Raw genomic sequence first — 288,358 nt, forward strand, 5'->3', positions numbered from 1 at the left:
AAATTTAAATTGTTGCGGGCCACTAGAAGAAAAAAAAACAAATAACAAATCCTAAACAAAATGTTTTAAGAAGCAAAACACAATGAGTAATGTTAAAAAAACCCCAAAGAGATAAGCTTCAAGAAGCTGTTTATCAGCCCTAAAGTGTGATGATGGACCACTGTTTCCAGTTCATATATGTATAAAAATTCTACTTACTTTTTTAAAACTATCCTTCCAAAGTTCCAAAACACTGTAGAAGCTCATTAGTCCCGCACTACTCACCAGCTGCTGTCGTCTCTAACATCAGATGGACAAACCACCAGCTGACATAATACGATTAGATTGCATAATGTATTATGAGATGATGTGAATAGTGTATTATGCCCATTGAAAGATAATGCATACCCTTGCTGAAGAAATAAAACATCTGATGCATGCTATAAAAGTAACCATAAGTCTTCTTCTTCATATAGATGTCTATGTAATGTGAAATTCTACAAGCGACTGAGGCAATAATGATAGACACCCCATAGATTTCCCTATTCATATTCAGTAACAGAAGCTAACAAGGGTAGTGAAGCTGATTCCCAGAAGGACAATGTGCTTCTGAAACACAGATTTTCTCAATATACTGTGTATATTTCTGTAGTAATGGGGATTTTTCAGCTTTCTTTGTGTGGGCAGATCACATCTTGTTCACTTATTGCTAACACTAAAAAGTGTGTTTCTAATATATTTTTATTCTTATTTCAAAATTATGCAATTTCTGTCGGAGAATCCTTTTTCACTGTTCTTTGCCCAAAATTGTCATTGCACAGTCGCATCACTACCATATCGTCTTTGTGTAGTCTCTTTCTTCTCCCCTGTCATCTTTGGACTCTGATTGCCTTATTAAATTCACTATGGCAATATTTAAGTATGTTATGAGAAAAAGTTGTATTTGAGACTGCTGCTTCTGGGCTGGGCAGTGCAACAGCTGAACCTGAAGGTTCAGTCTTCGTCAGTGTGTCCTGAGCCCACACTGAAGCCCACTTATTTCGTTAAAATATCCTTTTCTTTACCATACATCCTCTGCCTAATAGGATGTTGTTGTTTGAGTTAAAGTAGGATCATCTTCTGACTCTTAACTCAGTCACTCTAAGTAACTCCATTTCTCTGCAAACTAACTGCATGTTTTTGAGACAGTGTTCTTCTCTAAAGTGATAACACAGGGTGTTGATATGCAGAAAAGCTAATGCTTTTTTTACCTGTCTCAATGTTATACTTAACCAAGGCCATCCTCAAGCTGGTGGAAAAGGTCCAGCACCTGCGAGAAGGGGTGAATAGGGCAAGTGACCCTAAACTGACCAAGAGAGTATTCCATCCCTTTTACATCATACTTGGTATAAGACTGAGAGATCACGAGCCTCTCACTCTCTTTTGCTGTGGCTGACATTCAGTGAAGACCTTGTTTGTCTGGTTGCTCCTGATCCTGGATCCGTGAGTTCCTCAATTCAGCTCCTGAGTCCAGCTCCCTTGGATCCATCCCCTCATGTCTGGTCTGCAGCATTTGTGGTGACTTATAGTCATTGAGTGGTGGGCTGGGCGTGCAACCTCATGCATTTGTTTCCATTTATTACCTTCCAACTATTTCCATTATCTTTATGATTTCATTAAAACCATAACTCCAGTTTCCAACGTGTAAGTCTTTTTCCTTTCATTTCCCTCTCCTCTTTCTCCACAGGGCTGGGGAGAAAGTGATTTTGGAGGCTCAGCTTCATGGTTTTATCTGCCAAGTTTGGCTAGGTGGGGCTAAACGGTAACACAGAAAAAGTATGGCTGAAGATGAAAGATGTGCTGTTATTTAGTATATTTTAGGTAGTTAAACACTGAGAGAGTCTGAAGACATAACAATTAAATGCCTTGTACATTAGAAGCACATCCTTCTTAAGAAAATATACAAAGGAAAAAAAAAAGAAAAAAAAGAGAGAAGACGCTTCCTTTGAGCAGTGGGACTGTCTTAGGGAGAATAAAGCAGTTTCCAGAACTGATATATGCTTGCAAGATAGAGAAACATAAAAATTGATCCCAGATTTTTCCTGTTTGTCAAGTCCTCCTTTGATTTTAATTAACACAAAATATAGTCCTTATGCTCACTCGCACTTAGAAGAAAAATTGTTGTGACTCTTCGAAAAAATTTTGAATGGAAATGAACAGAATCCATGAAAACAAGCTCTTCAAATTCTGGGATCTTAACAGGGCTGCAATAGATCAGGGAATTTTCTCAAAATTAATTAGACTAATTTACTAATGCTTCTCTTACTGTAATTTCCACAAAAATACTTCATGAATCTTGGAATATCTTCAGTTTTATGGCATCCTTGTTAATCTGCCAAGAGATGTGGTGTTTAAAACGTAAGGCTTCTAACTGATCTTCAGTTTCTTGTTATCAGCTAAAGAAATGACAAACTAGTTAAAACTAAATAGATTCATAAGCATGTCTCCACGTAAGCTGTTGGAATAGGTCCAGAGGAGGGCTACAAAGATGATTGGAGGACTGGAGCACCTTCCCTACAAGGACAGGCTGAGAGAGTTGGGCTCGTTCAGCCTGGAGAAGAGAAGGCTCAGAGGAGATCTTATAGCTACATTCCAGTATCTGAAGGGGCTACAGGAAAGTTGGAGAGGGACGCCTTATGAAGGCTTATGGGATAAGACCAGAGGGAAAGGGTATAAACTGGAGAGGGGCAGATTTAGACTGGACATTAGGAAGAATTTCTTCACCATGAGAGTAGTGAGGCACTGGCACAGGTTGCCCAGGGAAGCTGTGGCTGCCCCATCCCTGGAGGTGTTCAAGGCCAGGCTGGATGGGACATTGGGCAGCCTGATCTAGTGGGAGGGTTTGAAACTAGATCATCTTTAATGTCCTTTCCATCCCTAACTATTCTATGATTCTATAAATCAGAGAAAGGGATTATGATCATGAGAGCTAGCAAATATCTGTGGCAAAGGAGTAGGCTTAGCTGGCATCCTTGCATCAGTATGTTTGCTGCAAACTGTGGAGGGTCCATGCGAGACCACGATTATCCTGAAGACTGCAGTCCATCATGAGGACCCATGCTGGAGCAAGCTGAAAGCGTGAGGAGGAAAGAGCAGCAGTGAAAACGTGTTATGAACTGATCACAACCCCCATTCCTCATCACCTTGCATCAGCTGGGAAAGGTAAAGTCAGGAATGAAAGACTGAGATCAAGCCTGGGAGTAAGGATACAGTGGTGTTTTGGGTTTTGTCTTTGTTTCTCTCCATCTGAATATATTTGAACTACCAAAAATTTAAATTCATTTTCCCTAAGTGCATTTTTTTTTCTGTAATAGGGATTTGTAAATGATCTCCCTGTATTTATCTTGACCCATGAGTTATTTTCATCTTATTTTCTCCCCCTGTCCCATTGAAGACGATTGAGAGAGCAGCTGGATGGCTGTCTGGCAGCCAGCCTAGGTCAACCACCACATCATATATTTAGTTGTCAATCTTCAAAGTCTTTGTTTCCTTGAAGGGAGCCAGATGACATGACTCATCTGTATAAGTAAAAATAAGAATTAGACAGGAGGAGACAAATGTACAGTGGCAGTTTAAGGTGGATAGCAATGTTATTTGCTGTCCAAAATAACATAAATATTTCTTTTTTCAAATGTTATTCAGAGGGAAGTAGAAACTATGAACTTTGTAGGGGCAGATTTTCATCAGTGCAAATCATCATGTCTCTTCTTCTATAAAGACTATACCAATTTGTGACAGATAAAGATGTAACATACCTTGAAATTATCTTGCAGTCTGAAGTAGTTGAGAAAAATCTGTCTTTCAGGGTAATAAAAGAGATTGTCTAATATGTACTGTTTTGTTTTGGTTTGGTTTGTTTTGTTTTTTCAAAGGGTTTCACTATGCCCAGCACTTCAGAAATAGGAACATATTTTTGGAATCCTAAAGGTACTGTTAAATTTTCAGAGGATTCAACAAACACGAACCATGAACAAGAGAGGTGACAGTAAAGGACGTAGGATATGTAAAGCAGTGTATGGATATTTATAGCTTGGATCTCCAATGCATAATTAGAATCTAACTTCCATATTGATCATGAAAGTTTTGCCACAGCTCTCTCCTTGCCTAATGCCCTTTTCCAGAAATTCTTCCATATTTCTACACTCTTATTTTCTGTTCCAGATGTTCTGTTTTTTAATCTACTTCATCTCCCTCCCACCCCCATTACTTTCTCATACTACTATTTTACAAGCTTTTCGCAACACAGCAGTTAAGGCATATGGCTTTCAAATTAATTTCCAACGAATGTGTTTCAAAGAAGACAAAATGAGTGTGTCCATTATTATTGAACGTACTCTTCTTTTGAGAAGTAATAGGAGCCTGGGTTATGTAGGTATTGCTACACAGAACTATGTGCAGAAGATTTCTTATTTCTAAGAAATCCACGGTTTACTAATTCTACCTTCCTTTGTGGTATGACATCCCATATAATTTTGTTACAGGTGTTTTTCCAACATTCTTCTAGCTCTGTTTTTAGTTTTAATGTTCCTACAAGCACGTTTACTTTTCCATAGCCCTGTTTTATTGGTGGCTTATGATTCAATAGTAATCTAATCACTCACTTTTTTCTTCTCTGTAATTTGCTTTTAGTTTATAGAAGGAAACTTTATCCAAGTTTCATGATCCTGCACTATAGGCTATTCAATTGTATCCCGTTATTTTTCAAGATGGTTTGTTTATCAATGTCTTTTGACTACTTGTACATGAATTTTCCATGCTCCCTGCCTTGATATTTTTCTTTTTTTTTCTTATCAGTATATTTCGTGATAGTATACTTATTTTGTTCCAAGATTTCCAGTGGAAATATAGAACTGTGTTGGCACTGTAGTTCATATGATTTTCCAATGCTTGATAACCTTTATGATAAGAAGATGGAAAACTATAAAGAATTGCTAAGTTAACACTGGTTCCCATGATTAGGCATCATATTTTTCCATTTTCCAGCAATTTCTTTGCAAAATATCCAGAGAACATTACGAATTAGATCAAATTTACTGATAACAAAGACAAATTAAGCAGCCCACAATAAACTACAAAAAGACTCCAGACCTGAGGAATCTTGTTCCAGACTTCATATCAGATCACTAGTAAAAGCCTTACCATGTCAGACATTCTGATCTGTTACCCTGATAAATGTTAATATTAGGAAAAGCCCTCTTAAGTACCATATATCCCTTACATGAAAGTGTGAATTCTGGAGGTATTGTACAGAACATCACTTATCAAATGTTAACTAAATCATAATTAAATCATGGTTATATACAGAAAATATTAACAACACAATACATACATCAAGAGCCATGAAAAATTAAATTTTAAAAAGCAATTTCTGTCTAATTAAGATTTCTCATTGTGCGGTGTGACTCTTCTCCTAGACAACAAAGATAAATCTATGGGTTTTTTGAAACACAAATTTCCTGGTCTCATTTGCAGTATCGTGTATCAATAACCTGCAATGTAATCCAGCTGCAGCTGGCTGATTGTGGATTATTCTCGCTGTGGCAGGGAAATCTTTAGTGCTGTTAAACCCAAGAATATGTTCAGAACACAAAGCCTCTGACCCTGAGACAGACTTCTCTCCCTGAGATAAGAAAAAGAGGGGAATGACTCTTCGTACATCTTGACAAAACTGTTAGCTTTGTGGATAGATTTTTAGAGCCATAGTGTGTTACAAAGAGACAAAAGTAAGTTGAGAATCAGAGCAGATACCTGTGTGTCTGGTTTCACCCTTCTCACCCATAGTGACAAGGGAGGCTTTGATGTGAGTCTCAGCAGCGGAGAGGATGCCAAGAAAGCTCACCACTCTGATGTCATCTTATACACCTCTAAGACTTTGAGGTCCAGAGAGAGTCTATTGCACTTCTGCTCCTCTGTGGACCTTGTGACTCTTTAATGTATGGAATCAGACAAGCATACAAGGGTAATATTCACTTCAACACAGGACGGTATGCACTACAGACACAACTTCGCCAAATCATTTAAGTGCTGAGCAAATACTTCAGCAATGCCATGACTTAAGCTAACGTTCTTCTCAAGATAACAATAGCACCTGTAAAAATCTGACTGTCCTTCAGAAAGGTATGTTTGTAAATAGGAGAGAACATCATACATCTAAGATGCTTTTCTATGTGTTTCTCTGCTTCTTAGTCATCCATCCGTCACTTGACATGCTCTCTTTCTCAGCATTCTTGTTCTCATTCTCATTTGATTTATATCACTGTAACCTGAAAGCAAAGGTTTTTGGTTTTTTTAACTATATTTCTGAGTTGTATGATGAAGAGCACTATCTAGACTGTAGAATAAGATTGTGCCACTCTACTTCATACTGGTGCAGCCCCACCCTGAGTACTGTGTGCTGTTTTGGGTGCTACAAGTATAAAAAGCATATCAAGCTACTGGAACGTTCAAAGGAGGAAAACAATGTTGGTGAAAGATCTAGAGGGGAAATTGTATGGGGACTGGCTGAGGTCGCTTGGTCTGTTCAGCCTGGAGAAGAGGAGACTGAGAGAAGACCTCGTAGCTTTTCTTGTTGCCCATGGCCAGACTTAATTCTATCAGGGCTTTATCTTTCCTAACCTAATCCCTGGCTGCTTGGATAATTTATCTATGTTCCTCCCAAGCTACTTGCCTGCGCTTCCACCCTCTGTAGGCTTCCTTTTTGAGTTAGGTTTGTCTGGGAGTTCCTTGTTCATCCATGCAGGCCTCTTGGGATTTTTGCCTGACTTTCTCTTTGCTGGGATGCATCGATCCTGAGACTGGTGGAGGTGATCCTTCAATATTAACCAGCTGTCTTGGGCCCCTCTGACCACCAGGGCTTTGCCCCATTCTCCTCAAGCAGATCCCTGAAGAGGCCAAAGTCTGCTCTCCTGAAGTTCAAGGCAGTGAGTTTGCTCCTTGCTGTCCTAAGGATCTTGAATTCAGCTATTTCATGGTCACTGCAGCCAAGGCTTCCCTTGAGCTTTGCATTCCCTACAAGCTCTTCAATGTTGGTGAGAGCAATATAATTGTCCTTATCTAGATTAAGCCTCTTCTTAAATTAAGGAGATTTATTGAGACATAAAACAGTTGTTTCCAGATTAGGAACATCAGGGAACTAATGGTTCAAAAAGTTCTCCATTTTACATGATGAAAATTACCTGACTTTCTGCTCAGTGGTCCATTCTGTCTTAGGACATGAACTGAAAACAGATCAAATTTTTCCATTGATTCCAAAAAGCTCTGTCCCATACATTTTAGCTGGCCTTATGGAGTCCTTAAAAATGTACACAAATGAATCATAGAATCATAGAATAGTTTGAGTTGGAAGGGATCTTAAAGATCATCCAGTTCCAACCTCCCTGCCATGGGCAAGGACACCTCCTGCTGGATCTGTCTGCCCAAGACCCCATCCAACCTGGCCTTAAACACCTCCAGGGATGGGGCAGCCACAACTTCCCTGGGCAACCTGTGCCAGTGCCTCATCACTCTCAGAGTGAAGAAATTTTTCCTTATGTCTAGTCTAAATCTGCCCCTCTCCACTTTATACTCATCGCCCCTAATCCTATCACTACAAGTCGTTATAAAAAGTCCCCCCTCAGCTTTCTTGTAGGCCCCCTTCAGGTTCTGGAAGGTCGCTATAAGGTGTCCTTGGAGCCTTCTCTTCTCCAGGCTGAACAACCCCAACTCTGAACCATCAGAAAGAAAATTTTAGACCCTTTATCAGAAAAAGGCCAAGTCTTAACTCCTGTGTACATGGGAATACAGGAAAAAAAATATAGTTAAATTATACGTCAGCCAGTCAGGAAAAATATAATTAAATATACTGCAGCCAGTCAGAGAAAAAAAAAAAAAAAAGAAAACAGGGGAAAAGGGGGAAAAAAAAAACCAACCCAACCCTCAAGAAAATTTCAATGTTTGGTCTTTTTTTCTTGTTCTCCTGAGAAAACAGTTATTAAGATTCTAAACGAGAATAAAGTGGATTTAAAGATGGAATCTGTCATCTTTTGTCTACTTTTTACCCAAATAGGTTTGTCTGTTCTCTTCATAAACCCCTTTATTTGCTACACAGTGTTCTGGCTGCTATCATGAAGGAAATCCTTGTCTGACATAGAGCAGGATGTCTGAGTTCTCTTCAAGGCAGTAAAGAATAACTCTGGTACAATGCCTATTGTCAATTTCTGTTAGTATAAAATGTCCAAGGTGCCCTTTTGTTCTGAGATGGCCTCATTCAATTTCATCTCATCTCTTTTTTTATCTGCTAGAAGTATAGATTGAGACATGGTTTTAAAACAAACATAGAGGTGTTAGATTTTTGTGGAGACATTGTATTTCCTATTTTCTATTAGTTGTTCCAATGTTTTTACTTTGTCTTTTCTTGTAGAAGCTCCATAAGACATTACAGAAGGCTGAAAACCAAAATGTTAGCAAAATGTACTCAGCTTAATTCAAAGCTGAACAAAAACTTTACAGAAGAAAAGCAAAGCAGAAACAAAGCTGACCTTGGCTGATGCAATTGATTTCAAATAGACTTATCTAATTTACATAAATGAAATCTGTCCAGGATTTTTTTGTAATTTTTTATTATGCAGGGTGTGATTTTTGTCCAGAGCTCCCTTTGATATATTCATGGGAATCCTCAAAGACCTCTGGGAGTAAAATCTGAAATGAATTCACTTATCTGAGAAAAAATATGCCACTGATATCATTGCCTAGAGAAGTATTAGGGAGAACAAATAAATCACAATAGCAGGATCGTTCCAAAGGGGAAAGAAACTCCAGACACACAGTGTTTTCTTGCAAATACAGTATATTAGAGATGCAAGTTACCTCAAGGCCTTCAATTGATTTGATTTTTCTGCGGTTGGTTGAACTCAATATTTCAAGGTCTTTGCTTCTTTATTTTGTTGTTTTTGCTTTTTTGTTATGTTTTTATTTTGAAATATTATGATGAGAAGCACTTTTTTTGAGCATCATATGAATACACAGGAATATATAATGGAACCTGCATTTTCATATGACCTTGTTGTTCTCTGGGTTAAGTGTTCTATGATCACTTGTTTTCCTCCACATCCTATCCCCTCTCCTTTTTATCTCACACACATATTTAACACTTTTAGAGAAATACAATGGGAAAATTGGCTGCTATGCTAAAATAAGTGACAATATTCAGAATTCTTGTGATTTTAAGCCAATTACTAAGTGAAATCTCTGATCAGCTTCTTATGAGTAACACACTGAGCAACTTACTTAGAGAATGGGATGGACAGCAATGCACTGAAAAAGCGCTTGGTTTCTCTTTGCAGCTCTGTGATTTTTGAATGCCAGTGTCTTCCATACACTTCAGATACACTGTAGATTCATCTTAACTGCATTGACTATACTTTTCCAATACTTTTCCAATAAGTGGTGTGTGTCTTTATTTAAAGATGGATGTAGGATGAGATGCTGAAGTAGCTTTACTTCTACCATCTGAGAAAACATTACAGTGTGCTACCAAAACACATTTTCCTTATGTTTTTTTGTTTTTAATTTTGGCACGATGTCACCTATTGCTGACCAGATTTGCAGCTTTTCTGGAAACAAGAAAAATAGTTAGCACATTTTTGTTGCATTGATTTAGTTGTCATATTGAGTATTAGAGGTTAAAGTAGAAATATTTTTGTACAGCTGTATTGAGTTTGTACTTTTCGTTCAATTTTAGTAGTGTCCAATAGAGCCAGTTCCAGCTTGCTCCGAGATGGACACACTGCAGGCCAAAGCTGAGCCAATCAGTGACAGTGCTAGCACCTCTGTGGTAACACATTTAACAAGGGGGCTTAAAAAACCTGCTGTGGAACAGGAGCCAGAAAACTAGTGAGAATATGTGAGAGCAACAACTCTGTAGACACCAAGGTCAGTGAGGAAGGGTGGGACAATCTGGTCCAGGCACAAGAGCAAAGATTCCCCTTCAGCCTATGGAAAAGGTAACGGTGAGGCAAGCTGTCCCCCTGCAGACCATGAAGGTCAAAGACCGAATAGAGAACCTCACAGCAGAGCAGGTGGATGCACCTTCAAGGAAGGTGTAGAGCTATCAGTGGAGCATGGCAAGACCTGTGACCCTGTGAAGAAAAGGCCACTGTGGAGGATGTTTGCTGGCAGGACTTACGACCTTGTGAGGAACTCATGGTGGAGCAGCCTGTTCCTGAATGACAGCACTCTGCGGAAAGAACCCACACTGGAGCAGGACATGAAGAACTGTAGCCCATGGGAGGCACTCATGTTGGAGAAGTTCATGGAAGACTGTCTCCTGTGGAAGGGAGCCCATGCTGGGGAAGAGGAAGAGAGTGAGGAGTGAGGAGCAGCAGAGACAACTTGTGATGAACTTACTACAATCTGCATTTCCTGTTCCCAAACAACATTTGGAAGAGAAGGCAGAGAAAATTGGCAGTGAAGCTGAGACCAGGAAGAAGAGATGGGTGAGGGGAAGGGGTTCTTAAGATTTGGTTTTATATTTAATTATCCTACTCTGATTGGAAATAAACTAAATTAATTCCTCTTAGTCAAGTCTGTTTTGCCTGTGATGATGATTGGTAAGTGACCTCTCCCTGCCCTTACCTCAACCCACAAGCCCATCCTGCTGAAGAGAGGGAATAATAGAGTGGCTTGGTGGGCATCTAGTGCCCAGCCAGGGCCAACCCACCACAACAGCACTGAAACAGGAAAAGAACACTGATAAAATTCCTCTAAGTATCTCTCACAGCTCGTTCTGCATAAACCACTTTAGAAACAGAAACAATGTCGGCAGAGCAGCTTAAGGCAGAGGCAGTGTCACAGGTAGGTGCATTTATACCCTTAACACTTCACCTTCACACTACTGATTTGTTCTGCACCTGTATAGCTCAGTGAATGTAATTCAGATACGAATTTTCAAAGTGAAAAATTGGTAACAAACAAAAATCAAAACTGATTAGGTCTAGACATATTCGTTATGTATTTCATAAAATTCCTCTGTGCAATATGATCTATTACTTGTCACAGAAATGTTTGGGAGCGTCTTTGATGGAAAAGGACACTGTTTATAAGCAAGATTTTTTCCCAACATTCTCCTTTATTAATATCCAGTCAAATATGATTCTGTGAGAGCAAAACTGTTCAAAATATATCTCAGGTTTCTTGACTGTAATAAAGCAATAGAATGAAATTCTTTTCTAAGACCTATATTGAAAATAATTATACTATAATACTGATGAAATAGATGAATATAATAATTCTCTAATATTACTGCACATATGCCATGTTCTATTTTCTTACTTTCTTTCTCCCTAATGTTTGTAGATTAGAGAAAGATGAGTGATTTTTTTCATTTTAGTTTCTCTAACATTTCCATCTCTTTCCTGTTGCAGATTCGTACTTTATTTTATAATTGAACTTATTTTTTAAACTTCTATTTCCCTTTCTCTTACTTATTTCCATTTCTTATGCTATTCTCATTCTATTTTTTAACTCATTTTGTTTTACCTTATGTAACTTATACTTGCACCCTACCCCTTGCTTATTTTTTCTGAACAAGAACATTTCCTCTTATGCTTCCTTTTGTCTATCAGCTAAAAGAGGCATTTTAACTTGAACATGAAAGAACTGGAAGCATCAAAAAGCTCTCCCCCCCCATCACCCCTGGTGTTTACTGTCTATGCTAGGTTTTGTTTTACAGAACGCAAGGTAAAGCATCAGCTGGTAGAGTGGATTAATATCGACTACGGTTCGATGGTTTCTCTTAACAGGCATTTTTTCCTACAGCTTGTTTCTCTAGCTCAGTAAGAGCAAGAAGCTCTGCTTCCTTTATTTCTACCTCTTTTTTCTCAGTATGATATCTATGTCTTATTGCAAGGAGAAGACCACCCATACTATAGTTTCTCTGTGCAATTGCAAAACTAGTTGTACACACAGTCCTTGATTCAGCTCCTCTATCTTTGTTTGCTCTTTTATCCTGTTCAACATTTTATTCTATATATTTGACATTCAAGAATTCCTGTGTTCCCTGTTCAACTCCATAACTAGAATTGTGCCACTTCTCTTTATCCCCTATCTTCCTCCCCTTCGTGGAGACGTGTCGTAGGATTAGGAAGAGAATGAGTTAGGACCCAATGCCTCTCGCTAGTTCACCCCTGAAAAGAAGAGTATTAACTCCAGGTACTCCTGCTCTTGCTGAAGTTGAGCTGATACACAGTAGGAGGGATGGCGAACGGCAGCTCCCGTCTCAAACCAAAGTTTCCTCCTTACCCTTTCCTTTCCCTTCCTTCTCATCCAAAAATGATAAATAAATTAAACCCTGTCACTCTGAAACCTGTGTACAGTTTCAAAGTTTGTCTTGTACATCAATTGCAAGACGACACACAAGTAAGACGGAAATGAAATATATACAAGGCTTTGAAAACATGAATTTCTCTGCAAGCACTAACTAGATTATGACTATTAGTGACCCTAAGTACCGTGTGATTTTTTTAAGGCAGAACTGAGACTAGTGCACATATCAAAAGGAATTTAGACTAGATTTGAAGCTCTGCTTTAACTAAGTCAATTCCACACCTGCTCCCTTTGTCAGTCCATATGTTTGTCATCAATGAAAAATCCTCTCCACATGAGCATTTGCAGTGGGAATGATTATGACACATTTCATTTCTTCAGTAAATTGGATGATTCAGTCCTTGAACTGCTGAATACCCCACACAGGCCTTGTCCGCATTGCAGACTTTGCTCAGTTATAGCATAATTGAGCTGAACTCATCATAGACAGCCTGTACTTCAAACTCTGCTGCAGAAAGGAATGTTTTCAGCTGTAGTTCAGAGCATAGAGGGATTATTTTTTCCCAAATCCAAAACAGAGAAATATCTATTTTGATACTATTTAAAGTCAGAAGCATTTTTACTTAATTATGAAACATTTTTCAGGTTAAAACACATCAAGGGCTTCTGTGTATGTAGCTAAATGATTTTGAATCAAAGTAAACAGCCTTTTCCTGCATTTCGTTGTTCATTTTCTCCAGCAAAGGTCAGAATTCAGTATTTTTAGGGTGTTTTTTGAAAGCTGGAGTTCTACCTGGGGTTACTGCAAACTACCACCTAAGAAGCAGCTGTTCATAGTTCCCACCCCCTTAGCAGAAATAATGTAATATATATCCACAACATAGTGAACATTTAGTACATATTCTTATAAACCATTAGAAATTATGTAGGGACTAATATACAAAATAAAATGTTAACAAAAGCTGTTTTGTGGTGCTAATTTTCCTCACAGAACTTTTTCCTTTGTAAGTGGAAAAAATCACACAGATGTAAGTTTTAAACAAAAGGTTTACACCCGTTTATTTCAGGACCCCATATAAACACATTTCTCACTGATCTCTCAGAGGTGAGTTGGCAGTCTCTGGAGTGTGACCACAATACATAGTGCATGTGTCACCTTTTGACACTTGCTGGATTGGATCCTTCAAGTGAGATATCTTGAGGAATTCCTACTTCACAGTTCTCAGTGGAGTTTAGAGGTGAGAGAGTGGCCAGTGCTAAAGGCAGAAGCAGAACTTTATACTTCAAGTGAATTTTTACACTGCAATGCATACACACATAAATTTAAAAGTGCCTCCAGATGGTTAAGTCTTCAGATAATTGCACAGGTAACTACAGAAAAATCAAGTAAAGATAGAGTATTTACTCATTTTTGGCATAAGCTGCCAGCTAACAATTATGGAATGTCTTAAAAATAAAATGAGGAGATTACTTGTTTAGGTTTCAATTTTCGACTTTATATCTTTTTTTGCCTTAAAAGTATTTAAGAGTTTCCAGACAAGAAGGATCCAATGAAACAGCTGACTATTTTCTACTTGCAGAAAATAATTATTTTATATTTAGGTTAACTTCTCAACCTTAAATATTATGTGACACAAACACATTAGAAAAGACTTTTTTAATTAGAGGAATATTAACCACAACAATTGAAGCAATATGATTCAGTTTGGGTCTTGGCTGAGACAGGGAGAGAGAAGTTTAAATTTTAATGAGGAAACCTTCAGCCTTTGAAGGGCAACTTTTTTATTACAAGATCTGCAGCAATTTGAATTAGTTTTCAAGAAGGTGCATTCTTTTCTCCTGCATCAGTAAGTAAAACAAGGAGTGATGCCTCATGTGAAGCAATATTGCCTTGCGGAAAAACAGCGTCTCTCCATAAGAGATTGATTTACAAAGCAAGTGAAACAACAGTAGTTCCACCACCCATACAACAAGAAAAACCCAAAACTAAACCAAAAAAAAAAAAAAAAAAAACCAAAGAAACCTAATAGAGAAATTGAATTAAACCATCAAAAAAGAGTTGTTCTGCCTACTTTGATATATGACTGCAGATAGTTAATATTCCATTAAGAATGTCAGTTCTACTTATTAGCCCTTCCTCTGCCAGTGAGACTTACCAGAAAATAATATATTTAAATACAGACTCAAGGCAAAGAAAAGAAATGCATGATTTGTAATGACCTATATGACTTAGTTTATGAAGAAATAAATTTGTTCACAATATTATGTCTCCAATGACATTTCCCCTGAACAAAGTTCCCAGAACACTGCTCACTTTTTTAGAGAATGTTGGGTAAAAAGGTATTAACATTTTCATGAGTAGACATAGTATTTTCTTTATAGCTTTTTATTTACTTCTTGAAAAAGATTAAAATTATGCCAGGTCTTTGAAAGACATAAAATATAACTACTATGGTCCAAAAAAACAGTGAAAATACAGCTAGGGAAAGCTGAAAGAGAATTATGTCATCATAATTAAAATTATGAGATGGGATGGGAGAAGGAAGAATGCTAGTTCTATGTGTAAACTACTCCCATGCCAAAACCATTTATCTGTCTTAGTATCCATTTTATAAATGGAGTAGAAGTGTTGCACAGGAGGCAAAGGAGGATTTAGGGTTTTCTATGTATGTTCAGAGTTGCCATGGAATTAAATGTACTTAAGAACCCCTCAGGGGCACACACTTAACTCTTAATAGCTGTAATTTATTGACATCTTGCAGGAATGCATCTTCGTTATGAAACCTGAAAAGTTTGTAGAAGGTTTAGTGTTTTAATTCCAGAAATATTCTACAGATTTCCATACTAAAACTGTGTGTGATTATATTTAAAGCTTACTAGTTATAAAGTACTTTTTTTACTAATTTTTAAATTTTTTGTCAATTTTTGTAATAAAATTAAGCACAATCAATTGACTTTACAATAATGGGGTTCTGATAAGTGCTTATAGAGAATTTACAGTGTAAAATCAGCACTGAGGGTTGGATATTTTCTCTTTAAGTTATTTTTTATTGATTACATATTTAAGAGTTCAGCAATTAGAGAGAAGAAAAGGCCTTATATTCTCTTTGAGGTTATGTTATTTGTTTTAACACTAGCCATTTGAACTGGACAGGTATCACAATCCCAGGCCAGCTGTCCAAGCCCAGAGGATCACCACACACCCACCAATGGGTAAGGTTGAAGGTTTTGGCAATCTATTGACCTTACATGAGGAATTTATTTCTCCAGGATTTGTCAGAGAGGGAGGCATCGAAACAACCTTCCCAAGCATTAAGGGAGATGACTGTGACTAACTAAAGCATTTAGCGTGGTGATAGTTTACACATCCTATAAATGTTAAGGCAGAAATCGCCATCAGGACTATGGAGACTATCAATAACTTCATGTATCTTGAAAGTCAGGTGCTGGGATTTTCACCTGAAAGAGAAAAGAACAAAATTTGGCTCACTGTTAGGGAACCAGCTGTTAAAAACATAGGGCTATCCACTTTGTAAAGATTTTTTTTTTTTTCCCTCTTTTTCATGGGCATCTTTTGCTTTCCAAGTGTATTTTTTCAAAGGAATTGTCAGGACTAGAGGTACAGCTCCCTTGGTCGGGAGTTCTATCAAGACTGGCTGGCCAGGGAAGTATGGTGGATTCTCAGAGTACTGGAGACGGAAATGGACCTGGGATGAAGGATGGAGCTTTCAGGCAGAATGCCTTAATTTTTGGGCAACCATTCACTCCCCAACAACTATTGACTTGAGTTATTGTTCTGTCCATCCCAATTTATGTGGTTTGAGGAAGTGCTTCACCAGACCATTTGCCTTTTCCACTATTCCGTTTGCTTGTGGGTAGTACGAAGTGTGATACACTCACAAAATTCCTTCTTGAGCTGCCCAGTCTTGGACTACTTTGGCAGTAAAATGGGAACCATTATCCAATTGGATTGTCTGTGGTTTGGGGAAAATGCCAAAACACCCCCTCAAGGCTTTCACAGTATTTTCCCTGGCTGCTTAGGAAAATGCCTCAGCTTGGATGAGCCTGGACACTATTTCTACAGCTACCAATATGTATAGTTTTCCTTCTGATTTTTGGAAAGGTCCAGTATAGTCTACCTGCCACAATCTTTTCCCCTCCATCAGGTGTCTAGGGTCATCCTCTAAAGGATGTCTCTCCAGCCAGGTGCTACACTAATTACAGGTAGACAGACGTCTTACGTGATGTAAGCCATATAAACCATGCATGGGTTTTTTGGCAGGCTCTTTTTCTTTTCCTGGTTTGGGTTGTCACGCATGTCCTGCACATCTTCACCCACCTGTGTTAGTGCATTGCAACTCGGTGACTCCAGCTCGTGTTTGCAATGAAATTAGTTAGGTACTGTAATTTAACTATATCTGAATGATGATCATAAAGATCTACAGCAATGTACAACCTCTGTGTTCTCAAGTTGTTAAGAGAAAAAGCCTCACCTAGGCAAATACTGTTGTCAGTGATGCAATATCAGTTTGTAGCAGGGTGTTATGACACAACAATTTTTTCCTACTTTCCTTGTGTCTCTTAGAATAGTGAAAGAATATTTTGTGTTCCACTTCTGGATTTTTCCTCCGTGATTTTGTGTGATTAACACACAATTACCATAGATGTAATCACCTTTTTTGTAAATTTGCCCTTCTGGAGAAACAGTATGATCTGTACTGGCATATCTGATTTGAAATTCCAGAGGGATCATTGCTGTTACGTTAATATGTGATGGAAAGAAAAGTTCAATTCACATGTATTCATTTCTTTCAGTGCTCATTTATTCATTTCTTTAAGTGAGGATTTGCCTTTTTCCAGTCCTTTCCTTCATATGGTAAGAGTGAACAAGACAATAATGTCCTTCAGCGTGTCACTTGTCATGCAACTGCCACTCTAAGAGAGCAGTTCTTGAATGTGCTAAATAAATTCCCAGGCATCTTGGGAGATATTCACCTCACTGGAGAGAAAAAGTAAATTAAAATTTGTTACCACTCTTGAGAAAAAAAATTTGTTACCACTCTTGAGATGTAATAATTTTGATGATGATGAAGATGTTTTTATTATTTTCTAACTTTCAGGTTCTAAATAATCAAATATCATATTTTTAGAAAGTTATCTATATTGTTTAACTTGTTTTATACACAGGAGCCCTTAGAAAGACATTGACTGAAATTTTCCTCTTCAAATTCCTAATTTATTTTTTGATGAAAAAGGCTCGTGTTCAGGGGTTATCTGGAAACTTCCCCTCTGATTTAGCCATATTCTTTAGAAGTTCCAACCTTACAATTTTTTTTGTTTTTTTCCTCCAATGCTTTGTGCTGTTCTTGTGATGGTGTTCTATTCTTTCATGTTACAAGATCAAAGAATTACATAGGACATATGCTGGTTGTTTAGACAAAACTATCAATTTCATAAGAGATAAGATGAAGCCTTACATGTTATCAGCAGAAACATGATACCTGTAATGGAAAAATATATTTTTCAGTCTGAATTTGAGGACAATTAATATTACTTATGTTGCATGCAATAGATACTCTCTACCGAAATTCTTGCATTTCCAAAATTTTGAGTTTGTTAGCTGAATGAACTCGTATGTGGTGTAGGTGGCAAGATTTTAGTAGTGGAGGGTCAGGTTTTTCCCTGCACCACATGGAGGCTCCACTCTGGAGTAAGTGCTCTTGACAGGAAGCACACATGGTAGAGGACACATACTGAAGCAGAGTTATCCTGAAGGACTGAAGGCCTTAGAGACAACACATGCTGAAGAGAAGAAAAAGTGTGAGGAGAAACAAATAGTAGGGACAATTAGTTTTGGACAGACTATAACCCTCAATCCCCACCCTCCTGAACTGATTGGGGTGGGGGATAGGGGGTTATGAGTTAAGGAATTAAACTGAACCTTGAAGAAAGGGGGAGGTGAAGAAAAGAATTTTTGGGTTTTGTCTTGTTTGTCATCATCCTGTTCTTTTTTAATTAGTAAAAAATTAAATGTCCCCAAATCAAAATTCTTTTACCCCTCATGGTACCCAGTAAGTGATTGTTGCTTGTCTTCGTCCCATGAACCTTTTAATCTGATTTTCTCCCACTGCCGTGTTGGAGAAGGAGAGTGAGAGAGCAGCTGAATGGGCAGGCAGCAAAGGCCAACCCACTACAAAACTCCAGATTAAGTCCACAGAGATGTACTTAGAGAAGTATTTTTTTTACTCATTTTTATGTGAAAACTATGGTGTGATACTGAAAAAGGTAGACATTTGGTGACTATTCAATTAAATGTTTTTTTTTAATAATGATCCAGATGAAGAACAATAAACTATTACTTGTGTGCAAAAGTGTGTTCAGGGGTTTGTGTGTGTGTGTGTTCATTTTTATTTGCCAAGTAGCAGACAGGAAAGAGTAATTATTTGATATAAAATAATAAGCCATAACATTCAGCATGACAGGAAGAAATGGTGGACATATGTCTCAGAAAAGTTAAACTGAAATAAGCAGAAGTAAATAAGGGAAAATAAAGTAAGTATAGAGAATCTGTTAAGCATATCAAGCAAATGAAGAATTTATGAAGGTAGTGGGTAAAATGTTGTTATAGAGTCTAATAAACCTAAAGATGTGCTGATGAAAAGTGCGCTACTGAATAAAATCTGAAGGACATTTTGCCAGGCACAAATAATGTCAAGTATCCTAATTGCCTTTTTGCAATCACTACACAGGAATAAAAAGAACAGTAAATTACAAGACACTAGAAAACTCATCCAGAGATTCTATTGCTTAGGAAAAATGTAGAGAAAGTAGCTCTGTAAGCAATTCAGAGTAGTATCTGAAAATTCCATAGACATGATAACTCCAACAAAAGCCAGAAATGTGCCTTTCAGCTATCAATAAAACTCTGTGTGTGTGTGAAGAGGGGTGTTGTTTGTTTCTGTTTTGTTTTCTTGAAGAGGTACTTCTCAGAATGGTTTGGATCAGAAGCTACCTTAAAGATCATTTAGGTCTAATACCCCTGCCTTGGGCAGGGACACCCACCACTTTATCAGGTAGCTCAAAGCCTCATCCAGCCTGGCCATCAACAGTTCCAGGGATGGGACATCCATGACTTCTTTGGGAAACCTGTTCCTGTGTCTTTCTGCCATCATAGGAAAAAATTTCTTCCTTATATGTAATCTAAATATCCCCACTTTCACCTTTGAACCACTTCCCTTCATTCTATCACTACACTTCATGACAGACAATCTCTCCTTATCTTTCCTGCAAGGCCTCCTTTAAGTACTGGAAGGGTTCCCATAGCTTTCTCTTCTCTAGGCTGAACTAGCCCAATTCTTGCAGCCTGTCCTTTTATGGGAAATGCTCCAGCCCTCCGATCATCTTTGTGGTCCTCCTCTGGATTTCCTCTAACAGATCCATGTCCATCCTGTGCTGAGGACTCTAGAATTGAATGCAACACTCCAAGTGAGGTCTCACAAGAGTGAAATAGAGAGGGACAATCACCTCCCTGTTGGTCACAATTCTTTTGATGCAGCCCAGGATACGGTTGGCTTTCTGCACTGCAAGTGCACATTGCCAGCTCATGTCCAAAACCAAATTAAAGACCAAATGATTTATACTCAAAATAAACAGCTCGTGTTGAACTTCTCATCCACCAGCACACTCAAGTTCTTCTCTTCAGAGATATGTTCTATCCATTCTATACCCAGCCTGTATTTGTGCTTGGGATTGCTCCAAGGTGCAGGATCTTAAACTTGGCCTTGTTGAACTTCATGAGTATTGCACAGGCCCACCTTTCAATCCTGCCAAGGTCCCTCTGGATGGTATCCATTCCCTCCAGCATGTTGACCATGCTGCACAGCTTGGTGTCATTGACAAACTTGCTGAGGGTGCCCTCAATCCCACTGTCCATTTCTCAAACAAAGATGGTAAACAACAGTGGTCCCAATACCCACTCACCCCTGAGGAACACCACTGGTCTTCATTTGGACACTGAGTCATTGACCAAAACCCTTTGAGTGTGATGATCCAATCAATTCTTTTTCCGAAGTAATTAATCTGTCAAACCTGTTTGTCTCCAATTTAAAGACAAGAAAGTAATGCGGGTCACTGTCACCTGCAAATCCAGATAGATGATGTCAATTACTCTTCCCTTAACCAACAATGCTGTAGCCCTACCATAGAAGGCCTCCAGACTCTTCAAACATGATTTGTCTTTAGTGAAGCCATGTTGGCTGTCACCAGTCACTGCCTTCTCTTCCGTGTGAGAGTGATTGACCTAAAGTTCCCCATGTCTTCCTTTTTTTTTTGCCCCTTTTTTTTAAAATGAGAGTTAATGTTCCTCTTTTTTTCTGTCAGTGGGAACTTCACTGGACTGCCTCGACTTCTCAGATATAACGGGTAGTGGCTTAACAAATTCATCTGCCTATTCCCTCAGGACCCATAGATTAATCTCATCAGGCCCCATGGACTTGTGCACCTTCAGCTTCCTTAGATGGTCTTGCAATTAATCCTCTTCTTTAATAGGCTGCTCTTTAATCTCCCAGTCCCTGCTTTTGCCTTCTGTGACTTGTGTGGTGTGGCTTGAGTCCTCGGTGGTGAAGACTGAGGCAAAAAATCATTGAGTTCCTCAGCTTTCTCCATATCCTGGGTAACAAGGTCTACCATTTCCTTCCAGACAGGGCCCTTATCTTCGACATACTTATAGAAGTTTTCTTGTTGCCCTTGGTGTCCTTGGACAGCTTTAATTCTATCAGGGCTTTAGCTTTCCTAGCCTAATCCCTCTCTGCTTGGATAATTTATCTATATTCCTTCCTGTCCTTTCTTCCACCCTCTGCAGGCTTCCTTTTTGAGTTTAAGTTTGTCCAGGAGTTCCTTGTTCATCCATGCAGGCCTCTTGGGATTTTTGCCTGACTTTCTCTTTGCTGGGGTGCATTGCTCCTGAGACTGGTGGAGGTGATCCTTGAGTATTAACCAGCTGTCTTTGGCCTCCCTGACCTCCAGGGCTTTACCCCATGCTGCTCAAGCAGATCTCTGAAGAGGCCAAAGTCTGCTCTCCTGAAGTCAAAGGTAGTGATCTTGCTTTTTGCCCTCCTTACTGCCCTAAGGATCTTGAGTTCAACCATTTCATGGTCACTGCAGACAAGTCTTCCCTTGACATCTTGAGTAATGCATTCATTCTTGTGCTCCCATCCCTCTCTCTTTCCCCCATAGTATGACAAAGGTATTAACAAACTGGAGCAATTTCAGCAGAGGGCACCCTGGACAATCCAGTGTTGGAACAGGAACACTTGCCCTGTGAGAAGAGGCTGAAGGACCTTAACCAGCTTAGCCTGGAGGAAGGGCAACTTTGAGGACACCTAACTGCACCTCCCTGTGCATTAGATTATTGGGAAGACAAATTCAGGCTCTTCACAACATGCATAAATTGAAACAAGAAAGGTGTTTTTCCATGAAGATAGCCAGGCAGTGAAGCCATGCCCAGAAAGGCTGTGTCCTTGCTGTCCTTTTAGGTTTCCAAAACCTGACTGCATAAGGCTCTGAACAACCTTGTCTGACCTCGTATGTGGCCATGCTCTGAGCAATCAGCTGGACTAGCCGTGCATTTGACCTAATTATACTCTGCTCGGATAACAAAAAGCAGGGACAGACTTTTTGTAGATTGGTCCATTACGTTATGCAACATTTTTCACAGATAATGTTCCAGACACCTCAATTCTGGAATATTTTACCATAATACAAGTTTCTAGCCTTTAAATAAAGCATCTGATTTTCAAGCAGCATTCTCCTGAAGTGATTTGCAAAGTGTGTTTCAGTTGTCTTTTTGTTCACAAAAAGCCTGAAAAGACGGCTTTAATTTTAGCTTTCTGAGCTCCATGCAATTCCTATCACAGCCTTAAAAAAGTAATAGAAGCAAGCTTAATCTACAGCTAATTTATTGTTTATGGAATAGGGTTGGAATTATATGAGCTTTAAGGTCCCTTCTAACTCAAACCATTCTATGATTCTATGAATTCTGCTAGCAGTTGTTAGTCTGCCTTTACTGAACCTAAAAGGGACTAGTAAATGCATTTAACATCAAATGGGAAAAAAATGCAAGGGTTTGGGGGAAGAGAAAAGAAAATAGATTAGGCTTGCCTTGTCACAGCCTTCTACAGTAATTTCACTTAGTGAAAATTAGATTTGCAGTTTTTCAATCAAATGGAAAACCATTCTGATAGATCTACAAAATTAAGCATTGTTTATTTAATTCATATATAGAATAAGTTGTGGCATTTCTTTTAGTACTTTCCAATTGTCTCCTGCCATTAGACAGGAACCTGTTCAAATGGATTACCAAAGGTAACACTAAGTTCAAGGAAACAAATTCTGCACAGTGCTGAACATCCCATTGATTTCCATGTTGCAGCTAAATTTCTCATTTATATTTTTAATTCATTGCATTAAAAAAAAAAAAAAGAGTCCTGAAGAAAAAGGGATATAGGTAATTTAGGAAATCAATGCAGAACCTTTTATTCCTTGCCTCACTCTCTGGACTGCAGATTTATTCCTTTGGGACTAAGTTGTCTTACATACCTTTCTTCTTATTGCAATAAATTGGACCTTTATAGTTAAATCATGCAGTATTGCCTTAGTTTCTATATAAAACTATATAGTCCTTTAAAAATTACATTTTCCTTTTTTATTTGTAACATACAGACTAAATTATAGACGTGTTATTTCCTTTCTAAGCAATTCTTTGGTTTGGGTTGGGTTTTGTGGATTTATTTTTGGCTCAGATAGGTATCAATTTAGAACATAAAATATGACAAAATAGAAAATATTTGAAGTTACAGCACATTTCTGACAAAGTACTCATTTTAACAAGGAATTAGGAAAAACTCCCACACCTCTTTGTATTTCTTAGATGATAATCTTTAGTATTTTGTGTACAACATGCCAGCTGATAACATGAAATTACTCTGTGTCTATAAAATTAGAATGACTCCCTATGTCTCTTTATAGAGGTTCTGCATCTCTCCAGGACATTGTAATGTTTTTAATAAAGACTGAGTATACTGCATCTCCTTGAAACTTCTTACCACATTAAAATATCTCTGCTTCCACACTTCAGGTGGATTGCTTCTTCCTTGTTTAGTGCTGTTATTTATTTTATAATTTGTCATTTTTGTTTGACTCAGTCTACAACAGGAGTGAAAGGACAATACACATCCTGAAGTGAGACTGAAAAAAACGAAAGACCTTAAATACAGCTACATGTATCTCTACCTATCTATATCTCTATCTAGCTGCATTCTCTTACCTATACTATGGGTATAAGACAATGTCTTATGCTCTGTCAAAGTATAATGTTACTTTTTGTTAATGAGATCATTTCAAGTAAAAGGAGAAATCTGAAAATAGCTGTACAGATCTCATCAGTTTGTTTTCTCAGGAATTATATTCTACTACTCATTATTTATATCTGCAATATGATTTTTGACCATGATTTCATATTTAACCTCCACCACAAATGTTTTTCGGGCCCAAGTATCCAGTAACAGTAGACTTACTACTTCATACACCATGTATGACAGTCAAAGACAGATCATCTTTTTACATCACATCATCTGGCTCGGTTATCAGTGAAAATGGTCTTTCAAGTTATTCTGTTTATTCTTCTAACTTTTCAAAATGAACATTGGTAATTAGACAGTATACTTCGATAACTATAAACTATATACTAGAGTGGCTATTATACAATTTGCTTTTAGTACAACATGTCTGATAATGCACCATGCCTGAATAATATCACATGAAACTTTTCCTGGCACATCTACAGCTGTTTGTTGCTCTATCTGATCCATCCCTTTAACTTTATCAGTAATGGTCTTATACAGAGTTGTATCTTTGAGGGAGAACTGACTTCTCTAGAGAGCATGCTGAACTTGGTTTTTTGTAAGTGAAACAAAGGAACTACTGCATCACTGCCGAGATCCACTAAGTACTTTATCGAGGAAAGGGTAATACAGAAGACACATAAACACAAAATTCCACAAAAGCAGATGTTTTTAGGATCCAGGTTGACTACATGCAATAAGATCTTGCAGAACACAAATATGTTAAAACTTTTTTCTAATATATTTGATTATAATAGCTTTTTTTTCCAAAAAGATTTTGAAGTGGAACTTTGCGTATTATACATTATATTATAAAGTGGAGCTTTACAGTTTATATGTAATATTATATGTATTATTCATGTACAGGACTAAATTAAATTTTGTAAAATCAGCTCTTCTGTGACTTATTTCAAAAAAATTATAGGATGCTAAACCCTTCTCCAGTGACAGACCTAAATTCTGCAATGAAAAAAAAAACCACTATGTAATGATCTCTGATTACAGAAAGCAGGGCTTTTCTGTCTGAGAGCAAGCGTAAGTAGTCAAAGGCAAGAATTCTGTTTTCCTGTTTCCTGTTTACCTTTCCTAAACAATGACTAAATGTGAGCATTCCTTTCACTCATAATAATAGAGCTTCCTGCCCAGGACTTATGGGGGTTCTCAAACCAGCAGATCAAATTGTCACACTGTTTAGGTTACAGCTTACAGTCGCTATTAATGGTTTTCATCTGTGCTCTGAGCATCTGGGCTTGCTGAGATTGATGAGTCCTAGAATCATAACATAGAAATATCAGGTCAGAAGGGACCTCAACTATCATCTGGTCCAACCTTTCTTGGCAAAAGAGTGGTCTAAACAAGATGGCTCATCACACTGTTCAGCCAAATAAAAGCGTCCAGTGCTGGGGAATCCACCACTTTACTAAGGGGAGTATTCCAATGGCCGATTGTTCTTATTGTGAAAAATTTCACTCTTCTGTCCAACTGGAACAGGAATAACTTGTACCCATTATCCCTCATCTTTTCTCCGTGACTCCTTGTAAAAAGAAAGTCTCTATCTTCTTTATAGCCACCCTTTAAATACCAGAACACTATGATTAAGTCTTCCCTAAGACTTCTTTTCTCAAGGTTGAACAAACCCAGTTCTCTCAGCCTTTCTTCATATGGTAGGCTTCTCAGATCATCTTTGTGGCCTTTCTCTGGACTCCCTCCAGGCTGTCCACATCTTTTTTGTATGGCAGGGATCAAAACAGAACACAGTATTCCAGGTGTGGCCCGACGAGCGTTGAGTAGAGTGCAAAACTACTTCTGTCTCTGCTGGTGACACTCTTGTTTGTGAAACCCAGCACCCACTGGCTTGCTTTGTTGTAGCAGCACACTGTTCTCTCATGTTGCATTTGTAGTAATCAGGACTCCCATGTCCCTTTCCACCGAGCCAGTCCCCATGCAGGTAGATCCTACACTGTACTAGACTCCTGGGTCAAGTTTTCCCAGCACAAGACCCTACACTTATCCTTGCTGAATTTCGTAAGGTTCTTGTTAGCCCACCCTTCCAGCCTATCCAGATCTTCCTGAAAGTCCTTTCTCTTCCAAAGTGTCCATTTCCTCACTCAGTTTGGTATCATCAGCAAAATTAATTGGGGTATACTTGATGCAAATCAATTTGTAGGGGTCAAGTTCATTTAATAACATACCAACCCTTCTTTCACAGACAGTAGGTCTGTGTTCGCATCAACCTTATTTTTTTTTTCTCTGGAGGCATGATGTCCAACAGTTCTAGTAAAGACAGAGGTGAAGAAAATGTTGGGAGCTTCCGTGGTTCAGCATTTTTGGTGACTAATTCACTTCTGTTTGACAAGAGGCCAGTATTTTCCTCCTGTTTTTGCTTGTTGTTTATGGACCTGAAGAACCTTTGTAGTTCTTGGTATCTCTGGCCAATTTTAAATCAAGATGAGTTTTTGCTTTTCTAACTGCAGGTCTGCACATCCTAGCAATGCCCCTGTAGCTCTCAATAGGTATTTCTTTGCTTTTCCATTTCTGGTATGCTTTTGTTTTGTTTCTGAGCAGACTGAGAAGCCTCAGAGGCCTCTTGTTCCATCTACTTCCCTTATCTTTGAAGAGAATGAACTAGTTTTGTGCTTCTAGGAAAGTAGTCCTAGAAAATCCTGGGATCACTCACTCCTTTATCCTCCATGGAAGCTTCCCACAGAATCCCATCCAATTGAGCTCTGATTGCTGAAGTTTGCTCTTCTGAAATCTAAACCCTTTGACTTAGTACTAACCGTCAGCATGCTCAGCAGGATCACAAACTCCACAATATTGTGAACACTGCAGCCAAATTTATCACTCATATATTATAAATCAGGTTTTCTTGGTTTATCAGTAGCAAGTCTGCAGTGCCTCATTCCTGGTTGGCACTTCTAACATTTGTGTGAGGAATCAGTCATCTACGTATTCCAGAAACTTGATGGATGACATTTGAACTGCTATATTCTTCCAACAAATGCCTGGGTAGTTGAATCGCCCATAAGAACCAGGTTCTGTTGACTATAAGCTTGTTTAAGTACACCAAATATTGCTTTTTTGGCCTTATCGTCTTACTTTGGAGGTCAGTAGCAGATGCCTAGTGTGAGATCACCCCTTTGACAATTCCTCTGGTCTTGACCCAGAGACATTGAATAGAGCTTTCACGATCATCATAGTTGACCTCTATGCATTCACAGTTTTCCTTAATATAGACTGTGATGAATCTTCCTCTTCTTTCCTGCCTGTCTTTACGAAACAGCCTGTAGCCATGCATTGTGATCCTCTAGTCATATGGGTTGTCCTACCAAGTTTCAGGTAATCCTATGATATAACTTTCTGACTGGACATGGAAGTCCTGGTCCCCCTGCTTTTTCTGTAGGTTACACACATTGGTAAACATACACTTGACTTGTTTGGTCTTCTGGTTCTCGTCTTGGGAGGCAGCTAAGGATTACTTGTCACTGCTCTGTTTGGCCCAGCTTATTCCCCAACTAGATACAATGGTATGAGCATTGCCAGTTTGGACCCTGTCTTCTGAGTCCTTCAGTTTAAAGCCTTCCTTATCAAGTTGACCAGAAGGTCAGACTGTCACATCGCCTTGGTAGGGTCCAATTCCTTGTAGCTTCTGATGATATCTGCTGCTCATACTTGGAATCTCTATCTGCTGAAATAGTTTGTCAGATAGTAAAGATTATGCTGTCAGAAAGTGCTCACAGTTTCAGAATTACTGTGTTTCATTGCAAAGCTCTTCTTTTATGCCTAGATGAACTTTCACATCAATGCAATCACTGAGCTTTGGAAAACTCTTTCTTTAATGTCTCCTAAAAGCACCTGTGATCACAAGAGAAAGGTTGTAAGAAATGATTACATTTGTTCTAGTCCTTGTTCCTTGTTAATGCTTTGTGAGAGAGAATTCATTTTGTGCTATCTTCTACCCTCATTAGAGCTTGCCAGTTGGGAAAAAGAACTGGGAAAAGAGTACATTTTAGCTTATAAGTTACACAAAAAAGGTCATGGTCAAGTGGTTCCATAATGTATGTCAAACAGTCAAAGATAAATGCTTGTAAAGGTTCTTAGAAATCCTGTACATAGTGTTCAAATCACTATGGGTCTTATTTTTGGATGCTGGTCTTTTTCAGCAATAAAACATAACTCAATACATCTAAGACATGCAAACGACCAAATGGAAAATCTAAATAAAACAAAAGAAAATATTAAAAGATTGAGTGGGTGTGCAAGAGAAATATGGACTCAAAAATACACATATAACTGTAAAAATATTTCTTTGTGATTTCTATCTGACATTAATAGCTGCATAATTCTCCTTACAAGTATATAGTTAACATAACAGGATTCCATTTTTTAAGTAGACATACCAAGAACTAGTGACATGCAGTATTAAAAAAAGTAACAACAAAAAGAAAACACTAATTATACTCCAGTATGGCCATTATATCTGTTCACCTTGTTTGGTTTGCAAGTTAGAAAACATTAAGAAAAATCATATTTTGAAAATAAAAAACATCTTCCTCAATTAAGCAAGACTTTTAGCGTTGTATTCTCATAGACACAGTTCTTTATGCTGTTCAACATATTTATTTGTAAGTGGTTGAACAGTGAGTTGTAAAAAAAGATGTGACACATACTGTAAGTAGCAACAGGGAATTTAACTACAGTGTTTAATGTTTAACTAAAGCCTCCTACATTATTTCAGGCTTTCTATTTCCAGTGAAATAAAAAGATCGTGTAAATTTAGCATGAACATTTTATGGCAGAAGAAAGTGTCTGGGCCAGGAGAAAGAACATAAGAGAGTCTGAGGATTGATGCCATGAGGACAAAGCTACATGTCCTGATGGCTGATGAAACTTAAGACAAAAAGGGTACATTGAAACACTAAAGGAAAACATGAGGAGTGGCTGAGTATGGGAAATAAGGCTGATTGTGGGGATAAAAGCTAAGTATGGGAATGAGGCTAAATGTGGGGAGAAATGGGACTAGGTGCTTCCACTGCTCTTCTCTCCCTCACCTCTGCCCCCTTCCTACTTGCCATGGGCTGAGTACAAGGACTTCAACAGAAAGGAATGCATCAAGGGTGTATCAGCATCTGAAGTGGGGAGTAAGGTGAGTGAGGTGCCTGGGAACAGGCACAGTGAACTCCTGCCAGGCCAAGGACAAGAGTCTAATTATTTTCTAAAAGGATGGATTGCTGCTGCTGTCCTGACAATTTGGCCTACAGATAACCTGTGTTCATCATTGTAATATCATTATAATACTAAAACACACCTCCACACCTAAGGCTACTCTCCTCCTCCTTACCTCTGAGGCAAACCACTCCCATGGCCACACCTACTGGGCTTGCGCAGCTAAGTTTTGGCACGTTTAGAGAGAATTCTTCCTCCATCAATCAGAAATTAATATAGTGACCACATTCACTCAGGTTTCTCTGCCCCTAGGTGTAAGCTTATCATAAATAATGTAAACAAAGCAAAAGTTTTGGCAGGTGGGCAGGGGCGAAGAAAAGAAAATTGTCACTGAAACTCTAAGGATCAGGCAGAACTCCATCTCCCCTCCTCCTCAGGAACATCATTAGGGCATGAAAGTGGAGGGGAAAATGTGATCGAAACCTTTGGGACCAGCTGACAGGCTGGATCCCATTCCCCTCCATCCTCCCTCCCCAGATTCTGTTCGGGTAAGCCCTTTGTTCACGTGCGCTAAGTAGGCACCTTAACATCAAGCTAATTAACGTGAAGCTAATTGTTAGCATCTCTATTTGTACTCTAACCCTATCTACATGTTATCTTTACCTGCATCTGTTTGTTATTGCTCTGTATATATCATTGCTTGTCACATGCTTGTATGCGTTTTTGTGTAGTATCATAAACAGCGTTATTCAATGTAGTTTTGCAAGTGTTACCTTCTCTGCAGTTATTAATGACCCTTATTATGTCATGAGCTATTATTCTTAACAAAATCAACTTGATTGTACAAGTCTCTGCAGTTTGTTATATCTGTTTAGAGGGATTAAAAAGGGGGTCTCTACTTCAACCAACTAGGCTAAATTTATATGGATATATGGTTGAGTTTAAAGTGATTTGGAACATGACAGGGTGGGTGATTGTCAACTATCCTTGCATGATTGTTACTGTACTTATTGCGTATATAGCAAACTGGATGATTATCAATCACCCTTTTGTCATTGCTACATTTCTAGCAGGCTGGGCATGGTACTCTAATGCCACTGTCAGTTTGGAAGACTCTGGCTAGCTGGCTGAGTGATGATATTTTCCACTTTTGCAATACTGAGGCAAAAAGAGTCAGATTGATAAACTCTCCTCTTGAAGTCTCTCGTGTATATTTTTAAGTTTACCCCCTTGTGACATTAATCACATTGTCCCTCTTGACATGTGACACTGAGAGAACCTGGGTTGTTTAGCCTGGAGAAAAGGAGGCTGAGGGGAGACCTTATCACTGTCTACAACTACCTGAAAAGAGGTTGCAGTGAGGTGGGTGTTGGCCTCTTCTCTCAGGTGACAGGCAATAGGATGAGAGGAAATGACCTCAAGCTGCATCAGGGAAGGTTCAGATTAGACTTTAGGAAACATTTCTTCACTGAAAGGATTAACAGCCACTGGAATAGGCTGCCCGGGGGGGGTGGTTGAGTCCCCATCCCTGGAGGTGTCTAAAAGATGGGTAGATGAAGTGCTCAGTGATATGATTTAATAGTGGACAGGTACGGATGGACTCGATGATCTCAAAGGTCTTTTCCAACCAAGTGATTCTATAATTCTGTGATTCTATGAACCTTTTATGATAAAATGACTGGCATAGAAGATGAAGGGGAAACAGTGGATATTGCATACCTAGACTAAAGGAAGGCTTTTGACTCTCTCTCACCCAAGATCCTCATACAGAAGCTAATGAAATATGGACTGCATGAGCAGAGAAGTGGATTGAAAACCAGCTGACTAAGCATCTGGGTCTAAGGGATGGTGATCAGTGCTACAAAATCTAGTTGCAGGCCAGTAACTAGATATGTATCCCAGGAGTTAACATTGGCTTCCTTCTTCTTCATCATCTTCATTAATGATTTGGAAGACAGGACAGAGTGTACCCTCAGCAAATTTGTGGATGACACAAAACTGGAAGTAGAGATGATACTCCAAAAGGTTGTGCTGCTATGCAGAGTGGCCTCAACAGGCTGGAGAAAACAGGTGACAAGGATCTCATTGATTTCAGCATAGGGAAGTACAAAGTCCTGCACCTTGGGAGGAACAACCTTCCCAGACCTGAAAGGAAGTTGCAAGGAAGGCAAAGACATATTATTTTAGTGGTGCCCTGTGACAGGATCAGATGCAATGGGCACACAGTGAAATACAGAAGATTCCCCTTGAACATCAGGAAGCAGTTTTTTCCTGTGAGTGTTACAGAGCACTGGCATGGGTTCCCCAGAGAATTTGTTGAGTTTCGGACCTTGCAGTTATTCAACAGTTGTTTGGACATGGTCCAAGAAAAGCATTTCTAGATGCCTATGCTTGAGAAGGTATGTTGGACCAGGTAACCTCCAGAAAGATATATTCTAATTTAGAACCTGTCATATATAGAGCTTACAAATTATATTTTCCCTGCAGGTTCAAACTTCCTTTAGGGAATAAAAAGTACAGATTGATCAGCTTCATTTCTATGAGATATAATAGAAAGGCAAGAAGGAGGACCCAGAGAACTACAGGCTGGTCAGATTCACCTCAGTTGCTGGGAAGGTGATGGAATATCTAATCCTGGAAGCCATTTCCGTGCACATAAAGAAAAAGAAAGTGATCGGGAGTAGTCAGCAGGATTCAGAAAGGGGAAGTCATGCTTGACCAGGCATGGTCATTTGATGAGGTTTGGAATAGACGACCTTTGAAGGTCTCTTCCGACCTAAACTATTCTACTGTTCTATGATTCTGTGATTTTATGATTCTATGTTCTTATTAAATTAAACTTATGTTCTTATTAAATGAAACTAATGTTCTAAAGTAAGTTATCCACACATAAGTAAAATTACGCCTACTTTGCTCAAGGGAACACAAAATAGAAAACTAGCCCAGAAAACTGTTTGTTTTAACTCAAGCCCTCTAGTCTGAAATTTCCCACTGAAGCCAATCAGTCAAAACTGTTCTCATATGTGAACGAAATGCATACTGAATGTGAGCCTCAATTTGAAGTGCAATATACCTTTTCTAAAAGATGCAGCTCTGCTTGAAACCAGCTGTTGTCAGGATAAAATACAGACACTGTAATGAAAATTACTGATCAAACTGATTTGTATTGCATTTCTTGCACAAAAATTTCCATAACGAAGTGATGGAAATCCCTGAAATAAACCATGCTACCAAATTCTAGGTAGTTTCCTACTATAATACGAATGACAAATTAATGTAGCCCCTCAGAGAAGCATGCTGAAATATACCTAAAATACAGGCACTACTTTCTTTAATGTCTGGTGAAAAAAAAAAATAAAAAAAATTGAAGAAATGCAAGAGCTCTTTACCTCCTCTTGGTATCTGTATTCACTTCCAGTGAAGATGGGAGCTCACTTGCCACATAGAATGAACCAATTACCTTTCAAATACCTTCCTGTGCTGCTTCTAACACAGTGCATTTTCACAACGCAAGGTTGTGCCTCAGTGATATGGCTGAGCTCTGTATTAATTTCCTGCCAGAGTTCTAAAGTGAGAAAATCTTGTTTGTGGAATTTATCGTGAGTTTCCTATACACCTTCTAAAAGGTGTAATTTCCCTTCTGATTTAGTCTAAGAAGAAGAACTTCACAGATGTATAAAGTGATTATTCACATCTTAATAATCATGTAAAGCTCAGATCTGTGATATAACAGTAAAGAGTTACTTAAATATTACTTGTATAGCCTTTTTCTGGACACCAGATAGGTTGTTGTTGGCTACTTGGTTGGTTGGCAAGACTGTTCTTTACTAGGTGGGTCCACCACTACTTCATTGATGTACACATATTTTTGGGTGCTATAAATAGCAATATTTATCCCCAGTAAGACCGTGCGGATGCAAAGAGATTCATCAGTACATGGATTTTATAGAGGCTTTCTCATTTTTAATGGTTTATTTAGCTTGGCCTATTTTCCATGTACTATTAGAATGTCAAAGACCAGATTCTATTATTGAAACGTATGCCAGAAATTGTGATCAAACAAAGAGTACATTGAAGAAGTTGACAGCTCTAATCCCACTAATTTCAGGAAATTAGAAAACTTTTTACTACTATGCATAATGTGAATAACTCACCTTAGTACAAAGTTAATTGTTTGTATCTTGTGTTTAGAAAATGGCATGTGGCCACTAACTAGAAGAAATAGTGTAAAAGGATGTATAACAAAAAAAAAAAAGAAATGAATGTGGTAATCACATAAGATATGTCTTGTTTATGTTCTGCATTTAATTCTTCTGCTTCCCTACACTCCATCTTTGTCTTCCCAGTGCATACTGAAGAGACTGGCATGTGTTGTATACAGCAGATGGACGTGTCGTGGCATACACAAATTCTCGGTGCAGTTCTGGCACACACACTTTCTGCTGAATTTGCTAGCTAGCAAGGACTCAAACAGCAGCTGTTTCACAGGAAACGTTGTTCACTGTCACTATATTAAAAATAATTAAGCCAGTATGAATAAATTAAACCAAATAACTGAACCAACCTTAGATTAAGCTGGATGAATGTTTTTTTATATGCATTTCCACACTTTGTGGCTTTGGGCTTTTTTAAATAGAAGATGTGTTAGTAAAAGGAAGACATTCAGTTCTTATCATGAACCCTTTACTAATATACTTATCCAACAACTTATTCTCTCAGTAGATTGTAACATTTGTTTGGTGACAGAAAAAAGTGATACCTGACATTAAGATTTCATCATCAAATGCAATATACCCGTGTGCATTTAAACTTGCTATTCATTCACATTGTGATTCTTCACTTCAACATGTCAGGTTTTGACCCTTAGTTTGAGTCTACTACATTGATAAGTGTCCAGATAATTGGCAGTCATGTAGGATCTTCTTGTCAGTAACTGAAAATATGAAATCATGTTCATAGCTCTTCCTTAAAAAATATTTTTTTTTGCTATTTATTAAAAATGCATCAAACGAGACTGCTGATTCTTATTGAAAAATGTTTCCTCATTAAGTACATACATTTCATCTTTAATTTAATACTGAATACCAATAGCTCAAAAGCAAATAAAGAAAATGATAACACAAGGACCATGAATTTGGAGGCTAAAGGTAAGCATTTCAGCACCTCAGTATTAAAAGTATTTCTGTTAGTAACTGTCATTTTTGTAGTTTCTGAGGAGTTTGCAGGTTTGTTACCTGTAGAACTACTGATTACCTTATAGGAGAGAGTATTTAGTGCAACTGATATTCTCTTCTGCTTTCCCATGACAGGATTAAGCTTGTAGTTCTTGTTGGAAGTTGACCTACTGACCTCTCCCTTCTTTATGCATAGCATGTACTGTTATCTGTGTAAGGATCTGCTAGGAAGTCTTATTCTTTATCACATAAAACCCCAAATGAAAAAGCCCACTGCATAGATTTGTCTTTGTGGAGCCTACTTTTATTTTAATTCTGTACATACAGGTCTCTGAGGCTTTGATGTGGCATTTTTTTATGTTGAGAATGTTTCACATCATGTATACTTTCCTCGATGGAATACATATATTCAATATGTGTCTTTTTCACAGAAGTAAATGGGTAAGAATGAGATTATTGATTTGCTTTAAAACAGTGATTATAGAAACTAATTTCTGAGCTGTACAAACCACTTCATATATTTTTGTTCTGTATTTCATCTGTGAATACAAATTTCTTCCTTTTTAGACGACTCTCCACTTAAATGATTTGCCAATACTTTGACTTCTTGTTTACTCCTACCTTAAGTGAAATTATAAGATGTCATAATATTTGCCATTTTTTTTAAATATTAACATCTGTTCATTTGACACAGATTACTGGCTTTCCTTTTGGTAAATTTACAAAAGTAATTGCATTGATTTGCACTAGCAGAATAGCTACTTGTCACCTAAATTAACATGATCATTGAAAACACATTAACACAAAAACCAAAAGATGAAAGAGGATAGTTCAGTAGGACTTACTAGAGCAATAACTTGATTTGCAGGACTAAACATGACCTATCTTAATGACTGACCTGACTTTGAAGAGGCAAGAAGAAGCAGCTATATGCACTCTGGGAAAGGGGAGAAATAAAAACTAATTATCACCTATTAAAAGCAAATTAATCTCTGTACTTAATAGGACATCTTATTGTTATCCCAATCACTTTGCTTTGTGTAGTATTTTCGTAGAGAAGCTTTGGGTTTTTTCATCCTTCTTTCTTTTTTAACAGAATGAAGAATGTCACCATAGGTGAAGTGACTCACTCACACTTTACCAGTTTTCTCTTAGAAATCCTCTTTCTGGGTCTTGATTGTGCAGCAACATTTCAGGCACTATTGCAAAGGTACTAGTAATTTGCCACAGCCTTATAGTGTTGATTATGTTAACTGGTGTACAACTGAACTACTGATTTAGTTCCTTTCTCTAAGAATGTATTCAGACTTTCAGGAAGGCTTTGTGAGGAAGATTTATGCCTTATGACAAAGGACACCCTCTTTTCCTGGGAGTTCTGTAAGCATAACTAAGTGTTGCAACATTAAAGATAAATAAAAGTACAGCTAGGTGGCCCCAAGTGTAATGACAGCTACATCTCTCAAGAAATAAATTACCCAAATGACATGGCAGACTATGGGAAATGAATAAGAGAAAATATGTATCAATAAATCATCAGAAGTTCAAAAGGCATTATGATACGTGTCTAGCTGAAAGGAATCCAGGGTAGTAGCTGACAGACTATCTTTTCCTCACATTCATTGCCAGCTGGTGCCAACAGGATCCTTACTTGTTTTAATGATCTTTAACAAGAAAACAGTTCACCTTGTGGTGGGAGAATGACAGTAAAAAGTAAATAGTATTAAATTGAAGTAAAGATGTGAAGCAGTTCATATCTAGCTCTGCATGAGGCTTCATGCATGATATGATGATAAATTAATATTGTCAAGATTGCCAATGTCATCCACAATTAAGTTCACTTTCAATGAGGACATACAGTTTTTCTTGGCTTTTCAATTTTTTTGTTATTTTTAAAATTCTTAATTATAAGTTTGTAATTTGTTCATTTTTCGCAGTTTTATCTAATGGTGAGCTGAGCAATAAGGAACTGATAAGTCTTTGGGGAACTAATATATATTGTCCTATTTTTAAACCATTTAGAACCATTTTCTTGTATACCACAAATTTCATCTTTTTTGCCTGTAGTAAAATCTGTTTCCAAATGAATATATTTGTTACCCAAGAGAATATTGCCATCCTTCTCCTATGATCCTTGCTGCAACTTTTTTAAAAAAAGGTCAAACAATGAGTCTTTATCTCATTTTATGAAACTCAGAGTAATACCACTGATTTTAATATAACTGTAGAATTATTGAGTTGCCAGAGATCTAGGAAAAATTAATATATTGATGTAATTCAAAATATCTATGCAAAATAGTCCAGAAACACAAACCAATGTTTTCAATAGGAAACATTTGATGAATACCAGTACTCTGATACACGCTGACCATTTCAGACTAAAAAAGAAACCCCATGAACCAAAATCCAAAGTAAAATATCCTTGTTCTCAAAACGTAGTTTTTAAAATAATCTCTGGAGAAATTATTTAAAAGCATCTATACAGTGATTGATTGCAATAGAATAAGAAATTTTTTTCTCTAGTTTGTGAATGCCTCCTTCTTAATAAAAATACCTGGGAACTCATGAGCATGTCACTCCAGCCCTTGATAGTCCCATCACATCTGTAAGGACAAGAAAAGGGAATGCAGTTATATTATCAACTTAGAAACCAACTGTGCTAGTTGGGTGTACATATTAAATCTACCAATGTTTTGAATTTTAACCTCTAGGTTAGACTCTTATCATATTTAATTCTATGATGTTTCTGAGAAAACATCGCAGCTACTCCAACTTTGGCAAAATGTTGCAGTCAGAATTTTCCTCTTATGAAGTGGCCTCAGCATGTTAGTTGTATCCTGAAGGGAATACACTGGCTCCCTGTCAAACATCAAATTGATTTTCAAATTGCTTTGATGGCTTATAAGGTAGTTTGAGAAGTCTGTATTTATCAGAATTGCCTTCTCTGCATGAGCCCAGTCTCTCTCTGAGATCATAAACAGCAAATAAATTGGCAATTCTGGAATGTAATATAGGGTAAAATCTCAAGAAAACCTATTTAGCTGTTTTACAACTCAAATATGTAAATTGATTCTCTGACCAGGATTTTTAATGTGACTTGATCCATTCATATATAGAATTCCAGACACCTGTAAATGTTGAGCAGTATTTCTTTGTCTCTGTATCCATGTAATAATCCAGATCAGTACACAGGAACTGCCCTTGCAACACACTTGAGAGAGAAGGAATCTAGTTTGAAGTATGTCTCATAGCTGAAAAGGAAAGGATTGACCACTGTATGTGCCGGAATTTCTATGCTTAAAGTTGATCTGTGAATGTACAGAGAACTTTATATCATGCCAGTAGGAAAGCTACGATGAGTGCACACACGATACAGAGTCCTCTATATACATTCAAAATTTTGTATTTGCAGATGCTAAAGTGTATGGACCCAGGAAAACGTGGGTCAATGACTCAAAGCAGGTGGTGCCCTCCAGCCTCCAGTGGCAAGACCCGAAGAGATGGAGAGCACGTCTGAACTTGCTCAGGGAGGAGGGGCATGCATGAACCTGTTACCTGTCCTTTCCCCACCTGATCCAGTGAGGGGTGGGTCAGATAGCTTAAAAATCCCATGAAAGCCTGCAACATTGTCTTGTCTGGTCTTGTCCTGTGCCTTGTCTTCTATGTGTTGTCTGGTGTCTTGTGCCTGCGTGTTGTGTATCTTCTGGACCCACTGGACAAAGAAACACATGTTGTTATATGCAGAGTTCCTAAGGTGGTGACTATCTTTCATCTTCCCCATTTTTCTTGTAACTACTTCTCTCTTTCCTCCTTTCCTCTCTTTGCTCCTTTTCTCCCTTTTTGCTCGTTCTCTTCCTTTTCTCTTTGCAACACATGCAGCTGCAGTGGGCTGTAGCTGGCCGTTTTGTTTTGATTTTGGGTTTTACTTCAGGAAGCATTAGGTCTCTCTCTACTGCCTGGTTTGGTCAAGCAGATTGTTACAATGCTGACAGTCATTGCTGAGTGATGGGCTGCTCAGGTAGTTTTCCACGGCTGAGGGCTTTTCTGTTGGTGTTCTGTCAAGTATGGATTTGTTCATTTGTTTGAATCCAGTGTTTTGAGGGCATGCATCTTGTTTAGTAAAAAGTATCATTTACACCCTCTTCCTGAGTAATTTTGGATCGCTCTGGCTCTGTGCTGGGATAAAGAGCTCATTTTTGTTTAAAGTGGGTCGTGATATAAGCCCAGAGTGGAAGATGACCCTGCTCTAAATAAAATCCTTTTTGGTACCCTTCAACTCACAAAGTCAATAGTCAATAATTTTAAATCTTAAACACATTTGAGTTAAGAATTGGGCAAATCTTTCCTGCTTCAAAAAATACCCAAGTAAAAGTCTCTGTTATTTAATTTAAATATTGCTGTAGTAGCTGAACACCTATTTGTCTTTATTTTGTTTTTCTAGAAATTGTTCATAGAATAATAAATGAAAAAAATCTAAATTTTTGAGACTTTGAAAAGAATTCCAAATCTCCAAGTGCCAATGGATGGGAAAGGAGTGTAAGCAGGAGATCTGCCAAGCTTTCTATCAAATCAGTCAATCAGTCAATTACTCTGTTTAAGATGTGGGAGGACTCCAGATTCTTTCAACAAAATGATGAAATTCTGTGGCTAGTATTATTTTTCATTCATCTCTATCCATAACTGGTCACTGATATTTAACATCTTTTGTCTCCAAAATTCATGCCCATAAATCGAATAGGTTTGGGTAATTAGACACTAACTAGACCTGCTTTCAAACTGTTATCCCTGTGTTTCGAGCTTGTGAAATTAAGAGACTGAGCTTTGACATGAAGAGCTGATGTCAACTGTTGCCTGAAGGAGTATGAAGTGAGTTAGAGAGATGCAAAATAGAAAACCAGAAATGAAGATTTGTTCAGTTTGGATACATGTATGAAATTTTTTCATATAATAGGACCCATCTCTACTTTGCTTTCATTTTCATGGTGCTGTTATTCAGGTGACCCCCAGAATGTACAAAACTAGGTTAATTTATTCTGTCATTATTATAACTCATCTTCTGTGTGTGTGAGGGAGAAAATATAATTTTTCAAAATTCTTGTTTTTTTAAAGGGTTTATCCAACACTAACACTTTATTTAATTTTTTGAAAATAACTCTCATCAATTGGAAGCCATCAGAACTGTATTTTCTAAGGCAGCTTAGAAATCTGTTTCCATAGAAAATACACCAAGTTATTTTACGGTATGCTAAACAAAATTTATGAAAGCAAAGAGCATTGTCAGTTGAAATGACCTGTTTGTAGGTAAGTGAGAGTTAAATAGTGAGAAGTGCATAAAATAAAAAAGGTTTTCACATACTGGAAAAAAAAAAATCAAGGTATTATAAAATTCATTCAAATATAGTCTAATTAAATATATTTTTGCCAGACTACGTTGTGCAATGTAGTCTGTTTCTGACTATCCCAGGCTATGCAAAGGTTTTGGGGAATGCAATTTGCCTGCTTTCCTCTTACTGTCTTTTGTTTCATCAAAATAAGTTGTGAGCTTTGATTATGTATTTTTTTAATAGTTACCACAATAAGTTGTTGGTCTCAGATGAAGGAGCTCAATAAACGTAACAAACATTTTTCAGTGTTTCAAAATAAAGATCTTGCTGGCAAGGTAAAATTACTTTTATATTGTATTTTTAAATATAAATACAAATGTTCATGCTGACATTTTCAATATGACTATCAATGTTCTTCATTAAAATGATTTGAAGTGCTTTGAACTTTATAATAAGGCAGAGTGGCTGCAATTTCAATGAAATTATACTATATGTTTTCTTAACAAGCTTCTTTGTGTTAAGTTCAAAAAAGTGTATTTTCTTTCTGTTAAAGAACATAAAACCTAATTAAAATGTCAGAGAAGTGTTTCAATTAGATAAAAATAAAACTAAGCATTTTTGACAACTTTCTGAAGTAAGAATATGTCAAAAGTTTAAAATTTATTTTCTTCGCAACTGAATTTTCTTGCATTTAAAATATTTTAAAATTGTGACTCATATTCTTTGATTACTACTGATGTTTTGTCTTAACCTTAACAACACAAGGATTCGACATGTATTAGGATATTACATTTGTGGCATAATACCAGTTTTACTTGGCAAATATAGAATTCCCCATTTCTTTACATGTATTTCACCCTGACTACTGCAGATGTACAGTCATAATTATAATCTATTTATTTGTTCAAGACAATGTCAGCCAGTTCCACCTGACACATATGTAAAATTATTTTTTTTATTTTTTTCTTCATTTAGCAATTAATTAGGAACAGCAGTTGCAGAAGGCAAATCAGAGTGAGTAAACACACACATCTTTTGTAATACACTAGAAAACAACAGCAAAGTGTTTTGGAGATGTTATTGCTGTACCTATGCAATCAGTTTCACTTAAAATAGTTATTCTGTAGGTTTTTGGTTTTATGAAAACATAAAAAAGCTCTCAGCTGAGATTAGTCTCTTCTTTTGAGAGAAAACATGCAAGTATATAGATAGAGGAAATTATTCATACTCCATGAACATGAACCCAATCTCATATACAGAAAAATAAATACACAAAGAAACAAAAGGACTTGCTAAAGTTTATAGAAGATAAGTCTCTAAGTAAGACCTAAGGCAACGTTCCAGGATCCAGCACGATGTCTCGTGCCACGCTGAGGTGTGGCACAAGGTGTATTCCTTTTAGTAATAGGAAGTAAGATATCTTGGATTTTGTAGAAATAAAAAGGAATCTGAGACTACTCGGATGAGATGAACAGGAATTTGATCAGGTTAATAAAACCAGTCTTCTGTTTCTGTGTGCTAGAAAAGCAGTAAATCAATGTATCGGCCAGAAATAGGATCCAGATTTATAGACTCTCTGTCGTTACCTTCAAACTATGGTGTGATATTCGTGTAAGATAGTGCAAAATAATATTTTCATAAGCATGGATTATAACCTGTGGGCTCAGGAGTTAATTTCTGCAGCCTACTGAAGTATCTGATAAGATCTTGTTTCTCCTAACTGGCTCTGATTTCTGTGGAAATGGAAGGTACTCAATGTTTTACAAGAGTGAAACTAAAAAGATAAGCCTGTAGGCCAAAACTTCATATGACATAAATCAGCATTGTTCCAGTAGAACTGTTCTGATTTATACCTACTAAACTACAATCTCATAAAAGTTCCTAACAAGGTAGTAGGAATTTCCTAAAATTAATGAAAACTTGTCAGACTTGAATATCTGTAATTTATTGTGATAAAGTATGTTTCGAGGAAGAGACTTCAATATAGACACCTACGTTCTTGATTTATAACACCAAAGTAAAGCTCTCAAAGTTGAAAACCTCAAGTTAAGTATTTGAAATGTGTTTAAAACTCTAACAATTAAATGACTTAATTAAACTTAAATAACTCAGAAAAAACATAAAAAGATTTATGAATGAGAGGAGGCATGTCAATTCAGCATCTATTCTCTCAACAATATGAAGTTAATATGAAAATATAAATACATTGAATTCCTGCATTTTTGCCTCCTGGATATCATTGATTTATTATTTCTTCCTCTGTCTTCATCTGCAACAGGATATTCACCAATATAACCTAAAAATATCTTAACAACAAGATTTACTTTTCTCCTCAAAATATATTTCCTAAACTGTTCCCTCATAGATATCAAATTTTAGTGAAGAATAAAGATATTCTGGTTTATCATATCTCCTGTTATATCTGTTTTCAGTGATACTGTAAGCCATATATATATCTGAGTAGCAAAGGTATATTTGGCAAATATGTGGAAATTTGGCCTCAGTCAGAATAACAAATACTTCTAGTATAAATCTCTATAAAGAATATATCATTTTATGTACATCTATATATAAATATATAGATGCAATATATAAATATATATAAATAAATATATAGATGCAATATATAAAATTTTGGAAATCACACTTTTTGCAGCCTACTTTGTTCAAGAATTCATTAGAAGTATGTGTGTCCCCCAAATGTCTTATCCCCGGACTATGATGAAGAGGAAATACAGTCCTTGAAATCTAGAGAGCCTTGGATGATGAGGAAAACAACCCTGCAACACCGGCAAAGCTGGAAGAACCACTGGTGCTTTCACTGAATGGCAGCTCATCAGCCCTTTTGTCCATTTAACAGAACACTCAGAGGACTGGCCCAACACTGCCTGCTTTACAGAACTTGTCAATACCACAGCCCAGTGAAAGGAGAAGAGGATGGAGGAGGGGAGCTACGTCTTTTTTTTAGCTGTTCTGAGTATTCTTGAGTGTTGAAAGACGAATACCTTTTTCTTATTGATTTTTAAAAGTTTTCTCAGAAACTTCCTTAACTATTGGGTTAATTTTCTTAAAGCTACAACTGAGAATGCTTTTGAAAGGAACACAAAGAGCCAAGAAATATGAATTTTTGCAATATTTTTTTATTAAACCCCTATATTTTCTTTTATTTGCATTGCTTTGTTCTTCCTTTTTGACCAGATCAGCCCAGCTCCAGATGATGCACAGTCTCACTTTTCCCATTTTCTCAGTTTTCTGTTTTGACAAGTGTCAAAAGTTCTGCCCATCATCTCCTAACAACAAAAAACAATATAAGATACATGTTGCATATAATATATGCCAAAATAAAGATTGTCAGAAAAATATTATGCAGCTAGCAATGCAAGTACAAGTAAGTCTGTTTTCATAAGCAGGTTTCCCTATCCTCACAAAGGTTAGAATACTGGCTAAATGTAGTTCATAAGCTAAATATAGGAGCTGAAGTGAATAAACCTTTGAAAATACCCAGTTCTTTAATAAATGTTATCTTCTTATTATTGTTATCTCTCTGAGACACAATCTTTCTCAATCTGGGACCCACAGTGGTAAAAGACAGTAAGAATTGCCAGCTTCTTTTTTACATTGCTGTACTTTTTGGGGGGTTCTTATGATGACAGAGGTGCTTAAAGACTCAGGAACAACCCCTCAGTGTGAGATGGTGTTCAGGAAAGGACAAGAGGAGTTAGAATGTGTTATTCAGGAAAACACTACAAGATACTGACAAGGCTAATTTTATTGTACGTCAATTTCTGTGAACAGCGCCAGCCTCCGAAGCAATCCAGAACTGGGTCTGGGGAAAAGAGGGGGTATAAACACATGGAGATTTAATGCTCCAGAATTTCTTTTACTTAAAGTCTGTATATTCTAATCTGTACGTGTTGACCTGAACTACAGTAATCTTAATATGAAATGTATACCTCTGAGGGAGTTTTCCCATTATAAATGTGTGTTCTACATCAAAAGATACGTGAAGCAGCAATAGAGTTTCAGCAATCTTACACAGAGCTATTTTAGATTACAGAAAAGCACTATAATGATACTTCTCAGAAAATGTTTCAAAAATAGTGCTATATATTTATCTTCAGAAAGATAATTATCCAGGTTTTTATTACTGTTTTACAATGGGTATTTCTTTAAATATATCAATCAATTTCTATTTTACAAAATAGAAGAAAATTAATTGCACAAATTTAAACAAAAATGTCTCTAGGCACTGGTGCTGTGCCCATTCTCTTGAGACAATTCTTTAAAGTCTCAGGAAATACTTATTTGTTTTAACTGTCAATAATCAAAATATATAAATAGATAAAAATACCCCATTGCCACAAAAGCAAGGAAGCATTAAATTTCAGATATTGAACCACATGGATGAGTAGAAGAAAAATACTATATACCTTTTTAATTCCCAGTAACACTCATGTTCTTTGTAGAAATGTTAAAGTGAATTAATAGTATATTAAAATATTCTTTGAAAATATTATATAACAAAGTCTTGTACTTCCAGTCCTAAAAAACACTAAGGACACTTGCATCAGGAGGAAGAACATAGACAATTTTTCTGATAAAGCACTTGTTTCTCAGAAAATACTACATGTATGTGTATCATCCCTAAAAATATACTAGTATTATTTTTTTCCAGTCTTAGATGGACATCACCTGCTCATTAATTCAGATTAACAAATGGAAGTTCATGGCTTTATGTTTGAGGATGACATATCTAGGACATTTTTGAAAACCATAGTATTACCAGCAGTGTAGGCATATGTTAAATGCTGTGAAGGTTGAACATCCTAATTTCAGGGATAACGTAGGTCATAAAATTTCCTGGATAAATAATGAAAAGTAAGATTTTTCTCTGGATATGTACATTCATTTCTTTCTCCCATCAAAGAATGTGTAAATATTTGATGACAAAAGACAGAAGATGCAAATATAGTTTCATGTACTCTGTTAATAAAGCTTTCCTTGACTTTATTTGGGCTGGCTTCCATGCCATATATAATAAATTAAATTAACTCATAACATAATTTATTACAAATATCGTACTGCAGCTACATAAAAATAGAATCACAATACACTTTCTGTTTCTTGATTTTAGTTTAGGTTCTAGATGCATTATAAAATCTTAAAATGTAGTTGTTATTTTCTTTACCATAGCGGCAGATATCTTTCAGATATCTTGCAGCCTACTACATCCATAATTCTGAGTAAACTGCCCTAGTTTCTGATGTAGCTTCTGGGGAAGGTAAATTGCCTTGAAACAGAAGAAACAAACGCCAGTCGCTTTACCCAAAGAGTAAGCTGCCGTGAAGAAATGTCTGTAAATAGAGGAAACCTCTAAACAATGTTAAAAAGGAGGCTAGATCAGGTGAACAACTAGATATGAAAGCAATCTGGACACCTGTAAGTTCATGGGCCTCACACAATGTATTCACAAAGGCTGAGGGAACTGGTTATTGTGATTTCCTAGCCACTTTCAATAAACTTTGAATGATGAATGGGAGAGGTTCCTAATAAATCAAGGCTCAAAGATATTTTTTGAGTTTTAAGAGGTATAAAAAATATCTGTATTGGCTTATCCAACATGCTTTATTACTGTACTTAAAAATATATGAGTTCTTGTGTATGTTATCATTCTGGGTGTTTGGTTTGGGGTTTTTTTATGTAAGCTTATAGTTTAGACAGTTTGGAATAGGATATCTAATTTTATCTTGTTGAAGATCATCATATTCTGAAAGAAAGTATGGATTTCCCAAAGCAATGCAAGCCATGCAAACTTATACCAGCTAAGACATAACCTATTGGCACTAAAACCCTGTTTTCTTCATGTTTCCATATACTGTGAAGTGAAGAAAGTTAACTTGTAATTGTCTGGATCATTAATTTTTTGGAGGGAGATTTTTGAATGCTCTCGTGTATAAATTTACATTGCAAGAAAAACTTTTTAACTCTATAAAAAGATATTTCAGAATTTCCCAACCATAGCACTCAGAAATAAGCATTTTGATTAGCAGATCATTTTTCAGGTTGTACTTTTTAAATAGCACTGGAATACTATTACTGAGGTATAGGGATATAGGGATGATGTTGGAAAAGTTCTCTTTGTTTACTTCATTAAAAGGTTTGCATTCACCAGAGTCAAATTTGTTTAACATACTTGGAGCAACAATTTGATAAGATGACTATCAGGCTACAAATATCTTCCTATTTTGATTCTGTGATTTTTGAAAGACAAGTATAATGAAGAGAATAATGAAGTCCTACCACATCAACTTTGCTATTATTCAAATAATGTTATAGAAGCTTATGAATTTTCCATGGGTATCTGGCATTTCATTTATTTATCCTAGTGTTACCTGCTGACTTGTAAACTGTAACAGCATTATGCATCTGCATCTACACGTACTTGCTTTCTGACAACAATTAAAATTGGCACGTAGAAGCATGCTGAGATGAACTCCTGTAATTGACAGGCTGAGATACTAGCCAAGGGGGTATACGTTTGGGTAGTCCCTGGGTTGAAACACTGCTGGTCTGTGAGCCTCAGAAATTATCGGCAATCTCATAGCCCACATCTAGCAGCTGAGAGTAAGCTGTGCCAATCTGTTGCAGGCTTCAATAGGTTTAGAAAAGCTTTCAGTGTAATTGTCATCTTTAACACTGAAAAGTGCTTAGATGCCATTGAGATAAGTGTGATAGAAACTGTGTAAATAGAAAAGAGCCAGCAGAGTCTTAGAAAAGGCATTCTGCACTTGCTGTCCCCCACTACTTCGAACCGACTGCAAACAGAAAGTTTAAAAAAACAAACAAGTAATAAACCCCATCAAGTCCAAAGCATTACAAGAATGTTGTTAGTGAATTGCTCTGATTCTTTGTGCTATGCCACATCATGTAATGGGAGGGAGGCCAAGAAGTGACAGAAGTTCCCCAGATCAGATAGGTACAGGATGGGACTGTCTTCATGTTCCTAACGCTGGAAAAGCCAAGAAGTAAAAGGGGCAGATTACGCTTACTGGAGCTCTTTGTGTTATGAGTATCTTTCTTTATCCTGGAGAGGACAAAAAAAAAATCATTATATTTTCAAAGTTTTATGTACTTCAGTACAAAGTCCTTCAAACTAGCACAGAAGTATAAAAGCTGTTCAAATCATGATGCATATTGTAAGACTAGTAAGATATTTTAGGGTTTTTTAACAGCAAACCAATCAACCTACCAATCGGATACCTCTGTGGCATTTTCTTTGTACCAAGGTGATTGCATGTTGATAGAAAATATTGTCCAGCCATCATCCAAAAGCCTATAACTGCATGATATTAGAAAACATTCTGGATAATTATGAACTTATTTCATTGTTCAGTGACACAGTCCTAAAGAGAACGAATACGAGAGAGAACTGCGTGAAAAGTTTTCTGCAGCAAAGTATCTAGAAGAAGTTGTTCTTGTGTATTAACTATTTATTTAGAAAGGCCAAATTGGAAACACAAGAAAGAGGACTTATTCTGAGCTGTTGCTAAAGTAATTGTTCTCCTGCTTTTTCCAAATGATATAACACACACACATTTGTACACACGCAAAGGAAGAACACTATTATCTGTAAAACAGAATTGTGCTTAATGCCTGTCAGTCTCACTTGCTGTAGTGCTTTCCATATAGAGAGGCAAACCCAGTCAGGTTGAATGGAGTATTGGGTCTGCAGATGTTAAGTCCACATACAGTCTTTGCACATGTTTATCTTTAAGTAGTAAACTATACTGAAGTGATCCTCAGATCAGAAGCTAGACTTTTCCTTTCCTAACCTAACAAATTAAAGGGGCAATCTGGGATACTGCTGGCTATTATTTAAGAAAAATAACGAAGAGAAACAAATTTTCTCATTAGCTTCCTGTGCGGGAAAGGATCAGGTTAGACATCAAAGAGACAAACTGGACACTCAACTCATAGAATCATAGAATTATAGGATCACAGAATGGTTTGGACTAGAAGGGACCTTAAAGATCATCTAGTTCAAATCCCTCTGCCAAGGGCAATGACATCTTCCACTACATCAGGTTCCTGAAAGCCTCATCTAACCTGGCTGTGAACTCCACCAGGGATGGTGCACCCATGACTTCTCTGGACAACTTGTTCCAGTGCCTTACCACTCTCATAGAAAAAAAAAAATCTTCCTGACTTCTAATTTAAACCTATGCTCATTCAGCTTCAAACATTAACCCCTCATAGCATCACTACACCCCCTGATAAAGAGCCCCTCCCCAACTTTCCTGTAGGCTCCCTTTAACTACTAGAAGGCTGCTATAAGTTCTCTTTGCAGTTTTATCTTCTCTAGGCTGAAAAGCCTAACTCTGTCAGACTACTTTCTTATGGGGAGTGTTCCAGCCCTCTGATCATCACCCTTTGATCATCTTTGTGGCCTTTCTCTGGACTCTAACAGATCCATGTCCTTCCTGGGCTGAGAACTCCAGGACTGAAGGCAATACTCCTGCTGAGGTTTCAGGAAAGTGGAATAGAGGGGGACAATCACCTCCCTCTACCTGCTGGTCACACTTCTTTTCGTGCAGCCCAGGTTGGCTTTCTGCACTGCAAGCACACGTTGCTGGCTCATGTGGAGCTTCTTAACCACCAGCACCCCCAAGTCCTTCTCTTCAAGGTTACTCTCAATCCATTCTATAGTCTGCCTGTAGTTGTGCTTGGGATTTCCCTGGGTGCCAGGACCTTGCACTTGGCCTTGTTGAAATTCATGAGGTTCACATAGCTCCAAATCTCAAGGTCCCTCTTGATTGTATCCCTTCCCTCCAGTATGTCGACTTCACGACATCTCTTAGTGTTGTAGAAAACTTGCTGAGGGTGCCCTAAATCCCACTGTCCAAGTCACCAGCAAAGATTTAAAAATCCATGAGCCCCGATGGGATGTACCCAAGAGTGCTGAGGGAGTCGGCAGATATTATTGCTAAACCGCTCTCCATTGTCTTTGAAAGATCATGGAGAATGAGGTACGTGCCTGAGGACTGGAGAAAAGATAATATCACTGCAGTCTTCAAAAAGGATAAGAAGGAGAACTTAGTAAACTACAGGCCAACCAGCCTTACTTCCAACCCTAGAAATGTAATGGAACAGTTCATTCTGGATGTCATCTCTAAGCATCAGGGAGAAGATTATAGGGAGTGGTCAATATGGGTTCAAGAAGGGAAAATGCTCGACCAATCTGACAGTTTGCTAGGATGTCATGACTGGCTGGGTGGATAAGGGGAGAATGGTGGATGTTTTCTACCTCAACTTCAACAAGGCTTTTGGCACTGTCTCCAATAACATCCTCACAGGTAATCTTAGGAAATGTGTGTTAAATGAGTGAACAGTGAGCCTGATTTAGAACTGGATGAATGGCATTACTCACAGGGTTGTTTTTGCCAGCACAAAATCAGGTTTGAAGCCTGTGGCCAGCAGTGTTCCCAGGGATTGGAACTCGGCCCAGCCAGGTTGAATATATTCATCAGTGACCTTGATGAGGGAACAGAGTGTATTCTCAGCAAGTTTGCTGATGATACAAAACTGGTGGGAGTGGCTGATACACTGGAAGACTCCGCCGCCATTCAGTAAGACCTGAACAGGCTGAAAAGTTTGGCAGAGGGTGACTTAATAAAGTTCAACAAAGTGTAGGGTTCTGCACCTCAGGAGAAATAAAATGCCATAGCAGTACAGGTTAGAAGCTGATCTGCTGGAAAGCAGCTCTGCAGAGAAGGATCTGGGGGTCCTTGTGGACAACAAGCTGATGATGAGCCAGCAATATGCCCTTGCAGTCAACAAGGACAATGTTACCCTGGGATGCACCAAGAAGAGTGTAGCAAGCATGTTAAGGGAGATTATCCTCCTCCTCTACTGTGCCCTAGTGAGGCTCCATTTGGAGTATTGTGTCCAGTTCTGGGGTCCCCAGTTCAAGAAAGACAAGGAACTACTGGAGAGAGTCCAGCAGTAGGCCACGAAGGTGAGAAGGGTACTGGAGCATCTCTCCTACGAGGAAAGGTTAAGTAAGCTTGGTCTGTTTAGCTTGCAAAAGAGAAGACTGAGAGTGGATCTTATCAATTCTTACAAATATCTAAGTAGCAGGTGTCAAGAGGATGAGGCTAGATTCTTCTCAATGGTGCCCAGTGACAGGACAAAGGGCAATGTGTACAAACTGGAAAACCAGAAGTTACACCTTAACATGAGCAAAACTTTACTGTGAGGATGATGGGGGACTGGAACAGGCTGTCTAGGAATGTTGTGGAATCTCCTTCTCTGGAGGTGAATTCAAGACCAGACAGGACATATTCCTGTGCAACCTGCTGTAGGTGAACTTGATTTAGCAGGGAGTTTGGACTAGATGATCTCCAGAAGTCCCTTCCCACCCCTACCATTCTATGATTCTGTGATTCTATCTTCATTAAAACACTTAATGAGTTGCTTACAAATTTACATTATTAAAATAAAATTATTAAAACGCCACGATTATTACTTTTTAGAATATTTTCATCTCTGCTAAGTGAAGGGTAAATAATGAGCATCTGAAGAACAGGGAATACCTTGGACTGTTATTAAGACTGCAGACAGCAGTACAGTCATTTTAGATCTGTTCAATAAGAGTAAAGCTCTTACTTTGTACACATAATGTTCTGCCATACATTTACACAATAAATAGAGAAGAATCAATGTTTCACTAGAACATCTCATTCATAAAATAGCAATTTGGATGCACCTGCTTATGCTTCTTCATTTAGTAAATAAGATGTATTCTGGTGACTTGTGGAGATACAGCAGACACGAAATAACACATGAGGTGTTCCCATGTTTTACTGATTTACATAAAAGGACATAATTTGTTGCTGCATGACACTGAAATTGTTCTAATGCAACTTCAAGTAAATACGTTCCTTTCTGAATTTCTCTAAGATTATAGTTACTTTATACTTCATGCAAATAAGCTAATGAGATTCACTCATTTAGTAATAGGAGTAATTTGCGTAAACCACTATATGTAGATTATTCATTTGCTGTATATTTGATGAAAACAAAATGCCTACGTTAATGAATATGTAAATGGTAGTTTTCATTTATATTCACTCATAGGAGATACCTGAGATGTTTGTTGTTTTTTTTGCATTGAATAAAGTGAATCGATGAAGATTGAATTAGCCACGGGAAAAGACTTTAAAAAAAACAATCCCACAAATTGCATCACACTGCTCCTGGCCAGTCTTGACTGCTTTTTGTCCATTGCTGCTCGTCAAGCTAAATACCACTGTCATGGAATTAATTCATTGGAAAGTTAAAGAGTGAGTGTAATATTTGACATTTTTATTCAATGCTAATGGTACAAGGATAATCATCTCTATGTTCAGAGCAAGACTGAAAATGTGCTGTAGGTAGTGGAATCTGCACACTAAAAACCTGAATATTTTTGTGGCAGGTAAAGATTCAGTAAGAGAATGTGGTCCAAGCTCTATTAGTTGAATTGGACTGGTTTTGTTTGTTGGATTTTCTGACCTCACTATACCTTTTTTCACGGAAGAGAGTTGCTCTTAACTTAGATATTTCTCAACAGTGCAAACAAGCTCTGGTCTTCTATTGAAAATTATGTAGGAATGTATGGCAAATATTTTCTGCTAAAGATTTGAAAAGCTCAAAAAGTTCCATAGAAAAGATGTATTTTTTCACTGCATTTTGCCATAATCATCTACCACATTATTTTCCCCGTTGACTTTTCCTACACTTGTTATCGTGGATGATTGAGCCCTTTCTCTCATGTGATTCTCTAAAGGAAAGAATTCCCAAATTATAATTTAAATAGCAATATAAAGCAACAATAATAACATTGCTCTAACTGCTCTTCTATCATGTTCCAAATACTTATCATCCCTTTAAATGGATATCTAAACTTGCTGGGGTTTTTTTCAGTAGTAACTTGCAACCAAATATTTATAAGGGAATACCTTAATACCCTATACTACTACAAATCTAGAAAGATACTTGCCTTTCCACAGTTCTACTAATAACTAGCATTTCATTTGGAATTATATTACAAAAATACTTAAAATGCATATAAATGTACTTGCACTTTTAATATTGTTCACGGCTGAAGTCCTCAGGTTTATGAGGAGTGTAAAAGAGCAAATTATTTTAGAAGGATTCTGAAGATTAAGTCTTCAATAAAAAAAAAAAAAAAAGACTTTAAAAAATGGCTTTGAAAGCATAAAATGTGATCTTCATTTAGAAGCCTTAATTCCTTGGACATTTTACTGGTTTTCCACATTTGAATAATAGCTCTATAATGTCTTCAAAATTCTTGTTCCACCCTTAAATTCATTGCTGAATTTATGTTCTAGTGAAATCTTTACTAGCGGCAGTCTTTTTGTTGTTCAAGAAAGACTTTGCCTGCTCATAGCTGTCTTCACTAGACTCTACCAGCAGCACAATGAAGCACAAGTCTTTGTGTGTCCTGAATTATGGAATACACTTAATTTCTTTATAAACAAAAGGATTGCTATTGAAAATTTCTCTTTGCAATATATGCTTTTGAGTAAGTAAATGGCTGAATCAAATTTTTGTCAAAGACACAGACTTTTCTCAGGCGTACTCTCAAGTTGATCCTAAGACACATTTCCCTTTGCAAACTGAAAGTAAATCCTATGGGAAAAATATCTATAATAATTACATAATCAGAAAGCATGCAAAACAGCATTGAAAGAAAAAAAAAATCTAAGCCTCTCTCGGAATTCAGTTTATTTTGTAAAACCTGCTGATTTTCATGCTGGATAGAAACATATGGGTAAAATACTTAGAAGAGTCAGATAACTCAACGTGCCTTAGTATTTAGTGAAAACAAAAATAAAACAAATAAACATGAAAAGAAAATCGGAAGATCAATTTTCTGTGAGAATTAAATTGCGATTTTTTTGAAGCATAAACTCAGAAAAGAAAGTGCAATAATAACAATAAATTAATAAGAACAGTGGCAGGCCAAGATGATTATAGTATTTTAAAAATTGATTTCCGGCATTTTCTACTGGAAGAAAGAAACTAATTCTTTTGCCAGTGGACTAGGAGACAACAATTTTCAGACATATGACACTAAACTGCTTGATAAGAACAAAACACTTCTGAATGACGATGAAAAGTTACATGATGGTATTTTATAATTTTGGAGTGATTCATTAAACATATATAACATATATAATTGGGTGAAAAAAATTACTATGCAGATAATACTGTTAAAGTCTTGTTATTTCTGTTATTATTTTCCAAAGAACTGATTAAAAGATATTAAATTATACAAAATGCTTTGAATATATCTCTGTTAAATGTTGACCTACCCTGGATTTTTTTTTCACCTCCAATACAATACAGGCAGACATTCCAGGTACCAATGAACCCTGTTAACGAATGTCTTTTTTCTAATCTTTTTGGTAATTAGGAGCTATGGCTCTCACTTCGGGAAACCTAGGAACTTATTATTAACTTTGTTGAAGTGGAAATTCATGATGAAATCAATCAAATGAACATGAGTTCTATTAAATCCTGTGGGACTGCTGAACCTCTTGTGCTAGGCTTCACATACATTGTGAAGTATGTCTGGCTTAAATTTATCAAATCTGATTTCACCCACATGTCATCACTCCATATCAACTAAGGGGTGTGAATGGATCATTCCTACCTTTCTTTCCTGTTAATTCCATTTCCATGCAAATAAAGCGTAGTTTACACAATTTGTGATGATGTATTGTTTTTTTGATGAATGAATGAAGAATTCAGGCTTTCTTGTGGTATGTGTGGAATAGAGTAGTATAGTTACAGCTGTAGAAATTCGAACAGGCAAATCATATGGCAAATAAACCAATCTACGTATTTCTTTGGGGGTATTGAACTATTGCAAACCTGATTTAATTTGAAATGCTTTGTTTCCTATCTGTTTTTTCAAGATTACACTAATTTGGACAATAATTCATCTTGTAGTTTTATTATTACCCCCCTTCAAGTTGTTTTGGTCTGTCTGTTTTCTTTGTTAACTTATGATCTTATGATTATTATGTATTGGCTACCTTAATCAGAAAGTTTAGCATTATATCTTCCCTAAATTCAGTTACCCCAAATTTTACTGTGATGAAGACCATCATGAGTTGCCAGGTTGAACACACATATTGTCCTGTATTTGCATGGCCCAGGATGAAAGAGACTTATAAAAAATTTAGAGGATAGACCAGTCAAGTTCATAGGGTACTTTAAAAAAGAAAATCAGTCTAAATACTTGACATAGAATTTATCTAACTTCTAGACTGTTCTATTTGATAGAGGTAATCAGGGGCTTTGTTTAATCAATATACACATTAATGTGCTTGTCCTGAGAAATACAGAGAGTATTTGTTGAGACTTTGGCAAAGATAGCATCTTTGGGAAAGGATGGTGGGAGTGAAGATGAAAGGGACAGAGTTCTAAGCTGATTTCTGCATTTCATGCATACTGTCACAGGGTCTCAGGTGTCTGCAGCAGAATGCAGAGCGTTCTCAAATACCTTATGCCATAGGAGAAAGGCACCTGCAGCTACTGTATCAAAAGACACTTTATAAGTTTAAAGGAAGTCTGGTTAACTTATAAATTTTCACACAATAGGCAATTCAGCCAGCCTTAGGGATATCTCATAGAATAAGATTTCCCTTTGTCAGAGCTATGATGCTCTGAGGCATTTCCCAGGTGTTACATTTTTGTCCAGTAATGAAAGGAGTGTCATATGAAGTGGTAGGCATATTCAAAGACTTAATCTTTATAGGGAAAACTGAGTTTGTTTCAAGTTCAGCTGGAGAGGCATTAACTTCAAATTACCAACTATCTTCTAAATTTTTAGATGATAATGTGTTTTAGCTACATGACATTGTTTCAGCACATCTGAACTGAACGGAGATATGTAGCCAAGAGCTTTTGAACAGTTAAAAATTACCTGTTATTATCTTGAATTTTTGCTATCAAAGTACAGATTTTTTATGAAGTTGTGTAATGCATTTAAGAGGTTACTTTGCAAGTATCAGTATAGCATAAAAATGTAGGAACTTCAGCACAACCACTGTAAGTAATTTGTCAAAGGCCACCTAACAAAGCAGGAAGATCCAGAAACAAAAATCAAATATGCCTACAAACCTTTATTTCCCTTTCTAAGGGAAATGATTTTCTTCTGATGTCCTTTCCTAGTGAAGTAATGTACTCCTCATTAATTTTAAAAAAAAGATAAAATCTCTATGCCCCTTCACACTGTGGTACAAAAGAAAATGTTAATAAAATGCAATCTAGAAAGGGAACATAACATTAGAAGTAATGTTTCAGCCACAGGGCCTTCCTTGAGCTGCAGCAAAATATTGAACAACATTAGATTAGTGTTCCTTCTAATCTTTTAATTTCCTTTTTTTTTTTTTCCCCTAGAACTAGTTTCATTCCAAATTCAAAGGGTTGGAGACTTGGCCTCCTGAGTCCAACAAATAAATACGATTCCATTAATAATACTGCACCTCTAGACTTCTACTCCAAACCACTTTTAGTTTACATTCACTTTACATTTAGTTTAGTGTTCCTACTAATAAATTACATCCATGTGTTTTTTTCAGTTATTATTCATTTACCCTCTGGAAAAAGAACATAAACATACATTGAACTTTGAAATCAATCCAGTGTTTGTCTGCTTATTTTGTTGGGCTTTAGAGTCCTTTTTGTCTTCTTTGTTTTGTTTCCAGTGAAACTGGTATCAGGGTACGCTGTTGGAATACAGTCATAGACAAAGTGCTACAACAGACACAAGACAGCAGCTCTTACTGAAAAAAGTTAAATGTCATATACCTAACTCTATTTGGAAAAAAAGTCAATGATAATTCAATGTAATGGAAAACAAGAAAACGCTGCATGACTATAGCCTATTCAGAGGTATTTACTGACCCCTCCCCTCTGCCATGGTCTCATTCTTCTACAGATTTTTGAAATATATCCATATGGATTAATATTTTGTTTCTGAAGGTCAGATCTATGTTACCTTCAAGATTGTGCTTGTGGTCAAGTTTACATTTACCAACACCGACTGGACAGAAATAAGGCTTAAATGACAGACTTAGGGAAAAAATTCAGCCACAGAGTACAGAACACAGAAGAGTAATTTTATATAAAACCAAACACAAATTACTTTTCAGTCTAGCTAAATGAGTCATACATTATCACCACTCTTTAGTCATTATGCCTTGTAGCCTTGTTACAGGACCAGTTTCAAGCAGGAGAATCCCATAAAATTCTGGTGTTTATGCCTCAAGATGCTACAGGTCATACATATGTGCAGGATATTATGGATTAAGTTTACACCTCTGAGCTGCAGATAGTCTGATACAGACAGACAGATTGTAAGTCTCAGTGGAAGTTTAGTTCTCTCTTTTTGTCTAACTCTATCCAGACTTGAAACCTACATGGTGAGAGGCTTAGTTCTTATATTTTGTATCATTTTGGAGGTGTGTGAAGAGGATTTTTGTCTTTACTAACAACTGAAGTCAAATAACCTTTTTTCCTAAAATCTGTGTTGACAAAGTTCTGAGAAGAACTTGAAGAATGAGAAGGCAGCAAAGTGGCACCTCTGCAAAGAGACAGAGTCTCTAAACTATCAGACAAAATCGTGGTGGTGGTAATGCATAATCTTACTCACAGAATAACCTCTGTCAAACAGACTAGGTAACTGCCTGCCTCAAACTATTTTTTTTCTCCTTAGAGACTGGACCTTGGATGAAGAAAAAAATATGTAATAGATGTATACTATTTAGTTCTCTATCAGTTTGGAAAGCCTGAATTCTCATATGTACTACTCTTGCTGAAAGTCAAATTTTCCTTTTTCTTTTTTTTCCAAACATAACATATTTTCATAGAGAAAGATGCACATACTCCTCCTGGTCTCTAATGATGCACTATTATATATAAAAAAAAAAAAAACTGGGAGCAAGTCTGTACTTGAAAATCTTTAGCCTTCCTCTTGCCCAGGTTTTGTTCTATTTCATTTGTTCTCAAAACATAATCTAGTCTGGATTAAAGGACAAGACCACTCCTAACAGAATATGTGACAAAAAAGGCTCAGAAGATAGATCCAGCATTTTATCTCCTTGTTTCTCTGAAGGCCAAAGTTTGTTGGTGTTTTTCTTTTTTTTTCTTTAATGCTGTTAACATGTGAAGTTGTTGAAGCAGATATTGTCACTTAGATTACAATTTCTTTACTAGTAAGTACAACAGGAACTCAGCCATGACCGGTCTTCTAAGAGCTATGATAATGCATTTTAAAGTACATGTATAAAATGGAAATTTATCTCTGCACATGTATCATACAACTGCTGCCGCTGCTGAGAACAAACTTAGTTGTATACGGATTGAGAGCAGAATGTAGAAAATAAAATGAAATGCATGCAAAACCGCACAGCTCTGCAACTGCAACACATCAGTTTTTTCTTTAAAAGAAAAAAAAAGAAATAGTATGTGTTCAGGTTTTGTGTGGTGTCAATTGCCTGATTCTGCAAATAAGAAGATAAACAGTTATCCTATTTTTTTTTAAACTACAAATACTGCATCATCAGAATAAAACCAATTTTAAGAGTAGAGAATAGAAAGGTGGAAATAGACAGCAGGGATGGAAATGGCTTAAACTATGAGTTATCAAATTTTTTCTCCTTCTCTAATCTTGCAAATAATATGTTTAAGTAAACATGAACAACAAGGGAATCACAACACGACTGAAAAGAAAGCAATGTGGAAGAAAAAAGAGAGAATTTTTTCTTTCAATTAAGCTGTATTATTAAACCATGTCAATAACATTAAAGGGAAAAAGCACCAGAACTTTAACAGGAAAATGCTGAACATGATGAAGAGGAAACTGTATATTTAGGTTTAGTTTCATCACAACATAACCTCAAGTTTTAAAAGCCTATCGTAGTGGAGAAAATCAGTAGTAACTCAGAAAAGATAAACAGGTGAAAGTGAAGTATATAAAATAATCTCAAGTATATTAGATTGTTTGCAATAGTGGTTACTACTGTATTATTGGAGAGCTGTGTTCACTCTTTGAACTGAATTCTTTACAATGGAGAAAAGAAGCAAAAGCAACAGGCAGAAATCCAAGAATCAAAGAAGAATATACTACTGGAAATGTACTAATGATATAACACAAGTGGGATTTTCACATTTTGTATAATTAGTTCTTGTATAGCTACAGAAAGCATATTTTGAGTGGCATAGCCTCTTTCATTTAGAAGCCATTTCAGACACTCATGAAGGTCTGAGTGATAAGGAGACTAAATACTCACAAAAAAATAATGCATTGTTGAGTACAACAATAATTTTTTATCTGTCATTTGTGAATTAGATTTCATCAAAAGATGAAACACAGGTTCATGAAAGGCAGATCTTGCCAAACTAACCTGATTGCCTTCTATGACAAAGTGGCACAACTACTGGATGAGGGAAAGGTTGTGGATGTAGTTTTCTTGGACTTCAGCCTCTGGCCTGGACAGACGCATGCTCTCCTGGGTTGAAAACCGGTTGGATGGCCGGGCCCAGAGAGTGGTGGTCAATGGAATTAACTCCAGCTGGAGGCCAGTTACAAGTGGGGTTCCTCAGCGCTCAGTACTGGGTCCAGCCCTGTTCAGTGTCTTTATCAATGACCTGGATGAAGGCATTGAGTGCACCCTCAGCAAGTTTGCAGATGACACTAAGCTGGTGGAAGCGTGGATCTGATCGAGGATAGGGAGGACCAAATGCCGGGTCCCGCGCTTGAGGCATAACAACCCAGTGCAGTGCTACAGACTAGGAGAAGTCTTGCTAGAAAGCTGCCTAGAGGATGACCTGGGGGTGTTGTTTGACAGCCGACTGAACATGAGACAGCAATGTGTCCAGGTGGCCAAGAAGGCCAATGGCATCTTGGCTTGTTTCAGAAACGGAGTGACCAGCAGGTCCAGGGAGGTTATTCTCCCTCTGTACTCGGCACTGGTGATACCACACCTTGAATACTGTGTTCAGTTCTGGGGCCCTCACCACAAGAAGGATGTTGAGGCTCTGGAGTGTGTCCAGAGAAGAGCAATGAAGCTGGTGAGGGGCTGGAGAACAAGTCTTATGAGGAGCGGCTGAGAGAGCTGGGGTTGTTTAGCCTTGAGAAGAGGAGGCTGAGGGGAGACCTTATTGCTCTCTACAACTACCTGAAAGGAGGTTGTGGAGAGGAGGGAGCTGGGCTCTTCTCCCAAGTGACAGGGGACAGGACAAGGACGAATGGCCTTAAGCTACTCCAGGGGAGGTTCAGGCTTGACATCAGGAAAAAATTTTTCAAGGAAAGGGTCATTGGGCACTGGCACAGGCTGCCCAGGGAGGTGGTTGAGTCACCTTCCCTGGAGGTGTTTAAGGGACAGGTGGACAAGGTGCTGAGGGGTACAGTTTAGGGAGCGTTAGCAATGGTTGGACTCCATGACCCAATGGATGCCTTCCAACCTAGTGATTCTATGATTCTACTATCAGCCTCTGAGTCAGAAGGTTTTTCATTTTGCTTTCTCTAAACACCAGATACATATGTGCCACCAGGCAGATGAAATTCAAGTTATGTATTATTCAACTTAAAAAACGACCATGCAGTAAACTAATAGTTTTGCCAACCACAAGAATAGCTTTTTAATAACTGTGTTATTTTTTAAGGCGATGCATAAAAAAAGTCTTGGCTTAGAAAATAGCACATCTACCTAAAAACTGCTTAAACTGAAAAAAAAAATTGAGAGGCGAGGCAATAATACATGACATTTTATTGCTCAAATAGTTATATTATTCAAAATTACATACTAATTTTAGAGATGCCGATGAAGTTATCATTAGAGTAATAGCTACTACAGCTTACAAGTGTCAGATGTTATTTACTGGAAGCCAGGAGAGAAGAAAAACAAGAAAAAGACCCACCCTCCACCCACTCACTTCTAGACAAAAAACTCTCTCTCTGTCCTCATTATTTGTGATGATTGATAGGCAAAAAAATGAAGCACTTCAAAAAAGATAATTTTAATAGAAGCCAGTCTTTGATATGAAAAGTGAACATTGAGAAGCCTTCCATCAAATTAATTATCCGAATTTAGTAAATAAATTTCTGGAAATTGCCGAGCTTCTCTCTAGATTAGTGATGTCACTGCTTGGTTCTCATGTTTAGAATTTGGTGCTAAAAATTTATTGCCAACATGAATTTGAGACGTGGTCTGAAAAATCAATGCCTTTAAAAATGACTGCAAATATATTTAAATGAATGTGAAGTTAGAGATAGTTATTTTATTCCTTTGAAATCACAGATAATTTTCCAGAATTCTCTTAAGCTTGGAATATTACACTTCTAGAGTCTAGCTAGTACAGAAAAGTACATTTTAAATGTACTAGTTTTTATATCATGCAACAAAGTTACATAATCCTGGGCCAAATTGTACAATAATTTAATTGATGTAAGACTGATAAAGCTCTTCCACTTGTTTAGATTATGTGTCAGGAAAAAAAAAATGAAAAAAAAAATCAAAATATTTTGCATAATAACTCACGAGTCAATTTAAAATAAACTTATTATGTTCCATATGGAGCATTAGAGACTGTCTCAAAGTCACCGGTACTGCTCTAGAGGTTTAAAAGTTGACTTGTATGAGCTTTTACTGTGAGACTGGCATATATATACAGTAGGATATAGAGCATATAAAAAAAGTAAAATCCTGAAACAGCTAACCATAGAAACCATTTCCAGGCACATACAGGACAAGAAGATGATTGGGAGTAGTAAGCAAGGATTCACAAAGGGGAAGACATGTTTGACCAAGTAGATAGCCTTCTACAATGAAACGACTGGCTGGGTGGATGAGGGGAGAGCACTGGATATTGCATACCTAGACTAAAGGAAGGCTTTTGACTCTCTCTCACCCAAGATCCTCATACAGAAACTAATGAAATATGGACTGCATGAGCAGAGAAGTGGATTGAAAACCAGCTGACTAAGCATCTGGGTCTAAGGGATGGTGATCAGTGCTACAAAATCTAGTTGGAGGCCAGTAACTAGATATGTATCCCAGGAGTTAACACTGGCTTCCTTCCTCTTCATCATCTTCATTAATGATTTGGAAGACGGGACAGAGTGTACCCTCAGCAAATTTGTGGATGACACAAAACTGGAAGCAGAGATGATACTCCAAAAGGTTGTGCTGCTATGCAGAGTGGCCTCAACAGGCTGGAGAAAACAGGTGACAAGGATCTCATTGATTTCAGCATAGGGAAGTACAAAGTCCTGCACCTTGGGAGGAACAACCTTCCCAGACTATGTTGGAGAGTGGTGCTGGCAGCACCAGTATATCCTGCAATGGACAAGCAGGAAAGCAGTTTTTCAGAAAAGGACTGATGGACACTAAGCTGAACATGACGCAGCAATGTGCTCTGATGGCAAAAAAAGCCTAATGGTATCCTGGTCTGCACTAGGGTAGGTATTGCCAGCAGGTGAAGAGAGGTGATCCTTCTCCTCTATTCAACGCTCTGTGAGGCCACACCTAGGGTACTGTGTCCAGTTCTGGGCTCCCCAGTACAAGAGAGGCATGGACATACTGCAGAGAGTCTTGTAAATGTGCCACATTGATGATGAAGGGGTTGGAGTATTTTTCCCATAAGGAAAGGCTAAGCGAGCTGGGACTGATTTGTCTGGAGCAAAGAAAGCTCAGATGGGGGATCTTATCGATATGTACAAGTACCTGAAAGGAAGTTGCAAGGAAGACAAAGCCATATTATTTTAGTGGTGCCCTGTGACAGGATTGGAGGCAGTGGGCACACAGTGCAACACAGAAGGTTCCCCCTGAACATCTGGAAACAGGTTTTTTTCCTGTGAGGGTGACTGAGCACTGGCACATTTTGCTCAGCAATGTTGTGTAAATATTCAAAAGCCATCTGTACATGGTCCAGGGCAGTCGGCACCAGATATGTCTGCTTGAGCAGAGGGATTGGATCAGATGACCTCCAGAAGCCCCCTCTGACTGCAACCATCCTGTGATTCCATAGAGGTATAACACTGTATGACAATAATTTTCAAATATCTCTTTTGTGTAACAGAAAGAGCGTTTTCAGCATTTCATGTAGATCTTTAAAGGTGGTTTGTGAAAAGCCGGAGAGAGAATCTAGAAGCTTTCCCCTTACCAACACTAGACGTGGCAGTGCAGGTTAAATAACATGAACCTCATAAGGAGTTCTGTACATAGTAGTTATTCTTCTGAAAAATAAAAATGATTCAAAGAAGCAGTAGGAGAATTAAAAGGTACCAGTAAAATGTAAAAACAAATGTTGCAAAATCTTAAAGTGAGAAAAACTATTGTTGAACTGAAACAAAGGTTTCAGAGAGAAAAGAATATAATATAGGTATACATTAAAGTTTCATATATTATTAGAAAGTAAATAAATGTATGTTTTATTTAAAAGTAATATTTTCCTGGAGGATTTTTTTTTTCATTTCTTATGGTCTTTTTCCTGATTTCCTTATCAAAACATTTTTTAAAAAACAAATAGAACTGCAAATAAAATTTAGTATGTATTTTAAAATTTTGAAATACTTGAGCTTCCAATGATTTCTCCTTAAAAACCTCATGTATTTTAAAAATATAAGTATTTAATGTCTTTTTTAAAATAAACTGAATACACTACTCTGACCGGTGCTTCCTACAGATGGATATTAATATATAACAGAACAAAAATATTAATGTCTTTTAAAAGCAGTGTCAATTGAAATGATAAAACAGAAATCAAGGGGGAAGTTGATAAGTCAATGCTTGAAAACTTAGAATGAGTGGAAGAGAAATACAGCAAAATACCATTAAATTAGAATATGACTGCTTTGCTTTTCTCTGGGTTTATGCTGCAATACAACCATATTTCACAAACTTGTCATGTCATTGTCCCAGACTTTCATTAGGAAGACATGCAGATATTTGATATATATATACACACTTACACACATATATATACACACATATATATATATATGCACACAGGGAGCCAATATAATAGTTGCAAAAAATCTGACCCCAGAAACCTCTAAGAAGAACATGAATAAAAAGAAGAGTCATTTTGATGAAACTGAATAAGCGCATGCCTTCAGTTGTGATAGCATGTGATAAAAATCCTGTCACATACTGAACAACCAGAATTTGTAATCCCTTCTTGGTGCCAACTATCTGCCCTGGGATATCAGCCAAGCAACCTGATGGACCTTTCATGTACAATTTTGTAAAACAGGTTAAGGGGAAAGGATGCCAAATGCATGAGAGCCTCTCTAATAATTGTTTTACATGGTATTTTGGGATATTTGGCAATTTTTTTCATTGCCCTTACACAGAGAGTGCAGGGAAAGCTCATCACACTATAGGACAGTTTGGTCTAGAATCCTATTCCTTCTGGCTATTAATTAGACTTTCTGAGCTCTAGGTTTGGTTTCTTTAGATCAATCACAAAACTTAACTTGCTGTCAGCCAGGTAAACCACGGGACAGGCAGTGAGGTTTATTCATAAAACCAGGCAGTCTTCAGATATCCTGAGGCCACTAAGCTAAATAATCTGTACTTTTGTTCTCTAGACTTTCTTAGTGGGTAAAACATTGTATGAAAAAGAGAACAAATCTCACTCTTTCACAGAATCGCAGAATCATTTAAGTTGGAAAAGACCTTTAAGATCATTGAGTCCAATCATAAATCTAACACTGTCAAGTCTACCAGTAAACCATGTCCCTAAGTGCCACAAGTACACATCTTTTGAATACCTCTAGAGATGATGACTCAGTCATTTCCCTGGGAAGCCTGTTTCAGTGCTTCATAATCATTTCAGTGATGAACTTTTTCATAATATACAGTCTAATCCTTACCTGGCATAACTTGAGGCCATTTCCTTTTGTTCTAGCACATGTTACTTGGAAGAAGAAATCAATATCTGACTCGCTGTAGCCTCCTTTTGGGTAGTTGTAAAGAGGTAAGGTCTCCCCTCAGCCACCTCTTCTCCTGATTAAACAGCTTCAGTTCCTTCAGGCGCTCCTCATAACACTTGTGCTCCAGATCCATCACCAGCTTCATTGTCCTTCTTTGCATGCTTCAGTAGTTCAATGTCTTGTTGTGAGGGGCCCAAAACTGAACACTGTATTCGGATGTGGCCTCACCAGTGCTGTGTACAAGAGGATGATCACTTCCCTACTCCTGCTGGTCACACCATTTCTGATACAATACAGGATGCTGTCAGCTTCTTGACCATCTGGCATATTGCTGGTTCATATTCAGCTGGCTGTTGACCAATAACCACAGTACCTTTTCTGCCAGGCATCTTTCCAGTCATTCAAACCCAAGCCTGTAAGAGTTGCATGGAGTTTTGTGAGTGAAGTGCAGGACCCAACACAGCTTTGTTGAACCTCACACTACTCGCCTCAGCCCATTGATCTGGCTTGGACAGATCCTTCCGTAGAGAGGTCCTACCCTCAAGAAGATCAACACCCCAGCCCAACTTGAGGCCCTGGGGAACATCACTTGTGCCTGATCACTAACTAGATTTAACTCTATTCACCACAACTTTTTGGGCCTGGCCATCCGGCCAGTATTTTCCCAGTGAAGCGTAAGCCTATGCAATCCGATGAGGAGTTAGTTTGGGTTTTTTTCTCAGAAGAATGTTGTGGGAAATGGTGTCAAAGGCTTTACTAAAGTCTAGGTAGACAACATCCACAATCTTTCTCTCATCCACTAAGTGGGTCACTTTGTCATAGAAGGATATCAGGTTAGTCAGGCAAAGCCTGCGTTTCCTAAATCCAAGTCGACTGAGCCTGATCGCCTGGTTATCCTGTAAGTGCTGCATGATGCACTCAAGATGATCTGCTCCATAACATTTCCTATTGCCGAGGTCAGGCTGACAGGCATGTAGTTCCCTTGATCGTCCTTCTAGCCCTTCTTGAAGATGGGCATCGCAGTTGCTAATCTGTAGTCTCCAGAGGCACCTCCCCAGTTAGCTAGGACTGCTGATAAATGGTGGAAAGCGGCTTGATGAGCATTTCTGCTGCTTCCTTCAGCACTCTTGGGTTTATCTCATCCGGACCCATAGCCTTGTGCATGTCTAGGTGGAGCAGCAGGTTACACATAATTTCCTCTTGGATAATGGTACTCCATTTTTCTCCCCGTCTTCCAGCACTGGGAACTGGATACCCACAGAACAACTAATCTTATTGTTAAAAACTGAAGTGAAGGTGGTATTAAGTACATGAGCCTTTTCCTCATCCTTTGTCACTAAGTTTTCCCCTGTATCCTGTAAAGGCTAGAGATTCTCCTTTTGCTGCTGATATATTTATAGAAACATTTTTTGTTGTCCTTTAGCTTGGTAGCCAGATTAAGTTCTACTTGGGCTTTGGCCCTTCTAATTTTCTTCCTCCATAATCACACAAGATCCTTATAGTCCTCCCGAGTTGCCTGCTCTTTCTTCCAAAGGCCGTGAATTCTCCTTTTTCTCCTTAGTTCCAGACAGAGCTCTCTGTTCAGCCAGGGTGTTCTTCCCTGCTGGCTTATATTCCAGCACATGGTGACAGCCTGCTCTTGCATCTTTGAGACTTCCTCCTTGAAGAATGCCCAGCCTTTGTCCTTCAGGGCTGCCTCCCAGAGCACTCTGTCATTTCATGACCATTATGCCCAAGATAGTCTCCAACCACCACATCAACCACAAGTCCTTCTCTGTTTGTAAAAAGCAGGTCTAGCTGGGTACCTTCCCTGGCTGGCTCACTGACCAGCTGTGTCAGGAATTTATCATCCACACAGTTCAGAAACCTCCTAGACTGTTTCCTCTCCACTGTATTGTATTTCCAGCAGACATCTGGTAGATTAAATTCCTCTGGGAAGATAAAGGCAAGTGATTGTGTGGCTTTTCCCAGCTGCTTATAGAGTAACTCATTTTTCTCTTCATGCTGGTTGGGTGGTCTGTAGCAGATTCTCACCATGATATTTGTCTAGTCTACCTTTCTCCTGATTCTGAGTCATAAACAACCCTATTGTAACCATCGTTAAGCTCTAGACAATCCGAACACCCCCTAACATACAGAGCTAATGCACCACCTCTCCTTCCTTGCCTATCCCTTCTGAAGAGTTTGTAACCATCCATTGCAGCACTCCAGTTATCGGAATCATACTGCTGTGTTTCTGTGATGGTAACTACATCAAAGATCTCCCCTCAAATAGACCTTTTCTCTAGGCTAAACCACCCCAGTTCGCTCAGTTGCTCCTCATAAGACTTGTGGTCCAGCCCCTTCACCAGAGAGGTGAACCCATATAGGTAAGCCACAAACAAGCCTGATTTGTTTAACGATGGATAATGCATTGAAAATCATTTGTGATTCAACAGAAAAGTCACTTGGAAAAGAAAATAACTGAAATATTAAAGTTTCAAAGCCTATTTTGAAATGAATCCTCTAAGAAAGAATAAGAATTGTTTGCAGAATTGGTTTATGAGAAGCTGAAATAAGAGGATGTATAATAAAGATATTTCATAGAGAATAGTGTATTTCTAACCAAAGTATTCAACTGATAACTGACATAAATTTATTAAAACCTTGAGTTAAAAAGCCTATCCTGCTGCCACTGAAAAGTTAATCACAGTGTGCAGCTAATCCTGGGTATCGGGATTTTCCCACCAGTAAGCCCTGTGGTATATAAAGTAGACCCTATAGTAGCACATCTATGCTTTACATGGTCAGACTTGAACCCATATGAACCATCTTAAGTTGAAAAAAAAAGAAAAAAGAAAATGAAAAAAACCCACAATAATCAGCATTTGAGTTAATATAGGAGCATGAAAGGATGTGTATAATCATCTACTTAGTGGAAGCTGCTTGTGCAGTAATTCTCAGTAAGCACTGGCTCTTCAGGTCTCTTATAAAGCAATAAGAATTCAGTACTTAAATAGATGAAAAACTATTTTCTGCAATCAGCAGAATAAATAAATAAAGTAAGGCAGCAGCCAGCATACCTAGCTCTAGTTCATTAAGATTGTTTCAATAACTTTGCAAAATAATTTCAGTTGATGAAAGCTTTTGACACTGCGAATAGCATACTGCAACAATGAAGATATATTAGAGCAGTGGTTCAAAAACCAAGAGCTTAGTCCTACTGCTTTAACCTGATGTTTTACAATGAGGTGCGGAAACCTAATTGTAGGTAAGAGATGACTGGTATGGTTTTTAATAAAGTTTTTAGGGTAATCCAGCAATGCAGAATAACACTAATATAAAAGTGTTACGCAAACATTTTCAGAATATTTTCAATAGTAAAACGGTCTATAAAACTTCTCAGTGTTAAAGCATATTAGTAGTCTTAATGAGCCCATGTGTTTCTACACTCAGAATTTCCAGCAGTGCAACCGCTTAGTGATTTGTTTCCCATCCACTAACCTAAGCAAACCTGCATGAAACTTTATCACCAGTAAATAGCTCCATACTTTTAAAAAAATCACCATAAATACTCCCATAATGTCATTAATTTAAGGAATTTTCTAATATGGTTTCTCACTCTATGGACGACTGATTGCTCTGAGCGGACAATCCTGTTTCAGTAAAAAGAAAAATGCCTTTGAAGAAAATCAGTAGACACTTTATTTTCTACTTGTTTTGCATAGGATAGGGTAAAGCAGGCACAGGGGCTTCAGCATATCAGTTCCAGGTGGTAGGGATTTAGAATATGTGTTGTAAATTGGATAATTAGCTTTTTTTACAAGGAAGCATGCAGTAAAAAAAAGGCATCTGAGACTAGAAGAAGGCAGTTTTTGATATCTATAACATCAAATTGATCTGGACTGTTGCCTGGAATGTACTCAAGGATTAAGTTAAAAACTTGAGGTGTAGACAGCATTGAAGAAAATAGTTGTTGTATCAAAAAATGTTTTCCTGTATTTGCACTGTTGCCGTTTATGTATTTTTGATAGAGATATAGTTTCATTTTAAAACAGTCACAGAGGAAAGAAAATTATTTGTATCTTAGATTCATCCTTAAAACTTATCTTCTAGTGGCTTTTCAAGATCTCTAAAAAATATTTTTTTCTTTGTTTTTACTTTTTGTTTCTTTCTTTGTTTTTATTTTTATTATCAAACACGACTTGTATTTTAATTTCTAATTTTGTTTTGGAGTTGCTTGACTTTTGTTTTCTTTCACTTTGTCCCACATTATTCTGTAAGGTAGGATTCCCTTCATCAACTACTATGAGATACAGCAATAAGGAGCTAGGAATGCAAAAAATCCTTTAGATATACCTGGATTCAATCTAACATTTTAGGGGTTTGCCAGTTTCTAAAAAATGGCAGGGAATATTAAATTCTCAGGAAGCCAGGCAATTTTCTTTTTTCTTTTTTTTTTTTTTTCTTTTTAAACAAGAATTATTTTGTTTGGCGCATGGTTATTTATCAAAGAAAACAGAGTTTTATGCTTTCTCTATGCATATTACAGTGTCAGCAAATAGTTGTTTGCACCTCTTAAACCATAAAAAAATCCAAACAGAAAACATATACTTTGAGCTCATCTATGTACTAACATCTTTCTAGATAAGCAGATGGTTATGGTACTTATTTTATACCTTTCCTTTCTCCCTAATGGAATATTTCTGGACATAACTGTAACATCTGGTAAAAATTATCGCTAAAATTATGTGGGATAATACACTGCTTTCCCTTTTCAGTCAGCCAAGCAAGAGAGATGATAGCGGGTGTAAGACTACATATGAAACTCCATGTTTAAGCAGCTGCTATGTCTTCCAGTTCAATAGCGGCATTTGGACATGTCTTGTTTTGGTTATTGTTGGGGTTTTTATTTGTAAATCTTAAATTAATTCTATCATTCATACAAATAAGTGAGCAGGACACCTTATCAGAGCAGGGCACCTGCAAACAACATAGGATAACACTTCCCTGCTATTTCAGCATACTGTTGCCTGTGCCTCTAGCTTCATCTGTCGCCTTTTCAGGGCACTCCTACCCTTCAGCATATTGAATGTTCCCCTCAGTTTGGTGTTTCCATGAACTAGCTAGTTTCCATGAACTTTGGTGTTTCCATGAATGTTCAATCCCTATTGTTGCCCAGGAAATAGTTGAAGACCGTAAGAAGTATTAAGGTCAGTAGAAGCCCCTGAGAAACCCCACCAGACTGGACACTGGTGAATTGTAGGCCACAACCCCTTGAGTCCTGGGGTCTAGCCATCTCACCCATGTTGTAGTCCATCCATGCAATCATATTTTTCTTCTTTAGATAGAATGCTTCCTGGTAGACCCATGGGATTAGTCTTGTAACCAGCCTATCTGATTTGTACATCAAAGAGCTGTCACCTGGCATGCCGGAAACTCCTTGATTGGTTGCACCCTACTGTGTTGCTCTCCCAAGTAAATGTTTGTGTGGCTAAGATCTACGATGAGAACCAATGGGTTTTCAGTGTTGTTTTTTTCTTTCTTCCGTGCAAACCGGCATAAAGATTTGATTATCTTTTCCTTAAACAGTTCTGTAGACAGGGAATACCCATTCTTAAAAATTTTTAAATTGTCAGACTTCAACTGTCAAATTATTTAAAATAAAAATAGTAATAATAATAAAACCTGACAGGAATTTGAGATCAGGTCATCTGTACGTAGTCATACTGGTTATATCTACCTTAGAAATATCTTTCCTATTATTATCTCTCTAGTAAGGGTTACAAAATACTTCTCAGCACATTATCACAAGCTTAACAGCTACAGTAAAATATTTACAACCTTCCACACCAAAAGAACAAGATAATGGAAAGCATCTCTGTTGTCCCAGGTCTCTGCAGTAGCAGGAATATTGGTAGGTGTCTATAAAGATATTTTGTACCCTGCAAAGGGAAAATAAAGGTCCAAATTCTTCTTTTATGACAGCTTAAGCTGTAGAACTTTTAATGAAATCCATTTCTGATTGTATTTCAAACTGCATTCCACAGTGGCGTTTCTACCTGCTTCTGATTTTGTTGGTTCTCTCCTGATCTTTTCCTTTTCTTCTAAACAGGAACAACAAGAAAACACTTAAAGCAAAAAGTGTTGCTTTAAGTCTGTCTGAATCCTACAAGCTAGTACATTAATAAGAAGGATAAACCTGAAAAGCTAAAATATTTTTAGAAGATTTGCTCTCTAATCATGAGGTCCTTCTTGTCTCTACTAGTCTCCAATAACAATGGGAAATAAATATTACAATCCTATTGCAATAATTATTGCAGACTGCTTGTGTTTTGTTGGGTGGGTGGGTGAACATTTTTTAGTGAATCTGAACCTTCTAATACGTAGGAGCCATTTTACAGCAGAAGATTGAGGAACTTATCAGCTGGAGGCAAAGATCAGGGAACCAAAACTTGTGGTGAACAGTCAGGAATTTCATATTGCGATATACCCTGAGGAAACAGCAAGGATGAAAACACATTTCTGGAAAATTCTAACAAATTATAATAGGTCTAATGTTGGTTACTCTTTCTCTGGTAACTCTGACCAATAGAAAGATTAAGACTGCCCTCTTCTTTCAGAACATGAGCATAAAATAAGAAAAAAAAAAGGAGTAGAAAGGGAAAAACCTGATTACATAGAACTTTAACTGTATATAAATTGAACAATGAATTTTATCAAGTAGACTAATAATAACTTTAACCAGACCAAGAGTAAATTCTTGCCTTTGAATATAACTGTTTCTTTATAACACTATGTTATGTCTATGAAATTACTGGGTGTTCAAGCAACCTACTCTGCAATTTGACTGCAACAATTTGGTCTAATTGGTTAGAAGTCAATCGTGATTTCCTTAAACTTTTCAACTTTCTTTTATCTCATTTCCTTTTGCTTCTCCACAATTAAATGTGAATCTTAGTCATAGACTGTTATTTACACAGTCGCTATAAAAAAGGGAATATTTTGAGAGACCTACATTAACTAAAGCTTTTCTTTAAGGCAGAATAAAGCAAAGATGAATCTAGAAAATTTACTTATCAAGGAGAGGACAAGATAAAGTGTTCCCCTGAGCTGTGGCCTCAGCTTTTTTTGATTTTTTTTTTAAAGCCACTCATGCATTTAGAGTTCAGTTTATATTGCAAAAAAACACCATAAACAAGAAACTAGCAGCTGCATTACTGTCACCTGGTTTGACAATGGTCACATGTAAAAAGCTCTTGAAAGTTACATACATAACCAGAACAGAATAACTCAAGCAAATATAACATTTTCATTTTAAATGACTTTATTATTTGCCAACAAAGCAAAAGCAGAGCAGCAAGAAATTAAATGTAGGCCAAGGCTACAGCTAGGCAGTAGACTGAATATTTCAGGATCTACAATTTGTTTAATTCACAGCAGCTGACCAGCTACATGAATCTTTTGACCTCCCTCAGCATCTTTCTCTATGTTTCCTGAAATTCATGATTGCAAAATAGCTGTATCCACAAGGGGCTGACTTGGAAACCTTTAGATGTTAGTAGCAACAATGACCATTTAAGACTGATAGAAAGTATTGCCAAATACAAATAGTTGTTAGGATTTTTAAAATAAACCCAAATGTATTGAAAACAAGAAAGCAAGAAGGCAAGGCAGGATCCCCTATCAGACTGAGAGAGAAGCAGACGGAGCTTTCGGGGTGGTTCATCCATCAGTGGGTCAGAGTCCTTAGTGACATGAAAGAGATATATTAGCAGAAGTTCTTTGCTGTGGAAGGTCTGCTGTGTATAAATTCATCCCACAAGGAATGATGCCTCTCTAATTTTGTAGTCTTGGATAGTGTCTAGCCTTCTTTAAACTTCCAGGATGCCAGAGAAATTGGCAACAAAGGATAAGAAAGAAGCAGAATAGCTTACATCAATTTTTAGGTGTCTAAGATCGGGTGAGACAAATCGCAGTGAATGCAAATGCTTTTAGAAGCTAACTAGCATGTTTTTATATTTGGTGAGAGCAAAAACAGGATAAGATTTTTGTGAGAATAAGCTGCTTTGATGACAGAAATTTGTATAAAGTATTACTAAATTCAATGTAATCTCTAAGAATTCTCATAAAAATATTTGTAAAGTCATTTTAATTTTGAATTTATAAGTGATGTAAAGAAACCGGCATTTGTAACTAATGAAATTAGGTTCACCAAATATATAATGAAATTTGTGCATATTGAATTAGACTGTTGAAAGAGATGCTTAAGGATAACTATTTTTATCACCTATTTTACATGGCCTTTCTAAAGAGTTTCTAAGTAAGGAATAAATAAGAAATTGTTAATATTATTTCTTATGATTGCTAATAACAAGAAAATGCTTTAATAATAATAATTAGTATTGGAACTACCTTTGCCTTAGTGTTTAAAAATATATGACTTTCAGAAACAATATTAGTGTGACCGGTCAGAGTTCGACAAAAGAGAATGAGCTGTCAAGTCATTAAATATTTGATTTTTTTTTGCTTTTCTGGGCTGAGTCTTGTTGGCAGTTCATAGTTATTTTGGCAGCTAGAATATCCTTGTCCTGTTTAATTATTCTACTGGCAGCTAGAATATCCTTGTCCTGTTTAATTACTCTGCTGGATAAGTGCCCAGTATAACAGCACCTTTTTCTAAAGAACTATTTCTAGAGTGGACAATTATTTTGTTTTGCTATTACCTTTTAACCATTTTCTGCTCTCCAGTCTTCAAGGCCATCCAGTTCTTGCTTATATGTCAGGTAGCCTCACTATTAATTATGGGGGATATCTTTTGAGATTTGCAAGTCCAAAATACAGAATCAGTATGTAAAAAAATCTTTTTTCAGTTCCTAAGTTACTAAATCAGTTATCCAAAATGCTATTTGTGAAGCCTTTTTTCAGAAGTATTTGTGATGGTAGAGACTAATTTACTCATAACAATGTCAAAAAGACCCATAATACATCTGTGAATAGGTTTGAACCCTTTTAAGCTTTAATCCAATAAATTCCGTTGTATCCTTTCGATCAGCCATATGTTTCTAGATGTTATTGTTTTTCTACAAACCAGTGCTGCTCAAACCTTTACGTGCAGAATAGTCTTTAAAATATAAATTTTAAAATTATTAATGCATTACCTAAATGACCCAAGACCCTATCCAACCTGCCCTTGAACACTTCCAACTAGGGGACATTCACAGCTTCCCTGGGCAACCTGTTCCTGTGCCTCACCACTCTCATAGTGAAGAAATTCTTCCTAATGTCTACTCTAAATATTCTCCCTTCCAATTTAAAGCCATCCCACCTCATCCTATCATTACATGCCCTTGTAAAAAGTCCCTCCCCAGCTTTCTTGTAGGCCCATTTCAGGTACTGGAAGGTTGTTATAAGGTTTCCTCAGAGCCTTATCTTCTCCAGGCTGAACATCCCCAACTCTCTCAGCCTTGTCCTCATAGCAGAGGTGCTCCAGCCCTCCAATCATCTTTGTAGCCCTCCTCTGGACCCATTCCAACAGTTTCATATCCTTCATATGCTGAGGATTCCAGAATTGAACACAATACTCTAGGAGGGGTCTCACAAAAGCAGAATAAAGGGGCAGAATTTCCACCCTTTAACTGCTGGCCACGTTTCTTTTGTTGCAGTCCAGCATATGGTTGGCCTTCTGAGCTGCAAGCATACCTCGCCAGCTCATGTTGAGCTTTGCATCAACGAGTAACCCCAAGTTAGTCTCTGGAAAGCTGCTCTCAATCATATTGTCCCTCATCCTTTACGGAAACCACAGATTGCCCCGACCTTGCGCTTGGCCTTGTTGAACCTCATGAGACTCACACAGGCCTACTTTTCCAGCTTATCCAGGAACCTCTGGATGACATCCTGTCCTTCTGGTGTGATGACTGCACTATTCAGCTTGGTGTCATCTGCTAACTTGTTGAGGGTGCACTCAATCTCGCTGTGTATATCATTGATGAAGGCTACTATCTATTTGTTGTGGGTAAAGTGCACTGTATTCAAATCTTACTGTTCCTTGGACTCTGTCCATGAAACATAAGGCAGATATAGATGCATACAAGAAGAGCTATTTTTTCTGGCTAAATATGAGACCATCCAAATTACTTCTGTAAAATCTGTTAACGTTAAAATAAACGTTAATCCACACTATTTTTCTTTATAAAATATAGGTTTATCAGTTTTCTGGTTGAGAAATCTTACAGAATTTACTAATAGCTACTGAGTTTTTTCGTATAACTTCTATTCTATTTATTCATGTTCTGAATCAAGGGTAAAATGTACTCTTTTCCAGAACGTAAAATAGTATAATCACCTTCAACTTCTACTCCTCAGAAAGTATATATTAGATCTGACTTTGAAGCATAAAATGCACACCATCCTTTCAAAAATATTTTACTCTCATCTGACAGGGTTACTCCATATAGTTAAGAATGAGTGTTAAAACAACCACATTTCCAATGCAAATTTTGAAAGCAAAGCTAGGAGTGTAATGACAGTATCTGTGAGAAAATGTGGTAGGAAAATTACATGAATTAAAGACTAAAATTATCCTCAGTGGCACGCAGGATTGCGCCTCTGTGTTATGATAATAAAAACCCTACATCATGATATACAAAATGAAACTCAAATTAAATCATTTTATTTTTGCTGAATTGATAAGCAAAATATTCTTTTTCAGTCACAACGAGTCTTAAGCTGCAATGTGCTATAGAATGATTTTGTCCTTTTGTTTTTTAACTTCAAATATTTGAATGTTAAGCATTTATTAATATATGCATAGTCTTTATTTCCTTGGCTTTTCAATGATAAAACCAATTACACAACACTGAATTCATATCAGCAGGGACTGAAACAAGAAACTAATCTTTTGTCAGGTATTTTACCAGTTCTTAACCTGTCTCATTGCCATGTTACAGAAAAAGAAATATACAGGAATATCTCTTCAAAACATTCATACAGAAAAGCACTGTTTATGATCATATTTCATAAGTCATTAAGTCTCCCTTATATTCCCTCAGAAGGGTCACACACAGCTGAATGTATATTTACTATTTGGTGCAATACTTGCCCTTTTCACTTTAGCCAATAATACAGCTAATTCTAGCTACTAAACATCTTTTAAAACATAAAGGTAATGAAGGATTCTCTTGGGAAGCCCATTCCACGATTTGATAGATCTAGTCATAAAGAATTCTAGCTTATAAGTTATCCTTCATTAATTTCATACTATTAATTATTGTGATATCTCCTATGTGTTTAAGTTTGGCTTGCTCAGAACGTTTGCTTTCTTCAAATAAGCAGACACTTCTACAAAACCTTTTTGTGGACCTTTTTCAGCTATATTAAGTACAGTACACTAAAAAAAATGTGAAGGTACTAGTCCAGTTCAGTGATTCTTTTCTCACATGGGGAAATTTGACAGGTTTGACTTAGATTGAAGAGCAGGAATCTAATAAGATGTGGTCCAGTAACAGCTAAGAATAGCTTCTTACTTCAGAGCAAAACACTCCCTTTCTCTACTGTGCAAACATGGTCTTATGCCTTTCCAACTGAAGATAATTCAACATCCATTGTATGCCACTACTCATCTTCATAGAGAGGTCACTGACAATGGCAGAAATTGATTACAAAAATTACATGACAGTGGTATGCACTGATTACAAAATTATTTATTGTTATAGTTCCTTACAGTAAAAAGAGGAAATTATAAATGCAAATATGATGGAGTGTTCAAGGTAATTTTCCCACATAAATGGACATAACCTCTGGTTTGAGAAAGCATCAGACACCATAATCCTTTTTGTGCTAAATACAAGCATGAGGAATTCTATTAATGCCACTGGGATCATATATGGAATAAGGATTTATTTAGGGTATAACTCACATAAATCTATAGACCTAATCCTAAAAACATGCTTTGCACCAACCGCAAGAACAAATGTATTTGTAGTTGTTCTCTCTTTATTACTCTCCATGAAGCTAATTCCTATTATGTAAAATATTATCTCAAATGAAAGGTTTTTTGCCTCATCTGTTTGACAGCGATTGAACACAAATGTTAGTCTCATTAATACAATGTTTTCACCTCTGCATCTTTTAAAGCTATTTTGTAGCTCCTCATTCATAATGGCTCCCCAGCATGAGATGGGTGAAAAACAGTTTTTCCGAATGAAGCAGATGCTACTTCATCTGCACCTGACCAGGTGACATATACCCCCCTATATGTCAAAGAATTTAAACTCTGCACTGGCACCTTTCAACTGTGCGTGCATGCCTTGGTTTTCTTCAAAGAAGACCAAATGTGGTAAATATTGCAGAGCCTGCATGTTACATGCCTTTTATTGCTTGCTGTGGGTTTTCATTTGTGATTTTCTTTTTTTTCTTTACATAAATTTTGCCTGGCTCTCTGTAATTCCATAGGTAAAAGCTGGTATCTGGATAGAGAAAATCATGCCACGTTTTTGGTTTTTTATTTCCCTCTTTTTTCCTTAACTTTTAGCTATGGAAATGTATCTGTTGATTACATAATGTAATTACTTTGAAATAAATGTGTGATGGAAGAAAGCTGAATGAAAAACAGGCAGGTTGCTTTTTCCAGACAGAACATTTTGATCATATATGATAACCCTCAGATCAAGAATTGCTGCTGGGTAGTGCAAGTAAGAGCTGTCTGAGACAGCTTCATATTCATTACGCAATGTTTGGGAAAAAAATATAGCGAGAAATTAATTTTGAAATCTGACTTGAGTCTCACAAAATGACTCAGGATCATTTTCAGAAGTGGATTAACACTAAAGCATTTTATTATCTTATTATCTAATGTTATACATGAAGTTTTATAACTATCACCTTAGCATTTTAAAGATTCTTAACATTGTTATAATAAAACTGACTACTGCAGATAATTTTATATTCCATAATAAAAAAATAAATTTGTGCTGGGAAATCAGTCATCCTCTAAACTCTTAATATGAGGAAAAATGCCTGTATTCGGATAACATTTTTTTCTGAGTATAGTAATATATAATATGGTTGATTGCAGTATTTATGTTGGATATTGATTCTAACTTGAACTGGTTTCTTTTTTTTCCTATCTTATTTGCTAAGTTAAGTACTGGTTTATACATTTTCCAATAGCTCCATTAAAAACTAAAGCGGTAGCAAGTTCTTGCTGATGTTCTAATGGGTCTTTATTTTTACACCGATAGGAAAATACATTTGTTTTATCTTTATCATCCTAAGAACAATAAATAGATGAATCTGTGAATGCCTCTAACAATTATATTGGACTATCTAGTGTCTACATCTTCACATTGCTATATTTATATAATGAAGCATTATACAAATTTGTATGTTTAACTTTGGTTAGTGAATATATTCAACTGCAACAGTAACAATCTGGCTTGAATTTTGTAAGAGTTTAAAGCTTATGGATGATAGAATGTTCACAATATTCATTTATGGCTTCATTCCTTCTTTTGCACTTGCAGGACCTAGATTTTCAGCATCCATACGGGGACCTAGGTATCCAAAGCAGCACAGTTTGTATTTGGACACCTAAACACCCCCAAGATTTTCAAACAGGAGTCTCCATCTCCTCATCTCATCTCTGGTGTGATTTCTCAAAAGATCTCTACATCCAAGACTTTCCAGAAAGAAACCTAGGGCTTCTATTTTTTTATGTTTTTGAGGGATGATCTTGTTTTTAAAAAAAAACACAGTCATTCTCTGTTGCTGAGATTTAGAAAAATAATAAACAAAAGAGTAACTAATCCCCCAAACTCGTATGGGAAGTGTACATGGCTGCAATCTCTTTAAAGTGAGGTCCCCAGTCTGTAAGGTAGTCATAACTCTGATCTGCATCTGAAATGTTTGAACCTAAAGAGCTGAGAGATCCTGCCAAAGAGCCAGTACCCTCCAAAGCGTAGGTCTGAAGTGAGTCATATGGAGGAGCACTAGGATCTGCATTTGCTTCTTCAAGCTTTTCTGAAATGAACTCCCTGAAGATTGCGCTGTCAGGGCCAACCTGCAGGGACTGTCTGTAAAGACTGTGGATTTCTGTGGTGATCTTCTTCCGAGGTTTGTGTGTTCGCATGACAGTGCGGGTCCTCAGTGCTGAAATATCAAAGGCTTCTGTGTCTTCTTCACCACCTCCTTCATCATCATACTTGACAATGTTCTCTCTGAATTCTTCTATTTTCTCTGAAAAAGGAGACTTCTTCCTCTGCTGCTTTATGGCTACAATTACCAAAAAGAACACTGAAGGAAAGGAAAAGGAAAAGGAAAAGGAAAAGGAAAAGGAAAAGGAAAAGGAAAAGGAAAAGGAAAAGGAAAAGGAAAAGGAAAAGGAAAGGAAAGGAAAGGAAAGGAAAGGAAAGGAAAGGAAAGGAAAGGAAAGGAAAGGAAAGGAAAGGAAAGGAAAGGAAAGGAAAGGAAAGGAAAGGAAAGGAAAGGAAAGGAAAGGAAAGGAAAGGAAAGGAAAGGAAAGGAAAGGAAAGGAAAGGAAAGGAAAGGAAAGGAAAGGAAAGGAAAGGAAAGGAGTAGCATTTCTTAGTATCAATGTTTTTGGAAAGTGAAGCTATCTTAAATTTATAGAGCTTTAATTTTTATGAATTTTATGGTTTTGAGATGAGCATATTATACGGTGGGAAAATGACTACAAAGGGACTTATAAAATGAGTGAATGAAATGGAACAGTTCTTTTGGTAGATGGGAGTTTGGAACTCATGGAAACACAGGTTATGTTTTGTGAAAGTGCTTTGGTTTATCACATAATATATCAATTTCCCATTCAGAATTTAAATTCTTAACCTCACACTCTCTCTCAGATCAAAGACCCATGAAGATCAAATGAAAAATAAGGCTGTGAACAAGATATCCTCCTCGCTGGTTGAATCATTTAATTTCCGTAGACTATGGAGGGTGTGGTTCAATTATTTCTTTTATACTGGTTTGGAAACCTGAAGATAATCACTAAATTTTGTGTGATGTTGCAGCAGTACTTACTACCAAAATCTATGAACCATAGCAGGTAATTTCTCACACATATGAAAATTTTTTCAAACTTTGTTTTAAAGAATTATTTTTTTAATTCTACTTCCATTTCATTTTTAGCTGAATGATCCCTTTGAAATAGTCTATGACTTTCACAGAGATTAATGATTTCAGTTTTAACTAAAACTTACTGCTCCTCTATTTTACAAGTAATAAGTTTATGGTCCATAATCTTTTACTCAGAACATAATACGATACAATTAACAATGGCAGGGTTTTACCTCACTTAGTGATATGAGAGGCCAGCAGTTCTTTATTTCTACATATTTACTGTATACTATTTCATTTCAAACTTTAAAACATTGGAAATGAGAATTTCTACAATGTTATTATATTTTTAAGAAACACAGCTAGTTATTACTCTCCAAACCTTTTGCGTGGTGATCTCATAATACAGTTGACAGCACAAGAAAATGGAAAGAAGTGAAACCTCAAATGCCAGATCTGTGGCAAACACATTATATATAGAACCTCATATTATTTCATTTTAAATAATCACAAAAATACATCTGAAGATGTAATTAATTTTAAATATGTTTTTCTGTAAATAATGTGGAAGATTAATTTCTCTTTTTTATTAATATAGTTATCTACACCCCTGCTTTAACTTTAGTGAAATGCATAGGTGCAGAAGAAACCAAAAGTTTATTCCACTTGGAGAGAAGGTCGATCTCCAAGTAACCAAGATGCATAATTGCACTGATGGCCTAGATAATGCAGTGATACAACCTGCCTGATCCTCAGTCCCATGAGTGCATAACACAAAATGATCAGGTCAGATATTGTGCAACAACCAAAGAAAACTTGAAATGTACACTGGCCTTCCTGTAAGGTCTAAGGCAGGCACTTCATTCAGTCCAAGGGGGTTACTTTCCTGTGTCACTTCTGAAGACTGCCTAGGACAAGGTAAGCTCAGATTTAAATGAAGTGACTCTGAGAGCACATGTAAGACTAGAAACGACAGATCAAACCACATGTTCCTGTTTTCTCTGTTAGAAACCAGGAGACAGAAGCAGGGGAACTAGGACATCCTAGGGATAAAGGAAAACACGTGTCTATTTCTGTAAGCCATTCTGTTTCTATAATTTGCTGCATGTCATCTAATTTTGAGAACCCAAAGCCATGTGAAGATGTTGACACATAAATAACAGGTACATGTGCTGCTTCTGGGTGACTCAGTTAACTGTGGGACTAAATTACAGGGTTCCATTTGTGGAGAAATTTCAGTGAATTCTCACGAAGAGATTCAGTTAGGAGATCAAAGGCACAAAAGGAAATAAAGAAACTTTCTATTCTGTTCTATGCTTGGAAAATAAGCCATAAACTTGTGGACAGAATGCAGAATATGGGTAATTTTTAACTTGTAAAATTTCTTCTTTTCCCTGATGTAAAGTCAAAATAATTCCCTTAGCTTTGTTGAAGTTGTCTTTCTTATCTTCTCTTCCTACTATGGCAGATCAAAATACAGTATCAGAATAGACCTACAAGCTTCATTTTCAAGATTCAGCTTTCTTTTGGTTAATGATGATACGCTTAATGCTGTAAGCTTTTTTTTATAGACTGGTAGAAGTCATATTGTATAATGAGAGTAGAAAAAAAGGAAGTTCTTTACCTAGATTGACTTCATATGGGAAAAAAAAAAAGATTTCCTTAAAATTCTTTTGTATTTCTTTCAGTGTTGTAAGAGTTTTAAAATACTGTTATTGTATTTGCTCTCATTAACAAATACATTAAGAGAATAAATTTCTGTGAAAGTTTTTGTTTCTTAAGGCAATTTAATTTCTGTTATTATAATGTCTTTCATTTCAGACATTATATTTGAGTAGCTAGATATCATGCTATAGTTTTCCTGTTTTGATTCTGATTGTATTTATCTTTATTTTTTTTTAGAATGTTGTTGAATAGCAATTTATACTAGGTTTCTATAACTTAAAATGACAATTTGATAATACGCTGCTTAGTGAAATCCTGGTTTTTATCTTCATTTTCTTGTTTCAGAGTTATTTGTAATATCATTAGTGAAAAAAAAAAGTTTTTGCTAGCATAATTCATTAATAGCTTTGTGGTATATTTAGATATTGCATTTTATGAAATATATGGTGATATGGCATAGTGTGATATGCTATATTATCACACAAGCAACACAAATTTGGAAGTTTTTCTTGGTTGCTTCGTGACATCAGACTGCATTTTGTCTTGAGGTTTATGACCACGAATTGTGATGAAGCTCTAAGATCAGTCATTTTGCCTTGGAAAACAAACCTACCCAGCTCATCACTTTTCTTTCTTTCCTGGCCTCAGGAGGTACCATACCTTGACCTCACTAACTCAGATAGGTACAGATTTTCAGTATGGATACTTAGCCTTTGGGGAATGATTAGTTCAGTGTGCCAGCTGTTATAATGTGTCAGTTTCATCAAATCACTCATCAAACACCACAGGAATATCCATTTGTTGAAAAAAAAAAAAGGAAATGCATTTTAGAAGCGACATCTGCATGCTTCACCAGGCGAAGAAGCTGTTTTCCTGAATACTGTCATATAATATGTCTTGCAGTAGCCATAACCCCGTGCACTGGTGGAAGAGCCAGACTTGAGTGGCTGGTTTTGAGTACCATGTGCCACCTATTCGTCACCCCTCTCTGAGGTATAAGCACAGCTCCTGTGCTTTTAAAACATTCACAAACTCACTTTTCATATGCACAAGCTCCTGAATGTAATAGAGGTCAATTAGGTGTCCTGTGAGAGGAAAAAAGGAGATGCCTAACATTTGGAGAAAAGGCTGGAGATGACATCTTATTAGTTGACAGAGAAATTACGTGTTTGTTTCTGGAATTGCTTTCTGAGAGTATAAACTCTTCTTTTTCTTTTATTGTTTTGTATTGATCTTACCTCTGCATTTGGTATACCTAAGGCAGAATAAGGAGGGCACTAATCTGTCTAATATATTCTTATACTAGCCAATTTCCTTGTGTAATGTTGTCCTCAGGTTTACCTGAGATCAGTACAGACTTTGAGCTGATATAGACTAGTAGGACTATGCCTCAACTAGTACCAGCTTCTAGGACATTGTGTCAGAATTCAAGTTTTCCTGAAAAATGGAGTTGGGGGAAGAATTACAGTTAAAACAAAAAAAAAATGAAATATTTGCCTTATTGCACTTTTTTTTTTCTAAATAGCACTGTACTTTCAGCCTTCCAGTAGAGGGAACATCTTTGTCACTTAATCAATTTTACTGTAAAAAGAAAAAAAGTCATTTCTGATACTCGTACTTACCTAGGAGTGTTAGTATGCAAGCCAAAATAGCAACTAAACCTTCTGTACTGAGGCCCATGGCATACAGGAAAGCTCCGTATCGGCAGTAGAAGGTGTTAACTTCGATGTCACAGTCACAGACAGTGACAGTAAGAGTATTTGTGCTTGTTAGTCGTGGCATTCCATTATCCAGAATTAAGATTGGCAAGTAGAAATAAAATTGTTCTTCCTTCCTGAACCCACTTTTTGCTGTGAAAATTCCAGCTGTGTTATCTAGAAGATAAATTATTATGCATTAAATACATTTATCACTTTTTAACAACAACCGAACCAGAACAAAATACAGATAGTTTACCAATCAAAAAGCTCAAAAGTGTGTCTGGCAGCACAAAGAGAAAACAGGTGACAAGAAAAAGAAGAGAAAGCAAGAAAAATGTCCACTAAAGCTGTCTTTTATTTCTTTCCCTGACTAAAAACCTGGAGCTAACTGAACTCTTACTATCTAAATAAGAGAAAGAATGCTAGAGGCTCCCCCCTTGCTTTGCATTTAACTAATAGTATTTAGAAATTAGTTCTGTCCAAAACTCAGTAAGCAGCTTAAGTTCAACTCCTGCTGCATTTCGACTAATTCAAATACGAACTTTAGCCTGCTGCAAAACAAATTAGCCTTGTCTAAATCTGTGTATAATGGAAAGAAGAAAAATCTATAACAGTCTACATGTCAAAATTTTGTATTATGCAAGGGCGAATTAGTGCATGTGTGCACACGTATAAGTAGAAAAAAATAGTTTCTACGCTTATCTGTATGATACTTCTGTCCAAATAATCTACTGAAGTTAACTCCCTTACGTTTAAGTTCTCCTAGGTTTCTGTCACAATTCAGGAAATAATTCTGACATAAAATGCTCCAGATCTGTTGCCTCACTTTTGCTTTTGCCTAGGACTGTCCCAATTCACCTAGTCATTTCTACGAAATGATAGGGTCCGCCCTTTCTACTGAGGGCGGACCCTATCATATTATACAAGGTTGGTTTTTTTCCCCATCAATAGCCACCAAAAGGAACTGGATGCATTGCCCTGTATGTGACTCTGCTTCGACTTTGCAGAATGAGCTGAGGAAAGAAAGTCTTGGGGCTTGTGCACAGTTTGACCTTAATGTAACAAGTTATCTCTTCCTGGCACTGAGACCTTAATGAAGCTGGGAAATGAAACATATTTATACATTAACTAACTTTGGAGATATTGAGATAAGTAGTTTGCACTTAACAGTCTGAACTTTCCAAAACTTATTTCCATTGATTTATTCACCTAGCCAGAACATTCAAATAATTAGCAAAGTCAATAAGAGCAATGTGTACTTTAGCTGAATCTAAAGAATCTCTTCTTTGTAGAGTCAGCAGACTGACTGTAAGTGGCCATCCTCCCTGCATTTCCATCAGATATTGCACTTACGTGTTCACCTCAAACAGATTTTGTTTAATATCCATCTATATCACACTTTGTATCATTTTCAGTCAATATTAGTTCTGAATAACAATAAAGCACACCTAGAAAATATTTTGTGATGTATTAATTAGTGTATGTACTTCAAAATATACAACGAAATAAAATTATATTTTATTTATCAGTGTTTTTAATTTTGCTCTTGTTTATTGCTGAAGTAACAGATATTTAACACCAGTCTCCTCTTTCTGGCAATCTTGTTTCCTAGACAAATCTATAATTTTATCAGAAAGTTGGTGTTTCCCACCATATCCAACATTAAGAAATAACAGGTATAAATTGAAATTTAAGGAATAACAGTGTATTGTTCACCCCAGATTTTTTTTCTCTGAAATAAAACTGTCTTTGGCTATTTTTTACTTAGCTGAAAAAGGTGAATAAACTGCTTAGTATTACTGAATTACTGTCTGAAAGGCAGCTCATGAAATGTTCATGTCTTTTATCAGCAATTTCTACTTAAGTGGAAGTTTTTATAAAATTGGTGATTGGAGGATCACTAGAAGCATACATCTATTATTAGGATAGTATTAAAGAGCTACAGGAATGACACCACCTTGATTATCTTTGATTGTAAAATGTGAGTTGTTTGTGGTCTCCTGAGCCAATGAGAAGAAAAAATGGTGATCTTCTTCTGAGTCATCTTTATCCACTGCACTGATGCTTTGAATTAGCTGGAAACACAGATAAACAGAATTTTTTAACAATAAAAATATTTACTTGTCCTTTAAAACCACAAAAACATATATCAAGTATATTAAACTCTTGATGTGAGATGTAATTGTGAATACATCTTGAATGCGTGTTGTGCAATGACGAATACACACCTCCCACACAGTCTCATTGAGACCTCTATTCTGCAAACACTCTGCTTTGATTTTTCATCTGTTTGAAGAGGCAGACATTAAAATCTTGTAAAAATGTAAAAACTTTTCTTGTTTAAAAGGCAAAGGGTAAATGAAGTTTCCATAAAAGAAAAAAGTAGGCATGTACGTAGTGTTTGGTCCTTTTTTTTTCAAGATGAAAAGTATAGCATTCTACATGTGAACAAATCCCTGTATACAAAATCCATTTCCTTCAGGCCCACAAGATCATTAACCTCAATTCACTGATACATTTTTACTCTGCTAAGTAAGATATGGTGACAAGTTCATGTGCTGAATTTTTGATTCTGCATATTATAATTAGATTGGTTAAGGAACTTCTTGACTGTTTTTTCTCAAGAAATCAGATGAGCCTTAATTTACAAATGCGTCAAACCAGATAGTCAAATAAAATATAACAGTTATAATTCCAAATAATATGTTACTTTTATCAGTAATATTTAATGACCTGGTCATCAGCATATTTTAATGAGTATCTCTACCAATAAGGAGGAAAATAAACTGAGGCAAGCTCACTAACTTTCAGAAAAGCATCCAATTTGAACTTGGTCTCTTTTATCACACATCTTATAACTTGTAGATATTTGTTCCCAAAAGACTTGAAGCCTCAAGTTTCCTGAAAGCGGACAGCATCTGGATGCAATATCTGAGTGCTTTAAAAGCAAAGTATTAAATCAATGGAAGTAACTACAGCTTTCTATTTGTGCCTTTGTGAACACTTTCCTAATGAAACCATTTTTTGGTCAAAGATCTAAGACTTTGGCATACGTTCTTTTTCTTTTCAAGCAACTATTTGATGAAATCATCACAGCAGAGTGCAAAATGTGTCTCAACCCCAGAAGCTTTGTATTCTTAGCACTGTGCCCTTTTTATATTTATGCCAATCTGTACGTTCTCTCTATGGAAAAGTGAAAATCATTGAGATTTTTTTTTGTTGCCACTAATGAGAGGAGTGATTGTTCAGTGATATACCTGGTGACAGTTGCACAAAGGATGAAGCTTCTTGAGGCAATTTCCTCAAAGCAAACGAAATAGCTAAGGTGATGCAAACACAGGTATAGGCATGCAGGTCAAGAAATCAGTGAAGAGCAGTAACTGATCCCTAATATTAACTAATAATAAATCATAGAATCCATTTATATAAGGGAGTATAGTTCTCAGAATATGCTCAATATGAACAATAATAGAGAACAAAACTATATATCTAGTCTAAAATAGGAACAATGGCACATTTTCGTGATAATACCTTGTCATATAAATGAAAAAAAAAATGATAAAAAGACTGTTTCCTTTTGCTGATGATTTTCTAGTAAAATCTGCATGGCTGCAGCTGAGAAAAAGCTTTCTATGGATGTACATTTGTGCATACAATTCAGAGTCTCTCAAGCTAGAGATATGCACAGTAATATAGTAATCTACAAAGACAGCTTAGCTACATCTAATTTTTTAAACATTTTTTAGTTTAGTTACTTAGCAGAGAATTGCTTACGTAAATACAAAAAAGAAAAGTTTAATGATATATATGATTTTTCTACTTACAGTATTTATTCTGGTTAATGATTACTTATCCAGCTATTATCAATGTCTTCAGAAAGTATATTTGTAGCAGTCTATCATGTTTGAAAATCATAAAATTATTACAGTTGAGAATTAGACACTGTTTTTCTCTTTCATTACTGACTTCTACCTGCTCACATACAGAATGTATCTGTCCATATATATTTTATCTATATATGATCCTATCATTATAATTCTGAGTAGTATGTATCTAACTGGGAAAAAAAAACACCCACCACCTTCCATTGTTTTGATTTGTACTGTGCTGTTCTACACAAACCTAAGATTCCTGTGGGTATTCTAGGTGCGTTCACATACCCCTAAGGCTTCATTCTAGAAGCAAAGGTATATTCAGAATGTAAGACAAACCCTTACTGGTTATATCTTACTGTATCATTTCCACTAAGATTCAGCAAAACCCAGATGATTCTATAAAATATTCAGAACGCAATTGGCAGCTCCGATTTTGCTGACTCTAAAGGAAAAATCACCCAGAGAAAAGGAAACTCTTTTTTTCTTGTTTCCTAGGCTTTAGTACATAACCTAGGAGATTCAAGCCTTTTGCGGGGGAAACTGGCATCGCAAACTGAAAAACTGCTCTTACTGTTTGTGACTCAAGTTTTAAAAAACACCTACATTTTAGTGTGTAAACAAAGAAAATACAGTGAATGATGTGTTGCTTTTGCAAGTTTATAACAGTTTAAATTTAATTGCTGTAAAATTTCTTATTTCAGGTCTCATTAATCAGGAAGCTTTAACAATTCAGCAGTCAATTTAAAATGTGCATTTCTTTAAACCTGAGTTAAATTCACTCATTTTTTCTTGAAAAATAAGCAGTTTATAATGAGTGGGGCTTATTTACCTTCTTTTTCCAAGCAGACTGTTTCCATTGCTGGAAACATAGAAACATAGAACAGTTAGGATTGGAAAGGACCTCAAAGATCATCTAGTTCCAACTCCCCGGCTATGGGCAGGGACATCCCACTCAATCAGACTGCCAAACGCCCAATCCAACCTGGCCATTAACACCTCCAGGAATGGGGCATCCACAACTTCCCTTGGCAACCTGTTCCAGTGTCTCACTACTCTCATGGTGAAGAAGTTCTTCCTAATGTCGAGTTTAAATCTGCTCCTCTCCAGTTTGTGCCTGTTCCCCCTCATCTTATCACCACAAGCCATTATGAATAGCCCCTCTCCAGCTTTCCTGCAGGCCCCCTTCAGGTACTGGAAGGTTGCTATGAGATCTCCTCTGAGCCTTCTTTTCTCCAGGCTGAACAAGCCCAACTCTCTCAGCCTGTCCTCGTATGGAAGGTGCTCCAGTCCTCCGATCATCTTTGTAGCCCTCCTATGGACCCATTCCAACAGCTCCATATCCTTCTTACGTTGAAGATTCCAGAACCGGACACAGTATTCCAGATGAGGTCTCACAAGAGAGGAATAAGGGGGCAGAATCACCTCCCTCTACCTGCTGGCCACTCTTCTTTTGATGCAGCCCAGGATACAGTTTGCTTTCTGGACTGCGAGCGCACACTGCCGGCTCATGTTGAGTTTCTCATCGACCAGCACCCCCAAGTCCTTCTCTGCAGGGCTGCTCCCAAACGCATCATCCTCCATCGTGTACTGAAAACAAGAATTGTCCTGACACAGGTGCAGGACATTACAATTGGACTTGTTGAACCTCATGAGGTTCTCACAGGCCCACTTCTCCAGTCTGTCCAGGTCCATCTGGGTGAAATCCTATCCTTCCGGTGTGGCAACTACACCAATCAGCTCGGTGTCATCCACAAACTTGCTGAGGATGCACTCAATCTCGCTATCATTATCATTGATAAAGATATTGAACAGCACCCTTGAGGGACACCACTCGTCACGGATCCCCATATCGACTTTGAGCCATTGACCACTACTCTCTGAATACAACCATCCAACCAGTTCCTTATCCACTACGCTGTCCATCCATCAAATCCATCTCTGTCCAATTTAGAGAGAGGATGTTGTGAGGGACAGTGTCAAAGGCTTTACGGAAGTCCAGATAGATCACTTCCATTGGTTTGCCAATTAATTTGGAAGGAATTTTCCACGGGTCACTGTGCCCACTGCTTCAAAATGTCAAAGTTACACTCAGTGCACCTCCAGATGTAGCTTAGAGTAAAGGCCTGCCAGAATATTTGGTGTTTTCTCAGCTTCACCATATTTTTATATTATAAGGAATGCCCTCACTATTTTTTTCCTTTTTAACTTTAAAAAGAAATGCTATTATGCTTTTCGTAAAAGATGAAGAGAACATAGAAAGGTGAAATAATAAATATTGGCTTATTTACCCATCACTTTAATTTCTCTAATAGCAAAACAATTTAAAATCATGGTTTGTTAGAAAGGATCTCTTTTAGCAAACTCCTTATTTTCATCATTAATTGTATACCACTAAAATTTGCTTAAAGATTACCTATCTTTTCTTCTGTCAACAATTAATTAAGTGGAGAAACAATATCAAATGGCTAAACTTTAGTTTCACTGAAACAGATGATTATTTTATTATAAACTAAGTAATGAGTAAATCAGTTTAGGTTTTTTTTCTTATCTCTGACTCAAAGTTCCTTGTACACGTAGTCACTTTTTTGGATTTAATAAAAATTACTAAACAACTGCAAAATCAAAGTCACTCCGTGCGTGATCCACAATCTGCAGGAACACAGAATTCCCAGAATAAATATGCAGTAGAGAAAACAGCATTAATTCAGAATGTATCTACTGTGACCTGTCTTCAGCTGAAATCTGTTTCCTGCATGATATGAAGAAAGATCAATATCCACAAAAAAGACTGAAATTACTGCACATAAAAATAGATACATTCTGGATGGTCAGCTTACTTACATATAATCTGAGACATTTGATATAAATTACTTCAAATTTTCAAGTTTCAGTTTCATTCTGAGTTAATTTATTAATATCTTTGGAATTAAGCTGAGATGTCTCCAGTATTGCCATTGAGACAGATTGGATCCATTTTGTGTCCTGATTATTTTTATAATATATTGTTTCTAGAATTCAACAGTTGGTGGTTACTCTACACATACAGGAAGAGTAATTATAAACAATTAATATCACATTGTGGTCATCATATAACTTATCTAAACACAGTTGTAAAATCAAAAAATCCAATTAAAAGAGAATCCTGGGTTTGGATATATTATTAACATTGTCCTATTAAATCTGATACTAGCTATGGCTGTAGAAAGATAGAATTCTATTTTTCACAACAACTTTTGTGCTTGATTTATTTTGGAAATGTGCTTAATACTTGTGGTACAGTCAAAGTGGTCATTCAATATGCGAAAGAAAACTTTAGTTGCAGTTAATATACAGGTGACTTGGATTATAGGGCAGTACAGAACTGCAACATGAAACAGACAGTGAAAAATCCACTCAAAATGTCTAATAAACATGAAGAATGGATTTTGAATTGTGTGAAAAAAAAAATCTATCTTCTTTTCTTTCATTTTTATTGTCCAATTTCAAATTACAATCCCACAGACTGGGATGTAATCCTTCTGTCTGAGTGTTTTCCAGAGACTAGGCTAAACACGTCTGAAACTTTCACAAAACCACCATACAGGGACATGAAGGTCAACATTCATTGAATAAAAGCAGCCAAATATTTTTTATATCTTTTTTCAGAAAATAGAAAACTTCAAAACAAATATTCTTCTCCAAGTTAATGCTACTGTTAGGTGCCTCTGAGCTTTGATCATTAGCACAAAAATTAGTTTTATTCACGTGTTTCGCATCCTATATCTTACCTAGTATACTCTAAGGCAATGTAAACATAACTTATTTGCCACAAAATTCTATGTTGTTTTTATTGTAAACCAGGCAGACACCAGCATAAAGTAATCAAAGTAAGAAAACTATTTTTTTTACAGTGTCCTTCTTTCTGCAGTGTTTTTCCTTCCTTCCTTTCACCCAGACACTCTAAGCTGCGAGATGCAAATGTATTTTGGCATATCCCACAAAAGTAGTTACAACTCAGCTGAGATCAGGGAAGCAAGTGAGTTTGAGAGGTGTGGAATATCCCTGAGGATATCTCTCATCTTATTTTTTTCAGCTAGCTAGCTAGAGATAGCTCATTTAGAAACTGAAATGTGGTAGAATATCTACATAAGCTTTGATCTCAGCTCATAACATGTAAGTAGATTCCTTTGCTGTTTGGAATTGAGTTATACGTTCAGCAAGTTTGCTGATGATACAAAACTGGCAGAAGTGGCTGCTACACTAGAAGGCTCTGCTGCCATTCAGTGAGACATGGGTAGGCTGGAAAGTTGGGTGGAGAGGACCTAATGAAGTTCAACAAAGGCAAGTGTAGAATACTGCACCTCAGGAGGAATAACCCCCTACACCAGTGCAGGTTAGGGGCTGACCTGCCGGAAAGCAGCTCTGTAAAGAAGGACCTGGGAGACCTGGAAGATCTGGGAGACAACAAGTTGATGATGAGTCAGCAATATTCCCTTGTGACCAAGAAGGCAAATGGTATCCTGGAATGCATCAAGAAGAGTGTAGCAAGCAGGTTGAGGGGGGTTATCTGCCCCCTCTATTGTGCCCTACTGAGACCACATCTTGAGTACTGTGTCCAGTTCTGGGGTCTCCAGTTCAAGAATGACAAGGAACTACTGGAAAGAGTCCAATAGCAGGCCACGAAGATAAGCAGGAGACTGGAGCATCTCTCCTACGAGGAAAGGCTAAGTGAGGGATCTTATCAATGCTTACAAATACCTAAGTGGCAGGTGTCAAGAGGATGAGGCCAGATTCTTCTCAGTAATGCCCAGTGACAGGACAAAATAAATTGTGTAATTTAGTAGAAAACCAAGTCTTCTATAAAATTATTTTTGAACGTTCTGACTTCTTGATGAGGAGAATATAGTACCTTTTCTTCCTCTGAGTAAGAAGTAAAAAAAAAAGAACATTGAAGCGGATACATCAGCTTTCAGTTTTGTTTCAAATCATAAACACTGAATAAAGTATTGTAAACATTGACTGTGATAATTATGTACTTTAGTGTAATTTCTCCTTGTTCTTCCTAAGATAATTTGTTAATGAGATTATTTAACACTACAGTCATGGTTTCCAAAGGCTAAATTAAAGATGCCTGTGACTCTAGAAAGCCTATAGAAATGAAGTAAAAGTAAAAAACCCCAACCCAACATAGAGCAACATTTTGCCTGTCTGTAAAGTGGGAAAAATAACCTACTGATTCCTCATTCAGATATTACAATCTTAAACATGAACTATTCTGAATTTTAAGCTCCAAAAGTTTGTTATTATTAATAGTACTGTTCTTTACACTGTCATATTTTCTCCACTCATTCTGAAAATACTTTATATGTATGTTTTTATTTTGTTATTGAAATGTAGCCATTAATGGGCTAGTACATAGACATTGTTTATCAGTAAGCAACTATGGAATATTGAAAACCTCAGGAAATAAATCACCCGGGTTTTTATATCGTATGCAAGTCCAAAACACAGATTAGAAATTCCCATTTTATAAGCTTCTGTATTTAAGTCATGGTGTCTTGAAGACAAGGAACACAAAGTGGCATTTAACTTAATACCTGCACTTTGATCTGCCAATGAGTTACCCAAAGGCCAAAGGAATTGGCTTGCTCCAAGCACCTCTAAACCAGAGGTAGCCTGTGCAGAGTGGAAAACAAACAAACCAGCTGCTGATACAGGAATATACAAATGTATGTAAGGAAATAGAAAGAAATTACTTTTGCTCAGAGAAAGTCTTATTTAACTACAAACTAATCAAGGTCAAAGTACACCAAGCTGGTGTAAAAAGAAAGGCTCTGTGATTCAGAAATCAAAACATAACAAAACGTTTGAATGGAACCATCACAGATATCCCAAAGGCCTCTTTTTATATGTCAAAAGAATTCTTTAAAGTGGTGAAAACACATATAGATTTTTCTGTCTAAAGCTTTTTTTGTTATTGCTTTTGTTGTCACTTAGTTCATACTTTTTTTTTTTAAGCTTTGAATATCGTTTTTTTATTTTTTGTAGTTTTCTTTTAGAATCCTGTGTGGAATCTGGCAGCACACTTATTAAATCTTTTGGGGCTTAGGCTGCAGAACTGGATCACTTAAAAAAAAAAAAAAAGTAAAGCTGTAGAGGAAAGTAGGTGGAGGAAAATGGAGAGTCAGCAGCATACCTGGAGGCTTAGGACAGCTGACTGATGTGACTCCATTCGCCTGGCGAGTGAGTAGGAAATGAAAAAGCTCTCCAGGGACAGTTGCTGAATATGGCAATCCTACAAGCTGCCAGCTGTGGAAAGTGTTGCAAGGGGTATGACTTAAAGATCTTTTGCTGAACTAGACAGAGTTTTAATTCATTTCATAATAAGTGATTTCTAACCCAAAACCACAATGAATCTACTTGGAACATAGTCTAAGTCTTGTTCTTCCAGACTACGTTACGTTATTGCTGTAAATATTAGGCCTAGTTTTAACTTCTGTGAGATAAACACAAATCAAATCTGTGGGTTTCTTTTCAGAAGTTTCTGCCTGTATTTCCCTGTTGCGTGTTTTAGTAGTCAAACAAGGCCATGTAGCAATTTCTTTTAAAGGGAGGAAAATACATATCAGTCTTCTGAAATCCATATTTCAACCTATATCTATATCAACAGAACTAGCCTTGGAAGTAGACAAAAGACAGTCTATGCTCATAATACCACAATGATCAGTATTAAAGGAAATAGTAACATCTCAGACCAAACCTTCATAGTAATTAGAAAACTGATGGCTAACGTCTTCACACTTACCTGGCCAGGAATTGCATTTTCACAAACAAATGTTTCATAATATTTAGCAAATTCTGGTGCATGATCATTAACATCTAGAACTTGGATATACACTTTTGCTTCTGATTTTTTTTCAGGATTTCCTAATGGTTTAAAAAAAAGTGAGAAATCAAAAATTATAATCTACTGCGTATTTTAAACTTATTATAAACATTAGAAAATTTTGCTTGTATTCTGCAGAGAAGAAAATAGTCATTAAGACCTACAGAAACATTTTAAGTTAATACTTTTTAACGAGTTCAACTATATCCCATACATATATAAAAAAGGAATTTTCTTTCTTTGCTGAGGTTCTCTTTACAAAAGGTGGTGGAGTTTTGGTGTTGTTTTCATTTTTTCACCAATCCACCACATTGTTATAGTAGTATATCTTTAAATATATAAGGATATTTCACGTAAAGGTTTGGATTTGTTCACTCTTTCACTTACCAAGGTGGAAACAGATTAAAATGTGAAAAATAAAAAGCAACCTGAAGAAACTAGATGAGATTTTGTTCGCTCAGAACAGTTTACTGTACTAGTCATGTATAAGTGAACATGGAAGGAGAGTCTGCTCCTCTGAGAGTCTTTGGTTTAAGATTTATTCAATTCAACAAGAGTTAATAAGAAAAGGAGGAAGCCATAAACAAATACATAGAGGGACACAAATCCAAAGGACAAATGATAAAGGGGGTAGTGGTGGTGGTAATGAGAACCAAACCTTCTCAGACACAATAACTAATGAAGGCAAATGAGACTGTGAGGAAGTTTATTCCTGTGAGGTTATCAGACAGATGATCTTGGGAAGCAGAGGGAGAAAAAGGGGAAAATAGAAACAAAATAGACCAAGTCACAGACCTGACAAAGCTAATGTGGAGACAATGACAAGAAAGAAACCTCAAAATGAATTGATGGGCTATCCAGAAAACACGGAGCAACAATTCCAGGTAGATCAATCTGGACTTTGCAGCTTATAGGATTGCAAACCAGAGGGACTCCAGGCCCAAAGGGGCACTGGAATCAATGGAACTGTACAGATCTATAGGGAATGTACAGGAAGGTAAAAAGAAGGATCAGACAGATAGGGTATCAAAAGATCCGGTTTCATATAAAACAGGGGCAGTCAGCATGCTTGTCAGGCTGAACCCCATGTCTGATAATCAGTCAGCCTATTGTCTTACATCCTCCTGTTAAATCTTTTCTTAGCTATCTCTCTTATTATCATTGCATGTGTATGTGTGCTGTATGGACTATATAGTGCCAGCTACTGGCAAGACCTGTGTGTATGTTAGTGAAAATTGGTGACAGCTACTGGAGCGACCAGAGGGTGTAGGAGATGAGTGACTGTATCTTGCTCAAACTGGGTGTGAGTGGGGATTGTTCATGTGCTTTCACTAGTAAACTTGAAGCTAGACAGTGAGTAGGGGGTCCATGGGTCCAGGCCAGGTGCTCAGGAGGTCCATGCTGGTACACTCAGGGGGAACTTGCAAGTGTGGGTGACTGAGGGACAAGTGTGTTAACACTAATGGTTTGACAGTAAGCATTGAGCATGGACTGGCTGGTGAGTTGGAGACCTACAAAGCGGATAACAAGACCTGGGATCTGGGCAGGGGTACCAGGTGAATAGAGGGTCTGTGCAGGTACTGAAGAGACCTGTGAGTATGTTTGTGCTTGCGAACCTGGAAAGTGGTGTGTACGTGCCTGCACCCTTGACCTTCTGCCTTTTCAGCTGAAGAGGATGAAGGAACATGGCTGTCCGTCCTTGTAGTTCGTGTGAATTCTGTATGTAGTTGCAGCACTTTGTCTGTGGCAGTCTGTGTGACTGGCCACGTCAGTGTTGTGTCTCTGTGTGTGTTCGTCCCTGGGACATACTTTCAGCATTGTTACCGATTGAACCTGAAAACCTGAAACATCAGAAACATTCTTGAGCCTGGTCAGAAGCCTCAGGACCCTGAGCACCAGGCTAGGCTCAAGCGGCTGGGCAGGAGGATCCTGGGCTGGAGCTGCTGGAGGAGCTGGCTGTGCTTTCTTACATCACTTAACATCACTGAAACCACAATTATTGTCCACAGTCCTTTAAGAAATACTCTTGCTCTTCCTCTTTTATTATTTTGAAATTTTGAAGCTTTGGGAGACAATTTCTCCAAAATTGACATGCATTTAAAATATTTCTGCTACTGCTAGACAAAGAATAATTGCAATGGACACTAATACCCAACCCTAGCTAAGACAGAAAGCTGACATTTTGAATTTGTAACAACAGAGTATGTCTATCCACTGGTCTCCAAAAACGTATTTGCAAAGAAGGCTGATTTTGCCCGGGCATCTTTAATGCATTACTGCTGACAGATTTTAAAGACTCAGTTTACAGTATTGTTCCAAGTATTATTTGCACAATAGGTTTAATTCTTGAGCATTTTGTGCTCATGGAAGTTGTACTGTTTCTGTTAGACAAGTATACTTTATTATAATTTATTATAATTTATTATATTTTATTATTACTGTGGCTCAAGCCATAAGCGTTGTCAATGTCACATATTTCCATATGAAAAGGAAAATAAACTCTGTTAACAGGAAGCATTTTTCCCTGCCTTTACTGCATTTACACAAGGTTATATTGCTAAAGCCAGAGCTATCTATACTAGTTTCATGGTATAAAATCTGTGTGGATAGTAGGCCAAGAAGACTATTTTTTAATGTAATAAAAATATTTATAAGCATGTCACCTGAAACCAAGGGAAAGAAGATCTGCAGGTACAGCATTCTCCTCAAGAAAATGACTGCTCAAGACTTGGATAGGCATACTCTTCACTGGGTAAAAACTGGCTGGATGGTTGGGACAAAAATTTTCTGGTGGATGGATTTAAATCCAGTTGGTGGCTGATAGCAAGTGGTGTTCCCCAGGGCTCAGTATTGAGGCCTGTTAATAACTTTAGCAATGATCTGGATGAGAGGATAGAGTATGCTCTCAGTGAGTTTGCAGATGACATCAGGTTGGCTGTGAGCATTCATCTGATTGACAGTAAGAAGGCTCTGCAGATGAATCTGGACAGGCTGGATCAATAGGCTGAGGCCAGTTGCATGAATTTCCACAAGACTAAGTGTCAGGTCCTGTGTTTGGGTCACAATAACTCCATGCAATACTACAGGCTTAGAGATGAATGGCTGGAAAGCTGCCTGGTGGAAAAGGACATGAGGGTGTCTGTTGAATATGAGCTGGCAGTGTGTTCAGGTGTTCAAGGAAACTAGCAGCATCCTGGCTTATATCAGAAATAGGAAGACCAGTGGGAATAGAGAGGTGATCATACCCCTGTACTCAGTGCTGGTGAGGCCATGCCTCGAATACTGTGTTCAGTTTTGGGCCCCTAACAAGCAAGATATTGAGCTGCTGGAGTGTGCGCAGAGAGGGGCAACAAAGCTGGTGAAGACTCTGAAGCACTAGTCTTATGAGTAGTGACTAAGGGAACTTAGGTCTTTTAGCCTGGAGAATAGGAGTTTTAAAGGGGACTTATCACTCCCTACAACTACCTGAAAGGAGGCTGTAGTGAGGTGGCTGTTGGTCTCTTCTCCCAAGTAACAAGTGATAGGACATGAGGAAATGGCCTCAAAGTTGTGCCAGAGGAGGTTTAGACTGTATATTATGAAAAAAGTCTTCATTATAAGGATTATGAAGCACCACAACGGGCTATACACTGAAGGTAATTAAAAAGACATATAGAAGTCTTGTGTAGATTGCGCTTAGGAACATGATGTATTTGACAGTGTTAGGTTTATAGTTGGACTCAATGATATTAAAGGTCTTTTCCAACCTAAATTGTTCTATGATTCTATATTGAATACCTATCAGAAGTCTTGCCTATCAGCACACTGAATCCTCACTTACATTGCACAGCTCCGATAAATGTCTGCCTTCCCCGTCTTGTAATTTATTAGGCAAGAATTTTTGCTGCAACAGAAACATTCATATTAATTTGGACATGTTGTTGGTGAAATGAAGACATTTTTTCTGTGAATTAAATAATTTTAAGATATTCCAGGAATACTAAGTATCTATCGACTGAGACTTAATGCACCCTCAGCAAGTTTGCAGATGACACCAAGCTAAGTGTTGCATTTGTCACACCAGAAGGACGGCATGTCATCCAGAGGGACCTGGACAAGCTGGAGAAGTGGAGCTGTGTGAACTTCATGAGCTTCAACGAGGTCAAGTGCAAGGTCCTCCACCTCCTCACAGCCCAGAAGGCCAACCGTATCCTGGCCAGCAGATCGAGTGAAGTGATTCTCCCCCTCTACTCTGCTCTCATGAAACTCCACATGGAATATTTCGTCCAGTTCCAGAATCCTCAAGATAAGAAGGCTATGGAACTGTTGGAATGGCTCCAGAGGAGGGCTACAAAGATGATTAGAAGGCTGGAGAATCTCTATTATGAAGACAGACTGAGAGAGTTGGGGTTGTTCAGTGTGGAAAAGATAAGGCTCTGGGGAGACCTTATAGCAGCCTTCCGGTACCTGAAGGGAACCTACAGGAAAGCTGGGGAGAGACCTTTTACAAATGTATGTAGTGGCAGGATGAGGAGGAATGAATGGCCTTAAATTGGAGGGAGGAAGACTTACATTAGACATTAGGAAGAAATTCCTCACTATGAGGGTAGTGAGACACTGGAACAGGTTGCCCAGGGAAGTTGTGAATGCTCCATCTCTGGAAGTGTTCAAGGATGGGTTTCCCTGGAATTGTTCAAGACCCGGCTGGACAGGGCCTTGAAAAGCCTGATCTAGTGGGAGGTGTCTCTGCCTATGGCAGAGGAGCTATAACTATAAGATCTTTAAGGTCCCTTCCAATCCAAATCATTTTATGATTCTATGATCTATCAATATATTAATCTGCTCTGTCTAAAAGAGAAGTATGTCAGTCACAATAAAACTCATAAAATATACAGGTGTTAGTGTCACTGTTTCTGATCTGTTCAGAAGTCTCTAAGGCATTTTCTTAAACTAGTCAAATGTATTTTTAAGAGAAAATCAAAACATAGTCCGTTCTGCCTCACTGCAAATCGTATGGGTTTGGTTGATTCTTCTATTGCTTTTTTAATGTGCAATCTGCTAGTTGCTTGGAGCAAACTTTTGATTTTTTGAAATGTATGCTGATAGCTTTGAGTCTTTTGGCAAAGGAGGTGTCTGGAGAAACTAGTACAACAGAGAAAAAAGGCTAGAGACTCTACCATTTCTCATTGCTATTCCTTCCGTGTAATCATGAGATCCGTGCTAATTTACTGAAGCTTATGATCTATCAGTCATCTCAAAAATACTTCTTTTAGGAATGATATTTCTCTTGTTGAATTCCAACATCCTTAATAATACAATAAGCAATGATACACTGCTCAGTCTATTTTTAAAATCAATATGGAAAGTAGAACACATCTCCTTTAGAAATAATACCAAAAGTGTAGGCCTTAATTAACACCTTTTACTTAAGTCAGTTGGACATGTAGGGCAGAGATATGGTTGGATTGGTATTGAAAGTGAAAACTTTGGTGGCTTCAATCACATACCAAATGGCCTGGAAAGGATCCAGCTACCTTGGTCTATTCATGACTTGCTTGTTTGTAAGATTCATGAATGCTATACTGACAAGGAAGTGTATTTCTCACATTTCTGTTGGAAGATAAGTTTTAAGTTTTTCTGAAATCACAGATTTGGGAGTGATGAACACAATACAAAGCCACTCTCAAAATCAGTGTCTGATAACTATTTATTGAAAACTTAAGGTGAAGCAGAGTGACTCCTTTGCTTGCAATTTAGGAAGATGGTAGGCAATACTTATTTTTGCATTTATACCTTACATGGCAAAATGGTTGTCAGAGTTAGGCAATACTTATTTTTGCATTTATACCTTACATGGCAAAATGGTTGTCAGAGTTTGATTGCAACTACTGTGCTTGTATCTTACACCAGGCTAAAGATCTTTCAAAGAGCAGAAAAATTCCTTGTCATAATCTCCATGAGAGAGAACATAATTTTAAAAACAAAGTCTAAGGGAGTAATATCTCAAGTGGAATAGGCTGGAGCAATGTGAAGAACGAAGTTGATGCTTAAATTACCAGGGACAAAATTGATAACTTGCTTAATTTGGAGCTATGTGAAAAGAAAAACGGTGACCGTCTCTAGAGATGAACCAGAACTCAATACTTGCAGGGGATTAAAGAAAGCTTGACATTGTGATGAGCCAGTAAAAGGAAAACTGCAATAATAATAATAATAATAATAATAATAATAATAATAATAATAATATATAGACTAAAGCAAATTCCTAAAGGAAATGGATACATTTTTTTTCTTTAATAGAGGACTAATTTGGACATTTACAAGTCTGTCAACAAAAGAAAAAAAAAATGTGACCAAAGTGCTGTGACAATTAAATATTGAATTAATTATATGATCCGTGACTGAAACTTTTAAAGAGCTGTATGTTCTTTAGTTGTGTAGTGCATCTGGAACCCACTATGAAATGACCTCTGCAAGACTCATTGAGTAAATGACTGTTGTCTTTTATGGGTAAGTTTGCTTATGACAGATACGTTTTTTTCCAATGGACACGTAGAAAAATGAGGATCAAAGTAAGCTCAAGCCAGTTGCTATCATTGGGAATTTCTGTTGATTGTTTATAGTTCAATAGAGAGAAAGCTGAAGCAGATAGTCATCTTCTAAAGTAATTAATTGACAATCATCAGCTAACTCAGTAGTGTTAAGTAAAGCTGATGACTTGAGGATTTCTTCCTCTTATGAATGGTTAGCATGCTGTTGTTTATGCTTCAGCTTTGTGCTAGGTGGAAGCTGACTGATTACGATCAAGTAAAAACTCTTCAAAGGAAACTGATTCTCTTGAGCTAGAACTGTTTCTCTTGAGCTAGAACTGTTTTAGGAATAATGTAGAATAAGACTCAGCAGATTGCAGATTCCAGCTGCTCACATTTAAAGCCCAATGAACTAGATCTACCTCTGGATACCTTTAAAACGTGCTATCTTAGTGGCATGAGGATAGGATGATCCACATCACAAGTCTGCAATAACAGAGACAAGCTTCTCATACTAATCTCTGATTCCTGTCATTGCAACTGGGGCAAAGGTCTTTTGTCCTCTATGAATGTTACGACGCCAATAGACCCTGAAGGAGGTTGTTGTTGTAATACAGTTTCAATATCTGTTTAAGCTGCAGTGAGTGTCTTGTGTGGATGAACAGTAATGGCATCTTGATTTGACTTCAGTGAGCCACAATGTCATCCACCAAATGCTTCATACACACCTTATATGTTATGACTATATTTCAAGGAATAAAATGCTACTCGATCATATTATACGTTGTTTCAGGTATGCCCAGACCAAGGTGATGTAACTTCAATGCTTCTGAATACAGTGTTATAGACATTGACCTTATCTTCATTAAAGAAATAAAGAATACAGATATGTGGATAATGAGGGCTTAGTTTCTCAACAATAATTTTCATTACTGTGAAAGACTCACTTTCTTTTTCTGCAGGAGACACTTATTCATTTGTATCATTTGGTTCTTTCTTATTTTATTGTTTAACTAAACAGTAAAGTTCAGACCAAAGTGATCCTGCTGTGTTTCCATGGTGTTATTCAAGACACGAAAAAACATGCCAGAGATCAATTTTACCAATACCTGCCCAACAACAAGAAAAGTAAAATATACTCATATTTAAACCTCACAGAGAAGCTGAAAAAATATTAATAATTGTGTTAAAATGCTTTATAAATCAGTTCCTGTTAATTTTCTAGAGTTTTGTCCCAGAGTTAAGGCAACCAGATCACCAAAAGCACAAATAGAGGCAATTTGCATTTGACTTTCAAACAAAACTGACAGTTGAAATCTCTATAAAGGATGCTTCACAGATTTAATTGTCACTGAAGAGAAGTCTAGCTGATTTAGGCCTTACATTCACAATTAGTTTGAGCCACAGGTTTCTGACTGGTGTTAAATTAGACCCTGGCTAATTTCATACTAGTCAAAAATCTGGTGTGAAATTAACCACGGTCTAATTTAACATAAGATCTCGCACTGCAGGAGTAATTCATATGCTTCAGTGTAACTTGAAAGTGCTATAGTCTTGATCTTATTACAATTTCCTTTCTTTTTTTTATAAGGTCATCTTTTATGAAGGAGCACAAGACCTTGGAGCTCAAATACATTCCACTTCTATTTAACTAATCACTTTAATAATGCTCCTTAATGTAGCAAGCAACCGTAATATAATGAGAAAAAAGCTTGTATTCTCCGCTTAAAAGAAGACATATTCAGAGGATAATTACAATTCACAGTATATAAAACACAGCATTCCTTAAATTTCTCACTCACTTATTTCTGTGGCTTTAACAGTTATGTTGTGCCAAGAAGCTATCTCTCGGTCCAGAGGTTTAGTTGTAATGATTGTTCCATTGTGTTCATCGATGCTGAACAATCTCTTTAAATTCATGCCGTGGACAATAGAGTACCTGCATCAGAAGAAGTAAAGAGATTCCCTAATTCTGAAATGGTCCATCAGAGGCAAAAACATCGAAAGCTATTTTCATGTGAGGAAACAGAGCTGTGCATATATACATATAAATGTGTGCTGCAACAATTCAGAAATCATGAAAAATGTACACTTATAAACACTTAAAATTCACTGCTGCTAAGATCAAAGCTCTTCTTTTTATAAAACTAAATATGTCTCAGATCTATATTAATGTGAACTGAATGTGAAATGCATTATTCATTCTTACTTCTAAGTCAGGCACAGAGCAGGTGAATGTCTTTGTTGAAAAGAAACAGCAAAAGTGCCACTTCTGAAATGAGTAACACTAACAGCTAAGTGGAGGTATAATGGCAAATCTATTTTATCATTGCTGACATGCTCTGATGTCAAGGGAATGGGCATTATAGAGAAAGACAGACAACTATCTCTAATGAGATGACACCTAGGCAGAGTACAAAATTGTAATGCAAGAGATGATTGCAAATGAGCCCAGTGTTCCTGAGCCTTCACTGAAAAGGCTCCAGATGCTATGTCCATATGTGGACATGCACATGCACAGGTAAATACATACATACCATTCTGTTAAAGTATAACCACTGGTCACAGGCCAGACACTGGACTGAAAAAGACACCAAAGATATTGGTTCAAATAGAAAGGATATTTACTAATATTTTCATGTCATATGAAAAAAGAAAGATCATATGTCACAGTTCCTAATAGAGTCTATTTCATGGAAATAAAACCTCTTTGAGAAGTTAAAAGGTTCTTATGCTCCATCTTAGAATTCCCACACACAACTATTTCCTCTTTTATTGTACCTTTAATTGTGCTTGATGAATTCTTTCTATCTCCTGTTGGCACTTAGGATTCCAACTCATCTTAGGTATCAGCAGTTGGATAATTGTCTAACTTGTTATTTATTATTGTCTGGGATAGAATTAATCTTCATAGTAGCTTGGATGAGGCTGTGTTTTGGATTGGTGCCAAAACCAGTGTTGATAATACAGGAATGTTTTAGTTACTGCTGAGCTGTACTTACACAGATTCAAGGCCTTTTTAGCTTCTCACATCACCCTGCTTGCAAGTAGGCTAGAGTGCACAAGAAACTGGGAGGAGATATAGCAGGGAGAGCTGATGAAAAAAAATGAAAATCCTATACCATATGACTTCATGCTCAGCAATAAAACTGAGTGAGGCTGCTGCTGCTCAGGGACTGGCTGGGTATCAGTCAGATAGTGGTAAACAATAGTTTTGGGTTCTTTTGCATCACTTATTTTTCTTGGGGTTTGGTTGTGGTGTTTTTTCTCTTTGTTCTTTTCTTAGTTTCTTCTTTGTTTTTTAGTTATTAAGTTGTCTTTATCTCAAGCTATGAGTTTTCATACTTCTACCCTTCTGGTACTCTCCTGCATCCAAATAGATAAGGGAGAGAGTGAAAGGCTCTATGGTCCTTATCTGCCCACCAAGGTTAAATCTTGATGCTTAGAATATCCTAGGCTATCATGACAGCATGGTTAACCATAATCATGAACCAAGGTGATGAACAGAAATAGCCTTCAGAAATCCTAACTACATATGTATCTGAGATCTGTTCACATTTTAAGTTAGGTACCTGACAGGGCGATCATCATTGTCCGGATCTTTAGCAGTTACAGTTCCCACCAGTGAGCCACTCACAGCCCCTTCATGAATCTCCATCACGTAGTTCTCCATGGTGAAAACTGGAGGTTCATCCACATCTTCCACATTGATTTTGACAATGGTTTTGTCTTCGAACGGTCCTTCTTTCAGAAAGCGGTCATCAATATACCTGTTTACAACTTTTGCTTCAATACTGTATCTCCTCTTGCTCTCATAATCCACTGTCTGTTTAGAAAGAAGGTGAGATGCAGAATATTTTTCTTCACATTTGATTAAAGACAGTCAAATAAGTAGTGTGAGATTAAATACAAAATACTACTGCGCTTTTTGGGGAATGTTTCAAAAGTACTTATTTCTAAGATTCCTTTTTTATATTAAAAACACTTTAAAATTAAACCGTTCTATGCCATTGTTTTCTTTTACACATAGACTAGCTTTAACATTACACTTAAGCAACACTGTAAAAGAAGTTTTCCCACCAAACGTTAGCCCTAAGAAAAACAACTTCCTCTATTAGTACTTGTATTTCCAATTTACATACGTATAACCTTATTGAACACTATACTTTACTTCTAAAAAGACAATCTGAATCAGTTATTTTGTAAGGGTTAAGCTGAGTATGTCAAAATTTAGTCTTTGAAGGCAATAAATTCCGGAAGGCAACAACAATGAAAAAAAGAAATATTAAATAAATACTAAATAAATACCTTCCTGAATTGTAATAAATCCAAATAGGAGGGGAAAAAAAAAAAACCCAACACAAAAAATCCCATTCAAACTGAAAAGCATTCAATTCTTCAGATTCCCGGATTTCACTAGATCAAACATTTCAGATGATGACTCAGATAACTCAGTAATATTCTTATGTGATTCCAAAATAAAACAGACTATATCAAAGCCTCTTAAATATCTTAATTCATAAACTGGCTATCTTTTTTACTGTATTTAGTGTCTTTTCAAAACTATATCGTAACGAAACCTCTACTGCCTATCAAATATTGCAGTAGATCCTGGCTTCAGTTAAATTTAACAGGAGGGGTTGGAAGTAAGGAAATATTGTGTACAATTATTGATAAAGATTTACAGATGATGCACAGAAGAAATGGAACATTTTCTCACAGTGAGATCCAGTGTGTTGCACAGCTAAAGAAACATTAAGATACTTTGACTGACCCTATTGTATTCAGCAGTAACAGGAGTGAATTAAAAAGTGTAAACTGAAAGAAACCCATATTTCTTTCAATCAAATCATAAAGCCTTAAGAAAGCAAAAAATAGAATCCAAAGCAATAGGCCTCTTTTAACATCCAGCTTGATTGAGGAGAGTTTTTTCCAGTATCTATTGTTGAGTTTTTTTAGACGGTTTCTGAAATCTCACCTTTTTTAACAAGATAATTCCTTCTTGAGTCTTATTGTTAGTAATGATGTCAAAAACATCTGAGCTGTCTCCTTCAATGAAATATTTCATGGCTGCATTCTTCCCTATGTCTCTGTCTTCTGCGAAGAGTTTACCCACAGTAGTGCCCACAGGAGCCCCTTCAGAGATGTTCATATAGTAGAGTCCTAAAGAAACAAATATTGGCACAATTTAGTGGTTTGCCATGGTTAATAGCTACTCTAGTTACAAAGGCCTGAGAGTCTCAGAAAGTTGGGGAAAGCCTCAGCTTTTATTAGAGCAGTGGACCTAATCCAGTGATGGGTAGATCCTGGGGGCAGGGGATTTTTTTTAAAAAAGTGAAGAGCAGCACTTCCCAACTGCATTTTACTAGTTCTTCCTGACAGCTCAGACAGCAGTTCCCATATCTGATAGAAAATTCCTGGACAGAGAGGTGACATCATTTGCCAAAAAGCTTACAGTGTCCTTCAGCAAAGAATGAATAGAGGAAACAAAGAAAGAAGGTGAGTGAAAAATATTCTAAACATATTGTTGCTCAGATTTATAGGTCTAGGTAGAGCAAACTGTATGGAAAGCAGTTTAGTAAGTCATTTGCCTCCAAAACCTAGCCATAAAACCAGCAGGCCTGATTTTAAGTTTTAATTTCATCTTAATTTTTGAGCATTTATTTGGGATTTTTTAAAATTTTATTTTCTATTTAAATCTGTATTTTGAAGACAAAGCACAGACCTAATCTGAAAAGACCTACCAGAGAACATGAGAGCTATAGTAGATCTAAATTTCCTCAAGACTTCAACTACCATAAGTAGCCTATACTCACGCTGTTGAAATTTAGGTGGATTATCATTGACATCTGAAAGGTTGATGGTAACAGTGGCTGTGGCTGAAAATGCTCCTGTTTGCCCAACCATATCTTTGGCTTGGATGACGACCAAATACTGATCTTTTGTTTCTCTATCCATTTGGGAAGCCATTCTGATGACTCCTAAAAAAAGAAAAATATAATATAATAACGTATAATGGTACCATTTTTCCTCAACATCCAATCATTTAATATAGGTTTAAAATGCGTCTTTGGACATAGCTGTGAATTTGCAATCTAAATTTGCATAACTGTTCTAATGCTGGGAATTAATACTTATGGAAACATACACTGAATGACAAAATCATTCTGCATACTTACAGCTCTGGGGAGCAGAACACATCATAAATCTCCTCCACCATATATAAACATATTTCTTCCTCAGAAATCAAAATTTTGGAGGGATGTCACATATCTGTGGTTTGTCTAACATAGAGATAGGAATTTCACATAATATGTCATAGAGCTGTTAACTAAGAAGGGTTTCTAGATCTTTTTGTTGGATGAGGTACTCAGAATCCAACTCTTTTCTTCAACAAGAGAATTTGCTAAATAAATTGTTAATTTTCTACATAGAAAGAATTTCAGCTTCCTATGGGAAAGGAAGAAAGAATTGATATTTTTTTACATCTGGGAAATATGAAAAGATGTACAATTATAGGGTATTATGAGTTGATCTTTGGTTTAAAATTAAGAAAGACATTTTTGATTGCCACAATTCTATATTAGTATATGAATGTCTTCAATTTACAAGTTCATTTTTAGTACCTGACTTTGGCTCCACAGAGAAATAGGGCTGCCCCTGAAGTAGACTGTAAAGCAGACGGGCACTGTCCCCATAAGAAGGATCATCACCATCTGTAGCTGTTACCTGTGTAACTGAAGTACCTCAAGGGAAAAATACAATATATGTTTATTTTCTTCTTCTATAAATTATCCCATGATTACAAAACATAAACTCTTAAAAAATCTTTTAACATACCAGTTATATTAGCAAACAGTCCTGAAAATTAACAGTAGCATGTGGTATCTTCTAAAGTTTATCATTAAAAAAGGAAAAATATTTTGTGAATGACTATTCTTGTTGATTTAAATTTTAAAATTAAAATAAGTAGCATATGACTTTTCTGTACTATATTTATGTAGTTTAAAATACGGCATGTCTTATGCTCTTTTTCCTAATTTCTCGATATTTGAATGGTGTGCAGTAAATAGTTTCTCTTCTTCTGGCATATTTTTTGAAGCATTTTATGGAAGCTTCCCATGGGAATAGAAAAACATGGCCACTATATCACCGGTAGGCCCACTGGCGATAAAGATATTAATTGGTGGCTAGTAAAGCAGCTAAGAAATATAATAAGGCTCTGGTAATATTTTTTATCCTTAAGTCTTTAATGAGCCTGTCCCAGTGCAAGAATAATGGCAGAATCCCCAGTGCAAAAGCACAGCAGAATCAATCTGCAGAGCCTGATTTATTCTCTGGATGGAAATTGATTATATCCTAGACACAAGATTGACAGCAATCTCATTGGCATTGTCAGTGATGACTGTCCTTCAAAAGAAAATATTCACAGTATCATCATTTTGTAAGATAATCGCTATTTTTGTCTTTGTTTTTCCTCACCTAGGTTCTGTGCATGAACACAAATATCACTTCTCATGAGGAACAGCAGGAAATCAAGCTACTTTCTAAAACTTTCTGGCATGCGTTCACATGGTTGCACCTGCTTACCAATATAGCTGTATATTATGCTGGAGGAGAAAAGAAGAAGAAACGATGGAGTGAAAGGAGTTAGACCAGAAACATTTTTTTTTTTTTTTTTTATTTAATGACAAACTCAAAGTTGCCATTTATCTTTGAGAAAACAAATATTCTAATTTCTGAGTTTTCTAGCAATTCAAAAGTTTTGGTTTGTATTTGTCTTTTTTTTTTTTTTTAATAGAAGTGAAGAACATTTTCTCACATAAGGACATGACAAACGAAGTATTTTGATTATTAAAAAAATGGGGTTTTGCATTATCTGTCAATTTATTCAGCAGCACTTCAAGTGACTCCACAGTGCTTTTTGTCTTTTCTCACAGCGGAAGTATGCTAAAATGTTATTAGTTGTCACAAACTATTTGAATCATATGTCCTTCGAAACATACCTACAATACCAAATTTCTGACGTTCAGGTGTGCATTAGGTCTGCGTATAGATGTATATCCGTATAAGATAAAATAGAGTGAGAGATAAAATGACATATTCATATTTAATCAGGGCACATACGTGCTTCAGAAATAGAAGTATTCTTTAATAAAACTGAAAGACAAAGGGAAACTTCAGCTACACAACTGTTAACTTCCTATCAGCTCTAGACTGTGGAGACTGTTCTAATACAGAAAATTAATGACCTATAACAATTTATCATGACTAGAATGCAGTTATTTTAAAAAAAATAAATGGAATGCTAGTTACAAAGGGATCTAGAACTATGAATAATCTGATAGTTAGTCTGTTATAAATGCTGTTTTCTAGTAAATAAAGCTAAATGCCCACAGCTATGGAAATGGGCTTGTTTACAGCACCATATTTAATAAATCAGCAATAAAATCCAACTCATATAGGACTTCAGCATTATTATTGCAGCTGTGTTTGTATCAGTCATTTAAAGGTAGATTTTTTTTTTTTCTCTGCACAGTTTCTAACCATTAGAAAGAAATATTGAATCTAAACCAGCATCTGTTTTTTTCTCTAAGCTTCAGTATACTTTTCTACTTGCACATCAACTCTTTCAGGGTACAGCAAAAGGCAGAATCATGGAATTTGCCTCATTGAGGGTAGTGAAATACAGCTGGTGTATATAATGGAAAGGTGAGAAGGAAGGGAGCACCTGTTAAAGAGGCAGCTGGCCTGGAGAGAAGCAGCAACAGATCTTCAGCACTGACAGGAGGAAGGCTATTTCAAAATGGGGTGGCAGGAGACAGTGTAAAGAGAGGACTACGGTTTCTTACGGTTTTTTTAGGATGAAAGTTTCATGATCACTGTATGAACCTCTACATTAAATATGAACTATGTTGTAAGCAGAAGAAAAATGCTGTCCTGTATTTAGAATATTCTTTTTTCAGTTTTTAATTTTTCACTGCCCTGAAGCCTGCATTTTGTTATACATTTAACTTTCAGGGAAAAAAACTACAATCAAACTATTTGCTGAATAAAGTTTACCTAGATATTGGTATTTGAGTAATAGAAATTGAAATGCTTACACATTTTCTTTTACTTTTTGTTAGATTTATTTAAGGCAAACTACATTTTACTGATTGCTGTATAAGATTTTTCTTTATTTCTGCAGCCTTGTATTTTTGCCTTACTTGGGCAAAACATGATGCTATTTATTTATTGGCTATTAGGTAAACTATAGGACCATCATATGGCAAATAGTTATTGATTTTCTAACTAGAGCTTGAAATCTATAAAAACATTAAGTGCTGATATATTATTGCATCTGACTCTTAACAGTTCCATCAGACATAATGCACTTGTACAAGTTTACAGCTGTATGGAAGACACTTAATATGAAATTGTACTAACTGCTTGAGGGAAAGAACTCAGTCCAGCATTCCCAGAATGAAGTCCATTTACTGACATGCTTTTCATTTACTGTGACGCTTGCATATAATATCCTAATAAAATTTAGTGCTGAAGATAAAAGAGAACAAAGAAAGCAATAAAATTTATTCTACTTTCTTTTGGCACATTAGTGTACATATATTGATATCTGTACCTAACATTGGACAAAACTGTTTGCTTCGTGTTTCTGTGGTTCTCTGAGGGAAGTGGCTGTCTGTGAATTATTCTCCCTTTGCTTTCTTAGTTCCAAACTGTTCACTAACAGGGAAATGCTTTCCCAAGTATTGGCCACGCCTCCTGAGCCTGTTTTCTGTGAGGAAACTGTTAGGACATCCCAGGCCCAGCATCAGTGACACAAACTGCTGCTAGACAGCTCTGAAACAGAGCAAAGGCCAAGTCTATCTATTGCATTGCATGGTTTAAACTATTTCTGATCTACTTCCCTTATTATGCAAGAGGATGTTCCGTTTTACTGGGAGAAAAGCACTGATAGAGTAAACCATTATGATGTCAATGCTACAAAATTTAGTCAGTTACTCTTTCTATCTACTGTGAGGGTAGATATTTCCTTGTAAGGATTAATGCACACAGAAACAGGTTTCACCTCAGAAGTACGGTCCCTACCCTTTGAGAAGCAGGGTAAGTAAGCCCAGAGGAGCCTTCCTAGTGTGTGGCTCAGCTGTTTCATGTGCTTGAGCTGACTGCTATTAAGGCATATACTATTATATAACATTCTACTTACATTCTGTGTGCCAGACATACACATTAGTATGCCAGTAGTGTAGTAGTGTCTACGTGGGAGAAGTAGAAGAAAGAATGATCTTTGAAATAGCTATGGTATTAGTGTTAGAGAGGTCAAACATAGAAGCAGCAGTACAGAAAATATTTCAAGATCCATAAGACTGACTTAGATTCACTGGATGATGGCAAATAATGAGTTTACTACTTCAGGTAGTCTAAGAGAGGAGGCACACTGGGTTCTAATGTTGCTTCTGATTTTTTTTTTTTTTTTTCATTTCATATATCTCTACGTTTTATTGCAATATTTTGATATAATCTTGCAGGAAGATCACAAGATAAATGAAGATTTTTGCAGTTTAATTGATCTTATGTTGAAGTGATATGGTATTTTAGGAATTTAAATATATAGCGGATGACGCAGGAGACCAAATAAAGATTGCTGAATTTTTCATTTTAGGGTGTCAATTTATTTAACTCAGGTCAATATAGATTGAAACTTCTCATCTGTCAGCTTGTCAGCTTGTTGATGGTTTCAGGTGTCAAAGAGAGGTATATGGGAAAAAATTACTACTGTTGGTTTTGACCATAAGTACCATTTTACCTAAGATATTTTGTTTTCCATATAGCCATCATTAAGACAGAAGCTTATCTTTAAAACAAAAGGATAAAATAGAGGGAATCCCAAAGTCTGTTCTTTATATACCTCTGTGGTAGGTCTGTGTGAGTATAAATCAAGCCATATTAAACTGTTTCAAAGCCATTATAAGATACCAGGTTCTTCATAAAAAATGCTTTACCAGGAGGAGAGGGAGAAAGAAAAAAGAAAAAAAAGAGAAAAGGGCATTGTTAAAGTCCTAAATCTGTATAATCTCAGACAAAAAATACCCAGATAATTCTAGAAAATTAACTATACTTATTAGTAACATAAGCACATTAAAAAATATGTAAAGGTCCTTAACAAGACACCTGCCTTCTCATCTACGAATCTGAGTGAATGAGCAAGATGCAAAAGGTAGAATCACCCTCTGAACAAGCAACAAATCATGTTAGAAAATGTTATTTGACCAAGAGATTAGATGCAGAAGACTTGACACAAATAAGTTGGTCTATATGGAAGAAAGTGACAGTGAAGAAACAATCATGCACTCCAAAGTTGTTTCCCTGGTAGAAGGTGATATAGCCAGAGTGACTAGGAAATAAGTTGATTAAATAGACATCTTTTGTAGCTATTTCTGACAGTGATAGTGATCTACTGCTTCCTGGCAGAAATTAGAGTACTAACCCCACTTTTTATTAAACTGCAGGCACAAACATCTTTTCTTGCAACTGCTATCCAGGCTGGCAGAAAATGATAAAATTTACAGCTCTCTGTGAAAGATTCACAAAGTATGTCCTAAAAGTTGAATGGGTAAATGCTAAATGAAACATAGTTTTTATTATCTTTCATGATCACCGATGCTATCAAGTTAATGACCTCATTAATTCATACAGTTTTAAGTAGCACAATATTTAAATTTCTCTTCAATACTACTTGCATTTGAAACAACCAAAATGGATAGGGTTATGAATTAAAAGCCTTGCTGGGATTCTTTCTGTGAGATTTAAAAATGCAGTTTTCCTTTCATTTTGAAGATAGTTATTTGGAGATAATATTTATACCGTTTGCTTTTCTCAGCTGCACTCATACCTTTTTTCAGGATTTAAATGTCTGTGTATACTATATGTATGCATATGTGTATGTACACATATAAGTATCCTAGCAGCTATATTTGTCAGATGTTAACTTTGCTTCCTATTTGCTGTATTAAGTTTCCAGATACATGACAGAATCTATTATAAGTAGAATGGAGTCGGGAAAGAAGAGGTACAGGAGTAAAGCTGTTCTTAAAATTACAATTTATGTGCTTAGAAATTGGAAAATGGTCCTTCACTGCACACCATCTAATACAAACAAACAGAAGCTGATGGATGGGAAAGAAGCTGGGCGATGTGAATAGGTAGGCATCATGCATGGAGTGAGGACATCCATCACGTCAGCCCAACATTAGTTTCATGCCTTTCCTGTTCTGAGCCCATTATAGGAAGGAAAGTATCTCTGTCTCTGAGGGAAAGTTGTGAGTGCCTGTGGCATGAATGTGATTCTTTTCCAGTTACAGTACAATGTGATTTATACTACCCAATGTTTAATAAAGACATACCGTTTAATTGTTAAACAGAATCGGAGTAGACTAAAGGATGGTGTTGAGTAAGAGTCAGTTCAACCAAGCTTATATTTATGACCTTAAAAGAGTCAACTGAGCTCAAAGGACTTCAAAGTAGATGTACTTTATACTTTTCTTTCAGACTGGTGAACTTCTAAGAGCTGACAGGTTGTAACAATAATCATACACCAAATATTTTTCTAGAGACTAGGGCGCTACACTGATTGAAAAAGTAGTGAAATCTGTCAGCCCCAAATCTCCTTTGCAGTGTCAGCTGGCTATAGTCCTCCACCTATTGCAAATGGCAATGTAACATTTTTAAACAAGTACCAATTTCAAGGCTGAATCACTGACAGGAAAGACAACTCTCTATAATCACTAAAAGCATGTATCTGAATTCTGTAAAAGCACCTGGATACATGTAGGTACCTAAATATTTAAAGGCAAGGATGTTTAGTACAGGTATGCACAGTTTTTAGTTTAAGCATTTGCAAATTTTCAAGATTTTAAAATAGTTTTCTTCCTTCACACTGAAAGGCAGCCCATACAATTTATTATTAAGAATTTATATCAACATAGCTCTCAAGAAAACAATGTCAGGAAAAAAATAATTTGATTCACAGCATACTATACCTTCAGGTGACATTTCTGGAACACTGGCCACATAAGGTCCATCCAAGAACTGTGGTTCATGATCATTGATATCTCGAACCTTGATAATAAATTCTGATTCAGGTTCAACAGGAAGCTGGGTGTTCCTGTTAATTGCTTCTGCTCTTAGAGTGTAGAAGGGTTTCTTTTCTCTATCCAGCTTTTGTGTGACGTAAATTTTGCCATTATTTTCATCAATGATAAAAATGCTTCCAGCTCCCTCCCCAGTCAAAATGTATTTTAGGTTGCCACCATGCTTCTCTAAATCTGATTTTAGCTGCAAGTACAAACCAGAAAAATAAGGCACATTTTGGGAGGAATAGAGTCTTGGAATATTCATTTTAGACTTAATTTCTTTTTATTCTATGGTGAACAACATTACTGGTGAGCCTTCTTGAATACTAATATTTAAGAGCATATTGTCATATTTTCAGGCAATCATGTCTCAGTTTCAAAGTACTTATATTACAGATATATTAAGGTACAGTAACTGTGAAAAAAAAGAGCTTCAGCCACTTTAAAGTGAAGAGAATGTATGAAAGTACCTGCTTTAAGTCATTGCTTTATCAGCTCCCATAAACTTCTGCTGAAAATGACACAAAGGCCGTGAATTATTACCTAGTTTTTTTATTAGTAGGAGTTATAAGTGTACTTTGTAAGTTTTATACAGTTTTTGTACTCAGCAATACTAAGTGTAAATATGATGGAGACAGTGGTGTTCTACTTCTGTTGAAATATTAAAGGATGAAAAGCCATTCTGTGGCAGATGCCTGTATTATTTATTCTGAAATAAATTGATAGACATTTTCAATTTCCTTTCCAGATGATCTGTATCTTCCGTTGTCTTTCTAAGATGAACTTTATGATGATGATTAGATTTCTCTGATGAGGATGAGCCCTGGAGACCATTGCAGTCCAGCTGTATTTGTTCATGCCAATAAAAATAGTTCTGTTAATGTTGACAGAATATAACAGTACTTTTTAAATACCAGTAACTTAACTTCTTAACGTGTCGAGCATCCGAAGTTGAATTTCATGGGAACAGCAATTTGTATTGTGTTGCTAATTCTCTAATTTATATTTTATTTATTTTGGAGTAAAAAAAAAAAAAGGTTGTCAAAATCTCTAAGGGCCTAGATAATAACTGAAAAATCCAAGGTAAAAACAAATATATATATTCAACCTGCTTCTTCTACAAAGCAGCAGGTTTTAATGCAAATATTATGTTTACCTGCTTTGCTTCATGCTTGTCGAACGTACAGCTCAGTGCAGGATATGAGGTCACCGAGCAGGAAAGAAATAGTTACGCAGTACACAGGGCATGTTTCTGTATTGGATCTACTCAACAAATTTTATAATATCTTGTGAAATTGCAAAAATCTTTCTAACTTTTCTAACAATATCTATGCCTTTTGAAGATTTTCATGGTATGTTATTATCTGCATGCATCAAATGGATAGTTTATTCAGAATGTGACTAAGGTAATCTTCTGGGGTACGAGGAACAGTTTGGAGTTCATGTTCTGAGTTCTGTCAGAGTACTTAAACCCTAAATTATGCAGGGTTAATTCTCTTGCCGGTACAAGAGAGAGAATTTTCAAGGCCATGGAGTTTAGTGCCATTTTATAATCATCATAAAGTCATATTTTCAATATAAGTCATTGTGTGCAAAGCATGGGGCATGTTCACCCATTTATGTGGGGGCTGGTCAAACAAATATCCAAATTTCATGTCTAGGCAAGAGGCACCACAGATTCTTTTTGATCCATAAATCTTGTTTTCCTTCTCATGAATCCTAGAGCATGGGAAAAGTGATGAATATTTAGAACTCTAACCTAAGATGGGGTTCAGACATGATCACAGAGCGCATCAAACCCTTAGAGACTGGAAGCGTGCCGTGGATGGGCTATTTAGATATAACCTGTGTTGTAGCACCTCACTCAGAATCATTAATTCCCAAAAGATTTTTATGACCTTGACCATCTCAAATGAGAATTCTCTTGCAGATTATGTTTGCTGAGAATGCGTACTGAAGGTTCTCCGCTTATCTGTTTTATTAAGCTAGACACAAAGGAATAAACAGTCTTTTTCTTGCAGGTGAGAACTCTGACTTTCATATATCTGCCATTACATTGATGATGGGCACATTACCTTTTCTTAAACACATTGAAGGAAAAGGATTCATGAGTCTATGTTAAATGAAATTTGAAGATTGAGATCTCAATCTGACTGAGAAAAGAAAACGATATGGAATAGTGACTTAAAAACAAAGATTGTCTACCTTTATATTTTTGTTGATGAACTTTCCTTCAGGGCCTTATTTACTAAAAATGCATGTGTTGATCATGGACTGTTACTTTATTAACTGAAAGCAGAATGTACTCTACTTCATAAAAAGTAATTATGTCTGATTAGACAGTGTTTAGACTGTAATAAATTAACAATAATCTTCAATAAAAATTCCTCATAGTTTACCTGTGAGAAACAGAAAAGTAAGGTTATGGTTTTTTTCTACAGCTGTATGAGAATACATGACATGTATGAAGTTTCTTTTACAATAAACTGTTTTCCAGTAATGGGAAAAGTAAAAATAATAAAAAAATTAGTATGATATGCTTGTTCATTGAGAAGTGAGATATCATACTTCCATAACAGTTAACTTTGAAAGGGCTGTGAAAAAGTAATTAATGAATTTTGAGCACTTCACCCTTTGGGCCCAATTAAATTTTAGTGCTATTTAATTAGTAGTTAAACTTATTTTAGTTTATTCATTTAGAGAGTGCCTTAAAGAAAAGAAAACCAGATCTCAAGATTACAATTACTTCTAATTTAAAAAAAAATAATAATAATAGAAACAATAATAAGCAGAGAGAGAAGAAAGGGGCAAATAAAGTCTCTTTAAGACAATTATCTTAAAGCGCATTTTTAAAAGAGGGTGAAAAATAATTGCTCTTCATGCTAAACCTACATTAATCTAATGAAGCATACAGATCCCTGTAGTTTCTCAGTGGTAAAAAGGTTTATTATTAATCTGCTTCATCAAAAATTAATGAGGGGTAAATCAGCTGCTACTTACTGCAACAGAAAATCATGCTAAATACTGTTTGTAAACTATACCGTACTCAGTACGGCTACTTTGATGAAGTGCCAAAAATAGCACAAGCAGATTGCCAGATGTCAATAAATGAGTCCTTAACTTTCATCCAAAAGATAGAAAGGAAACTTTCTGCTTGATACCTGCATATGTGTGTGGAAGACAACTTCCTCACACAACTGGTGAGTGAGCAGACAAGGAAAGGAGCCCTCCTGGACCTACTGTTTGTGAACAGAGAAGGCCTTGTGGGGGATGTGACTGTTGGAGGACGCCTGGGACAAAGCGATCATGAGGTGATAGGGTTTTCAGTTCTAGGTGAGATGAAGAAGGGGATTAGCAAAACAGTCACATTAAACTTCCAGAGGGCAGACTTTGGACTGCTCAGAAGGCTGGTTGGCAAAGTCCCATGGGAGACAGTCCTTAAGGGCAAGGGAGCAGCTCCTAGCAGCTCAGGAGCAAGCTATCCACATGTTCCGGAAAAGGAGCCGGCAGGGGAAAAAAACAACTTTGTTGAGTAGGGAGATCTTGAGAGACTTCAAAAAGAAGAGGAAAGTCTATGAGCTTTGGAAGAAGGGACGGGGATCTTGGGTGGACTACAGGGAGGAAGTGAGATCGTGCAGGGAAAAAATCGGGAGGGCTAAGGCCCAACTGCCTAAGTCTGTGCAAGATAATAAAAAATCTTTCTATAAATACATTAACAATAAAAGTAGGACTAGGGAGAATATTCAGTCCCTGTTAGATGCAGAAGGAACAACAGTGACAAGGGATGAGGACAAGGCTGAGGTACTTAATGCCTTTTTTTACCTCAGTCTTTAATAGTAAAGGAAGTTGTTCCCTCTGTGTATAAACCCAGGAGTTAGAGGAGCAGAATGAGGCTCCTATGATCCAAGAGGTGGCGGTTAGAGACTTGCTTGCCCAGTTGGACACCCACAAGTCTATGAGGCCAGATGGGATCCACCCAAGAGTATTGAAGGAGCTGGCGGATGTCCTTTCCAAACCCCTTTCCATCATCTTCCACGGTCCTGGCTGACTGGGGAAGTTTCACTGGATTGGAGGCTGGCTAATGTTTTACCCATCAACAAGAAAGGTTGCAGGGAGGATCCCGGGACTTACAGGCCTGTCAGTCTGACCTCAGTGCCAAGGAAAGTCATGGAACAGGTAATCTTGAGTGCTACCATGAACCACATGCAAGAAAACCAGGTGATCAGTCCCAGTCAACATGGGTTTACAAAAAGCAGATCTTGTCAAACTAAACTGATCACCTTCTATGACAAAGTGACTCGACTACTGGATGGGGGAAAGGCTGTGGATGTAGTCTTCTTGGACTTCAGTAAAGCCTTTGACACAGTTTCTCACAGCATTCTGCTTCAGAAACTGTCAGCCTCTGGCCTGGACAGGCGCACACTCTCCTGGGTTGAAAACTGGTTGGATGGCCGGGCCCAGAGAGTGGTGGTCAATGGAGTTAACTCCAGCTGGAGGCCAGTCACAAGTGGGGTTCTCCAGGGCTCTGTACTGGGTCCAGCCTTGTTCAATGTCTTTATCAATGACCTGGATGAGGGCATTGAGTGCACCATTAGCAAGTTTGCGGATGACATTTATCTGGGTGGAAGCGTGGATCTGCTGGAGGGTAGGGAGCCTCTGCAAGGGATCTGAACAGACTGGGCTGCTGGGCCGAGACCAATGGCATGAGGTTCAACAAGGCCAAATACCGGGTCCTGCACTTGGGCCACAACAACCCTATGCAGTGCTACAGACTGGGAGAAGTCTGGCTAGAAAGTTGCCTAGAGGAGAAGGACCTGGAGATGTTGGTTGACAGCTGACTGAACATGAGCCAACAATGTGCCCAGGTGGCCAAGAAGGCCTATGGCATCTTGGCTTGTTTCAGAAACAGTGTGACCAGCAGGTCCAGGGATGTTAGTCTCCCTCTATACTCTGCAGTGGTGAGACTACACCTTGAGTACTGTGTTCAGCTCTGGGCCCCTCACCACAAGAAGGATGTCGAGGCTCTGGAGCGTGTCCAGAGAAGAGCAACGAAGCTGGTGAGGGGGCTGGAGAACAAGTCTTATGAGGAGCGGCTGAGAGAGCTGGGGTTGTTTAGCCTGGAGAAGAGGAGGCTGAGGGGAGACCTTATTGCTCTCTACAACTTCTTGAAAGGAGGTTGTGGAGAGGAGGGAGCTGGCCCCTTCTCCCAAGTGACAGGGGACAGGACAAGAGGGAGTGGGCCTTAAGCTTCTCCAGGGGAGGTTCAGGCTGGACATCAGGAAAAAAAAAAGTCACGGAAAGGGTCATTGGGCACTGGCACAGGCTGCCCAGGGAGGTGGTTGAGTCACCTTCCTGGAGGTGTTTAAGTCACCTTCCCTAGAGGTGTTTAAAGGACATGTGGATGGGGTGCAGAGGGACATGGTTTAAGGATTGTTAGGAATGGTTGGACTCGGTGACACAGTGGGTCCCTTCCAACCTAGTGATTCTATGACTCTATGTTCTGCAGATGGAACTGGTTTCAGTAACAGAGGGCATATAGACTTTCTTTCACAGTAGGACTAGGTTAAGGCAAGTCCTTGGTACAGTTGTGGCCTCTGATTCTTTGAGTTCTCTGACCCTAAGGTCAGGTCACAGGAAAGGAGAGGTATGGTGCCTAATTATAGTTCCCTGAGCTACCTTTTCTGATATTTCTAAGTCACAGAGATGCTTGGTCTATGCAACTTAAGGTAGTAAGCTGGTAATCAGCACATTAAATCCAAACTTGTATCATCATTGAATTATTGCATCATACCTGTCCAACATAAGCAGGCACCACTGGAATTTGTTCCTCGGTTACAAAAAGTGGTTCCCATACCCAGCCACGTTTCACTCTTCGAACTGCTGTGAAAGGCTGATCTGTATTTTGAGCACTGTGGTTCTGTACTCTCAGACAGCAAGGCCGAAGTTGAACCAACATCAGCACAAGCAAGAGAAATGTGGAACAATTCATGCCGAACCTTTCCTTTCAATCAATTTTCATCTGTGGAAGAGAATGAAAAAAGAAAGAAAGAAAAAAAAAAACTTTGACAAAACACCGCTTTTTTCTTTCTACTTTTACATACTGATTTTGTGCTAATATAAGAGCTGATTTGCAGTTTTAAAGCCTCCTTCTCTCCTTAAGAGGAAAGAGCTGAAAAAATGTCTGTTTGTGAATAAAATACAAAGACCTTTTGAGACTTTGGCATGGAAGTCAAGTGTTTAACTTTCCTTTAGGAATATCCTGCACAGGAACATTCTATGCAAAAAAGGAAAATCAGCCTTCAATTAATTCATCTCTCATATTAAACTGGGTAATTGTATTGTGTAGCCTAGGAATAATTTGATTGGGATAATTGTTTGCTTCAGCTTAGATAGGGCGCGTTTTGAGCTGCAGTCACAGAACTGCCTGAAGGCTCAACATCTAGCCTTAGTGGCCCTGATGACTGACAGTTGAAACAGAGTAGTGCAGATTTTTTTTAACCTTTTCTTTCTTTCTTTTCCAGCTCAGTAAAATGCATGTAAAAATGCCAAAAGTAGTAGAGTACCATGAAGAAGCAGCAAAAATATACAACTTTCACATTCCTGGTCAATAAAAATTGTCCAAACTGATTTTATCACCTCTGACTTCCTTGTTTTCAATTAAACAGACAAGTGCAAATGCAAATGCATCTTGAAAGTTGCAGGATTCTGTCACTAGTTTAATTGGGAAAAATAAGTATTCTTTCAGAAAATGAAGGCTTTACACAAACAATGTGCTATTATTGAATTTTCAGTTATTTTTGGTACAATAATAAAGACACAATGCTCAGTTAGGAATGGTCATCTTCTATAATACGAAAAGTAACATTTTGAAAATCCTTACCACACTTCTTTAAAGTCTTAAAGTTGAGGAATAACATTTCCCTTGTAGGAGCAGTTTGGTTTATGAATTTATCACGTGCCAGCCAGTTTGTGCCACAGTAAAAAATATTTACCTGCATTTACTGTAGGCTTTAAAAATCCACGAGTATTTTATCTGCCCAGGATAAAGCATGAATTTATGTATTTTAAGTTTGTGGTATAAGTAATAATAATATAAAACTCTTTCCTTATACAAAGCCATCATTGCTTAAAATGACACACGGGTCATTTAGACAACTAACTCTTCCCTTCCAGCAATTTTACATGTCGTTTAACACTGTTTTGCTCAGATGTAACCTGCAAATTTATATTTACTGAAAAAAAGATAAAGTAGTACTCACAGTAAGACATATAGAACTCTAGGTGTCAAAAGTGGGTTGCAGTTTCTTAACACTGTCTGTTTTTCAACTGTAAAGCTGAAACAGTGCAAGACCAGACTTGAATGGAAGGACTATGGCTTAGGTATTCTCTCGTTTCAGTTTTCTGTGGCAAATGGCTTATTTTCCTAAAGCTGCAAGAATAATATTTGTGGCATGGAACACAAGGCCAACAAAGCTCAACTTGGCTGTCAAATAAAGCTTGAGTGAAGCTTAGAAAGCCTAAAGGCCTTGGAAAGTCTCTCTGTAGAACGGGTGTATTTTAACACTAAGCAGTAATTAGCACAGAAAACAATTTTGAAAGTTAACTTTCTTTTTTTTTCACAGTACACAGTAAAGGACAGACTAGTCAAAAAATGAAAACTGAATAGTCAAAGAGACCTTTCAGAGGAATCATAAGGAAAATTATTTCAATCACTGTTTAAATGAGGAGACAGGTGTTCAGTCTGGGCCATAGCAAATGCTTCTGGCTACCTATTAGCTGGAGTTTTGGCCATTTGTTCTGACAGTTCCTGCCTTGTTCAACGAAGTATTTCAGGTTGTGAGTCAGTATTTAGGGCAGAGTGACTGCCAAACATACTCTCATTATCAAACTCATCTGACAGACATCGTGCATACGCATCAATGCAATGAGGGTACAGAATACGGTTATGCTGGTCCACTGTTGGCTGCCTTCTAGCAATGCACTCAGCACTTAGCCATCAACAATGAACAGCTTAAAAAGCATAATTAATATGTTGCTCCATTTCAGTGTCCTCTTTACTAAATTATGCTGATAACCTATGATACATGGATTCAAGTGTCATGTCTCATACAAATTGGAGAGGAATAAACATTTTTAGATTTTGGCATGTTGCACAGTGTTATGTGTATAAAACCACTTTGACTTGAAAATACAGACAGCAGGCCAACTATTTATATAAACCCATAAAGTTTTCTAATGCAACTGAGAGCATATGTATTTCTGGTTTTCTCTTCTTTGTTGTACCAGACGTACTCAGTTTGCTTTTACTTTCAGGACCTTTCAAAGCATATTTGACTACAAAATCTTTCTTCTTATTTGACAATGGGACACTGCCTCCAGCCTCTGGCCAGCACATTTTGTCTTTCTTTATAAATCCACTTGTTCCCTTGTGAAACAATCACCTTCTTTCTGTTCCAAAGACTCACTCTTAGGAGTAGTTCAAGGAAAATATCCAGAAATTAATTTCTTATTACCTCCCCTATTTCTAGACTTTCCCTAAAATAATAATAATAAAAATCTAAAATTTAGTGTTAATTACTTAAAGTAAAAACAAAGTATTCACAGTGTTTATGGTGATTCTGTGCTGAATCTGCTGCATACCACAGTGACTAGTATTGTCTCCTAATTCCCTTGTAGTCCTCTGTCTTTCCCCATCCATCATCTTTTATTTTGCACTCAATTTGTAAGGTCTTCATAACTGAAGTGACCTTGTACTTTGTGTTATACTATGTGGCAGAAGAGAAGATTAGTAAAAACACAGAGCTTTTAAGTAGTATAATAATAATATGCACTATTTTTAATAGAATGAAAAAAAGACAAATGTATTTTCAGAGATGAGCAGATGAGCTAGCACTAATAATTTCCCAAGGGAATAAAGGAAATGGGAACCATTGTTCTGCCTCTGTCTTATTCTTCAGGAAGTGCATCTTTACTTTCTCTTACTTGCACTGGATTGCAACAATAAAGACTGATACTTAAAAATGAGTAATAAGAATATATATTACAGTTTTAATAAGAAGGCTACAGCTTTTAAAGCAGTATCTTCCTTTTATTCACAATGAAAATCACAAGTTACCTGTAGACTACAAACAGATTTACCTTCTTAGTACAAAGTGGCAGAGTCTTTTGTTAGGTTTTTTCTATAACCATCACCAAGTGACATACTATCATCATTTGAAACTGGATATTAGTTTTAGGTCTACTGGTATTTGGACTCAGGTTTGAATTTCCTTTATTTTAACTATAGTAATTTATTTTAAATAATAGCCACGCCATTATCTACAAAATAATACCTATTACTGTCTAGCGTTGCAAGAATAACAATAGGAAGAACAACAGGTTTGTAAAATACAGACTCTGGGATATAGTGAAGTTACCTATTTGTTGGTGGAAAAATAAAAGACTAAGGGTGAACAAAGCAACAGCTTCTAAAGAATTAAAAAAAAAAACAAACAACAGATTACAGTGAAGGAGAGGATAAGTTCTGTTCTGATTCTTTTAGCTGAAGAATAAGGAAAATAAGAGCTTAATTTCATAACAAAACCCTCCTGATTTAAATAAAGCCTTCTAATTAGGAGGTAAAAAAACACTGGTAAAAAGGGACATGGTAGATACCCCTTTTACTAGAGACTGTTAGGACCACCTTGCATATATACTTTATTCAATTTTACAGCAGGATTTTAAAGCAGCGACTTGTGAGAAAAACAAATTCTATCCTTGAAAGTACTTAGCAGAACCAAAAATGCCAGACTGAAAGACATACCTTTTGTGGAATTTGGTGTCATCTTTGCCTGTTTTAATAACATCAAGCAAACAACAAAATGGTAAGGTCAGTTTAAGCCAATTTAATTCATTAATATGCACCTTCTGAAACATATTTCTTACCTCAAAAATATACCTAACATGATCTTGTTTTAGTTGCAAGTTCTGATTTATGCATTGGTGTTATTGTGATTATAGTGAAATTTGTCTCCCTTGTATGTTGCTATCTTTAAATTTTGCTTAATAAGATAAAGAATGAAGGATGCTTGTAATTAAAATCTACAGATTACTGTGTGAGAAAAAGCTTGGATGGATAGACACCTTCATAGTTTCAACTATAATTTTGTTCATTAGTACTATACCTACTGGCTATTTGTCCTAGTTGCATTTTATATGGCTGATTACTGGCAACCCTAGTGTACTATAGTGTTGCTGCCTTTTTTTTTTTTTCCAGAAAAGACTGCATATGGAATCATTTTCATTGACCACTTTAGATTTCATAGAATATGGTAGACACTTAGGTTATATTGCTTATAGAATTCCCAAAAGATTAACCAAATACATGTAACCTATTTTAAGTAATGTATAGATTTTGTGATTATATTTTTAATCTATATAGAATATTGATAAAATCTTCCAGAGTACACAAAGTGGTGGTGAACTTAGTCCTATTCTTGCTGCTTCTTACTATTGCTGAATTTCACATATTTTTCTACGTTTGGGGTGCTAGAATCTCTTCATTGCCATTTTCATTGATTTTTAGCTGTGATATGGCCATTTGCAATCAGTGTCAAGATATTTCTTTATGCAAGTTTTCCATTCTTCATGTATTTTAAGTATTTTATTTAGAGACACTAGAAAAAGGCACACTAAATCCCTATTTAGCTCCAAATGTGCCGGATTTGCCCTCTGGTTCCATTGATATCTACCATCAGAGACTGGAACAGGAAAAGTCACTATTGTGACAGTAATGTTTAACTGAGTTGATAAAAAAAAAATTGTGGGAAGTAAGAGAGAAAAATTTGCAAGCCTTTGTTTTGCTATTTAAACTTCAGTTTTTTCAGAGTGTCAGAATTTTCCAATGCCACACATACATATTGTGGGAATGACTGGTTGAGTGATATATTGTGAATGGGAAACTTTCATACCAGTCCTGCTGTAGCTCAGCTCACCTTTTGTACAATGCTTCTCAGCTTATGTTTATCTTCCTGATGTATTTTATTTATGATTAGTTTAGCATTAAATACTGTTTTAATTTTAGCTAATATTTGCATTGAATCCAAATATTTTAATTCAGTCTTTTTACTTTCTGATGTTTCACACACTGCTTTATTTTTAAGTAAATTTGGACTCTTACATCTAGCCAGTATGCTAAATATAATTATACTGTGGCTATCAGAATTAACATCTGAAATGTAATAGTGTCTTCAGTCAATCATTTAAAGTGATGTCAACTATAGTCTTGTTAGTCTGTTGCACAGCTACCTATTTTAAAAGCTACTGCTTAATCTTGACAAGCGTAGTTTTTAACACCTGTCTTGGTGTGACATTTGACCGAAATATATTGACTGGTAGTGCATATTAGCACAGTACAGCGCATGTGTCTGAACTACTCACCCAGCACTTCATTTCCATGGATAGCAATTGCTTAGATGTTATAAATATGATATAAATTTCACTTAATTCTGGTTGTTACATTATTTTCTTCATTTTGTAAATAGACTACTGTAATGCTAGGAAAGGCCTTCAAACTACTGCATAGAGTTGCCAGAGTAATTATCTGTTGGCTACACATGGACAAAACAGCTTTAGAGAAATGAATTTGTTAGCTGACTAATGCCTTTAAACCTGGGGATTCTAATTAGTATAGAAATGACAGACTAGAAATTCTGTCTTTCCTATTGTTTTATAATGGTCTACTGATTGTCTTTCCAGGTAGTATATTAGCACATATTATCCAACCCCAGTATTTTATAAGAACATCTGTGGCACTGTTGAAAAAGCCCAGTTGCCATTTCATATGAAAAAAGTTTTCAAAGCATGACAAGAAGTAACCAGAAATCTGTCCATACTAGAGATTCAAAACATCTTTTACAGTATTAAATTGTGATATATATATACATATACACACACACAAATCTTATGTCTCCCATTAAAAAGCTAGAGGAACTGTAGGGAAAAGTAGGAGTTTTTTTTAAATTAGGGGAATAAGAGTCAAAGGTGAAGGATGAGATTACCTGCAGTAAATGAAGAAAAAAGAAAAAAAAGTGGAAGAGTTGTTCCCCATTTAGCCCACAAGCCAAATGAGACAGTATAGAGGATGGGGTGACGTGTCTATGTTTTACAACCTTACACCACAGTATGGTCATTCCATTCCCTTTGTGGAGTTATATTCATCATGAAAAGATATGAATAAACCAACGTGGAGAAATAGCATCTTTCTGCATTAAGGCCTCTGACAATTGGTACTATTCTGTTCTATTTGAACTTTGTCATATAAAACTGGCTGCACAATATCTATGTCCTAATGATTGTGAGCATACAATATGACATAAACAGTCTCTTGCCTTTTTCAGCCCTGTTCCACCAATATTTTTAGAACTGAGAAATTTGTTGCTGGAGATATGTGTAGCTGGGATCAAACCGATGTTTCTGGATCTGATTCAACCATCCAATTTTTTATATCTTTAAAGTGACTGCTGCCACTGCTGTGACTCTAGAAAAAGATTCTCACGATTTTGGAAACATGCAATCATAATCTCACTCCCTGTTATGAATCATATTACACAGAGCTGGAAATGTAGCCTCAGACACTTCAGTCATGCCCAAGGCAGAAGGAGACCCAAGTCTTCTCATTGCAATACCTTTGCGCTCATTTAGAAACAGCCTGGTAAAGATGACCCAATCCATCTAAAAAGTCTCTGGTTTAAAAGAAAGAGTCAAACACACTGTTCCCATCAACGGAATAGAGTATCTGGGGAATGATAAACTTCTGGTGGAAAAGACTTTGCCAGACTGCTCTTGTTCTGCAGCAGTGACCTTTGGGACTGCTGAGAAGGTAAGCACTGCATATGAGTGGAGCCCAAAGTAATTTGATCTTGCTGAAATCACAAGCTGATATTGTGAAATCACAATTCTGATATTGTGAAAAACACAAGCCCTGTGTGTGCTTGTGTTACTGTTTTTTTCAGCTGAAACCAAGATAATTAAATCTGGAGCATCAGAAGGTAATAAAGAAAAAAAGTTTGTTTCTGAATTTACTGAAATCCCCCAGACGCACCAGCAAGTGTCACCAAGAATGTCACAGTGACATGCACATCTCCAGCAGATTCCCCAGAAGTAACTGAAGTTCCAGGATTTCTCCCAGGTTGGTGTGACATTATGTCTTCATTTGGAAGCATAGGTTTTCCACTTGTTTTTAACTGAAGAACATAGGTTATTGGGCGAATAGTTTAATAGACAAGAGACACTGATATTCCTACTTCACCTTAGTATAAGAAAGAAAAAGAAGCAAAAAAATTTATGTAGGAAAACCTGTGTCGATACTCTACACACTGGTAAAATAATTGTTATATTTAGGTTTTTTTCACAGACTATTCTGCCATATAGGTACATCCTACCTCAGTCAAGATGCTTCCTAGCTAAAGAAAAAAAACAACATTGTGAAATATTATGTTAATTTTCCAATGAAAATATAAATCTAGTAAACAGATGCTAAAAGATTCAGTTATGCCAGTAGTTGTGGTACACTGCACTTTCTACACTAAAAATAAGTAATTGTTTAGTTTTAATTGTAGCTTCCCATAACTTTTATTATGATCATTATTTATTTTTAAGATAGCTTGCGCTATAGAAAAATATGACAAAAATCGTGTCTTTTAACATAACTATTTTGCTGATTAAAAAGACTAATACGTGCACAGTAAAATCAGAAAATCTTGCCTTCTGGTATTTGTTTGTTATTGCATAGAAGTAGGAAATTCAATTACAAGATGTTTGATTCACTGGGAAAAGCCGGCTGGAATATTTTTGGCTCTGCAAGATACTACTCTACTGAAGAACAACTTGTCAGCATAATGATGTAAAGGACAACGTTCTGTGAATCATGCTTGAATCTGTTTGCCAAATGATTTCCAGGAAGGCACTTCATGAAATGCTCCAAAACTCTCATTAGGATTCAGGTTCCATTTTTTGCTTTCATTTGTAATTATTCTTTGCATACATTAAAACTAATAGCACAACAAACTTACCTCTCCCTTAGATTTTTAGGAGATTTAATTCCTCCAAATGTGAAATATGCAAGGATAAAAAGAAGCTTATTCATTTCAGCTGAACAGGTGCTTTTTGCTATAATTTGACTTATTGTTAAACTACTGGGTTTGGCTTTAGAATCAGTTTTCCACAGAACATTAGGTAAATCAGAAATATCCTTAAATTAAATCACCCAGTCTATGTCAACAGGAAACTGAACGGAAATCAGATTCAAAACCTTATATTTGGAGAAATTTGCCAGGACTCACACGTAAAGTAAATAAATAATTGTAAAAGCAGTCCTTTACATGTAGATAAAGAAACTATAATTTCATATTAAAAAAAAACCAGGTAGTATTTTCATTTTCATCAATTCACTTTGTGCTCTGTTTATAATAAGGCACACTAAGGTAAATAATGCAGGGAACAGTTTTAACACTACTAAGTTTTCATGATAAACTAGACAATTTGGTCTACTACATAATACAGTATAAAGATATGATTTAAATTAATGAACAATGTCCCTTGTGTACGTACATACAGGTAGTCTGTGCCCTACAACAGTGGAAATCAGTTGGAAAAATGCTGAAAGAGGACACCTCTCTCAGAAAGGTTGCAATAATATCAGACAGGAAAGGGCAGAATTTGTCTGCTTTTTGATAGAAACAACAAACTGAAGAGTATGTGTGGTTTTCAGAATAATGAGAAGTCAAGATGGAAAATAATTGTTTGATAAACTTTCTAAAAATATAACATTGTTTCTTGTCCTTTTATTCTCTTAGTCTAATTCTCAGTTGATGAATAATCCCTTATCTCCTGCAAAGGAGTAACCTCACTTTCAGTTCTGCAAACATCTCAATAAGCAGACGCTTGGCTATCCCTTATTCTTTTTTCAATATTTCACTGTTCTGCTGCACTACCATATTTTATTCTCTTTCTTCACTCATTCTAGCAATTACATTAAAGACTAATATCCTTTCTTTATCTGTCTCATATACCAAAGATATTTTAATCCAATGTGGTTCTTATTTGATTTCATTAAACTTTGTAAGCACTTCCCAGGCATTGATAAATTCAGAACAAAATAGGAGGAGAGAATTAGGTATCCAGATCAAATAAAATGTGTTCTATAACCAATATCATGTCAAAGAATTTTTAAAAAGGAATCCTTTTCTTTTCTGTTCTGTTTCAAGGTATAGAATAAAATATTCCAGGTATAGACCAATAAACACCATCAGATCTGCAAATTGTGCATCTTTTTACTTTTTTGTTAATGATAACACATTTCATAAGAGTCATTAATTAATCCTAAAAATATAACGTCTTTTCAAGCTATTGATATTGCATCTTCCAAAAATTCTTGACTTTAAAGCTATTTTGTGAAAGACATGATTTTTTGTAGAGCCCTCTGATATTCCTGTGGTCTAAGAAAACATCAGAGTATAGTTTTAAATGAAAAAAAAAAAAAAATGGAAATCTAAGTTGCGTAGTATCCTGTCATGTTGCTACTTGGTACAGGCACCATGAATCTTTCTGCAAAATACTGGCAGGAAATATTGTTTATACTTCCCTCATCATTCAACTTAGTCCTTTTAATCTAATTAGGATCTCTTGCAACATTATTAGTTATAAATTCTGTTTAGACTAAAAATTCATTAACCAAAAACTCAAGAACACCACCAGAATTCGTGTTGAAATTTGCCTTTCTAAATTCATTCTTCAGATGTACAGTGGTGTGGAGTGTATTCTTGTAATGTATTGTGTAAATATAGGAAGTAGACTTTGAAAAATTTCTAACTACTATTTGGTGTCTTGAACACCACACATGCTTCTAGTAAAATGCTGCCTTTTTGACATACTTTTATCTCAGGTCCTTACATTTGTGTCATTCTTCAAGTGTCTTATATTGCTTCAAAATAGAAAAGAAAAAAAACAAACAAACAGTGAGAGCAGTGGATAATTGCATTAAAAATTCAGTATTGCTAAAGAATTCAAATTAGCCCCCAAAATTCAGCTGTTTGAACTAATTGTTGCTGTTAGTCGACAAGAATTCTTTTCTTCTGGACTAATACTCTTGATATAATAAAGCCAGACATCTAGTGCTCTTTGAAGCTGATGAAATGTTTTGTTATCTCTTCATATTTTCTGTTCTGCTTTTTTTTTGCTTCATTTTGGTTTTGAAAAAAAATTAATTTGTTTTCCTTTTCATAACAGTTTTTACTTTACTACAACGTGATTCTTCCTCTTCCTAGCCTACACTGAATTCTCCTTTCTCACTGAGAACTTGAAGCACTGAGAGACCCTGATCCTTTTTTTTCCCATTCTTCACTTAAATACTGTTTTCCTGTTTGCACCTAAGGTTGATGAATTACTTACTCACTCATAAATTCCATCCCCACCACTGTAACTCATCTACAATAACAGTTTATTGCATCTTTATCCAAGTTTTTTACCTCTCTTTAATCCTTGTGCGTCATTATCCTTTGTTACCTGTGTGAGCCTCTATTGATTCTCTGTTCAATGTTATCTCTCATCAGACCTCTCTGTACAGATTTCTTTTGATGTTTTACCTCATAGAAACCTATTGTAAAAAAGAAATTGTGCTGTATTATATTGTTGAGCCAGAATGTCTGTGAGTCATTCAGAAGGTAGTTTTGCTTATTTTAAGAACACTTATGTACTTTGCAGCTTTAGCCTTTTTATCCCCAACTAAGCACGTATCCTCAGTATTTTATGTATTGCTAGAGTGTTAAAATGCACAGTTGAGATTAATATTTTTATACTTCATCATCTACTTTTTCTTTCACTCAAAGAAGTTTCTTGGGCTAAAAAGAAACTGGAGAAAAGAGGCAGAAATAGGAGGAGTTCACACTAAAAGTAAAGCCTGGCTAGGATGACTTTAACAGGGTAGGAATCATGATGAGTGTTAAAATGACAAGAACTGAGTTACTAGAAGAACTTGGGGTTTAAAATGCAAGACTTGATTTTCCTGCAGTGATTAGAAAAGAACGAAGCTAGATGTAGACTCTGACCTGCACTGGATAGGAGCATCGAATGTGCTGGGCAAGGGGTCTTTCTGTCCATGGGAAATATTTGCAAGATGGATTGCCTCCTGGACTGTGCATAAGGTTGTAAATATGTTGCTTTTCTCTGGACATGCTCCAGGACCTCAGTGTCTTTCTTTAGTGAAGGGACCAAAATTCAACACTGGATTCAGATGCGGCCTCACCAGTGTTGAATACATGGGGAGAATCTCTTCCCTGGTCCTGCTGGCCGCATCATTTCTGATACAGGCCAAGGTGCCATTAACTTTTTTGTCCACCTGGGCACACTGCTGGCTCATGGGCAGCTGGCTGACAACCAACACCTCCAGGTCTTTCTCTGCCAGGCAGCTTTCCATCCACTCTTCCCCAAGCTTCTAGCGCTACATGGGGCTTTTTTGTCCCAAGTACAGGACTCTACACTTGGCCTTGTTAAACCTCATCCCATTGGCCTCAGCCCAGCCTGTTCAGATCCCTCTGCAGAGTCTCTCTACCCAAGCAGATCAACTTGTCCTCCCAGTTTAATGTCATCTAAAGAAATTACGCTTCTAAGTCCGTTGAAATGAGTGGATGTTTTCAAGTCACTCCTTGGCCTTGTACTTTGCTATCAGCGTGCCTGCTTTGCAGACATTTCTTTTCCCTTGTAGACTTGAGAGCATTCTGTGGCTCCTACACAGCCAAATGGATAACTTCAGTGCATATAAACTTATGAATATGCATGAGTTCTCAAAGGTGCAATGATTCACTGAATCATTTAAGTTTGCCTCTAAAATAAGTCCTTGTAAATGAAATTACTGAAATAATTTTCTATCTCACTCATTTAAAGCTTTTTTTTTTTTTTTTTTTCCCCACACAATTCCCCTTCTTTCAGGAGTCTGTTAGAGTTTCTGACTTTAATTTATTGCATGCCAGCTGAAACTGGGAAGTCCATAAAGTTGCCATAGTAACTGAATGGACAAAGACTTAATTCACTAGTTTATATAAGCTAGAACTCATATCCTGCACACAGTAATAGTCTTAAATTATTTAGGCCCATAACGTCCACTATTAATGGATTATATATATATTTCATAAATAGGTGCCAGCTCCTTATTTAGTGAAAAATGGGCTTTGATTGTCCTGTGCTGTCTCTAAAGTAGTTGTTAGATAGTAAGCCAATCAAGAAGTCAAGGAGAATGAAAAGGAACGAGAAACTGGGCTCTGATAAAAGTAGTGCTTTCCACGTTAAGAGAGATTATGGGTTATGTATTAATTTACTAAGTGTTAATTGAAAAAAGAATAAATCCCAAAATAGAGCTGTTAGACTCCATAAAATCCATGTCTATCAAGCAGTGACAGAGGACAGAACACTGAATTTTGCAGTCTAGTGAAAACAACGGGTCTGAAGTCTATTGTTATTGATATTGTTCCCAGTCCACAGATATAATTTGCAGTGACACATTTTAGGGAACAAGAATGGTGTGGAAGAGCAAGACTGAAGGAGAAGTCTCTTGAAGAATGTGTTATGAATCTTAGCGTTTTGTCATGGGCAGCATGATTTATTTTTAGGCACTGTATTCTGCTGAGTTAAAAATAAGTGTGCGGCATAGTCAATTGTTATGCTGAGTGGTGTCAAGTTGTGACACCAGAATAAAGTAACAGAAAATAATAATATATTTTCTTAGTTCTTTTCCCTGCTTCTCTGCTTCTTGATCACAAACTGAATTAGTTTAAATTATCGAAATTATTTTGAATTGATTTGAAAACATCCAATGGCTCTGAGAACAATTACAGTTTTCTTCTTCTGTCTCCTTAATTTTATCCTTCTCCCCAACACCTTTTGCTTTATGCAACATTAAGCAATTGGGCAGATTAAAATTGTAAACCAGGCCTGCTGCACTGCAACTTTCCTAAAAAATATTGGTAACTATTATAAATATAAACCTTGGGAACTTTGCACTAGTAAACAGATAGGGATATTTTAATCACCGAATGTACCTATAACTTCAATGTTGTAGAGATCCAATTCTATATAATTTAATTCCCTAGATTAATGAATCTCTTCTTCATGAAATACCTGAATGCATCACTTACTCATTTTAATCCTTCAAGTGTGAAAAGGACAGCCCTTTTCAGATAGGAATTGCCGCGACAGCTTTATTTAATTTTATGTTCTTTTATTTCATTATTTTACATTTTAATTCTAGTGCCAGCTTTTTTCAGGATATTGAACCTGAATGTTTCTCCTGTACACTTAATTCAAAGAGCAGTCTGACAACTATATTTCTTCCTGGGTGGAATTCCACTGCTTATCATACTATCAGACTTTATCACTAGATTTACACTTTGTGTCGTGCCAGCTGTCTCCTATCATTCTGGGTGGTTTAGGTCCTTTACAAGTTCTTGTCCAAGGCTTGTAAACACTAGATAAATGGCATGAGAGGCAATGGGATGTGGAAAGCTATTCAGAGAAATAAAAGAAGGCGGTTAACCAAAGTGAAAGAAAACAGGGAACAGTTAGATATGCCACTACAGTGAATTTATTTTGTTGTCCCATACAATAATAGAAAGGTTAGGGGCTTCTTTGTGCTTGTAGGCATGTTTTACTTTGTCCAAGAAGCTCTCGTGAGCTGTGAGATAACAGAGGGAGCTCCCTTAATGACAGGTTTCCCCTCACCTCCCTTTTCCAGCCTGGACTACTGTTCAGTGCATTTTGACTTTTTAAAGGTCTCTTATAGAATTTTTTTTTTTATTAGTATTAGAAGATGTCAGGTAATTCAGGACTTCTTATACAAAACTAGGGGGTTTTATGAGGGTTTTTTTGGTTAGTTTTTTTTCCCCCTCAAAGGCAATTGGTTATATGAACTTTTTATTGTGCACACTATGGGCTATTTAACCTTCAACAGTAAGCGTTAATTTTAAATAAAATGTATCCTCTGGACACTCAGAATTAAAAGGCCACTTTGCAGATCAGTGCCTAAATCCCAGAAATACGGGTAACTGTTTTCACAAAGGGCATCCTATGTCAATGCAATGAATGGAAGGGTATTTTCCTATGCAGGGTATTTGGAAAACATGAACTTGTTTTCATTTATTCTAAGTTGAAAATTAATTCAGGAATTATCACAATTTCCCTAGTATTTTGTTTTAAAAAAATAAGTATTTAGACAAGTGTTTGAGATTTTGTGTAGAGATAAACTGGAATTATTTCCTTGTCTCACAGTTTTGCTATAAAAACATCATCAGAGCAACAATTACTTTACGTCGACAAATATTTCAGATCTGAGTTCTTGCTTACCAAGTTACTATTACCAACAACTGTCAAACAGGAAAGGAAATTCTTCACATTTTCCCTCTCATTTTTCTTCAAATTATTGTGTGACCTCCTTGCCCTTAGCTGAGATATGACTCAAAATGTATGTCGCTAATGCTGAGAATATTATTGTACTATTTCACTCTCACAGTTGTGTGGTAACAAAGGAGTGGAAACAGGGACAGGATATTAGCATGGTTCTATGGAATCTTAAGCACTGCACAGAAATCCCGCTTTCTGGGAAGGGATCAGGGCTGTTATCCATACTAAGACCACTAGCATACCAACGTGAAAACAAAACAAAAAAAATCTCCAGTGGAGAGAAAATAAAATTTTCCTGAAAGATGAATTCAGTAGAAATGGGAAAATAAGCTCTACCCTGTAAAGTAACTAATAAACCTAATGAGTTATCTCTACTCATTGCTGAAATAGCTTCAAGAAGGATGAGGTAAAAAGAAAAGAATCAAATGTGTGACACATTCACACACAAACTTCAAAAGAAAAGAGGTAATATGGCAGCTACAACAGGGGGTAGAAGAGGAATTTTAGATTTTCTGAAATTGCCTTTTGGGATGTCTTACCACTTTCTCTACTTGATTATCAGGTGAGTTTTACCGAATGCATACAACATTATTTAAAATAAATGCAGAGAACAACATTACTGTTTAAAATTGCTGTTCACTTGAAAAGAAAATATTTTACCTTGTCGAAATTGTTCAATTCTGAACTGTTGAAAAACTCTACTCTGATCAAATTCTCTGAAATACCTCAATGGATTATCTTTCTCTGTTTGAGAGAATTTGAAGTTAAAAACAAAAAGCTATTTCATAGAATTCCAGTTGTTTCACATAAACAGGAAAAGAAGGCATATTTATCCCTGGACAGATCATGCCACTTGATTTTTTTCTTCAAATATTAAAATCAAGATTGATATTGAACTATTTGTGGCTAGAATCAAATAGAAATCATGCTGCTTTGTGAAAAGGTAATCTTAAAGAAAAATATGATTATTATTATTATTATTATTGCAATTCAGTCTATTTGCATCTTCAGTGCCATGTTTGTGGAAACAACCGATTCAGTACACAACCACATAATTCATCTGCAATGACAGCACTTCAGTTTGAAGAACACTTCCTCCACTGGCTCTAGTAGAACATTATTCTGTATTAAAAATTCAGTTCTTTCTGTGCTAAATGATAAACAAATTGTAAGAAGAGCCCCTTTTCACCCCTTTGAGGAGTACTTTGCTGTTCTACAATCCTCTTGAAGGATAGTTCATTGTTCATATTTTACAGTTTAACGTAAGTTTTTCCACTAGCACCGTGACTTTAGGCTGTCTTTTCTTTCTCTTATAACTCTAGCCACTTTTGCTGCCCCTGGTCAACAATTCTTGTTGTTTGTTGTTTGAACAGAGAAATCGTAGGCTATGAATTGAAATAAATAAAACAAAAAATGGCCAGATTACTTATTACTCATACAATAGAGGAGAAGACTTGCTGGAATAAAATTCCTGGTAAGGTAGGAGAGTGACTGGGATGCTTACAGAATGTTTATAGCTTCAGCTTCCTAGTAAAGAAGGGACTGTGTCTTTTTAAGGCTAAGCTTAACCTCTTCAGGCCACAAGGCTTTTTCTTGTATAGCATTCAGTTTGTTTATCATGTTGATACAATATCTGAGAACTACTTCCAACCACACTACATCTAAATCCAAAAGCTTGTTCCTCTTTAGAATACTTAGTCAATATCCCCAAAACAATGAGATGTTTTTCTATGTAGGAGGCATATGGATGAAAAAAAAAAATGAAAGAAAAATAATATTTCAAGATAATAACTCTTGATAAGATTTTAACACATTGATTAATTCCTACCTGATACATTAATATCCCAAAGAATGGCTCGGTACAAGAACCAGTGCGAAATAGAAAGTACTCGGAGCTTAATCACTTTACCCACCTAATAATGAAGATTCTTTCTGGTTTTTTCATTCTTTAGAGAAAGAGGCCTTTGACTGAGTTTTATTTAATGGAGTAAATTGGAATGTATAAGTTTTGCTTAAGGATATCATCAAATAGCCATTTAATCTCAAAACATGGAAAAATATTCCCCAGCTATAATTATAACCTATAAGAAGATTACAAGAGAAAGACAATCATTTTTGTTTCCTTTATCGCAGTTTTAGAAATGGGAGACTTAGACAGCTTCATGAATATTTGAAAACAAAACATAAACTAAATATATAGACAGAGTTACTACATTTTTAGAAGTATTTCAGAATTTCAAATTGTAAAATAATTTCCAACACAAAAAAGGATGGGTTTTTAACACACCATTAGTTTCACTGGTGGAGTATTAGTGTACAGCCAAGTTGTAGCCATGTAAATGATCAAAAATCAAACCCAACTTATGTTTGCAAATTAAGGATCTCGTATGTGATTTAATGGGCATGCTAGCAAATATTTTGCTTGTTTTAATATATGTATTTTGGTTTTTAGTTAAATGGTAAATACAGGTAAATGCACTGACCTTTATGCAAACTTACCAAGTCTATCCTTAGCTAGGTGTCTAATGGAGAAGCCCTGAAGATCCACAGGAAACACTTGAAATATGCCCTCTAATGATCTTTAAGTTATTGTGACTTCAGTGCAAGACACTTGAATAAAACTTTTCTTTTAAAACAAAGTATTATTGCTAGGGTGTTTTATGACAATTGTTTACAAAGATGTTGGTACTTAAAAATAAAAATGTTGGGGTTTGCATGTGAAAAACATACGGTTTAGCCTTTTGGTTTTTTTTTTAAACTTTACAAGTATTATTGTTCTCCTTAAATTAATTTCCACTCTTGACAGAGGGTTGTTGTGAGAATATTTAATTTTAATTTGATTTTTTTGAACTGATTTTTAACTAATCGTGAACTAATTTTGAACCAATGCTTAGCTAAATGTTAATTTTATGAAGCACTATAGGGCTAGACTGAACAGGCTGTGACTAATAAACCTGTGATTTGTCAGCAGTTCAGCTGCAGCCTGTACACCTGATCTTGGCGGTATGGCTAGCAGCAGGGCTGGGCTGGCTCAGCATCCCCCATTTATCTCCTTCCCTCAGCTGCAGGAGGCAGAAAGCCATCAGTGGCTGCTGAGGCTGTCACCTATGGTTCTCCCCTGCATCAAGCAATCGATGTGTCTGATGGGCAAATACCTTACATTGTCTTTTACACAGATGATCTTGTCAACACTTGACAAAGTTCCAACCTTTTACACCTATTAAGGAAGGAAACAACAATGCTGTCCTCTTATCTCTAGGGTTTTCTATATGCTACCTCTGACTGTGTCCTAAATGAATCAAGAAATCAATTTGCAGCCTCCCCGCCTCAGTTAAATCGAACTTATTCACAGTTTCTGCTGTGTAAAAATCATCCAGTGCTTCTCCACAGGTACCCACTGTCATTTTGATATGACATATTGGTCCAAAATGTTTAATTTTCTTTTTTTTTTTTTTAAGCTTTGTTGTTATTTTTCTGGTTTTTTACATTAGCTCTATTAGCAGCAATTATGTAAATTATTTATTGCCTGCTATGTACAACTGATACATGAAGTAAAAAAATTAATTTTATTACCAGAAGAACAGAACATACTACAAAATAAGAGTATCTTTTAACTGAAAAACTGGGACTATATGTGATGTATTACAGTGTTTATCATGAGTTCATAGATATTATAGGCCTGTTAATAACCTATGAGTTTATCTATTTTCTTCCATGCATATGAATGATTATTCTTTATGGCATAGATATAATTTCTTGGTTTTAATAATTCAAAGCTTGAGTCTTCCATGTTTTCTTAAAACTGCGTTTATTAATTTAAACACCTGAAAGTTAAAGACCTAATGTAATGTGCTTATGCAGTCTCCCCTGACAGTCAATGGAAAGAGAAAGGCAATTTTTACTGAATAGTAGGAAAAGTAGCTAACGTATGAAATTTAGTGAGCTGTGGCCTAGAAAGGATCTTGACAACCTAAGTGAATATATTACTTAAAAAATATATGAAACAGGTCATTTGAGCTGCATTCTTAATCTTATTGCCATCTCCACAGAAATATACTATTTTTGAGTAAGTTCTTTCACTTTTGAGTGCTTATTAGTATTAGTGAAGGTCAAGGTACGTCTTGTTAAACATGTTAGTACCATTTTACATTTAGGAATACAGCTCACAGTTCCTCTATTAGATGTAGTTTCTGTTTTAGGTAGATATATATGGTTCTAGTAAAGGAAATTAGATGAGAAGAAAGATGTTTCATAGATTATTAGCTTAAAATAATGTTTGAAATTTTTATAAAACACACTGTTTATCTTCTCGGTATGAATTACTCTGAATCATAAGTTTTTGAAACAATTTGTCTCTGGATTGGGCAAGAGGAATAGTTATCTAAAGGGGTTGACATTTCTTTATGTTTTCCAGTAAATATATTTTTAAAAAAAGTCTTCGGGAAGTTTTTCTTAAATATTTTGAATCATAGAATCACCAGGTTGGAAAGGACCCACTGGATCATCGAGTCCAACCATTAATCCTTACTTAGCATAGCTGATTACCAGAATGCTTTTCCTTTCTATGATTACCATGCTTTATGAACAATATGATTACAACATATTGTACTACCATCGTATCATACTGTCATATTTAAATAATAAATAATATGTCATAGTGTAGAAAGAAAATAAACACATTTTTTTTTGGATGTGAAAAAATGCAAGACAAAAATAAGGAAGCCTATACACAATGGTTAAAAATCCATAGAAATGTAATGTTACTGTCTATAAAAGACCACTGAAATTGTTCCAGCAGAGTTTATCTTCAGATATCCTACTGGAATAGTTATTTTTTACTTTTTCTGACGTTTATGATTAGTAATACTCAGGGATACATCTATCATTTTTATGATACCACACTTTTTGCTGGGCTGCCTTGTTTTCATTTGAAACAAAATGAACTGAATCAGTTTATAGTAGCTCAGACTTCAGCAGTATTTCTCCACTTGAAAATCAACTATTATTCTGGATAGACTATCTATCAGAAAGAAAGAAAAAGAATAAAAAAAAGGAGAACCATGCAACAAAAAACCCAATGGACAGAAAAGCATGATTTATGAGAACTTACCCGTTATTCATATCTTTGAATTATTTACATTTCCAGTTTGAATAATATATCTGGAAAATGTGATTGTAAATTTTTATGTCAGAGTTTCTTTGAATGCTTCATACGTGCAACAAACCTATGCTTTTAGACACTGTATTTAGAGTAAGTTCTTGATTTAAATTTTCTTTTCTTCTGAGAGAATAGTTTCATTTGCAGGAAATAATGTTATCTACTGAGAAAAAGTTTTTTCACGTAACAATTCTTAAGTTTGTTTTTTAAGGACTCAGTGTAATAAGAACTTTCTGTTTTGTTTTAATGCTAGTTTGCTAAGACCGGGCAGTTCAGATGGTGGTGGTGGAAGTAATTATCTCTACCCATCAGGAAAGGACCCTTCAGGATCTAGTCTTGGGTTAGCATCTGAGAGGGGATCAGGCTCTGATTGCACACAGCGTGCAGAGCTGTTCTGTGTTAAGTGCTCCTGTTGATGTCTCTCCCAAGAAATCTGCTGCCTGTCCATATATACATGGCTGGGCCTGGCAGTGCTGGGATGTGAACTCCACTGAACAGAGGAGCAGCCCTGTCACCAGAATAGCAAAGCACCTCAGGCACAATCAGCCACCTTATGGCTGTGGAAGCTGCCAGCAGAAGAGAAAAGCCTTGTTGAAGGAAGAGGGGCTTGGTCATGGCCACAGCCATATCAGTGGGCTGGTGCAGGGTGGTGAGGGGATTTGAGGGGGATCACAGTCAGATATTGCCCATGGAACTAGTAATTGATGGAATTGGGATAGCTCAGGGAGAGACCCAGAGGTACATGGGTGAGGGAACTCAGGGACATGTGAGGGGAGAAGCTATCTGGGCAAGTGTGAGAAGACTCTAAGAGGGAACCAGAGACACCTCAGGGATCTCCAAAGACCTACCCCAGACTGTTGACCATATGGTGGGGACTGCTGTGCTGACCTGCCTCATCTTGCTCCTGGAGGGCACCATCTGCTCTTGTATAGGTCAGGGGAGTTGTGTAATTCATAAATATTTTGTATAGCTGTGATTAAAATATTAAGGTAACTGAGCCCACTTAGTCTCCTTACTGTCAAATTAGTCTTGAACTGTGACTGTTTGTGAGTCTAGGCTCTGTTTTCCCATAATCTTTAAGTGAGAAAAAAATCTTTTCATAAGATGATCTCTTAAAAAAAATAGCTGAGATAAAAAGCTGAGTCGAATAACATGTAAGACACTGGAAAATTGGTCTAATTTTATAACATTTGCACACTCCAGAAAGTGCGATATGAAAAGCTGAGCAATCAGCACAGTTTATCTCTATGTGACATTTCCAAATGCTATTTATACATTTCATGGGTCAGTCTTTTATGAAAAGCCAGCTATCTAATGATCTGGCATTTGAAACCAATTCAATTTATATGTTAAATTTGATGTTAGGGGAAAAACATTGCACTTACCACATTTTCGTACTTTAATTCTGGCTATCATCTTAATTTGCCTGGAAACGTCATTTTATTTTCTAGGGATGCCTCACGGGATATAAAATAACACAAATAATTCTAGCTCATTTACCACTGGGAATTTCTTTTAAGTATAAATTTTGGCCCAGCCAATATGTATCACAGTGATACATGAAAAGAGCAACAATAATGCTCTTAATCTTCTCTGATGGCTGTCTGCATCACATACAGAAAGACAGAGTGAGAGATCAGCCATTTGGAGAAGAACAGGCCAGTAATTGAAACTAACACTCTTTACCAAAGATGAGGGCTTTATAGTTTGCACTGTATTTGTACTTATCCTCCTCTTCCTTCATTCTTTCCCTCAAGTTTTCTGCAGGCATCACCAGAAGTTGAGGCACCTGGGAACGGCATCATGAGTGTGACCCATTGTCATGGCTCAGGAACCACTGGACAATGGTCTCTTTTTGTGTTCTTATTCTCAGTGCTGAAAGAGAGAAGGCTTTTGTACCATTTAGAGGAAACAATCCCATTTCGTATCACCTTACATGTCATGGGTAAGTCAAAAGACAACCAAAGTTAGAACTACTCCTAGTCTGTATCCATCATAGAATAGTTTAGGTTGGAAGGGTCCATTAACGGTGGTATAGTTTAAAACCATTATCCCTTGTCCTATTACAACAGGCACTGCTAAACCATTCGTCTCCATCATTCCTGTAGACCCCCTTTAAGTATTTAAAGGCTGCAATAAGGTCTCCCTAGAGCCTTCTGGCTGAGTAACATCAACTCTCTCAGCTTTTCTTCATACGAGAGGTGTTCCACCCCTCCGATCATTTTCGTTATCCTCCTCTGGACCTGCTCTAACAGGTTCACGTCTTTCTTGTATTGAGGGGTCCAGAGCTGGACACAATCCTCCAAGTGAGGTCTCACCAGAGAAGAGAAGAGGGGCAGAATCACCTCCCTTGATCTACTGGCCACAGTTCTTTTGATGCAGCCCCGGATATATTGGGCCTTCTGAGATGCACGCACACATTGCTCTCTCATGCCCAGCTTTTCATCCACCACTACCCTTAAGTCCCTCTCAGCAGGGCTACACTCAAGCTCTTCATTCTCCAGCCTGTACTGATACCAAGGGTTTCCCCAAATCAGGTACAAGACTTTGTACTTGGTCTTGTTGAATCTCACAAGATACACCTGTGTCCACTTCTTGAGCTTGTCTAGGTCTCTCTGGATGACACCTTAGGCTCATAAGCTGCACTACATATCTTGCTATTATCTGCAAATTTGCTGAGGGTACCCTCAATCCCACTGTCTTTGTCACTGATGAAGATATTAAACAGTATTGGTCCCTATATGGACCCCTGGGAGATACCACTTGTAATGGATCTCTATTTGGCATGGTTCTATTTGGTCATTGAGCCATTGACCTCTATCTTCTGGATGTGACCATCCAACCAATTTCTCTTCCACCAAGCAATCCACGCACCAAATCCATTTATCTCCAATTTAGAGAGAAAGATGTTGTCAAAGGTGTTAATAGAGGTTCAGATAAATGGTATCTATAGCTTTTCCTTTGTCCATTGATGCAGCCACTCTGTCATAGAAGGCCACTTGCCTGGCCAGGCAGGATTTGCAGTTGGTGAAGCCATGCTGGCTGTTTCAAATCACCTCCCTTTCCTCAATGTGCCTTAGTATAACTTCTAGGTGTATCTGTTCCCCGATTTTCCCAGACACAGAGGTGAGGCTGACAGGTTAGTTCTTCCCAGGCTCCTCCTTTCTACTGTTTTTTAAAGTAAGTGCAATGTTTTTCTTCTTCCAGTCAGCAGGGATTTCACCTACCTGACATGATTTTTGAAATATCATTGAGAGTGGCTTGACAAATAGATCAGCAAATTCCCTCAGGGCTATAGGATGTACCTCATCAGGTCCTGTAGACTTATATATTATATCTCCAGGTTCCTCATGTGGTCATGAACCCAATCTTCTCATACATTGGGAGGGACTTCACTTCATCAGTCCCTGCCTATCTTCTCAAACTTACATGCAAATGTGTCAGGGAACTAAGGAGCTTCTGTAGAAGTTTCATAACTCCTCATGCCAACGTGTAACGCAGACCATGGGACTGAATATGGGCATGTGTGTTTGTATGACTGTTTTCAGTAAATTTCAAAAAATAGAGAATATCTAGAGTGGTTCAGTTTATATAAATTCTTTGCTGCTGCCTTATGATTTAGCTTTATTTATAAGTTTATTGGCAGTCTTCTCAAAATTTTTAGAGTGCTGCCAATCATCCAGAAATCACAGATTAATGATTAAAAAAAAAGTGCACAACTTTTCAGGATTTAGCTCCTATGTTTAGTCACCATGGGTGAAACTCCTTGTTCTCTCTCCTGATAAATTCTATTTTGCATATCTAGATCCTATTTAGCAATTGCAAACTGTTAAAGAGACACTAAATAAATATAGTTTTCATTGCAAAATCTTTCAGTCCTCTTTTTTTCCCCACCAGTTTGGGCAGATGATATTTTCCTACTTCAACTTATAAACTTCTAGAGGGAAAAACTTAACATGTTGCCATGTACATTATTCTCCACATATTGTATATATCTCATTCATTGTTCTGAAAAGATTCTCTGCAGGGGGAGGAGTGTGTAAACATATTGTCTTTGCCATTTGCCAAACATGGTCTCTTTAAAAAATCTCTTAAATTTTGTAATCTACGTACTTAAAGAAAACTTATCGGTTTGGCTGCAATGTCAGAATGCTAAAAATGAAGAGCCACATTTACGCTGCAGAAGAAAAAGGACAAGGCATTTTATATACTTTTTCATAATGATATATATTATTGCTTAATGTAGTTGTAAAACCAGTTTTAAACAGAAAATTGACAAATTAAAACTTCAAGAACATCAAATTGCTATTTTATTTATCATTGACTGTCTTAAAGATCTGTAAAATACTGAAAAATAGTTTATTTTGCAGACATATTTGATTCTGGATGGATTTGAATCAGAAGATATATATAAAACCAGTACTCAGTCACACTGAATTAATTTACTCTTCTGTTATTTATATTTTATAATTTGCTCTTCCAGGATTTGTTTTGCCATCCAATGTATCAGAATTACATGTAAAAAGTAAAACAGGAAAATGTTGAGTGACAGTTTACACTTCATCTAATATTCAGTTAGCAAATTTAAGGTTGCAACAACTGTCATTCATTGGTTGAAAAAGAAAAAAACAGTACTGCTGCTAAAAGGAGTTTGTCCTCCACAAATTTCACACTGCATTGGAGTATATGAACTTTAGAGTTAAGATAGACTTAGGAATCTTATTTCAGGTATTATTGTATCTTTAGTTCCAGTACTATATTTTCAACCTCTTGATAAGGCTTTACTTCTTTCTTTTTCATTTCTTTTCCAATTTTCAATTGTTGTTTTGTATTTGAATGTTTCCAGTGTTGTTGTCTCAAAAGGAATTTGATTTAACCATTAGGTCATTGGCCTGAGAATGAAAGATTCTAATCTAATATTTTCCTTTTACATGGTCCTCATGGTGTTTGTTTCACTGACAGAAAGCCTGAGAATAATGTCCTTTTGCAAACATTGTTAACAGTCGCAGTCTGTCAGCAACAGCAACTGTATTTTTTTTATTCTACAGGCAATGCAGCTGTGGAGAGGATACCTGGATCTGTGTATACAAAGCACAGTTATGTTCCCAGGTCGGTCCCATGTGGTTTTGTTGACTTTGATGCATGATTATTAACTTCCTCTGTAATGGATTTGTACCTTGTCTATGTAGCAGAGTCTAGAGTGAGACCTCCTACAAGATTAAGGATAACCAGGATAACAGAGGCTACCATACACACTTTCCAACCTGGTCTCTCCTTTCATTCATCTTCAGAAAGAATTATTTTGCTGGGTTAAGAATATTGCAGGGATGAGTAAGGAATACATTCCGTTACACCTTTTATCCTTTAGCATCATATAGACTCAAGAGGACTTGGGAACATAGGTGAAAGAGAAAAAAATAGGGAGTGTGGTGGAACTCTTTTCTACTGCCTGTGGTACAGATCAAGGCTTTCCATGACTTACAAATTAAAACAGGAAGAATGGTTTTCGCTTACAAAAGAGCCAACATTTGAATTTAGCATTATCAATTGTATTGTAAGATCTGATGGCAAAGTTACCCATTTCAAATTAAACTGATCTAAGAAACAGCCAAATTTTCTAATGAAAATAAACAATAAGGTTCTAAGTATATTTACAGTAAATATGATGCAAAGATTACACAATGGAAATTTCACCCCAAGGAGTTATAAACTATCTAAGCAAAAAAAAAAAAGGGTGATGATGAAAAGCAACAGGTAGCTTAGAGTGTGAATGTCATTAAAATCTGTCTGTATAGCATTTCACATATTGCTTTGTTATTTTGATATCAAGATGTGCTGATATTGTCTGATATTTACTTTGTCAGTAACTGTAAAGCATGCTGAAACAGAGAGGCAACATATTGAGTTAATTTGTAAAATATTCTACATTTTAATAGTTCTGATTGTAAAATGTGCACTATAATTTCTATCACCTAACACTAGTTTAAAGTAGTTACATTTGGGTTCTAAAGATGTGTAAGTTTCCATAGAAGATTTGTAATTTTGTTTTTCAGTTTCAAGCTACTTAGAGCATTCTGTGGGTAAGTCCCTCTTTCTTCCTCCTTCCTTTACCTAAAAATAAATTCAAAGAATGGATTTCTCTTTTCTCCTAGCTCTTAAACGAATGCATTTTTTAGTCTGTAAAACTGCAGGAAGTCTAAACTCCAAACATAGCTCTACATTAATTTTAAGTAAGTGCTTGGTTCAACGCTTCTAACAGAAAAATGCTTAACATTGAAATGTGTCACTATAACTCCTAAAATTGAGTCCATGGACAATTTTTTTTTGCATCTTAGTGCAAATTTATCTTGGTGTAAATTAAAAGTAGTTTATCTGGAGTGCTTTTGCAACCACAATTAATTCTAAATTAAAATAAATTAAGAAATAATTATATAATCCAAAACCCATGTAATTCATACCAGTTTCATGCCAAAATAATTTGTAGAAATGAACAAGCTGACAGACATTCAGCATTTTAGTAACCAATCAACAGCTATTAATTATTTCTGGTCTATATTCTACCAGCTGTTTCTTGACTACTGTCTAATTGCAGAGCTTGAACATGGAAAATAAATTGCAGCTATAAGTCCCGATAGAAGGCTTATGAAATAAACAAGTAATGCTAATATTTTGATAGTATATATACCACATTGTTCTTTGAATATTTTATTTATTAAGAAATTACCATTTTACAGTTAAGAACCAACAGAAGTAGAAACATCCATTTTTTTTTGAGGTCTGAAAGATTTTGCACTTGATAGATGTGGAATTATAAAGAGAAATGGGAATAGAAATGTGGTTGTAAAACTAAGAAAATAATAATAATAAAAATTGCTACAGTAGAAAGTAGAGCAATAAGCCAATGAGTATTTGTAAATGTTCCTGCAAAACAAGACACTTTTCACTCTTTTGATGTCACTTGCAGAAATTATAAGCACATTTTAATGGCAATCACTTGCACGAGTGTAGGCAAAGGAAACACAAGTGGTCTGTCAGAGCTGTGGGTCTTGCAAAAACAGATTGATAATCAGCACGAAAATTTTAATGTGCAAGTTGAACATAAAACAAGTATAGTAAGTATTTCCTCTGATAAATTCAATTCAGAAAGTTGAATTTCCACTGATATTGAAGTTATTCAGTGGACTCTGAGGAAACAAAAAAAACCATATTTCTCCTTCTGGAGATTTTGAGTGGCTTCTGGGTTTGTCTTTGCCCATTGTGGGTTTTTTTTTGCACTGCAGATACCCAGTTAAATGATTTAAAATTCCTTTTCAGAGATAATAAAGAAAAAAAGATGGAGATCTTACCTGTGTAACCTCAAGGCCTTCTAGGTTTAAAGAAATGAGTTTAGTAAAAGTTGAATTAAACATCTGATGCAGAGAAGTGAGCAGTTCTCTTTTACTTCACAGATCCTCAGTAATCTTTAGGAATTACAGCTTCCTGCCAGTATAAGCCACTTCTGCTTTTAGTTTTGAAAACTCACAATATGGCACTGCTTACTGCATGCTATTTCGGGCGCCCCAAGTAAAACTACGAACACAGGCGCTTTTGTGCAAAACATCATAAGGGCTCTGATGTTCATTTAGAGTTCAGAATTAAAATGCAGAAGGCTCTAGCAAGCAAAATACAAGCTGATTTTCTTTTTCAGAATGGAAAAGTGAAGTACTCCCTGGCATTTAACCAAAGTAGTGGGAAGGTAATCCATGTTGTGTAAGAATATTTTGCAAGTGAAAGGCAAACGCCTTCTGTTTACAGAGAGATCAGGGAAACAAGTGATCAATTTAGAGTAGTCAAAAAAGTTAGTCAAAGAAGTGAGTTTCTGCAGTCTGTTATTTTCCCTTTAGTTTGTTTTTTTTTTTTTCCCAAATAATCTAGTTTCAAGAATCATAATATCTTCGTGCTAAAAAAAAAAAACACGTGCCCAAAGCATTGGTTTATGTCTTTATGTATTTTGAGAGACTTATGAAATGAACACTTTATCTTTTTTGCAAGTGTCCACAAAAGTTTATTTAGTGTTATAGTCAGCAGAAAAATATAATGAAAATAGTATAATCCTCATTAAAAAACAACAACAGACAAACACCTTAAAATCTTGTTGAATAATTATACATCATCTTATAATTTTTTCATAGAGATTAACTTCTATTTTATGTCAATTTAGTAAATTTTGAACAATAAGTCAAATGTTCATTCTGCATTCCTTGAGTTTTCAGAATGAAATAAGGTTATTTTGGGAATAAAAAAGAACTGTGGACTAAAGTAAAGTTTTTGTAATGATTATTGAAGACATGTATATAGTGAGATTATTTAGAGCTGAATGCTACATCAGTATTAGCTGCAGGCCAAGAAAATTTCTGAAGCGTCCTAAATGGTAAAACAACAAACACAACATACAGTCAGATTTAATGTATCCTGTTAGTAATAAAATTTTAAAGAAGTGCACCTGAAAACTTATAAGACAATTTTAGATTTCCCACTATGTAATTAATAGTTTAAGAAATAAATATGCCTTCAGTTGACAGATTTTTTTTTCCTCTTGAAATTTTCTTCTTTAAATCGAAAATTTTGACATTTTGAGAAAAGTCACCTCTCCCTCTTTCTTTCTTCTTCTTCATGCAGTCTAAGAAAATTTAGCAACTACTTTTATGGAAACTGAAACTCTTTTGTCAGATATTTTTACTTTTTTTTTTTTTTTTCCTGGTAGAGAAGGAAAGTAGATTCTGACCGTCCCTGCAGATCTTAAATATTCAGGAATCTCATGGTCAGAATACAAAAGATGGTGAAAGGAAAAGTTATTCTTCAGTATTGTAATATGTAATACTATAAGAAAACACTTTTAGATAGTGTGGCCAGATCAGCGAACAATAGCAGAGCAGAAGACGGTCTGCAAAGGGAGCAGTTCTGGTTGATGCATTTGTGAACTCTGTTACATTGGCTAAAAATGAATCACTGTTTAGTGTGTTTATGTCTAAATGTCAGGGGCAAATCAGCTGCTTCCAAATAAATGCAAAAGCATCTAATATGACAGACCTTAAAACTTGAAATGGATGGACTTGAAGTGACACTGGAAAACTGTCCTTCTGTTATATCCATCTTGACAATGTCAGAAAATGTCATACTCTATAGAAAAGTATTGTATAAACAATCTGAGCAGCTGGATCTTGGTTTACTTATCAGAATATGTGCATTTATCTGTCAGAATCTTTGTTTATTATTCAGGTATTCTTCTAAGTCTTTCAAAGATGATCTGATAATTTCTTGAGGATTCTTTTCCTAAATACTTCAGTAAAAGCAATATGCTTTCTGCATCTGACTGGAAATGAACTCACAACTTACGATTCATACACAGGTTCAGGTCTAAGAAGTAGATAGATTAGCTTGTTAATTTTTTTCTCAGAACAGAGTGAAAATTACACTACTATGCAACTTAAGGGTTTTTGATAACACTGTCTTCTTAGTAATGGCTATTTAGTTATTTATGAAATCAGATATCAAAAAGAAGTTGACAAAGATTTCTTATAAATAATTTTGCCTGTGCTAGGCATAACTTGATTTCTTTGCCTAAACATTGATATTAGATTAGAATAATGAAACTAATATAATCTAAGATCACATTTTTATATCTTCTGCAGTTTCTATCACTGTTGTTTATTGTTCATTTTTTTTTTTAAAGAAACAGGAATATTTGGAAACAGCTGCTATTTGTTATAGTAAGAATGGTTACATACTACTTTTGGTTCATAATCTGATATCAGTTCTGCACAAGGAGAGTTACAGTAGAAGAAAAATAGAAAAACGGGAAGAGGAAAAGGATGCTTTCCTAAGATCTCTGGAAACTGAAGAAAAGTAATTTGAATTCAGAGATATGCTACCGTTTACCACTTGGAAAAGCAGCTTTTTTAATGTTGCTTCTTCTCACTGGCTTTCTAGCAATACAGAAGAGGTGACGTTTCATTTATCAAGTCAGAATTAACTAGGCACAGGTGTAAGAAAAGGGTAAAATTGTTGACAGTTGCCAAGCAAGATATGCTCATTTACTGAGGATGTTGAATCTTGTCATAGGATACGGTGTGAGTAAGATGTGCTGTATAAGGGAACAGAATTTTTTCTGTAAGGACTGATGAGAACTGTCCAGAATAAGAGGGACTTTTGGCATGGCACAGATAATATGCAGCAATAAGGAGAGAAAGAAATTAGTTGAGTAGTATGCACTCAGTTCCTGGGGAACACATGAGGGACTCTACTCATCACCTGAGTTAAACCTTACTGGAGGTTTGAAAGAGGTAAATATTTCTTTATTTTACCTAAATAAATAAATGAGTTGTCATATAGACAGTGGGGACTGAGAGGGAAACTTCAGAATTCCAGTTAAACAGTTTGCAGTCTTTTCCTTTTTCATTGTGTCTGTTGTTATTTCAAGTAGGAATTTTATCCATTCAAAAGCTATAGCTTAGGGGAAAAAAAAAACAACAAAAGCTTGCTTAGGGGCAAGAACATGATGATAAAATTGTAATTAAAATTGTAATTAAAATGTCTATGCAATTTAAAACTTTGTTACTGTTCAATCAATTTAATATGCTATCTATTAATTTATTTTAAAGTTAAATTTCTGTTCAGTTCTATTTCGCGGATATATATGTATGTGCTATAATGACTTATAAAAAGGCAGTTCTGAGAATGCAGTAGAGTTAATTAACTCTTTTTAAGGGAAAAACTATTCAATTATTTGAGAAACTAAAAGAAAAATAAAGATGGGAAACTCTAGGAGCACTGTTTACTTTTAAGTAGAATAAAGGACACCGTTTTTAAAAAAAAAAGGATTAAAAAGGGGCCATTTCTCATTAAAGAAGATTCATAAGACTGTTTTCTCATCTTTGACACTTGCCTAATTGGACTGATCTTAGATTTCACTCTCTTCAGTTCACTCAATGAACTCACTTCATTCTTCCCTTAATAACTTTCCAGTATGAGGATAATTAAAAATACAGAGAGATTGTGGGGCAAGCACAAAGTGTTTTCTTGAACAATACTGGAAAATAAAAGGGAAAGACAAGGAAACCAAAATAATAATAATTAAAAAAGCATCAAAAATATCACATATTTATTTTCTTATTATTTCAATTATTTATTGTTTAATTATTCATCTATTGCATTTGTGGGCTGTATTTGCCCAAGGCTTGAGTTTAAAAGAAATTCAGTGGTGGGATTTTAGTTCTATTCACCTGAGGGGGAATTTCTGTCATAAAAGACAGGGAAGAAAAAACAAACTTTATGCCCAAAAGCTAGATGCTTTTTTTTTTTAAGAGATTTGTCTGTAGAAGGTGAATAACGAATTAATAAATTGCATGTACTTAAGTTTGCAGTGAATAAGAAGCCACGATTTTAACAAAAAAAAAAAAGGTGATTTTTGAAATTTTTTTTTTAAATAAAGCAGTGTAAAAATCTTCATATTTTGGAAAAAAGTTAGATGATATGAGTCAACCATCTGCAAAGTTCCATGGCTAGCTGTCATATAAAAGTATTATAAATAAAGAGTTATCTAGTCAGTCCTGTCCTTGGTTTTGCACAGAAATACATTGCTCCTGTGAACTAAAACTAGGAGAAAAGGGAGCTGCTTGGTCTCTGAAAATCATGCAGGTCATGAGGTTTTTACACTTTTACAGAAAATTGGCATGAAATATGACAAAAGTGAAGTTTTATTCTTTGATTATTTTTGTTTTGTATATAGAATTTCAATCCTTCAAGTAATAGCTTAAAACTTTTACAAATCTATCATGGAGAAAACAAAGTAGGTTATTCCAAAATTAATCTGATATTACAGTAAGTTGAATTAACATCCCCTCAGTGAGGGACAGGGCAACAGAGGGACAGAACTCGAGGCTTCAAGGGGGGTGATTCTCCCAAATCACCTATACCCAAATAAAACCTATTATATTTGGATTAGGTGTCTGGAATTTACATCAAGCTCAGACTACGTAAGCAGCCAGGTCAACTCTGCTAAAATGTGTAGAAGGTGCTGTGAAAATCGTCACCATGGGGTATGAACAAGAGATATGAGAGCATTCATAACATCTTCTTCTCTCTCAAGAGAGAATATTCAATACTGAATTTTGGGGATTTGTGATTGTGGGGTTATCATTGTCGTCATCATCATCATCATCATCATTGTCATTCTTAGATAGAATTTTTATGAGGATTCAAATAAGCAGTTTTTTCCAAAGTGAGTTTTACCAAGTGAGCAGCAAAGTGGAAGCAAGAGAGAGAGGAGAAGTAGGGTTTGGAGAACTACATAGGCTCAAAAGCAATATTTTTTTTTGCATTGCTGAACACTAGCTAATCACTATACAAAATAAACATACTACACTGGATGAAAACGTTTTGTTGAATAAATGTATTTTTCTTTTCTTCTGCTTCTTTAATAACTCTACTGCAGCTAAAATTCAATTCCCACTAAATTACATAATAAATCAGAGCTTCTGGAACTGAAGTTAGAAGCTACACTTGAGACACTGTAAATACAAAAAAACCCATGGATTAATTTACAATGTCAATAAGGCTCTTTCATAGAATTGTTTGAAATCAGTTTCAAAATATTTTTGTGTCTTATTTGTTTCAATATTTAGTGATCAGTTTGCCTGGTTTTGCATTTTTCCGACACCATTCTCTGCTTGCTTTAAGTTTTTGGTGGTGTTTTCTGTTTTGCTTCTGTTTGTTTGTTTTTTTTTTTTTCCCAGAGGGGAAATAACTTTAATGAATTGCAATGAAGCATAATTACTTAAAGAGTGTGCTAAGTAATATGTGTGAAAAGTCTGTGGAAATGGTGCATAACCTTCTTAATTAAAAGAACTTGAATATCAGACTTTAATCAGACCTTTCCAAAGATGACCCCTTTCTCCTCTACTTTTCTTTCCTCTTCCCTTTTCATTTCTCAATGAATATTGTTATGATAGAATGCATTACGTTTGGAAAACAATATGCAGAGATCTTATTATCTTACCTGTTTATATTCCACCACAAGATACAGTCGACATGAGCAAATTCAGGGCAGGAAAACTTCAGTATGACCTCTTGAAAGAATAGAGCTCCGTCATTCTCTTACTGCTGCACACTTATCAGCTATAGATTGAACGAAATTAGGGATGTTGTCTCATCTCTGTCTTTAGCTCAAGGTCTCATGCTGACGATCACATCCTAAGAAGAGACTGAATGCAACTTTTTCCTGTAAATAACTAGTTCAAATTCTCCCACCTGTTTCCTGCAGAAGGGGCAGCATCTAATATTAGATACTGGTCATATATAGCTCAAGTCAGAATTCAGTCATGAATTACTATAAAATATGTTGAAGGATAACAAGACAAATATTTATTTCCATTTGGTTAACTATGTAACCTGCATACATTTTGTCACATATATGATAGGTCTGCTGCAAATGTTAGAAGGCTATTCTACCTCTGTAGTACATAGCAAAGTAAATATTATTATACGCAGTTACAAGGAGAAAAAAAACCCCAAAACTACCATGAAGGTAGAAGAAATATTAGAAATATTAAATGCAAGTTCGTGAAATCAAATCTATAGCTATGACTGATCAGCTCAGTGTTCTGCTTCATTATAACCTCTCGGTATAAAAACTTGTGCAGAGATTAGAATGAGAACTGGTATAGAGACTACATGGTCAGGTCAACATAATTTGGAAAAGACATTTATGCACAACCTTCAGTGGCAGAAAAATAACCCTGCTGGTTCCAAAACTAAATGGAATATTCCAATTTCAGAAATGTTAATATATTTGGGGTGGGTTTTTTTTCTTTTAATTAATCCCCATGACATTTCCATTTCAAAAAATGAATGAAATTAAATACAACAAAATAAAATGAAATTAAGGATTTATGTCTAATTAATTTCATAATGTTAATATTTCATCCCTTGTCCTACCAGCATAATCTGAGTGATAGCTCAAAAACAATTGAGAAAAGGTAAAAGCTTTTGAGACTGGCTGCTAGATAAGGAAATGATCCACATTTCGTATTTCCTACCAAGAGGAAGAGGAAAGAATGGCATATTTGTTCTTAATAAGTACTAAGAAGATGACAAAGGGAAGGTGTCCTCACTCCATGCTCCACGGACTACCCTTCATCTCTACTTTTTTTTTTTTTTTGATTTCTAGGAACAGGATAGGGGAAGGCAGTAAAGCAAGTTTATTTGAGTTTTCTGGTTTTCTGGAATGAAAAAATTGGGCTTTTCAGTTACACCCTGAGAAAAAGTCTGCCACTCAGCAAAAATGAAATTAGAAGAACCTTGATTCTTTTGAAACCAATTACTTTTCCTACCTCCTTTTTTAAAAAACGAATTCCCCCCTTGTTTTAATTGTTGTTCCAATTCAGGGGGGTGGAAATTTTTCTTTATTTCACAAATTGTGTTTTCCCATGAGGTGCAAAAGTAGAATTTTGACACAAGAGAATTTAATATGGAGTTTACCATAGCACAACATTTTAATCTCGGATATCATAATAATGACACTAATCCCAAGTTGTTTCTTTTTTTTTTTTTTACCTAGAGGGTATGTTATTTCTCGCACCACATTAATACCTGCCATAGACTGAAAGGATTGCTGGTTTAGTTAAATTAAATATTTTTTTTTCAAAAGCAAACAAAAATAATCTGAGTCTAAAACATTTTACTCCCTCAAAAAGAGGACCTGGCTGAAAACTTCATTCTAAATTCTGTAAAGTAGCTGAAATAAAGATTACAATGTGACTTACTTGTCTGTATTTTTCATTGTAATATCTACAATGAAATTCTCTTATCTGGTATCTGTGGATAACTGTAAGTATTAGCAGCATTTTTTGTCTAATAATATTTGAATTTACACTAAAATTAATGGAAGCATTAAAGCAACCAGTGGATCGTTTTGTGGGGGTTAAACACCAGAATACTGAAATGCTCATGAACAATATAAAATTTTACGTGAGGCGTTTTGTTTTTGTGGTTTATTTTTTAATGTTTCCATAGTTCTTATTAAGGAGTTAATCTAACATTACCTAACACAGATTTATAGCAGGTATGATGTAAGTCCATCCTGTCTTTAAATGTCAAAGATAGGTCAGATAGTACTGAGCAACTGCTGCTTGTAAAATGCTCCTATTTGATTTGTGAGCAGGATAGGCAGATATAAACTTATCTAGCTTCGTTGACTGCTGGGTAGTCTACAACAGTTGCACCAGCTGAAGACCTTGACATGAATGCTACATGAGTAACAGCATGGAAATGCAAGGAACTGTTAGAGTCAGATGCACAGTCAACCAACAAACAAGACCTCGTGATAAAATGTGAGAAAAATTAGCCTAGTTACACTGATGTATTTTATATGAAACTGAATGCATTTACATAGACTCTTATTTTTAAAATCATCATCCGTTTATGAGTTTTACCATTTGATTCCAAGGATTTAAGATGTTCATATGGCATTCATTTATATGAATGTGTGTTGTTAAAGGGATATACTCACCAGAGAGAGAAAAAAGGATATAGATGTGTAGTTTATACTGGTGTATCAAAGAGGCAGTGAAAATACAGTAGAAATATAACAAAATTTTGGGTTTGGGGGATGGGAATTGTTTTTATAAAACAGCAGAGAATAAACAGGAAAGCTGTGTGAAGGTTAAGAAGTGATCTTGTGAGTGGCAATTTCACAGTACTTGAGAAACTTTCTGCCAGCTACTGAAGAATAGAAAAGAAGTAATGGACAAAAACAAACAAACAAACAAACAAAAAAACTAAAAAATAAAAGAGATTAAAACAGGGAGAGAAAGAAAAAAAGCTGCCAGATTTTCTCTCCACAGTTATGCAGAAACCTAGCCAAATTAGACCATGTTGTAGGTGCAGTAAGTAGGCAGGGGAGTGAAAGTAAGGAGAGACTGGCTATTCTAAATTAAGAACATGCAGTTCATCTTTCCACAAATAAACCAGATGGAGAAACTGTGACTGGATAGGCTGGAAAGTAGCCAAATGGAGGACCAGTTTTTCTAGCAGTCAGGAGAAGGGGAGGGTGACCTATGAGAAACACAGCAAGGTCCCAGACAGATGAAGATGTGGGTAGCCCTGGAGCAAGGTCAGCCGTGCCTTGGGTGTTAGCCAGTTCACTCACAGCCAGACAGAGAACAGCTCACACAGTGGTCAGCCCGCTGTCTTCAGGAGCCACTCCACCTCCTGTGCAAACAGCAAGGTTGTGGTGTTTCACACAGGGAAGGAGGCTGATAGGAGAAAGAACTATCATTACCTCTGGATGATCATAAATTTTAGAAAGGGTTTAGGGATTCAGGAAGATAAATCTAGCAGGGATGCCATGAAGGCATTTGGATTCTGGGGTTTGGTACAAAACACTGAAGCTCTGCTATCTGGTTTTGACCTTGGCCAAATACATTGCTTTCTGAAATGCAAAAGAAATGCAGTATTATTTCCTCAAATTGCCCAGTATTTTCAAGATCATCAGTAACATTTATTTAGGCCAGTCTCCAATATGACAGCTCCTTCGAGAACTTAAAAGTAGCATTCATATTAATCTCTGTGACAAATGCTGTATGTCTAAACATATCCTAGTATGCAGGGTCCCCATATGCTGCAGGGGATTCTCTAGTGATAGACGTTACCTTTTTAAAGTATGGAAGATTGCTCAAACTAGTAGGGAGGGGAATATCGGACCTAAACTGGTACCCACAATTATATAGTTCAGAACTACATTATACAAACTTGCCAGGTTGTTGCTTCCAGCATTGGTATCTATTTTGCCATCTCTATAGAATCCTAGTTTCCCAGTTAATTAAATTCTTAAATCCAAATATTGCACCAAAACTTTGCTGTTATCAGTCTGGACTGTATTTGTTAATGTAATTTCAAGATTTACAGCTCATTAGTTTTAACACATTACAGAAAACAAAATCAAATGTCATATGCCATTGTAAATTTTGTCCTACAAATGTGCTCCAGGCCTGACCTGGAGAGAATAATTTTTGCAATAATCTCATACGGCTCTGTGTTGAAAAAAATATTTACTATTCTGGAATCTACTAAGACAATTAATTAATCAGAGTTCTATTGTCAATGACCTCTTGCCTGACTTTAGAAAAATTAATCAGTAAGCCTGTGATCCTATAAATTGACTTCAAGCACGTTCTTAGGACCATACCTTTCAAGAAAGCTAGCACAACCTTCTAGCTCAGTAGAACTATGTTACTTCTTGTAACAGGCTACAGGCTTTGCATGATGAAACAGTTCATGCTCTAGGACTTAGCAGGCTATTTCTGGACTCATGTCTAAAGATAATTTTTAGTTTGTTTATCCATAAATACAGTTACAATGATTGGGTCAATAATTATCTGATTTTATTTTATGTTAACTTCAGCTGTGTAAAATTTTCTATGTATGTATAAACATGTATATGTATTTGTATTTATAGCTGTATACAGTTTTGTAGCTGCTTGATATTCATAATCAACAGATTTTGGGGGTATATTCTATTTGTGACACTGGAGTGAAATGCTGCATAGAGGAGGCAAGGCACTGGATAGGAGCTGAGGCCTTAAAATTATGGGCATAAGATGTTACCAGAAGTGAGATACAACTATTTATGAATAGAATGTAACCTGATAACCTCGGTAAACATGTCAAACATGTCATATAAAGTGCATTTGGATGTTATTTGGTCCTGCAGACCAACAAAAAGGAGCAAGGTACTACAAATGTTAAAAAAAATCACCCGAGGCAGTGAAAGGGAAGATGATGTCCATATCAATATTTAGCTCTTTCCAGTGAAGGATTAGGGATGCTGAGGTTTCAGCATACAATTTCGTTTAACCTACACAGAAGCAATTGACCTCAGCATCCAGCAGGGCAATAGAGAGGGTGAACATTGCACCAAGGAAAAGGGTACCATAATAGGAATTTTGAGTAGATTAATTTTAATTTTACATATTTTGAAGTGAAACTTATCATTGTGGCAATTGGTCTAATAACTATTATTTCATTAGAATTCTGAGAATTTATCTAGAATAATAAACTCTTGTTTTTGAACATCATGTGGGTATGTTGCCATTTGTTCATAACCAGATTTGGGAGTAATTAATTAGGAGGAATCCAATAAAGCTACTCTACTATTTTGGTGCTTCAAACTGGTAGCACATGCATTCATGTTCCACACTGTTTCAGAATTTGAGATTCTTTGTTCATCAGATGAGTTAGCATTTGCAGTGTTGCATGAGGTTTTGAAATTTTCAAGCCAAAAAATAAATGCTCATGAGTAGTTATTTCTATGACTTTGTTCAACATTCTGAACAAAGCAGAGAATTATTTAGTATACATCCAGACATAAACAATACAGAGAATAAATGAAAAAGAGAATGTCACCTTCTAATTTCAATTAATAGATTCAAGAGAAAAGGTGAAGACAATATTAATAGCTTCAGTTTTGCAATCTCTTCATAGGTCAAAGCATATACACTGTGCATGTTCAATTATTAGAGAAAAAAAAGTAAGTTTCATTAATTTAGTGAACTTTAATCTGATTATTATCAGCAATAAACTAAGTTCTCCAAAAACTGGGCTACAAATAATGATCATATTAATGGATTGAAGTAAAAATTATTATTTTCTCCTGGCTCATAAAACGTTCTGGAACCCATGGAGTAGGAACATTAACTTTCAAATATTTCTTCCTTAACACAACAAATAAGATCAACTTGTAGTTAGTACCGACATTTGCAGTGAAAGTTAGATGTTTTTGTCCATAAATGCCCAAACAATCTCTGATACAAACATCAAAGATCGATTTTTCTCAATTATTTTATCTGACTAACCAGCTACAGTGCATATATGAAGTATTAAATGCCAGCAGGACTATTTCAAAAAGGCCGTGTTTAAAAAAAGCAGAAACAAAATATTCAGAATAATATACCAAGGTTCATCAAACAAGGTACTTAAGATTTCTCATCTTCTGTTTATAACACTACATAATTCAAAATTTGCATATTATAGTTTAATACTTTTTTCAACTTAAAATTTTTCAATTGTTCCTGGGATAAGCAATATAGAAAATATATACAAAACATAATTTGTAAGCAATAAAATTAATGTTCCGTATTACAAGAAATATTATTAATATTATTAATTCTCTAAAAGTCAATGATATTTAATATTTAATTATATTCAATTTTCTGTCCATTTTTGCTTCCAAGGTGAATTCATTGTCACAAGCCAACTCAGTCTTCCGTATTGCATCTTTACAATTTGATTTTATTTCATAAATCCTTCAAACTACATGAAATGTAATTCTGTAAAAAGTAAGAGAACGGCTCAAGAAATAAATTTATTCTGAAGTAATACCCTACTAGTTTAATATTTCTATTTATATTTTTTTTAATTACAGTAATGTCTAGGAGATCCTAACAAAAAACATTTTCACTGTGCTAGTTACTGTACATACAGAGAAAAGAGTAACTTATCCAAAAAAAACCCCAAAGCCTGCAATCTAAATATTTCAATGAAAAATGAGAGTTTCTGTTGCTCTTTTTAAGAGTTAATTTTGATATTAACAAATTAAACAAATGATTTGTCATCTGTCTATGATTTATTAGTTTTAATGAGGAAAATATCAGAAAAGTGATTTTTCTATCAGCAGTAAAAATAAAGCTTGCAAAACTTGTCTATTCAGATCAGAACCCTTTCAACACAATGGACTTGACATCTTTGAGTTGTCCAGTATATGTGAGTTTGAAAAGCTGGAGATTTTCCAAGAACAAATGTTCATAAAACATTTTGAATTTTCTACTCCGTGACTCCAGCAGATCAGAAACAGGAAAAAAATTGTGTGATCTTGGCTACTGTGTCTCACCCTTCAGGAATTACAGCTAGAAGTATAAATGAAAACTAAAAGTTTCGATCTCTGTAGATATTTATAAAATAAAAAATAATAAATATATATCTATGTATTCAATTTTTCATTGATTCAAATTACTTTTCTTATCTATGAGAAAAAAAATGTTATCTAGGCCTTTTATATATATGAAATACGTTTTCACTATATTTGACTGTATTTTTACCATATGAGTCACTTATACAGGTTTACAAGTTAGGTTATTCATAACTTAATGTAATTTCCAGCCCTCTTTATCTAAATTGTAATTAACCTAAGATAACCACTTACAATCATCCTTAAAGATATTTGTGCATGAACATAGCTCCCCCTGAAAATGTATATGTTCACAATATTCAAGGTTACTTAAATTACGCTCAGCAGAAAACTAGAATAGATTGGAACTAGTATGGATTCAGTATCATTACAGAAGTCATTGTAGAAGTGTTGGAATAAAGACACTGGAAGAGCCATTCTTCAGCTGCTGGTAATGATAACCTGGTCCAGGACATTAAAAAACTGCTGCAGAAAGTGATTGTGGGATAACAGGATTCCTACTTCTTTTTTCTGAACTATCAGTTCTGAGAGTCTGATCAAGTCTTTAGTTGATTTCAGTTTTCTCCAACCTTGAAGGCAAAGAAAGAAAGGCAAAAAAAAATATTTCACGTGGAGCAGGATAAATATAGAAGAGAGCTTAATTTTTTCAAATGGTAGTAATAGTGCATATTGGCCTGAATGACTGAAGCCTTTCTACAGGATAAGTAAGTTGAAAGTATGTGTCACGATATCTTCCCCGGGCATGAGGACCGGTTAGGCTACACTTCTTCAAGAAATGGAGAGTAACTTAGTGTCTGAGCAAATAGTGTCAGTGAAGTTCAAATACAAAAAAAAGTGATAACCCAAAATTGACTATCTGACCTATAACATTAAAGGTTTGGGTTCTGAACTGTTTTTTATTTCTTTTTTTTTTTTGGAGCAGGTGCATTAGCAGTTCAGGGGTTAGAGGGATTTACAAGCCTAATGTAAAGGAAATATCATAAAGATGCCTTGCCTTATAGTAAAAATCTCTCTAGTAAAAGACTAAGCCATATAGTTTTAGAAGGTATAGCTGAAAATAAATTGTAAAAATAATAAAAAATGAATACTTGGCTCTGTGCAGAAGAGTAGTTACTAGGAAAGAACAATACCATCAAATATGCAGTGTAGATATGTCCAGGTTCTAGTATATCTAAATTCCTACTTAGGATAATGTGCTAATATGTCCTGATTGCTTTGGTTTTGCCGTGCTTGGAAGCAAGTTGTTGATGGAAGTAGATATTTAGGAGTACTGTTCAATCCATCCAATTATTTATCCAAGGTGAGAGACATAGTTATTTGTTGTAAGAAAAGAATCAACTGTACAATAAAAAAAAAAAAAACAAATTCAGCTAAGTGAAATATAATGATATGAAATATAACTTAATATTAAATTGGAAGGCTGAAAGTAGGTAATTATTTTTAAATATGGCACCAAATTAAGGAACAGTTGGTATTTGCAAAGAACAGATGTTAAAGATCATTATTTTAACTACTGGCAATATTGTGTCTTATAATAAGTAATATATTAGCACAAAATAGTGTGAGAGCAAAAGGAAACCAATGTTGAAAATACTCACTGCTTTAAGGGCAAAATGTATTCCTGAATAATGTTAATTGAGATCTTAAAAATATTGTATGTTCCTTTAGTAATCTAACGAAGGCATGCTTTGTTCATAAAAGGAGAAAATAGAAATAAAGTACACCAAACTCCCTGAATAAATAAAGAAGATAAATAACTGTTAGAGTGACACCTTATTATGTAGTGCTAAGTGGGAAAGAGCTTCTCAACTATGCAATGGAGCAGATGACAAACATCGTTACTGAGAACATCAATATCAGCATCTAAGTTATACGCACATTTACACAGTGCAAAGGTACTGCTTCCAGTGAGAGATGTCACTGCTGCTGGCCAGCCAGGCAGACGAATGACATTTCCTGTATTCTGTTGTAAATATACCATTTTGGACTCCATAGTCCATTCAGTGGTGATGTTAAAGGTAAAATATGAAAATTAGTAAAGAATCTAGCTCACATTACAGGTAGCTAAAATACGAACGAGGAAGATAATAACGCTGTGGTAGATTCGAGAGTTGGAAGTGTGGTTGTTTTGTTTTAGGGTTTTTTTTCACTTATTTTCCTACAGATTGTCAGAAGGTAGACGAGTAGAAACACTGGTAATGGTCTGCCTTGGTCCTCTCTCTTCCTTCTGCTTCCCCTTACTCTTACTGATTTCTGTTTCAGAGGGCACATTTCTTTGAGAAGATACACAGCTTCTTTGTTGACGACTGAAGCAGCATCTTCAGTGCACAGATTAGAAAGACAGATGAACAAAAGGTCTGGGATTACGAATTTCAAAACCATAGGCTACTGTCTGGGAAAACCAAGACAAACATATCCGTGTGAATTAGAATAAAGGCACTGATGTTTTCCCAGTTTACATGGGAGAACTTCCCTTACTTGCACCTCTGTGCAATGTTTTGGGACATTTTTTTCAGGTGTTTTAAATTTCTTCTGGAGACAGAACTTGACTTGGTAGTCCCAAATCTGTGTTTTAATATTACTACTTATTACTTTTTTTTTTTCTTTTCCTATCAATAAAGACATTGAATCTGCGAAGATATAAAAAGGCAGAAGGAAAAAGACTTACAGAATGTAATTCATGCAGAAGTGCTGTATGTGGCTCATTTAGATACAGTTTTGACATATGGACTAAATTAAGACCTTAAATAGTGCAATACATCTTTTAATGCAAAAGAAGGAGTATAAATGGTACTCAATTAATGAGTGGAAAATGTAAAAGACATTCTGGAAACGCTATAAATTGCTTACTAAAATAAACCAGCAAAATTAATAGATAATGACTCTTGCAGCTCACTGTCATGTCCTCTTAACCACAACATCCATCAGAAAAAAAAACATTCTTACACACAGTTATTTTAGTTATTAAAGCTGCATGGGTGAACACTCAGATGAGGATAATTGAAAGTCTCTTAAATTGGCAACACAGAGGTAAACTGGGACTTTAGCTGAAACAATGTCCATCCTTCCAGCCCCATGTGTTCACACGTGCCTTGCTACTTCTGAAGTAACAGCAGCATTTGTCAGCAAGCTCATAACTCCTCAACATGAGGAGATGTTTTCTGGTCCCTCCTCCCGCTCCAGTGAGGGTCTATCTTCCTCGCAGGCTGCACGGTGTCAGCGTGTGCTGCAATTCAGTGGCACTGGTGTGACAGTTTTTCTTCGTGAGGGACAGGGAGGATGGACACAAAACAACAGGACAGATGGCTGTGTGTTTAGCCATGTAATGATTATGACAACAGGTTTTATTTCCTATCTTATAACTATTGGTGCTATCACTAATACCATCTTACGAGATAAATGACTTCAGGCTTCAGTATTTTTATTTCATGCTTGCAGAGGAAAATCTGATGAGGTGTTACAGTCATTTGTATTTCTGCTGTGAATGGTAATTTTAGTACTGACATCCCAAACCAATGTACAGTTCTGCTTTACGCAGTACGAAAGCTACATGTGATAGCTACCATCTCATTTTTATTACCAAATATCTCCTCAAAGAACTGCAGATTTTTTTTTATTTTTTTTTCCTTTAGGCAGGTCTGTATAATACGAAATTTTAAGAGTATTTATATCCTTTGATCTATTTGTATGAATATTATTTTTTTGTTGCGGTGTTTTTAGTTTCTTCTAAGGCAAGCAGTGCCTTAGACTTCAATGAAGCTTTTTGTCTCATTGTTCATTTTATCATTTTTCTGCTCTAACTAGAATTCTAAAGTGTTTTCTTTCCTACTGTTTTCCTTCTTGATGTTTGTCATACACATGGTACTTTCTGATTATCATTTTATGTGACACTATAACATTGTATCCAAGGTTGCTGGAATGCTCTTGTTTATTGTCTACAGATTAGCTTCTCTGTGTCTAAACATTTCTGACTTCTTTTCTCCATTAATTCTTTTTCCAGTCTGTTTTGCACACTGTTGGAAATGATCATTCACTGATATTTCAAAGAGTGACAGAAGAAGATAGAAATTACATCAATAGACATACAACAGGTGTGGTAAGCCCTACCTTCAGACTGAGAATTATGATCTGCAGCTTCCTTAGTCTGAAACGTAGAAAATAATAGAGGAAGCCTTTTTGGAGAGGAAATGTAGGCTCCACCCTTCAGTAAGTTTCCAATGAGAATAAACATCAATATCTTTTTTCAAAGCATTTCGGATTTGGCAAACTCATCTTTTCACTAAATTTTTCTCGAGCAGAAATGTTTACATAATTTTAGTAATTCCATAGGCTCTGTAATTCAGCTACAGTGGACATTGGTGTTGTTTTACAGTGATGGTGTCCTTGGCAGAGAACAAAAAGGATGTTTTGGGGAAGGCAGGGGTGCAGTTTTCCGCAGCGATATCAGAGCAGTCTTACAAATTTAGAGAGAAACAGTAAGTTATGAGTTTGTATAGACATTCTTGGATATAACATCTAGAGACAGAACTATCAGAAATTAAACTGCTGGTGACAAGCCTACAGAAATATGGATTTATGGAGGTTTTTACGTTTTAATACTGCTTCTATGTGCTATAGATATACATATTTTTGGTTTTTTCATCCTTGTGCCTTTTTCTCCAAAGAAAACACTGAGAAACCTGGTCATTTAGATGTGTTTGCTTTCTTACAACTGCATATATTTACAAGCCTGAACCTTTCCATCTTAGTTTATCATAACCTGTTTAATTGTATTGTTTGCTTTGACTAAAGTTTAACGGTTTTACATTTAAACCAAACGTGCATTTCTTTGTTTATTCTGGGAGATTTATGTGTCTAACTAACATCAATACTGTTTAGTCTTTCACACAATCCCAGGGATAAACAGTGCAATGATTTAGGTATAAGTTGGCAGTGTGACAAAATGTTATTAAGAGCAAACAATGGAGTCAGACTCTTGAATGTAGAGGAAAAACAAACTGGTTTAAAGGAAATTAAAATATCATGAGGGTAACATTACAAGCAAGTAGACAGAGATGCATAAAGAGCATTATATCTAAACGCCGTTGAACTACCCACGCCATAATTGTGAGATTTATTTTTAATATGCAGGTTTATCCATTTTAAATAAAAGACTTCACACAACTCCCAAATGCTTGGGTTTTGTTTGGTTGTTTTGTTTTTTTTTTTTAAAGATAAATAGCTGCTGCCTCTTACAGTATATCCTAAAGTGCTCTACATGCACAAAAGTTACTATCACAGGTATTTGAGTGAATTTATACTTCTCATTGGATTATTATTTATGTCTTCCCTGCAGATATATGACCCCTCTACAACATATTTTTCTTCAGATTTAACAGTTTTTTTCCTAATGAGTTTGTTTCTTTCTTTCTTTGCAGTTCTTTCCCGTAATAGAATATTTTTAAAACAGTGTACTTCAGTGACATTTTGCAGTGGAGATTGTGTTTCTGAAATGTTAGCAGAGCAGAACTTAGGAGATAATATCTTGTAAAGGTCGGAGTAGTCTCTATTTTTCATGAAGTAGTATAATAAGAAACAACATGATTGGCCAGGAGGAATAACATGGAAATGGTAGCTACTTGTGCAGAAATGAAAAATGGAGGGAAACAAGTTGAGTGACCTTGTGCTGTCATACGTGTGACATATGATCACAGATCAATGACCAGTTATAGCAGGATACAATCACTTGCCCTTGTAGCCTGAACTTGCTGTTACTGATGGATGTCAGTTACTGTTGTAAAGAATAAAAAGAAGATGTGGATTGATAATAAATAGATGAACGGGGAAGAGAAATAAAAGATTGTTGTATAGAAGTCTCCAAACAGTATGAATCCTTGGAGAAGGATTGTTGGCCCAGCAAGAGTCATATTTGCTGAGTTTACTTTCTTTTTTGGTGTGTGTTTATGTGCAATTTCATGAAACTTCATTTTCATGTCAAAAACTGTTTCACATTTATGTACAACCAACCATGCTTTCTGAATTATAAAAATAAGGATGATTATGATGAAAGAATGATTGAATTGAGTGCTTAAAACACAGAAGTTAAACAATTAAATAGCTTAGCAGTGCCCTGCAAAGTAAAGAAAACTTGCATTGCCAATTAACAAAAGATCACATCACGTATGTGACGAAAGCCAAATTGTTTTGTTCTGGGTTTCAGTAGACTGTTTTTTTTTTTTTGAACTCCAGTATTGTCAGGGAGATGAGTGAAGCTTTGTCCCAAGATCCTCTGTTGTCTAATCTATCAGTTGTGGTTTTGATCCAAAACAGAAACCCCATAACTGCTGTAATTTCTATCTGCATTCCATTTTAAAATCAGAACAACAACTGAAAATCAACTCAGGATGTGAATATTTATTTGTTTCTTCTGTGCAAATTAAAAGCAATCCCAAAATTAATGACCTAGTTTAGTGAAGTATTCAGTGATGACAAAATATGTTAAAAAGATGCAATGATATAGACATAAATATTAAATATATGAGTATAGATATAATGATAGAAATAAAGACATAAAAATTAAGATATAAAATAAAATCAACATTTCTTCTATAGCAGAGAGTTTTAACCTCCCATGCTGATCTACATGAAATCTCAGAGGGCAGATCAGAATAGCTCAACAGTCACTACTAAACCATATTTTAATGTCCAAGACAGGTTCTAATGCTAAGATTCTAAAATCTTTTATATTTTCAGCCCACTTTAACTTTAGTCTACAATGCCTGCCTTACTTTTCACTCTCTTGAACACCATACACAAAAAATATATTTTATTTCAGCATAAAGAAAAGCTTCCCACTTGAATGCTTTATATCAAACAAAATACCTGTCCGTGTGATTCTGCTTGCTGAATATAATCATAAAGCTATGCATATGCTTGTTGGATTTCTTTGATTGAGCAAATAAGAATTACCATGAGCAAGGGCTATAGTCTGGCTTTAAAATGTTCTTATGGGTGATTTGCACATTATGTCTTTGGCTGTCACTTGCTCTTTTCTCTAGTGGTTATTCCTTCTTTCTCTGCAATTTTTATCCAATACAGGCAGCCTCATGCAGGGTCTGGGAGATTACACCCTCTGTCAAGCAGCATTTCTCTGTCCAGGAAGATGCTGTATAGTGAGCCAGTTAGGAGGATAGATCAAAATCTATGCTATTGTTGGGTTTCCAAGGGTACTTACACTGTCACCAAGTGGACAATGGTTTTGAATATTTTCTCTTATTTTACTTTTAATGACCTTTCCCTGCCTGGGAGGGAGACAACTATGTCTTTTACTGTATTCATTTTTTATAGGAAATTTAACAAAATATGTGATCCAAAAACTAAGATGAATGAATCATGGAAGTGGACTGCCTTTATCATGTAAGTGGCCTGTTATATATACAAGCGGGCATCTGGCTGTATTCACTCTGATTTACAATGCTAAGCCTTTTTACGGATGTAAAAGCATTCCACCAAGACAAATGGAGTGGTAAATATAATGAACTAAATACTCATTGTAAGAGAAAATAAACGATGTCAGAGTTTTGCTGAATAAGTGAAAGCCCCATAAAATAAAACTTTACCTTTCCTAAAAGGAAAAATAAAAGGTTTTCTAGATAAAACAAGCAGTGAGGAAGGGGTAAGGATGGAGGGAGAGGGACAGCCCTGCTGGGGTGAAGATTCATTTCCCTCCCCCTGCCCCAAAAAGCAGCTCAGCAAATGGTGGCAGATGTCACTCTGACAGTGAATATGGCAAGCAGCCATCTCAGCTCTGCTTGTAACTTCTTTCACAAGACTCAAGCTGCTCTTTCCACTCCATTCAGCATGTTTGTGAGTGCTGGGTTTGTTCAGAAGATAAAAAAAAAAAGGCAAGAGCTCTAGAATTCAATAGAAGGTCAAAATGGCAATCTTTTTTTCCGGGTCGGGCTTCCTTTTATACTGTGACATCTGGCACCATTACAAAGTAGAGCAATTCAAACCACCAGCAGGGAAAAGTGGGTTTTCTGTTTTTCGTACAGCAGAGCTACAAATTTGACAACAGGAACTAAGGTACCCGACCACTCAGCATAGCAACAGATTTGCCACACTTGTTTGACAGTTTCATACAGCAACAAATGTAATCAATGATTAAGTTAAAGATGTCCATCCTTCAGCAAAGCCACCAAAAAAGGAAGAGAAGAAATAATTACACTGATGAGTTTGCACTTCATTTTCAGCCTGTTACAGCATGAAACACTAACAGTTCCAGGGAGGCTTGCTGCAGAATACATAGCACGCCTCCCCTTCACCAATCTGGCATTTTAATATCTGTGGCTAATGTAATTGCCTTTTATTCTGCATTCCAGCATATTTTACTTATAGATAAGGGTGCAACCTTCTTAAACCATTTAGAATAGTAAAGCAGTTACTGACACTAAACATTTTTGTATATTTGGCCATTTTTAAGCTTTACTATTCACATTCTTCTCCATTTCCCACTATACTTAAATAAAGCCTAATTTTTCTACTGCCTGCAAATGGGAGAGCTGCACAGTTAATACATCTTTTAGATACATTAGCTGCAGGGAAAACCAGGTCTTACACATGTAATCTATACTTGTTAGTGAGACTCTGCTCAACAGTGAAACAATCTATTGTGCCAAATTGGACTGAATCTCACTTTCAGGGGACTTTTACAGCTTTTGTTTTTAAAATCTTTCCTCTGTGAGAATTCAGTTTTCATTTTGATTGTATAAGCTTTCTTCACAAAATATACCTGGCTGTGCTCTTTCATTCAAACAGAAAAAATGAGCCTTGATGAGGTTCAGCAGAATTGTATGTTCAGTATCAAGATCCCTTCTCCATTAATTAGAATAATCATCTTCCTAATATCACAGATACTATGCTGCCCTCGGTTAACTCAACATTTGCAATAATATCCCCTTCAGGCATAAATCTCACCTTCAGCCTGAGAGACTATTCTAACATGTCGCTGACATTTTGCTATTGGACTGATTGTCAGCAGATGATGCCTTTCACTTGTAGTGCTGAGTTATGCGGACTTCAAATCTATTGCAGTTTCTCTCAAACTGCAGATTGTTTAACTGACTACTATATAGTTATAGAGGGCTTCTGGGTAGATTTATAATATAAAATATAAGCCCTTGAATAAACATGAATATCACATATACCCCTTATAGAGACATGAGCCATTTGTTCATGCTTTGATGTGGAAGGATTGCACTCAGTGCAGAATGAGTTGGATCAAGGGACCTAAAAGCTGAGTTCCTGTGACACTGTAAAATTCACTAATAATCAGAGTCCTAACTCTACCAATAATAGAAACTGTTTTTTTTTCTTTCTTTTATATCCTCAATTACAATTTTTAATTTTCCAGAATTGTGATCTCATGAAAATAATGTGTTACTAACTTGGTTCGAAGGGGCATGTGCAAAGCTTTCACCCTACTGTGTGCTAGCTGTTGTCTGCCAGTGTTTTCTGGTTATATCATCTGCAAGAAGACGTGATGCTGCTTTCTCAGCACAACTCTCGATACTAAACAACATCAGTTGTCAAATAGATCAACAGCATCTTAAAAAAACTGTTAGGAGACTTGCAAATACTTCCTCATCATCTAGATTGTTAGAAAAAAATTATATTCCCTTACTGCTTATCTAGAAAACTTCATACACCCTTTCAGGAAGAAGACATCGTTACAGAGAGGTTATTGCTGTTATAACCTGTAACTTGAATCACTGTAGCTAGGGGTTTTGTTTTCTTTTTTTTTTTTGGTTTCTTTTTAGTCGATCTGGGTACAACCTCTACAAAGATGAATGTAAGTTTGTTCTGGTGGAACTTTACTGTAAATCCACCCACTTTATAGCACTATATTAGGTGCTAATACATAACACTACCACAGCTGATATGGGACCTGGTTAACAGAGATTGCAGAGATTGCATCACTTATTTTCTCACAAAAATGATAGTAATAAAGATAAACAAAATCTTCCACGACTAACTATAATCTCATATTTAGTTTTCAGAATAAGTCAGGCTGAGCATACACTTGCAAATACGGAGAACAAAACTGAATTTACCCAGATATGATCTGTTTATCCATTCATCTGATGCAAAGGGTCACACTGTCAGGAGTTTATTACAAGCCCGTATATGGGTGCATTTGGCCCTTACTAACATGTAGGGTCAGTATGATGGGCCACCTGAATTATCGACAAAGGTATGGGAATGTTTTTTATTCAGAATTTGGCAAGCATTGATAGATTAATAGATTTTAGAGGGATACCATGACTTCAGGTAGATAAATCAGTTACCAAGTTGAGGAGATTACATTTTATTTAGTACAAGCTGTACTACAACTAGTTTATAGTAACCAAAAGTCTTAATTTCAAATGACATCTAAAATAAATGCAATGTGCTCTAATGATCAACTTAGTCTAAGAAAAAAAAAATATCTTAATATAATGCTATGCTCATTTATTAACATACATCTTACCTCTTCGGAGGTACCCATGTAATCTCAGTTTAGGATCAGCGTCAACACAAGCGTGTACTGTACTTTAAGAGATTTGCATTTCCTATTTTTCCCTTGAGGCATTTACCTAATGGAACTTTTTATTTAAGAGTCAATACTCATTGCTTTTATTGTTTCATTACAGTATACAAATTCTTACAAATAATTGTCAGTGAGCTGTGAGAAGAGGATTAAAAGTATCTAGCTTCTCCTTTATGATAAAACATTTCATGACTTTTGAAAGTGACAACTTCCTTAGAGAAAAGAAGCTTCAGGATACTTGCTTTGTGCACTTATTTCACATTCAAAATGACATTCATTTACTTTTGCTACAAAAAAGCCTACCACTTCCTGAAAATGCTGACAGAATGTGAATCATACTCCAGGCTGATAACACACTTTACTGTTCAATTCAAAATGCACGTCAACCAAGATAGCACTTTATTATGTTCTTTCATCAAGCCTTCCTCCTAGCTATTCCCCTTTAAACAGTGGCCTTTTAAATGCTCTGTAATGTTAAACTGGTTTGGTTAGAGCAGAAGAAGAGTTCCTGACATGATCAATAGCCCAACACTCATTTTTCAAAAAAAAAGTACTTTCTTTTACAGGCTTGCACCTCCAGATCAAAGACACTGAGCAGAAAGTGTAACCCAGACCTTAACCAAAATGAACTTCAATATTCAAAACTAAGATTACCAACACTAGTAGTTATTACAAACTGTAAAGCAGAAATGCTGTTCAGCAGATGAATCACATTCAGAAGCTAATGTTAAAATGCAGGGATTGAAAGAAATGCATTTAATTTATGAAAATAAATTTATTTTGAATGAACTTTTACAATTATCTCTTACTAGAAAAGTGTACTACAGAGCTTTCCTAGGTATAGGATCATAAGGTATTTCAGATATATAATTATTCTTTGTTTATTACATTTCTAAAAAGCATTTTCCTCTGCCTCCTCCACCCCCTTAATTATACACTTACAATGCTTTGTTTCTTTCAGGAAAACCCAAAGCTATGTGCTTTCACATGCAGAAACATTTTTCTTATTCACTAGGTTAGATAGCTACGATTATTGTGGGAGTAAAGGTAATGGTTTGTAGAAAGCCAAGGCAGAAAATCTCAGCTCAGATGTTTAGTGGCAGGTAACATTCTAAGGGTAGGAATAACTCTTATCTCACCCTCAGAACAAAGACAGACAAGGTTTCCCCTCTTTAGTGTGAGAGAAACACACCTGCCTGAACAAAATTTTTTTTCTACTAATTTGTTGTAGAAAAATACAATAATAGTCATTAAGCTGACTTTCACTGAGAAGGAAAAAAAATACTGTATTTCTTTGTTCTGCATGTGTAGAGTAGCAGTCATACGCTGTCCTCATAACAGAAATCTGGGACAAAAAAAAGCCTAGTTTCACTGCGGGCTTAAAGCCAAGCATTTTATGCAGGCTAACAATAGAAAATTATTTCATAGGCACAGGGTTTGCCCTGACCTCACCCAGAGGCTTGAAGTCATTCACATCAGCTCCCTGTTCCACTCTGTCCTTTCCCTCTTGTGCCCTTCATTGACATTCAGAACACAAACATCCTTGACTAAATTTGATATTTACATGAACCTCTCTCTTGGCTGCAGCTAACAGATTTCCAGTGCCTTCAAGTACTTAGCCAAAACCTCAGTACGAAAAGTTGGAATTCTGAGACCTGACATAACCAACATACTGTGAATTTGCCAAATGGAATAAAAATATTGTAGCTTCATCAAAATGGGCTAATCGATTTTCCGCATTTAAGGGCATATTACTTGTAAATGAGGCGTAGCCTTCAAATTTCTGGTTAATTTAGCAAAGGCCTTTGGTGCCATGAAAAACTCCCCTAAAATTTTAGCTCTCATCCGAATGCAGTGGTGAGTCACACAGGTTGCATTTCTCAGACCTAACAGGGAGACTGTTAGTGAAAGAGACTTACTTTCCTCACTCCAGGAAAAGGAATGTGAAAAGTGGGATTTCCCAGCTCCAAAAGAAATAGCCTAGGACACAGGCACTTAGTCATAAAATCTGATACTTGATGGAAACTTCCTCTTTCATGTGTCATATAACCCTTCTTTCACTGCCCTTAACTCTCTAGGAGTTGTACATTTCCTGCATGGAGCCATGGCTCCAAGAGAAACTTCTCATGGGTATCTTTGGAATCCAACCAGCCACTGACTATATGTAATGAGTCCAGGCCTCTAAAGGAAAAGGAGTATCCTGTTCCATCACAGTCCTTTGTAAATTCATTTACCTGTTTGAAATTTGTGTCAGGATTGTAGTAGTGCACAATGTAAGTTTTACACAGCATATGGCAAAATAATAATTCCAAATGTTTAAAAAAAAGATAAGTCTTTGTGTTGTTGAGAGTTTGCTTCTTGATTTGAATGGTTTTAGTTTGTTTACATTTAAAATCTTCCTGTTTCAATGAACTTGGAAAATCCTGAAGTATGACAGCTTCCTCTTTAAGGGACAAGTTTTGCTTTACAAAATATTTCTATTTTTAACAGGTAAAGGTATCATTTTTATGATAATATTTCATAGATATTATTTGCTTCCCAATAAAATGTATTTTGCTAAGTCTGTAGAAGCAAGGAACAGTTAGCAATCAACTGTATCTCAGCATGCCACAGCTAAATTGTTTCCTACGTGGTTCAGTGACAAAGAAAGACTGAAAGCATAACTAGATATCTTAAATGTATTCCTAACATAGATTTAAGATTTATTTTAATAAGTGGGTATGTTTTATCTCTGCAGATTTTTATAAGTAATATGTAAGGCATAGTTGGAGATTTTTATGCACTCTCCCATCCCTTTTTCCTTATCTTTCAGTTAAAAAAAAGGAAAAAATTGATTTACATAGCACATTAGCTTTTCTTTTATAAATTTTCCTCTTAGCATTCTGGTTGTTTTTACCTCATCTCCATTTCTAGTTTTATTTAGCTTCACTTCAATGAAAAGGTCTTAACTTCATGGGGCAGAAGCGGATCAGTGAATTGGTGACTGTTTTGTGTGCTGCAAGTTTTCTTCTGTTTTGAGTTATCCAGCATGGTTTTTTGCATATTCATATTGCCTTTTACACAGCATTGGTACAGTAATTCAAACACATTCATAATACATTCAGCAGCATTTTCAGAAAATGCTACTATTCATAGCGATAGTTCATGCTAAGCCTTCGGAATTACCGTGAAAGAAAAATGTTGTGTTTTTTCAAATACTACTTGGAGCGATGGCTATTTTATACTGAAAATGGAACATCTAAATGTATTTTATGATATCATTTCTCATTTTCCTCATTTATTTTGAACACTATCAGGAGGGATCATTGATGAACATATAGAGTAGAAGGCAAATACTGTTCTAATTTGCTCTAAGGATTGAGATACACTCCTTACAGTTGTAGAATCATGCCTGTGGTGTACTTCAGTGGGAAAAAGATTAGATTCCAAGGAAAGTGAAAAAGGAGAGATACATATAGGTCTTACTTTTTACACCTATATGACACATGTGATGAAAACAACAGATAAAAGGAAAACAAACAGAAGTTCAGAGTCTGCATCTGACCTCTGTCATATCAGATTGGTTTGCTGGGGGAATAGGGGGTGAGCTGAAGTTTACTAGGTGCTTCATCCTTTTAGATATTTGAGTTGCATAGAATTCAGTGTTGCAAATTAAGTCCTCCTGACACACTTCATTCTAGGCTATTCAAAGTAGAGATTTATGCAGTTAGTTTTGTTTAGTTTAGGGGATTTTCAATATTTTCCTGCTTATCACAACATCCACTAGCCAGAAGAAGAAACTTTATGCTAAAAATCAGAGCCTTATTTTTCAGACTGGCCATAATTAAACATTGAAATCCTTTAATCAAGATACTGTTGAATTCCTGTTTCTGCAAGACTTTAAATAAAGACTGAGAACTGTTCTAAAAGAAATGTTATAACTCCACTAGATGTTATCTCTGTTTACATACTACAATACAAAGTAACAATGTAAAGTCTTAAGAGAGATATAAGAATTACGGCAGAAAATATATCACCCTTGAAATTCCAGAGTTTAGACTGAGTGATCAAAAATCTAATCCAGTGGCTGGGAACTAATTACAGAGTATGAGTGCCTTGCCATCTCTTTTTAACTAGTCAGTCTTACCTTTGAAGAGAGCTGTAAAAGGGATTGCAGAAGAGGCCTTCCACATCAGGAAAATAAACCTTTATTTAGGGAGAGGATGAGCCAATACTAAGACTGATCTTAAAGCAGCTTTTCAGCAAGACTGAATAACTGCAATACTGAGATATCACCACTGAAAATATGGTATATTTAAGAAGGAAGATTTAAAATTCTTCTAGATTTCTTTTCATAGATTTTTAGCTAGTAATTTTTTTTAGCTGTATAAACTTATTTTAATTCTGTCTGACTTCCATATGTATACATTTTTAAGTTCCTGAATAGTTATTTCTTCCTTCAAGAAAGCATCACAATCTTTTGTGTGGTTGGTTGGTTGGTTGGTTGGTTTTTATGCCTAACAGAGCTCTCACAGAGGAGTAGCAAACTCTGAAGTTCCTTTCTAAATTAGCTATTGTATGCAAGAGAAAATATCTTTGCAATGGAAGAAAAGATCAAAACTGTATTTGGCTTCCCTATCACTGCTTTTGCTGTTCATTTTGGTAATGAAGGAATCTTGGCTTTTGTTTATATGGAAGACAGAGGACCCCAGAAATATTTCAAGTAATTGTCTAACTGCAGCAGAACTTTAAGGAACCCTAACATTCTTAAACTTAACAAAAGTGGTTGTTAAGGTGAACATTGTCCTCCAGAAGATTGGAAAGAAAAATGGATGTACGTGATCCATATCTTACAAATTATTAGTCTTTAAGAACAACGTGGTACCTGGCTAACTGGTATCACAGTATTTGAGAAATGCTATTTAGAAAGACAAGTGTATTTAGTTTGAAATTCAGTTCTTAATTCTGAGATTGCTGTCTGTTATACAACTGCTGCTGCTTCAATACTGTGCACTCAAGTACTTTAAAAAATACAAGATATTCCTATGCTGAGTTAGTATTATTATCAAGGTTAAACAAGAAAGATGGAAAAATGAAAGAGCAGCTGATGCAGTTGCAACACTGTCAAAGGAGAATGCAAATCTGCTTCTTGTATAACTAATTTATTTTGTATTCAGGATTTAGAATTTACTGGTGAATCTTTTTGTCACATCATCCATCACAGGCTGGCACTAGAGAGAAGGAAGATAGAAAAATTAAATCCTGTTTGTTACTGTAAACTAAAGAGCATGAACAACATCCATCAAAGACATACAGATGGAAGATAAAAAAGTGTTAGCCAGAGCCAAGTGATCTATGCTGATTTTATTTTAAACATTTATTAAAATACTCTAAATGCATATTCACTTTCCTTTGCTCAATATTTATTGCTATTTTTTTGCTGTCGACTGGAAACCATAAACAGTGATAAATTAATTATAAAGGTCTGTAATTTCATTCTTGCTTGTATAAATAAGTTTACATCTCTGCTAAAGTATTATTTTTTAACTCTGAATTAGTAAACGTGCAGCCTATGCCAACTGCTAAGAAAGGTATTCTTTTTTTGCTGAGAGTCACAGAACAAGGCATCTGTCATTAATGGAACATAAATACTGCACAAGGGATCCGTGACAAGCTAGCTGCTTCCAATGGAAGTCTTTCCATTGATAAGTAGGCTTTGGATCAAGCTGGAGATCAAATCCTATGTTGGTTCAAACCATAAATATCTGAGCTTTTACTTACAAAGAAATACAGCTATTTACTTCTTAAGAGGTGGTCTGAACGCCAATTTCCAAATTGGAGGTAATTCAAGCATACCCTCAGATTATGCAGTATCAAAATATACACCAGAATTACTTGTATTTCTTTGTAGATAAAATTGCATGTTGTAATATTTATGATAGCAGTGGTACTGGGCCTTAGACAGTAAGTGCAAGGAAGGGAGAAGAATGTAAAGACTGTGCTCTGACACATAATGTACTGCAGGAAACCTCTCACAGAGAAAATCCAAATGCACAAAAAAAAATTCAGAGGGCCAAACTCAAGCAGCTCTACCCAGCATTCGCACCGATAAAACTGAAGGGTCTGCAGAGGATCTGTTTTGGCTACAGGGGAAAGAAGTGTTTTTGAGATACTTCACAACTGAAGTACACAAAAAAAGAAGTTAGGAGGTTTGAGGAAGTTTGAGGAGGGTAAGTTGAAGTCAAAGAGCATGTCATGAGCTTAGCATATGTGCATGTTAATGAAAGGCAGGGGGACTATGTGGAAACTAAAATAAAGAGACATGGGAAGAAATTATATTCATTGTAGCCTAAAGCAATCTGATACACCTACAAGGGAGGAAAACAAAGCCATGTAAATTCATAGACTTAGAATTAGTTTTAACCTAGCAGGAAAAGATCTGTGTATCAGCACAGTTAGCATGTTAAACTTGATTTCTCAATGCAAAGAAGTTGTCTGAAAAGCTAGTAATTTTCCTATTACATTACAAGATGGTAGACAATAATATGAAAAAAACGTGTTGCTATAAATTAATAATTAATTATTTTGAGTACAGGACTGATTCGTACCACATTATTCCAGATTTGTGTCAGCAAAGCTCCATTAAAATCCTGTGCTATCATAGAGTACATACAGCCAGCTGGCTGCAGTACATTTTGTTTGCAGCAAAAGAGTTCATATCTCAGCAAAAGCTGGTTGCTGGCATAGCATTCTCTGTAAGAGACTCCTAAGTCTGCAGTTGTCTGCTCTGCAAGGTCAGAAATAATCCCTTCAGCTTCTTCACGGACCACAAAGCATGGGCCATGTGAGAAACTTCAAGATCTCTCTTTATGCTCAGGGATAGAATGGGGATTCATGTGTTAACCCAATTTAAATTCAGGCATCTGAGTTAGAAGTTGTAAGGTTCTTAGATCCTTTACTGAGAGTTGAATCATTCTCTGAGAAATCTGTTAACTTAGTAGTGTAGTTTCACAAGAAATTGAGATGAATTAATAGCTTGCTACCTCCAAAAGGGAGATAGAAATATCCTACTTCCCTTCTTCTGCTGATTCCAAGTTTCTCCCCGTACAACCCTTCCCAACCTTGAGTCATATCAAGCATTGGCTGTGCAGAAAATCAATTCAATAAAGTAAATCTGGCAGAGAAAAATAATATGAGAAGTAAGTAATTTTGTATTGTTGTGGCAAGTCAAATGGATTTATCAACCTCTTGCTTTCACAGACTTCGATGTGTAATTACCTTCAAGAGCAGATGTGTTAGAGCAAACACAAAAGAAGTGGGATTGCTGCACAGAGATGAGAACAAGTGTGAGGTGAGAAGGAAGAATTGGAGAGCAGAGAGGGAAGATTAGGGGTGGAAAAGGAGGTAGATACCTCAGCCCCCTGCAGCAGCAGCGAAGTTAGGATGTATCTGTTGTCTTAGTGAGCTGTATTCAGAGAATGGATTCATTCTATTTATGTCCTAGCCAATGTCTATCTTTTCTTTCGCTTTTAATATGGGCTAGTTCGGTTTAAATAACCAAACAAGAAACTTCTCACTCACTATGCCAGTTCCCATTTCCCAGTTTTTAAAACACTTCTATATCAACAGAAGGAAGCCTGAATTGTGCTTGTGTTTAGTCACTAATTCTAAACAATAGAATTTAAAGATCAATATCTCCACTGCCTCCCAGAATGAATGGCATTTGCTATTTTACTTAAGAACTTTTATTTTAGTTGTGCTACTGGGGTTAGAGATACTACTCTGCAGTAAGAGAAACTTAATCCAAAAAGACTGACACATATAGAATATTGTAGCAAACTTATTCATATACCAATAAAATAGAAAAAAATCTACTTTTCTCTGCCTAAACTTGCTTCCCTTCTCTGTGTGAGATTTGTGTTGTTGATTTTCCTTGTGAATTTAACAAATAAACAGAAAAAAAAATATTTTTCAACTGAAGTGTGAACTCTGGCTTTAACTTCCAGTTTGATCTTAACTTTGTGCGTATTCACAGCTAGAGACTTCTCACTAGATTTAATGAGCACTTCCAACTTGAACTATCTGGCCCGTGTGGTGTTCCGGGTTTGAAATCATGAGCTTGATTGTTGTGTGCTTCTATAGCAATCACTCTATATAGTAACTTCACAAAGGATTTTGCTTAGGAGTTGAAAACTTTAGCTAACATCACTGTGAAAGCAAACCAAGAGCATGGATAAAAGACTAATATTGAGATTACCCTAAACCATACCAGCTGCGGTGGACCTCAGCAGAGCTTTGGAATAGCCAAAGATCAGTAAAGACCTTCACCAAACTACCTTAATGCAGACTTAAGTCTAACTCCAGAAGAAAATTGTCTTTCTGAATCCATTTAATTCTCAGTCGCTTTGAAGTTTCCAAACATTGCTAGTTCTGATGATGGATCTCCTAATAGAAACCTGCCTTCCAGAAAATGAGCAACTATGATTACTGAGGCCATTTTACACATGCTGTGGAGGAGGTACTGGACTGTGGAAAGTATACGTCTTGATCTGAATTAGACAGGAATCAATGAACTACAGATTAATTTCTTTCTATACATTAGAGTCAAGTGGACTCTTCAGTCCAAAAAAAAATGAATTTTTTTAAAAAATTGCTAGCATATTTAGAGAATGGTTTATTCTGCAAATTCATTTCAAAAGACTAAGTAAGGAATTCCTGTTTTGCATGCAAATAATAGCATCTTTTCTATTTGCTTCATAAGTTGAAATATAAAAATTTGTATGTAATGGGGATCGGATATCAGGCAGTTCACTGTTTGGTTTTAACTGACTTGGTTATGCAGTTAGAAAGGTACATCTATGGAAATACAGTTGACAAAATGTTTTCCTATTTTAAAATATTGTTTATGAATATCTGATGAAAACGTAAAATGTACCTACATGACTACAGACCATTCTTTGAATTTCAAGAGGTGAATCAAAATTGTGCTTTCCAGTGTATAAAAGGAACTGATATATGTTAGTGATAGATTTCAGATCTAAAGAACATTTTATAGCATTGAGGAGTAAATAAAAAATTGTAGCATGGCTCATACAAATGATAATAAAGTCATAGAACAAAGTTCAAGGAAATAAGATTAAAAAAAAAAGATTATAAATGAGTTCAAGAGATTCCTAGGACACAATTGTTTCTCAACAAGAAAGAGATTGATGGATACGATGAAAAGGTGAAAAGCTGAATTGTGGGAATAATATAAACCTAAGGGGGCTGAAAAAAGTGTACACATGCTGAGCTGCTTGGGCACTTTGTATTTCCAAAGTGTCTCATGTTCACTAACCTCTGATAGAATTCTTTATCAGTTTGATTTGATCGTACTGCAGGGTGCACTGTGCCAGACTTCTGCCGGAGCTGCCCATTGCTTCAATGAGAGCTGTTAGCTAGAAAGTGTGATGCTGTCTTTAATTATTTCCCTTAAAATACGGAGCCCTATTGTGTGTATTGTGTATTATTTTTATATAAGATTCAAGCTTTTGAGAAATCCAAGCATGGCCAGTTTTACTGAGGCAGTCCTAGATTTTTTGTATTCCATTTTAAGGGAAGTTTTCTCTTTTTGTTTTTATGGGAAGCTTAATATACTTTCATTTTCATTTTTGGGAGGCGAGATGCCCAGGATGTAGTAACTATTACATGTTTGTTCAAGTCATGTCACTCTGGTAACTCTATATTGCACAGTCCATTTTTACCAATTTTGTGTGCTTGCTGTGACAGTTACTGTTTGAAGACAAGTTTGCAGGTTTTATATTACCCTAATACGTCGTCAACCTGGCCTAAAAGTAAATTACTAGAGAAGAAGAATTCGTGCAACACCTTTCCTGCTACCCATCAAGAATAAGTGAGTAGTGGAAATGTACATGTGATTTGTTCTTTCTCTTCTCGCTTCCTTCACTTTCTGAAAGCCAACAGATCCTTCAGCAAGCTCCAGTGCTCTATCCAGGTCCTCTTTACACTGTGGCAAGCCACGGAAAGTTCAAAGCTTGCATATCAAATGACAGTAATTTAATACATAATGCTGAAAAGTACAGTATTTCTTTTCATTTTTTAAATATTCTTTGTTTCCTAGGTTCACTTCCCTGCTGTTTCCATCTGGAACATCAGCCGAACCATAAGAATGTCACTTATGTTTTATTATCTAGATTGTGTTGTCTGGTTTCAATTGACATGTATTCTGTGAGGATATTCACACACACTTAGATTAGAGACTTCATGTTCTTTTCAGTTACAGAAGTAACAGAGGCCACATTTAAAATCAAGAGAGAAATTTGGCAAAGGAAAATAGGGAACACATCCTGTGTTTCTACCCTTTCACTTGGTTTCTTCTGCTTTATCTACACCCCTGTCCAGACATCATCTTTATGTTAAATGATGAATTGAACACGTGAAAGTCAAAGAGCTTTGTCTATTTGTTTGTTTGTCTGTCTGAACACAAGCATCCCAAAGTTTTCAAATCATTCCACCCTTCTGAACCTATTCAGTCTGGCTATCACTTGAACTCTCTTTCCTGAAAGGAGCTTTGTATGTATTTCTTGAAGTCTCTCTGGAAATACAGAGAGGAAAATGCCCCTCTCAGTTTGGATTCACTCAGTGCTGAGCAGTGTGGTTGTCATCCAGTAAAGCATTTAAGGTCAGTTTATATTTAAGCGTAACCTTGTTGAAGTTAGTGGTGTGATGCATGTACTTAAATTTAAGCTCACAGAAGAGTACTTTACTGGATCACAGCCAGAGTACTCAGCGACTTACAGGACTAAACTCCTTCTCTTCTTTGACACCGGCCTAAGGCAAGGTACACAGAAATTCGTGAATATACATCCTTTATAGTATAGAGGCTAAATACAGTATTATTCTGAGGATTACTTCATATTCCATTCAGTAAAAGACATTATCCAGTTTCTTAAAACGCTTGACAGTTGTGCTGATAGCGAGGACATTACAATTCCAAAAGAGTCTAACTTAGCCTGTCATTCTCTTTTGAACATGCTGAATTTTATGACTCAGGAGATTCAGGTCAAGTTGGTGTTCTGAATGAAGATAATTTGTTAACACACTTTTAAATCCCTGCAACGTTCTGCTGACAAAGGCTAATTTAATACGCAATGGATTCAACACATCTCCACTGCTGGTGTACCTTTTAAATGAAAGTGTATTTCACAGTTTAGACTAACTTGAGCCATTTAATTAAATGTCAAGTGCTTCAGACAGACAAAGTTAAATATTTCGGTAGCTATGCAAGTTTTTTTTTTAAAGTTGGTTTGGATAGTGAGCCTTACTGTTCCTCTTGAAATATGAATATGTCTTGAAAATTTCTGTTTCAGAAAATGCATAATCAATTATAGTCAATAGTTGACTTCTGCTGAGTGTGTTATTGACTTGGCAAGATACTTAGTATGTGGAATAGTCACTGCTGTAAGACTTATGAAATTAATTCAGTTAGATGACGAGAAAATTGCTTTGAATTTGCACAAAATCTGGCAGGCTTGGGAGTTTTGTGGGGGTGTTTCTGTGTTTTGCTTTATGTTTTTTGTGTTTTTTCAAAAAATTTTCAAACATATGTTAAAAGTACCCAGTGCACTGTCTCCTTCAGATTAAACCAATTATAATGCCTATAAATTAAATAAATTTATTACTAAAAATATTGGGATTTTATTGACTGTTTCACAGAATATTTAAAAGTGATCTCAAACCAGTCCAACGTGAATATGTTCAGCTATAAACAAGGGTTCACTTGAGATACATTCCACTCATTATTTACTTGATTATAGAGCCTGGTTTGATGGGATACAATCAGTTTTCTTTTCTCAATGGCCTATTGAATGATGATATTATTCAGAATTCCATTTAGATGATGCAAATGACCTAATCGGCTTGTCTTCTGACACGTGAATAACTGAACTCAAATGTCAAAGCAAACTTCATAAACAAAATCTCTCTTTTATGCAACTGAAATTATTCTATGGGAAGCTTAGGAATATTATTTATGGAAACTGATTTTTTTTCTCTCACTTATACAACATAAGTATACACATCCTTACTCATGTCACATGCTAGCATTTCAGGATTTTGTATTCTAAGCAAAGAAGAAAGAAAAAATGCATAGCCAGTAAGTAAAATGATAGTAAATTAAAATCACAGCACAGACCTTTTGGTTTGATTTCTATAATAAAATACACCTTTGTTCAAAACTCGGGCAGTTCTCAATGAAGAAAATATTTCTTTTCTGCTTATTCAAGTGCTGATCATACTTGCTGTCTTTCAAACTATGAATTAGCATGAGTATAGTATTAGTAGAAATAACTACAGCAGCTCACAGTTATGTGTATCACACACTGTGATGTGAATCACACAGATACGTCAACATTAACTTTAAACTGTATGGCTTGGTAGCAGTTCAATTTTGACAACATAAAGATTCTTGGGAAACAGCTACCTGTTTCTGCTTATGAAGCCTGTCTGGGTATCACTTAACTTGCCTTTTTAAGGTACTTTATCCAATGTTCAAGGCATCTAATGAAAAATCGACAAATACAGATTACACGTCCTGCTTTCATGTCTTGGTTACAATGTGGCCTTCCACAAAATGATCGCATAAAGTTGTTAGCATAGCCTTCTAGATTGTCTTGGATACCCAGAGATGATTTTCCAAAAGAAAATATTTGAAACCACAGTCTGGTCCTTGCTTGCACATTCGTTTGGTGGCATCATGAAAAAAGTCTTGATAAGTAGTGGTGAAATGTTGCCAGCTACATGTTTCAACTAATTTATTTCTTTTTCTTAATGTCATCCTTAGTTAACCATGAATGAATTATGTTTTGAAGGAGTTCTTAAGCCGAGGCAGAGCTAATCAAGGTATTTCAGCAAGAGCAGTAAGTGAAAGCAGCTATCAGCGTAAGCAGTGTTTCATCACAAGTGATCCCACAGGTTGCCTGTATTTTATATTTTAGGCAGATTAACTTTTACCAGAGGAGATAATGTTCTTTTCATAATAAGATTATATTCCTGACATATTACATATCTTTTTTTTCTAGCTGAAGATCAAGACTGAAATGTAGTGATCTGCAACAGAAATTATACTTGAGATTCGTTGAAGGATATCAAGAGAGCTTGGTCCATTGCATTTATAGCATTGGTGTCATAGATATTTTTCTTCTGTTTTGGATACTAAACCTACAGACATCAGTGTAAGAAACATTACAGACTATTGTTGAAAGCATTCACCGTTGGAAAGTCTGTGACTTTGTGTTGCCGTGCTCTCTTACTTCATGTCAGTGAATATGAAGTAATCTTCCTGTAAGCAATGCCTGCCAGCAGGGAGATTCTTAAAGACATTGTATGATCTGCTGTAGCCATGCATATGAATCTAACTCGAAGATAGACTTTTCTAATTTGAATTCATATGCTTTCTTTAGTCAATGTAATGAACTGGTTAGGGACATGTTTTTAAATTAACTGAAGTCTGAGATTTTCAAGAATGAAGATAACAGCAGTTAATTAAGAATAAATAGTGAATATATACAACTGGAATAAAATTTGAAGTAGAAGTTCAGTGACGTCAAATCTCCATTTTTCATACAGTTATAAAATTTTAAATATTAAAGGGTTAATAGACTGATGTTTAATTTTGCTATAAAAGCTGTGAAAAAAAAAACATTATGAAAAATATTTTTTATACTGTGGTATTATTCCATAGTTTTAGAAGCTATATACTAACGTAAACACTGCATTTATATTTGATCTGCCCATATCTTCCAGTTGCCATTCTTAGTCCAGTTTATTAACTTCTACTTGTAGTCAGCAGCCAAAGATCATGAAACATATTTTATTGTTGTGTATATAAATTTTTAAGCACATACACATACATGAAATAATACTTGTTGTCTTTACTACAAAAAACATTCCAAAGCATTCAAACTACAATAGAACCTATTACATAAAATTCACTTAAAATGCAGCCTCTGAATGGTGTATTGTGTCTGTTTTCTTCTAACACATTTTTGGTATTTCCAGTACCCTATTTCTCTCAATTTTACCTGAAATAGGAGTAATTAATTTTAAGACGCCAATATGTTTACAAAAGCAACCTTAGGAATCAGATAAGAAATTACCTGCAACAGCCAAGCTGTGTCATCAACACTTTTTCACTGCAGCTTAATGTTCCTTTTACCATAAATCTCTGTTTTACACGCTTCAAATTGTCTTGATAATCAATTCTACACACTTCAAACTTTTACCTCCAGTTTTTCCTCCTCCTGTAATATATTTCCATGCTGTCAGTCAGATATTCTATGTTTCCTTGGTGTTAAGTTTTTAAAAGGAGGTGTAAAATTTTCAAACAAATCCTTAAACACGTAACAAATCAGTTAGGTTTTGCAGCTGGATTTTCAACAACATTAGTAATAACTTCATGAATGTTTGGACTCCATCTGTCATTGCTTTGTCATTGGTTTTTATTTGATATTGAAAAGGAGAGGATACTAGGAGTATAAGGAGTATTTTTTTCATTACTGAAATATATTTTAGTGTCCTCAAGAGCATTCTATTCCCTGGTTTTGGCAACTAAGTAGCAGATGACAAATTAAATTATGATGAGACAATTTCTCAAGCCAATGCAGCAGGGAGTGCCTAAAGCAAGAGCTTCTTTGAAACCCAGAATATAAGAAAGGTTTCAGTTGTCAGTCCAGTAAAACTGGATAAACTCAAGTAGCAAATCTGCACACATTCCTGTTTTAGGATTTGACTGCCTTGTTTGCACAAAAATATTTTAATACAGGTTCATTTTTATCATTGTATTGGAATAAGACGTGATAAAGATAGTATTTAAAGTACAGCATTTACATACTTTTCAGAAAATAAAGTTTCTAGTAAGCCTAATAATGCTGCAGAATGATTTTTTTTCCCATGTTAAGCCTCAGAGAAAGTACTTTTATTACATCTCACAGGAGTAACCTTTGTCTTGGAAAAGATTACTTCCTTTGCTAAAGGAATTGTTCCCCATGCAAACTGTCTTATTCATTATCATCTCACCTGTATCTATGCTGTGTATTCAAAGATTCAAAGTCTCACTTTTTAGCATAACTTGGAGATTTTGATTTTGTGTTTTCTGACAGAAACTTCATTAATTTTATGAAAAAACAAATCCGAGTAATTTATATTCATTTTTCTTGAAGTTAAATGAGACAAATGCTTAGATAAAGTTGTTGACTCAAAAATTAAAGCTTGCAAGAATAGAACAAGCTGGGAGAGGTAGCCGTACCTTCCTTTACTCTGCAACAACAGAATCTAAACACTACTGTTCTGCATGAGTATGAGTTGAATACTGTTAAAATTAAACAATGTATGCACACGTGCTTGCATATACATGCATATTTACACTGTTTAGAAAAATCAAACAAAACCAATATTCCCTAAGCATTACTTCAGATGACATGTCAAAAATGCAGTTTATTGCCTAAGTAATATGTATTTCAAGCCACAAAGGAGATCTTTTAAGCAATTTCATTTGTTAGATACCTTGGAGAAGGTACTTAGTCCTATTAAATCAAAATCACTTGGGTCTTCTGTGCTGTTTTTGTTGGATATGCCATATTAGTTCCACAGAATCTATATGAATTAAGTATGAACCAGTAAGATCTGAATAAGATACACAATCGGTAAGGGTAGTATGCAAAGTTTCTTTTCATAAAGAAAGGCACTTATGTGATTTAATGGTATATTTAAAATGACTACTAAGAGTTAATATAGCAAATTATATAAGTTAATATTTGTTGTTACTGTACATAAGGTCAACGGTCACATATTATTTTGTTTAAATGTGGAAAGATATCACCACATAAGGCCCACAGCCCCTTTTCATACAAACAGATTTATCATTTCTTGTTTTGCAGCTGTAGCAAAATAGAAGGACAATATTTCATCAGAAATGTTTTGGTGGACTTGTAGCAAAACCCTGGATTGTTTTGTTTTGTTTTTTTTCTGAGTAAATTTTTATGTAATTCTCCTTCTGACAGAGTCATTATTAATACTTTAATCAAAACCCCATACAAAAACTTCTCTCTGCCTCAGATGTGGATGCATGTGCACGTTTTTGTTAATAGGAAAAGAACTAAAAGGATTTTTTACTCCTGTCTTTTAGAATTCAGAGTATGATCCTTCTTGCAGTGGGCTAGGGTAGGAGAGGTAATTGTATAAGGCTGTACACCATGTGGTGGCCCAAAACAAGTGTCATGGAATCATAGAATCGTAGAAAGGTTTGGATTGGAAGGGACCTTAAAGATCGTTTAATTCCAACCCCCTTACCATCAGAAGGAACATCTTTCACCAGACTAAAATGCTTGAAAGCTTGCTGAAGCCTTTCTTTATTTAGTCACCTTTAATACTGCTGAGCGGAAAGGAGTGAATAGGTAAATACTCAAGCCTCTTCTTACCTCAACAAGCATTGGAAGAGCAAAAATTGCAAATTATGATAAAGCTTGTGTGATATTTTGCATAGGAGGCTCTAATTATTTATAGAAATTGAAGAGAACCATATTCCTATTTGCAGCTTCTCAGGACTGAAAGAAAACACATGAATCATTAAGTTGCATAGTTTGTGGTTATATCAAGGCTTTCATTGATCAGAAAGATTAATGATAGCTTGGCTAGATCATTTCTGTTGCTCAAAGCCAGACTACTTTTGCCAAAGAACTATTCTAACTCTAAAACAAGTTCTGAGAGAATGAATAGGAATTAAAGAATGACTTATCTTCTGATGTTTACTGTTATTCTTCCAGTGACCAGTCAAATTACTTTCTGATCAGTCTGTACCTACCTAGTCTTCTTTTAGACTGAACATAGTGATAATTTTATGATCACAAGAGGCATGACATAACTTGTAATAATTTCTGTATTTGTCTCATAATGTTTAACTGAGAAATAAAAGAATTCTATGTAAATAAATAGGAAAACTCTTGGATAATTTATACATTTTTATATTCTTAGATGTAAACCATTATAATATGTATATCTATTGTTGACCCAGTCCATAAGAATCCTGAATTCTGTGAAAATAAAAATTAAACATAAAAGGAAATAATGAGTTGGTAATTCCTAATAACTTGTATCTGGTCAATTAATAATTTATTTTAAAATTTGTATCTTTTTTTTCTCCTAAAACAAAATAAATTTCCAAATTGAGGGTCATAACAATCGAATAATTAAAACCTGAATAAACAACTAAATGTTGAAAATTATAAAGCACAACATTTTAGTAAGAGAAAAGAGTTTTTTTCTTTCTGCTTAAGACAAAGAAATCTGATTGAATATTTATATTCCCCATCTGTTCATATTGCTTTCAATAAGTGCTTTTTTTTAAAAAAAAAATAAATTATAAAATGCCCAGATAGTTATTAGCAATCACATAAACAGAAATACTTTCTTAAGAGAAAAAAATTAAACATCAATAGCAAACATGTTAAAACAAATTTTTGCAAGTTTTGGAATCTGTACATTCTCAGATGAAGGCTGTCAGCTCTGATAAAGTGAATGTTCTATAGTCTATAATCAAGCAAGTTTAAAATGTTCTCTGTGACTGGATCAATGTCAGTAAGTCACACTAATACTAACTCAGCACTGTTTAGTTTAGAACTTAAGAGCAGAGTTGATGAAGTTCTATATATCTATGTTGATAAAGGTCTTTAAAAACTCTCCTGCTTTTGCTGGGGCTAGATGAGAGCTCAATTTTGGTTCCTACTTTCCCATTCTGGTGCTTCTGAGATAGATATGCTTATTCTAATGAAATATTTGCCTTACTGTAGTTAGTGCAGACTATATTTATGTTTCCCAATGAATACGGTCTGACACAACTCAGAGACAAACATCAAAGTTTTCTACATTTTTCAGATTTTCCACAAGCTACTGGGCTTCTCAGCCAGAGTTTTAAGGTGATTTCAAAATCAAGTATTGAAGAATTAAAGGGAGCCAAGATTCGTAATTGAAAGATAATAACTGAGGCATTCATCTGTGAAGTGTATGTGCAGTTGCAAACATTCTTTACACAATTTGATATATGAGATAGGTTAGTTTGGAAATCCCACATGCTCTTTCAACCGACAGAGGTATTCTTTAGGACAGCATGGATAATTTGATAAAGAGAACAGATATGAACAGATAGAATGAAAGAAGGAAAACTAGGAACCTGCTAGCTATTATGGAGCAATATCAGGTCACAGTGAACCACAGATCCCTTCTGATTATCTGAATGTGCACATCACTTTCTCAAAAATGTAGGACACCTTTAAAAGTGCACATTTACATGCTCTTGATCACCATCTATACCTGTATAACCTGATCCTAGACATGAGGACATTAGGGTTTTGCTATTGTTATGATCAAAAGTGTAGGAAGATAAACGTGCAAGAGAAAAATACGTGACATACCTGCTCCCTTTGTAAAATCAGTTGTCTCCTGCTGTCAAGGAACTCCTCTCAGATTCCTTTTCTATATGTGGCTATGTCTCAGCATTCACTCATTTTGTACATCATTTATCACTACCAGCACTGGGAGCTACACCAGCATCTGTGGGTTATGTATTGTTTTTTGATGAAAGCTCTCCCTGTTACCTTTAACAATGCCAATTGTTCTACATCCCCAGTCTTCTGCACTCATCTTTGGTGATTAGAAACATTACCAGCTGCAGCAGGAAATGGTTTTGAATAAATGTTAGGCAGACAGCAAATATACTGTACCTAAGCTTTACATGAATTTGTATTTTAAACTATGAATAACATGGTAAGTTTTAACATTCTTTATGAGTGTCTAAATTAGGAGTCTACTTTATTAATTGTCAAGAAGTGTTTAAGGAAAGACCATTATTGTTCTAATCTTTCCAGCAAGGAAAGAGCCAGGCATTTCTGAGTCAAGATATTGCTGCACTAACTGGTCAAGTTTGAATTCGAGCATGAGATCTCAGACCCAAGAGGCTCTGATATTGTAGATACTTTGCTGACAGCCTTTCCACCCACACTGCTCTTCGATAGAACCAATTTTTTTCCTTCAAAAGCTATCTACATTTTTTTGTGTCACAATATGATAAGTCCTCTGGTACAAACTACCGTATCTGTATCATTCAATCTTCAGAAGTGTTGGGCATGAGGAAACTTACTGATGCATAGAGAGGTCTGAATCATCTCACACCACACTATTGAAGCACACTGTGGCTGCTGTGACAGCGAGATAAACAGCTCAAATTTGTAAGGTGAGAGCCTCAGGATCTATATTCCCTGTTTGGGAGTCTTATGTACTGAAAGCTAAGAAGGCAGAGCAATTCCTCAATTCATTTTCTTTCCTTGACATTGGAAGTTTCTGGAGGCCTTGTAGATGGCAAACTACAAATATGTTTTGGTAGACAAGGTTGCAAAGGTTTTGTGTTCACCTTCTTTTTTTCTGTGATAACTGTAGAGGACAGAGAGAAGCACTGGGTTTGGGATCCCATGACTCCTGAAATATACATGCTTACTTGAATGATTTGGATAATAAAACTGAAGTCTTAGAATGAAAATCAAACTAGGATGGTATCAGAAAAATTTTGTTGAAGCCCCTAATATAAGGATTTCTTTTCTGACCTTCTGTTGAGCAATTTACTTTTCCTCGTTGATGCTGTGGAGCTTATTATTATCTTCACAAATGAGCTGACTAGGACTTGGCATACTGCTTGGGTTTACAGTTGCTTAAAGACAATGCCACTTCAGAAGAAACTGTTAAAAAATAGTGTTTGACCTTTTCTGTTAATTTCAAAATTTGAAAGTTGATTGGAAGACACTTAATCAACTGTTGCAGATGCAAGAAAGTTAGTCCTTTCTCCTTTGTTTGTTTCCAGTTTCATTATGTCAACAAAATGCTTGCTACAACTTTGTTATGAGCTAATTTTTTACACATTAATATTAATAAATGTCTTTTGAGACATGATAATTATAATATTTTGTTATCCACATTTGTTTTCCTCAATAATAAAAGTATTTACAGATAGCTCCAGCTTACTGCAGAGTCACAGTTCACTTTGCTTTTAAAATTTACTGCCTTTGGCTACAGCTCATACAGAATACGGAGCCTGGATTCACCCTCTGAGAAATTTCTCTTGGATACTTTTCCTGGAAGAACAATTCAGAGGAGATGCTTTTTCTCTGAAGACAGATAGTGATGGCTGTCATCCTTTACTAGTTCTGAACTGCAAGTTTTGTTTCTTCTGAACTTCAGCTTGTGCGTGATATATACATACTTCACATTCATATTTTTCAGTAGTTATCATTTATTAAGCACGTTTTTCTATCGGTATTATTCACCATTTCTCCAAAACACACTGATATAAACTTAAATTAAAAAAATAAAAAAAACCGAACAACAACTTAATAGCACTCCTATTATAATGAAGGATGCTCAAACACACAGGAAGGCACATCCTATACTTTGGAAGTTTGCAGGAAAAATGGATAAGGGAGATAGATGGTGGAGGGGTGGGGGAACAAAAGGACTTTCTGCATATGACAAGCCATGAAATAAATTCAGGTCCCTTAGCTGCTCATCTAGTGCCCTTTATGTTATACAGCTTTAATTTTCAAAAAACTTAGAATAAATACCCAGGGAATACCCAATAAGTCAAAAACTGCAGGCTGTAGCATTCAAAATTTGGTTTGGAAATAATGTTCCCGACATATAAGGTGTTACCATCTCTGAAAGTAATTTTGATTGGAGTCCTTGAACCTTGAGCATAAACCTGGGTTTTATTGCTAAACTTTAACTCATGAGCAAAGGAAAATGTTTGAAGACACTTGTATGAATACACAACATCCATATAAGCTTGCTACAGTTATAAGACAATCAATTGATACTCTATAACCCCTCATTCCTAGAGTGATATGACATAACAGAGCATAGCAGAGAAATAAGTTTGAACATTGTCTGCTTACCTGATCTGACCAGCGCTGGTGTGTAAGTCCTTAATCCCTTCAGAAGAGCATCATGACTACATGTAAACTCGTCCAGACTAAATGGGCTCAGCTAATCAATATAATCAGACCAATTGTTTCACTGTTACTCAAATTGTAAAACCACGACTATGTTGCAGATTTGCTCATTCGCATTAATGTTAGTCTCTGAGGCTCCTGCAATCTGAAGGGTAGAGAGATTACACTGACAGCAACAAAAGAGTGCTCACTTGCACTTTAGCTTAATTTTGCTTTCCTTCTTATGACTCACACCCAAGAGTGCTTTAATTTACAAAATTGCAACAAGATTTTCTGTCTGTTAGGAGTCTTCTTTTTCTTCTTCTGATTTTCAGACCCATTTGATAGATTAATTTCAGAATCAGAATCTGTTAAAGTCCATTGCTTTAGAGTAGTTTACATGGTAAAGGAGAAATGTTAAAAGTTTTTCACTGGAGAGCTTTTGTCTGTGCTTGTGCAGGTGAATATCAGTTTCAACTATTTCATTTCAGTGGCTGTTGCAAAACTGAAACACTGGAAAAAAGAGAAGACCCTTCTGTAACTATCACTCAAATTGCACTGCTAATGTTTTCCTTATGTACTTATTAGTAGTTTTAAAAAGATTTTAATACCTAGAATATTCCCAATTGTTCATTGTGACACATGCTGCATCTCTCTTTGTGGTGGCCCTTATAAGCAGATGGCTTTTTGGTCTTCTTTACTGTACAGAACTACCCAGACAAACCCCACAAGCCATTTTTATCCTCTGCAACCTCTCAAAGAGACTGTCATGTAATTGCATGGAAGATTTAGATCATTGAAGCTATAGTCTTTTAGCAGCCAGAGTGTTGACACGAATATTACACTGTTTTCTTTATGATCTTCAGAGCTAAACAATTATTTGGCTGCTTGTGGATTTAAATTTCTACTGCCAGATGAAAGGGTTAAATTTTTCTTCTGTTTTTTTGGTTCAAACCCAAAATTGTACTGTGAAGTACTTAGAAAGGGAACAGCAAGCACAGCCTTGGCAAAACTAAGACATGATTTCCCTCACTTATTTCTTTAATAGAGACATCAATCTCTTTGTCATGGTTGTGTTGCTATGCATATAGAGCAAACCTTCTTCCAGGTTGATTTACTTTCATTCTAGATTTAGGGAAACTAACAAACAAATGAAAAAACAGCAAAAGAGGAATTATAACATGCTGCTTGCCAACTGAAATACTAAATGAGAGCTGTTGCACAAGGAGTATGCTGTATCTAAAGGTACAGTAAACATTGAATACTTATTTTCTTGTGCTATTTATAAACTTCTGACTCCCTGCTTTTTTTTTCAATTCTATTTATAATACTCTACTGAACTGTGTATGAAGTGGCATCACAGTCTTCCATTTTATTAGTATACTGTATGTAAGACCTCTTTCCGCAGCCATTTTAAATGTGGTAGTAAACTACAAAGCAGCTATGTTTGACTCTAAACCTTTTGTCTTTTCCCTGTGTTTAACAACTCTCAGACATTTTTTTCTCCTTTATTTGATCTCTCCTTCAGGGATCCCAGGGTATTCAGATGCTGCTGCTACCCTGAAACCCTGCTACTCTGAAAGCCCATTATTCCAGATCTTTCAAATGTGAATCATTCATGCTAAACAACTAACATTGCAACACTCAGTTCAATTTCTAGATATATTGAACATGAGACATACATATATACGCACACATATATAGATATAAATCACATGAATCTCTATTCTGTTTGTCATTTGTAAAAAAGAAATGGTATTGTTCTTCTCAGACAACATCCCAGATATGTCAGGGTGGACATATTACTCTGAAATAGATAGATGGAAGGATCTTTGTTAAGGACTACTCCAAGATTTGTCTTCCAAAACAAGTATCTCAGCTTTGAGAATATAACTTCTAGTTGTCTTACAATCTACTTATAGAGTAGGATATTTAACTGCGTAAAGGAAGTGTTAGATTTCTAACAGGACTGAGAAAATCTTCATGCCTTGATTCTATAAAATGCCATGCTTGTCTTAGCAGTTATATGGCATTTAAAAAAAATAATGTTCTTTACTTGCTCTTTACACACTCTAAATGAACTTCTACTTCAGTTTTCTGTCTTGATACTTTTTTTGAAGTTCTCCTCAGCATGTGGATTACTATTTGTTCCTGAAGTTCTCAAAAGACATCTGCTTTTCACAGTGTCTCCAGAAGACTGTGCACAGTGAATGTGTCTAACTCTGCTTGAATAAGTTGCAAAGCTCTTTGGATTGAGATCTGCAGAGCACCATCTTCCCCTACTGCTGTTGTCATGGGGATTTCAGTCCATCACCAAACATCCAGGAGAGATACGAAGAGAACTGATGAAATGCCAACTTGCTTCCTGTGATATTTAATGTCATATTCAAAGGGCAGCAGATTTCTTGTCTGCGTATGAACCATGGTAAAGCTGCTAGAAAAAGCAGATATTAAGATTGAAACATCATACTGATTCAGACACCTGTCAGTCATCCTGAAATGCAAAGTTTTTGCTGTGACTTTGCTCGGTCTGCTCATGTTAATCATTGAGACTAATAATAAATCTTTCAAAAAATCTCTAACCCTTCCTATTCCACTAGACTATGTGTATTAATGAGTTCTTCATAAAATAACAGTATTTTACTCATTTGACAAGTTTCTGCAAGAGCTAAAGATATGAAAAAAAAGACCACTGTGAGAATATGCATTCCTACCTAAAGTTTTCATCACAGTTGGGATGCTTTTATGTTTTTTTTTGTTTGTTTTTTTTGGTTTGTTTTTTTTTTATTTCCAGCTTAGGGGCTTTTTTTCTCATGGAAGATGATTTTCTTTTAAGTAACGTTGTTCCCTGTAAAATCAAATGGAGGAAATCAGTGACAAACCATTGACGACTCTAAGCAATATTTTTTGATAATGGTTTGAAATTTCATTGCTTCTTATGTTTAGGCTTCCTTATTTTTTAACATAAATTTTACCTCAGACACATTCTGTTGAGAATTGACACAAAGATTTTGTGATGAAAATCCCCAAAATACTCTTCTTGCTATAAACTGAAAAAAAAATTAAATGTTCCTCAGTGTACACTAAACATTTGCAGTCTCCTAATGAAGGTGAAAGGACCATGATTTGGAGGTTCTAAATTCTTTACATGGAAAATGCAATACTTGGAGAGTTCAGAGAAAGTCACCATAGCATATTGTGCTATGCTTTGTTTCCAGTCTATAGAAGATATTTTGTTTTGTTTTATGCTTTTCCCACTCCCTTTCTCTTTTCAGTTTCTTAAAGTTAGTGTATTTGCAATGGTAATAACTCTGGCTATTACTTGCCACTCAGAGCAATAGAAGATGTAGACATATAAAGCAAGACAGCTTCATCCCCAGCTGTTGCTATTGTTTGCAGATAATACTATCAGACTGCTTAGGCACACCAGCGATATTTGTGTGTAGAACTTAATCTGGCTACTGAGGTAAAGGACAATAAAAAATGTTTCGATAAAAGTATCAGCAGTAAGAGGAGGACTAGGTAGAATCTCCCAGCTTTTGTGGATGCAGGTGAAAGCTTAGTCACAAAGAATGAGGAAAAGGCTGAGGCACTTAATGAGTTCTTCACCTCGGTCTTTAGTAGTAAGACCAGTTGTTCCTTGGGTACCCAGCCCCAAAAGCTAAAACAGGGATGGGGAGCAGAATGTGGCTCCATAATCCAAGAGGAAATGGTTAGCAACCTGCTACTCCACCTAGAGACGCACAAGTCTATGGGTCTGGATAAAATCTACCCCAGAGTAATGAAGGAAGTGGAAGAAGTTCACCAAGCCACTTTGTGTTATTTATCAGCAGTCCTGGTTAGTGGTGAAGGTCCCACTTTACTGGAGATCAGCAAATGTGATGCATATCTACAAGAAGGGGCAGAAGGATCCAGGGGACTACATGCCTGAGCTTAGTACTAGGAAGGGTTTTGGAACAGATCATCTTGTGTGCCATGACACAGCACTTACAGGATAACCAGGTGGTCAGGCCCAGTCAGAATAGGTTTAAGAATGACAGGTTTTACAGTTCCATCCAATGTAGTAGGATTGGGGAAAGTGATCTCTGAAGTGTCTGTACAGTAGTCATAATCGACACTAATCACTCAAGAGGCTTAATCAAACCACAACTCTTTACTTTGAGCTCAGAAAGTTATGAACAATCAACATGAACTTGGAAAAAATTATTTACACAAATAGCAGTAGCTTAGATCTATATTTTTAAAAATTATGTCACCAAAGTGTGCCAGGAGTTGATGTAGATTTGAAGAGAAGATAAAAACAACAGAAAGGGGGGTAGGACAAAAGATAATAACCACTCTCTAGATCAAACGATGGTCTTGTATTGTGACTGTCCGTATGCACCCCTGGTCTGAGAGTGAGGATGTGATGTTTGAAGCATGTAGTTTATAGATGAAGGTCTGCCCCCTATTATCATACATTTCCAGGTGAGAAGTACAGGAGAGGGATTTTGTTGCGCTCCTGTGATGTCTCTTTTGGAAAGTTCTGGAACTGGCACATGTGTAGTAATCCCACCTGGAACATTCATGAAATGGATCTGGGAGCTTATAGGAGTTAGTAGTGGTCCAAAAGACTCTTGCCAGGACAATAATTGAGTGAACTTTCTGACTGTTCAGACACAGACAGTCCAGGGTGTTCTTTCCTTTCCCTATCCAGTCAGAGGGATTCTGCAGTTTTGTAGTTGTTCCCCAGCCACAAACACCCTCCCTTTTTTAACCACACCGCTGTGTCCCCAGAGTGGTAGAATGTAAATGGAGGAAATCCTATGGATGTTGTCTATCTATTCTTTAGTAAAGTCCTTGACACTTTCCCACAACATATTCTTGAAAAACTATCAGCTCATGGCTTAGATGGGCATACTGTTCACTGAGTAAAAACTGGCTGGCTGGCCGGCCCCAGAGAGTTGTAGGGAATGGAGCTAAATCCAGTTGGTGACAAGTCACAAGTGGTGATCCCTAGGGCTCAGTGTTTTGTCCAGTTCTGTTTAATATCTTTACCAATGATCTGGATGAGGGGATTAAGTGCTCCACCAGTAAGTTTGCAGATGACCCCAAATTGGGCTGTAGTGTTGGTCTGCTTGAGGGAAGGAAGGCGCTATAGAAGGATCTGGACCAGTACACCAAGGCCAATTGTACGCGGTTCAACAAGACTACGCATCGGGTACTGCACTTGAGCCAGAACAATCCCATGCAACGCCTGGAGAAGAGTGGCTGAAAAGCTGTCTGGTGAAAAAGGACCCAGGGTGTTGGTCAATAACTGGCTGAATAAGAGACATCAGTGTGACCAGGTGGCCAAGAAGGCCTACACATCCTGGCTTGTATCAGGTACAGTGTGACGAGTAGGAGTAGGGAAGTGATCATGCTCCTGGCACTGGTGAAGTCACACTGCAAATACTGTGTTCAGTTTTGGGCCCTTCACTACAAGAAAGACATTGAGCTGCTGGAGCATGTACAAAGAAGAGCAACAATGCTGTTGAAGGGTCTAGAGATTTATGAGGAGTGGCTAAGGGAACTGTTTGTCTGGAAAAAAGGAGACTGAGGGTAGGACTTACTGCTCTCTACAACTAAATGAAAGGAGATTGTAGCAAGAGGGGTGTTGATCTCTTCTCCCAGTTAATAAGTGAAAGGACAAGAGGAAATGGCCTCAAGCTGTGCCTGGGGAGTTTCAGTTTTCAACCCTTAACATAAAGATTTGTCAAGCACTGGAACAGGTTACTCAGGGAAGTGGTTGACTCACCATGCCTGGAGGTATTTAAAAAATGGGTAGATGTGGCACCTAGAGAGGTGGTTTAGCGGTAGACTTGGCACTATTAGGTTTATGGTTGGAATCAACGATCTTAAAGGTCTTTTCCAGACTGAATGATAATGTGATTCTGTGAATACTCTCTAAACTCACTTACAAATTTTAATATGTGGTAATTTTATATAGTTATTTTGACATTAAACTATCTATCTCTAAACTATCTACCTGTAACACTGCTTAATCCTCTTGTAATCTATCTCCCTGTTGGAACATGTTCATGGGTAACATAAATATTAATCCGTCATTTCAGAGATTCAGAAGAATCAAATGACTTTCCTAAATGACAAAAAGGTGAAAAAGCAAAAAAATAAAATTTGTCCCCTATACTGCAATTTAAATAATAAAATTGTAAGCACTGCATTTGTAGCTAAAATATAGTTAACTGGAGGTGGGGAGAGGGAAAAATACTTTGAAGTTAGGCAATATTCCTACAAGAAGATAAATTTTATTCACTTTTTCTTTTCTGATTCTGTCACATATTGTCACAATAAGGCTGTATGTGTGTGTAAGAAAAATATTTCTACAGCATTTGTGAGAGAATAATGGTTTTGACTTTAATTGTCAAACTCTTAGAGAGTTTATTTTGCAAAAATGGTGTTCTATCGCTCTAATTTTATTTTCTTGTCTTTTATGCGTGCTATTACTTTCATCCCACCACAAAGTTCCACGTGTTAAAATCCCCTAAGAAGTGTAATTGTCTCACAGTAAATTTACTATATTGTACTATTAATATTTTACCATATTTCCAGAATGATTTCCACAGTTTTTTTCTTTTTTTTTTTTAATCTGCTTCAGTAGCATGCGACGTTATCCATAGCTGTTTTTCAACTTTCTGTGTCACATATTCCAAAGTCCCTTCCTTTCCCTCAGCTTCTTAAACTTTGGATCTTTGTTTGCTAAATGACAAACGCCTCATATTTCTAGCATTGCTCACACATTGCTTCAGCACCTAAGAGTCAGCAATCATGTTGGAAAGAAAGCTAACTTGTTTTCAGTTCTGGATGACCTTATTTTCTGATCACTCTGTTTCATGACAGCAAATAAGGATGAGATCACTTTCACCAAAAGAACTGATAATTCTAATTTTCTGTACAAGTAATTGTGGTTGTGTAGATGGGTAGACTCTGGTTCTGGGAATGAAAAGCTTGAAACAAAGCTTTGTTTTTTTTTCTTTTTATGTCTTATTTGCCCAGCTGTACTTTTTCATCTGCACTAACAATCTGAAAAAAATATTCTAAGCTATTTTCAAACATTAAAAAAAACTTTAAAATACATACATATTTAGATAGTCCCTGATAATTTTCTTTGTTATATAAGAATAGCTTGATTTCTTCTTCAATTGTAGTTGATTTCTCTTACTAGGAAGAAGAAGTGGAGTATATACTTGTTTTCTGTGCAGCAAAGCAGTTTTTCTGGCATCATGTGGGTTTCCAGTTTAGGAAAATAGATCATATTTTGGCTTTGCTTTTGATTTATTTTTATTATTATTATTATTCCTGAGTCCATTCTTATTTTCTAGTGTTGATATTTTTTATCTGCAATTCTGAAGAAGTGGCAGATTGCTTTTCTGGTTTAGATAATATAATCAAATAGATCAGTGTCTTAAGGAATAGCATCATCTCAAAAATTACTTTTTGAAAATGTTGTGCTTGCTCTAGTTATAACTTACAAGAAGCAGACCATATTTCTATGAAGAAAGGATACTGGAGGATAATCTAATTTCTTTCAGAGTGTTTATGCATTTCATAGCATTTTATCTACAAGTAGGTTCAGTTTCTTTTGTAACAGCTGCGAGGCAGATTTGCCTGTTCATCTGCTTCTTTCATATAGGGAAGAGTATTATTTTAGTTAGAAATCGTGGCTCTAAAAATAACAAAAGGTGAAGGAGAGGTTAACTAGAAACTACAGTTCCTGAAATTAATTTATATATATATATATTTTAAATTGCATGTACTTCAGTTTGACAGTGTCTTGCTAAGTAAGATATTTTAAGAACTTTCGGTGAGAGTAAATTGTTCTGTTTTCTCTGTGCATTAACATATCATGCCTTTTTCAAGCTTTAATTATTTAAATTAATTAATGATATGTTTTTTCCTCTAAAGCAGCATCACCCTAGCAAGGACTCAAAGGATCCTGCATACATGTATGAGTGTGTACATATATATGAATGTATATATGATCTAGCTATATATAATTACACATGCAGCTCCCTAATGGAAGTCTTGAATTCCTGTAGGCATATGAATTTTAATACTTAATGTAAAAAGTTTCTACCTGTTTAATGCACAGTTAATCAAAATCAAGGAATACTTACATGCATAAAATTCTGTTACTGAAACTTCTGTATTACTCCTTGACAACACAACTAAATCCAAATTACTTTGATAAAAATCGCTATAAAGTTGAGTGTTAATGGCTAAAGAAAATACTTCCTTACATTCCTCTTTTTTGACCAAGAGTGTTTCCAGTTCTCAGTTTTTCTAATTACCTACTGTTATAATACAAACAAACTGGTTACCTTTCCATATAGAGAAGACATAGCCCTTTGCATTAATTCTACCACATCAAATCCATCTTTAACTTCATGTAGCCTTCTAGTGGTCTTCTGTCATTAACAAACATTCAATGTGTTGGGGTTAGTCCTTCTTCTGTAAGTTAGAAAGAACAATCAATGTACAATCATGTGAAACAGAGAGAAAACGCTTTAGAAAGTAGGTCAGCGACCTCAAAAAGGCCTCTAAATAATGGCCAGAAAACAGTGTATCAAAAACTGAAGGAAAGAGATCAAGAATTTATTTGACTGGAAAAAAAAAAAGGAATATAATTTAGGACCTACTGTGAATTGGAAGACAGTAGCTGTGCAGAATGCAAAAGAACAGAAGCTGATAAGGGTTTCTCCTGAATTAGACCAAATCTAGTTTATTTGAGCCAATTGAAAAAAACCATGACTGGCCTATGGCTATATATGAGTTGTTTATTCAATTAGTGTCTGGTTTTATGTAAGAGTTGAAGACGTCATGGTTAAGAGTATGCACCTCAGCCGGAACAATACTTCAGAATAAAATAATACTGGAAAACATGCACTGAAAATTAGGTGAAACAAAAACATCTATTGGTGTTTCTACCAGGATGTATGTAGGGTTTTATTAAAACTCCCTCTTTTGTTTATATGCAAGTGAAAATGGAATAGGAGTTGGGTAGTATTAAGTATTTAAAGAAGGCCACTAGATTTAGAGGGGATGTACATTTAATGTGATAATTCATGTACAGTCCGTGGGAAGCTGAAACTCTTAGGAAATGATGAGAACTGTCATTTCATTAATATTCACTTTAAATGAAATGCTCATAAAATATTTGGTACACTCTCAAGCCTCACACAATGTAACTTATCAAATGTCATTGACACCCATAAAACTGCAAGATACAAAAATCTGTATGTAGCTTTCCTTGCCTTATATGTGTATAAGCAGAAAACCATGACACATAAGATTATACAACAAGCGGTTACATAGGTTAAGGATCGTAAATATGGACCATATCCTTAACTTATATAACAAATATATTATAATTAAGATGTATCATATAAATATAATATTTATAAAGCAGTTCGATCTCAATGAAAATTTCTTAACAAAATATTAGGATCTCTGGACTTGTACAGCTATTATTGATGTGATATGTATTTCATTTTGTATTGAAAATATAATTAAATCATAATCGTAGTCAGCAAAGATTAATTTTAGTTTAATGGTAAATTCTTAATTCAATAGTATGAGCTTTAATCTCAAATAGTGTCGTTAGGTTTAATAGTATGATTTTATTACAATATAGTCATCTTTAAGTTCTATACTAGCCATTAAATGACCAAAGCAATGCTGCTTTAAAAAAAATTACTGTATTTTCCTGAATTCTGGAAAGAAGTTTAAAAAACCATAACCAATTATCTAGTCTGAATTTGACATTTGCATCAGGTTCTTGGAGACCGCATGTCTTACAATGACATACCATTTACAGCATTGATCTACAACGCATCTGCATTTTTTCTACCTTGAACATATTGAATGTAATAACCATTTTCAGTTACAAATTGTAAAGGAAATATTTTGTAGGTTTTTGTAACATTTGATATTAAACATGGGAAAACTGGATTATTTTTTTCTCCAAACCTTTATTTTTTTTAATCAAACTAGGAAATTATAAGTATATACACGTGCATATGTATATAAGTACTCAAACTCTTCTTTCTTAAAAAATAAATAATAAATTTCTCTCCACTGTCTTCAGAACTTTTCCTTTTGTTTAGAAAATGTAATCAACCCTGATTCTGTAAATAAGTTGCATGGGGAAAGGGGTTCAGAATAATCATTGTTTCATTCATCACAGTAATGTGTAAAAGTAATGAAATACCTGTTCAATAGCCCATCCATTTCCAAGCGCTGAAAAGCTGGATGAAATGAACAGTCCTTGTTTTATCTGTTTTATGCTTAATCATGTTGATTAAGAATCACAGTTCACTGCTGTAAATGCACCTGAACACTTTCTCTGGGGATCTTCCATTGTTTATAGTTTAGTTATAAACATCCATTGATTTTTTTCGCTCAGTCACTGTGGAACTTGAAAGATGCAGTAGTGGTAGAAGAGTCTGCAGAGTTCAGACGCGAGGTGATACCTGTATGCTTTAGATAGAAATAGGACTCCTGTCGGAAAGGATTTCCTAACTATAGATGTGCTCTAATACCCTGGTCAAAACACCCTGTAGACTTTTAAAGAAAAAAATACTAACAAACTTAGAGCAAGTTGAACTCCATATGAACCCTACACGCCCTATTTTCAAGTATTTCTACAGTTTTCTGAAGTTTGAAGTTTCTAGCTAGTTAAAAGCAATAACGTTACCATCTATAATTTTCTCCTTTAAACACAAAAAACATAAAGGTTAGGAAATGTCATGCAAAAATCTTTTCTACATATGAACTTCAGAAAATGTGAAGTTATGATTGCAAATACAGCTCCAATTCTTTTTTATTTATGTGGATTTTTCTCCTGACACTTTTAGTATACAACTAAAGGAGGAGTGGAGTTTACAAAATGTTTTTAGAACAGTTTTAGTATATTTTCCTGAAAAATCCATTCAGTTACATCTGCTACAAAACAACTTTGCAGCTAATAAACATTTCTATTTGTTTAACATTCACCTACATAAACGTGTAGAATAATCACAGCTAGCAGCCTCTCAGCAACTTTTCCCCCAGATATCCAATGCACCCAAACAGGATCTTGCACCATTTTTTATTAAACAGAAGACATAATGTAAGTAGAAACTGAGCTTACAGTGTTCTCTAAGATATAACTGAGAGAATAAGAATAATTGAAAATAAAATAATTTATTTCCTAATAATGCTGCTGTAGATTAAAAGGTGTCATCAGCAACAACCAAAAAAGTATATATAGAGGTATGATCTGAATCCCACAGTTCTTCAGAGTGAGAATACCTCATTAAAAAACTACAATATCTTTTTTTTTTTTTTTTAGTTATTCACTCTTTTTTTATTTTTCTTGTTTGGTTTTGTTTTTTTGTTGGTTTAATTATATCAGTAGAACATGTATTATATTAATTATCTTAACATTTCAAAATAATTGTCTAAGTGACAAATAGCATTAGTTCTGTTTATTATTTAGCATAACAGAAACCAAATCCTTGATTTGTGGACACCTGAACTGTAGTGCTGTTTGTTTGGGTTTAAAAGGAAAGGCATCTGTTATTAAATTAATCAATATTAGTGAGGAAGAAAGTCAAAGCAATGTACAGACTTCTAAGCTGACATTTTCGGATTGCAGAAATAGAGTCATAGAATCACAGAATCATAGATTCATATTATTATTTGGGTTGGGAGGGACCTTGAAGATCATCTAATTCCAATCTTCCTGCCATGGGCAGGGACATCTTCCACTAGATCAGGTTGCTCAATGCCTCATTGAAACTGACTTTGAACACCTCCAGGGACGGGTCTTCCATGACTTCTCGGAGCAACATATTCCAGTGCCTCTCCACCCTCACAGGAACATTTTTTTTTCCTAACATCTAATCTAAATCTATCCTCTTTCATCTTTAAACCTTAACCCCTCATCCTATCTCTACATTCCCTCACAAAGGATCCCTCTCCATCTTTCCTGTAGATACCATTAAGTATTGGAAGGCTGTTACTAGGTCTCCCTGAAACCTTCTTTTCTCTAGGATAAACAAGCCCAACTCTCTCAGAAGAACAGGTCAAGGGAGGTGATTCTCCCCAACTACTCTACTCTAGTAAGACCTCATCTGGAGGACTGTGTTCAATTCTGGAGTGCTCAGCACAGGAAGGACACAGATCTGTTAGAGTGAGTACAGAGGAGGAGCACAAAGATGATCAGAGGGCTGGAACACCTCCCGTACAAGGCCATGTCTTCTTGCTGACTCTTCTGTCACTAGGAGAAGGAAGATAGCATCAACATACTCCAGAAACCTCCTGAAATGTTTATACCCTGTTGTATTTTTCTTCCAACAGATATTGAAGTGGTTGAAGGCCCTCATGAGGACCAGTGCTTATGAATATGAGCCTGCATCTATCCTTCTGTAGAGGTCCTAATCTGCTTGCTCTTCCTGGTCTGGTGGCCTGTAGCAGACCCTCACTATAATGTCACCTGATCCTAGGCTCCCCTTAATCCTTACCCATAAGCTCCTTGCTAGCTCCTCATCCATCCTCAGGTGGAGCTTCATGCACTTTAGCTAGTCATTGACATGTAGGGTGATACCCCTTCCTTGTTTCCCCTGCCCATTCTTCCTAAAAAGCCGGTATCTCTCAATCCCAACACTCCAGTCATGGGATCCATCCCACCACGTCTCTGTGATGCCAGTGAAATCATAGCCCTGCAGGCATGCACACGTCTCTACCTCATCTTGTTTATTTCCCATATTATGCAAATTTGCACAGAGGCACTTAAGCTGGGTCCCCAAATGAAGTTGTCCTTCTGAAGAAAGTTCCTTTGTGCTGCTCTTCAGGTGCTCTCCTGCTGGCCTGTGATCCTTCTTTACACTCTGGGCACTTATTGCTGGCAATAGCGTCAAACTTATAGGAATGGTCAATGGCTCAAAGTGGTCAACACCTGAAAGTCCAGATGGAGATCCGTGACGAGTGGTGTCCCTCAGGGATCTGTACTGGGACTGGTGCTGTTCAATATCTTTATCAACGATATTGACAACAAGATTGAGTGCACCCTCAGCAAGTTTGCAGATGACACCAAGCTGAGTGGTGTAGTTGCCACACCAGAAGGATAGGATGTCATCCAGTGGGACCTGGACAGACTGGAGAAGTGGGCCTGTGAGAACCTCTTGAGGTTCAACAGGGACAAGTGTAATGTCCTGCTCCTGGGTCAGGGCAATCCTCATTTTCAGTACACAGTGAGGAGCAATGTGATTGAGAGCAGCCCTGCAGAGAAGGACTTGGGGGTGCTGGTCGATGAGAAGCTCAACATGAGCCAGCAATGTGCGTTCACAGCCCAGAAGGTCAACCATACCCTGGGCTGCATCAAATGAAGCGTGGCCAGCAGGTTAGGGAAGTAATTCTGCCCCTCTATTCCTCTCTTGTGCAACCTCATCTGGAAAACTGTGTCCAGTTCTGGAATCCCTAACGTAAGAAGGAAATGGAGCTGTTGGAACGGGTCCAGAGGAGGGCTACAAAGATGATCAGAGGGCTGGAGAACCTTCCATACAAGGACAGGCTGACAGAGTTGGGCTTGTTCAGCCTGGAGAAGATAAGGCTCAGAGGAGATCTTACAGCGACTTTCCAGTACCTGAAGGGGGCCTATAGGAAAGCTGGAGAGGTGCTATTCATAAAGGCTTGTGGGTATAGGATGAGGGGGAATGAGTGTGAACTGGAGAGGGGCAGATTTAGACTAAACATTAGGAGGAAACATTCTTCACCATGAGAGTGATGAGACACTGGAACCGTTTGCCCAGGGAAGCTGTGGACGCCCCATCCCTGGAGATGTTCAAGGACAGGTTGGATGGGGCATTGGGCAGCCTGATTTAGTGGGATGCCCCTTCCTATGGCAGTAAGGATTGGAACTAGATGATCTTTGAGGTCTCTTCCAACCCTACCTATTCTATGATTCTATGATTCTATGAATGAGATGGATTGTAGTTCCCCTCCACTGACAACTTCAGTTTAAAGCCCTTTTCACTGGGTTGGCAAACCTATGACCAAGGATGCTCTTCCTCTCCTCTGACTGATAGACCCCATTAGCCCCTAGTAGACCAGATTTCTCGAAGTGAGTCCCATGGTCTAAGTAGACAAGCCCCTGGCTGTGTCGTCAGTCCTGTACCCATTTCTTGATTTGCCAGGCTCAACTGATCCTTTCAAACCCCATCCCTTTGGCTGGAGGGATTGATGAAAAACCTACCTGTGCTCCAGTTTCCCTTAGTGCTGCTCACAGGATTCTCTAACCCCTCTTGATGCCCCTTAGATTGCTCTTGGCTATATCATTGGTGCCCACACAAAACAACAGCAGCGGATAGTAGTCACTAGCTGTACGAGGCTTGATGGCCTCTTTGTGACATCCCCAATATGAGAGTCTGGGGAGTTCTGTAAGGGCACCTTGGCTTCGGGTGAAGCCTCTTCCTCTCTCTGGTCCTCGCCCTTGCAAGATTCTATTCTTCTTCATTATTGTCGCCTCTCCCTTGTGTGTGTGCAGGTGGAGAAGTTTTTGACTGTTCGGCAGTGGGTTGTGGGTCCATGGCAGAGAACTGTGTCCTTGTAACTGCTCAACATTTGCACCAAAGCTGTGTCAGGACATGTGTAGATCATCTTATTATGGAACCAGAAACAATATAACCAGCATTTCAGATATATTCTTTATTAAAAGATATAGTCTTTCAGTGTAAAAGTGGCACCAATTCCTCTGCATTGTTTTATGAGGAAATTTTTTTTATCCCTTTATCATGTGGGCCTGTTCTTCCCCTAGTCTTATAATTTATCACTTCTGGAACAAAGTTACTGTCTCATAAAACTGCAGTAGTATTTTAACTGCACAATTAGAATTCAATTGGAAATATCTTTTATCAAGAAGTAATTGTTTTGTTTAATTGCTGATAATAAAATAAAATTAAACTGATCCATTGAGATAGGCAAAACATTGTAAAGATATGTGCAAATAATATACATTGTATAATTATTAAGCATATGTATAGGCTTGTTTAATTTCATAACTCTTGCTAAATGTTTGGTATTTTTATCTGACTATATCATAAACTATTTTATAATAACTCCATTAAGCTATCTTCTTTCTGTTACTGTTTGAGGTGATCTCACTCTCTGCATCCTCCTAGAAAAACACTGTGCTGCAGTTTTTACTTTTTATATTGTAATATCCTCTTCCATGGTGTAAAGATTTATTTGATTGAGGGTAGATGAATCTCACAGTGTCAGATTGAAGATGACTGAGACTGAATAATCTCTCGAAAATTTAATAGTTATTTGCATATAACTGAGAACAATACTTTAACAGTGAACTTAGTGTCTAGAGACCTTAACTTTCCTAATATTTTTTAATTCTAGTTAGGAACTAGATTATGAATTTTTATTTCTTTGGTAATGGAGGAAACACAGCTATTGAGAGAAGACTGAAGTAAAAATTATCCCAGAAGTCTGACTTGAGTTTTCATAGAGTTTGTGTCTCCAACCTATTCACTCTATATTATTCTCCTTCCATTTAATAAACTCTATATTTTAGAATTAAATATAATACACTTCCCTCCCATATCCAAATTAGACATTTTAGGATGCCTAAACTAACTGTTATTCAGAAAGTTTGCTAAGAGTTGATTACATTTTCAGCAAACTATGAGTTTCGATTAGATTAAATTTGGTTCTACAGCGATGAATAAGCAATCTTGCTGAATTTTAACTTGGGTCCAAATTCATGAAGTATATTATTTAATGCAGATATGGCAGCTTCTTTTGGATGACGTAATAGGAACTGAACCAAAAAAATTCAGACCTAAAAGTACAAACGATTACAGTTCTAGCAAAATCATCAACATGTTCTTATGGGGGCTATAAGAAGTTATATTCTCTCTGTAATGGCTCTGAAGGGTAGTTACAATATAGTCTCACCGATGGACTGCTTATTTCCATTGCCCCAAATCAGCTCAAAATATTGGAAAATAGATTTGCAACAACTACAATACGAGCTTAGATGTCTAGTGCACATGTAAGAACTTCTGTAAAGTCACATACATTTATGAGTTCAAATTTGATGTTGAATTTGACCTTGCTTTTGTAACTATATTTTTTTTCAGAGCAGAAGAGTGTTGTGGTTTTTATACAACACTCAGTAGCCCCTGTAGAGCCCTCCAGAGTCATAAGGCATTCCCTTCCCTAGCTGGCAACCTAAGAAGTGATCTCCTTTATTCAACCTGATGTTTTCTATTATATGTTCATAGATGCTTCCAGAGCCAGCTCAATGAAATTCTGCTATCAAGAGGTATCTACTGCAACTAGTCTAGATTAACATAGCAGCTGAACATAGGAGGTGAGGGATTAATTTAAGATAAAAGAAAAATATCCTTCTCTAGAAACCAAATCAAGATCCTAAGAACATAGGGGGAGAAAGGGAAAGGATTTTTTATAGAGCTTAAGGATATTTTTTTCTTCTTTTTTTCTCTTTTCTCAAGAATTAAATAGAGATCTAGCCACCTGTTCACATGGCTGATTATAGAAACTATTATAGGCAGAGGTAAAGGATATGGAAAGCACAGAGATTTGGAGGATGTTTGTTTATTCATTTGATTTGCATTTTTTTGTTTTAATTGTCCCCCAAATAAACCTGAAGCCTCTGATTTCCTGAAGCATGGGAGAAGCTTAGCCTTATATCCTTATGGAAACCTAGCCTATGATATCATAGTGTGTCTCCATGGTTAAGAAAAGACAGTCTTCAACCATTTCTTCTATTTTCAAGACATACCACTGCCTTTTGAAAGGAAGTCGTTACCACAGATTTTTGAAAAAGAATCGTAGGAAATTTTCTTTCTTTCTAAAGAGCACTGGACTCACAAGAGATATCCAGGTGACAAAATATGGTTGTGCCAGACTGAGAATAAGTCATATTTCTCAAGTAGACATCAATAGGGTTCCTCTTCTTTGTTATCTTTCTGCAATGGGGTGCCACTATGTTCTCCAGTCCAAGTACATTCACCTTTTGGGGAAGATTTTCTTATTCTTAATAATCTTCACTGAATCAACAAATGTTTCTACCATTTCAAGAACCTGATTTTGGATGAAAATAAGACCCCTCTAGTAACATCGACAACATAAGCTGCCTCTCCCCTCTCACTCTCACATCTCAATAACATTTGACTGATTGATTAATTGAACCTTAATTTCAGAGAGAGGTAGAAATATTAATGTTTTGTTGCTAATTGTGTACTGGATAGGAGTCTGTGGCTATGTTCCTGCTTATCTGCTGTGAGACTCTTATCAGTTGTGGCCCCTTAAACATCCAAGCCAGTGCATCTATTTTCCTTATTGGGAATTAGGCGTTTGTACAGAAGCTTATGAGACCTTTTCCTTACCTTTCCCTACTTTGCTTTTCTTCTGTTTGTTAAATTACTATACAGCATCAAGTTTAAGAAGGAGAACAAAATCTGCCTATGAAATATATCGACTCAAGTACACTGTACAAACAATAGGGACCTTAGTACCATTTTGAAATCTGTAGACGTGAACATGAAAAATAAATTTAGCAAATAGATTTTGGTGTAAAACTGTTAACACTTTATTACTAGTGAATGCTAATAAATAAAGAGGAACTGCAGCTCAGCTCTCAGAGCAAAGTAGAGCTGGCAGGAGACAAAGAGTTTAAATAGGTTTCTGCCTGTATTTTAAGAATGTTTGATATGAAAATTGCTGGGAAAGGCAGTAAAAATAAGATCTCTTTAAGTCATCTGTGAGTCCTAAAAACCAACAGTAGGATACATGTCCTAGAGGCAATGCCATTTGTAAATGATTTCTGTGGGAACTATTCATAAATAAAATGGGTAGAGTTCAGAACAAAAATGATAAAATTGACTTTTTTTCTCACTGAACTTGCCAGCTGGAGGGAAGGATTTCCTAGCGAGCTGTCTCTAATAATGAGAATATAGGGGTACCTGCTAATGAGGATAAATGTATTGGGAGCTTTTTGGAAGTTTTAACTGCCAATAGATAATCTGCAGTTCTCCTTAACTGCAGGGAAAAAGAGTTTCAGATCTGTGGCAAAAAGGAGTTAGAAAATATGGCACTTTGTTCCTTGATTTTTCTCAGATGACCATGCTAGAAAAAAGGAAAATTGGCACAATAGATAATAAAACTACAACCTCAAGAGGGCAGGCATTTATTCTTTACGATAATCAGAAAGTATGGGCAAGAAATTTGCAACAATAAAATTAAATATAGAGCCATTGAAAAATCAAATAAAGCCTTACAGTTTGCAGTAGTGACCCTTTTTCTTTTATAACAACATTTAGAAGCAATGCTGTGTTTAAATCTGAAAAATGATTCTTTGTACATTAAAAAATTTCAGTGTCCACATGCAGAAACCTAAACGGGACAATAGTAGAAAGAGTGGTAAGGTTTTTATGCAGTGTGCTAATCTCAGGCACAACAAAAAGTAAGGTTTTCAATCCTTCTAAGATAAAGATTTCAAAAGACCAGAGTTTCTTTGTCCTTTGTCACATGCTAGGGAAAGTCAGAACTTTGAAGAATTAAACAAGCATGGAGTAAAAAGCTGAGTAACATAACCATCTGCAGTTAAAAAACAGCTTTGAATTTTTTTCTAAAAAAAACCAGTCAACAGAAGAAAATATGGAAAGTTTAAAGGAAAGTAAGAGATACACTTGTAGGTTTGGAGTCACTAGTTGTCATAAAGAGAGTATATAATTGTTGAAAGAAACATGACAACGGAAGTTTCAAAATCTGACTGTTTATTTCATCTCTGTTGACTTCTCAGAAAAAATTCCCCCCTGAAGAAAGTGAAGCAAGTTTAAATTGTGTTAAATATATGTATTTATGTATCTATACCTGCACACATATACCTATACAAATGTAGTTTAAAAGTTGCACTATACTATTAACATTTAGAATTTAAAAGTAACACATTTAAATATTAATCAATATTGTTATTTTTCTATTAAATTTGTAATTTTAATATCTACTAATCAGACTCTGAGTTTTAGCCTACCTTGCAAAATACAGTTTGATATTTTTTGTGGTACATCAGGGGATTTTTTTATATCCCATAGTAAATTCCATGCAATCAGAGGAAGGTGATGTTTTGCGCTACCAAAATAAAACTACATTCTCAATGTCGTACTCAATGGGACATAAGGTACACCAAAATGCCACATTAGTTTTAATATAACAATTTTCCTCTCACCAGACAAATAAAAAGAAAAACAAAACAAATAAGATGGGGAAGAGAAGAGAGAAGAGAAGAGAAGAGAAGAGAAGAGAAGAGAAGAGAAGAGAAGAGAAGAGAAGAGAAGAGAAGAGAAGAGAAGAAAAGAGAAGAGAAGAGAAGAGAAGATCACAACAAAAGTAAAAAAATACCACAAATAAAAATAGCATACCTGAGTCACAATCAGAATCTTTTTTTTCCAGCTGGCTTAAATTGCTACTGCCTCAGAATGGAAATCCAGAGGTTTTGTCAGGGAGAAGGAAACTTTTTGAAGTCTTTTTTTCTTTGTCTTTCTTTAAAAATTCAACATCTCCACACTGGGTTTATTTATTTTCAAAGAGATAAAAATTATACCTAATCCATCTATGGCTATGGAAAATATTAGTAATATGATTGATTAACAAAGAACACATAAAAAGTTTATTGGTTGCCCTCTAAATTTCCCAGTACTCCCATAGTGGGCAACTCAGTAATGACTATTTTCAGTTACTTGCAAATATTAATCTAGTGTAAAGACTTTACTACATGCCTGAATTTGTCCAAGTGCAAATAATTATAGCTCTTTACTCAATTTTGGACATTAAATGCTGGGCCATCTATCTCACTTTTCAGGCTGTGATCACATCACACACAGAGAAGGAACAAAGAATACTTTTCTCACCTAAGTAAGAAAAGCTTAGATTCTTATCTTTCTGTTCCTGGCCACCCACTCTCCATTTAGACCACTCAAACTGAAAATAATCATGAAGATCACTCATTAATTGAAATTATTAAAAATAAAGGAAGACACACTTGGAAAGACTTTAATGAATAGTAACAGCACACATTTTGTTAAAACCTATGGAATACATTAACATTGTGGGCCAGGACATTGGCATTTATGACCACTGGAACAGGCCACCCAGGAAGGTGGTCGAGTCACCTTCCCTGGAGGTGTCTAAGGAATGGGTTGATGAAGTACTCAGGGACATGGCTTAAGGGAGTGTTAGGAATGGTTGGACTCGATGATCCAGTGGGTCCTTTCCAACCTGGTGATTCTATGATTCTACAAATTTCCACTGTTCAGACATAGGAAATCAAAAACTGTGATGACTTCACGGCACTTCTCCCAACCTGTTGTTTCAGCCAAAGTTACTTCCTCCATAGGCCTTATCATTTCCTGCCAGTGTTAGAGGTCTGATCACAATAAAGACCTTATGGTATGTGAGTACAGATTTGTGCCTGTCTTTGAAATCTAATTCAGTCCTCCAGGTACAGAAGTGTTCTCATACTCATTGCAGTTTGCACCTCACTGGGAAACTGAGAGAAAACAACCATGGCAGAATCAGATAAAACTGCATGGCACGGCATATTCAGAGAGAATGGTCCAGCTGCCACCTGATGTCAGTGCGGCAATATTTCTGCGGAACATGGTAGGTTTGTGTAACAGTACCAAGCAGGCTGAAACATTGATATTAAGATGTTTACAGGATTAAATGATACAATATTTTAATATTTCTTCTGAAGAAGGAAGTTACAGAAAAGTGCACCATTAAGGAGCTCTTGCCGGAAAATGCTGGAATTGACTGCTATACTGTGCTTATTATCACTGATATGCAGTTGTCTGCTGGATTCAAATGTTGTGCAGATCAGCTGAATTCCATTTTTGCTTTTAGTCTGTGACACGACTTGGAAACTGCTATCACAGGTTGTAGATTTCAGAAACCACAAAGCTGATATTAGCATTCTTGGATTTTTCACCAAAAACCAAATAAAATCATAATATTTTCATCAAGTCAAAAACTGATAGCAGCTTCAGTTACTGTGTTCTCTGTTTCCATTTTTATAGTCTTGTACATTCTGCTGAACAAGGGAATGTGCTGCAACAAATCTCAACTGTAAAAGTGTATTTTTCTCAGAGCTGGTTGAAGCATTTTGGTTACTGACACAATTTTATAAGTCTTTTCCTGCTCTCTTCCTCTTTCACGCAAATACTGTGAAAAATGAATATAAATAAAGAATGACCTCTCCTTTTATATCTTATTATATTTTTAGCAGTGACAAACATTTATCTTCTTAGAACATTGAATATTCTTCCTTTCAGCACCAAGCCTAGAAATTTTTTTCTGAAATGGGATGACTTCCTTCACTTTCACATAAACTTTGGTGTTTTATACCCTTCTATACCTGTTTGACTAACTTCTCTGAGTGTTTGTGTTACATTAGCACTCTTTTATTTTATATTTCTAGAAATGCTACATTAGCACTAGAACAGGTGATAGTAAGTTATTACACCTTACTTTGCATGTATATTATAAAGTCTGCTGTCAAAACAAGTGTTTGTGCCTTTTCTGCTCAGTAGGAACTGAATGAACCCAAGATCTACCATATTCCTTCACTGTGAGTAATCTCCCTGTTTTATCCACCACACAGCATGTCTTCTTCCAGTGAGTGTTTACTGCGTCGGCCAAAGCAACCAATCCATCCTCAGTGACTAAGAGGGTGGCAGTAGTTACACAACAAGGAATTCTTTGTGAAAATTTCTGGCAGAAAAGGTAATATTGTGAAATTGATGGAATAGTATAACCAAGCATGTAAAATACAGAAAGACTTATCTGTCACACACCTTCATTCTTGATGTATTGGCACTGGAACAGGATGTCCAGGGAGGTGGTTGAGTCACCTTCCCTGGAGGTGTTTAAGGAACGGGTTGATGAAGTGCCTAGGGGCATGGTTTACGGGAGAGTTAGGAATGGTTGGACACGATGATCCAGTGGGTCCTTTCCAACCTGATGATTCTATGATTCTATGATACGATTCTAAGTCAAAACCAGGAGAATGACTTGCATTAACAAGTGAGTAGAGACAATCTACCAGCGATCCTCATGCCAGTGCAAAAAAATACTGTAGATATGGACAGGAAACTAGAAGCTTCAAATGTTTTCTTGGAAGTCCCAGGCTTTTTCTCTTACATTACCAAAACTATACACCAAACTAGACTGCTGATCCTGCTCTGAGCCTTAAATGTCAGTTGTAGGTAGAATTTATCTGGTAATTATTTAACTAGAAAAAACAAAAATCTGAAAAGTAAACAAAATCCACTCTGACTGTCTTATACCTGGCTAATTATTTTCTGATTATCAAAAAGATTATTTCTGTATATTAACTGCAAATGATAAGTGACTTTGAATTCAGCACGCTCTTAACTCCTCATTCCATGCTGAGAATGAAGTTATCAATTTTATCTCTGCATCTTTACGTGGAGAAATTTCAAAGATTTTCCTATTTTATATAGACAGTATTAAGACAGTGAGGCCATTTCTAACTGTTGCGTTTTGTTTATTTTTCCTACTATAAGATAAATGAAAGTAACATGTAAACATTTAAAATAGTATTTTCTTATATGTAGAGGAAATTATAAATCAGTTTCCAGATGAAACTAAACTACCTATCTATATCATAACTGTTCAAATTTTCAGCCAGTTTCAACCAAAGAACCATTACGTATTTGAAAGACTTTAGTTCTTTGGTCACGCTGTTTGTCCCACAGTAGCAAATAAAAAAATAATCTTGTTATGCCTATAAAATAGTCTTGTTAAATAAACAGTAATATGTAGCTTGAATCTTAAAAGAAGTCTGCTTTTACATTACATTACTATTCTTCTCCAGCATTTTTTAGTGTGCAGCACAGAAAGCTATCAGTATGATTTGTATTTATTCTGAGCGTGAAGTCACACTTGAAAGAACGCATATGAGGAATGCTCAGGCCATGTAGAGGGCATCAATTAAATGTCATCAGGTGTACTGAATTCAAAAGTAAGGATCTTCATGCTTTGAATCTGGTGTCTGGTCTCATACAGATCCAGAAGTATTTTCATATTTTTAAATTCTGTTCTGGTCTCATGTTACTCTCCCTGACAGGTTATTAATTAAGAAGACTCAATCTCAAAGGATGTAATATTGACATATTAATGCATTTATCAGAATTACTTCTTGTAAGGATTTTAAAAAAATGCATAACATGTAGAGTATTTTAATGAAGTCCTTTAAAATGTAGAAGAAATTGCAACTCTTTCCCCTTCATTAAAAGAATTTTAATGAAGCTTAGAGTAGGTTGTTATTCAAGATCCTGAGAATACTGACTATGCTAAATTAATCAGTTTATTTCTGTCATGCAATTGCCATTCTTTTAACCATGGAATGAAAAAAGACCTATGAGAACTCAACCTTGAAACTTCTCATGGCTATCTTTATATTGACATTTCTTTATATTTCTATTCCTTCGTATATACATTCATTCTTACCCTGTTTATAATGACTACAAAGTTCGAGAATTTTACATCTGCATTTAAATTTAATGGAAGGAAAATATTGTTTTATTATACTCAAAGAAAGTTTTTTATTTCATTTTTTTCTAATAATTCTGCATTTTATGTGTTGTGTTATTGGGTTATTATTGTGTAATGCTGGTCTGTTCAAGGGCTATTATGCTCTTAAAAATCTCTGAATAAGATAACTGAAGTGCTGCAAATAACAGCTCTCTAATTTCAATATGTGCTGCATTTCTCAACTTAAGAGTTTTATTACAAAGACCAATACTAAATGAATAACTTGTAGAAATAAGGTGTTCAAAGAAGTGCGTAGAAATGCACAAAGCTATAGCAGGTGAGTCAAATCTAAGACTGGAAATCTTGAGACAAGGATAATTCAAAGAGCAGAGAAGGGTTTAGAACAATCAGTATTACATTTGTTAGTCTGATATTGCTGGTTTTATCTAATATCAGAATCTACTCTGTAGTAATATGCAAGCTCTTTTATCATGATAAATCTAAATATTACTGAAATTTAGATTAAAAATAATATACGTTGTCATATGTTAACACTGAAGATGAGTAGATACATGGTTTTGCTGAGCAAAGATAAGTATTTTCTGGATTTCCTATTTAGAGAACACTTCTATTCCTATTTCTCAATTAAAAGCCTCAGGAAATCATGGCTGGGTTTGATGCATTGTAGATGGTGTGGATACAGGGTAGTGAAGTAGGGTATTTGCTTATGTGTCACCTCTTAGGTCTTGTGCAGCTAAAGAGTAGTCAATTGCTCCCCATCTGGGAATGGGAATTGAAAAGGAAACTTGTAAGCTGAAATAAAAACAATTTCAATAAAAAAGAATAATAATAATAATAAGAAGAAACAGAAGAAGAAGTAATAATAATCAGATGGTAATAATGACAACATCGTCAACAACAAAGCAATATTAATCCAGTCCAATCAATAATTGCAGGATATCCACACACAGCAGTGGATACCAGACGACAAACACTGTGAGCACAGCAGTTCTAGCAGGCACAGAAACAACAGTGAATACGGGGAAACCACTGAAAGCTGGACACTGGGCTCAGAACATCAGAGTCAAGACACCAACATGCGCTGAGGGAGAGCAAGACCCCAAAGAAGGGCAGACATCAAGAAAGAAGGCTGTCCATAGCAAATTTCTTGCTTGTGTATGGAATGTGACATTTGTGATATGGAATAGTTCTGTCAGCCAGTTTGGGTCAGCTGTTCTGGCTCCACCCCACCAGGTTTATACACCTACTTACTTTTAACAAATGGGAAACTGAGAAAACTCCTTGCGTTTCATAGAAATAAGTACAAACGTCAGCTTGCTCAGCATTATTTTCATACAAAATATCTAGAGAAACAGTAGTAACTGCTAAGAAAATTAATTCTACCCTAGTTGAGCATAAACATTACTTAAATAACAAGTGTAAATAACAGGTGTTGTCAACACTATTCTTACAGTGAACTTCAAAACGCAGCAACTACTGAGAAGTGTAGCTATTTAGAAGAAAAATTGACTCAATCCCAGGCAAAACCAAGATGCTGTGTCTGTACCTTATTCTCCATGGACAATATCTTTTGATATTTTTACATACCGAGATATGAAAAAAAGAATTAATATTTGGAATTGCTATGAGAAAATAATACATTTTAGTGACAACAAATAAGAAGTGAAGAATGAGGGTGCTTTGGTAACTTGCAAGAAAATAGCATGCAAAAGAACATGTTCCCTGCTGATATGAAGTTTCTGTTTCTAAAATAAATAGACAGAGAGACAGACAGACAGATAGATAGATAAAAGACATTATGTGAAATGACAATATTGACTTCCTGAAAAGAGATCTGGACATAAGTGGAAATGTGTCTCCATAAGTCTGCATACATGCAAGTATATAACTAGAAAAGGATTTTCTATTTTTTGATGATTTATTAAATATTAAAAAAAGTGTCTTTTATACAAAGTACAAAAAAAATGTTTAAAAAATACATTGGAAACAAAGTAATACATACATGAAATACATTTGAAAAGCAATATAGCTGATTGAGAGAAATTATAAATAGAAAATACTATGTTATGTTAAAAAAAGGATTATAAATGTGTGAATCTGTGACTGGTTAAGAGGTAGTAGGGACAACCACTATAGTAACTAGAGAGATTTTGTTATCTGCAATATTATTCTGAACTACTATTAGGGACCATTTGAACAAGGAAATTTGATAAGCATATAATTTACAGGAAAATTACAAATACTTATACAATTTTCAAGGAGAAAAATTCTCTAGAATATCTACCAATTTTTGCTGTTTATATAGTAAGTGTCTAGGAAATTTATAAGCAAACATATATACCAGAGGTAAGTTACAAAGTTGATAAGAAAAATTATTCTGTACAATGTTTACAACAGAATTCCTTAAATTACAGGGCACTTCATATTATATGTAGATAGATGATTATATTTTCCAGAATCTTGGTATATTACCAAAGATTATTATTGTATGTTATTTGAGTAGGATACTAGCTGTTCACACTGTTCTTGTAGTTGATGATGACAGTTATGAGACACTGCTATATTTGATTTATGTTGTTAATTAAACTTGAAAATTTAATTTGAATCCCATGTCCAGCTTTTGTAATCTTCTTTTAGACGTAGAGTTCTCGATACTGAATGACTCATAATGATGATAACAGTGTGACTTTATAAACTTTAAAACGTAACTTATTAGTAAAAAGAAGGATGTCAGGGACTCAAAGTTTGAAGAGGAATACAAAAATTGGCATCTTGATTTAGCGTTGTGCAGGGCTGAAAACAAATTTTTGAGCCCTTGGTGTACTTAATGATTTTTTTCTGATTTTTTGTAAGTAAGTGATTAATTCATTGGGGACTTGCCTTTGAGCAATATCATGACAAAAAGCAATCACTCTCAGATGATCAGGTAGAGTACCTGACAGAACAGGCTCTCTGTGACTGAAAGCAGTAGATTTCAATCATCTCTTTTACTAACACTTTGTAATTATGCACCTAGAAATTATCATACTTTTGAAAATTAGAAATTGCAAAGTCCTTTGAAAATACAACTCAACAGAAAGTTGTTAGTTCATGTTAAATATAAATATCTTGATCATCTAGAGGGCACCTTCATGTCTTGTCACCAATCTTACACAAATATCTCTTTAATATCCACTTAGTATGCAGATGAAAAAGACTGGAATTATTCCAAATCTAACAACTTAGAAAAAAATCATAAAAGTATGTTTTTTCAAAAACTTTCAAAAGCATCTTGCTGAAAAGCCTTCAGAAAATTATAAGATCATTAATTGTCAAGAAAGAGTCTTATTAATTGATAACTGAAATCCCAGGTTTCCCTAAAGTTCCCCAAGGTTTAATATTAAAGCAGTTTTAGTGAGAGAGACAGTGGCTGCAGTTGCCACTCCTAAGAAAGGAATGTGGTTGATATGGAAGACGTCTGCTCAGAACGTTCTGCCCCACTGGAATGGAGAATGGAGAGCTACTATGGGGTTGCACAACCAGCCTCTGTTAGCATGGTGGGCATGGAACCGTGCCTTTAGCTGATCAAGGAAGCTGGATCGCGACTGCTCCCTCAGCAACCACGATGAAATTGTGTGAGAGATTTTTGCACCAATCAGGAAAAAAAGGATATATGACTAAAGTCACTCAAGCTCCAGCTGAAAGGATATAAAAATGAAATAAAAATGGGAAAATGAGGGGAAGACCTCACGGAAGCTTTTTGGGATCAGCCAGCAGGTTGGATCCTATCTTCCCCCCTCCACAGAGATGCCTGTTTTCTGTTACGTCCACCACATCTCTGGAAAATTTATAAGGGATTAGAGAGGGTTTCTAGATACGCTGTCCATACAGACCTATCAGGCTGGATAAATTAATTTGCCCTTGCAATACTGCTGGTACAGTCCAGGCAAACTGTTCAGTGACACTGGTAATATGGGGTCTAGCAAGCTGGACAAATCACAGGATAACCTGTGATTTGCATAACCATCAATTTGGTCCAGGCAAACTGGTAAAATTCTTCTCTGTTCCTTTGTTCTGGTTAAAATGTGACACTTCTAAATATTTTCTAATGGTAAAAAAAAAATTGGAATAATATAATTTTCAGCATAATTTAAAGAAAGCCTTCAAAAATAAGAATGTTATTAAAAACATTGACAGTAGTTAATAAAATGCACTTACAAAATTAACACCACCAACTGAAAAGAAACACACATGAAAAAATAAAAAGATAATAAAAAAAAATGTGGGATTTATACACAGATTAATAAAATGAGTCTAAACCAACTATTTAGGCCAAGTATATACATATTTTGGACTTATTCTTTATCAGTCCATGAAAAAGATGCTGCTAATAGCTACACATCAACCATAAACTGTATTCAGAATCGTTATGAAGGAACTTGAAAACAAATTGCCACTATATCACTCACAAATTTATACTGTATTCACACTTGAAAGCCATGCATAATGCTGGTCACCTCTTATTAAAGACGATGCAGTAGAATGAGCAGAGTAGAGAGAAGGGCAAGACAGATAATTAGAAGCGTAAGATAGCTTCCACAAAAGAAGTTTTCTTTAGCCTTGAAAACAATGACCTAGGAGAATTTTTGAAAGATATATAAAACCATGCCTGTCAGGAAAAGATAGATAAGGAATGATTCCTTCTATTTCTAGTAACAGAGAAGCTAAAATAAAGGAGATTATTTTAGCAGTGTTTTTAAAATTTTAAAACAAACAAAAAAAAAGTATTAAATAAATGCGGAATAGATTCTTTGACATCAAATGTAATTGTCCCAACAAAACCTACTACTAACAAAGTTCCTAATCAATGGGCTTATGAAAGATAGAAAAGGATGTCTTTAGAGTTTCTCTCAGCTTTGTACTTTTTCCTCTAAGATTCTTATTATGAGCCATTATGGGAGATAAGATGATAGACTAAATGGTTTGTCTCTGTGTCTCTGTTCCTACAGCCTTAACCTTCAAAATAATTTTTCTGGATTGATGAAGATATTCTTGGAGGTAATTATATATCTTCTTCAAACATTTTGTTAACTATTTTTGCTGTCTTAATTGGATGGTAACAGTTTTTGCCTAGGATTATTAGTAAATTAGAGTGTTGCACATAGTTTCAGACAATGCTGCTTGGTAAAAATTGGAAGACAAGTTAGAAAGGCAAGATTGAGCATCCAACATTCCTTGTGCACCCCTCAGTTCTTTCTTAGATTGGGGCAACAGCAAAGGTCTCAGTAAAAGTTATTAGGACTGGCTGATAATGACTATATTTAAGAGCCATCCAAGCAAATCAACCCCACCGACGACATTAATACAATTTAAAATTTAGACCTACAGGGCTTGCTCAATAGAAGAATATAGACTCTTTTTTCTCCAATATTTCCACCAATTTTATGGGAACTCTGCATGAAATATGGTACCATTTTGCATTTTCAGATGGTGTTGGATTGGCAAAAGCACATTTGTTTCAATGAAATTACATCATATCCTATCAATTAATGAACGTGTCATTGTCTTTTATATACCAAATCACATTTCAATTAATAAATTGAATCAAGAAGAACTTCCATTTGGAAGTGGTATTTTTCCCTCTTAGTACCAGTTGTATCATATGTAGGATTTGCGTAAATCTTAAACTGAATAGAATAATTGCAGCAAGGCAATTACTTTGTTATCACTATAATGAGTATAAAAATGGATTTTTTTTAAAATTTCCCTCATATTACAAAGATAAGGTGATCTTTTACTAAAGATAACAGAAATCAATAAGTTTTCCATTACAGCTTTGCAAAAGTTGTGGGAAATTACAGGAAATAATCTAAATTTAGAAATGATGATATTTCCATACACAGAAAAGAATATTAATGTCCTTTTCACGGCCCATCTCTAGACATGATAAAAGGTGACATAAAAGCAAGAATTAGCTGTGGACATATTGAATAATCATCATTACTATCTTACGTTTTTCATGCAGGGGAAGAACTGTTCTGTGCTCTGCCTTGCCAATTTAGCTCCTTCTAGCAGTCACCAGATGCATGTTAATTCATTATCATTTTTACCTCTGGTCTTTTTTTCTGCTCTTTCCTTTTTTAATTTCATTATGTCCTAGTTCAATTTTACACTGATGACATTCAGTGCCCAAAGTACAAAGGTTTATTTGAAAGTGAACATCCTTTCCTGACGAACATCAGTAGACCACAGTGACCTGGAGAATGATAAGAAGTTAAAATATTTGGAATTAAAAAGGAAACTGAAAAACAGAAATAATTGCATCAAATATTTCTGTGTTGTACAACAATCTCTGTGTATGATTTTTTCATTAATATTTTGCCACTTACTGAGGAATTGCATTGCTTTTATATTGAGAGGAGAGAGTCATAGGTGGTAGGCACATCATGGATGTGTTACAACTTGCTTTCAGTAATGACAATTGCATTTTGAGGAAATACTCTTCCTTTGATAAAACAGGACTGTTCCAATGAATATGAAGGAGACTCTCTGTTAAAAATGCTAACTACAAAGCAGAAGCAGTTTTTCTGTATAACATTAAGGTTCCTAGATTACTGCAACATAATCTCTGCTCTTTAATTTTAGATTCACTAAGAAAAATCTGCCTAAATCCTTACCTGACTTTAAACAGCAGTGGAAAGGAATGGTGAACTGAAAATAACTCACTTCAATAAAATAAATCCTAGAGATAGACCAGAAAATGAATGATAAATCCACTAGGCTTTTGAAAACTAATGTTTTCATACAAGTTAGATGAACATAAGAAAGTTTTTTTGTGTATTTAAAACCAAGAATATAAGGTTAAAGTCACAGTCCTAAGTTAACATGTTAGACAACATGGGCGATTAAATGAACAGAAAGCAGAAAAGTGGAGATGGATATTTAGTCACATTCTGCTCTTTTTCTTCTTTAGCAGAAGTATTGAGCTGCCAAACTGATTGCTGTTCATAAATATCTGCAGTACAGTTGGTCCCAGCACCGAGTGTGATAGCTTTCAATAAAACTTTCATTGTGATGCTTTGAGGTCTTCAGAGGTACATAAAATAGTTCCCAAACTGCATATTACATGCAGTTTTCCATTATACACTGCACAAAACGTCCTTGACATTCAAGAGTTTGCCATACATATTTCAAAATGCATCACTCCGGGGTGTATTTGAAAATACCCTCCACTTGCCTTTAATAATAATGACTTGTCAAGTGGAATCCAGATCTTGGTTAATCTAACATAATATGAACTTGATTGTTTTTATTAACTGTCAAACGGACCCCAATAGCCATCAGAAACATTTTTCCCTTCTGCCATGCACTTGTTCCCAGCGTGTTTCATTTCTGACCACTAATGTAAAAGGTTAATATACTTCAGTATTAAATGTCATTATTATTCAGTATGTATGGCAAGCGAATAATTTTGCATATTTTTATTTTCTTTAAAGGTGTTGGGACATTAATGTTTTTATTCTGCAGCCTTATGGAAGCGTACTATGCTGCATGCGTTGGTTAATTTGTCTGTGAAGAGTGTGTGAAGCATTTCTGCTATAATAGATTCTCTGTATCTTTATTAAAATTCATGCCAGTGATTCAGAAATCTGAAAAGCCTATTTTATTTCCATTTTTGTCTCCCCTGTCTCTATTTTTCTCTTCTTCCAGTCACAAGGTACAATCAATTTAATAGTCTTACAAACATTTTGTCCTATGTCAAGCATAAAGTGACTACAGATAATGAAAAGAAGGTCTGACTTTCAAATATTCATTTGGGCCACAGTCATTACAAGGCTGGTTATCAATGCCTGTTTTTCTCCACACTGTTACGTTTCTCAAACAAAGAAACCAAGTTAAATCTTGTTATGGCTATAAAAAAAATGACTGAGCATCAGCCAAGCTTAATAAAAATTCACAAATTTAGAAGTAAAGAAATATAGGTGATGGAACTATCTTACATTTGTGTGACGATGGCACAACAATATTTTCATGACAATTGTTCCGGCTTTGTGCTAGTATGATTGGCAAATAAATTCAATTAAATTTTAGAATGAGATATGAACCAGAATAGTAGGCTCAACTAGAGATTATTAACTTGTTTATTCAAGCACATACACTGCAACTTATTTCTTTAGATTTTTTTTCTTTAACTCTTAATCTTCTAGAGTCTAAAACATCTCCACTAACCAGGGTGAAAAGGATGCTATATTCAACATATTTAGCTGAGTATTACCTGTGTGTCTGCTTATATGCCTTTTTTACAAATCACATTGAGATTTTAGCTCAAACTAAAATATTTTTTTTTACTTTTTGAAACAAATCACTTCATTTGAAGTTGTTAAAATGACACAAATTTTCTTATCAATCTAATTAATAATAAAATGCATTTCTTGTCAATCTGAATGCTTCAGACGTGAGCCTTAGTGCCTGTCATTGTTGCCACATACAATCTTTCAGTTTTAACTTTTCCCACTACTGGGTCAAATAATTTTCCAATTGCTCTGTCTAGTTGCTCCATCCAGTTGCTCTGTGTCCAAACTCCACTGTTAGTCAACCTTATTGCTCCTTGTATAGGTAGAATATGAGTCTATCTACTTATCCCACTCTACTTTCAGAAATATGAAAATCAGTACCTCAAACAGTAATTCTAAGATTGACCTAGAAAGGTAAATGGTGTATTCTGCTTATGACTTGAAGCAATCATCAACATTAGTGTGTTGACTGTGTGAGAATCAGACAGATGAGCAGTACTGATGCCTTTCACTGTACTGTATGCATATTCATAAAATATTAGAAGACATATTTGCCTTGTTTACCAGTAAAATTCAACTGCTTCTCAATAAAATAGAAAATATACCTATTGTTGTCATATAATTCCTTGTTGCCACTAAGAATTAAAGTTATTGAAACAAAAATGGAAAAGTAATTTCTTTTTTGGTTTGTTTTTTTATTTTTAAGTTTCATTTAAGATGGGGAGAAATTAATGAGGACCAGATTGTCAAGAACAATGTGAAGTAAGTTTATCTGTAGATAGTTTCTGAGCTACGGAGGATTTTTGTTGGTTCTTTTGGAAGTTCTGAAGAAAACAGAAAAAAATCATCAATGTATTTCCTCTTCCCTGAAAGGATGTTAATGACTTAAAAGTCCAGTTTATTTGTGGCTTAGTAAAAATCCAACATTTATTTAAAATCGGGTCAACAGATCAAACTCGCATTGTGAACGAGAGCTCTAGTGATGTGTAATACATCCACCTCTGATGATCGTGAGGGAAAGTGTAAGTGCTCTTACCTGAATAAAGTTCCTAATTCGAGTTGCTATTGTCCTCTGTGGAGATAAAATGGATTACTTAACCCCTGAGAGTGTTCAGGTCGCATGTAACCTTGGTACTGCCAGGAGACACTGCTGCACTTCTATGCTGTTTTCCACATTTTGGTGCTAGTAATAAAAATAATATTTATCTTTCTTAAGTATTTCAAAAATAGTACTTTTATACAAAACTAATAGCAGTAACATATTCACGGGCATGAACTACTCATGAATAATAAAATTTACCTATTCCACACAGGCATTCCATTAGCTAATCACATAAAAACTTATCTGCGTCTTGAATTGCTGCTTACCAAAAAGCACTTCTGGCAGACATAGAAACTCAACACTCCCAATGACTTTCTTTCATATACCATATGGAAAAGAAAATCCTGAAATAATGTTTGGAAGACATGCAATAATTACACTGTTACAAGATGAGGTGTTTGCATTGTATCACAATGTATTGTGTTGTTAATTGGTTTTCACCAGCATAAAGAAATTTAATCTTTAATGTGCTCCACGTGAGGTTATCCCATATATTTCGTCTCATCTTATCACAGAAACTGACTTGTGATGATAATATACACAGAAGTTGTTGTCAGCTTATATTGTTAGGACATGTCTCAGTGCTAACATACCCCCTCCAAAATGAAGAATGTGCCAGAAATTATTTCACTGTGTACTATGTTAAAAAAGACAAAAGGAGAGGAACAACAACTCTGAAAGGAACCATAATTGGAACTCATAAGAATGGATGAAGCTTTTAAAGTTTTATTTAACACTTTTGTTCTTCTTGTTAGTTTGTTCGGTTAGTATGCTTTTGTCTGTCCATCTGCATCATTAATCTACATTAAATTTTTGGTTTTAGTAAAACATATCTGTATTTTAAAATAAAATATAAGGGTTTTACTGAAAGCATATTAGGGACAATGTGACTTCTATGTTACTAAATGTTACTTTCATATTTTTATCCTATGGTGATGGGAGTGCAGTACTGTTGTACCAAAGCTGGCTGAGATCTATCTCAGGGTGGGGATCGTTGGAGCTTATGTGTTGCCTATCTTTTGGGAATTTGTTTGTGATGTATCAACATGCGGCACATGTGAAATGTCCAGTAGGTGAAGGCACAAGGAGGACGTAAATGCTCAGCAAAATTTATTACATTCTAGTTAGAGTCATTAGGACAGAATATTATGTTACTTGAATGCTGAATGGCTCTTTGTAGTACTGGGACATATTCTGCTGTGCTGCAAGGGATCTACTTGCTACTTACAGCAGGAACACAGGAAGAATTTGATTCCTTGCTCAGAATTAGGGTTTTTCAGCTTTCAAGATTTATCTAAACTCTTCTTTTTAACACTAATGTGCTTTTTTTTTTCACGTTTGTGATAATTCTGCATGCAAATCCTTCAGAAAGGAACTGAAGCTCCTGGAATAGCAGAATGGAAAAAAATTAGTTATTATTCCCTTCCCCTCTTGCAACTTATTTCATTGTAAATGGGCTTTGTGCAGGGAGAGATGAATTCCTCACTTACTAAACAAATGCATGGACTTTAAAAAAATAGAATAAATTGGGCATGGTTTAAAACAAAACTATATTTGTGCACACTTTAATTAACAATACAAATATATTCAAAATAATAACATTTTTACAGTAGCCATGAGACACTCAAAAATGAACACTCAGTGGTGGGAATTCATGCTTAGCTGCATTGATGGTGACTTTCCCTTCAGCCTTGTGGCTGAAGCACACTAACAATGAATTAATGCTGTACAGTTTTTGTCTTGCCATACCTTATTGCTTAATTAAAAATGAACCAGTTTATTAAACAGGAGATATGGAGCTTCACCCCCTACACATCTGAATGAGTCTTTGAGCAGCACAAAAATCGCTTTCAACTTTCATCACTTCAAGCCTCTCACAGTAACTATTCACATAGAGATTTGTTGACTGTCCTTGAATACAGTTTCTTCTTCCATGCTGTGGTAATACATTTATTTTCAAGATAGTAAGTTGAGGGAATGTCTAGCTTCTGCATCCCTACCTTTGCTTTAAACTGTCATCCAGCAATAATAAAACACCTACCTGGAAATAAACCCTACATAACTATTTCTGAAACAGCATTATCATTTTCTTTCAGTATTTTACCACGCAACAAGACTGCCAATGACTGTGCTCCCAGAGCCACAACTTTCAAAAGAAACATTTTTCCCAACAGGGTTGGTTAGGTAATATTCATTTAAAATCGGAAGAAAAAAATCTACATGTGGCAATATTGTTAATGCACTCAATACAGAATTATTCTGAGTCTCACATGAGGTGAATAGATAACAGAAAATGGTATACTTGAATTAAAATTAATGTTTCTAGTGGGTTTCAAAGATAAGTTCATGTAACTATTAAAAGTATAATTGACTGCTAGTGACATTGCTTTGTCATATTTTAATAATTTTGGAAGCTTATATTGACTGTAATGAAATTATACCAAATTTGATTCATTGATTATTTTGATTTTCTTCCACTTATATATATGGTGAATTATTTCTCCTAATTTACAGGAATTTTTCCACTTCATTTCTGTTTAAATGCAATATTACTCCTTACAAGTTATGCTTCCTATCCTATCCTATCCTATCCTATCCTATCCTATCCTATCCTATCCTATCCTATCCTATCCTATCCTATCCTATCCATCTTTTTCTTTGGTGTTTCTTCACTCAGCCTCCTAGAAACAATCAAGAAAAAGTTTGCTATCGTCTACAACTGCAGAAACTGATCACAGTATAGAGTCATACTTGTACCTTTCCCTTCTTCACAAGGTACTTAATTATCTGCATGATGTTGTTTATCTTATTTTGTATCTAGTTAGCTGCATGTAACTAGGCAGTAACTGAACTATATTCAACAAGAATGGTGAAAGAGGTTGATCCCAATTAGGTTATTGCCAAATTGGAAAGACAATTTTCATTTCGATGTGTAAAACTCACAGCTACTTCATTATAAATATACTTTTCCATTTACACCTTCCTTCCATGGAAATGTTACTGAATTCAGTGAGACTGTAAGATGGCAGATTTGTTTCCATTATTATTGCTTGAGTATAAAACTTAAAATTACTTTTATAAAATTATGAGCTCTATTTGTTCCTCTGTTTTTATCCTTCTATATGTCCATTGAAGATTGTCTGCCACTGAACAGTATTTGAGTACATTATCAAACCTTTCGGTGATGACTCATGCAGAATAAAGATATCTTGTTTAATTTGTCTAATCAGTATCACAATTTTCATTTCTCCTAGATCATTACCTGTGGCATGTGTCCGAATACTTCTGGGGTCTATGAATTTAACTAACAATTCAAAATATGCAAAAGCACAGCAATGGTCTTTCTATCCAAATTATTCAGAAAAATTTGTGAACAGGAATTTGATATTATAAATGTTTTCTCTTAATACGCATATTGGCCCTGGTTAATATAGGAGCGCTCAGAACAGACCAGTCATATTTACGGGTAAGTGAGCTACAGAGTAGGTAAATAACTGTCAGATAGCTCGAGGTGGTGCTTAATATAAAATGTGTATGCTACAAACTGTAACATACATGCAGATAATAACATATAGAATGCAAGCAGGCTAATGCTTCCTGTTCTCAGCTGTGGATAATTTTGCCAAACTTTAGGCATTTGAAGTGAATTGTACATGCTGTATCACCTTGATTACAAATTTGGACATAAATGGAATCATAATCTCAAAAAATGAGTTTAGGTGGAAAAACAGAAAAAATAGAAAAATAAACATTTTTTTTGTTTGTTTATGTAGAAAGAGATGCATGAATTGAATATCTCTTCTTAAGAGATAGTAGCATGTCTCTAATTTGAATGATGTCTTTGAAACACTCCTTTTTTTCAGCTATAAGTTTAGGTCAGGGTGTCATTTACAGTTTTTCAACTTCCTGTCAATTCTCTTTGTTAAAAAAAGTGCCACTTCACATTTCCATCACATGCTTCAAAAACAATGACTTAATTAACATATTCAGGAGAGACCTGTTAAAGATTTGCTGATAAACTCTGCAGCTGAGTTGTATGTGGTCCAGAGGGGACTTACGGTTCTCATTTTCTGAACAATTCTGAACCCCTAAAGAAGTAAGAAGACATAGTCAGAACTGATGTGAAGTTCCTCTACTTCACATGATGGACTGATAAGCACAGGCTTGAAAAAATGAGATGTCTGAGTTCTATCACCAAAAAATCCAAGGCTGTGCCTGTAAGTCTTTTTATTTAACAAATTAAGACTATCAGACACAATCATATTCAATATAGCTGCCTTCTGAGTTCACACGCAGCTGTGTACGATGCTGCCAATACTCAAAGCAATTCTGTAGATCATTTTCTGAAAGGCTCTTGAGAATCTCTGTCATTTTCATGTTCACACTTTCTGTTAACCAAAAAAAAATGGGTTCCTTTGAGAACTGACTTGATCTTTGGGAAGAAATAGTTATTACCTAAAAACTGCTTCACAGACAAAGCATTAAGGGCTGGCTCATTGTCTTAACATTAACTTGCTGTTCACTCTTGCACACTGACATTTTATGACTGAGAGGAAGAAAATGTCTATATTTGAGCAAGTGTCCACTCATGCTGAGTGGAACAACCAGGCTGAGCCTTCTATCACTGTGATAGGTTAAAACGTGTTCTTTAAGCATCTCTTTACCTCCCCTTCCACTCTTGGTTCCCGAGCTATGGGGTTTTTAAATTTTTTTTTCTTTTCTGTTGAACCTTTTATATTTCTTCTTCGTTTGTGTTCCTGAATTATGTTCCTGAATGTTTCAGGACAGTAAAGAAAGGATGAAGACACAGAAGGTAGAGAATTTGTGGGACAAATGAGACCATGGGGAGTAAGAAGTAGGTGTAAGGACTACCATATGTATCTGAGAGAGAATTAGAATAGCTGAATCATAGAAATTGTTTGCTGATAGGGAATTCAGAAATATATTAAAGCAGACACAGAACATGAGAAGAATTATTATACGAGGGTTTCAAGAGAAAGACAGAAGAAGAAATTGTGGGAAAATAGAATTATGTGAACATCACTGAGAAAATTAGGGATAGAAGTATGTTTGTTCATTTGATGTATTCCCACCCATGAGAAAATAAGAAAATGTGAGGGGAAACGAGAATCCTAAAGTTATTCAAAGTCCCTCCCCTCAAGGTCATCGATATGAAAGCTGGTTTTACTATTATATGAAAAGTGACTTCAGCGTAAAGATAGAGTTTCTATGAGCTGCTCAAAGGAAAGGAATGTGATTGCCATGGAAAACACCTGTTCTGGACAAGTGGTACATCCTGCCTCACTGGAATGGAGTGTGGAGTGTTGTTATACTACAGATAGGCCAAGTTCCATTATCAGAGATGGGCATTATGTGCATTGATCCATGCGTATAACTGCATAGTTTTGATCAAAGAAGATGTATCGCAATTGCTGCTTCATCAGTCAGGAGGCAAACATGACCTTTAGCAGAACCTTGTTCATTACAATGTCATTATAGTGTCATTTTAATGCTAAAACTCACCTCCACCTCAAGGCTCCCCACCTCCCACAAGCACTCTGATAGTGCTACCTTTAAATGCAAAGTGATCCTTTCACACCAGTCAGCAGTTAAAGGCAGTATGTCACTCAAGCTTCATCTGAGCTTTGCCCAAAGATAAAAATATTGTAAAATTAAACACAAAGGGGAAAATTTTTTTGGAAGACCATTCATCATAATGTCTGAGATCAGTTGACGAACTGGACCCTATCTTGCCCCTTCGTAGAGATGCCCATTGGATAACGATTCTGTGCCATATGTGCTTATATACTAACATCGTGCTAGCTGCTAGTCCTTATCTGTACTTGCAGTTAAACTGCATAACTATGAAGACATGTTTTCACAGAAAGTATCTATCACCAGCTACTCTTAAATCTCACCTGTCATGAGTTATATAACAAAATTCACTTGTGCACAAGTTGCCAGGAACTTTAATCTCTTAGTGCGATCCTGGTAGACTGGACAAATTGTAAAGGGCCCAATGCAGCCCCGTTTCCATTAAAGGATTTGTCCCTCCAGCACTGCCAGGGCAAACCTAATAGGCTGATCATGTTGCTTTTGACTTTTAGTGATTATACACATGCAGGGACAATCTTTGTTTTTAAAAAAAACTTTTGCACATTAATAAGTAATATTTTATATTGTCAAGTGCTTTACGCTTACAATATATAGGGTAAAATAATTAGAGAGTTTGATGCAGTTTGTCTCATTGTCTCAAAGCTCATTCATTTATAGTGACTGAAGGAATGGCAGTTTGCCAAAATAGTTTGGTTTCCTTTTCAGTCATTCATCAAAATAAGCAATGGTCAGACTCTAGATACGTAACTATGTTTTAGTTCTTGTTTATAGCACAGGTTTGCAAAAATGTCAGAGCTATGGTGTTACTATGAAAAAGTAAAAACTGTCTTTTGGCAACATTTAAGCCTTCCTCCAGCAATCAAAAGAAGTGTATTGCAGTTAACAGGCCTAGAAGATATTTCAGGTTTGGCATCACTGTCCAGGCACTAAGCCAATCACTCGGTAGCCTGGAGGTATTAACAGACAGACTATAAAGGGGATTTACAAAGTACTTGAACTTCAGTCCAGTAGGTGACAACAGAGAACATGGATATATGATTCAAACAGAAAGCCACTGCTAATAATCTGTCTCGGGGAAAGGATATTATAGATTTTACTGTCCCATTTCTTTTGTAATTGCTGCATATCAACAGTGAAAAAAAGAAACAGTACATTCTTAGGTATTCCTTTATTGCATAGTTCATAGAGAGGATTTCTACTAGTGTTTGGAAGAGCATTCCCTTCACACAGTGTAAAAGATGAATTATAAACTGGGATTACAATGAAATTATATTCTCTAATGATTTTGAATTTGAGTAGCGAATGAGAAAAGTGAGTGGTAATTTATTATTGGTTTCATGTCTATCAATAAAACCTGAAAGAAAATTTCATAGCCATTTGTATCCATCTTTGTTTCACCAAGAGAATTTGCTTTGTGAGTAGTTTTGTAAAACACATTAGTAAGTCTTTTACTACACAGATTTTCCAAGTAGATTAAAAAAAAAAATAAAAATTATAGGTTTGTTTTCAGGTGAAAACACATGTAGGGTTTATTTTCCCTCCCTGAATATTGATACCTATACTGTGAGTGTCAGACATGTAGAAGGGGGAATTGAGCTGTTACAATGAAAACATTCTAAATGCAGTTTTTCAGTGATGTGTTAGCTTAGTTCATGGCAAGAAGACTAATATGGAGTATCCTATAACTTGTATTCTTTTCATTAAGGGCTTCTATGCAGATGTCTTATTTACAGAGAAGACATATATGCTTCACCTGGGGCTTCATTACCATGCTTATACAATGGCATTATGGTGGGTTGACCATGGCTGGCTGTCAGATGCCCACTCAGCCACTCTCTCACTCACCTTCCTAAATTGATGCAGGTATGAAAAATCTCGTGGGCTAAGATAATGACAGCAAAATCACTTATCAGTTATTGTTGAAGGAAAATCAGACTCAATTTGGGGAAAATTAATGTAATTCGATTCGAAGTAAAAGAGATTTGGATGATGAGACACAAATTGAAATGACTCCTTTCCCCCACCTTACCTTCTTTCCCAGGCTCAACTTTCACTCCTGACTCTTCACCTATTCCCAACTCCTCTACATCTTCCTCTCCCAAGCAGGGCAGGGGACTGACTCCTCACCTATTCCCAACTCCTCTACATCTTCCTCTCCCAAGCAGGGCAGGGGAATGGAGAATGGGGGCTGTCATTACAATTCCTGTCTGCCTTTCCTTCACATGGGCTGCAGTCCTTCAGGATAAACTTGCTCCAGTGTGGGCTCTCCACAGGCTGCATGGGAATCTCTTCTCCGGTGCTTGCTGCACCTTCTCTCCCTCCTTCTTCTCTCACCTTGGTGTCTGCAGGGTCGATTATCTTGCATTTCTCCCTCACCCCTCTCACTGTTGTATGGCATTTTTTACTCTATGTGACATAAGTTTTCTCGGAGGTCACCATCTTGGCTGAGGGCCTCAGCCTCTCCTTACAGAGGACACATCTGCAGGCCCCTCGCTGCCAGCATCTGGGCATCTGCACTCAACACAGATATTTTGTGTAACTTTTGGAAAATAACAAATTAAAACAGAGCTCAAAAACACTGTTTAAGTCAAGATCATAGGAACAGTTCGCGGTTTAAAACACAGTGCTCGACAACCCTCTTTCAGATTGAAACCATTACTTCTCATCCTACCACTACACTCCCTGATAAAGAGCTGCTCCCCAGCTTTCCTACAGCCCCCCTTTAAGTACCAAAAGGGTGCTATAAGGCTGGAGACTTCTCCCCCCTAGGCTAAACAAGTCCAACTCTCTCAGCCTGTCCTCCTATGGGAGGTGCTCCAGCCCTCCCATAATCTTTGTGATCCTCCTCTTGACTCACTCTAACAGAACCATGTCCTTACTCTACTGTGGACTCCAGAACTGAATGCAGTACTCCAGGTGAGGTCTCATGAGAGCAGAGTAGTGGGAGACAATCACCTCCCTCGACCTGCTGATCACACTTCTTTTGATGCAGCTCAGAACACAGTTGGCTTTCTGAACTGCAAGCACACATTGCTGGCTCCTGTTGAGCTTCTCATCCATCAGCACCCCCAATCCTTTTCTTCAGAGTTACTCTCAATCCAATCTTCCTTTCCCTCCAGTGTGTCGACCATGCCACACTGCTTGGAGTCATCACCAAACTTGAGAGTGCCCTAAATCTCACTGCCCCTGTCTGCAACAAGCATGTTAAACACTAACCCCAAAAGTGGCCCCTGAAGAATGCCCGTCATCACCTGCCTCTTGGAAACTGAGCCATTAACCACAACCCTTTGAGTGCAACTATCCACTGAGTGGTCCATCAATTCAATCCATGTCTCTCCAATTTAGAGACAAGAATGTAGTGCAAGACAGTGTTGAATCTTTCGCACAAGTCCAGGTAGATGATGTCAATTATTCTAACATTATCCACTAACACTGTAGCCCAATCATAGAAGGTCACCAAATTCATGCCAAATTATTAGCTTAAACTTTAGAGATCTTATGCAGTCTGCAAGCAGAAAATTGCAAAGCTATGTGGATCTTATGGAGCTCAGAAGTAGATGTATTCAAACACCAGCGAAAAGAAATGCTTCACCCTGCAAATACTGGTTTTATTCTAGCATTTTGAAAAGTCAGAAATTCCAGTAAATCCTAATATTAATCTGTACTTTGTGCCTTTGAAATACTTCATTTTGTTACAACATCCTGTTCAGTCTGTGTATTTTTTTTGCTCTCGTGCACAAAATCATACTAATAAATTACAATTTTGACTTCAAGTTGTCAGCATGTTTGTTATTTTTTTTCTTGAAGAAAATTCACAAAGCACTTACACTGGGGACTGTGCATGTTTTCCCAAACGTAAGTACTATGTTCTCTTAATATCTGATAAGTATTAATTTACAAGTTACTTATTCTGATTATTTAAAGGTTCCTACCATTCCTCTTTGGAGTTTAGGTGAATATAATTTTCAGTTCAAGATATTGTTTCTAGTCAATCAGTTAGATCTATGGAATTTATTTCCATTTGATTTTTGCCAGCTGCAGAATTTAGTTTTTTTTCAGATATGATAGAGCTTTCGCTTATTTCAATTTATCTTCTATTCAGGAAAACATTCCTGATTGTGGAACACTTCAGTGTTTACTTAGCATTAAGCTCATGCTGAAGTTCCACAGATAGTACACAAATGCAAATACCGTCCTGATTGCAGGGACTTATTGTTGGCATTTTTTGAAATATCATCCAATAACCACTGAAAGTTGTGATAATAATTGAATAAGATTTGAGAAAAGGAAGAAAAATTCTTCTGATGCATATTTTTACATGAAATAAAACCAAAAGGAAATTGTTTAACACTTCTCAGGTAACAAATATTAGTATTCTCTAAGTAAATCAAATATTATTTTTATATCGATACAATGATCAACATAATTAAATTCCTGTGACATTAAAATACATTAGAACATTTTTACAGAAGGACTGCAGGCTTTAAAAGCAGATGAGGTGATCTAAGTCCTACAGACATGATTTTATTCCCTCCTCATGTCATAAATAGATCCCTATGCAACTGATGTCCAAAAGACTTCAGGAGAAATCCAAATGAATACCCTATATTTGAACAATTGTGGAAGTACTTGATCACATGGACATCAGCAAAAATTGTGATCCCTGGGTAGTTTCTGTATAGTAAACCTCCGGATTTATTCTCTTCAGATATTCTATGATGGAAGTAAAGATATTTAGAGTAGTGCAATTCACAGAATCACAGAATCACAGAATCACACAAGGTTGGAAAGGACCCATTGGATCATCGAGTCCAACCGTTCCTAACACTCCCTAAACCATGTCCCTAAGTACTTCATCCACCCGTTCCTTAAACACCTCCAGGGAAGGCGACTCGACCACCTCCCTGGGCAGCCTGTTCCAGTACCCAATGACTCTTACTGTGAAGAATTTTTTTCTGATATCCAACCTGAACCTCCCCTGACGGAGCTTCAGGCCATTCCCTCTAGTCCTGTCCCCTGTCACTTGGGAGAAGAGGCCAGCTCCCTCCTCTCCACAACCTCCTTTCAGGTAGTTGTAGAGAGTAATAAGGTCTCCCCTCAGCCTCCTCTTCTCAAGGCTAAACAACCCCAGCTCTCTCAGCCGCTCCTCATAAGACTTGTTCTCCAGCCCCCTCACCAGCTTTGTTGCTCTTCTCTGGACACGCTCCAGAGCCTCAACATCCTTCTTGTGGTGAGGGGCCCAGAACTGAACACAGTATTCGAGGTGCGGTCTCACCAGTGCCGAGTACAGAGGGAGAATAACCTCCCTGGACCTGCTGGTGACCCCATTTCTGATCCAAGCCAAGATGCCATTGGCCTTCTTGGCCACCTGGGCACACTGCTGGCTCATGTTCAGTCGGCTGTCAACCAGCACCCCCAGGTCCTTCTCTTCTGTGCAGCTCTCCAGCCATTCTTCCCCCAGTCTGTAGCGCTGCATAGGGTTGTTGTGCCCCAAGTGCAGGACCCGGCATTTGGTCTTGTTAAACCTCATCCCATTGGTCTCGGCCCAGCAGTCCAGCCTGTTCAGATCCCTTTGCAGAGCCTCCCTACCCTCCAGCAGGTCGACACTTCCTCCCAGCTTAGTGTCATCTGCAAACTTGCTGAGGGTGCACTCAATGCCTTCATCCAGGTAATTCAGTAGCTACATGAACTCAAAACCTTCATGAATGACAATTTTTTTGAGTGCATCCGTTACAGCTATTAATCCTCACATTACTAGAAAATCCCATTGTAAAACCTTCCCTTTTTTACTCCTGACTCCTTGTTCTTATTGCTGCCTCTCCTATGGTATTACAGTCCTCAAATGTGGCATTGCAAACTCTAATCTTCTTTATTTTAGAAATAGTGCAAAGCTTTCCCAACAAATATTAATTGACTGTTAATACAGAGAACCAGTTAAAAGAAAATTTTAAGCACATCAGTTCTGAATGTAGCCATATGGACCTGTATGCAAATAGAGTGCATATTTTATATCTCTGTACAGTAAAATTGAGTATATGTTAGGCCGTGTTATAAGTCCTGACCGTCAGTCTGATTTGAACAATCTGAGCTCTTATTCCTTTTGTTAATCTCCACTGTTGGCTTTTCTTTTTTAACAATACTAATATGTAAAAATATTCTCAGCAGTTGTATAGTTTAAATTCATAAGGAATTTTTTTTAATCCTGATTTTTATTGTTTAGAACATCAACATTCCTATTTCAAATTTAAAATTAAAAGTGTTCGATTTACAGTATCTATTGTCCATATAGTTCATAGCAATTGTAGTATTTTTAAGCTGAAAATTGTTTGTATCATTTTAATTTTTAATAGATTTAATTCTACTTTCTGATACCCATGGATAATCATATATAAAGTAGGGAAAATTAGGTCTTAGGTTTAGAACTTCAGGCTTTAGCCTGACATTAATGCCACTATTTTAAGTGTCAACATTTGAGGGCAATCCTGTGTGTTTTAATATTGAAGGGAGTTTCTAAAGTGATTTTTTTTAGTTACAGCACTTATGAAGAAGCTTGATTAGGTGTCAGACCTTTATTTTTTCCCCTCCAAATGAATAAAAGCAAGCTTTTCCAGTAATACTGTAAATCGTGTGAAAATGACTGCCATGAAGATCTGGGATTATAATCTATTTCACAGAACTAATGGTATTAAATGGCAAATGTTTATTCACAGCAATTCACATCAATTTATTTTTAATGCAGCTGGTACCTGATAACTTGTGACTGCAGGGTGAAAGACTGTGAATCTATAGAACAGTTTTCTGGTGAAACCTTGAGTAACTATGTTGTTTATTTCCCCTGAATATCATATAGTAGCATTACAGATGTTCTTGTGTGTTTTTAGTGTTATTTTTTATGGTAGAAGGTGGGTCAAGTTTTCTGTATAAAGAAAGGCTTTTTGCAAATATTTTCATTTTGTGTTTTTTTTCTGATGTTGCACACAGTGCATACATGCATTGCATACTGTGCTGCAGAAATAGGAAAAGATAGTGAGGAATAATAAACTTTTTTCTCATGAAAATGCATATATTGTACCATGAGTATTTTCAGGATAAAATTGCCAGACCACGTAGAAGACCATTATCTTAAATATTATTACAATGAACTCGATTAGTTTATTTACATTTTCCAAATGTAATTAAATTTTACCATTTTTTAACTTTGAGTTGTTAGATTGTATGCAGGATATGTCAGATTTATTTATTTATTTATTTTGTCTATTTCACCATGAAGTTTAGAAGACTGAGATTAGAAATTTAAGTAAAAATCTCTCTATATTACTGAAATGTTTAGTTTTCCATTCTTGTCATTACACCCATCCAGGAACAAGAACTATATTATTAGATTAATTTTATTCTTTAAAACTCATTGATTTTGACCAGTACAGCAGATTACTTTTTTTGTAAGAGAAAAATATATATCTGTACAGGTGCTTACGAATATATATTGCTTTCAGACTCGATGTGTTGAGACTGCAGAATATAATTTTAACACACATTTCATGTCCTACACTGTCAGGATTACAATTCTTCTGCTTAGCGTCATCTGTGTCTAAAACCATGCAGTAGTTACAGCATATTGCCAATAAATATATGTATTTTCAGTTAAAATATATTTAACCAAGAAAAGTCTTGCAAAAGCTGTTTTAGATCCTGGAAGCTATCAAACATCATCAAGAAAGTTAGTAGTATGAAAGTATATTTAAAGCTAGATATCACTATTTAAGAATGATGTAAAATATTAAAGAGTATTATGGTAGTATTGGAATAACAACCAAATGGTGGCATTCTTATCTTAAAGTATGAAGAGCAAGACAAATTAATCATTTTTATGCAGAAATTGTTTTATTTATTCCTTCAGTAAAGATATCAAGCCAATATATCTGTTCTATTTACTGTTGGAAGTATGCACCCTTTTAGCCTACTGCTGCGTAAAATTCAATTTTTAGGAATAATTAGTTGATATCTGCAATGACAACAAAAAAAATATGTATGAACTTTTGTCAACAAACACAGCTGAATGATATTGAGCATATATCACTGCAAACCTGGGCAAATTACTGAACCTGTGCATTATTAATACTGGAGCAGTTCAGTGTGAAAATATTGCTTTATATTGAATATGAACATATTGCTTGAGCTTCAGAGGAGTACATTGATTTACTTGCATGTTTATAGATAATGAAGCTATAAAAAAAGTTGAGATCAAATGAAACACATGAGATGAAGATGTTCAGTACTATTTTGTATTCTGCAAAGTTGCTTTGCTGCTGTCTTGTACTTGGAAGTCTTAAGGTCTTAAACACTGGTTATATATGTAAACTCGTTCATTTTTCAGGGTGCTCTAGTATGTTTAATTTGTTCTAAGTGTCTTCTGAGTTTGTTTTATCTTCTAAAAATAACAGATCCGACCATTTGAGATGTTCTTATGACTATGCAAAAAATGATTATTTTTATTACACAGGCAATAATAAATTAAAATCTCTATTTGATTGTAGGCATTGATGAATAAAATATATCATTCCCCGGAGATTACTGACTCTACCGCATACATGGACTTTGTAATTAATCCATAAAATAACTTTACTGGCATATATATTTTTTTCTCTAAAGATAATTTATAAATCTCTCTGATTTTCAAGCATATGTATGTCATGAAATGGCTACTCCATTGTGATCACATTTGGTGAATTTCTAGTATTAACTGTATGATTGTGAGACCATGAGTTTATAACTGACAGCACAAGGTGAAATCCTGTAAAAAATTATATAAAACAATCAAAGTTTTGGTTTCATGTATTTATTATTTTTTGTAGCCATGGAGTTAATCACAAATAAATATTTTTAATTACATTTCTATTTACAGAAATATATATGTATATGTAAAAATATATTTAATGTATTTGTATGTACATATGCTACATGAAATAAAAAATTTGGAGTCTTTCTTCTTTGGGGTTACTAAAAACAACATTCAGAATTCTAAATAGAATTCTAAAATGGGTTTTCACATAAGTAAAATTACGTCTTCTACATGATCATTATAAAATGGAGTTCTTGAAAGACCAACAAGAGGCTTTTGTAGTAATACAGCATATAAGCATATCTTGGGATGGATAAATATTATTAAAAGCAATCAGCTGGAAATTAGGGGGCTAGGGGAAGGCTACATAGGCTACATATGCTTGTGTCATTTTCATAAACAGAAACAGGAAAAGTCAGTTAAACTACTTTTTAAGAGAGAAAATATCAATGTTCTTATCTATAATATTTTATCCTTAATCCCTTGAATTTACCAAAAGTAACAAGTAAATCTTATAACAGCCAGGAATGTAATGCTTGGTGCCAGTATGATAAAAACAACATTTTCAGGAGGTGACTTTCAAAATGTTTCTCAGTTGCATAACTTGGAATAGTTACTCAGAGTGCACAAACGATGGCAAAAGACAGATAGAGATTCTTAATAATTTAGAAAACTGCCTAATTTTTCAAGCAAGTGCTTTGTGTTACTGGGCAGAGTAGCAACATTGATAAAATAATGTTCAGATACAAATCATAGTGAACAGATATGACCAGGCTAACTATACAAAGATAAACCTAAGCTTTAATATCTTTTTCTATTTTTTTCATACATAGAAATTTATGATAGCTTTGCATTTTTTCTTTCTTTTCTTTTTCACCACTCATATTCCCAGTGAATCTCTTCCTAAAGACAAATGCCTGTTTCCTAAATCCCAGGAGAGACTAAAACATGTGAGAAAAACACATTATTTGTATATTTTGAACTTTAAAATTCTGCAGTAAGAAACATTTATTCACAGCTAATGAATTATCCAATATCAGTTAGAATTTGCTATCACACTTTTACTTAAATTGTAATTATAAAGCATCGAAAGCTTGAACAGCTTTTCTACAGAATTAGAAAATATCCAAGAAATATCTTTCTTCACTGTCAGAAGTTTCTGATTTCCTTGAAAGTAAATTATGAATCCATTTATGTTCACTATTTAAGAATTTTAAAAAGAAAAAAATATTAGACAACCACATAAGAGATAGTGTGATACTGAAAATAAGTGCCTTTGAGTAACTGATGTGGTGTCATTCCTGTAATGGAAGTAAGTGCCAAAAATGCAATGTTCTGCATGCAAAATAGTATACTTCCACATAACTCTTACTTCAAAACAAATGTCTTCAAAAGAACCCTTTTTGAAACAAATCATAACTAAACACTTCCTGCATATTTGTTGATAAGACATACTGTGAATTATGCAAAATCAAGGGTCCCTGTTAACACTGGTTGTATTAGATAAGAGGCAGGATTACTTACCATGGGTTAAGCACTACGAGATTCCCTGCATATAATTCTTTATGGGAACTTATCTGCTAGTTTGGAATTAATGTGTAGATGTATCCAGAATAATTTGTAAGATGTATGTAATAGGATGCTTGAGTTGAAAAACTGTATAGAATGTTTAATCAAGTTGACACTAAAACTATGAAGTCTCAATCCTTGTCCAGAGTTCTTCTGCACAGGAATTTCACTTCATGACAAACTTGCTTTCAGTTCTTATAAGGTTAAAATTGAGTAGACTAAGCTATTTTAGGCCCACAGACTCATAGAAGAGAGCTCTGGATATTGTTTTTTCCTGTCTCCTTGGTCATGCAGGGACACCTGGAGCCAGTTGCTCAGGACCATGTCCAGGCAAGTGGCTTTTGAATATCTCCAAGGTGGGACAACCCACAACCTCTCCTGGATAAACTATGTCAATGCTCAGTCACCCTCACAGTAAAAAAAAGTGTTTCCTGACATTCAAAGAGAACCTACTGTGTTTCAGTGTATGCTCGTGCCCTCCTGTTCTGTCACTAAGCACCACAGGAAAGCGTCTGGCTCTATCTTATTTTTACCGTCCCTTCAGATACTTGTACATATTGATAAGATCCTCCTTCTGAGACTTCTCTTCACCAGACTTACCAGTCCCAGCTCTCTCATCTTTTCCGCATAGGAAAGAGGCTCCAGTCTTTCATCTTTGTGTTTTGTTTGTCTCCTTTCAGTATGTCCGTGACTCTTTAGTAGTGAGGCGTCCAGAACTGGACACAGCATTTCAAGTGTGACCTTAATAGTACTGAGTGGAAAGGAAGGATCATCTGCCTCTACCTGCTGGCAGCAGTCCTCCTAGTCCAATCCAGTCCATTACCCCTTTTTGCGAAGGCACACTGCTGGCTCACATTTGAATTGGTGTACACCAGGGTCCTTTCTCCTAGCCTATATTGGTGCATGGGTTGTTCCTCGTCAGCTACAGAACTTTGAAGTTCCTCTTGATGATCTGCATGAGGTTGCATAGGTCCATTTTTCCAGACTGTCAAGTTCTCTCTAGATTGTAGCACAACATACTGCTCTATCAGCCACTCCTCCCAGTTTTGTGTCATCAGCAAATTTGCTGAGGGTATGCTCTGTCCCTGCAGACAGGCCACTGATGAATATGAATATATGAATATCGAGCTCATTAATGAAGAACTTGAACAAAATTGCTCACTGTATGTACCTCAGGGTACGCTGCCAGCTATTAGCTTTCAATTAGACTTTGTGCCACTGTTCACCTCCCTTGGACCCAGATGTTCAGCCACTTTTCAGTTCGTCTCACTGTCTTCTTATTCAACCCATATTTCATCAGCTTGTCTGTGAGGATCTTATGGGGCGCAGCACAAGAACCTTTTGTGAAGCCTATGGAGACAATATCCACAGTTCTACCCTCATCTACCAAGCCAATAGTTTAGTCATAGAAGTTTATGAAGCTAGAGGTGGATACTGGTGGACTTAGGGTCCGGGGATCTTCAAGATGCTGTATAAGAGATGAGAACCTGCCTATTTCCCTTCCATCTTCTCTGACTCTGGGCACTCTGCTCACTTCATCCTATAACTCTTCCTCTTAGTGACACAGCCCCTCCAAGACAGCACACCTCCTTCAGGACAGTGGGACATATCTCCTGGCACCAGAGTCCCTAGGCAGCCTAGGACCTGCACAGCTGCTTCCACTATCTGAAGCTCTGTCTGCGTTGAAGCCTCTGCTCTAACTCTAACACCTGATTGGAAAACTTCCCTGTGATACATCACTACCACATGTGAAACTTACTATGGTGCAAATTCAGCTGAGACCCCCATTTCTTTGGGCAATTCTGCACACAGTGCTGTCTGTTGGCTTTTGCTGGACCTGGTTCTAACACGGGCCTCTCTTGAGCACCAGTTAAAGGGTACCTGACCCTACCCAGTTAAAGGGAGCTGTAATGAAGGCTCCAGTCACTCAGGTTAAGGACAGCTGAGAAAGCTTGTTAGAATCTGCTAAAGTGTCCTGAGGCTCACATCGTTGTAGCTTCCCTATCTCATCATTACCTGGCAACATCAGATACCCTCTCAAGCTTCTCAGAAGGTCTCCAGGCATTCCCCAGTAATACTGGACCTTGTCTCCAGAAGGTCCAGAAGCTTCCAAAGCAGAATCCAGAGACTACTGTGCAAACTGCTGCAGCTATTAGCTCTCTCTGTTACCTGTATTCTGGGAGCTGTGCTCTAGGACTGTTCAATTATTCTCCAGCAATATAAAATATTTACGTTGACAATTTTCTTACAGTTCTTCTTCACTATGACAGATTTCCTTTCCTATGTTTCCTTCAAAGAACTCTCAGTTCTCAGTATTACCAGCATTTGTAAACTAATTCCAAAGCTGTTAAATAACTACTCATGCACTTAGACAACAACTTAGTATAGTTTCAGTTTAATAGAAGTTCAAATATAATGCTGAAATGGTTTCTCAAAGGCAAGAATAATATTTTATTAAATATCCATTTGCTCCTTTTTCTAATCTTATTTCATAAACTAAATATTTTCCAGTAAGCGGTTGCTTTGAGTTTCCCACAAATATTTAAAATCTTATAGTGCATTTTTCTAATGCACAAACTACTGGATATAGTTACTTCTGAAATAAACATTCACTGAAATAATAGAAATTGTGTAAAGAAATATTCTAAATGTGTTCTAAAACTTAGACTAGAATGTACATTGAGTAATTAAATGCAAACACTTCCTATTCCATTAATGCTCTGCAAGCCATTCAATTATTTTGCCTTTAATATCTTTAGGAAGAAAAATGAATGACTGTGAAACCCTTGGCTCTGTAACTCATCAGTTCTTCTCTTAATGTGTACTGATGTCAACCAGTTGCAAGAAAGTAAAAGACAACACAATGACCAGATGCCAAAAAAATATGCACTCCCTGTAGTGAGGCAATTATTCCCTTGGAGGATCTTACTGCCTGCATAGCATGAATTCTGCACAAGCTTCAAGTGTACTTACTGCTTTCTACTACATTACTGGCACTGTAATTAATACTATGAATACAAATGACAGAGGAAGTGGGCTGAAACAAGTCTGTATCACAGACATGGAAATTAATAGATCACTCTCTAATGTTAAATTCCCAGTTCTGAGAAAGTTGCAATTTCACAAATGCAAATATGTCCCTACTGGAAGAGCAGGGGGTAGAGAAATTTATGTTTATAAGAGCAAATCATTTCATATTAAAATAACCAAAATTTGGAAAAAATATCTTGCTCAAGAATTACAAAATGACATTTTAAGATTACAAAGCTAACCGAGGAAACATAGTCACCTAGAAAGAAATAATGAAATTCTGAATTGTCAAATGTATTTCAAAAGGCAAAATATCGCTTTAGTGTCAATGCTCTTTCTTGCTGAAGTATAATCAGTGTGGCACCTTAACCATTGCAGTTACCTACCTTTATGTTTCAGAGTACAGCTATAAGAAGTTTTTTACATCTGATGTGAAGATAATATCCATCTAGTCACAAAGACATATTCCTGGGAGATGACTATGAACAGACAACATTAAGCCAAGAAAAATGTGATGAACTGTTGCTAAGCTTACTAATTATTATGACAGAAAAATGCAAGGATTTTCTACGTGTGCCTAGTTTACCAAAGTCACAATCAAAAAAACTTATTTTTTATTTTCTGCCTTTTCCCTTTATATTTTTAACTGTGAAAATTATGTAATTTAAAATAATTTATTTAGTTATGTACCAATCCATATTCTGTTCTTTTGAGAAATTTTTGGTTCTATAAGCTTTTTCTTCATGCTTTATTATTTGAGTTCAGTGCAGATGATTTTGTTTGTTGTTTCAGAAAGGATACTTAATTTGTGTAAATGTGTGCTCAGGCAAAGCTTTGTGAATCTAAACACTGAGTTAATTTAACACAATACTTGACAAAGATCTCCAAATTGTATTATGGAAAACAGACTTTCACCAGATGTGACTATAGCATTCAGTAGAGAACAGTAACAGAGGTGTGCTCTCCAACAAATGTGTGCTGGCTGTATTTTTTGCTGTATTACATTCACACAACTTCTTTGTAGTATCCAACTTCATGGATACTACTGTCATGTAGTATCCATGACAGAAATGTAACAGAAAAAAGATTTCATTTACTGCATGATAAAGATGCATTTCTGTCAAAAAACATTTGCAGATTGGTACATAGATTTTTAAACAATGCCTGGCTGAATATAAAATTACATTGCTTAATTCTTCCCCTTTACCTCGAGTGTGCTTCAACTTTAACTTAAGTATTGCCTCACATAAATTACAGATCTAACATCACAGCTGTTGAATTTTGTATCAACAGCCCATCCTTTATAAAAACAGACCTGGGTGGTAACTCAAGACAATGGAGGTTGTCTTGAAACAGTTACAGTTCTGTTACTGTTCTGTACAGAGTGCCATAGTCACATCTGGTGAAAGCCTTCAACGCAATTTGGACATCTTTGTCAAGGTTAAATTAATCTAGGTTTTAGATTCCTAAAGCTTGAGATTTCTGATCAATACCTTCTACGATGTACTCCAATACATACTTTTTCTCTTCTCCTCTTCTTGTCCTTCTCAATCATTCCATTTCTGTATTTCATACTTATCTAAAAAAAATCTGTTTCATGGAATCCTCTTACCTCTCTCTCTTGCTCCTAGGATTTTATGCCTCCCTCATAGTACTGGAACACAGTAATTTCATAAACTGAAAACACTCTAAAATACAAAATATTCTAGTCCCTAAAAAATACACGACTATTACAACAGGATTAAGGAAGAAAGTGAGGTCTATTACATTTCAATACAGTCACATGAAATCGCAATATGTATGTATTGTGCGTATGACAAAAGTAAACAAATATAGATGTATCAATCACCTTTATGCAATTCAGTCAGAGAAATATAGTTTCCCAGGATCCTGCAGTAGCACTATGAAAAATCTTGAGAAACATTTTTAGCTGACACATCCTTACCATCAACATTTCTTTTGAATGTTGAATAATGTTTATAACATTTTATATAATTTCGCTTAATCATAACTGTATTTGAATTGTTTTCAATTCAAGTTACCTTCTTATTTTAAGTTAGAAAATGGAATACAAATTTGTGTCTGTAAAGTAATCAACATATAATGTAAAGAATAGTTTTCATCAGAGCTGAGAATACTTAAACTAGAGACTGATGAGAAATAGGTGGTGAAATAGAACAACATTTGAAATAGAATATCTGAAATAGAATAACATTTTTATTAAGATATTGTGCAGAATATAGCATATACTACAAATACAGACTAATAACACCTTGTTTCCCCATTCCTCCTTTCCCTTGTTATCCATAAATTTTATCTCTTCCAAAATAAAAATAGCTATGAATAAACTTTTATTTCTAGTTACTTAGATCAGCAATTTACAGGAGAAAAATTTAAAGCTTACTTGTAGCCTACAAAATAAAAATCCTTATTGTTTAAGAGTCTGCAAAATTCCTCTTTGTGCTCAATTTTTCCAACATCTTGTCTGATGAAGTCCTTCAGGCTTTTTGTTTCTGTGGTCAGCAACAGATTCATACACTTCATGTGTGTCTAAGGCTTGGTTTCTATGAGATACACAGTGTTTGTGCTTGTACTCTGCAAAAGAATACAGTGCACCTGAAAAAAAAAGCACTAGGAACTGATCTTGCAAAGAACCCCTGGTCATCCACAGTGTTTAACAGCTTATCCTCTGTCTCTGTTTTGAAAGAGTTCAGCTAGCTATTACACTTAAGTTTACTCTACTTGAGTCTGTTTCATAAATAACCATGTGGTTCACTCACTTCTGGTACCTTGTTTCTACACTTTGAAGCAACGATTTTGGAGACAGTTTATTCCAAATTTAATATGCAAAACATGGACCAGGTTTGGCTTCCTCTACTGTCCATAATTCTCCAATATTTTGTAGAGTAGAAAGGAGAAGACCTGAATGCTCTTGACATGAGTCAATATATGTCACTTGACCTATGTGGCAGGGACACATCTCAGGTCCTCTTTTGCTTGACATTAGTGATACATCCACCAAGCTTTATGTTACAGGGCCTGCCGTATCTCCTGGCGGGAGCTAAGACTTTTATTTCCTAGTGGCTTTCATAACAGCTGAGCTTATTCTGCAAGTATTGATGTTGTAATCCCTGTAGAGTGCAGTAGATTTTTGCCTTGGTGATAATATTCTTCCTAATAATTAATGAATTATTATTCTTTTCCAATCAAAATTACATTAATTAGCAAGTGTTTAATAATCTAGCATAGTTAGTAGTCGTCTGACATCTCAGATATCAACTTTTTGTGTGACTTCCAAGATTACTGGGAGGAAGCATTTGCAAGAAACATGTTCACTCTTTCAATTAGTATTTACACCACAATGGGCCTGATACACTATTGATCTGTTTTAACAAGGTTGCCAAAAATCTTTCCAGCAGAGCAATATCCTGTAATTGCAGTCATACAAACAAGAAAAAAAAAGAAGCTTCCGATTTTAGGAGAATTAAATTGATAGGCTATTTTAGAGTTGCTAAGTATATTGAATAACATATTCATGTGAAAAGAAATTTACACTGAAATTTTTATGACAGGTCTGCTTACAGACAACACTGTTATCACCTTCAGACTCAGAGTCTAGATATCATCTCTTTTCCTACCTTCGATAATGAAATAAATCATTCCTAGGCTTTGCTCACCAATACCCAAATACTAAGTCTGGGACCTCTTTACTATGGCTAAAGTAGTATGTACTTTTTCAAAAATGCAAAATAACAATAATCTCTGTTGTGGACTCTAAACACATTGAAGTAAGTAAAAGTGAGAATATGTATCTCTATTCCTAACAGGGCTACACCGACCAGGTTGCAGACACATTCCATGATATTATCCCTGGACAGAAAACATAATAATGAAAAAATGGCCCAGAATCTCTAGAACACTGGCCATTGAAGTGAGCTTAGTTTAGGTACTGCATAGGCTGAAAGTTTTCTTTGCTGTAAGTGATTCTTGAAGCAGAGAAGGAAATCATTTTTGTCTAGTGATAAAATTAATTAAGGGGACACATAATAAGTTGAAGTCATTTGCTTTGGGAAAACAAACAAAATCAAACAAAACGTGCAAGTAAAACTTTGCACTCTAAAAGGTGTTGGGGAAAGACAACAAAACACACAAAAGATATATTTTCCTCACCTTTCATGAAAAAAAAAGTAAAATTTGGAGAAATCATAAAAAGTTTTATTAAAAGAGGAAATTGCTTGACCAAACCACAGAAAGCTCCTATTTCAAATCAGACTACTGCACTGTGTCAAGGGAATTGTAGTTCATATACCCCATGTTCTCCTACAGGGGTCAGATTCCCATCTGGATTGTGATTTACAGTAAGCTCCCCTACTAGTGAGGAAGAGATTTGCATCACTTTTGTTTACCAAAAAGGATAGGAAGTAAAGTCTACAGGGAAGAAAAAAAAAGGAGCATGAACATAAAGTGTTACTAATACAATCTTTAGGTATAATTTTCATCTTGAATATGCAATCTATATCAATGGAGAATATTTTCTCATTCAGCTCTATGGTCTTGGCATAAGTATTCATAGGAAGAATATTTGTTTTACATATTTTTTCCATGTTATCTTGTTATTTTCCTCTATTTCATCTATTCTCAGTATCCCTTGCTATAAATAAAATGTTGGCTTTTTAGCTTATTCTCTAACTGTAACACCTCTTGTCCCTCTCCAGTGGAATGTATGCTGTCAAGAGGAGTTGAGGACATTCAGATAGTCAAAAGATCTGCCTGTATTTTAAGTCTGGAAGGCAATGCATTTCTTAGCCAGTCAAAATATCAGTCCCGTGTAAATCACAGGGAGTAGAAAAAGAAAAGAAAAAAAAAGATTAAAAAGTTTAATTTTTAAAGATATGCAATTGGAAGTCTCTACAACTTCTTTTGTAAAAGACTTTGTACATGTGAAGTGTCCAGTCATTGTTAGATCTGACATGTCCAAGCCAGTCTTCCTGACATTTTAGTGCCATTTTTCCTTAAACATGATATTTGCATTTTCTGCATTATCTTATCAGTCAGTGCCTCCCACCCAGTCTTATAACTCATGCTAAGACAATGCCCTAGTTGTCCACACATCTGTTCTGTGCTCTTTCAGTCCTATGCACAGTGCATTTGCTGTCATTGTTGATGGAAACTTCACAATTGACACTGAAGGTAGTCTGATCTTTCTTTGTATCAGTCATATGTTAATTAAGAGCTTTCTACCACTTAGTTCCATACATTTTTAATCACACACAGTACAGCAGGAAATGGCAGTACTCTAAGGGAATCCATAATCTTTTAAAAATAGGTTCAGAACTGGGGGGAGAAAAATGCAAGTAATGATAAAACAACTTTCATCTTTTTTCCTGATCCTTAAAGAAGTATGCAAACTTTAACTCTGTGACTCTTATTCCTTGCAAATGCTTTGGTATTCAGAGAGAATAGCTGCACTTCTTTAAGGAAGCATTACTGTATACAAGACCTTCCCTATATTTGTATTTGTATAGCTCGACTAAATGGAAGGAGGTCATGCAAAGGAACAAAGCGAAAAAGAACTTGATGTAATTCCGTTATGAGGCAAGATCTATACCTGTTTCCATTTAGGCATTGGCAATAATTCACAATAGCTTCACTAAGCTAATACCTACTGTTTCTCAGTGCATTATGTGTAAAGGTAGGAAGCATTAACAAAAAGACTCCTGTAGACCTCGCTCATGAATTTGAAGAGTAGTAAATGCTCCCTCCTTCTTGTTTTATATCAACACTGCAATTTCTGCTGCATATACTTCAATAGGTCCTAAATCATAAAAAGGACTTCAAGACCTGGCTGTATATTGGAAATAACAATGCCAGCATTATAAGAAACATGAATTACTAAGTCTCTGTCATAAAATGAGTGATCTAAGCATAGAGGTATAGGATTACTCTTAAGCTCTCTCTTTGACATAACTTTTTTTTCAGTCAAGGTTTTTGTTGGATAGATTAGAAGACCTCCATTACAACAATTCTCTGTGTCTCCGTAGAGAGGAGATATATATTCGCGTCCTTCTCAGTGAGTTAAGGGTTAAAATTCTGATGGATTGAGTATCATATTACTATTGAAGCAGCTGCCTAAAAGTGAGAGCATTACACATTAGTTTGTATGTGTCTTCTAGGCACTATCTCTTCCTTTAACAGACTTATAACAAAGAGTAACTTCATCTGTACCTTTGCTAAGTGTCTTTTGTAACTGCTATGTATTTGGTGTGATCAGAGAATATTCATTAGACTGAGATCTTTGGGGGACCCTGTAGAGAAGATCCTGCTGAGCTTAGATTGGCTGTAGGTCCTACACTTCTAAGACCAGGGAAGGTTTGAACACATGCAAAAAGAGCATACTACGCAAGGGCAAAATTTTAACCATCAGTGATGCCTCAAGGCATCTTCAGAGTAAGGGAGACAATGTTGAACAAGTAGGTTTTGGATGGCACTACTGGAGCCGTCATTTAAATTATATTTGAGGTTGACTAAATCCTTGTTCCAGTTAATCCGAGTTACAGCTCAAATAACACTTTATTTACTTAGCATTTTTTATTTTCCACAGAGCATGTATTCTGGGCTATTCCCTCAAAGGACATAGCTTTCGTCTATTTTCAAGGTTAGTTCAGCTTGTTAATTATGAGACAGTAGTTGCGTAGAGCAAAGTGAAAGACAGACTACATTATTGTTCATCTTGTACTGGCAGTACACCAAGGAAGAGTAATTAAAGAAAGAGTCCTGGAATCCAGACAAAGCAAGCACCTTAAGCAATGACTTCTAAGCTGGCACTACAGCTCCTAGGGAGGCCAGAATCTACAATATAGCTTTATATTATATGAGTAAATGCAAACATAAAAGGGTATGTCCTTGTTAATGGAAAGCACAAAATAAAACCAGAACAAACCCCTTAAATTAACCTTGAGCATGTTTACTCCTAGTAATGGATACCAGAGGAAAAAGTGCTGTAATTTAAGTTTTGATAAAGAACCAGAGACACAGTTAAGATATAATTTAGGTCATAGTTCTCATTGCTATTTTTCTGCTTTTGTCCTCTTGGGCTTAATATGGTTTTAGAAAAACAGCTTTCTTTTTCTTTACTAGTCAGAGAATCCAGCCTATGCAAAAAGTTTTTAAAATGAAAGCAAAAAAATTATCCTTATAATTAGAGTAATATAGCCCTATCGTGAATGAAAGGTCATTTGCCCATCACGAAATGATGGTCTCCTCACACTTTGGTCACATGATGGTACCCGTAATGTTAGATTAAATAATAGATCCTAAGTGAAAAGTGTATAGGACGACACTGGTTATTTGTCCTTGTCTATGCTCGACAATTTAAATAATTCTGAAGGAAAATGTCTGAAAGTTACATGACTGCAAGAGAAATGCATATCAATCTGTTCTGTCTTTCTTCTCTTTCTAGTAATTTATTACATATGCACACCTCACTACATAAAACAAATAACTTTATTCAGGATTTAATTTCTAGTAAATAAGACTTGTTTGTTTAGTTAATTCCACAGTTCTTGAGCCATTACTTTACTTTCTTATGGACATGTGAGAGTTTAAGCTCAGAATACATCCTGTTTTCTAATTAATCAGTAGTTTCATCTTGATCAGATTCTCATAGGACTTGGGGAAGAGAGATAAAGAAAACAGATAGAAGAGAGTGAAAAACAGGAGATTAAACTGTTCTAGGGCCAGATGGCTGAGTCAGTAAGCTGAAGCAGTCTGCAACAACTAAAGTTAACAAGGTCAAGAACTTGTAACAGGAGTTTCATACCAGGAACACTAAACTTTTGACTCAAATTGAAAGCAGGTGCCTTTTGTCACAAAAGCTTTTGGGAATTTGGAAAAAAATGTTTCTTTTTATTTTCTTTGTTTGCATTTGAAGTGCTTTAAAATCCTTGGCTGCTGGGAGATGAGTGTGATGAGGAAGCAGAGTTTATTGGTTTTCAATAGATTAGTTGAATAAGGGTTTAAGACATACATTAATAACCCAAATATTATTTAATTTTTTCATTAGTTTGGATATGGTTCCTACTTCATTACCTTAATTTGAAAAATTCCAATGAATAGGGCAAATTTAAAACCTCTTAATTATAAAGTAAGCTCTGAGGTACTGCTTTTTTCCTGTGATCGAAGTTGTGAGGTTTTTTTATCTTTTTTTGTTTTGTTTTTTTTCCCCCCGTCTTGTAATCTTGATGGAAAAGGCATATGCAATTATAGCACAGAAAACTAGACTTCAGGTATAATGCTACCCAATTAGTAGAACCAAGACTCAAGGATATGTGGCAATGGTAGTCATAATAAAGGAAATAATGCATGAGAGAACTTCACCTCCCAGATACTTGAATTCAACTTTGCGGAGTTTCAGCTTGAGAAGAAAATCAAGGAGGTTATCTATGATTTCCTTTCCTTTGAAATCTAAGAATACATATAGATTCTATTAACCTGATGCATAATCAAAATACATACAACTATGACTTTACATATGAAGAATGAAAAACTGCCCACTGTGGGAGAAGATTAAGTGCAAGATAATCTAAGGAATCTGAATTTGCATCTGCTGGTCCTGAGGGAATGGGCAGATGATGTTGCTAAGTCACTATTCATCACACTTGAGAAGTCATGGCAATCCAGTGAAGTTCTATGAAATATCTCAACCCACTCCCTTTCTGAGACTAATAATAGCATTTAATTCTTTGTCTAGAGGTGCACTCCAAAGGAATAGTTCTGAGAATGCCATTCTGAAAATTTGCTGGAGAAATCATTCTAGCCCTGTAGCATTCGTAGGCAGGATATCCATTTCTTACGTTAAATATATGGGATATATGGTCTGACTCAGTTTCTTTTTAGGATCATTTCCTCTCCCTCAGAATAGGTTATGGAAATTTGAGTTTTGATATGCATTTATTTTCATTGCTATGAATAGTGTTGCTGGTGAAAAGAAAACTGCTGCAGGATGTTTCACACAACATTGGACTCTACAACATCAATTTGTTTGGACAAAAGTCCGGTAAACTATTCCTTCTTCTGTGTTCACAGCTTAGATTATCTGTCATTTTACTGAGATAAGGCAAATACTCCATGTAGGTAATAAAACACCATCAGATGTTTTTTATACTACTTAAACTAACAGAAGTGGGATGGTGTCCTTCAATTGTGTAAAGCTCCCTTTTATATAATAAATGGGACAATTCATTCTTCCAGGCAGAGTGCCTACTGTCCTTGGGTTACTGCTGAAATCTTCGCAATAGGATAACAGAAACTGTGTTGTAGCATAAGACCACTTTCAGCTCCTAAGAGCTAATTTTACAAAACTTTTTCATTAGAAAAATTGCATGCCTAAACTTCCTGCAGACTTCACTGGGAGATAATACTCAACCAGAACTCCAAAGAGAATTAGTATTCTTTGAATATATATTTTTATAGAAATCTATAAGTATGTAGAACCAGTCAAGGAAATAACTGCAGAATTTAAATTTAATATCAATTGTATTCATAGCAGATCCACAAACAGTAAATAGTATGTCTAGCTGTCCTTTGCACATTCACTTAAAGAAACTAGTATATTTTAATTTATTAGATAAATTAATAATTACAAACAAGTCTTAATTATAGCAATAAGTTGTACTTTTGCACTTTCTTATCATTCTAGAGAAAATTGAAGAAAGCAAGCAAGAAAAATACAGCTATTGCAAAGGTTCTTTATTGTGAAAGAGGTCTTAGTAAAAAAAAGTCTGGAGACATAGCAGCTTTTGTAAAGTACTGAAGTTACATTAAATAAGTTTAGAGCTTCAAGGTATATGAAGCACGTGAGAATTTTAAAGCTATTAGCTTACATCATGATTTATCAAAGGTCGAGGCTACTCATACTTTTCCACAAGTCAAAATAATAATACTAAATAGTAATCAAAATAAGTTAATAATACCACACAGTTGAGTTTTTTCTTTTTTAATAACTTTCTATTCCCGTATTTCTTTTTCACTCACAGCCAGCTGAAGAATCATCATAATTATTTATTTGCAAAATTAGTGCTCATGAGTCAGTTCATCACTTTATATTCCCACTACTTTAAAGCTTTATGAGTTCTGTTTAAGTGCTTAACTGATATTTGTAAAGTAACATTCTCCATCCATTTTGAAAGTTAAGTATAAAGCACTAGATTTACAGAATTTGATCTAACTTTATAACTGTACTATCAACACTAATCAATGCTAGTTCCAAGAAAGAAACTTGTAGGATTTTAATAGCACATTTTAAATAAAAAGAAAAAAAACCAGCATTCCTGACACAATTGGAAGAGACAGTACCAATTGCTTTTCCAGTATGATTCAGAAACTGTCTTCTTACTAAATTTTTGCAGGAAGATTTTTAGTTCTCAGGCCACCCATCCTTGAAAGGTTAGAAGGCGTTGTTAACACTTCTTCCTCATTTAGGCTATTAATTCATTTAAATTATATAGTTTTCTGTTGAAACAAATGAAAGATGGTAATGCTTTAGGAATTTTTCTTGCTTATTTTTTTAAAGCACTATTATTAAACTGGTTACTTTTCTAGCGTATTCTTGCTCTTTCAAGTCTGTATTCTTACACCTTCAAAACTGGAATCCACATTAAATATGGAGTATTTCACTTACAGCAGTACAGCAAATACAGTCTTTTTTCCATTAAAAACAAACTCTCAAGGACAATGGAATTCTTCTGTAATTTAACTACTGCAGTTAAATTTTTTGACTATCTGACACTACTTGAAATTCTCCAGATTCTTCAGCAGAAAAGCAGTTATACTAAGTTGCCTGCAGTAATCTTCTACCTTTTTGCAATCATATAATTGCTTTCTGAATACTTTCCAAGCAATGTTCAAAATCGACTATTGATCTATGAGAAGGGTGAACAGTGTACATACTGTTAAACTTATCTTTTCTGAATTTGCAAATGAGTGTTCAGTATTAACCCCCACTTTGAAGTGCAACAGAGCTCACTGTACATCCAATAATATCTACTTCTTCTCTGCACTGCTGGTGTTTTCATGCACGGCACGGTTCACAGATCAATATATGTTGTTTAAAGTTATCAACTCATAGAGATACAATACTTAAGACCTCTAGCCATGGAACTTTTCCCATGTATTCTGCATCAGAAAAGGCTTCAAAATAGAGTTTCTAGAACTGAATTTCTCCAAGGCACTTTAAGGGAGTAAAAATCTGATTTCTGTTGAATTCCGATAAGGTCTCTGGACTTAACTCATGTTTTCGTTGAAAAATCCCATCTCAAATACATTGCTTTTTAAAAAATAGCATGTCAATTATCCTTAAAATTCTACTTGATGTTTGAGGGAAAAGAGGGCATTTATTCTAAGTGGCTTCTGTTGAGACTAATACTCTGGCTGTAACAGTGAATATTAGATACCAGATACTTCACAGGAAGATGCAACAGCCTCTGGAGAGAGCAGTGCTGGAATAACTCTCTTGGAAACCCCTTTCCTTTTCCCTACCAGCTAGCAGTTGTCTTGCATTTTTTGACGAGAAAAACTGTTTTCCAAATTTGAAAGAAAATGAATTTATTTTTCCTATAAAATTATTCAGTGTTTGTGGTTGTTTTTTTTCTAATTATCTGTGTATATTTCTACTTATTCACTAATTTCCAGCTTCTAGTCTCAGTGGTATTATGTGGCAATTACAGAATTAAATCACTTTGTCTTAGGCAGAACCATCACCGTCAGAGTAACTAAGTACATTAATGAATACATTTTGACAAAATACACAGAAGACCTTTGTGACATATATAAGCAGAATCTCTATTTTTTCACATGCAGGACTGGGGCTCATAAATACTCACTAGTCTGACAGAAATGAATGGAAATTATATACCTAAGCACATTTGAGGGTCTGGAACAAAGAGATTACATGACTTTCTCAAGGTCATCACTCAAGGAGTTTGTCTGAAAAAAATGATTTCTGAAATCCACAAGTCTTGGCTTCATTTCTAGGTTGTGTTCTCCTCTATTTTTTTGGACTAAGACAGGTGGACGTAACAGAATATTCCAGGCAATATCCTGCTGCAGACTGATGAAACAATGGTATTATTATTCTTTATACTACTTCTTAATTTAGGGATTAATGAGGGGAGAGCTCAAAAAACATGCAGTTGTGACACCAAATTCTTTGACCTACAGACAGCTAGTGGTGTCCTCTTTGTTTGTGTGTCAGTCAGGAACCTCAAGGGAAAAATAAAAAGAGTCATGTCAAATCAAGCTGAACGCTCAATGTGGAGAAATAGTCAGAACTATAAATCTATACCTCTTAAAACTCCTTATCTTAAAAGTGAACACGATTTAAACATGCATCAGCTGTTACATGTACTCATTGTACTGAATTTACATATAGTAGGAAATTCACTAGGACTTTTCAGACAGCCAAGGACAATTCACAAGGACAATTCATTCACTATTTAAAAAGTGAAGCATTTGAGGTGGGATTTTTCAAGAATTATAAAGTTAGGCACCGATAACACGCTAAAATTCAGTGGAAATTTGATTTCTTCTTTTTTAAGAAGGTGTCTTTTGAAAAGCTCTGTTGCAGAACTCCATTCTGGAGGTTTTATCCAGGCCTGAAGGACAGTTTAAGAATGTCGAAGTGGAGCTTTTGCAGAAGTGTTATCTGCAGCAAATAAATTGTTCCTCCCTTTTGATTCACCTCTTCCTATTTCTCTAGCTCCTTTATCACTCAACCCCATAACTGCTATCAACAGCCTCAATAAAATTCACCGTTATTTTATCCTGGAAACTGAGACTTTGAGGGACTATATTCCATGCTACTCATGGATTGTGAGACAAACCATATACGGAACCCATATCCCTGTCTTGACTCCCCATTTTTGGGCCTTAACATCAGCAGTATCTTTGCTTTCTACAGTAATTTCCAAATCACTTGATTTCTTGTTCTCAAAGGGACTCTTGATTTATGGATGTACTTTCTGGCACTCCATAGCAAGAAAAGGAAAATCATCCAAATAATGGAGGATTGTTAACAGACTGGGTTTCTGAACTATCCAATATAAATACTAAAATTAGAGATTAAACAGGGTAAGAGCAAACTTCCCATCCCCACCTCCCCTAAACACACCATGCATCTCCAGTGTCACATGGTGAGAGCTGGCAAGACTAAGGTGCAGAGCAGTGAAAAGATGCTATCAGAGCCAGGCATACAAAACATAAATCAGCTGGTTTGCTTTTGTTAAAAAATTATTATTATTATTTTGGTTTCCATACAATAATAACAAATAAGTAGGTAACTACTAAACTAATTTTGATCATTACATCTGCAAAAGGACTGTGACAACTTAAGTACAAATAAACTTTAGCTAATGTGGACTGTACTGGAATTACATCTCATATGTAATATGTAAAGGTTTTCATATGTAAAGGTTCTCAGAATAAGTGTATCGACTGGACAGATGTTGGCAAAAAATGTTCAGCTTTGAGTCAAAAGACTGATAATGTAATTCTCAAATAGTGGAAGGAACTTACTAAAAGAGCACTGGTCTTCATCAGCTGCACTCTTTGTCTTCATGTAGAATCATAGAATGGTTTGAGTTGGAAGGGACCTTAAAGATCACCTAATTACAATTCCCTTGCTATGGGCAGGGACACCTCCCACTAGACAAGGGTGCTCCAGGCCCCATCCAACCTGGCCTTGAACGCCTCCAGGGATGGGGCATCCACAACTTCCCTGTGCAAACTGTGCCAGTGGCTCACCACCCTCCTCATGAAGAATTTCCTCCTAATGTCTATTCTAAATTTTGCCCTTTCTGCCCTTTTTTACCCTATTACTACATGCCTTCACAAAATGTCCCTATCCATCTTTCTTGTAGGCCCTCTTCAGTTACTGGAAGGTTGCTATAAAGTCTTCTTGGAGCCTTCTCTTCTCTACGCTGAACTACCCCAACTCTCTCAACCTGTCCTCATATGGGAGGTGCTCCAGCCCTCTGATCATATTTGTAGCCCTCCTCTGGACACGTTCCAACAGCTCCATATCCTTCTTATGTTGAGGATTCCAGAACTGGACACAGCATTCCAGATGAGGTCTCAGAAGAGAGGGATAGAGGGACAGTATCACCTCCCTCGCCCTGCTGGCCGCGCTTCTTTTGATGCAGCACAGGATACGGTTGGCCTTCTGGGCTGAGAGCGCACATTGCCAGCTCATGTTGAGCTTCTCATCGACCAGCACCCCCAAGTGCTTCCCTATAGGGCAGCTCTCAATCACATCTCACTCTCTCTCTACTGAAACTGTGGATTGCTCTGAGCCAGGTGTAGGACCTTACACTTGGCCTTGTTGAACCTCATGAGATTCACGCAGGTCCACTTCTGCATCTTGTTCAGTTTACTCTGGATGATATCCTATCCTTCTGGTGTGGCAACTGCACCACTCAGCTTGGTGTCATCTGTAAACTTGCTGAGGGTGCATTCAACCTCACTGGCAATATCATTGATGAAGATATTAAACAACACTTGTCCCAGTATGGACCCCTGAAGGACAGCACTTGTCATGGATCTCTATCTGGACATCGATCTGCTGACCACTACTCTCTGAACACAACTATCCAACCAATTCCTTATCCACTGAACAGTCCACCCATCAAGTCTGTATGTCTCCAATTTAGAGAGAAGGATGTTGTGGGAGATCGTGTCAAAGGCTTTACAGAAGTCCAGATTACGTCTGTTTTCCCATGTCCACTCATGCGGTTATCCCATCATAGAAAGTCACTTGGTTGGTCAGACAGGACTTGCCCCTGGTGAAGCCATGTTGGCTGCCTCTAATTACCTCCCCGTCCCCCATGTGCTTTAGCATATCTTCTAGGAGGATCTGTTCCATGATCTTTCCAGGCACAGTGGTGATGCTGACAGGTCAGTAGTTGCCAGGGTCATCTTTTCTACCCTTTTTAAAAATGGGGACAATGTTGCCCTTCTTCCGGTCACAAGGGACTTCTGCTGACTGTCATGACTTTTCAAATATCATGGTAAGTGTCTTGGAACACCATCCAGTTCCCTCAGGACTTTGATGCTTTTTGTTAAGTCCCATAGACTCATATATGTTTAGGTTCCTCAGGTGGTCACGAACCTGATCTTCCCCTACAGTGGGAGGGGTTTTACCCCCTGGCCTCCATCTTGCTGTACATTGAACCAGGAGGGGTGAGGAAAGCAATTGTCAGTGAAGATTGAGGCAAAAGAGCTGTTGAGTACCTCAGCCTTCTCCTTGTCTGTTGAGACGAGGTTCACCAGAAATATTCTTCTTTACTAAAAAGCATACAAACGTAACGAGAATTTTGCAACATTTTTGTTTTTTGTTTTGGAGAAGTAAACCACCTGCTTATGCAACCAGTCATCAGCTGCATAAAGGTCAGTATTCCCATCAATACCCTGAACACCATGCTTTGTTCTTACCTTCATGGATGATGCCCATTGGAGTTTCCCAGCTTGCACTTCTGAGCACTGGTTTTCCAAATTGCTTTCCCCTTTTCTTAAGTGAAGTCTTGTTATCATAAAACAGCAAGCGAAATTCTCATATGAACAAACATATAATTAAGAGATGGCAAATATTTTTATTGAATCTTTTTTTTTCTGGTGAAACAAAAAGAACCCTTAAAGTGCTCTGCATGAGATATGTGTTACATAAAATTTAAAGAAAACAAACAAAACAAAAAAGAAAAACAAAACCACAGAAAGGTTATTTGCAGAAAGTCAAGCTGAAGGTTCCTGTGGTTCTGTAACTTGGTAAAAATTCAGAAAATATGAAGAAAATAATCAGAAATTATTACATATTATAAAGACATTATAATAAAATACCTGCAGAGGAATGTCTACTTTCAGTGAGCGCAGTAACTGATGACCTTCAAATTACCTTCTAGATAATGTAACTACCCAGATAATTTGTCAAGAAGTAAGTTTCCTTTTGAAAGAACAGATCCGTTTTTTAACCTCAGTAATTGTTAAAAGATTACACATCTATTGCTGGTTAAAAACATCAGAATTATATAAGTTATCATATAGTGTATTACTGGCATTATTACCAAATAATTTCAGGGTAATTATTAGTGTTCAATAATACCAGACATTGTATCCTAAATAAAGACATGACTTTATGTTTAGAGCTTTAGGGTCTTTTCATTCTTACAGCAGGCTTAAAAAAGACTGTTGTATATCTTTGGATTGGCCTTTCCTAAACAATTAGACTTATATGAATAAAACCAAGCCTACACAGCCTTTTATAAAAAAATAAAGACATGAAAATTCCTTGTTTACTTTATACGACATTGTTCTGCATCCTGATGTCAAGTGGTTATTTTAAAGTAAGAAAAGAAACTGAAACAAATTCAACTACCATTTCACATTATCTTAAATCTAAAATATTCCTAATAAATTGCTTCATAATAGTTGATTTGGAACATAAAGTGGAGGTCTGGCAAAGAAAAAACATGAAGTACTAAAAAAATCACAGTGTGGGAAACTGAAAGCCGAGCTGAAAATAAATTTGAAATAAAGAACTCGTCATTTAGCTATATATATAGAAATCCATGAATCACTCATCTGTATATACAATTGTATACCTTTTAATGCATAAATATAGATAGATTTATTTAATATGTGTATTTTACACTGAGAGGATAGAAATCACAGTATTCTGTTTTAAACTTTTTTAATAAATATGCATAAATCCTTGTAGCAGGAATACAAAAGTATTTTGAAAATGTAGAAAAAAATCTTTCACTCCCAGAAAAAGCTACACACATAATAGGCTTTCATCACCCTTTCTCTGCATTTAGTGTTTTTCAACAAATGTTTACACAGTTACACTGAGATCGTATAGTAGTTTCAATGGAATAGTAGCATTAATAATACTGATCTTTGTCACTCTTCAGTTTCAATATTTTTTAGACTTGCCCTTCATAGAGTATACATAAAGTATGAAATGTTTTGATTTAATTTGGGTAAAATTAGATAGTCTTTGACGAATCTAAAGAACACCTCTAAAAGGTAATCAAGCTCAGGAATGACTACGTTTGGAGAATTTTTTTAAAATGCAAGAATATATATTTCTCAGTCCAGTCGAAGACATGGATGACACCAAACTAAACAAAATATTTAAACACCTATTATCAATATTAATCTTCAGAGAACAGCAGAAAAACTACTTTATAGCAAGACTGGCTTAACATAAAAAATATTTAAAATTATATGAACAAAATCTTCTGAAATATGCTAATTATTTACTGCTTTTTAAATAATAGAAAATGCTAATCTTCATACTGAATCAGTCTCTAAAGCTATTTTTCACCAATGCAAATTCATTAAAATCACAAATGTGAAAGCATCCAAATATCCATTAGAAGACGAACTTTAAAGTTCAAGAAACTATGACAGTGAGATAGGATGGGAAGATATAATATGGCTCAGTGCATGGAACTGATATATCCTAAAAGGCAAATTTGTGAAAAGGAGCTGATAGAAAGCCTGATGTAATGATAAACTATTTTAGTGAGAGCATCATAGCCTTGTGGAAAATAGAGCTTTGTGGCCACCCAATGTCGTAAAAGCTACCTGACACAGTTTTTGTGATCAACATAAAAATTTTGTAAGCTGCCAATGCACAGAAAATATACTCCAGTGTCTCTCCCTTGAGAAATCTGTTCCCAGAAGAACACAACATCTCAGGTTTTCTCCCTAGCATTCATGATGTATACTAAGCAGCTATGGCCAACTTCTCTTCTCACTGCCACCTGGATAACTTCTTCCTCTAACTAAAATATGCATTCTTAACTTCCAAAACATGCCTTTGAGCACAGGAAAGAAGAAATTGTATGACTTTCGGGAGAATCCCATTTACGGCTTGCACAAAAGCCAGCAGCTGTGTGTACACCTGACATATTTTAAGAAAACGTTAAACTATATTTTTTTTTATTAGAAGGCACAGTTTAAGAAATAAGGTACTGTATAAAGATTAATATAGAGAAGTAGTGCAAAATGTACTTTTTCTGATGAAGATTCGCCAACATAACTTCAAGTTAAAGTCTTGAGACTGAGGTGAATGTTTGAGACATTCCCAAACACAATTCAAACTGTTATTTAGAGCTAGCATTAGTCTTTCAGATGAAGTAGGAAGTTCTGCCATCCCAAATGGGTGTTGACATTCACCATCACCATTCTGTGTAGTATTAGTTTATATGTAAACATTCCTGTCCTTGTGAAGTGTAATAAGTCAGATTATAGACTCCTGTATCTTATATAAGCAATTCATCATATGAAAGAGTTTCAGATGCTGTTGAGTAGAACTGTGCATAGGTGCAATGTCACTCCTATAGATAACGGGAAAGGGTCAAGAGACTCAGTAATATATTTAGATGCCCAAAGTGTACCTGTCTACCCAATTGACACAGTTTTAGTCCCAGCCAGCAACTAGGATCATGCAACTGCTCTCTCACTCCTCCCTTTCTTCCCCCATGAGATGGAGAGGAGAACTGAGAGAAGAGGAAAAATTGCAAGTTGAGATAAAGGTAGTTTCATAGGACAACAAAGGAAGAAAGAATAAAGATGATGATAATAATAATATGTAGAAAAAAAGTGATGCATAATGAATTGCTTACCACTGACAACTGACCAAGACTATCCCCAAGCAGAGATTATTAAGCACCAACTTCCTATTTATATATTGAGCATGACATTATGCGGTAAAAAATATCTGTTTGGCCTGCTTTATAGCAAAGCATGTTCAGCTGAAAAAGCCCTTGATTTCTTAGCAACAGCTAAAAATATTAGTGCATTATTAACATTTTCTCATTCTAACCCTAAAATACAGCAGCTGGTGGGAAGAAAATTAACTCTGTCCCTGATGAGCATAAGCATTACCTGGCAACAAATAAAGCAATGGGTCATCAACATTATTCTCATACTAAATCCAAATCACAGCAGCTACTAGGACGAAAAGTAACTCTATGCCAGCCAAAACCGGGACACCAGTGCAAACATATTGTTTCATGATAAACAAATGAGCATGAGCATGATTAATGCAACCTCTTCTTAGACATGGGCACAGATTTAACATTTTTGTCACAGAGTGAGATTTTGTAGAAATGGGCTTATTGAAATAACTATAAAATTGCATGTTGATTTTGAAATTCATAAAAATGCAAAGGAAATTATCACAGTCATGAAAATATTAAATCATCGAAATTTGGGGTGATCCTGTTGTGGATGGAAACTTGTAAGACTTTGATTTAGCAGAAATTCAGAATTCATTGATGTAGATCACAAAACTGAGGTATATAATTTCTGTTAACACTTACTTGTTAGTTGACTAACAGAGTGATTCAAAGTGATTCAAAAAGATTTGTTATAATTAAATTAGCAATTTATTTACAGATTTGAAGATGGCAAGGTTCACACTATATTCTCTACAAGTTTAAGTCAAATCTCACATACAGTTATATATATACACATGCATACGTATGTTCATGGATCCAAATACACAGACGTCAGTCTAGCCAAAACTTCCCTCCTCTCAAGATTTGTGAAATACTTTCAATGTGCTGGCATTCTCAAAGGGCAATCATTAAGTCATGAGGGGTCCAGCCCCTCCTTGGTCCTCGTCTCAGCAGACGACCCTAAAAGGCATCCAGTCCAGAGGGACATGCTGGGTGCATTCTTCGAAAGTTCTAGAGGTCTCGTTTAAGATTGCTATTCATTGGGTCATAGATGACTGAGGTTAATCAGTATGCTGTGGTACTTTATACCAACTGCAGAATTTCAGCACCTTCCAGATGAAACAGTTTTAGAATCATTGCTACAATCCAGGTAGCAGGTGTACCAAGCTATCAGGAGATAATTGATTGTCAGACCCTTTCTCAGGGCCCTTTTTTCCCCAAACACAGCAGTTTCAGGTATGTTAAGGAAGTGCCTTAATGCTCTAAATCACTTCAATTTTACAATGGGAATTCTTTTCCCCAACATGCCTGACTTTTCTGGATCAGCAAGTGGCCCAAGGAAGGGTTGCACAACCACAGATTCCCATTATAGACACTGAAGAAAACTAATTTCTTCTGAAGTATGGCCTATGGTCCACAAGGAGTGCTGCACCTGTGTCAGGTTTATATAATAGATGTGTCCATCATTTAAGTTTGATTGAGACAAAGACATGACTCATTATTCCCTCTGATCACTTGGGAACATTCACTAGAGAAATAGTTAGAATAGAGGGAGATGTGTCACTTGGTAGCTATGGTGTTGGATTTATTTACTATTGACTGATCTTGCATTAAGTAGAGGAAATTTTTTGAAGGTTAATTAATCCTTCTGGTTTAGTTAGTCTAAGTTTTATTTATTTATTTATTTATTTTAAAGTAAAGGCATGCATGGAACCTGCTAAACATATCCCTGAGTCTCTATTTTGGAGTTCCTACTTCATAGCAATCAAAATTCAATAACTGAGGATACTTTGCTGTCCTTATGGACACAATTAAATTGCCAGCATCTGTGAGAGTGTTGCATTATTCCCGTGGTAAATTGATCCTTCCTGTAGTCTGGTTATATTATAGCTCTGAGTTTTCAGATATCTGACTTATGTGAGTGCCAAGTAGTTAATCACAGAGTATGAGCCATACAATAGTTTTTTTAATAAAAAAATATTTGAATACTATTGCTTTAGGCTTGTGGATATTTTGGTTTGTCAACATGTGTACATATATGTACACTGTGTACTGAGCTGAAAATGAATTTCAAGCAAACCCTGTTTTAGAATTCCATATTGAAACACCGAGTGCTACAGAAATTGGGTAGCACTTTATTTCCCTGTTTCCTGCAGCATGTATTCTAATTTGTATGTAGATGCTGCTACTTAATTAGTTTATAGATTAGAGAGACGAGTATCTGTGATGTGCAGGTAATATTTATAATTAGTGGCTAATTGAAAATGAATATTTATTCTGTTGTCCACATATCATAGGATTAAGGCAGAATTGACTTATTTGTAACTTATTCTGGAGATCTTTATTGTCATTTTTTATTATTTAAAGGTATAATCTTAGACTGATTGTGTGAATATTCTGTAGTGCACTCCAGTGGTTTGACAGCTACTGTAGACAAGTTTGTTAGAAAAATAGTGTGAACAACTAAATCCTTTAGATTCAGAGCAGTATCCCAGAAGTGAAAGTTATTTTTTAGCATGCTTTCATACAAATAAAAAAATCTATAATGTCTATGTGGGTATTTCCGCATTATAAACCTGAGGGAGGGGGAATTAATGAGTAGATATTATCTATCTATAGAAAGCCTGCAAAGTTTCTATATATTTTTGAGTACAAATTACAGATATTAACTAAAAATAAATAGATTATTTTCCTTGTGGATGTTAGAAAACTAAAGTTCTTTCAGAGGTATGGAATTCAGATATAGAATATTAAAAAAGGAATAGATGAATACTTCTAGCTATGTTCTGATACTTTTTACTAGAACTCAATTCTATTTAAAACAGCTTAATTTACTCTTAGTTTTTTTTCCAAAAATGAATAATACTTATCCTTGCTTTTTTACAGCACTAGCTGATTGATAACTGTTATTAGATGACTATTGTATGGTTTTATTTTAAACAATTACTATACCAGTAAAGGAGAGTAAATCACTCCATTCTGCACCAAGAACTGGCTCAAATCTGCGTGCAGAATAAATTTATTTTTTGGATAAGTGCATTAACTTTCTTAAGGAATTGACAGTGTTCAGCAATTCATGATTTTTTCTTCTTTTTTTCTTTGCCTCTCTTTCTCTTGAACTTCTTGTGGGGTTCATAAGAGGCAGTACTTAAACCCCTAATTTCTCATTTCTCTTCTGAAATTGTCAGCAATAGAAATCACAAATTTGCTATGCCTGTGGCTTCATAACATGTAACAGCAGTAGAATTTCTGTATTCTGAGTATCAGAACTGAATTGAACTTTGGAATCTTTTCATCTTATGAATAGTGAAATTTACTGTGAAATTCAGAGTACAAAATGCTAGTTGTGTTAAAACACACTGTCCCCAAGAGGCATGAGAAATCAGTGAGGAGGATCTGAGCACTCCCCTGAAATTCACCTTCCAACCCAGGCTCCAGTTTGTTATAATCTAACTTCATTTAAACTGTCAACAATTCTAGTTTTCTTCCTCAAATTCATCATATATTTTTGTCTCACATATTCCGTACAGGGAACCCCACACAATATTTCTGAAATACTTCATCTTAGTTATGATCTTTTCTTGAACAGATTTCATTCTTCAGTTTAAACCTCTGTCATAAACTTCTTTAATGTTAACAAATAGTCTATGTGTAAGTGCCTAGAAACAGAAGGTTTCTTTTCTATCTTATTATTTACAATACAAAAAAAAAAAGGAATGTATTTACAGACGGACCCTTCCCCAAGCACAGACTCATATTTTAAAGGTATATTTTAAAAGAAGACACAATTTGAAATTTAACAAATTTTCTATGATTTGTCAAAGCATGAGTGAAATGGAAGCATAAATAATTGAATTATTTCCAAACATATTGTAACTGAGAGGCAATTAAAATATTCTATTTATGTCATTTCACATATTTCTGTCTTCAAATTGTTTAATTTTATGAATGAAAGATATGAAAGATACTGACTTTAAATTGCCAGAAGTTCCCGTGATATTTATATTTCAAGACTAGCCATCAACTAAAGCACATGAAACTGTATGATAAATGCTGTCTCGGGCATTATGAGCAATTATTTTCTGGAAATACCCCCAACACTAAGGCAACGGTACTGATTTTTGAGGAATAAGGAGAACTTTATTTAAATGTGTCCTTCAAATACAGCCATGCAAAATTAAGGCCCTGGGTCTAAAATATTTGTTGTTTGTCTTATTCTCTCCTGGCACAAATATGGAAAATTACCAACACAGTTGATGGTGAAAGGCAATCACATTCAGAAATACATTATGTAACTAATCTCCAGTCCTTAATCAGCTCAGGTTTTGGGTGTTGTTTAGTTTGTTTGTTGTTTTTTGGGGTTTGTTTGTTTTTTGTTTTTTTTTTTTTTTCCCATGGCTCAGCACAGAGCATGTGGAGGTGAAATTTCTAAAGCAGCAAATATAAACTTCTTTCTCTTATTTTCATGACTACTCCAGGAAGGCAACTCTACGAAAGAGTTATCAAAACCTATGGACTTTATGTTTGTGTTGCAGACTATAACACATGTGTGTATGGAAAATAAGTGATACACCCCAACAGATGTGATATACTAGAACGGTCTCTCATAGGCAAAAACCAAAAGATAAAAGCACCTGCTTGCTGATATTAGAGAACTTCTTCTAGCAAACAGCCTTTCATATCGTCTCCTTCCACTTCCATACACCATGGAAATTGCAAATTATTCTCAAAGAATAAGTTCAACAACTATACTCAAACAGCGCTCTCTGTCAAGTGCCCTGGACCTAGTAGAGATATTTTGTATTGCACAATAAGGCAATACTCTAGTTAAATGTGGATTGCAAGGGATTGAAATTATTTTTGTCCTGAGTACAGTTCACCTAAAACCAGATGGTCTCTATTTAACCTAAGACCTGCTAAAAGTTGAACTGATAAGTAATTAGCCCTTTCTCCTACTCTTAGCTCCCAAGCAATAATTGACTAAGCAATATTGCAGGATAAGTAACACATCTATTGCTTTAAACAAACTCAGTATGCTACAGTGCAGAACACATACCTGAAGGTAAGACAAACTTTTTAGTCTTAAGCAGACAACTGACCAAATATTTTCAAATACTTGATTTCAAGATGCAAAATACATACAAGGAAAAGTGATCCTGTGAGTAAAAACTTACCGAAGACAAAAAGCAGTGCAATAAATAACTGTAACCTTTGCTTGGCATAGCTATTGGTTATGAGAAGGCCAACATCCTCTCGTGGGACTGAAGACTATCTTTGAGCTAATTACCATTTGCTGTATGAAATGTTAAATGTCTAAGGACTAGTGAAACAAATCTTTCTTGAAATCTAATGTTTCAGGAATTACATCATCCTTAAATATCTTGTTGTTCTAGTGATAACTGCTGAATTCAGAGAGATTTTTAAGACAACGCCTGTTTTTTTACTTCCAGAGAATGTTAAAGTAAATAATGAAGAGGTGTGTTAGGCTCTATATTTTTCTCTTTGGCTTTTATTTTAGTAAGGACACTCACCAAGGACACGTGCCCACCTCAGAGAGGTGTTAAAGTTTAGGAACTAATGACACAGCACTATGAAACAGCTTGATGTTTGCACTCACCAAACAATCAATTCAGGCCCACTTGGCACTGAGATGAGGCATTCAGGCAAGCCTGGGCAATGGCACCTTATCCCTGCCATAGCTGCTGAGAGTAGATAACCTTTGGTAGGCTGGAAGTCATATGTAATTCCCATAGGCACATCCAAACTGCCCTGGAAGTAGGGGAGGAGGCAGATTGGACACGTTCATCACAGGGGACTCTGTCTCCAAACACTATATTGCTTGAAAACAGTATGACTGCCGAGGTCTCTTACAACTTACTAGCTACAGGCTGCACAGTGCCACTTTACAAACAGAGTTAGGTGAAGCTTAGTGCCACAGTCTGATATCTGTTGAAAAATCATAGAATTAATCTGAGGAAAGCAGTAGACACTGTAGTCCAGGGAGAATTCCTGTGCTGCTGGGGGAATCTGGCAAGGGCTCTCACTTCCATAGTGCTCTAAAATCTTTCTGATAATGGTTCACTACAACTATTAAGTACATGCATAACTATGAATTTTTTTTTCCTTCCACATTTGTTTATAGGATATTATCAGAGGACAGATTTTCAAAGTAAGCTGCTACCCAAGACATGCTTGGTTTTTGGTTTTATGCCATGTCTTTTGTGTTATCTGTTTATAAAAAACCTATGTATTATTTTTCTACTAAATTAATTTGGGAACATGAACTATTTGAGATCATACTGAATATATATTTGCAAGGGAGGGAGTATGACTGAACATGGGAGGAGGAGCTTGCAAATAATCCTGTCTACAAGGGCATGTCTCTGTTATCACAGATTAAAGCAATAAAGCAACAAAAAATTATTCTAAAGTAACTGTTGAGGATTCTATATACCTTCTATAGGTATGTCAGTGATAAAAGGAAGACTAGGGAGAAGGTTGGCCCTCTCCAGAAGGAAATGGGAGACCTGATTACCCAGGATATGCAGAAAGTTGAGGTATTCAATGACTTTTTTGTCTCAGTCTTCACCAGTAAGGTCACAGAAGGCAAAGGCAGGGACCGGTAGATCAAAGAACCACCCATTATAGGAGAAGATCAGGTGTGAAATCATCTAAGGATCCTGAAGGTGCACAAGTCCATGGGACCTGATGACATGCATCTGCTGGTCCTGAGGGAACTGGTGGAAGAAGTTGCTAAGCCACTATCTACCATATTTGAGAAGTCATACCAGTCCAGTGAAGTTCCCACTGACTGAAAAAGGGGAAATGTAACTCCCATTTTTAAAAAAAAAGTAACGAAAAGAAGAACCAGGGGACTACAGGCTGGTCAGTCTCTGTGTGTGGCAAGATCATGGAGCAGAACCTCCTCGAAACCACGGCGGAACAAGAAAAATAATGAGGTGATTGGTGACAGTCAACATGACTTCACTAAGGGCAAATAGAGATGGGCAAATTTGGTGACCTCCTAGAATGGGGCTACAGCATTGGTGGATAAGGGAAGAGTATCTGACATCATCTACCTGGACTTGTGCAAAATATTTGACACTGTCCTGCATGACATTCTTGCCTCTAAACTGGAGAGACATGTATGTGATGGATGGACCACTCAATGGATAAGGAATTTGCTAGATAGTCACACTCAGAGAGTTCTGGTCAACAGAACAATGTCCAAATGGAGACCAGTGATGAGTGGCATTCCCCAGGTGTCAACATTGGGACCAATTTTTAAGATCTTTGTTGAAGACATGGACAATGGCTCTGACTGTATCCTCAGTAAGTTTGCCAATGACACCACATTGGAGGGAAGGGATGCCAGCTTGACAGGCTTGAGAAGTGGGCTTGTGCAAACTTCATGAAGGTCAACAAGACCAAGTACAAGATCCTGCATCTGCGTTGGGGCAATCCCAAGCACAAATACAGGCTAGATGGAGTATGGATTGAGAGTATCACGGAGGAGAAAGATTTGGGGGTGCTGATGGACAAAAAGATCAATATGATCCAGCAATGTGTCCAGAAAGCCAACCGTATCCTGGGCTGCAACAAAAGAGTTGTGACCAGCAGGTCGAGGAAGGTGATTGCCTCCCACTACTCTGCTCTCATGAGACGTCACCTGGAGTACAGCATTCCATGCTGGAGATGAAGAACATGGTTCTGTTAGAGTGAGTTAAGAGGAGGACGATGAAGATGGTGGGAGGGCTGGAGCACCTCCCATAGAAGGACAGGCTGAGAGAGTTGGGCTTCTTTAGACAAGGAGAGAAGGCTCCAGGGAGATCTTATAGCACCGTTTTGGAACTTAAAGGGGGCCTATGGGAAAGCTGGGGAGCGGCTCTTTATCAGGGAGTGTAGTGATAGGATGAAAGGTAATGATTTTAAGCTGAAAGAAGGGAGACTTAGATTAGATAATAGGATTTTTTTTTTCTCTGCTAGGGTAGTGAGACATTGGAACAAGATACTCAGAGAAGTTGTGGATGTCCCATCCCTGGAGGTGTTTAAGGCCTTGTGGGATGAGGCTTTGAGCAATGTGATCTGGTGGAAGGTGTTCTTGCTCATGGCAGGGGCTTGGATCTAGATATCTTTAAGGTCATTTCCAACCCAAACTCTTCTATGATTCTATGATTTCGGGATCCTACAATTCAATGTCAGTAGGATTATGTCTACGTTTAAAAAAAAACACTTCTTACCTGTCTGAAACAGATACGACACAAAGCTCAGTATGGCTCAGTATGGAAGAAGAAAAGCCTAAAATGAACAGTGAAAGTAACTAGCAAAATCTCTTAGATTAAGGGCTTGTAACTTAGCAAAATCAGCTCCTTGTGTGTATTAAACTAGATCGCACATCGAAGAATTCACAAAAACATCAAAAGAATTTCTATTATTGTACTTATATTTTTCACATTTAGAGTGTGAATTTGTGCTAACAGATTTAGTTTCATTATATTTTCAAATATAATTGAAATTTGGCTACATATGAACTTGTCTGTTATAGCTTCACCATCACTTTCTGTTCAGCAGCACTCAAACTGAAAAATAAGGCACTACACTTAAACAGCTGCTTATTTGATCTTTTCTCTGTCCACAACCACAGTGACCTATGTAAAGCTCAGTTACAGGGAAACACAGATTATCTGCACTATGATACAAACAACACATTATTTGTAGTTGCAGTGGAAACCTTTAACGAAACTGAACTTGAAAATACATTAGGTCATTGCAAGAAGTGGACAAAGGATTAGGATGATTGTACTATTTTGTTATCTTTTTTAAAACTTAAGTATTAACTTATACCTCATGACTGTAGTTAGATCAAATTTCTCTCTCTCCACATCACTATATAGTTGAGGATTGTCCCAAAATGAAGTTCTTTAGCAGTACTATTTATAATTTGCCTGAGGCTAGTGATGAAATTCCTCCCTTCTTATGCTATGCATTGTTACAAACATGGAGAAATAAAAAACTCCTAAAAGCAAAGAGAAATAAAAAAGAAAGTACAGTAATTGTGTAGGGGAAAACTGCTAATACCTCTGTTCACTCATTTGTCTTTATTTCCTAGTGAGATTTTGATGGGAAGTGGTTAGCTAAAGAAACAATGGAAAGATTGACAGGAAATAATGTTACAGAAAAAGCTAGAGGAGACAGTAAAGGATTGCAAAAAGCACTGAGCTTCAAGGGCAGAGGAAAGCCTGCACAGAGGATTTCATTCAGATTGGCATCCAAGTAGCATGTAACATTCTCTTGAATGCTTCATTGTCAGACCACAGGTCCATCAGAAACCCTCCTTGTGCTACTTCCAGGCTGCCTCTGCTGGCCCAACAAGGCCTTCACCCTGGAAACAGAGAACGATAACTTCCTAGATTGGATGTCTTGTCCTGGTAACAGATCAGAGAACAGTAAGTATTCTTTCTACTGCTTCTTGTGTTCACATATGAGAGTAGAGGACTCTTTTATACACCTTTGCACAAAGTACAAGATGGGGGAAAAAAGGTAGAAAATGTATCTTTCCCTCCTCTCTGTGTTGAAAGTCAGTTGGGGACTACTTTTTCAATTCTTAGGTCTTTTTGAGATTGCCCATTTCATTTCCAGTGAATTTTTCAGCCAATAAATTTCCAATATTTCTTTAATCTAATATTAAATGACTGTAAATTTATTTGACTGTATAAATATTCACATTCCTATTTGAATATGAATATGCAGTATATGTAAGGATCCTAAAGACATTTCCAACAGAAAGAATGCCACATATTACCAAACAAATGATATGAGGGTGATTAAGTACTTACACAGTAAGAGGATTAATAAATACACTGAGGAAGGCAAAAAAAAATGCTGAGGAACGACATCAAGGTATAGAAGTGAAGCTAACCTATAACTTGCAAGCAGTTTGGTTAAAGTGTAGTAGACCTTGAATTTCATAAGAGCCTTAGATTTTTATAGTTTTTTTTTATTCAGAGTATCTCCTGTGTCTACTTTTTAAAATCTTCATTTAAGATGATTTTTATAATCGTTACAATAGGAGCATTTTTCAATTGCTGTTTAATTTCCTACTGGCTGAGGTTAATCAGTTGTTCTATGGGTACTTCTGATTTGAAAAATAACTTTCAAATAGGTGAAAATTTCCAGCCAATCATTGTGTTGTGAAAAAAATCTGAAAATGTTAAAGTTAAATTAGACATTAAGAAAATACTTCAAAGACCAAGGTCAATTAGAGTGTGACATAATTTGCCAAGGGAAATTGGTGAAGCAGAGTCACTGAAGATATTCAAGGCTATCCTCGTAATATATAGGACTAATTATATAGCACTGAGTGCTTTCAAAGTGCTGTACAGACATGAAGTAATTAATCTGCTCAATATCCCTGAGAGACAGGCAAGGTAGTATTGCAAGTTTTAGCATCACCTGCCATGGATTCTTGTAAAAGGCAGAAAAAGCCTGTACTGAACAAACCCTTGCCTTGGGCACTTTCTCTTTGTTAAATGTATGAACATGTATGTGAGTGTATTCAAACTGAAGCTACTGAAGACATGCAAAAGTAAAAAGAAAAAAAAAATAAAACTAAAAATCTGTTTTGGTAGGTTATAAAACTCATGTTTGGATTACTGAAATATTCTGCTTTTCTTTTTTTTCCTGTTCCATTGGGGCCACTGTTCACAGTTAAAACATTAAAGCCTTATTTAAATTGTTGTTTTACCCTGCATCTCATCAAATAGTGTACAGTGGAGGTCTAGAAACTAAGATATATTTTTTTATCTTGCACTTGTTTGTGTATCATTTATGTTCTTACTTTATCTAACCACAGTCACCAAGACATCTTTCTGCTTTAACAACTTGGGGAGATTTTAGGAAGAACACAACAATTAGAGAAAAGATAGCAGAGAGGTATACTCAGAAACAACATATTGATTTACATTTGACTGTGACATAAGCATCTCCTAGATTTTCAACATTTAAAGAAAATTAAATTGTTTATATATTGCTTTAGTAGTTACTGAAACAATAGTGGCTTTTGTCCTAGACACGCAGTGAGTAAAGTGTTCAGCATCAGTATTTAACTGGCATATTTCTTTGAAATATCAGAGAACAGAGAACTCAGAGACTTCAAAAATGTTGCACTTGTCATAGTCAAAGATAGTGATGATTTTGTCTAGGAAAGGAGATGAAAAGTGGAACCTAGCATTGAACTTAACTGAGAAGTTACCTACTGTTTTTATTCTTTATAGACATGGAAGGAGTATGATGCTTGTCTTTTTTATTAAATCAGTTGCAAAAAGACCTGGTCCCATCATTTATTAAAAGAAAGATTTTTGAACTTTCTCTGTAACTTTAGAGAGAGAGTGATGTAAACATACCATTATTCATGCAAGGATAAGTAGTGTAGTGTCCAGCTATTGAAGTACAACCAATTGTTCTTTAGGTAGTGTTTAAGCTTTCCAGATTTCTGATACAGAAAGTTAAATGAACTGTAAAGTATTTAGAATTATTAAGGAGAAATTGCATATCTAAACTAGACTAGACTAGTGGAACATGTCCTTGCCCATGGTAGGAGGATTAGAACTAAGTGATCTTTAAGGTCCTTTTCGACTCAAACTATTCTACGATTCTATGATTCTATGATTCTATGATTCTATGATTCTGTATGACAGTATTTCAAACTGTCAGTAGATATTAAATTAAGAAAAATTTTCTTAGCTGGTTTAGGAAGGACAATGCTTTCAAGCTCAGATTTCTAGTCTTTATGTTAGCTTTAAAGATTGTCTTAACTACAAAGCCTACAGTTAAGCTTGGTCATGATATTAACTACAGAGACTCAAGTGTCTCTTTTAGTCTCTCAGATTGTGAAGCAGGGTGGCAAGGAGTGTTCCCAGTTTTAGCTTTGAGTTTAGAACACTGCAGAGAAAAGACAGCATTCCACCTGTTTTTACAGTAACTGCCACCTGCCATTTTTTTCAGTATTGAAGTGCTTTATATTTAATGAAGGAAAATTATAGGAAAACGGCATTTCATTATTAACTACAAAGAGTTATGAAATTTCTGAAGTTCATAGATTTGGATCACAAAATATTGTTACTGTTCAGCTAGCTTGTGACCAAATTAGTATAAATCTGATGACATCTCAGCAAAAAATGGAGATTCATAGCAACATTCTCATTTTCTAAAACCAAACAAATCCAAAAATAGTAAAAGGAAAAAAGGTTTACCTAGTGAATAATAAACCCATTGAACTTATTCCTTCAAGGCATAACCAGGACCAAGAGATAAGCAAGAGTCAAATTGCAGTACTTTGAATTAAAAAGTGGGGGCTTATAAATCTTCATGCATTTAGATATAAGCTAGTCACCATGTAATAAGAATTCAGAAGAAATTTTCCCTGTAGGCAGATTATTCTGTGGGGATTTTAGTGTCTTTTCCTGACATAGTCAATCCTGACTATCGAAGATGAAATAAATAGATAGAGGCTTGATTCATTGTAGCAATTTCTATATATTTACATGTTTTTGAAGACCATTTGGGCCTTGGCTGTTCAGTTAGACTGGAGGCATTTCAAAATTGTTATAGCTGGCTACACCTCAACATTTCAAAATTTAAAACAAAGTAGGGCTTATACTCACATTAAGAGTAGAGTAAAGTTTGAAATATTGGAGTACATAGACTGTATTCCTTCCTTATTTTTTTACTATGTTCTTGATGGATTGCTGTCTGAGTGCTCTAGACATAACATATACAGAGGTATTTGACATCCATCATTTTGTCTGCTGTAGCCTGCAAAATACCTCACGCTAGAAAACCTTAGAATAAAGCATTAATGTATAACGGCAGATCATAGATCTGTCAAAGCAGATCTGCAATATATGTGAAAATCTGTGCTGTGGAAGATACTTTCTTCAAAATGTTTTCATTTTCACAGTGCTCAAATTGTATCAGCTAAATCATATTTTATTTGTTTCAAATATAGTAGTTAACAGTTTTGTAGAAGAATATACAAGTTCAAATAAATATTATATCAGCTGTTCATTCTGCTCTGCTTTGTGTAAGTACTGTTTCTGAAATAAGAAACTCCAACTTCCAAAGACATAACATTCAGTTTCGTGGTACAGTATAGCCTGGGGGGAAAAAAAAATAAAACCCCAAACCCATAAGAACCCCTAACCAAACAAAAAAAACCTCAAAAGCAACCAAAGAAAGCCACACAGAAACTAATAAAATATATTTTTTTAACCTAAATAATGAATGTTCATATCCATAGTTATTTACAGGTAGGAGTTAGTGGAACATAGGCTTTGCAGATTCTTACATGAAGACGGGTCAGCAAAGAATAAAATCAAAAGCTGCAGGTGATCACATCTAGTCGCAGTCCTCTGGAGATCAAGAATGTCTTTCTATTGTGAAACTCTATGTTTATAAAAGTTTTCCTAGAGGAAGAATAGGACTACTCTTTCACTAAAACAAGTAAAAAGTTCTCCACCCTTAGACCCTCTCATGCTAATATAACTTTTGGCGACCATTCTAAGCTCAAATGTACAATCCCTGCAATGTGAGATTTTCAGAGAGATTCAATGATTCCACTTTTTTTTTTTTTCTGTACCTGAAGGCTTATGTTAATCCAGTCAGTAAAGCCAGTAGTTTATTGAGCACACAAAGATGGCAGTCTTTAGCGTAGTCTGTGTTTACTTTGCTTTTGTAAACTACATTTACCGGAGAGTGATTTCCTGTGACCGCAACTGTATCTCACCATAGGGAGTGCACCATGAAAATCCTCCAGTTTCTACTGTACAAGGTCACCGTTACCCCTGTCTAATTATAGATATCTTTCTGCTTATGCCTCAGAAAATCCTGTCAAAGACTGTAGTACACCCATAATGTGAAGCTCTGGAGGGAAGATATCCCAGTTTAGAAGAATTATCACCAGTTGCCAGAAGACAGAAGAGGAAGGAGAGAAGGGTAACTTAAGAGACATTTGAAGCTTAAATTTTGTAATCAACAGTTATAAGTTGTGATCTGTCAGTGGAAGCTCAGCATTTATGTTTATTATTTCATTCAGTTCTGAAGAACCAACCAAGAAAAGTGCAGATAATCCTGCACAATCAAACTCTATTTTAAGGGCAAGATTCCCAGTTTCAGAAGTTATAAGCTAAAATATTTTCTTTTTCTCTTTTTCTTTTTTTTTTGATAATTATTATTGATGTACAAGGGAAACCAACAAATCAAACAGTTTTAAATATTGAGTTTCTTTGCATAACAGTGTAAATTATCAACATCTGGCAGTAATAAATTGATTTTATACATAGTGGAGGAGATACAATGATAAGTAAACACTAATTTCTTTTTTGTCTGCAATGAGCTCTTACATGCCACAAAATTCTCATGCACTCACTGCATAAATAAACACTAATGTTTAGGATATGTGGATGCAACTTAAGCCCCTGAATATTCATGAAATGCTTTTTCTAAAAATGACAGGTTTGCCTAGACAAACGTGTAGCACACAGTAAAGGTGACAGCTCATGGAAATTGTAGAAATGACTCAGCTTAGAGGTGAAATCTTGCAAAACATTTTGGAAGATAATTAAAAGAAATTTCATTACTTTGGCAAAATGGAATCCTGCATAAATAAATAAAACTAAGGTTAATCAAGTCCAGAACTTCATTTTTACCCTTCCTGCCTGATGAATCTATTGGCACATGTCCAACATGAAATACTACTAAGACAGCATAACAATCAATAACGTAAGTTTCCTAACTCACCTTGCTAGATTGTATGCTCCAAACCATAGGGATCATTTCCTATTTCATGATTATTCGGTTTGAGGTGCACTATTATTAATAAATCTATTGGATTAGACTATCTGGAAGACTTTTATGTTGCAACAGAAGATCATAATTGAGAACCCCTTGCTTTGTAAGAATAATTTGATTCTACATTGTTATGTGTGGGATTCTAACCCCTCTCCAAACGACAAACTCTAAAATAAAATAGAGAGAAGAATTTCTAGAGCCAGAATAAACTTTTTTGTAAGAGCATTCTTGTCCAAAAGGTTCTGTCACACATACATCTGCTTAGCTTTCACCACATAGAATACATAGAAGTGACCTAGTGGTGATGGATGATTCACTTAAGTTCTGCTCTCAGAAAAGAATTGTTCCAATCTCCTGCCTAGAAGATGATGGAAGGAGGCATTTTCACCAATGCTGTTGTTTTTGTAACTGGAGTGAGAGCATATCTGGTAGGATCCAAAGGTCATACACCAATCTGGTTACAGGCAACAAAGAAAGCTCATGTTCTCTTTGGCTATTTAAGCTGTTCCCTTAAGGAGACCATATATGCAGAGGGTTGTGTATAAAATACTACTTTCTTGTGGCAATATTTTTGGTATCAGAAAGGAATCATAGAATCACAGAATCCCTAGGCTGGAAAAGACCTTTGAGACCATCAACTCTAACTGTACCTATCCACTACTAAATCGTATCCCTAAGCACTTCATCTACCCGTTTTTTAAATACCTCCGAGAATGGTGACTCAATCACCTCCCTGGGCAGCCTGTGCCAGTGCTTGATAACCCTTTCAGTGAAGAAGTTTTTCCTAATGTCTAATCTGAACCTCGCCTGACCCAGTTTGAGGTCATTCTTTCTTGTCCTATCACCTATCATTTGGGCGACAAGATCAACTCCCACCTCTCTACAACCTCCTTTCAGGTAGTTGTAGACAATGATAAGGTCTCCCCTCAGCCTCCTTTTCTCTAGGCTAAACAACCCCAGTTCCGTCAGCCACTCCTCATAAGACTTGTTCTCCAGCCCCTTCACCAGCTTTGTGGGCCTTCTCTGGACGCGCTCCAGGACCTCAATGTCTTTCATATAGTCAGGGGCCCAAAACCGAACACAGTATTCGAGGTTTGACCTCCCCAGTGCTGAGTCCAGGGGAAGAATCCCTTCCCTGGTCCTGCTGGCCATGCTGTTTAAGATACAAGACAAGATGCTATTGGCCTTCTTGGCCACCTGGGTACACTGCAGGCTTGTGTTCAGGCAACTGTCAACAAACATCCCCAGGTTCTTCTTGTTGCGGTAACTGCAGCAGTGGACATGGGTAAACCAATGGATGTGATCTATCTGGACTTCTGTAAAGCCTTTGACATGGTCCCCCACAACATCCTTCTCTCTAAATTGGAGACATATGGATTTGATGGGTGGATGGTACAGTGGATAAGATACTGGTTGGATGGTCATATTCAGATAGTAGTAGTTAATGGCTCAAAGTCCAGGTGGAGATCCTTGATGAGAGGTGTCCGTCAGGGGTCCATACTGGGACCAGTGCTGTTTAATATCTTCAACAACGATACTGACAGCAAGATTGAGTGTGCCCTCAGCAAGTTTGCCGATGACACCAAGCTGAGTGGCATAGTTGCCACACCGGAAGGATGGGAGGGACCTGGACAGGCTGGAGAAGTGGGCCTCTGAGAATCTCATGAGGTTCAACAAGGACAATTGTAAGGTCCTGCACCTGGGTTGGGGCAATCCCCATTTTCAGTACACAACAGGAGGTGATGTGATTGATTGCAGCCCTGTAGAGAAGGACTTCGGGGTGCTGATTGAAGAGAAGCTCAACATGAGCCAGCAATGTGTGCTCACAGCCCAGAAGGCCAACCATATCCTGGGCTGCATCAAAGAAGCGTGGCCAGTAGGTTGAGGGACGTGATTCTGCCCCTCTATTCCTCTCTTATGAGACTTCATCTGGAATGCTGTGTCCAATTCTGGAATCCTCAATGTAAGAAGGATATGTAGCTGTTGGAATGGGTCCAGGGGAGGGCTACAAAGATGATCAGAGGGCTGGAGCAACTACCATACCTGGACAGGCCTGAGAGTGTTGAGATTGTTCAGCCGGGAGAAGAGAAGGCTCAGAAGAGATCTTATAGCAACTTTCCAGTACATGAAGAAGGTCTACAAGAAAGGTGGAGAGAGACTATTCGTAAAGGCTTGTGGGGATAGGACAAGGGGGAATGGGTATAAACTGTAGAGGGGCAGATTTACAGTAGACATTAGGAAGAATTTCTTCACCATGAGAGTGGTGAGGCACTGGAACAGGTTGCCCACGGAAGCTGTGTCTGCCCCATTCCTGGAGGTGTTCAAGGCCAGGTTGGATGGGGCATTGGGCAGCCTGGTTTAGTGGGATGTCCCTGCTCATGGCAGGAGGGGTGGAACTAGATGGTCTTTAAGGTCCCTTCCAACCCTAACTATTCTATGGATGTCTGCCAGGCAGCTTTCCAGCCGCTCTTTCTCCGAGCCTGTAGCGCTTCACGGGGTTGTTGTGTCCCAAGTGGAGAACTCGGCACTTGGTCTTGTTAAATCTCATACCATTAGCCTCAGTCCATCAATCCAGCCTGTTCAAATCTTTTTGCAGAGCCTTTCTACCCTCAATACACCCTCCCAGCTTAGTGTCACCCACAAACTTACTAAAGGTACATTCAAACCCCTCAGCCAGGTTATTAATAAAGATATTGACCAAAACTGGACCCAACACTGAGCCCTGGGGGACACAAGCTGTGACCGGTCTCCAAGTGGATGTAGCTCCATTTACCACGACTCTTTAGGCCCCACCATCCAGCCAGGTTTTTACCCAGCAGAGAGTGTGCCTGTCCCGAACACTGGAAGCCAGTTTCTCAAGCAGAATGCAGTGAGAAATTGTGTCAAAGGCTTTACTGAAGTTCAAGTACGCTACATCCACAGGCTTTCCTCATCCCTTAAGTGGGCCACTGTGTTGTAGAAAGTGATTAGGTTAGTTTGGTGGCACCTGCTTTTCATAAACCCATGCTGACTGAGCCCGTTGACGCTGTCCTGTGTGTGCTGTGTGTTGGCACTCAAGATCACCTATTCCATGACCTTCCCCAGCATCCAGGTCAGACTGAGGCCTGTAGTTTCCCGGATCCTCCCTCCATCCCTTCTGGTAAATGGGTGTAACATCAGCCATCCTTCAGTCAAATGGAATTTCCCCAGTCAGCCAGGACTGCTGGTAGATGAAAGGGGATGGAGAAGGGTTTGGCGTGCACCTCCACCAGCTCCCTTAATACCCTTGAATGGATCCCATTTGGCTCCATAGACTTACGAATGTCTAATTGGCTGAGCAGGTCTTTAATCATTTCCTCATGGATCACAGGATCTTTGTTCTGCTCTCCCTCCCTGTCTTCTGGCTCATGAGGCTGAGTACCCTGAGTAAGAGAACACCTTACCTTACTATTAAAGACTGAGGCAAAGAAAGCATTAAGTACCTCAGCCTTATCCTTATCCTTTGTCACTATTGCTCTCCTTGCATCCAGTAAAGAATGGAGATTCTCCTTGGCCCACCTCTTGTTGTTGATATATTTGCAGAAAGATTTTTTGTTATCTTTTACAGAATTGGCCAATTTAAGTTCTAGCTGGGCTTTAGCCCTTCTGATTTTCTCTCTACACGATATCACTTCATCTCTGTATTCCTCCTAAGACCCTCGCCCCTTCTTCCAAAGCTCATGCTTTCTTCTTCTTTGCAAGATCCATTCAAATCTCTCTGCTCAGCCAAGTTGGTTTTCACCCCCACCAGATCATTGTCTAGCACATGGAGACAGCCTGCTCTTGTTCTGCCAGGATTTCCTTCTTAAAGAGCACCCAGACTCTTGGGCTCCTTTCCCCGTAACGACTGTTTCACACAGAACTTTATCAACCAGCCTTCTGAACAGTGCAAAGTCTGCTCTCCTGAAGACCAAGGTAGCAGTTCTGCTGACTCCCTTCCTTACTTCTCCTAGAACTGAGAATTCTATCATCTTGTGATCACTATGCCCCAGGTGTCCTCCAACCATCACATCTCCCACAAGGCCTTCTCTGTGTACAAACAGCAGGTCCAGTGTGGCACCTTCCCTGGTTGTTTCACTCACCAGTTGTGTCAGGAAATTGTCTTCCACACACTCCAGGAACCACCTAGACTATTTCCTCTCTGCTGCATTATACTTCCAGCAGACATCTGGCAAGCTGAAGTCTCCCACAAGGACAAGAGCTAGCAGTCATGAGACTTCTTGTTGCTTGTAGAATAACTCGTTGGCCTCTTCTTCCTGATTGGATGGTCTATAGCAGGCTCCCACCACAATATCTGCCTTCTTAGGTGCTCCACTGATTTTTACCCATAAGCACTCCACCCTGTCATTACCATCATTAAGCTCTAAGGTTATCAAAATACTTTCTAACATAGAGAGCTACCCCATCGCCTCTTCTTCCCTGCCTATCCCACCTGAAGAATTTATAGCCAGCCATAGCAGTACTCCAGTTATGCGAGTCATCCCACCACATTTCCGTGATGGCAATTATATCGCAGTCTTCTTGTCTTATAATTATCTCTAGCTCCTCTTGTTTATTGCCTGTCCCACCTACATTGGTTTAGATGCACTTCTGCTGGGCTGTTGATCCCACTACACTCCCATGGGGAATTGTCTCAGTTCCTAGGTGACTACTCACTGAATTTTCTAACCTATCAGTAATCTTTACATCTGTGCTGCCATTTAAAGTGCTATCTCACACGTCCTTTGAGGTGGCAGACCAAAGGTCCTCACCTGCACACCATTCCTCAGACACTGGAGTGCCATTCCCAGGGTTTTTTTTTTTTCCTATCAAGCCTGGTTTTGTTTCCCTCCTCTTTCATATCTAGTTTAAAACTCTATTAATGAACCCTGCTAGCTTCTTGGCAATTATCCTTTTGGGCATAAGCGTACCCCACCCTTGGATAGCAAACCTGGTGCTGTGTAGGCCAACCCATGATCAAAGAATCCAAAGTTTTGCTCCTCACACCAGGTTTGGAGTAAGGTATTTGTTTCTTGGCTCTTCCTATTCCTCCCTTTGTCATTCCTTATAGTTGGAATGACAGATGAGAACACTACCTGTGCCCCCTGTCCCTCCACCATACATCCCAAGGCCCTGAAGCCCCTTTTAATTGCCCTCAGATTTCTTGTATGGATTTTATTACTACCTACTTGGCAAATCGATAGAGGATAATAACCCATGGGCCTGACCGGGGTTTGAAGTTTTCTTTTCATATATTTAACTGAGGACCCAGATAGGCAGTGGATATCCCTATGTAATGGGTCTGGTTTGCAGATTGGGTGTTCTGTTCTCTTCAGAAGGGAGTCCCCTATGACAATAACTTGACTTTTGTCTTAGCAGAGGTTGTTTTCATGGATGGCTTAGGGTGTCTTAACCTAGGGAACATTTCTAGGCTGTGAGACCCATCATGCTCATTAAGGTTTGCTTCCATTTGCAGAGCTTCATATCTATTGTTCAAAGGAACCTGGGAGGCTGAGGTTGAGACAGGGGAGACACACTGCTGCACCAGACAGGAACCTGCTGCCACTCCCCTCTCTCTCCTAAACTTCCCTCCTCATCTGATTGGAGAGAGGATGAGGCGTCCTCTGTCATACAAGGTGTGCCTGCCTGTTGGGTCTGAGACAGGGAGCATTGGTTGTTATTCCAGTGGTCAATCTTCCTCTCACACTCCCTGATGGTCCCCAGCCTGCTCACCTCCTCCCTGAGTTCTGTCACCAAGCAGAGTTGTTTCTCTACGCAGCACAACTCGCACAAGTGAATTCCCTATCAGTGTCTGATAACCGTGCAAGAGGGTCACGCCCTGCATCCCGGCATCTGGGTGGCAGCGTGCACCCACCGGGGCTCTCTCTGTGAGGCTGCATCCGTCACGGCTGGTACAGAGCTCGGAGAGGCCTTACTTTTCTGCCGAGTGGCCACCATGATTCTCTGGTCCTTCTGGCCGGGCTCCAGTGCTGTCCCTGCTTGCACTGCCTGCATGAACTGCCCTTGGAAAGTGCTGCACTCTGCTTTTCTGATGTTTTCTATGAAACCCAGAGCCGTTGCTGTTATGGTGTGAATATATCCTTAAAAAAAGGATATATATATACTTTCATATCATGTTCAAAGAAAGAAATAAATATTTAAATGAAGTAATAAAAAGTGGCACTTTCTTGGAGAAAAGTTTCTAAAATAATAGGATATCATACAGTATAAAAAATAAACCCAAACTCGCATACTGGGATTTAATTTTGAGCTTTCTGATTTTTATCTATATGTTTATTTTTACGATCAGCAGGATATCAAGAAGTTCTTCATACCTTCAGCCTCTAAGAAAGATGAGTATTATCTGCATCCTGAAACTTTAAAGGCTTTGGAATATCATGACTTCTTCTAAAATATTTTGAGTATTTTGAATAGGAATGAAGGTGGAAAATGTGCTTCCTTTTTCTGGAATAAGTATCCCAGCACAGCACCAGTTACTTAGGTCACTAAAAATAGTTATTATAAAACTTCTATAGAAGCCTGAATCAAGTTTAGGTTGTAGTTCTAAATCCAATCTAAATCCAATTTATTCTGTTGATTAGATACGCAGCAAAATAAGAGCTATCAAAATTTTTGTTTAATCTTTCTTAAATTGGATGCCACTGCCAGTGATTTCTTTGACACATTTCCAATAAATATTTTGGAAGCGTTCCTACAGGAAGACCTGAAATTGAAATTTCTCTATATAATTCTACTTCACCCCCTGCTCTGTCCATTACATCTTTAGATGTTTACAAAGCATCTAAATATTACAAAGATTAAACTATTACATCACCACAGTGAGAAAATGGAATCTGTAAGTGGGTACTGTCAGGCTGAACCTCAAGAAGAGAACTTCATGCATTCCTCTGGAAGGGAACAGAAAAGCAGAAAATTGATCCTCTTTTTAACAGTGCATTCTTATCAAGTGTATGGACACAATCAGAATAAAAGTAGTGGAATACAACTCATCAAATCATTAATTTCAGATATTTAATACAATTCCATTTGGCAATGAATAAAATAATCTGGTTGAGTTTGCTTTTCTCCTCCATTCAGTTAGTTGAATCTTCCTATTATACCGTCATCTTTAATGTTATTTTTGTTTAGCTATTGGATTTTTTTTTTTTTTTTTTTTTACATTATGTAGTGATTCTACATGATATTCCATATCCTGCTTCTGGGTAACCTTTGAACACAAGCTGTTTTACAGTGATAGCCTTTCTCCTGCCTCGGAGTTCTCCTTGAGTTTATTGACTTTGGATATAAATATGTAGTGTTGCGCTTTTACTGCCATCTAGTGCTGAAATTAGGAAAAAAAAAACCAAAAAAACCAACTTTAAAAAATCCTTTATTTTGTGGCTTGGAAAAGGGTTAACATTGACTGTGAGACTGTTGTAGTCTGTGGGTGAAAAAAAATGCAATATAGTATGATTAATACAGGAAATTATAAAGTTCTTTGAGATTGTATTAGGTACTAAGGTGATGTCCTAAAATGTAAAAAATTTATACATGCTTAATCTAGCGTAATCTATTTGCTCATACACAACTATTACGTTTATTTTGATGTCTTCTGTCATACTGACAGTAACAGAAGAATGCACTATATTCTTTTACACTTCATATTAAATATGACTGCACTTGCCTACAGGTTTTGGCTGGGATAAAGTTTATCCTTTTTCACTGTATCTTTCACAGTGCTATGTTTTGAATATATATTGCAAATAGCATTCATAAATTAGGAGTGTTTTAGTTGTTGCTGAACAGTGCCCACACAGCATCAGGGTCTTTTCGGCTTCTCAAACCGACCCACCCATCAGTAGGCTGGGCTGCACAAGAGGCTGGGAGGGAATACAGGTGAGACAGCTCACCTCTATGGACTAAAGGGACATTTCTTACCACATGGCATTGTGCTTATCAATAAAAGCTGTGGGGAAGAAAGATGAAGGGTAGAGTGATGACATTTGTCTTCCCAAGTCTCCATCAAGTGGAGATGGCTGAAAAATTTCCTCCTGATGGGAAATAATGAATAGAGTCCTTATTGTTATTATTCCTTATGTGGCTTTGCTTTCATGTACATCTTTTACTTTACCCATTAAGTCTCTTTGTCTCAATTTTTCTTACTTTTGCCCTTCTGATTCTCTCTTCTATCCCACCCGGGCAGAGTGAGAGAGCAGCTGCGTGGTGCTGAGCTGCTTACCTGGACTAAACTAGAGCAACATGCAAACATAGAACAAAAAAATCTATGAAGATTAACAAAAAAATTAACCTGCTATGAACAAAGTGAGATTATTAGCTAAAAAGAGCACGTGACTCTCAGAGTGACACATTGCATATTATTGCAGGAAAGAAAGGAAAAAAAGAATGTGAAGAAACAGGAAAAAATTAAAATGTACAAGTAGTTGCCTTTACTGTAAGGTCTGGGACTAACGTGATTGAACAAAAATCCTACACTGATGAAGTTGTGTACAATAATTAAAGTTGTATATATTTTTCCCATTATGAGCCTGAAATACTATGAATATTGACAGAAATTCTATAGTAATATTAAGAAATCTGTCTACAGAATATATCTAGCAGTCCATTGCGTGTGGTTCACTTCTGTTTTTTAGGTTTTGTTTTTGTTTTGGTTTTTTTCCCACAAATAACATTCTGAAAGTTAGACACTGTGGTAACCAGACTTCCCAAAGCTCTACAGGGGTCATACTAATTTCATAATTTATTGTGCTGTAGAAATGCAACATCTTCCCAAATATCTCTCAATATTATTGATAGAATAATAATTTAATCTCACTGATATATCAAGTTTACAGTGGTCATACAGTAAGCAATTTTGATGGCAGCATGTATCCATACTGTATTAACAGTAGTAGTGCATCAGTTCTACTTCAGCTGTAAAATTTTCTTTGAAATTGCACACAGCCAGCTTATGGAAACTGGAGGGAGGCATTATTCATCTAGCGATCTATAAAAAGTCTGCATACTTGTAATGATTGATTTGGGGAAATATTGTATAAAATGTTCTTGACTCTACCAAGAATACTACTCTGGCATACATAAATAAGGTGACAAAATGAAAGAACATGAATTTACTTTGTACGCCCTATTTCTACACAATATCTACTTTATTGAACATTTTATAAAAGCAGCTGAAAAATAGAAAAAGTAATGGGAAACCAAAAATTGCTAAGACAATTTTTCTGGTTTCTGCTGCACAGTAGTTTTGCTGAAAAGTTGTCTTCTTCATGCTTTACAGTGTATTGGCTTTATATTACCTTGTAGCGCTGAAAAGAAATTCAGAATAACTCATGCTTGATGAAGAACTTCTCAACTGAAATTTGATTTATTAGTTTATAAAAAAGTAGAACAAAATACAAGAAAAAGTAGAGAAAAGTATTGCTAGCCAAAACCAGACAGATTTACATTTGCATCACTTTTTATAGTGTTAATTCAGAACAGCTTGGTCGTGTAGAACATTTTGTCTTCAAGCTTATATGTGTAATAAAACATTCACCAAATAATTAATCAAATATATCTATTAACATGTACACATTAACATCATAGTTTCCTAATGATTTGATTCTGGAATTAGCTTGCTGATCACGTTGAAAATAATTAATTCATATGAATTTAAGATATGTAAAAAATTTAGAAGACAATGTTTGCAATTCAGTCACATGGATGACTGTTATCTATACTTAAATTTTGTTAGCAGAACAGTAATGCATTTAGACAAGTTGAACGCTTGAAATTGACATACAGTTTTCCCTCATCTCCAAAAACAACTTTGCATTTTCTCCCTAATTTTCACCAAGAGGAACTACTCTTAACAAAATAAGAACACTTTATCTTTTTTAGACAAATTCTAGTAATTGGTGCTTGTTTCCCTTTATTGTAATTGGAAGCTTTGCTCTTGTTCTGCTGGGATTCCAGGAAAAGAACAACGGGAGACAAAAACCCTGAGAAATGTAAGCTGGGAAATGCTGACTTTTGAGAAGGTCTCTCCCTTTGTTGGAAGCTGCATCAGAAAATCATTTGCTCAGAGCACAGGAAGTAGACATGTCTGAGTGAAATGCGTGTGTGTTTGCAACATAAGCCTGGCCCCAACATCAGGAAAGTGGAATCAGAAAAATAAGTGGAATCCTCCATTGGTATGTCTTCTCTGGATTGCTGTGTTTATTCTGTGCTGCTGCAAAGGTAACCGGAAAATAGAAGATTGTGCAGTCAAAGGTGAGCAGATATAGAGAAGAACAGACTTTTAGAGGAAAAAGTTTACTTTTCAATTAACCTCTTAGCTAAGAGACTGTGCCCTTACGTATTTCTTTACCTTTATTCCTACTCATTTCTTCAAAATGGACCAAGGTTGAAAAATGTGACATTCCTGAACTCTCTGTCTTCCTCCTTCTGTGAACAGTATAACAAGACAGAAGGTGGACTTGTGCTGATTTTATTTTGGGTATTCAAAACACAACTACAGCTCAATGATTTCAGTTTTCATTACACAAACAGTTTAAGTCAAATTGTCAACACCTGTACTAGACTGTCAGCTTCAGTAAATATTGATTCTACAGTTGCAGTACACAGGCATATTAAAAACAAATGTATGTGTTCACGCAATGTCCCACTTCACCCCTTTAGTCAACTAAAATTAATCTTAATTTCACAATGAGCTTCCTTATGATGAGAATTGATCAGACATGATCTGGCTTCCTATGAACTAGTGTATTACCTGCTATGAAGCAAGAGGAAGCTCTCCTAACAGACTCGCTTTTGCTTCTACTTGCAGAAATATGTTGTGACACAGAGAAAACAGTTCCTTTCTATCTGTGTTGGGTTTTTAACCTAGATTTGTTGAATGATGCCAGTTTAACTCAGTTTTCAGTGAAATACCTCATTAAGACTGTTTTGTTCACACATTATTCATTCTGTAGATTGGGAAATGATTTTTTGTTTGTTTTGTTTTGTTTTTTAACTCCACATATCGATTTAGTAGGAAGATGTTCGTGTCCATGTCCATTATTGTAGCATAAACTTTTCACAGACCTGTGAAATTTTTAAATGCTGAGCACCAACGGGTTGCTTTGCATGAGAGTTCTTTGGACACAGCTGATATTTTCAAAGAATAAAATAAGGAAGATTGGAAAAAACATTATACTTAATTTTTTTTGTTATTGCATCATAAAAATATTATAGATAATGTTGTCATCTATTTATATTGATCTCATGATTACTGTAAAAGAACAAATAAAAATGCATGTATGATTGTAAAATTTAATTGTAAAAGTAATTTGATTTAATTTCATTTCATTAAAATGAAAAAATTGAAATAGCAATAAATAAAATAGATAATATGAACTCTGAATATGAACTGAGTGAATTTTCATGATGGCTGATAAAGTAAGAGAAAGCTTAGAAGACATTCTTGGGTTATTTTGTTTTTTTTGGTTTGGGTTTTGCTGTTGCTGTTTTTCTTGTCATATTTAATCAATTCTCTTAGTACTCTTTTTGTTTTAAATTAAAACCATTCTGTACTGAACTATCTGGATATTCCGATGTGTCTCAGCCTTCTGTACTCAGGTATTGTCCTCGGATCATTCTTTTAGTTCATAATGAAGCCTGCACTCACCAAGCTGAAATAAATAAGCTCAAAATGGACAAATCTGCCTTTAAGCAAAAGGTAATATTAATTTCTAGTTAAAGTTAAAAGATAAGAATGTGATCTTCCAACTAGGAACTCAAATTTCACCTTTGAAAATCTCATGTTAATTTTAATATATTCAATATACACATTAAAACCCCTAGAAACTAAAATTTACATTTTAATTAGAGAATAGTTACTGAATGTTTTGGATGTCAGCAATATCAGAGCAAACTTACTTCTCAGGTGAATTGAAAATATGGGTGTCTCAGTACTACACCATAGCTTGCAGGAGAGGACAGATTTTTAAATCTTCAGTGATTTCTGTACTTGGCCGCCAACAGCAAATTCTAGGTAGGTATCAGCAAATGGTAGGTATCAAAATCTTACTGATTCTCCTCATAATTGCATTTTTTATCCATATCAAAACTATACCTTCACCTTCTGGAACAGTTTATCTAGTACTGACAGAATTATTGGTTTCTTCTCTCTCACCTAAAAGGAAAGTTCAGCTAAAGCTATTTATATAACCATTCTCAGTCATGCCTATTCTGTGGAAGCATTTCCAACTCATCAGGCTACTAGGTAAAATTAACAGCAGATAGTCAGCTATAAAAGTTTAAATATATGATTTTTAATAGTTAATTTTTTAAATAAGAAGAATTTCAAAGTAGATTGCATCCAGTAAAATGATGAGATGCTTTCATACAAATAAATTCCAAAAGAGCATACTAAAGGAACTTTCCTACTGTTCAAACATACATCACCGTTGCCCATACAATGAGTGTTTCACAGCACTCATGTGGGTATGAAGTAGACAGTTCAAAGCACAAAAGTTAAGTACTAACCTAGAGGCAGTACACCTTTTCTTCCAGAAAAAAAATATAAAATAATCTAATGGAATGCACTTATTTCCCTTAGAGCACTAAATAAAAATAATAAAAATAAAATATTGCATAATGAACAAATGAGGGCAAATAAAACTCACACCCTCATGCCAAGTATTCTTTTCGCTATTGACAGGAAATGAAAAGTGCAGTATTTCTTACTGTAATTATCACTAGCTCCATTAACAGTATGCCTGGGCAGCATTAATGTCCACAATGCCCTTATAGTATGTTCCCCATGAAATAGAATTCTGCAGAGTTGAGAAGAAAATGTTTGAGCATCTTCTCGATCACAGAAAGAACAAAGTTCCTAGTCCAAAATATTTTTAGGATCTTCTAAAAAAATACTGAAACTTGCAGTCCTTGGCATGATTTTAAAACACTATCTGTAGTGATTTCTTTACTCCATTACTACTTTGTATTGCCTGTCTAACTTTTCCCTAAATGGACATGGTGGCCATGCAAGAGAATTGAATATCACATTCCTTCTTATCCAGAAAATGACTAACTCTTCACAAGTGCACTACAAGTTCAGTCAATGTGAAGAATGGAATCCCATCAAAGTTGATGGAGTTGTGCCATCTTATGTCTGCTATGGATTTAATTAATAACTTCTTTTGGCTGGGGTGCCTAGCACTGCCTTGAGACAGCCTAGCTCAATAGTGTCTTACAAGGCTCCAATGAGACCTAAATTATTGTTGCATGACTACATGCACATATAAATTAGGCCACATGGGAATTTTTCTTATTATTTCCAACTTTTCCTTAAGTACACAAATCATTCTTCAAATCT

General features: G+C 36.2%; 1 protein-coding gene and 1 long non-coding RNA gene across 2 annotated transcripts; one reads left to right on the forward strand and one right to left on the reverse strand.

Annotated features, from left to right (window-relative positions):
• Nucleotides 1-75,642: 75,642 nt before the first annotated feature.
• Nucleotides 75,643-145,398, reverse strand: CDH19 (cadherin 19). Its single transcript, XM_009555237.2, has 12 exons — nt 145,130-145,398; nt 117,990-118,217; nt 112,106-112,400; nt 105,689-105,808; nt 104,879-105,043; nt 104,041-104,225; nt 102,635-102,888; nt 100,865-101,001; nt 92,473-92,594; nt 83,771-83,888; nt 81,736-81,987; nt 75,643-77,665 (listed from the first exon to the last, which is right to left on the reverse strand). The coding sequence occupies exons 2-12, from the start codon at nt 118,185-118,187 to the stop codon at nt 77,175-77,177; spliced, it is 2,337 nt and encodes a 778-aa protein (XP_009553532.2). The 5' UTR covers nt 118,188-118,217; nt 145,130-145,398; the 3' UTR covers nt 75,643-77,174.
• A 2,434-nt stretch (nt 145,399-147,832) lies between these two features.
• Nucleotides 147,833-182,299, forward strand: LOC128851352 (uncharacterized). The gene is made up of 4 exons (XR_008448713.1): nt 147,833-148,105; nt 161,786-161,881; nt 165,112-165,180; nt 178,100-182,299. It is a non-coding gene; the product is annotated as an uncharacterized LOC128851352 (long non-coding RNA).
• Nucleotides 182,300-288,358: the final 106,059 nt, after the last annotated feature.

Source organism: Cuculus canorus, chromosome 2, assembly GCF_017976375.1.
Source record: "Cuculus canorus isolate bCucCan1 chromosome 2, bCucCan1.pri, whole genome shotgun sequence".
Classification (NCBI taxonomy): Eukaryota; Metazoa; Chordata; class Aves; order Cuculiformes; family Cuculidae; genus Cuculus; species Cuculus canorus.

Bases quoted from the DNA above. Each gene is read 5' to 3' on its own strand.
- CDH19 (XM_009555237.2), bottom strand. From the start codon at position 118,187: ATGAATTGTTCCACATTTCTCTTGCTTGTGCTGATGTTGGTTCAACTT. The intron at 105,044-105,688 runs GTACTAAAAATG...TTCTTTTTTTAG, and splicing joins CTCTGTGGAGCCAAAGTCAG to GAGTCATCAGAATGGCTTCC. The intron at 104,226-104,878 runs GTGAGTATAGGC...TTGTTTCTTTAG, and splicing joins TCCACCTAAATTTCAACAGC to GACTCTACTATATGAACATC.